The sequence below is a fragment of the Budorcas taxicolor genome, chromosome 8 (assembly GCF_023091745.1).
Source record: "Budorcas taxicolor isolate Tak-1 chromosome 8, Takin1.1, whole genome shotgun sequence".
Lineage (NCBI taxonomy): Eukaryota > Metazoa > Chordata > Mammalia > Artiodactyla > Bovidae > Budorcas > Budorcas taxicolor.
Genome location: NC_068917.1, coordinates 93533039 through 93821396, shown reverse-complemented (window position 1 = coordinate 93821396; position 288358 = coordinate 93533039). Strand labels below are relative to the sequence as shown.

Sequence of the window (288358 nt, the reverse complement as noted above, 5' to 3'; positions counted from 1 at the left end):
CATAGCATAAATATATATTTGCTCTCTAAAATATAAAAAATTTGATTTGTGAAACATATATGTTCTCAAAGCTCTCAGATAAAGAATTGTGAAGCTGTTTTTTAGAACAATATCTGCTATACTTCTAGAATAACAGATGAACTTTCCATGCTCTGGAGTCCCAAGGCTCATGTAATCCTACGAATTCCCTAAGCATATTTTTTACGGAAGATAAATTAAGAGACAGGAGTAACAGCAAAGCTCAACAGTCAGTTACAGCTCTGTTTTCATCACTCGAATATGGTTTTCTGGCTGTAACACACTCTGTCCTAAGGCTCCTGAAATAGTCTAACACTCAGAACTGGGTGCCACTATATGTAGACATATATAAAATCAGTCAGCAAGTATTCATTTAGCACTACTGTATGCTTGGTGCTGAAAATAATACTATATCATCCTTATATGCCTACCATTGAAATGAGGAAGGCAAGGATACAGTTAGGAAACAAAATGATATACAATAATATGCTAAATTACACTGGTATAGGTAAGGTGCTAAAATCAAAAGAGGTGGTATGAATTGCAGACAGTTTATTGCTAGTTGTATGATCTTTGGATCTTGAGTCTCAGTTTTCCCATCTGTAAAAATAGGTTTGCTGTTAGATTAGCAATATTTTTTGTAAAGTGCCAGATATATAAGTCATGAATAAATATTTTATTTTTTCTCTGTCAGTTGGCTCTTAAAAGAATGGTAAAGGCAGTTGAGTGGAAGTGAAGATGAATTGACCATGTCCTGATTAGAGTACAGATTGTATATTTTGAGGAAGTTGTGGGAAATTAGATTAAAATGGTAAGAAATTAGATTAAAATGGTGAGGCCAAGTGGAGTGGCACAGTGGGGTGGGTGGCAGGGATATTAGGAAAAGTTTTGCCTTAAAGTAATGAGAAATGGGGACCCTTGAGTAATCTTTGATCAGGGAATAACATAATAGAAGAGTATTGCTGAAAATTAGTTTTTATACTGTAGACTATCGGGAGGAAACTGGGAGCCAGCTAAGTGGGCATAATAGCAAATCAACATAGAGCCGAGCCTCTGGGTGGCAGAAGTCAGTGAGTGGATGTGACATCTTTATTTTGATTTTAAAATATTTATTGTTTTCATTTATTTGACTGTGCCGGTCATTTGGTTGCAGCACTCAGGATCTTTGCTGCAGTATGCAGGATCTTGAGTTGCAGAATGTGGGATCTAATTCCCTGAGCAGGGATAGAACTTAGGCCACCTGCATTGGGAGCATGGAGTCTTAGCCACTGGATCTCCATAGAAGTCCCTAACATGACATCTTTAGGTTGGGAAAAACAACCTCAGACTCTCCTTATGTAGCATAGCTATTTACCATCCTAATAAATCTGTTTTACTGGAACTTGAAAGGCAAGCACTGGGATAAATGAAAATTCAAAATTCTTTTACATCTAATTCTCAAAAAGAGGCTGATGGGCGTGCATAGACTTAGCCCTCTGAGTATGGTGGCACAGTGAAATATAGAGCATCTTCTAAGCACATAACTAATTCTTCTGGTAGTTCACAGCAACCAGCGGTATGCTGCAGTCCGAGGTCTCAGGTGTGCCCTCTTCAGATGTCCAAGGTCAAGGCATCTTTGTGCGGCCACATCCAGAGTTTCCTTGTCCGGCCCTGGTTTTCCCTGGGGGAATTTACAGGTCAGAGTGCAGTGGATCCAGGGACACAATGACTATCATGTGATAAAGAGGTTTATCTTAGCCATTGGACTGATATCAGAAGTACGTTCTTGAGAACATGGCTCTTGGACTGAAAATAGCACAGGCAAAATTATGAACTATGTTTTATTTGTGCAAAATGTATCAAAACTAGGTGTCTTGGAAAGCTGGGTGATTTTCTTTTTTACTGGCAGTCTTTCCGCTGTGGAATACATATGATTTACTATTCACTCCCCAGTGAATGAGAATAAAGGACTTCCCGGTGCCACTATATAACTAATACCTGGCAGATATTTTTTAAAAATACATTTTAATTGGACTTGTCCCATTTGCACAGTAAATATATCTGTCCTTTTTCTATTTGGCCATGCTTATAGCCAAATAAGCTATAGCTTATAGCTCAGACAGTAAAGAAATCACCTGTAATGCAGAAGAGGTGGGTTCGATCCCTTTGTCAGGAAGATCTCCTGGAGAAGGAAATGGTGACCCACTCCAGTATTCTTCCCTGGAGAATCCCATAGACAGAGGAGCCTGGCGGGCTACACTCCATGGGGTCATAAAGAGTTGGACATGACTGAGCAACTAACACATTGTTATAGAGAAAGCTTTGGTGGTGGTGGTTTAGTTGCTCAGTCGTGTCCGACTCTTGAGACCCCATGGACTACAGCCTGCCAGGCTTCTCTGTACATGGGATTCTCCAGGCAAGAATACTGGAGTGGGTTGCCATTTCCTTCTCAACTCAGCCCTACCAATACCCAAGGCCACAAAACAATTTTGAAGGAGGTAGAGAAGGAAGATGAAGGATAAAAATTACAAATGAGGAACAGTAACTTCAAAAAATGATTGGAATATCTTTTTTTTAATTGAGATTTACTCTGCAAGTAAATATCATACTCAACTGGGTATGCTGGGTATGCCCCTAGATTTGCTGCTGCTATCTTTCTTTAGGAAGACAGATGAAAATGAAAGGCCTCACTCATCAAAATTACAAAGAAATGGAGTATTACAGTAGTTAGCTTCCTTTTTTATTTTCTTTTTGCCAGCAAAGACTCCTTTCACCTACTCTATTTATGTATTTGGCCACACTGCATGTCTTGTGGGATCTCAATTTCCCAACCAGGAATTGAATCCAGGCCCATAGCAGTGAAAGGGCCAAGTCCATTCGACCACCAGGGAATTCTCTCACCTGCTCATTTTAAACTGTTATCTACTATGATGAAAATGTTATATTTCAATTCTGGTGGACTAACAAATATCAGTGAAACATTGTTTCTGGGTATGTCTGTGAAGGTGTTTCTGAAACAGAGTTGCATATTAAGTCTGTAGACTGAGTGAAGATTGCCTTCAATAATGCTGAGTGCATTACCCAATTTGTTGAGGGTCTGAATCAAGCAAAAAGGTGATGGAGGGCAAATTTGCTCTCTGCCCAAGTGGGGCATCCATCTTCTCTCTTTGGACATCAGTGTTTCCGGTTCTTAGGCTTCTTTGGATTCAGACTGAATTACACCATTGGCTTTCATAGTTCTCCAACATATGGAGAGCATGCCATGGGACATCATATATTCTAATCACATGTGCTGTGCTATGCACAGTTGCTAAGTCATGTCTGATCCTTTGCATCTGCGTGGACTGTAGCCTGCAAGGCTCCTCTGTTAATGGGATTTTCCAAGCAAGAATACTGGAGTGGGTTGCCATTTCCTACTCCAGGGGATCTTCCCGACTCAGGGACTGAAGCTGCGTATCTTGCATCTCCTGCATTGGCAGGCTGATTCTTTACCACTGTACCACCTGGGAGCCCAATTCCTATAATCTATCATTCTGTTGTTTAGTTGCTCAGTTGTATCTGACTCTTTGCAACCCCATGAACTGTAGCCCACCAGGCTCCTTTCTCCATGGACTTTCCGAGGCAAAACTACTGGAGTGGGTTTCCATTTCCTTCTCCAGGGGATCTTCCTGACCCAGGGTTTGAACCTGCATCTCCACACCTCCTGCTTTGCAGAGAGATTCTTTACTGCTGAGTCACTAGGGAAGCTCCTATCTATATATCTATCCTATTGGTTTATTGGTTCTTTTTCTCTGGAGAACCCCAAAACATCTCATATTTTGCTTCATTTGCTTTAACCCTAATTTTCTTTCTGACTGTTCCATGTGTTAATTCCCACAAGGAATCTGAATAATGCCATAAAAGCCAATGCAGGAGACACAAGAGATGTGGGTTCAGTCCCTGGGTTGGGAAGAGTCCCTGGAGTAGGAAATGGCAACCTGCTCCAGTATCCTAGCCTGGAAAACTCCATGGACAGAGGAGCCTGGAGGACTAGAGTCCATGGGGTTGCAGAATTGGACAAGACTGAGAGACTGAGCACACAATTAAAAGTTCAGCCTTTTCCTTCAGCTGGGCCCTAAATAAAACCCCAAAAGCCCTCCCCAAGTTTTTGATTGGTTCTTTCCTGTTGTCCATAATGGCTACTCAAAACTGTCACTATTGACAAGGTTCCCAACTCTACTGCTCATGGTAGTCACCCCTCTTCCTTTCCTCTCATGAATTTGACTATTTTTGGAAAATGGGTCATCTCAAGTGTATTCCATTGCTTTCTCTTCCCTCAAAGTGAAAGTTGCTCAGTGGAGTCCAACTCTTTGAACCCCATGGACTATATACAGTCCATGGAATTCTCCAGGCCAGAATACTGGAGAGGGTAGCCATTCCCTTCTCTATATCTTCCCAACCCAGGGATTGAACCCAGGTCTCCGGCATTGCAGGTAGATTATCAGCTGAGCCACCAGAGAAGCCCTCTCTTCCCTCAGCCAGACACTAAATCTGTACTCTTTACTTTTCTCCCAATTGGGAGGAAAAAAGCTGTCATAATAAGTCCTCCCATTAGGGCTAAAATTCATCTTTGCTTATCTAATAATACAATTTTCAGCTGCTCTCCCTTATCTTCAGTTTCTCCCTCAACTGGTTATCTATTCAGAATGGAAAAATACTCAAGTTTTGCTCTTTAAAAATTTTCCCTTCTTTTTATTCCCTTTTACAGACCAGTAAAATTAAGAATCGGAGAAGGCAATGGCACCCCACTCCAGTACTCTTGCCTGGAAAATCCCATAGACTGAGGAGCCTGGTAGGCTGCAGTCCATGGGGTTGCTGAGAGTTGGACATGACTGAGTGACTTCATTTTCACTTCTCACTTTCATGCATTGGAGAAGGAAATGGCAACCCACTCCAGTGTTCTTGCCTGGAGAATCCCAGGGACGGGGAAGCCTGGTGGGCTGCCATCTCTGGGGTCGCGCAGAGTCGGACATGACTGAAGCGACTTAGCAGTAGCAGCAGCAAAATAATAATCAAAAAATGTTGTCATGTTTTTAAAACTAAAGACATACAGTCACAGACCAAAATTACTATTATTTCATGAAAGGACTTTTTTATTTCTAAGTGGGGCATTATTTCAGAATAAGGTTAAGATCTTGAATCAATTTAGCTTTAACAGACATTATATTGTCCTTGTTTTACCATTTGAATGTAGACGTTACCTTTTCACCATGAATTTACAGTATTTGAGAATTGATGTACTCTTCAGACACTATTTAAGCCCCTGAAAACTGGCTCTTCTCTATTTCAGAAGTTGTTCTTACAGAACTCATTAACGACTTTCTAATTATCCAATCTAAAGGACACCCTTCAACCCTATTTGACATCTCTGCAGCACTCTTCCAGGTCACTTCCCTGTACCAGTTATCACTATGTACTGGGTTTCCCAGGTGGTGCTAGTGGTCAAGAACCCACCTGCCAATGCAGAAGATATAAGATGTGGGTTTGATCCTGGGATTGGGGATTTCCTGGAGGAGGGTATAGCAACCCACTCCAATATTCTTGCTTGGAAAATTCCACTGACAGAGGAGCCTGGCAGGCTATGGTCCATAGGGTTACAGAGTTGGACACGACTGAAGTGACTAAGCATGCACACACTGGGTTTTCCACATTTCTGGCTGTTTCTCAGTCTCCTTTGAATCTTTCCCCAGTCACTCAACAAGGCTGGCCCTCAGGATTCTGCTCTGGATTTATTTTCTCCTTAAATCTTAATTCATTTCTGTGTCTAAGCACTGGTGAATTCCTAAATCAAATTCTAATCCAGATCTTCCCTATGCACCATATCTACATCTCCAATTATCTTTAGACATCTCTCACAGACCAAACATTAAATGCTCAAAAACTTGAGTAATTAATCTCCTCATTCCACACTAGGTGCACCTTCTTCCTCCTCCATCCTCAGGATTGAGTACCAACCAGCCAAACCCACTCCGAATCTTTACTCTTCTTCAGCCTTTCTCATCCAACTAGCAATCAAGTTTTACTCTGCATTTTTCAAGTTCATATCCTTCTTTCATCTGGCCTTAAAGGTACCACAACCTCTCAACAGTACTACTCTTAAGAGACTCTTTGAAGTTAACATGGAAACGACAGGCCCTTGAACCCTTCCTCTGTGCAATTTTCTGAGGTTAAGATCCCCAGATCTAAGAAAGGTCAAGAACCAGTTTTTTCTGGCCTATTCATTTCCACATCAGCTCGAGTTAAAATGAGGGCACCACAAGATGTGTGTATATTTGGAAAGGTACACAAGAATCTGGGGTACCTGTAATATTTCTTAAGTGGAGTACTAGTTATTTAGGGGTTTACTTGTGAAAACTGAACTGTATTCTTAAAATGTGTCCTTACTCAACATATCATAAATAGAAGAAAAACATTACCATGGGATTTTAGGCAGAAACCAAGTCCTGTCTCTTAAGCATGATGCTTGTTTATGGGCAGTCTTGCCTCTTGTCACATTCCTATCACGAGTTCACTCTGTAGCTACCAGATCCTCTCACAACCCTGTTTTCAGACAATATTCATCTTTTCTAGAACTCGATTGTCTCATCTTAGGCGTCATTTCCTCCTGAAAGATTCAACTTTCTCCTTCCCAGTCTTCTACAAACTTCATATCCCTCTCTAAAACCCCCTGCCTATTTCTATCATTTTCTTGGAAAAAAGTAGTGTATACTGCAGTGGACTTGCTTAAAAACCAAAACAAAAACCTTTCTGGCTATGCTTTTTTTGTAACCAATGAACTGAACACATAAGAACCATTTCATTGTTACTGGAATTTGGAGCTAAGATGCAAGATTCACATTCAAGTATGTTAAAAATTATGTACTTTTAGTGGGAACACCTCGAACCATGGCCCCAAATTACAGTGAAGTCAACAGCCAGAACTTCTGCTCAGCTAGATAACCATACATGAAACAATGCAAGTTCAGCAAAAAGCAGAGAAAATGTTTAGTGTGCATGCAGCAAAACTACACTTTGCATTAGGTTTTCAAAATAGAGAACAGGTCTAAGAACCCCATTATTAGTTGTGAACCTGGGCTGGGGAACGACTGGTGCAGAAAAAGTAGAATGTCTAGGTTATAGGAGAAAGCGAGGTCTTTTGCTTCAACTATTAAGAAATCTAGAATAAGAGTGTGCTGGTGATTTGGAATTAGGAATGAAAGACTTAACCTCAATTGAACTATCCCAGAAAAGGTAACTAGTCAGAAGTAGAACAAATGAGAGCAATTAAAATTCTTGATTCTAATTTTTAAATGCAGTAATGCACTTGATAGATTTTACAATGGAGAAATAAACTCTTACACAAAGCAAAAAACAAATCATATTTAATGACTAGAACAAATGAATTATAGGTTTATAATAACCATTAACTAAGGGAAGCCCTAGAACCAGAAATAAAGATTGCATGCAAAGTCTGGTTACCATAAAAACCAAAGCATACCAAAATATCTGTTTCCTAGCATAGACTCCAGGTCTTTTTATTTCCAACTCTCAGTAATCAAAATATTTACACTTTCACATGCTACTGGTAGTAGAGGAATAAGATTTAGTCTGTCTAGGACTACAAGTATCTTTCACAGAATGGAGCACACAAAAAGAACAGCGTCTTCCTCTACCTTTTTGGGCCCATCTTAGAGGAAAAAAAGGCACTCCCAAAGGTTCCTTGGTAACACCTTTGCTAGGTTACATAATCTTTACATGTAAAATTAATGGTCCACTAATTTCACAGATCTGGGAACCACATGGCATTGGAACTGCCTTTAACCCACATGCCAAACCAGCTTTAACAAGGACAACAGCTTTGGATGTCAGTTCTTAAACAAAAATGGGGGCTTTGTTTTCTTGAAAACATAATCATATGTTTAACTACTGAACTTTGGCATACACAGCCAAACATATTGTGGAACTACAAGAACCACCATATATTTCGGTGCCAGAGGACTGAGTTTTCTAACATCAGCTGCTTCCAACTCCCCTAGGCATATGCAACTTTGTTGTTCTCCCTTTTATTAATTATAATTAAGTGCTCTGAACTTGGGTTTAACCTCTCCACTGAGAGATCTGGAAAAAAAAAAAAAAAAGATGCTTAAATTACTGAGTCTTTCTCTGATCAAAATGAAGAATAATGAAGTCTTCAACTGCATGTGGGCAGCTGCCTATTATTCACAGAATCTTTAGAAACCATGTGCCTGAGGCCAAACAGAATCTGCTTTGATCACTAAGTGTGACTCACACTGAGCCATACTGAAACTGCACTTGGGTACCTGGTCTCAAGTCAAACTGAACTTAAGTATTTCTCCACATTTACTGCATCCATGTAGCATGCAATTTTTGATGCTGAATAAGAGAAATGCGGCAATTGAAGGCTTCACCACAAGCATCACATTCATGGGTTTCCTGAATTTTCACCTCTGCATGGATCTTCTGATGGTTGACAAGGCTGCGCTGCTGACTAAAACTTTTGTCGCACTTCTCACACTTATAAGGTTTTTCTCCTGTATGTATTCTCTGATGCTGAATCAGGCCGGAGTTCCGGCTAAAGGCCTTCCCACATTCATCACATTTATGGGGTTTATTACCTGTGTGAACACCCTGATGTCGAATAAGATTACAAAGTTGACTAAAACTTTTGCCACACTGTCTGCAAAGATAGGGTCTCTCTCCAGTGTGGATTCTCTGGTGTTCAATAAGAAATGAGCTCCGACTGAAGCTTTTCCCACATACAGTACATAGGTAGGGTTTTTCACCAGTGTGGATTCTTTGATGTTGCACAAGATGAGCACTGACACTGAAAGTTTTCCCACATTCATCACATTTATAAGATTTTTCCTTAGGGTAGACTTCCTGTTGTATAACAAGACCGCCATTTGGGTCAAAACTTTCCTTGGTTTCATTGTATGAATAAGTCTTCTCTCTGGTGTGGATTCTCTGGTGCTGAATAAGACCTGAGCTTCTACTAAAGGCTTTTCCACATTCCTCACATTTATGGGGTTTGTCCCCTGTGTGAATTCTCTGATGACGAGTAAGGTTGCAAAGTTGACTGAAGCTTTTCCCACACTCTTTGCACTGATAAGGTCTTTCACCTGTATGGATCCTCTGATGTTCAATAAGGAATGAGCTCCGACTGAAGCTTTTTCCACATTCAATACAAAGAAAAGGTTTCTCACCAGTGTGGATTTTTTGGTGTTGTATAAGATATGTACTTAATCTAAAGGCCTTCCCACATTCACCACATTTATGAGGTCTTTCCCCAGTGTGAATTCTCTGATGTTCAACAAGTAAAGAATTTCTACTAAAGCTTTTCTTACATTTGGTACAGTGATAGGGTTTCTCACCAGTGTGTGTTCTCTGATGTTCAATCAGGTGTGACTTCCAACTGAAGGCTTTCCCACAGTCACCACATTTATGGGGTTTCTCACCTGTGTGAATCCTTTGATGTTTAACAAGGCTTCTTCGCTGGCTGAAGCTCTGTTTACAGTGATTACACTGATAGGGTCTCTCTCCAGTGTGGATTCTCTGATGTCTAATAAGGGTTGAGCTCACACTAAAGGTTTTTCCGCAGTAATTACACTCATAGGGCCTTTCCCCGGTGTGAATTCTCTGATGTTCAATAACAAATGAACTGCGACTAAAACTTTTCCCACATTCATTACATTGGAAAGGTTTCTCTCCAGTATGGACCCTTTGATGTTGAATGAAATGAGCCTTACGGACAAAACCCTTTCCACATTCTTCACATTTATGACATTTCTCTTCTGAATTTGGTCTCTTACGGATAATGTTAGTGTTTCCTCTGAACATTCTTTGTTCCTGGGTCAAAGATTCCCTTGGTATTTCCCATAAGAAGATTCCTCTTTGTTTATCTAACCTACCAACAAGTTCAAAGGTTTCTCTATGCATGGGATCCTGGTCAATTTCACTTTTGATTCTTGTAACTATTATACCCTGTGGTTCCATTTCTTCCTCAATTTCCTCAATTTCTTGTTTCACAGTTGGTTCCTCATCCTTATCTCTGTTCAAAACATCTGGAATAAATGGAAAACAGAAATGTCAGCCTAGTTCTTTGCCAGCAAGGAGAAACTGTCATAAAAATAAGATAATTAAAATAATCTACTATGTGCATAAAATGTAGTTCACTATATCACAGCACCCTTGTGATGATTATATTAGTTCAAACACATAAAGCATTTAAAACTACCTGGCAAACAGTACAAGCTATATAAATATTATTTAGTATTAGTTTTCTGATAAAATGAAATGTTTTCCTTAAAGAAAGGGTAACAAAGAAATAAAATAAGTCACAGTCTGATAAACTAGCTATCAGAAAAGAAAGGACAATGTGGAAAAAAAACAGTAGGTTCAGAAAAACTTAGGATGAAGTAGCATTATTGTAATGTGAATAAGCCAAATAACTGACAGAAAAGAACACATAAAATGATGCTGAGAAGGAAACAGACAAAAACCAGAGGAAACAACAATTCATTCATTAATAAGAATTTATTGCGAATAAAAGCATTCCAGGCATTGTATTAATAAAATGAATTAGAATTTAGAGATAAGGCAAGAAGCCTCTTAACAAGTGGAATGGATGATAAGTACAAATAGGGAAAGAGTAGAATATGACAAAGAAAATACTAAGTAAAATAGTTCCTATATGGAGATAAATGGCTTTAAAAAACTGAGTTGAAGTGATATGGATTCTATTATATAGAAAAACAGGAAAAAAAGAACATGTTTAGAGCTAATGGAAGAAACTAGGAAAAAGAATAGTCTGTGGTAGTTTATGACTTCACCTACCACAGATACCACATTCTTCACGTATAGATGAGTCTCGTTCCTCTAAAGATATAAGACCCACATTGGAACTATCCATTTCCAACTGGGAGTCTGCATGACATCCGAGAAACAATAATCTTGCATGCGTTGGAAGAAAGATAACATAATGGTCTATAATAAAACAGAGTAGCATATGGGACATTTAAGTCTGCCTCTGACTTCTTTTCTGATTTTCTATCTCTTGCTGCCTGGTGGATAACTTCATGAGAAGATTCAATCACCACTAAATTCTTATTTGACCCTAACAATTTCTCCTTTTTTTATACCTCCTTTTTTCTTTCAATTTTATAATCTTCTAACTGTGGAGTCATCTTTGAATTTTCTTTTCACTTACTTCAAACCAGTCATTATTTTATTCCAAAAAAACTCCTCTTCTGTTATTGCCCTAAGAAACTTTATTTTTATTTAAGGCTACTTACAGTACTCTCAAATTCATTTTCGGTAGAGTGTTTTCTTTCACTCAAAGAAAAAGGATGAGAACTGCCTCACCAACCTGCCTCCTACCTAAAATTACCTGCACTGCTACATGAAGATATATCCCATTCTTATCCAAGGCTAAATCATCTACTCTCTCGATCCCACTTGCCTCTGGGCACTTGTTCCATTATTACCATTTCTCCCTCTTTCTTCAATCTGTATTCTCCATAGAATTCTACATACAACTTCTTCAGTTCAGTTCAGTTCAGTCGCTCAGTCGTGTACACCTTCTTACCAACATACAAAATATATCCAGCTTTATCTTGAACCTGAAATCCTTTTCTAGATGAAATCCAAGCTTTGAAAAAAAACTGTTAACACTGTACCTCTCCATTTTCTAACTATGTTTTCCACACTCAATCTCTTCCCATTCAATCTACTTGATAATCTACTATAAAATCTGGTTTCTGTTTCTAGTATCTAGAGAAACTTATTAAATCACCAAGACTTTCAAGTAATAAATGCAACGGACACTTATTAGTCCTTATTTTACTTGCAGCATGTGATATTCTTGACTACTCCCACTCCTTTACACTGTTTTCGGTTTCTATGCTATTGTATTCTAGTTCTCTTCGTACTTCTTATTTGGCCTTTTCTAATACATTTCCCTCATGCATTTCTCTTCTCCTCAATTGTTTAAGGATATTACTATCCATGTTTATATCCTCATCGTGCTCTATATACACACTTTCTCTGAATGTTGCTACTAAGCTGTCTCAAAAAGGTCTCACAAATAACATGACCATCATCACTTGTTGTCATGTCCATCTCCACCTTTAATCATGTTCCTTTCAGAAGCATTAACTGTCCATCACAGCAGGAAATCATTCTAGATTTCTGCCTTTTTCTTACTATTAATCAATCACCAAAATCAGTGATTCTCCTCTTTAGCATTTGCCCTCCCTGTTTTCCATAGATTACCACAAAAGCCAACTAATAATCTTTGGCTCTGGTCTTTAGGCTGTATCTACTTCATTGAATCCAGAAAGATTTTCATGAAATGGAATTCTAATCATGTAACTACCTACAGATCCTATTATCTCTAAAATCAAACCAAATCTCTCTACATTATGTTACTCAGTACTTCTTGCGGTCTCTAAGCTTCAACTCACTCTCCTTCCCATGCTCTCACACTTTTAAGTGTGTAAATTGCTTATGCTTTAGTCATTTATGGTATTTCTTTGCATATCTCATTTATGAACTATCCACTGGCATTGTTTACTTGAGAATCTCTTGGTTTAAGATTCAATGCAATGCAATAGTTCCTCTATAAAGTTCCTTCACTTAATCCACTGGATGATTCAAGTGTTCTGTTTTTGATGACCATCCCTTGTCTATAACTGCATTATAGCTATTATTACACTGTACTTCAGTTTGTATTTTCCATTGGATTACAAGTTCTTTCTGAGACTTTGTGTTAAAGTCTCTTCATAACATTTACTCAGCGGATATTTTTCCAGGGTTTTACTCAAAGCAGTAGTACAAAATTACGTTATTTGCAGATGGTATGACTGCCCCCCCTTCATGGATCGCACCTATGTCGTGGCAAAGGGGTTTGCATAACTCAGTGCAGCTGGAGCTATGCCGTGCAGTGCCACCCAAGACAGACAAGTCATAGTGGAGAATTCTGAGAAAATGGGTGGCAGAGGATGAAATGATTAGATGACATCACCAACTCAATGGACATGAATCTGAGCAAATCCTGGGAGACAGTGAAGGACAGGGAAGCCTGGCATGCTGCAGTCCACAGGGTTGCAGAGTCAGACACAACTTAGCAACTAAACAACAGTGACCACCTACCCAAAATTCCCAGAAGAATTAAATGAAATATAATAGCTATGAAAGGACTAAGATATAAAACAAATACTGATTCTTACCAAGAATAGCTAGTTAATAAATATTATAGGAAAAGAAATATGCTCTTCATGATATTAAACACCGTAAGGCCTAGGAATATATCTAACAAGAAATGCAAGATCCATAAAAGAATCCATACAATTTTTCTGAAGGACATAAAACAGTTAACTAGAATCAACCAATTGCCAAAGAGAGTCAGTATTATAAAGCTCTTACTTCTTCCCAAACCAACTAACAACTTAACTATTCAAACCAAAATCCCATGAACCAATTAAAAAACCCCAATGAATCTAAATTTCAACTGGAAGAATGCAGAAAACTAGTTAAGTACAACTGACCCTTGGACAACATGAAGGTTAGGGGCACTGATCCTCCACTCTGTTGAAGATATACATGTAACTTTGAAGTTGGCCCTCTGTATCAATGGTTTTGCACCTACAGATTCAGTCAGTTGCAGACTGTATAGTACTGTAGTATGTATTTAGTGAAAAAAAATCACAAACAAATAGACTCTCACATTTCAAACCCATATTGTTCAAGGGTCAACTGTATAACCTGAAAGAGAATATAAGAGTGACTTTATCTTACTAGAAGTGAAATATAATATATTGCTAAAGTAAATAAAACACAGAGGCACAAGCATGAAAACAAATAGGTCAAATAGAGAGACATGTAGAACAAGTGAATCTAGGCTTCCAAACAGAGCAGCCTGGAAATGACTAGCCATTAGACCTGGGCTTGGTAGCTATAACCACCTTCTGAGGTACCTGCCATGCTTGTACTGTATGTTCCCATCCTCTGGTCAAAGCTAATTTTTCTAGAGTAAACAGGTGCCTCAAAGTGCAGTTCTCTCAGTTTTCTAGGAAAAAAAAAACAAAACAAAACAATGAGAGAATGGGGAAGGACTTGCATTTTTAGGCCAACCACAATGCTTTATAATTATTTATTGAATGAATGAACAGTTGAATAAATATTTGGAAAGAGACTAAGGTCCAATCTGGCTCTAGCAGTCTGGAGAGAAGTTATCAAAACTGAAGAAGTCTATTTTAATTGAAAGAACTGAAAGGTCAAGAACTGAGAGATCAAACTGTCATCAATGTAGTTATTGCAGGTTTTAAAGAAAAATCAGCATGGAAGAGGCAAAATTACAAAGCTAGACGAGTTGTGTTAAGTAGAGTAACAGGATGAAATGCCAGAAAACACTACACTGAATAGTTGAGTAACCGTAATCTCTCATCAAGGGAGCACAAATCAAGGGGGTGGATACAGAATTTATACAGGAAGATGAAAAGATTGTGGAGGAAGAAAGAATAACTCACGAAAAGCTGTATTTCAGCTACAATAAAGAGAGCCTGAACGCAGGAGATCACAGATGGGCTCACTGCTATTTTACAGTACTAGGCACAGGCAAGGCTGGGCATTCACCTGATATTATCAACCAGGACACTATATGGGTGGAAAAAGCTGTCAATGACTCAGAGATACCATAGCATAATGGAAAAAAAACCTAGCATCTGATATGGCTGGAGACTGAAGTTGTATCCTGAAAACAACAGATGAGGCTAGAAAGCTGCATGGGAGCTATATAAGGTGGTTCCAGTATACAGGACAAGAAATGAAGATTTTTTTTTTTATCCTTTAAGGTGTCAGAAATTACAGAAGTTGTAAGCAGTTAACTAACACAAAATCACTTTGGTAGCAATGAAGAGAATATATTAGAAGAAAGGGAGACTGGAGGCAAGGAGCTAGATTACAAGCTAGTGCAATAATCTTGTCAAAAGACACTGAGTCTTAAGTATACTCACTCAGTCACCCAAATATTTAAGAAGCATATAATATATGCCTGGCTCTGTGCTAAGTGCTGGAGAAATCAAATGAAAGAATACAGTTACTATCCTCTTAAAGATCAGTCTCCCTAGAGAAATAACATGATTATGGTACACTATAATAATTCAACAATGGAAGTGTATAAAAGACAGCACAGAGAATGGAGTACTGAATTCTGAAGCGGAGGCCCTTGTATCTCGGTAGATAACTTGAGATCTGCCAGATGTGAGTTACTTATGTGGTCTTCAAAAGGAGATGACTAAGAAGTTGGAGTTCAACAGAGAAGATAATGACAGTGATGATGAAGGTAACAATTGACATTTATACACTGTACTTAATACGTGTTTGTCAGTGTCCTAAATGCTTTACATGTATTAGCTGAGTTAATGCTCACAATAATCCTAAGATTAGTGTTATTATTATTTCCATTTTTATATAAAAAAAGAAAACAGGTACAGAAAGGTTAAGTAATTCACCCATGGTCACAAGTCTTGTAAGTAGTGGAAGTGGGATTTTTATTTAGGCAGTTAGGCTCCATATTTTCTCTCTACTTAAGTAGAGATAAAGATTTGGAACTTATCATGACATACTTGATTACCTGAGTATAAATAAGATCTGTCAAGGTAGGTTTATAGACTGAGAGAAAGTCTGAGAATGCAAAGAAATAGAAGGAAGCAATAAAGAGTTTCAAATATCTATAAAGAAATGGAAGTCCCGAAAGAATCTACTGTATTTGACAATTGGGTCATTACTGATGAATGTTAAACAACTGAAAGTAAGTGGCAGAGGTACAAAAAGAGGCTTAGAGATAATCAGAAGTAAAGAAGTAGAGAATACACATTAACTACTCTTACAAAAATCTGGCTGTGAAGCAAACAAGTAGGACGTTATAGGAGCAGCAAGAAAGACTGTGGCTCAAAGGAGAGCTCTGGCGCCATGAACACACCTATCATCAAATTACACGGCGGGGAGTGGGGCAGGTGAGGCGGGGGGGAAGACTGATATGTTCTTGGAGAATGTGCAACCTTATGTGTGCAATGAGGGGTAGAAAACTTGAGAGTTCATGTGTGATGGTCTCTATCTTCTCTGTGAAACAGAAGGTGAGGTCCACCACTGAGTGATAAACCCAAGGAAAACTCAAAGTTTCTGAAACAGTCACTGAAAGAAACAGGGGTAGGAGCAAATCAATGATAAAAAAATTTGCTGAGATATAAAAAGTGGTTTTTATTAAAAAAATGCTGGGTTTTTATATCCAGAAGAAGGAAACCACCTATATATATGCAGGGCATCAATTCTTTCAGTTACAGAACTTCTCTTGCTGTGTTCAGCAAATCAGGTAAGAGAAAAAGGCAGATTTTATAACCAGTACAGGACTTCAAGTTTGCAGAATGGGTAGAACATAATGACAAAGTGGCAAGAGAGCATGCTGGTGATCATTTTATATATAGGTCTATGGGTTAGTGGAGAAGGCAACGGCAACCCACTCCAGTACTCTTGCCTGGAAAATCCCATGGACGGAGGAGCCTGGTAGGCTGCAGTTCATGGGGTCGCTAGGAGTTGGACACAACTGAGTGACTTCACTTTCACTTTTCATTTTCATGCATTGGAGAGGGAAATGGCAACCCACTCCAGTATTCTTGCCTGGAGAATCCCAGGAATGGGGGAGCCTGGTGGGCTACCGTCTACGGAGTTGCACAGAGTCGGACACAACTGCAGCAACTTAGCAGCAGCAGCTATGGGTTAGATGAGAAGGTGAAGCAAGAGGGAACTAAGAGCCTGGGGGGAAAGAAGGAAGTCAAGGAACAGGAAAGATTAAGAATAAACAGGTTCAGTAGGAGAGGAGAAGAGGTAGACAGGTAGGAAGTTACAGTAAGCTCCACATGGGCAGAGATCATGTCTGTTTTGTCGACTTGTTTAGTTATAGTCAATAAACATCTACTGCTGAGAAAGAATAAGGTATTAGTCAAAATACAAGATACTGGGGTTTAAAATTTGCCTGTTATAACAAAATTAAGTGTGATCATTGATGTGAGGTGCTTAATAGGAATGGAAAAGCAGGGTCCTTGAAGATACACTGAGGCAGAAGTAATACTGCATGATGGATGGTGTGGCTTAACAAAGAGGAGATTCCAAAATGTGACAAAATCTATGTGTGAGACACCACCAACAAAAAAAATTGACAGATGATAGTGTAAAGAAATTAAGAGGGTAGAGCAAGATAGCTGAGACCTCAAAAGAGAAATTACATTTGAAGATGGAAAACGAATGCTTTGCGAACAGTACTGAAAAGTCAGGAGAACAATTATTTTTCCCTTTCAGCCCTGAGACAAAGGATGGGGAAGGAAGAGGATGTGGGAGAATAAGCCGCCCCTGCCAGAGAAGTAGTGTCCTTGGGAAAGTGCCAGGTTTCAGTTAAGGCCAGGAGGGGTAGGGAACACCATGTGAAGAGAAACAGGGGCTCCAGAAGGCAGAGTGAAAAGGGGTGGGAGGAAAGCAGTGGGAGGATGAGCTAGGAGGGAAAGTACAGAGCAATATGGGAATGAGATTACGAGGATGGAAGCCAGAAAAGCTTGTATTTTGGTCACTGCAAGGACGGTAGGGATGAGAGCCATGGAAACAATTCATGGCTGAAAGGTCTGAATTGGAGCCTTGAAACAAAGCCATTTGGTATGGTACTAGTTCATGTGTTCTGCTTCCTTACAGTTTCTTAGCTATTCTGATCCAAGAAACAGCAGATTCTTACCCAGTGAGACCAGGTTTCCATAATTCTCCATCATGACATCTTTATACAGGCTTCTCTGAGCTGGATCCAGATAATCCCACTCCTCCTGGGTAAAAAACACAGCCACATCCTCAAATGTCAGCAAGCCCTGAAATAGTATGATTTCTGCAGTCAGTTTTGTTGTCTCAAGGACAATTCTACCGCTAAAAGTAGCAGAAACAACCACTTATCAGAACCGGGTAGGCTAGCAGGAACATGATAACTAAGAGTTACAAGTGAGGCTCAATTCTGGGACCCGACAAAATTCAGACACCTCAAATTAGAGGAAAACACAGCTGGATCTCTGTCCTCTGTAGTGAGGAGCTTAAGGATAAGGTTTACCCAGTATGCCCTAGTATTTAATTTTAGTAAGCTGCACTAAGGCCTTCCCAAGTTTCCTGCACCTCATCGCCCCGTTCCAACTCAATTACGACCCTTTTCAACTCAATTATGTTAATTTTTCTAAGCGTCTACTTTGGGTCCAGGCATGGGGCAGGTGTAGAAGACACAAGGGAGGATGAAAAAAGCTAACCTCACCTGGAAGAACTCATAAATGAAAACGCTAGTTTGGAACATTACTAATTTTCTTTAGATTTAGCAAGTCGCTCTTGAAAAAAGGAGCCACTGGGCAGTGTGATCGCGAAGGGCTCCCCAGTACATTAGGGGGTACTTCATTGCACCGCGCTGGCCTTAAAGACCCGAAAAGGGGGATGGGGGCGGTGGCGCGGCCTAGCGAGCTAGGTAAAGGCGAGAGAACGGGGATACTCCGAGGGGCGACTTACCTTTGGCTGTGGCGGGGGACTCGGCGAGGCCATCTCTCAGACAGAAAATCAGGGCAAGAATCCCGGGTGGCCGCACGAAAAGGAGGCTCTGGCAAGGCCTACCCGGCCGCTGAATATTAGGCCCGAAGAAAGCGAAATATTAGGCTCTAGGCTGGATCTGGCCAGGTCTTGCCCCGAACGGTCACGACCCCAGCAGCCGGTCAGAAGCGCTACTTGGCCGCCCCCACCCCGCACCCCCCTCCCCTGCCTGGCTGTGCAGCCTTCCAGGCCTCGCTAGAGCCTCCTCTCGGTCGCCAGTTCCTGCTGCTTTCAGCCAAAGAGCTCTGTGACCGCCCGCCCCCGGACCAGAAGGCGTCACCGGGAACCTTCCCGGGACGCCCCTCAACTACAACTCCCGTCATGCTCTGAGAGAGCGCTGGGGTCCAGCCTGCCACGGCCATGGCGACCGAACTACGCTTCCCGGAGTGCAAAAGGCGAGGGAGCCTGGGTTGGTCTCAACCGGAAAAGGACACTTGCCACTAAGCTTACATTTTATTGGCTGATCTTCGCGTGCCGCTGCCGCCTGGGGGTGGAGCTCTGTCACCAAGGTCTCGCCGAAGATGGCGGCGCTCTGGGTGTCCGGCGTTTGCAGAAAAAGCTTCACAGGGCTAGCTTCAGGGGCGCCACGCAGAGCATTTTGGTCTCGACTCAGGTAAAGCGGAAGGTTAGACCGTGGGTCATGTTCACAGAAAGTAAGGAGAGGAACTGAGAATGATGAACTTAAGACGGGACCGTGGTCCTGCGCTTTACCAGGGAAAGGACGAGAAAGTGCTTGAGGGTTCTGAGTTCAGAAGCTTCAGCTCCTGTTTCTGCGAGTGGTGGGGTCCACTTACTCTGTGTGCCCTCAGTTTACTCATCTTAGAACCGAAATACCGCCCCCTTCTCCTTCTGTTTCACCTGTTAATTTATTAGGTAAACCATACTTACTGACCACGTGTTCCAGACGCGGAGTATAATGTGGTGTCGGGAAACAAATGACTGTTTTGGGACAGGCAACTTAGAACATGAATGTCAAAGTGTTCGCTGAACTAAAGAAGGATTCAGGGTGCAGTGTCCACATTTTGTCGGCTCATTGCTTTACTCAAATAGCTATTAAACAACTGTCCTGGCTCAGCATTTCTTTATATAGGATGCTGCCGCGAAACAGAGTCCCTTCACAGAGCGTGAGTACTCTGGCAAGAGGAAACCGAGCCAGCACCGGAAGGAAATAGCAGTATTTTGCTAAGAGTCAGAAAGCAAGTTAATGACCGGGCTGGATCTGGAATCCCGGTCTCTTAACTCTCCAATCTGCTGCTTTTTCTGCAGGGCCAAGTGAAATTTTGTGACTTAGTGTTAGGACATGACTTAGACATGTGACTTAGACAAGTGAAATGTCTATGACTTAGTGTTAGGAGATGAAGATTTGTAGGAACCTCAAGAAACAGTGTAAACGCTCTTAAGTTTCCAAGAAAAACTTCAACCCGAAGGGATTTTTCTCATCAGCTCATGTTTTATTAGCTTTCCTTCTGTTCCATTTTGTTTTGATTCTTTTTTTATATGTGATTTGTTTATTTAATTTTTGGTTGCACTAGGGCTTCCTTGCTGCTTTCAGACTTCTGTAGTCACAGCGAGTCGGGGCAGCTCTTTGCTCCCTTGTGTGAGCTTCTCATTGCGGTGGCTTCTCTCTCGTGGAGCACAGACTAGGTGCCGGGGCTTCAGGAGTTGTAGCATGTAGGCTCAGGAGTTGTAACTCCTGGGTTCTACAGCATAGGCTCAATAATTGTGGCGCATGGGTTTAGTTGCTCCTTGGCATGTGGGATATTTCCATACCAAGGATCTAACCCATGTCACCTGCATTGGCAGGTGGATTCCTATCCACTGCACCACCAGGGAAGTCCTTGTTTTCCCTATATTTTGCTTAGTATTTATTATTATCTCTTAAATCTCCTTCAAGTTTGTTTCACTGTCTCATTTAACAAGTATTTCTAGAGTGTATCTAAATGTGAGGAATGCAGTTGTAATAAGATAAACCAAATCTTTGTCCTCATAAAGCATGTTTTGGTGGAGGAAAAAGTGAACAAGGATAATTTCAAAAAGTGGTAAATTATGAAGAAAACTAGAGCAGTACAGGCATACCTTGGAGTTGCTGAAGTTTGTTTCCAGATTGCTGTTGTAAAGCAAGTATCTCAGCATGTTATACAGATTTTGGGGTTTCCCAGTACATTTAAAGTTATGCTTACACCATACTGTAGTGTTTAATGTGCGATAGCATTATGTCTAAGAAAACAATAAACATATCTTAGTTAAAAAATAGTTTATTGCTAAAAATTGCTAACCATCATATGAGCCTTCAGAGAGTTATAATCTTTTTGATGTTAATGGCAAAGGATAGTTCAGGGTGTTGGTTGCTGAAGGGTGGGGTGTCTGGTAATTTCTTAATGTAACACAAAAAGGAAGTTTGCAGCATTGATTGACTCTTCCTCTCATGAGTGATTTCTCTGTAGCATGTAATGCTGTTTGATAGCATTTTACCCACAGTAGAACTTCTTTCAGTATTAAAATCAATTCTCTCAAACTCTGCCCCTTCTTTATCAACTAAGTTGGTGTAATGTTCTCAGTCCTTTGTTGTCTTTTCAACAGTCCTCACAGTATTTTTACCAGGAGTAGATTCTATCTCAGGAAACTATTTTCTTTGCTCATTCCTAAGGACCAGCTCTTCAGTGATGAGGTTTTATCCTGAAACTGAACGTGTTAGTTCCTCAGTTGTTTCCGACTCTCTGCAACCCAATGGACTGTAGCCTGCCAGGCTCCTCTGTCCATGGAATTCTCCATGCGAGAATATTGGAGTGGGTAGCCATTCCCTTCTCCGGGGGAATCTTCCCAACTCAGGGATGGAATCTGTGTCTCCCGCATTGCAGGCAAATTCCTTACCATCTGAGCCACCAGAGATTGCAGCAATTCAGTTATGTCTGAGGATTCACTTCTAATTCTAGTTCTCTTGCTGTTCCTTCTATATTTGCAATTACTTCTTCACTGATATCTTGAACCCCTAAAAATCATTCATGAGGGTTAGAATTGTTTTCTTCCAAATTTCTGTTTCTGTTGCTCTTTTGATCTCTTCTCATGAATCATGAATGGGCTTCTCTAGTGGCTCAGCTGGTTAAGAATCTGCCTGCAATGCCGGAGACCTGGTTTCGATCCCTGGCTTGGAAAGATACCCTGGAGAAGGGAATGACTACCCACTCCAGTATTTTGGCCTGGAGAATTCTAGGGACTGTATAGTCTGGGGTTGCAGAGTTGGACACAACTGAGCAACTTTCACTTTCATGAATCATGAATATTCTCAATGGCATCTAGATTGATGAATTATTTTTAGAACATTTTCAGCTGATTTTGCCCAGATTCATCAGAGGAATCATTGTCTATGGCAGCTACAGCCTTAAAAAATGTGTTTCTTAAATGATAAAACTTGAAAGTAAAGCTCATTCCTTGCTCCATGGACTGCAGAGTGGAAGTTGTGTTGGCATGCATGAAAACATTAATCTTGTATATCTCCATGAGGGAGCTTACTTAGGTGATCAGGTGTATTGTTAAATGAGCAGTAATATTTTGAAAGGAATCTTTTTCTGAGTGATAGGTCTCAACTGTACATATACAGTAAAACTTGTTGTAAGCAGATGTTCTGTCTTCCAGGCTTTGTTGTTGGATTTATAGAACACAAGCCTGGTAGATTTAGCATAATTCTTAAGGGCCCTCGGATTTTCAGAATGGTAAATGAGCATTGATTTTAACTTCAAGTCACCAGCTATGTTAGCCTCTAGCAGTGTAAGCCTGTCCTTTGAAGTCAGGCATTGATTTTCTTCTGTCTATAAAAGTTCTAGATGGCATTTTTCAATAGAAGGCTGTTGTGTCTACATGGAAAATCAATTGTTTAGTGTAGCCACCTTCGTTACCTTAGCTAAATTTTCTGGATAACTTGGTGCAACTTGTAGTTGCTGTGTCACCCTGCACTTTTATGTTACAGGGACAGCTTCTTTCCTTAAACCTCGTGAACCAACGTCTCCTGTTGTTCAGTCACTAAGTCCTGTCCCACTCTTTGCTACCCCATGGACTGCAGCATGCAGACTCCCCCATCCTTTACTTTGTCTCAGAGTTTGCTCAGATTCATATCCACTGAGTCGGTGATACTATCTAACCATCTCATCCTCTGCCACCGCCTTCGCCTTTTGCCTTCAATCTTTCCCAGGATCAGGGTCTTTTCCAGTGAGGCAGCTCTTTGCATCAGGTGGGCAAAGTACTGAAGCTTTAGCTTTGGCAGCAGTCCTTCCAATGAATATTCAAGGTTGATTTCCTTTAGGATTAACTAGTTTGATCTCTTTGCAGTCCAAGGGACTCTCAAGACTCTCCTCCAACACCACCATTTGAAAGCATCAGTTCTTCAGCGCTCAGCCTTCTTTATGGTCCAGCTCTCACAGCCATACATGACTACTGGAAAAACTATAGCTTTGACCTTTGTCAGCAAAGTGTCTCTGCCTTTTAATATGCTGTCTATAGTTTTGTCATAGCTTTCCTTTCAAGGAGCAAGTGTCTTAACTTTCATGGCTGCAGTCACCATCCACAGTGATTTTGGAGCCCAAGAAAATGAAATCTGTCACTGCTTCCACTTACAGCTTCCTCACCTTTTCAGCCTTCATTGAATTGAATAGCATTGGGGCCCTGATCTGGACTAGACTTTGACTTAAGGAAATATTGTGGCTAGTTTGATCTTCTGTTCAGACCATTAAAACTTTTTCCACATCAGGAATAAAGCTGTTTTGCTTTTTAATATTTGTATGTGCATTGGAGTCATACTTTTAATTTCCTTCAGGAACTTTTTCTTTGCATTCATGACTTGGCTAACTGTTTAGCTGGAAGTCCTAGTTTTCAGCCTAATTTGGCTTTTGACATGCCTTCGCTCAGCTTAATCATTCTAGCTTTTGATTTAAAGTAAAAGATGGGCAATTCTTCCATTCACTTGAACACATAATTATAGGCTCTTGTGGGGTTAATTGACCTAATTTCAGTATTGTTGTATCTCAGGGAATAGGGTGGTCCAAGAAGAAGGGGAGAGCACTTGGTGGAGCAGTGAGAACACGCACAATATTTGTCAGTGAAGTTTTGTCTGTAGGAGCATGGTTTGTGACACTCCAAAACAATTACAGCAGTAAATCAAAGATCACTGGTCATCACCATAACAAATAAAATATTGAAAAAGTTTGAAGTATTGTGAGAATTCTGAAGATGTCACAGACACTAAGTGAGCAAATGCTGTTGGAATCATGGTGCCCATAGACTTGATGGTTGCAGGGTTGCCACAGACCTTCAGTTTGTAAAAAAAAAACACAGTATCTATGACGTGCTATAAGATGAAGTATGCCTGTATAAGAGATTACTGAGATGAAGGGAATAGACTACATTTCATTGCGATGAGTTGTGAAACAAGTAGTTTCAAGAGAAAATGGGAGGTCAGGAGGTAACCAAAGTTGTGTAGGCAACTCTTGAGAAGTTTGTTGTAAAGGCAGCTGGAGTGGAACATGGAATCTGGAGGTTATTTCCTTTAAAGATGGGAAATACTACAGCATATTTGTGTGTCATGAGAATAGTAGATAGAAATTGATAAAGAATTGACGTAGAAAGAGGGATCAGTAACTAGAAGAGTCTTTGAATAGACATAGAGGAATAGCATTACAAATCATCCTTGACTAATGTTGTCCATTTCTGATACCCTCCAATTTCTGTTGGGATGACTGATCCCAATCAGATGACAGCTCCATAGGAAGCAGGAGTTAGTTTATGAACAGATATTAAGCGCTGAAATAATATGTAAAGACAGACTCCCTCACATTGGGCCATGTGTAATAGTTATACGAGCTATTTTAAAGGACTCCTAAACACATCTCTGTATTCAAGTTTATAATCTGATACAGTGATTCTTAACTGGGGACAGTTTTGTCCACCAGGGACATTTGACAATGTCTTTTGGTTATTATGACTTGGAGGACAGGAGTGCTACTGGAATTTAGTGGGGAGAGGCCAGGGGTGCTGCTGAGCAACCTATAGTGAACAGGACAGCTTCCCACAATAAAAAAATTATCTGGTCTAAAATGTCAGTAGTGTTTATGCTGAAAAATCCTGATCTAGTAAGAGAAGTAGAATGTAAATAAAATTAAAACTCAGGTGGAATGAGGTGTGCTCTGAGAACAATATTAAGTGCTGTGATATATGTGGGATCTTAAAAAAGATGAACTTACTTACAAAGCAGATACAGACTTACAGACATAGAAAGCAAACTTATGGTTACCAAAGGGGAAAGGAGGGGAGGGATAAATTAGGAGTTTGGGATTAACGTACACACACTGCAATATACACATGGATGAATGAAATTGCTCAGTCGTGTCCGACTCTTTGCAACCCCATGGACAGTAGCCTACCAGGCTCTGCCGTCCATGGGATTTTCCAGGCAAGAATAGATACTTGAGGTAGGATATAACTTGAGCTAATGTGATATCAGAAGAGTGGGAAACAGAAGGTAATTCAGTTTGAGTAGGGCATAGAATGTATATAAGATATTAGTGGGAAATGAGGTTAGGTAGATTGGGGTTTGGATCTGGGAGGACCAGAAACTCCAGAGGATTTACCATCTTCATCCATTCCTGGAAATTCTTAGGGCATGTAAAATCTGAAGTTAGCTTTTGTTTTCTCTTTGTGCCAGTTGAGTTCAACTATGAATTTGTAAGGGCAGAGACCTATTTAATTCTTCTCTCAACAGTACCCAGAAAGAGTTAAGTACAAGTAATAAGTGTGCAGTATATTGATTTAGATTGTTGGGCAAAATTAGGTCTGGTGTTGGTCAACTTGTCAACTTCGTTAATGCAGTGAACTGAAGATTCACTTATTTGTTTTTGATCCCTCCAGAAAAGAGAAACAGCCAATGGTAGCTGAGACAGTAGAAGAGGTGAAGAAAGAACCTATCTTGGTGTGTCCACCCTTACGAAGCCAAGCATACATACCACCTAAAGATCTCCAGAGTCGTTTGGAATCTCATGTCAAAGAAGTTTTTGGTTCATCTGTTCCTACCAGTTGGCAGGAGATCTCCCTGGAAGATGTTCATATGAAGTTCAGCTTCTTAGCACGTTTAGCTGATGACTTGGGCCATGCAGTGCCTAACTCCAGGCTTCACCAGATGTGCAGGGTTAGAGATGTTCTTGATTTCTATACTGTGCCTGTTCAGGATAGATCTAAATTTGATGAACTTATTGCCAGTAATCTGCCTCCCAACTTAAAAATCACCTGGGGTTACTGAACAGTTCAAAGGAAGATCACATTGAAATTTTTTTTTCCCCTGGAAAGGGGGCTGTTTTTAGACTTTTTGAATCTTTACCATGAGAAATGCTGTCAGAACTGGTCTCTACACCCACTTTTCTCTGTGGAAGAAAGTTATTAATCTTTTTTTTTATTGTCATGAATTGACAAATAAGATTTTTTCACATTTGCGGAAACTTTTAATGGAATCAGGTCATTCATAATTTATGAAAATATATATTACTATACAGATAAAATAACATTTGTAAAAGAAATAAAAATCTGTAGTATATTACAAAAGTTGTTTCACTACTTGCTTAGAAAATAATACTGTTCAATCTAGATAAATCTCTTGGAATTAAAGTAGATTTGGAGCATTTTTTTTTTTTTTTTTTTAAGGTGAAATTTGCTTTTCTGCCTCATCATTTTCTTGTTATTGTTGTTTAGTTGCCAAGTTGTGTCCTACTTTTGTGACCCTATGGACTGTGACCCACTAGGCTCCTCTGTCCATGAGATTTCCCAGGCAAGAATACTGGAGTGGTTTGCCATTTCCTTCTCCAGGGGTCTTCCCGACCCAGGGATCAAACTCAGATCTCTTGCATTGCAAGTAGATTCTTTACCACTGTGCCATCTAGGAATCCTGTCATTTTCTTCAGTATTGTAAATGGAGAAGAATACTTGCCAACTATTAAGAGCTATGGGCTTCCCTCGTAGCTTTGCTGGTAAAGAATCTGCCTGAAATGCAGGAGACCTGGGTTGGTTTAATTTCTGGTTCAGGAAAATCCACTGGACAAGGGATGGGTTACCCACTCCAGTATTCTTGGGCTTCCCTGGTGGCTCAGCTGATAAAAGAATCCGCCTGCAATGCAGAAGACCTGGGTTTGATTCCTGGGTTGGGAAGATCCCCTGGAGAAGGGAAAGGCTGTCCACTCCAGTATTCTGGCCTGGAGAATTCCATGGACTATACAGTCCATGCGGAGAAGGCAGTGGCACCCCACTCCAGTACTCTTGCCTGGAAAATGCCATGGGCGAAGGAGCCTGGTGGGCTGCAGTCCATGGGGTCAGGAAGAGTCGGACACAACTGAACGACTTCACTTTCACTTTTCACTTTCATGCACTGGAGAAGGAAATGGCAACCCACTCCAGTGTTCCTCCCTGGGGAATCCCAGGGACAGGGGAGCCTTGTGGGCTGCCGTCTATGCGGTCGCACAGAGTCGGACACGACTGAAGCGACTTAGCAGCAGCATACAGTCCATGCAGCTGCAAAGAGTCAGACATGGCTGAGTGACTTTCACTTTTGTTAAGAGATATAATCTTTTGGTCAGATATATACCAGATTTTATATCAGAAAGGATATTCTCTTCAAAGGAGATGATGTTTATTTCAAACCTTTTTTAAAAGGTAGCCTTGAATGCTCTATGAGTATCCACTAGAGTGATAAATCTTTGCAGACTCATGGACTTTTAATTTGTGGAAATTGCTTCTATAGCTAACCAGATGATTCTGAATGATAAAAATGATAAAGTGATTAAGAATTATTGTTCAGACTTTAGAGGTGGCTAGAGAGTAATGACACGAGGAGAAGGAATTTCTTGTATTTTGTCTAATAATTCTGAAAGAAAAGTGACAAGTTTTTAAAGAAATTTACATTTATTTTTTTCCTAGGGTGACTCCTTTGAAGAGGGCAAACTCCTTTGAAGAGGGCAAAAATTAGTTGGTTATATAAATTCTGGGATGTTTATTAGAAAAATAAGTTACAGTACAGTCATGCCCTATAAATACCATCAGTGGATAATCCGATTTTCAGTAACCTCTACACTGAAGATTCCCTGGTGGCTCAGACAGTCAAGAATCTGCCTGCAAAAAAAAAAGAATCTGCCTGCAATGCAGGAGAACCAGGCTCAATCCCCAGGTCGGGAAGATCCCCTGGAGAAGGTAATGGCTTCCCACTCTAATATTCTTGTCTGGTGAATTCCATGGACAGAGGATCCTGGCGGGGTACAGTCCATGGGATTGAAAAGAGACACGACTGAGTGACTTTGACACTACATTGAATAACTTCAGAAGTTTCTGCAGTGCCAAAATGTCTAGAGCCCTGGAACTTAAACATTAGAGCTATTGTATCCCTTCTGCTTCTTTGTGGAATGGGTTCAGGGTGGAAACATTTGGATTCTGTGTAACAGGATTTGATTATCTCATTTCCCGCACAACTTTTCTGTCTGATATGGAGATAAAAACGTGCAGAGGCAAGATGGAAGCAAGGAATGAGCGGTGTGGAAAACACTTGGTTTCAGCTTTGTTGTTGCTCAGTTGTGTCCAACTCTTTGCGACCCCATGAACTGCCAGACCACGCAAATATGGCTAGAGAAATTACTCTTGTAGCCTGGAGTAGTTTCTCAAAATTTAATGTGCTTATGAATTAGTTGGCATCTTTTTAAAATACAGATTCTGATTCTCTAGGACAATAGCGGGTCCTGAGCTTGTTTAAAAAGTAGGTAATTCTTACGTTTTGAGTACCATGACCCTGTGTGTGCTGTGTTGTGCTAAGCCACTTCAGTTGTGTCTGACTCTTTGCGACCCCATGGACAGTAGCCTGCCAGCCTCCTCTCTCTGTGGGATTCTCCAGACAAGAATACTGGAGTGGGTTGCCATTTCCTGTTCCAGGAAATCTTCCTGGCCCAGGGATCGAACCCGTGTTTCTTAGGTCTCCTGCATTGGCAGCCGAGTCTTTTTTTTTCTTTACCACTAGCGCCATCCTAGACACTGGTATTGAAGTGGGAGACAAGTTGTGTTGCAGGGAGGAAGCCAGTTCTGACTCCATGTTGGAACTGTTTCTCTGACTTGCTTTTGTTATTATAATCATACAGAATGGTTTGCCTCAGAGAATCCTGACCCTCTTCCTGACCATTAAGCTAAAGTGCCTTTGTTCAGAACCCTGTCCACCTATGGATGGTAGGAAGGAAGAAATGAACACATCCCCTGCCTGAGGAGATGTTTGCAAGGTTAATGGCCTTTTTACTTTGCTTCCTCATCTCTGATCGATAAAAGAACCTGGCCTCCGGACCCCATAAGATGGTTATTTTGAGGCACTAGCCTACCATCTTCTCAGTCTGCTGGCTCCCCAAATAAAGTCTCTCTTCCTTGCCTCAACACCTCATCTCTTGGATTCGTTGGCCTATCGTGTGGCAAGCAGAGCAAGCTTGGACTTAGTTGTCGTTCAGTTGCTTAGTCCTTTTGCACTCTTAGTGACCCCATGGACTGCAAGCAATATGCCAGGCTTCCCTGTTCTACACTCTTCGAAGTTTACTCAGATTCATGTCCATTGAGTCAAGTAATGCTATCTAACTGTCTCATCCTCTGTTGCCCTCTTCTTTGCCTTCAATCTTTCCCAGCATCAGGGTCTTTTCCAGTGAGTCAGTTCTTTGCGTCAAGTGGCCAAAGCATTGGAGCTTAAGCATCAGTCCTTCCAGTGAAACTCTTAAGAATATTAATTTTTATTCAGTGAAGCAGAAATAGATGTTTCTTTTGGAATTCCTTTGCTTTCTCTTATGATCCAACAAATGTTGGCAATTTGGTCTCTGGTTCCTCTGCCTTTTCTAAACCCGACTTGTACATCTGGAAAATCTTGGTTTTATACTGCTGAAACCTAGCTTGTAGGATTTGGAGCATAACCTTACTAGCATGTGAAATGAGTGCAGTTGTATGGTAGTTTGAACATTCTTTGGCACTGCCCTTTAGTATTGGAATGAAAACACCTTTGCCAGTCCTGTGGTCACTGCTGAGCTTTCCAAATTTGCTGACATTGAGTGTAGCACTTTAACAGGATCATCTGTTAGGATTTGAAATAACTCTGCTGGAGTTCTATCACCTCCACTAGCTTTATTTGTATTAATGTTTCATAAGGTCCACTTGAGTTCAGATTCAAGATATCTGGTTCTAGGTGAGTGATAACCACACTTCGTGGTTATCCCGGTTATTAAGATCTTTTTTGTATAGTTCTTCGGTGTATTCTTGCCACGTCTTAATCTCTCTGCCTCTGTTGGGTACTTACCATTTCTATCCCTTATCGTGCCTATCCTTGCAGGAAATGTTCCATATCAGCTCCAGTTTTCTTGAAGAGATCCCTAGTCTTTCCCATTCTGTTGTTTTCCTCTACTTTTTTGCATTGCTCATTGAAGAAGGCCTTCAATTACAAATTCTGCCCCCTGAAACAGTAGTCCTGGAATGTTTAGCTAACCAGGAAAGATAAACTGCACATTCACCAATAACTCTAGAGGGCATCCCTGATTTATTGCCCAATATAATATACCAGAATAATGACCTTTAGTTTTCATGGAAAAATTAAATTAGGTTTGCTAACTTAACTAGTTCACTAAAATAAAGACATGCTATAATTATAAAAGGTTTACATTTTTAAAAATTAAATAATGGCTATATAAAAGTATTAGCAATTTTACTTTGTTGGGCTGTTGAGCTCACTATGAATGTTTATATAAAAACTATAAGATTCAGGATTAATAGAATGATCTTACATAAACAGTGCCAGTGCTAAATAACAAAGATTCAATTTATTAGTGGTTCTAATTGGCTTTATTAAATGATTTAGGAATCGGGCAGTATCCCATCCAGCAATAGAGATGTACTCTGTTGAGCTTCAAAAAAGGAAAGGTTTTTAAGGCAGAGAGGGAGCAGAAAAAAGGAAATTACTAGCAAAAACATGTATTATTTTAGGCATTCTCCTTAAGGGTAATGGATAGGGTCTATCAAGCTGGTTAAAGGTCACATTCCTGGGGAAGTCAGATCAGTCACTCAGTCGTGTCTGACTCTTTGTGACCCATGGATTGCAGCACGCCAGGGTTCCCTGTCCATCACCAACTCCCAGAGCTTGCTCAACTCATGTCCATTGAGTCAGTGATTCCATCCAACCATTTCATCCTCTGTCATCCCCTCGTGCCTTCAGTCTTTCCCAGCATCAAGGTCTTTTCCAAAGAGTCAGTTCTCATCAGGTGGCCAAAGTATTGGAGCTTCAGCTTCAGCATCAGTCCTTCCAGTGAATATTCAGGACTGATTTCCTTTAGGATTGACTGGTAGGATCTCCTTGCAGTCCAAGGGACTTTCACATCCATACATGACTACTGGAAAAACCATAGCTTTGATTAGATGGACCTTTGTTGGCAGAGTAATATCTCTGCTTTTTAATATGCTGTCTAGGTTGGTCATAGCTCTTCCAAGGAGCAAGCATATTTTAATTTCGTGGCTGCAGTCACTATCTGCAGTGATTTTGGAGCCCCCCCAAAGTAAAGTTTGTCACTGTTTCCATTGTTTTCCCATCTATTTGCCATGAAGTGATGGGACCAGATGCCATGATCTTAGTTTTTGGAATGTTGAGTTTTAAGCCTACTTTTTCACTCTCCTCTTTCACTTTCTTCAAGAGGCTCTTTAGTTCTTCACTTTCTGCCATAAGGATGGTGTTACCTGTATATCTGAAGTTATTGATATTTCTCTCGGCAATCTTAATTCCAGCTCGTGCTTCATCCAGCCCAGCATTTCACATGATGTACTCTGCATGTAAATTAAACAAGCAGGGGAAAACATACAACCTTGATGTACTCCTTTCCCAATTTGGAAATATCTGTTGTTCCATGTCTGGTTCTAACTGTTGCTTCTTGACCTACATACAGATTTTTCAGGAGGCAGGTCAGGTGGTCTGGTATTCCCATCTCTTGAAGAATTTTCCACAGTTTGTTGTGATCCATGCAGTCAAAGGCTTTGGTGTAGTCAGTAAAACAGAAGTAGAAGTTTTTCTGGAACTTTCTTGCTTTTTCAGTGATCCAATGGTTGTTGGCAATTTGATCTCTGATTCCTCTGCCTTTTTAAAATCCACCCAGGATTTCATGTACTGTTCATGTACTGTTGAATCCTGGCTTGGAGAATTTTGAGCATTACTTTGGTGGCATGTGAGATGAGTGCAATTGTGTGGTAGTTTGAACATTCTTTGGCATTGCCTTTCTTTGGAACTGGAATGAAAACTGACCTTTTCCAGTCCTGCGGCCTTCCTGGGGAAGGTTGAGTCTATAAAGAGATTAGATAATGTCTTGGTTTGCTGGCCTGGGGCCTAGCACAAATGACTTCATTTTGAGCCTGTCTCCTTTTTAACAGTAGTATATATTTGAAGCAGCATTAAAAGAAACTTCTCCCTCGCTTCTTTTTGCTTTTTTTTGACTGCACTGGGTCTTCATTGTGGTGCACAGGCTTAGTTGCCCCTGGGCACTTGGGAACTTAGCTCCCAGACTGGGAATCAAACCACTGGTTGAGTTCCTGGCATCCCCTCCATTGGAAGGCAGATTCTTAACCACTGGACCACCAGGGAAGTCCCCCCTTAACTACTTTTGAAATGCTTTGTTCATCACCTCAAATAAATAAGGGCTCATAGTTTTATGGAAATAGTGCTTTTATTTTCCTGTCATGTAAAATCCCACTAACGCTCCATTCTGTAGCTATTTGAAGAACCCCTATGACTTGGTTGAGAGGGGAAGGGAACTGATGGGAAATTTGGTGTTGGCCAAGTTCTGAAAATAGAAATTGTGCCCATGAAAAAGTATTTTGTTGGTTACTGTGACATTTGTAATTTTTGGCTAGTTCAGAATGCTTTGGTAGCAGGTCAAAGCCTTTGACTTATTTCTTTATAAAAGAAAGATATGTCCAGTGGAAATCACATTTGTTAATTTAAAAAATTAGTAAAATATATGAGCAAAGATTTGAAAGCAAATCTTTCCCTGTTCTTAAGAGGGAAATATTTAGAGAGCATAGAGAAGGAAAAGAGAGAAATGAGGGGACTGGATTTCTTATGTTTCAAAAGTTCATAGGAAATTAGAGCAAGAAGAGGGCAGTAGTCTGCTATTTCACTGATACTACCTCAGTTAATCTCAAAAGGCATATTTGAGGTTTTGACCAGGACAGCTCTAGCTGTGTCATTCTTCCTTTGCTGCTAGAAAGAAGGTCTCAAGAAGAAGTCAGATACTTTGTCCTATACTCTGAGTTGTCTCTTTTGGGCTGATTGGAGATGGGTTAAAATTGGCTCTTGAATGAGAAGTAAATCTGATTATTGACTCCAGTGTTTGGAATTCAGTAGTTCATAAGGACAAATAATCCTTTTACTTAGAGAGCTGTGGAATTCAAGAGTCTTCAGATAAAGGTATATCTTTTCAGTTAGATTTTGTTCAGAAAGGGTATCAGTAGAGACTTGTAATTATGAGGAAATCAAGCCAGAATTTATATTTCTCAGGGAAAATGAAAGGCTATCTGAAATTATTAACTTTTCTTTATTCTGTCCCTGCCACTGGGATTTATACTTCTCCCTTATCTTAAAGACTATTTCCTAGAAAATTACAGAGGAAACTGTCCTATTTTTATTTTGTTTGAAGGATGATTTTCTTTTAATTAAGACTAACAATATGTTAGAGTTACATTCTGTGAAAATATTTCTTGAAGGTTGACTATGTGTCGTATTTATGCAATTCAGAAATGAGGGGGTAGGTGACATTTGAAAAGTGTTATTTTAACTAAAGTTAATGACTTTCATTTCTTAATGGGTATACTGGTTGATGCATGTGATACTTAAATAGATGCTTAATTGATAATGTGTGGAAGGAATAATACACCTTTAGATTTATTTAGGGCAAAGAATGTAATTTCCTAGTGAATATCACATATAGACCCCTGATAAATTCTTAATGAACTTCTAATCAGTATGACTCAAAGTTGGAGATATGAATTCTGTTCCTAACTCTGCCACGTATCTCTGTGTGACCTTAAATACTCAGTTTCTTGAATATTTTTGCAAGTAAAGAATTACACTTCAGGGCTATAAATTACTTGTTTTTAAGCTTCTGATGAAACATTATGTTATTTACCATCACATTCTCATTCTCCATGCTTTTCGCTCTCTAGGCTGATTCTCATCAGCATGTATTCATGCCTATTTCTACCTCATCTCATAACTACCCTTCTCTCTCTGTCTCTGTCTCTCTGAATACACACACAGACACATTCATTAAAAACAAAATACAAAGTTAGCAGATACTTTTATTGCTTTACCCTACATGTATTTGTGATTAGTGCAGAGGTCTGACTCAGAACATTCAAAACTTGGATTTAGCATTTTACCTTCCCACATGTCAGGTTAGAAGTGGTAAGAAATTAATGCACACCTTCCAGCAGCACTACCAGGAGCAACCTTCAACCAATCATTTACTGGATATTTCTCATTGCTCTTCTCCACCCATGTTTGGAACCTCCTCAAAATAAACTATTTTCTCCTGAATTCTTGCCTCAGTTTGGCTTCTGGAGGAACACAAAGTAGGACACAAAGCAGACTCCTCCTTACCCCTTTCAGCTACCACCCTGTTTCTCTCCTCATTCTTGAATAATTAAGCTATCCTATTCAGAGCTAGATCTGCAAGAGAATGACTTTGTTGAACTTGCTGCTGTGCGTCAGGAGTTTATTAATGAAGACCTGTTGTAATTGGAGGCCCAGAGAAAGGACAAAGAGAGACAAGAGGAAGAAGTAACTGAAGAACCAAAGAGGTTCACAATGCAGGAAATGGCAAGGGGATTTCCTTTGAGGAGGCACAGGGCCTGACCAGTACGTGAAGTTTACAGCAGTCATTCAGAACACAATCCAGTGTTAACTATGTCATCTGTGACAGGAAAAATAGAGCTGCTACCCAGACATCACTGTATCATTTTTTTCAAGAGGGTAGATAGAATTGAATTCAGCAAGGAACCAGAACCTGTGCAGTCAATGGGAGGCATAAGTGACGTTGAAGCTTGTCTTCCATCCCATTGCTGATGATCCTTCAGCTGACGATCCTTCTGCCACTCCCACCTCCTCTCCCTCCTCTAGGTGGTAGCTCTTCTTGCTTATTCACTCAGTGCTAGCCCCTGTATGCCACCTGTTGTACAGTACTACTGTGTTTTTCCAGATTCTTTATTGTAAGATTAAAAATGTTTATGATTTGTGTTTTTTATGTATTTTTTGTGAAAAGTATTATAAACCTATTACAGCACAGTACAATATAGCCAATTGTATTAGTTGGGTACCTAGGCTAACTTTGCTGGACTTATGAATGAATTGGACTTACAAACATGCTCTTGGAACAGAACTTGTTCATATGTAGGGCCTTAATGTATGAGTATTTACATCTTAAATGAGAAATTCCCCTTCTGCTGGTCTGTTAGTGGAGTAAATTTAGTCAAGGGTTGAGCTCATTGTTGTTGTTGTCATTGCTATGGCTTTGTTCACTATAATCACCAACTTCAAAATCTTTTGATGTTACTTTGTGTTTGGAAAGAAGGTAGGTTTGCTAGAGGATTTTTTTTCAACTTTCAATTTCCACCCTCAGGGACTTCTCTGTGTGCTTGCACATTAGAAAGTGTCTCTTTCCATGTTTTTGCACACCCTAAATGATAGACTTGTTGCTTGTTACTTGGTGCCCACTAGCCTGGTGGTGGGGAACCCATGATGGTTTTCTGTTACCCTAAAGAAGCCTTGGTCTTTGACAAGCTTATCCTAGATAAGCCTTGGTCCTTGACAGAGAGGCTGTGCCCCTCTCTCTGGGGATGGAGATTACTCAGTGATCCTGCCCTCTCCCAGCAATGGGAAGACCTCTAATTATTTGAGTCCAGGATAGTTTCCCCTCCTCCCATGGTAGAGGTTTTTAGTTTTTTTTTTTTTTTTCCTGTCCCCAGCAATAATAGTTCTCCTAAGCCTCTCACCTTGTTATATTTTTTATTCATCCTATTTATTATTTACTTATTTATTCCTTGTTTTATGTTGTGATAGATTGTATTTCTCAAAGGTAGCTATACAAATACACATGTACACACACATGCCCCATCTCACATGTTGTTTGTTTCTAACAAAATGACTTAATATTCATCCCACTGTGAGGAAGGGTCTATGTCCTTTCCACTTGAATTCTCATGAGGACTTGTATATTGCTACAACAATATAAAATGGCAGAAATGTATGACTTCCAAGGCTAGGATATAAAAAGGATATAGCCTCTACCTGGCTCTATCCCTCTTGGAATGCTCATGCTTAGAATCCAGCCATTATGCTGATAGGAAACCCATAGTAGCCCATGCAGAAAGACCACAGAGGCTCACATGCAGAGAAAGTGATGCCCCCAGTGTGAGCCAGCATCAACTCTCAGATGTGTGAAAGAATAAGGCTTCAGATGATTTTATCCCCCTGCCTTTGATCTTCCATTTGAGATACCAGACATCATGGTTTGGAGACAAGATGACCCCATTGAGCCCTGTCTTAATTCCTGACCCACAGTATATATGAGCATAATAAATAACTGTTGCATGACTCTAAATTTTGGACTAATTTGTTACACAGTCATAGTAATTGGAACATATGTCTCTTTGGGGTTTAAGAACATCTGTTGGATCATAGAAAAAACAAGGGAAATAAAAAAAAATCTATTTCTGCTTCATTAACTACACTAAAGCCTTTGACTGTGGATCAAAACAAACTGGGAAATTCTTAAAGAGATGGGACTACTAGACCATTTTACCTGCCTCCTGAGAAATCTATAAGCAGGTTAAGAAGCAACAGTTAGAAACGGACATGGAACAACCAACTGGTTCCAAACTGGGAACGAAGTAAGTCAAGGCTGTATATTGTCACTCTGCTTATTTAACTTATATGCAGAGTACATTGTGTGAAATGCTGGACTGGTTGACTCACAAGATGGAATCAAGATTGCTGGGAGAAATATCAATAACTTCAGATATGCAGATGACATATCCTAATATCAGAAAGTGAAGAGGAACTAAAGAGCCTCTTGATGAAAGTGAAAGAGGAGAGTGAAAAAGCTGGTTTAAAACTCAACATTCAAAAACTAAGATCATGGCATCTGGTCCCATCACTTCATGACAAATAGGTGGGGAAAAAGTGGAAACAGTGACTTACTTTTGAGGGGGGCTCCAAGTCACTACAAATGGTGACTTCAGCCACAAAATTAGAAGATGCTTGCTCCTTGAAAGAAAAGCTATGACAAACCTAGACAGCATATTAAAAAGTAGAGATGTCACTTTGCCAACAAAGGTCCATCTAGTCAAAGCTACGGTTTTTCCATTAGTCATGTATGGATGTCAGAGTTGGACTGTAAAGAAGGCAGAGCACTGAAGAATTGATGCTTTTGAACTGTGCTGCTGGTGAAGACTCTTGAGAGTCCCTTGGACTTCAAGGAGATCCAACCAGTCCATCCTAAAGGAAATCAGTCCTGAATATTCACCAGAAGGACTGATACAGAAGCTGAAGTTCCAATACTTAGGCCACCTGATGCAAAGAACCAACTCGTTGGAAAAGACCCTGATGCTGGGAAAGATTGAGGGCAGGAGGAGATGTGGGTGACAGAGGATGAGATGGTTGGATGGGATCACCAACTCAATGAACATGAGTTTGAGCAAACTTCAGGAGATAGCAAGCAAAGGACAGGGAAGCCTAGTGTGCTGCAGTTCATGGGGTTGCAAAGAGTCGAACACAACTTAGTGACTGAATGACAATCAGTGTGTATGTGTTTGTGTATGTGTGCATGCACGTACTTTCTTTAGAGATTACAGTAAGTACCAGAGGAGTCCAGCTCCTGGTTAAAAACCTATGTGTGATTTTTCAGGCTTGACCACAGGCAATTACAAAGTCTTTAACTGGCAGTCTTCATGGAGGAAAGCTGCTCTCCCCACATCAGATTTGAGGTGCAGCCAGACACGACTGAAGCAACTTAGCAGCAGCAGCAGCAGTACATGACCATCTCTGAAGAAAGTTGCAGCTGAGGACTCAGATCGCTCTGGTCCATCCTACTCTTCTCATATTTGCCTTCCTTGACCAGGAGTCATCTTTTTTTTTTTTCCTTTGATTTTTGCAGTAGAGTATAGTTGATTAACAATGTTGTTAGCTTCAGGTGTACAGTAAAGTGGTTTAGTTATATATATACACACATATGTTTATTGTTTTTCACATTCATTTCCCATTTGCATTATTACAGAATGTACAGTTGGCCCTTGTTGGTGTTTTATTTTACATTTTATTTCTGAAGAATTCATTCATTCACACCCACATTGGAAACCATGGATGCAGAGAAGGGAGAGTCCAACTCCATCATCACTGCTCCAGCCGACAGGGGCAAAAGTTCACAGAATAGATACAGGATCAGCAGATAAACTGGGCATGGAAAATGGTTCAGTATTTGCATGGCTCTGTTTTAAATATCATAGTGTGTATATATAAATTCCAAACCCCCAGTTTATCCCTGCCCCCCACCAACCTGTGCCCTTTGGTAACTGTAAGTGTGCTTCCTAAGTCTTTGAGTCTGTTTCCGTTTTATAAATAAGTTCATTTTTTTTTTACATTCCACATATAAGCAGTTGTCATATGATATTTGTCTTTTTCTTTCTGACTTCACTTATTATGATAATCTCCAGGCCCATCTATGTTGCTACAAATGCCATTACTTCATTCTTTTTACTGGCTGAGGAAATATTCCACTGTATATGTGTACCACATTTTCTTTCAGTTCAGTTCAGTTCATTTCAGTCACTCAGTCATGTCCAGCTCTTTGCAACCCTGTGGAATGCAGCACGCCAGTCTTCCCCGTCATCACCAACTCCTGGAGCCTGCTCAAACTCACGTCCATTGATTTGGTGATGCCATCCAACCATCTCATCCTCTGTCGTCCCCTTCTCAAACCTTCGATCTTTCCAAGCATCAGGGTCTTTTCCAAAGTGTCAGTTCTCATCAGGTGGCTAAGTATTGGAGTTTCAGCTTCAGCATCAGTCCTTCCAGTGAATAGTCAGGACTGACTTCCTTTAGGATGGACTGGTTGGATCTCCTTGCAGTTTAAGGGACTCTCAACAGTCTTCTTCAACACCACAGTTCAAAAACATCAACTCTTCAGCGCTCAGCTCTCTTTATGGTACATCTCTCATATGCTACATGACTACTGGAAAAGCCATAACTTTGACTAGACAGGCCTTTGTTGACAAAGTAATGTCTCTGCTTTTTAAGATGCTATCTAGGTTTGTCATAGCTTTTTTTCTCAAGGAGCAAGTGTCTTTTAATTTCATGGCTGCAGTCACCATCTGCAGTGATTTTGAAGCCCAGGTAAAAAAAGTCTGTCACTGTTTCCACTGTTTCCCCATCTATTTGCCATGAAGTGATGGGACCGAATGCCGTAATCTTACTCTTTTGAATGTTGAGTTTTAAGCCAACTTTTTCACTCTTCTCTTTCACTTTTATCAAGAGGCTGTTTAGTTCCTCTTTGCTTTCTGCCATAATGGTGGTATAATCTGCATATCTGAAGTTATTGATATTTCTCCTGGCTATCTTTATTCCAGCTTGTGCTTCATCTAGCCCGGCATTTTGCCTGATGTACTCTGCATATAATTTAAATAAATAGGGTTGCTGCTGTTGCTGCTAAGTTGCTTCAGTCGTGTCCGACTCTGTGTGACCCCATATACAGCAGCGTACCGGGCTCCCCTGTCCCTGGGATTCTCCAGGCAAGAACACTGGAGTGGGTTGCCATTTCCTTCTCCAATGCATAAAAGTGAAAAGTGAAAGTGAAGTCGCTCAGTCATGTCCAACTCTTCGCAACCCCATGGACCGCAGCCTACCAGCCTCCTCCATCCATAGAATTTTCCAAGCAAGAGTACTGGAGTGCGGTGCAATTGCCTTCTCCGAAATAAATAGGGTTAGGAGTCATCATTTTAAAATCTTTCTCTCAGGCCTTTGTTTAAAGTCTAATGTCTTCGGGCATCTCTACTGAGGCCTCTTTATGCATGGAGGAAGGAATTCAGTTCTTTTTTTACTTGTAGCCCTTTCCCCTGTTCTCTTCTGACTCCAAATTGCTGAATCCGTTGGGATTCCCTCAGCAATGAGATCACTTCCACATCTGGTTGATCCAACAAGCCTCCTTGATCCCTGTCTTGTCTCAGGCAGTTTCTCCCATCATGGTAAGTGATCAAAGGGGTAACTCTGGTTTTTGGCTTGTCACTTTAAATCAGCCACTCTGACAACTGGTGGCTTAGCTCTGTTTCCTCCAGTTCAGCTGACCTTCTGACAGTAACTTTAGGTTATTTTAGTGTGTTTACAAATAATCTTTTATTACTTGAAAAATTGTAATACAATAATCTTTCAACATGACATCTGGTCTCATCACTTCATGGCAAATAGATGGGGAAACAGTGGAAACAGTGTCAGACTTTATTTTGGGGGGCTCCAAAATCACAGCAGATGGTGACTGCAGCCATGAAATTAAAAGATGCTTACTCCTTGGAAGAAAAGTTATGACCAACCTAGATAGCATATTCAAAAGCAGAGACGTTACTTTGCCAACAAAGTTTCGTCTGGTCAAGGCTACGGTTTTTCCAGTGGTCATGTATGGATATGAGAGTTGGACTGTGAAGAAAGCTGAGTGCTGAAGAATTGATGCTTGTGAACTGAGATGTTGGAGAAGACTCTTGAGAGTCCCTTGGACTGCAAGGAGATCCAACCAGTCCATTCTGAAGGAGATCAGCCCTGGGTGTTCTTTGGAAGGAACGATGCTAAAGCTGAAACTCCAATACTTTGGCCACCTCACGCGAAGAGTTGACTCATTGGAAAAGACTCTGATGCTGGGAGGGATTGGGGGCAGGAGGAGAAGGGGACGACAGAGGATGAGATGACTGGATGGCATCACTGACTCGATGGACGTGAGTCTGAGTGAACTCCGGGAGTTGGTGATGGACAGGGAGTCCTGGCATGCTGCGATTCATGGGGTCACAAAGAGTCGGACACGACTGAGCGACTGAACTGTACTGACTGAATCTTTCAACAATATAATTCTATATTCCATTCCCATCTTTCTGTCACATTTTAATTTCTATGTGTTCACAGGTTCCTATGGAGGGAAGAGCCTGGTAGGCTACAGTCCATGGGATCACAAAGAGTCAGACACCACTGAGCAACTTCACTTTCACTTTCTTTTACTTTCACAGGTTCCACAATGCATTTTTATTTTTTTTGTTAAACAGTCTTAATTATATTTAAATACACACATGTGTATGCATACACAGTAAATATTTTTTAAAGGGCTTTTTTAATTTTCATTTTTGTATTCTCCATCCTTTCCCACAGATCCACTTGTCCAGCTAGTATCATTTCCCTTTAACATTTCAGCATTTCTTATAATGCTGGTCTACTACAGACATTTCTGGAGAAGGAAATGGCAACCCACTCCAGTTTTCTTGCCTGGAAAATCCCATGGACGGAGGAGCCTGGTAGGCTACAGTCCATGGGGTCGCAAAGAGTTGGACACGACTGAGCGACTTCACTCACTCACTGCAGACATATGCCTCAGGTTTCTGTTTTTGTTATTTTTTTCCTGGAAATGTCTTTATTTTGCCTCCATTTTTGAAGTGTATTTTTATTAAAGAATTTAATTTTTTTTCTTTAAACATTTTAGAGATTCATTTTATTGTGTTCTGGTTTCTGCTGTTTGTGATGGGAAGTCAAATGTTATTTGCATTGTTCTTTTATAAGTCATGTTTCCATTTTCCTCTGGTTGCTTTTTAAGATTTGCTCTTTATATTTTATTATTATCAGTTTGACTATAATGCCACAATTGTGGTTTTCTTGGGATTGTTTTCTTTGTAGTTTGCTGAGATTCTTGCAATTGTGGCATGGTATTTTTCAATGATTTGGGCAAATTTTCAGCCATAATTTTTTTTCAACATTTCTACTGCCCCTCTCTCCCTCCTCTTTCTAAGGCGCCAGCTACACATATATTAGAGCATTTGCTATTGTCCTACACATCTCAAGTGTACTGTTCTTTTATACCCTTTTATCTTTTGAGGGTTTAGTTTGGGTTCTTTCTCTTTAAAAAAAAAAATTACTTATTTGGCTGTCTTGGGTCTTAGTTGTGGCACAAGGGATCTTCGTTGCATCATTCAGGATCTTTCACTGAGGTGCTCAGGCTTAGTTGCCCTGAAGTATGTGGAATCTTGGTTCCCTGACCAGGCATTAAACCTGCATTCCCTGCCCTGAAAGATGGACTCCCAACCACTGGATCATTAGGGAAGTCCAGCTTGGGTATTTTCAATGGAAATGTCCTTAAGTTTATGGTCCTTTACTCAACTGTTTCCTGTCTTCTATTAAGTCTAATGAATTCTTCATTTCTGTTATTTTATTTTTATTTCTGACTTTACTGTTCAGTTATTTTTTGTTTATAACTTCTGTGCCCAGATGAAATTCTCAATCTCTTCATGTTTTTGTCTGCCTTCCCAGTAGATCCTTTAGCGTTTTTAGCATAGTTATTTTTAAAATTAGCCTCTTTCTTTGAGACAATGGTAGATTCCTATCAGTTGTAAGAAATATAGACTGAACATATGACCTTTTACCCAGTTTCCCTGTGATAAAATCTTATAAAATTGTGGAACAATATTACAACATGAATATTGACATTGACACAATCAAGATATAAAATATTTGTACCACCACAGTAGTTCCTCCTAGTACCCTTTATAGCCATCTCCCCCCATCCCAGCCCCTGAACCTAGGCAACCACTAACTTGTTCTCCCTAATTCTTTCATCTCAAGAATGTCATATAAATGAAATTATACAGTATATAACCATTTAGGATTGGCTTTTAAAAATTCATATCATTCCCTTGTAATTTCATACACGTTACATATATCAATAACACAATCTTTAAAAAAAAAAAATCACTGAATAGCATTCTGTTATATCAAAGTTCCTGCCTGATATATAGACTTGTTTGTTGTTGTTCTTGTTTAGTCATTAAGTTACCTTGAGCCACCAAGGGGGCTGATATATACACTTCTATATGTAAAATATGTAGTTAATGGGCAGCTGCTGGATAGCACGGGGAGCTCAGCTCAGTAATCTCTGATGACCTGGAGGGGTGAGATGGGGTACAGGGAGGCTTAAGAGGGTGGGGATATATGTATACTTATAGATGATTCATGTTATACAGCAGAAGTTAACACAATGTTGTAAAGCAATTATGTTGTTGTAGTTTAGTTTCTAAGTTGTGTCTGACTCTTTGAGACCTGATGTACTGCAGCATGCCAATTATACTCCAATTTAAAAAAAAAAGATCTTTCTCTATCTTTACCAAAAAAAAAAAAAATTTCCTATCTAATTATTCCAACCTTTGGAATATTTCTGTATCTCCTCCTAATGAATGTTTCCTCCCATGATCAAGGGTCAATTTTCCTGCTTCTTTTGTGCCTATAATTTATTTATTTATTTTTTTATACTGGATATTTTGTATAAAATAAAAGCAATAGCTAAAATAAGTAATATTTGCCTCAAGAAAAGAGCATACTCCTATCAGAATGTTAGAATTAGGGGCTGAATCAATCTGATGTGTAGTTGAGCTGGGTATGGGCTTTGTTGGGGCTTTATCTGATTCAGCACACCACTGGCTTCTAATATTTGGGGGATTAGTCCCTTCTCATTAGAAGAGCCTAGGGTTTCAACATCAGTGAGCTTCTGGAGATTTTTTTTTGTCTGTTATTGTCATGTTGCTAGCTTTTCCAACTGTGGAATATATCTCTCTGACTTACAATCCTTGTGGAAGGAAGGTAATAAGGAAAAGTCTTTGCTCTGTCATTCTGCTCCTGGCTTTCTGAGCCAGGGGATATCTCTCTATTTTGCTACTCTGCCTCCATCTTTTGGAAGGCAGCTGCCTTACTTTATATAAAGGCCTGCAAAGTCCCAGGGGGATTTCTCTCAGCCAAGTCCGTGCTCTGACTCTGATGTATTGTCCCTGAGCACTTTGTCAAGTCCTATAGAAAGGGTTGGCAGTTGGAGAGAGACTTACTCTGTCACTGGAGTTTCTCAGAATTCTAATCTATCAAGCCAGCCCACGCACATCCATTAAAAGGGCATTAAATTTTCTGTGGATTTCTCTTTTTTCCCCATGGGTCTTTTGTTGTTGTTGTTGCTTTGCTGTGACTGGAAGTCTCTGTGTAGGAGTGAAAATATCTTCTAAGAGGAGCTTGTCACTTGCTAGAGTTTAATTCATTTAGATTCTTTGCATTCTTGGCAATCTAACGAGTTTAAAGAAAACAAAAAGCACTTCTGTCCACCTGAAGGGCTTGTCAGTTTCTAGTTTTGCTTAGGACTGAGTAAATCCTAACTATGAAGTAATTTTTTTTCTAGGGAGCAATATATATCAGTCTCCTTGTTCTCCCTTAGCACTTTATTCTCATTCTTTTGAAAAGATCCTTAAATTTTTTCATGTTCTTTTGAGGTAAAGTTTTAGATGCCAAAGCAGAACTGAGAGAGGGGATTAGCAGTGAAGTCATCTTTTCCTTACAGAAAGATGTTCATCAATTCTCCCTGTTTTCATCCCCACCTCTCACCCCTCCTATTCTCCATTGCACTTGATTTTTCAAGGGCTCTAGGTGGCAGATTGTGATGTCTTCCTTAGATGTGTTAATATCATTCATGCATATTTTGACTGCTGCTTCCTCAACCTTGGTTCATTAATATTATGAAACTTATCACTTTGCTTTATAGTTTCTAGAGATTTGTTGAACACTCCTAGGGATCTTGAACTAGAAGATTACATCAGGATATATGCTAACTAACCAAAGAGTTAGGGCTGAATCTCAAGCAGCCTGATTCCTGGTCCAGTTTACTTTTCATTAACCTTATCACTGCCTTGTTTCATTCTCCCATATTTCTTTCTGTATTGAGGTTTACTGAAGGCATTACCGAAGAATTATCCAAGATGCCACACTGTAACAGTGGTTCAGCTGACAGCTACCCAAGCAAGTGCTCTTATTGATGAGCCAGTACATATCCAAGATACAGGCCTGACTCCGTTTCAGATAAAGCTTCTTTGAGAATCACTGGAAGATGAAAAGGGGAATCTGTTTCATTCTCAAGCCAACTATAGGGCCAATGAAGTTGGTGAACAAGCACCTTTTCTTGGGGGTTATTATGTAGGGGTCTACCCCATGAGTCTCCTTTGGTCCCTGAAACCTGAGAAGATATTAATTAGACTGTTGAAAAGAGATGTGATGAATAGCCCTTTGCAGATCCAATTAAAACTTTATAATTCAGACGGGATGGTAACCCATGTTGCCATCACTACTCCAAATGTCAGTCTGATTTTGTAGAGGTGGTGTGTAGCACCTGGTGTCACCCGGATCCTAGTCATTGAAGGCTGCCTTCAGGGAGCCTGCTTTCTCCCTCCAGGTGAGTAGAAATACCATGGTTATTGTCATCTTTTCCGCCCTCTCTTTTGAATCCCTTCTCCTCCTAGAAGTTTGTCTTAAAAATGGATATATAGAGAGCATTCCTTTCCTGACTTAGAATCACAGTTAACTTTCGAACAGAACAAGAATGTGGTGATTGCTTTTGTCCAACTCAGGCTTTATCTCAGCAATTCTGGAGCCTAAGGATATGGCAGTAGTTTCTTAGAGTGCCTGCATTTTAGAATTTCCATAGCTTTGGATTTATGTGAAATTCATTCGCAGTGAAACCTGGCTATCTGAAGACGCTCATCTTGATATGGAACTGTGTCCCAGGTTATTTTTGGGAGTTCTGTCATGTCTGAATTTTAATTTAGGCATAGGTCATTACTTGACTGCCACAATAAACTGATGATATAATGAATTAAAATGTTGTAAAAGACATAGAGGATGCAAAGGAACTTTATACCCTTTAGTTACATAAATATTGCATATTTACAGGATATTCCATAAATCAGCAGCTAATATGCTTCCTAATGGCTATAGAATTTATCATAATTTCTCATAGTAATCTCAACATATCAATAAGTGGTTCAAAACATCTGTTGCTACATTTTTCAGAGTTTATTATGGGACTGGATGAAGCAAAGTTAATTTCCTAGAAATAGCCCTCAGTAGGTCCAGGTTTCAGGTGTGTGTGAGATAGCTTTGATCTGGAATCAGGATGTATTTCCTCTATTATTTTTTTCCTAATAGTCACCTTCTAGAACTGAGACAAGGAGACCCAAAGTGTTAGAGGTGGTTTCTGACAACATGGAGTTTTAGGTGGCACAGAAGGGAAAAAAGCTTTCCTTTGCAAATTCACCATGATCCATGCACTTCTTTTGGGTAAATTTGAAATTTTTTACACTCAGTATTTAGCATATAGATGACTTTATTGTGTATAGGGATCAAGAAGTAACTGACACAAACTTCCTTGCCTCTAATATTCAGTTAAGAATCTGAATATTAGTGCAGGGCTTTCACCTTGGGATTATGTGCTGGTTTAGGTTGTGCTAAGAGGTATAAGGTCAGAAAGCAACAGTTAGAACTGGACATGGAACAACAGACTGGTTTCAAATAGGAAAAGGAGTATGTCAAGGCTGTATATTGTCACCCTGCTTATTTAACTTTTATGCAGAGTACATCATGAGAAACGCTGGGCTGGAAGAAACACAAGCTGGAATCAAAATTGCTGGGAGAAATATCAATAACCTCAGATATGCGGATGACACCACCCTTATGGCAGAAGGTGAAGAGGAACTAAAAAGCCTCTTGATGAAAGTGAAAGTGGAGAGTAAAAATGTTGGCTTAAAGCTCAACATTCAGAAAATGAAGATCATGGCATCTGGTCCCATCACTTCATGGGAAATAGATGGGGAAACAGTGGAAACAGTGTCAGATTTTATTTTTTTGGGCTCCAAAATCGGCAAATGGTGACTGCAGCCATGAAATTAAAAGACGCGTACTCCTTGGAAGGAAAGTTATGACCAACCTAGATAGCATATTCAAAAGCAGAGACATTACTTTGCCGACTAAGGTCCATCTAGTCAAGGCTATGGTTTTTCCTGTGGTCATGTATGGATGTGAGAGTTGGTCTGTGAAGAAGGCTGAGCGCCGAAGAATTGATGCTTTTAAACTGTGGTGTTGGAGAAGACTGTTGAGAATCCCTTGGGCTGCAAGGAGATCCAACCAGTCCATTCTGAAGGAGATCAGCCCTGGGATTTCTTTGGAAGGAATGATGCTAAAGCTGAAGCTCCAGTACTTTGGCCACCTCATGCGAAGAGTTGACTCATTGGAAAAGACTCTGATGCTGGGAGGGATTGGGGGCAGGAGGAGAAGGGGATGACAGAGGATGAGATGGCTGGATGGCATCACCGACTCGATGGACGTGAGTCTGAGTGAACTCCGGGAGTTGGTGATGGACAGGGAGGCCTGGCGTGCTGCGATTCATGGGGTCGCAAAGAGTCGGACACGACTAAGCAACTGAACTGAACTGAACTGAACTGAAGAGGTATAAACCCTCTTAGACACTGTGTGTGCTGGGTCTCCTGATTTGGGTGCTTATTTTGTTGGGATACAAAAAAGGGTTGTGTTGTGTGGGGCCAAAAGAGTTAAGTCTCAAAGAAGTTCTCAACAACATTTTCCAGAATAAGATCCTCAGCATTCTTAAGTACTGTCAATCAGAAGATGCAAAAATATCCCTATTCATGTATTCAACTAGTATTTTTAAACCAAGATATATTCAATATCACTTTATTTCTTCTTTTCTCAAGGTGAGAAAATATAGCAATATTTTGTTTTGAAAATTCCCAATACTCCTTTAAACCAAGTCCCTCTTCTCAGATATGGATAGGATCACGGTTTTTTAGCTAAAATCACTTATACCATAATGGAATATCCCCAATAAGGGTATAATAAAGTACTTTCAATATGTGGGCTCTACTGTATTTTGGAAGCAAGCTGCCTACACAGTAAGTATAGAATGATACCCTGACCATACCCACTTTGGTGTAAAATGTCATCACTGTATAGTCAGATGAGTATAACAGAGCAATGTTAGGTCAGTATTTTAGATTAGATAATCATTTCAATACATTTTTTCTTTTAAAAGCCATATACTTCTTTGAGAACCCAATTAAATCTGTGGGCATGCTCATTAGTAAAATGTACATATAAACATACATAGTCTTGCACATAATTTCAGGACCTTTACTGATTTCCTGATGCCTACTTGTGTATCTCTTTATAGGTTAAGAAGCCGTGGCCTAATTGCTATGGCTTTCTTTACTCCAACACTATAGAAATGACTTATTATGAGTCCTCAGGTCTCTGATTCTAGAGAGTGAACATTGTCAGTGAACATGGTTTCCAATGAAACTTCTGAATATTATGCTTCATTACATATTCAGTCAGCTTTAATTCTGCCCCAGATACAAGGCTGAAAATGTGGCGATTCTATTGGAACTTTATACCTAACTCTAAAATTTGTGGTGCATTTCTCCTTTTTGTTATCAGTATTCTGTTTTTCTCACCTTCCCTTCATACTCAGTTCTGTGGGTTATGTTTAGTCTTCTTCCCAGAAGAGGGTTATTTCCCAGGTATAATTGATTGGTTTGGTGGTATTGGTGGACTGATTGAATTCCAGGCCAGTCTCCTGGCCAGTCATAGCCTTGGTGCCATGGCCTTGGCCTATTATAACTATGAAGACCTGCCTTTTCGAGTGGAGAAGTAGATTTGGAATATTTTGAGGAAGCTGTCAACTTTGTCCTGAGACATCCTAAGGTAAATTTTGTCTTTTAGTCAGTTTCAGCCCCTAGTTTTCAATTATCATGATATTCTATGACTTCTTTTAACTTCCAAGTGTGATTCACCTTCTGTAAACTTGAAATTCTATTCACGTGATTTATTTTGCATCCTATGTCTTCAGCTCAGAATGATGAAATACATAGTTAGTCTGTGTCCTTCATGGAATCAAAGGCATTGGCTTTGCATTCAGACATAAATGGCTTTCACTTCTGGCTCCATACCATCTGGTTGTGGAAATTTGGGCAAGTTGCTAAGAACCTCTAATCCTCAGATTCTTCATCTGTTAAAAAATATTGTAATGACACTACTTCACAAGGTTATTCTGAGAATTAAAGGGAATACTAAAAGCCAAGTCTTATTAGAGTAACTGACAACACTAAACACTCAATAAATCTGAGGAATTATTATTATTATCACCTCTGATAATTATTAAATCACCATACTTAACCAGGTAGAAAATCTGTATTTATTTGAATAGAGGGTCTGAATTTTTAGTTACTTGACATGTCTTCAACATAATGCTATAGTACTTTCTAACCCACGTAACTTCTTAAAATTTTCAATGTGCTTTGCTGCTTGCTGTAAGAGAGTTGATGCATTTTAGCCCTTTTTTATTGTTAATATCTTTTTCTTAATAAGAATTAATCTATGAATTAAGACTCTGTATTACATCCTTTTTCAAATAAGGATCATCAAAATATGGTCAGAATTGCCATTGTAAGATGAGCAGCAATTGCTGACAATCTATTGAAGAGCTGACTTTTTAAATAGCTATTTCTGATGAATATGATGGAATTGTCCTTAAATTATCAAATAGGCATTGTTATCATTGTGCTAGTCCTCTTGTTGGCTTAAATAAGAATTTAAGAGGTTATGCAATTCTGTTTCTCACTCTTTTAACTTTGGTCCGCTTGTAGGTGCTGGTGACTTTTCTATCATTGTTTCCACCAATTTACATAGATAGTTGTTGGGGTCCTTTAATGGACCGGGACCTGGCGGTCCAGAGGCGACGATAAGAAAGTGAAAGAGAGAGGCTGATACTCCCTGGTTTATGCAGAGAACCAATAAAGCCCTTGTCACAGGACTTGCGTCTCTCACGAAGGCACCGGGCAACCTCTCAAAGAGGGGTGAAGACCCAGGGCACCTTCTCGAGAGAGTCTTAGAAGCCCGGGCAGGAGAGTGAGCATAGGTCTCTGTGCTCCAAAGAATCAGCTGAGGAGAGAGAGAGAGAGAAAGAAAGAAAGAAAGACAGACAGACACGGGGACCCAAGCTCTGATGGAGCAAAGGTGCTTTAATGATTTCTCTGAGTATATAAAGGCTGTGGTACAAGAAGTTTCTTTCGACAGTGATAAAGATCAGAAAACCAAATGTACAGCAACTGTCACCAAGGGAACAAGGGATTAATAATGGTCACAAGATCAGGAGACAATCCATACTTCAAGAAAGGGGATTGAGACTAAGCAGTTTTGTCATAAAGAGAATGTTTACTAAAGGAGATTCAAGCCTGTCTCTCACAATGACCTCAGTTCCTGGGAGCAGCATGCTGTTCCGCTTAAAAAGAAACAAAAGACTTGTGAAAAACAGCACGTAGGAATCCTCCTGTTAAACATTCCCTGATAGCTAGCTAGTTAGTGACTAAGCCAGGCCTGGAAACCAGATTTCTTTCCTCAGCTCTAAGTATTTTTTATTAAACCTGCTTCACACTGTCTGTTCCTCAGAAGGCTAGACCTCAGATATTTCAATTCCCTGGAAGTCTTGTTTCTCCGTCTGTTGGTTTGAAGTGTCTTCCAAAGGTCTCTAAATTCCCTAATCCAAAATTTGGTGGCAGAAGTTGTAATAAGAGTTAGTGTTCTGCCAAAGGCCAGCAATAAATTAAATAAAGCCTGCATATATATCTGAGTCACCTTTTTGTTATTGTAGCTTATCCACGATATACTGGCTTTACTTTATTTTCCATGGCTAAATCCATTCTGAATTCTCATCTCTCCTGCCATACCTGTGACTCTGTATATTTTATATTGACATAGAATTTCAGAACTTGAAAGGTTCTTTTAAACCAAATTAGGGGTGAGGGTGGAAGTTCAAGCTACTTCTCTTACTATGCAGGGTAGAAAATGGAGAGTACATATGACTCACTCAATTTGTTTAATTTTTTCCTGTGCTGTAAGAACTCACATTTCTGTCAGCTAGATACAAGTGGTATATTCATTCATATTTTTCTAAATAATAAGAAAAAACTCAAACATTACTTAATAAAAAATATTTTTCTAAGAAAATCTAGGGAATCAATATGACTTTAGAAGAGATGTGACTCCCTGAGTCTATCCTTGCACGGGGTCAGTGCTCAAGCAGAATGAAGGCTTTATTTTGCACTATTTTTTTTTTTTTTAAAGATCTTTAACTCCTTCCTTTTTTTTTTTTCTCTCCTATACCAACTAGGAGTTGTATATTCTACCCTCATAAATAGCTCATGGACACGTTTCCTTTTTATCACCACCACTAATTAAAAAAGGCACCTTCTTTCTTGCCTGTACCATTGCAGTAGGCTTGACTTTTCTGCCTCCATTTTTGCAAGTCAGAGTTACAAGACTAGGTTTTTCTACTCTTTTGCTTAACAGTCTCTCAATTTACTACAGGATAAAGGTCAGGATTCCTAGCATCTTTAATAAAGTTTTTCATAATCTGACTTATGTATGTGTGCGTGTATGGTTAGTTGCTCAGTCATGTCCGACTCTTTGCAACCCCTTGGACTGTAGCCCTCCAGGCTTCTCTGACCATGGGGATTCTCCAGGCAATAATACTGGAGTGAGTTGCCATGCCCTCCTGCAGGGGATCTTCCCAACCCAGGGATCGAACCCAGGTCTCCTGCCTTGCAGGCAGATTCTTTGCCACCTGAGCCACCAGGGAAGCCCATGAATACTGGAGTGGGTAGCCTATTCCTTCTCCAGGGGATCTTCCCAACCCAGGAATCAACCCGGGGCCTCCTGCATTGCAAGTGGATTCTTTACCACTTGTGCCTTATCTTACGCTTCTTTTTAAAATTTCTCCTGATTCTCCACTGTGTAAGAAAGAGTCAAAGCTGCTTATTAGCATGTTCTTCCAAGCCATTCCCTGTCAAGCTGCTGTTTTCCTTTCCAGCCTTATTTTACTACTTCCTGTTTTATACTTTAAACTCAAGTAGTGAAGAACTACTGTGGTCCCCTGAATGCACTGCTCCTGAGTTTAAGCAGGTGTTCTTCCCATGGCGAATCCACTAGGAATGCTTTGGCTGTGTTTTCAGAAAAGTCACTGAGGGTGGCTTAAGCAGCATCAACATAAGGCATTTTATTTTCTCATGTAACAGACCTGGAGATAGGTGTTTCCAGCTCTAGTTTGGAGACTCAGAGGAGTTTCTGAACAAGGAGACTGGACTGACATTTCTGTAATTTCCCGACTTTCTCCTCAAGATCACAAGATGGCTGTGGCATTTCAGGCATTAAATCAACATGCCAGCATTATAAGCAGGAAAAAATGGTCAGGAAACTTGGCTTTCTCCTCATGATTTTATTCTATTTTATGTTGGGGGAAAAAGCCAAGATCATAGGTAAAATTTAGTGTCTTTCCAAGAGCAGCTTGAAAATGATGTAGCAAAGGTGAATGGATTCACATCCATCAGAATTTATCTTTTGAAACTAGATACATTGCTATGCCCTAAAAAACAAGGCCATGTTAGCTTTAAAACTGTGGAGACTGGCCCCTGTCTAGGCAGCTAACAATGTCTACTACACTTAGCATAGAATGCCATTTCTTCTTGTTTGCTCTAATTTTTTTTTTAACATAAATACTCAACTGATAGCCCTTTTCTTCTGAGAATCTTTTTTTTTCTTAATTTTTATTGGAGTATAGTTAATTTACAGTGTTGTGTTAGTTTCAGAAAAGATAGCAAAGTGAATCAGCTATGCGTATACATATATGCACTTTTTTTTCAGATTCTTTTCCCATTTAGGCCACTGTGCTGTATTGAGTAGTATTCCCTATGCTATACAACAGGTTCTTATTAGTTACTTATTTTATATATAGTTATATCTGATTCTGCCTTCTGGGTTGGCAGGCTTGCCTATGTGCATTATTTTATCATAGAATTTATGCTGCTGCTGCTGCTGCTAAGTCGCTTCAGTTGTGTCCGACTCTGTGTGACCACATAGATGGCAGCCCACCAGGCTCCCCCATCCCTGGGATTCTCCAGGCAAGAACACTGGAGTGGGTTGCCATTTCCTTCTCCAATGCACGAAAGTGAAAAGTGAAAGTGAATAGGAGAAAAGAAGCAGACAATCTCTTCATTTGGTGGTGAGTTCCTTGATAAAAAATTATGCCTTTTTTTCCTCTGTGTCCCCCCAGTGCTTGTACAGGGTAGATGATCTAAAGTGCTTGTCAGGTTTGATGACTGACAATGAAAGAGGGTTAGTAAGCTAAGCCAAGCCTTTTTTCTGAAACCTTTTCCAGAGGAGAAACCTTTTCCGGAGGAGAAACCTTTTGGGGAAATCAAAGCAAGTCTACAATCCTCTATTCAAGTTTTCATGTTCTATTCTACTAAACTCATCATTTTTACTCAGTCTTTTCCTACAGAGCACCCTTTCCTCTGAACTTTTAGATAGCTCAGAATTAGTACAACAAAGTTTATTAATCAATTTTATGCTGGCTAATATTATTTACAGTAAGTGCATGCCTTTTTTCTCTCTATTTTTTCATGTAACACACACATTTTAATTGAAGTATAGTTGATTTACAGTGCTATGGTTTCAAGTATACTACATAATTATTTGATTTTTTTATCATGTCTTTTTTTAAATTTTCCCTTCTACATTTTTTTAAGGTAATTTAAAATAGCATGTAACACAACCCGTAGTATTCAGTCAGTAAGAGCCTGACATATTCTTGAAGGAGTCATCTTCTTGGACATTAGTTATGTATTCCAAAGCTCTAGTCTAGAACTGGGCATGTAGGTGAGATTAGTCCTTGCTTTGTTTCCACTAGCCACTGAAGATCATTGATTGATAGAGATGGTAAGGTTTTGCTAAATGATGGATGGAATCAATATCTCATTTATATTATTTTCAGGTCTGTTTACCTAAAACAACTGACCTCCAGATATTTCTCTGCCAAGGTGGGTTTAATCAAGATCAGCAGAGAACTGCAATTTTGTGTTTCAACCATGAAGAGCCACATGCAAGTCTCCACACAGCAAGGGAAAGGGAGTGCTTTTATGGAGAGGAAAAGGAAGTTGGGGGTTGGGAGGGGAAGACCTATAGTAAACAAGACTCTGTGGCTTTTCATTAGCTGAATCCTGGCCAAGAAAGGAGTCTTTCTCCAGCTGGACTCTGGGTATGAGAGCTCCCCTTTCTGGTCTCCCAATTTTACTTAATTGAAGTTTCTTGTTTATTAATTTTTTGCATTTCCCAATTTAGATCAAGATCTTTCTCTGAAAGTATCACTGATCAAGTGTCAGGTTTTCTAGTTTCAGCAGCCACTTGTTCTTCAGTGCCAAGACGAACCTTTCCTGGGTGTAATGTCTCACATTGGAGGGCAGGTGTATAGATTGGAAACCAGTTGAGGTCCCATGCAAGTAACAAGGAGGGACAACTATCTAGCATTTTCATCTAAAATTCATATGTTATCGAGATCATCTAAAGCATTATGTCATCACCAAAAGTTGACAAACTTCCAGGGACTCCCCTCATGATCCAGTTAAGACTCTGCCCTTCCACTGCCATGGGCAATGAGTTTGATCTCTGGTAGGAGAACTAAGATCCCGCATAGAGCACAGCACAGCACAGCCAAACAAAGCAAAAACATAGAAAGAGAGTTCCTTAGATTGCAAGGAGATCCAACCGGTCAATCCTAAAGGAAATCAGTCCTGAATATTCATTGGAAGAACTGATACTGAAGCTGAAACTCCAATACTTTGGCCATCTGATGTGAAGAACTGACTCATTGGAAAAGACCCTGATGCTGGGAAAGATTGAAGGCAGGAGGAGAAGAGGATGACAGAGGATAAGATGGTTGGATGGCCTAGTCGATGGACATGAGTTTCAGTAAGCTCCAGGAGTTGGTGATGGGCAGGGAAGACTGGTGTGTGGTAGTTCATGGGGTCGCAGAGAGTCGGACACAACTGAGTGACTGAACTGACTGAAAAAAAGTTAGCAAACTTCCAATAGGTCTAGTCTGAATATCTTGGGAAAGCTGTCTCATCAGATATCATCTGCTTCAGTTCTGGGAAATTTTTACTTTCAGGTCACTAGATGATATGCAGGTCTAGTCAGGGTTTGATACTTTCTTTATATGTGTCATGCATATTCAAGAGTCTCTTCCTTGGAGTTTGGTGCACAAGGGCCTTCCTGTGAGGCTGAAGAGAGCTTTTTTCTGGAAGGGTCTTTTTCAATAGATGAAATCTCCAGGTTGGAGAATGTGAATCATAAAATCCTTGTGTCCTAAGAAGACACTGTGAAAAGGTTACTCTACCAAAATATGATTATTATTAATAGAAGCAATTTGTGTGAGTTAGTTGCTCAGTCGTATCTGACTCTTTGTGACCCTATGGACTCTATCTAGCCTGCCGGGCTCCTCTGTCCATGGGATTCTCCAGGCAAGAATATTGGAGTGGGTTGACAGTTCTTTCTCCAGGGGATAGTCCCAACCTAGGGATTGAGATGTCTCTTTCTTAAGTGGCAGGAGGAAACAAACTACCAGTGTCACTCTTTTTCCCTTCTGTATACAAAATTAAAAGGAGGTTTCTCTTAAAATTCTGTGCTGCCATAATGACACCTGGTTCCACCTCAACTTTTATCAAACCTTGAGCTAACCAGTGAGTTTTTCTTATGGAAATGTTTTTCTTAAGCTATGTTAAAGAACTATGTATTTACCCTAGACTCTGTCTTTTTCCAAGTCAATTCCACTTAAGACTCAGAACCAATAGGGGCTCAACAAACCAGTATGTTTTACCCATACATTGTTCTCCTAATCTATGTTAATGAAACTATATATTTACTTGGAAATCTGCCTTTCTTCAAGATTCATGTCAATCATTTTATGGCCCAGGACAGCTCACCTTGTGCCAATGTTGTCTCAAAATGCATGTTGTGGGTGAGGGCCTGGTACCAGTCTTTGAGTTTTGAGAATTCCCTTTCTCTAATTAGCAGCCTGCTAGTAGCTATATAACATCTGGCTAAAGACTTGCAGGGGGGCACTCTTTCTGCCCGCTTCTGAAATCTATGTCAGAAGCTGTCTCTATCTCTTTTATGCTTTAATAAAACTTTATTGCCCAAAAGCTCTGAGCGATCAAGCCTTGTCACTGGCCCTGGACTGAATTCCTCTCTCCTGGAGGCCAAGAATCCCAGCATCTTTTATAGTTCCACAACAACCTTTCGGGGTTGAACTCAGGTCTCCTACACTGGAGTCATATTCTTTGCTATCTGAGCCACCAGGAAAGCCCAGAAGCAATTAGGCCTTTGCAATATTAGAATATCTCTTCTTTTATTGGCTGTGGGTCAAAAGAAGCAGAAGCCAAATTCATTAAGTGTTCTTTGACTAGAGTAAGAGTTTATGGGTTCCAAAAGGTATGTACCTGAGATTTAGAAGGACAAATGACAACGTTTTTGGTCAAAGTGCTTACAGGGTTTTCACTAATTTTGCTACTTGAGTCTTAATAATGCCACTAGTATGTTCAACTAAGTCAAAGGATTGAGGGCAGAAAGTACAATAAAATGTATAAAACCAGCCAAACAGTACAGACTTACCAAAGCACCTGGCCAGTAAAATAGGTTCCTTGATCACTATGAAGTTCAAGTGGGGATAAGGTAAGGACAATCTTTTCTGGAAGGATGTTAGCCACAGAAGAGGCAGTAGACCATCTGTAAGGGAAGGCCACAGTCCAGTGTGAAAATATACAGACAATGACTAAAACATACTTATATCCATGAGGTGCAAAAAGTTATATGAAAGCCATTTGCCAGACTTTGAATTGTCCATTAGATAGTTAATAATGTCTGGGAGCAGTATGACTAGGTTTCCATAGGTTGTGTTTTGGACAGATGGGACAAGCGAGGTGTGTATTTTTTTGTGGCTTGGTTAATATTTTCCCACAAATGTGAATGCTGTCATTTTGTCAGTAGATCAGCAGTTTAATGCATTTACAGTGGTGAGGAGTGGGGATTTTAGAGTCTCTGGTAGGATGGGTTGTCATTTGGTCTAAACCAGAGCTTTCTCTTTTTATCAAACCAACAATTGTTGAATTTCCAATCTTGTTTTTCCTTTTCTGAGGTCAATTGTTGGGCTTCTCTAACAAGTTTTCTGAAGTTATCATTTAGGGAAATAAAACTTTGGACCATAACAAAGTTTTAGCTACTGCTGGTTGCTTTAAGACTGGTTTTTGTGTATATGTGCGTGTATGTAAATATCACAAGGTGATTTCCTTAGCTTTCAGAGAGTAAGACTTAGAATGTTCACAGAATCTTAATAATAGCTAAGGCAGCAGGCAAAAATTCCTAAACAATGAAGCCATTTAAATTTTTGTTGTGGTTGGAAGTATGGAAGCCAGGTCTTCTAAAATGTTCCAAAATCATGAGCTTCTCCAAAAGCACATCTGCTATCAGTATAAATGTTGCCAGTTTTGCCATTGGCTAAAGTACAAACCCACTAATAGTGTATAATTCAGCCTCTTGGGCTAAAGTAGCCATATGTAAAGATGCTGCCTTAACACCAAAAAGAGTTGAAGTAGCTTACCCAGCACAGCACTTTTTATATGAGGACCACGAGAGTGAACCATGAGAGGTCAGTATTACTCAGAGGATTTGCCTGTAGATCATCAGGACCAGTCAGGAGGTGATCGCTCCATGTTAAGCTGTCAAAAGGGACTTCTTCAGTGATGGAGAGGTGAAGAACAGCAGGGTTGAGCTTAATACAATGTGGAAGAGTTATGTGAGGAACAATTAACAGAAACAGTTCACGGGGGTGAGGTGGCTGACTGAGAAATGTTGAGAGTGATGAAAATTCAGGAAAGCTTCTAATGCATAAAGTACAAAAACAGTTAAAGGGGATTCCATGACGATTTTCTCAGTGGTCTTAACTGAAAGAGCAGAGGCCTAATGAAAGAGCAGCTCTGTCCATCAACAGAAAATTGGATTAAAGATTTACTGAGCATGGCCCCACCCAGTTTCCCCCTCAATCAGTCTGTCCCATCAGGAAGCTTCCATAAGCCTCTTATCCTTCTCTATCAGAGGGCAGACAGACTGAAAACCACAATCACAGAAAACTAACCAATCTGATCACATGGACCACAGCCTTGTCTAACTCAATGAAACTATGAACCATGCCATATAGGACCACCCAAGATGGATGGGTCATGGTGAAGAGTTCTGACAAAATGTAGTCCACTGGAGAAGGAAACGGCAAACCACTTCAGTATTCTTGCCTTGAGAATCCCATAAACAAATGAAAAGGCAAAAGGATAGGAGGACACTGAAAGATGAACTCCCCAGGTCAGTACGTGCCCAATATGCTAGTGGAGATCAGTGGAGAAATAACTCCAGAAAGAATGAAGAGACAGAGCCAAAGCAAAACCAACACTGAGTTGTGGATATGACTGGTGATGGAAGTAAAGTCCGATGCTGTAATGCACAATATTGAATAGGAACCTGGAATGTTAGGTTCATGAATCAAGGCAAACTGGAAGTGGTCAAACGGGAGATGGCAAGAGTAAACGTTGACATTCTAGGAATCAGCGAACTAAAATGGACTGGAATGGGTGTACTTACTCAGATGACCATTATATCTACTACTGTGGGCAAGAATCCCTTAGAAGAAATGGAGTAGTCATCATAGTCAACAAAACAGTGTGAAATGCAGTACTTGATGCAATCTCAAAAATGACAGAGTTTCCAAGGCAAACCATTCAATATCACAGTAATCCATGTCTATGTACAAACCAGTAAGCTGAAGAAGCTGAAGTTGAATGGTTCTATGAAGACCTACAAGACCTTCTAGAACTAACACCCCCAAAACATGTTTTTTTCATTATAGGGGACTGGAATGCAAAAGTAGGAAATCAAGAAATACCTGGAGTAACATGCAAATTTGGCCTTGGAATACAGAATGAAGCAGGGCAAAGGCTAATAGAGTTTTGCCAAGAGAATGTTTGTCATAGCAAACACCCTCTTTCAACAACACAAGAGAAAACTCTGCACATGGACATCACCAGATGGTCAACACCAAAATCAGATTGATTATATTCTTTGCAGACAAAGATGGAGAAGCTCTATACAGTCAACAAAAACAAGACCAGGAGCTGACTGTGGCACAGATCGTGAACCCCTTATTGCCAAATTCAGACTTAAATTGAAGAAAGTAGGGAAAACCACTAGACCATTCAGGTATGACCTAAATCAAGTCCCTTAGGATTATACAGTGGAAGTGAGAAATAGATTCAAGGGATTAGATCTGATAGACAGAATGCCTGATGAACTATGGACAGAGGTTCATGACATTGTACAGGAAGCAGTGATCAAGACCATCCCCAAGGAAAAGAAATGCAAAAAGGCAAAATGGTTGTCTGAGGAGACCTTACAAATAGCTATGAAAAGGAGAGAAGTGAAAAGCAAAGGAGAAAAGAAAAGACATACCCATTTGAATGCAGAGTTCCAAAGAATAGCAAGGAGAGATAAGAAAGCCTTTCTCAATGGTCAGTGCAATGAAATAGAAAGGGAAAACAATAGAAAGGGAAAGACTAGAGACCTCTTCATGAAAATTAGAGATACCAAGGGAACATTTCATGCAAAGATGGGCAAAATAAAGGACAAAAATGGTTTGGACCTAACAGAAGCAGAAGATACTAAGAAGAGTTGGCAAGAATACACAGAAGAACTATCCAAAAAAGATCTTCACAACCCAGATAATCACAATGGTATGATCACTCACCTAGAGCCAGACATTCTGGAATGTGAAGTCAAGTAGGTCTTAGGAAGCATCACTACAAACAAACCTAGTGGAAGTGATGGAATTCCAGTGGAGCTATTTCAAATCCTGAAAGATGATGCTGTGAAAGTGCTGCACTCAATATGCCAGCAAATTTAGAAAACTCAGCAGTGGCCACAGGACTGGAAAATGTCAGTTTTCATTCCAATCCCAAAGAAAGGCAATGCTAAAGAATGTTCAAACTACTGCACAATTACACTCATCTCACATGCCAGCAAAGTAATGCTCAAAATTCTCAAAGCCAGGCTTCAACAGTACATGAACCGTAAACTTCCAGATGTTCAAGCTGGATTTAGAAAAGGCTGAAGAATCAGAGATCAAATTGCCTCCATCTGTTGGATCATCAAAAAAGCAAGAGAGTTCCAGGAAAACATCTGCTTCTGCTTTATTGACTATGCCAAAGCCTTTGACAGTGTGGGTCAAAACAAACTCTGAAAAATTATTCAAAAGATGGGAATACCAGACCACCTGACCTGCCTCCTGAGAAATCTATATGCAGGTCAAGAAGCAACAGTTAGAAGTAGATATGGAACAACCGACTGGTTCCAAATCAGGAAAGGAGTACATCAAGACTGTATATTGTCACCCTGCTTATTTAACTTATATGCAGAGTACATCATGAGAAATGTTGGACTGGATGAAACACAAGCTGGAATCAAGATTTCCAGGAGAAATATCAATATGCGGATAACACCACCCTTATGGCAGAAAGCAAAGAAGAGCTAAAGTCTCTTGATGAAAGTGAAAAAGGAGAGTGAAAAAGTTGGCTTAAAACTCAACATTCAGAAAACTAAGATCATGGCATCTGATCCCATCACTTCATGGCAAATAGATGGGGAAACAATGGAAACAGTGGCAGACTTTATTTTGGGGGGCTCCAAAATCACTGCAGATGGTGACTGCAGCCATGAAATTAAAAGAACTTGCTTGCTCCTTGGGAGAAAAGTTATGACCAACCTAGACAGCATATTAAAAAACAGAGACATTACTTTGCCAACAAAGGTCTGTCTAGTCAAAGCTATGGTTTTTCCAGTAGTGATGTATGGATGTTAGAGTTGTACTATAAAGAAGGCCAAGTTCTGAAGAATTGATGCTTTTGATAACAGTGTTGGAGAAGACTCTTGAGAGTCCCTTGGACAGCAGAGAGATCCAACCAGTCCATCCTAAAGGAAATCAGTCCTGAATATTCATTGGAAGGACCAATGCTGAAGCTGAAACTCCAATACTTTGGCCACCTATGTGAAGAACTGACTCATTTGAAAAGACCCTGATGCTGAAAAGGATTGAAAGCGGGAGGAGAAGGTGATGACAGAGAATGAGATGGTTGGCGCCATCACCGACTCAATCGATGTGAGTTGGTGTAAACTCCAGGAGTTGGTGATTAATGGACAGGGAAGCCTGGAGTGCTGCAGTTCATGGGGTCGCAGAGAGTCGGACACGACTGAGTGACTGAACTGCACTGAATCACTCTAAGGCAAGGCTGGTGTCCCTATGTCACAGGATCCAGCTGCTGGCTAGAATACCCTATGGGTCAGTGGTGGTCCTTGTGTTTTGGGGTGAGTACCCCAAGGGCATCTCCTTCCTTTTCAAAAAAGGTAAAAGGGAATCTGATCATTGGAATGCCCCAGGGAGGTGAGTTCATCAAGCTCTCTTTTAAGGCCTATGTCCTCTGGTTTTTCCTCTTAAATTGTACTGGGGTTGTTATTCTTGAATAAAACACAAAGAGATTTGGCCATAAGAGAGAAATTTGGAATCTAATTTGAACATAACCAACTATCGCAAGAAAATGTCACAGATGCTGTTTAGTTTTGGGTTTGGGGAAACTCTGGACACTATAAAGTCTATCTGGATCTAGGTGTAGTCCCTGTTCTGATATCAGATGCCCTAAATATCAACCTGGGTTTGGACAAACTGCAATTTTCCTTTGAAATTTTGGTGGCTTTATGTCCCTTTGAAGCTAATACTTTAGCAAGTGTATGCTGTCTTTCTCTGAGGAGGCTCGAGAAGAAGAGCAAAGAAGCAAATCATCCACACATTCTGTCATTCAGATCAGCCTTCAGGAATTGAGAAATAAGGACTCTTAGCGAAACCTGAGGCATTAGTGTCCAGGTGAATTCTTTTTCTTTCCAAATAAAGGCAACATTTAATGGCTGGCTTCATCAACTGGAGTACTAGAGAATGCACTGCATAAATCAATTATGGTAAAGAGTTTACTTCTAGTGACAGTGGATATTAGTAACATATAAGAGTTAGGAACAACAAGGCATCGAGGGATGTGTTGTTTATTACCTGGAGATTCTGGGTGAACATCCATCCTGGGTCCTAGGTTTTCTCACAGTTCAAGGAGAAATATTAGAAAGATTAGTACAAGGGATAGTGAGGTCTTAAGACTTGTAGTCTTCCATTAAGGGCTTCTTTACTTAAAAGGTATTAATTAATTGCAGAAAGAGGTTTTGAGAGACCTATCTGAGTCATGATGGGAGCTGTGCTGTAAATTTTGCCAGGGTCAGTTACAGATTTTTGTCCATAGGAAAGTGGCAGCTAATTCAACAGAACAAATAATCAGTGTTTTGAGGATCAACTCTAGGACTCAGAGCTGAAGCAATGAAAAGATGTCAAAGGGTCATTTAATTTATGTGATTGGTTACTTTCACGACTACTGTCAAATGCTAGAGTTATTTTCCCTTTTTGGGATAAAGAAATTCTGGCATGATGCTTAGCTAAGAAGTCTCAACCTAATAAATGGATAAGGGCAGAGGAGCTAAGGAGAAAATGGTGTGTATCTCTCAAAGGGTCTAAACAAAAGGGAATAGGTTCAGAGACAGGAAGCTCTTTGGGGTTCACTAGAGATCCCATATTTGAATTGTTTTAGTACTCCGAGGCAGGGGCTGCTTTATAGTAGTGGTGCTGAGCACCAAGATTGTGATTCTGGTGTTACTTAGAACAGGAAGAGACCCATCCCCAATCTGAGGAAATGTTTCTCCCATTCTATTAAGAGGGAAGGTGGGAAAGAGCCCCTGTAGTCCCCTCCAAACCCTATTATTGAGAACTGGGAGAACATTCAAAAGACTGGCTAGAGGGCATATGGTGTTTAAAACTAGGAGGGTTTTGGTTTTCATTTAGGGACTGTCATTTGCTGGAGTTTAAGAATTTAGGTGGTCTTTCATTTTGGTGACTCATTTAGAGTGTGAGAGAGTTTGCCAGATTAACTAAACTCTGGAGTGGAAAATTCTAGTTTCCCATTCCATCTTGGTTCTTTTTACTAGAAAGGAAATGTTCTGGTTTAGTCCATCAATAAACACAAAGTTAAAAGCTATCTGGGTGGAATCAACCTTTAAAAGATCAGAATTTTCTTTTAAAATAATCTGAAGTTGATTGTAATAGTCATGAGCAGATTCATCAGGTTTTCATGTAAAAAGTCTGAATTTTGTTCCAATCAACAGGCTTTGAAAAACTCACCTAGCACTTGCTCAAACTTGATCATATAAGTTAGTAGGTTGGTCTCTGTGTTGTAATCTTAGGTGTTGACGGAAATAATAAATAAACTACTCGTAATAGGAATAGAAAAGAGTTTTGTTTGAGCCAAACTGAGGACTATAACCCAGGAGACAATCTCTCAGATTATTCTGAGAAACTTCTTGGTTGAAAAATGGTTTTTAGCATAGCTATATACTTTATCAGAACAAAGAACATACATCAAACATGACAGGGGTATATTCCTTCAAGTTTCCAAAATAGAGAGATTTAGTGAATATAGAGTGAGACAGTAAGACCTGATGTCTGGGAAGGGAACCATCTTCCAGGGAGTGTTAATATCGATGTCCTAAGAAGGGAGTCTTTCCCCTTACCTTCAGAACACACATTCTTTATCTTGATGGTTAAAGCAGATGTGCTGTGTGTGTATAACAAGCTATTTTAATTTACACAAAGTTCAGGTTGCTGTGTATAAGCCAAAAGTATTTCCACATGCCTCAATGTTTGAAAATTGTCTCCATCAGAGGGAAATTTCAGGATTTTCCCATTTGGGGGTTTTCATCTAATCCTGGGCTTGTCCTTTACTGACAAGCATATGAAACTAGCAGGTGTAAGTTATAAAAATAAGATTGATAAGTTTAAATAACGATGTTAAATTTTTCACAAAATTTGTGAGGATCTTCGGTTATTTTGGGAAAATCTTTGACTATGGCTCACAGTTCAGCTTTAGCTCAGGAAATATAAATGAAGGTTCTGCATCCTCAGAAGTATTAGTTTTAAAGGGACTAGCTTTAATAAAAGACTCCCTTCTTACGACATCCATATTAACCCACCCTGGAAGATGTTTCCCTTCCCAGACACCAGGTCCTTGACCAGCAAAGAGATCAAACTATTCAATCCTAAAGGAAATCAGTCCTGAATATTCATTGGATGGACTGATGCTGAAGCTGAAACTCCAATACTTTGGCCACCAGATGTGAAGACCTGTCTCATTGGAAAAGACACTGATGCTGGGAAAGATTGAAGGCAGGAGGAGAAGGGGACGACAGAGGATGAGATGGTTGGATGGCTTCACCAACTTGATGGACATGAGTTTGAGCAAGCTCCGGGAGTCGGTGATGGACAGGAAGGCCTGGCATGTTGCAGTCCATGGGGTTGCAAACACAACTGAGTGACTGAACTGAATTGAACTTTGATAAGTTTAGAGGGAAAAGGTGGGGAGGGATTCAGGCAAAAAGAAAATTGAGAGAATTAGTATAGAAAAATTGAGGGTATAGAGGCAATGTGGGTGGCATCGAAGGAAAGAAGGAAGGTGGTGCCTAGGGCAGAGCCTGGGCATGAGGAGGTAAGGGAGGGAGACAAGATGGCATCAGAGGCAGCTTCTGTGCATGCTACATCACTTTAGTCAAGCCTGATTCTTTGTGACCCTATGGGCTATAGCCCGCCACGCTCCTCTGTCCATGGGATTCTCCAGGCAAGAATACTGGAGAGGGTTGCTGTACCCTTCTCCAGGGGTTGTTACCAACTCAGGGATCAAACCTGTGTGTTTACATCTCCTGAATTGGCAAGCGGGTTCTTTACCACTAGCGCCACCTGGGAAGCCCCCATCAGAGTCAGAGCTCAGACAAAGAAGTCAGTGAAGAACCTGAGGTTTCAGGCATCATTTTATTTTTTGAAAATAGTTCATTTGCCTTGGTGAAAGTCTTATTTTGCAGAAAGACAGTTTTAGACTTCTGATAATGTTGGGAAGTCTCTGTGGATGAAAAATTAATCAACAGTTGGTCTTCAGGAGAAATAGAAAATTTTACTGAAGCCAACCGGAGGATTATAACCCAGGAGACAGTCTTTTTGAGGTCTTGTTTAGAAGTCAAAGGCCCAGTTACATACATTCTTGAAACAAAAGATCATACATCAAAATGGCACATTGATGTTTTATGTAAAATTCATCAGAGATACACAGTCCCAACAAGCACTATACAAAGCCAGCAATGGGTCACCACGATCTCTTCCAGGATTAGGAAAGGAATGTTATCTTTTAAGGAGTAACATTACTGGTATATGAAGAAGGGAAAAGGTTAATTTTTACAGTCAACTGGGCATTCCTGCCTTGAGGCACTCTGGTTAATGGATAATACAGATGCAGACTGCACATAGGGAGGGCCCAGCTCTGACAGGGAGTATGTTATGCTTTAATTTTCTTGTCTGGACACAATATCTAACATTTATGCCATCATCCCAAAATACCAATCAAAATAGGCATTTCATTCAGTTCTGAAGATTTTTGCACTATTGTTTTCCAGTTTGGTTTTAAGAAAATTAAATTTAGGAATTTCAAAAGTTACGCATAATGGCCACTGATATTCTGAATTGCCTTTGGTTAGGTCAGTCCATTAGCATGAGGAAAAATAAAGATTTTAAACACAAAATTGACTAGAATCTCAGTGTGTGTGTGTGTGTGTGGGCGGGGGGGGGGGGTGTGTGCCCTCAAGATATATAGATAACTAGGATACCATCTCTCAGAGACTTTTTCTCTAGAATAAAAGAATAATTTTCCAACAGCTTAAACAATTTATATCTTAAACAGCTCAGTTTTAACAGCTTGCAGCTCAAACTGTCTGCAGGCCTAATACCCACCAGTCCTGAGGGAACAGCTTGGTCCTGGAGGATCCAGGCCAAAGGCTTCCCAGCTAGTTCCTATGAAACCGCGCCCATTCCAAAGGTACAGGCTGATGGCTCCGTTTCAGTGAAGTGACTCAGTTTCAGTGAAACAACCCTTGTACCTGAAGGAACTGGGCTGACAGCTTCTCAGCCAATTTCAGTTGAAGCAGTGTGATCTCAGAATAAGACTGAACTGCCAAAAGAGTGCTTGCATACAGAACAAGGCTTTAACCAGAAAGAGTGAAACCTAAAAACAGATCCCTAATACAACCTGAAGAGCTTTAAGTACAAAGAGGGGTCAACTGAAAAAAAAAAGAAAGAAAACAACCTGAAAGTTGAGAATTATGTTTTATTTGGTGGACAAACTGAGGACCTTTAAGCTGAGGGGGCAGCTTCTCAGATAGTTCTGAGGGACTGCTCTCTAGAGGTAAGGGAGAAGCCAGGATATATAAGAGTTCTTCAACAAAAACCAGGTTTTACTGATCAAAAGATTACTATTTATTAAAGAAAACCAGTCATCTCAAATTAATGAATTTGTACTTTTCTACATATAGGAAGATACAAGAATCTGGGTTCACTGAAATCATTCCTTTGATATACACATCAGCTATCTAGGACCAGCATCCTGTTTGTTTCCATCCTGAGTTCCCTCAGGGTTCTCTGTCAGAGGAGGGGCTGTAGTGGCTAATGGCTTAATGGCCACCACATCCTTTTTCTACTGATGTGGCAGACAGTATTTTTAGTCCACAGACTACAAAGGCTTGAATCAGGAGAAAGATGTACAGGGTCAGTGAGAGAAGGAATAAGCAATAAAGGGCGCAACTGTGGATACCTCACCTCTCTGCTCATTAGCCCGGGAGTCTTTGGGGGTTTCCTCTGGTCCTTGTGGTGGTGGATTAGTCACTAAGTCGTGTTCCTGTAGACTGTAGCCTGCCAGGCTCCTCTGTCCATGGGATTTCCCACATGGCCATTTCCTTCTCCAGGGGATCTTTCTGACCCAGAGACGGAACCTAGGTCTCTTGCATTGCAGGCAGATTCTTTACCACTGAGCCACCAGGGAAGCTCTCTGGTCCTTGTATGGGCCACCAAATGTTGACCTAAAACAAATAGGGTGCCAGATGCTTTTCCAGCAAAGATGAGGTTATTCAGGATCAGCGGAAATTGCAAGCTGAGATCTAGAACCATGGCGAACCACATGCAAGTCCCTGCACAGCAAGGGAAGGATTTCCTGGAGGGGAAAAGGAAGATGGGAGAGCTTACAGTGAGCAAAGAACCCAGGACTTTTCATTGACTGAGTCCTTGCTGGAAAAAAGAGGAGCTTTTCTACCTGTTGGGCTTTGCCATTGTTGCAGAAATGAGAGCTCCTCCCACTGCTCTCCAGGCTGTATTAATATTTACTTGAGGTTTCTGTATTAATTTTTTTACAGGTTCTTGGGGCAAGCATTGGGGTAGTCTCCATATGAAAGGAGCAGAGATTGGCTTCTCCATGGCTATTCACCTAAAAGAAGTCATAGCCACCGTGCTTATTAATGAGCCCAACTTTTACTCTTGACATTCCACAGATATATCATGATCAGATAAATCAGCCCTTGCCATTCTCTCCTCCTCTACTATCCATCAGTGCCTTAGGGTTAGTAAGGTTATAGCACATATTTGAGGAAACTAGAGCTGAAGCCAGTGAGACTTCTTTTCTCCCCATTGAAAAGACCCAGGGACATTTTCTCTTCATTGTGGGAGAAGAAGATAAGAATGTCAGTAGGGAAAGCATATGCAGCGCAAGCGCAGAACATCTGAAGAGACGTGGGAGGAACAACTGGACTCTGCTGTCTTACTTTGGAGTAGGCCACCTGATACAGCCTCCCCCCAGCCCCAAACCCAATGCTCTGCCTCCAGGATCTCTAATCTCCACTTCTCCATGCACCGAGGAGGAGATTCCTTTTCCTACACACAGCAGACATGAACATTCTTGGGAGAAAATCCAGAGGTTTCTCAGGAAACACCTTATTCTGGTTGTGACTAGTCATCTCTGAGAAGAGCAAATATTCCTAGAAATAGAGAAGGAATAGGATGCTTTACCAGACCTTCACTTGATTTTCATGGAACAGTAGAACCAGGTGCTGACCAATGGATTTCTTAAAACCCAAATTAATATGCTTTTTAACACAACATTGTAAATCAACTATACTTAAATAAAATAAATTTTAAAATATGCTTAGTTTTCTCATATTTGAAAATATGCTAATGGGACTTTGCTGGTGGTCCAGTGACTAAGACTCCATGCTCCCACTGCAAGGTGCCTGCATTCATTCCCTGGTGAGGGAACTAGATCCCACATGCTGCAACTAAGAGTTTGCATGCTGCAAGTAGAAAGATCGTACATGCCACAGCAAAGACTGAAGATCCCACATGCTGCAACTAAGTCCCAGAGCCGCCAAATAAATAAATATTTTAAAAAAGAAAGAAAAAAAGAAAAAAATATGCTCATGGTTACGTCATTGGTTTGGAAAACTAGACGTGAGTAAAAAATATATTAAGACGATATGGAAGCAGTTACAGAGGTAACATGAATCAGCCTACAATCAATAATTCAACAAAAGCTAGCTAAAGAAAATATTTTTATGTGTCTAAACATGTACAGCATTTTTCAAGAGAAGCAATCTAAGATTCACAGGATTTCAGTTTAGGAAAGTAGTTTTGATGGTTATGATGGTGAAGATTATGTGCTTCCAGACTGGGGGCCAGCAGAGAAGGGGGCAACAGAGGATGACATGATTGGATGGCATCACTGAATCAATGGACATGAGTTTAAGCAGACTCCAGGAGATAGTGAAGGACAGGGAAGCCTGGCATGCTGCAGTTCATGGGGTTGCAAAGAGTTGGACACGACTTTAGCAACTGAACATCAGGACTCTTTCTAGCAAAGTACTAGATAGTAAATATTTTTGACTGTATAGTCCATAAGGTCTCTGTCACTATTATTCAGTCCTGCTGTTATAGCACAAAAGCAGCTTTAGATAGGATATAATGAATGATTGTATTTGTGTCCCAATTAAATTTTATTTATGAACACCAAAATTCAGATTTCATATAATTTTTACATGATGGATAATCAAGGTGAAGATGAATCAGTAGGAAAGTATTCTGAATCATTTTGTAGGTATGATGGGGAGCCAATATAGACTAATAGAAGTAACATGAGGCCACTTCAGTTTTATCTGCCTAACCTCTTTATTTTCTTTACTTTTGATACCTTCTGTTTAGAGTAAAAATATTCCATTCAGTATGAGTGGGGTTGTTAGCCTCCTTCCTCTTTCACTCATAGAATTTTTCACATTTCCCAGACCTGGCCAGTCAGAGTACTTCTCCAGGAACTTTCCTGGTGGTCCTGTGGTTAAGACTCTATGCTTTTACTGCAGGAGATGTAGGTTTGATCCCTGGTGAGGAACTAAGATCTAACCCCAATTCTAACATTCAGTTCAGTTCCGTCGCTCAGTCGTGTCCAACTCTTTGTGACCCCATGAATTGCAGCATGCCAGGCCTTCCTGTCCATCACCAACTCTCAGAGTTCACTCAGACTCATGTCCATCAAGTCAGTGATGCCATCCAACCATCTCATCCTCTGTCGTCCCCTTCTCCTCCTGCCCCCAATCCCTCCTAGCATCAAAGTCTTTTCCAATGAGTCAACTCTTTGCATGAGGTGGCCAAAGTACTGAAGTTTCAGCTTTAGCATCATTCCTTTAAAAGAAATCCCAGGGCTGATCTCCCTCAGAATGGACTGGTTGGATCTCCTTGCAGTCCAAGGGACTCTCAAGAGTCTTCTCCAACACCACAGTTCAAAAGCATCAATTCTTCGGTGCTCAGCCTTCTCCACAGTCCAACTCTCACATCCATACATGACTACTGGAAAAACCATAGCCTTGACTGGACGGACCTTAGTTGGCAAAGTAATGTCTCTGGTTTTGAATATGCTATCTATGTTGGTCATAACTTTTCTTCCAAGGAATGTGTGTCTTTCAATTTCATGGCTGCAGTCACCATCTGCAGTGATTTTGGAGCCCCCCAAAATAAAGTCTGACGCTGTTTCCACTGTTTCCCCAGCTATTTCCCATGAAGTGATGGGACCAGATGCCATCCATGATCTTCGTTTTCTGAATGTTGAGCTTTAAGCCAACTTTTTCACTCTCCTCTTTCACTTTCATCAAGAGGCTTTTTAGCTCCTCTTCACTTTCTGCCATAAGGGTGGTGTCATCTGCATATCTGAGGTTATTGATATTTCTCCTGGCAGTCTTGATTCCAGCTTGTGTTTCTTCCAGCCCAGCGTTTCTCATGATGTACTCTGCATATAAGTTAAATAAGCAGGGTGACAATATATAGCCTTGATGTACTCCTTTTCCTATTTGGAACCAGTCTGTTGTTCCATGTCCAGTTCTAACTGTTGCTCCTGACCTGCTTACAGATTTCTTAAGAGGCAGGTCAGGTGGTCTGGTATTCCCATCTCTTTCAGAATTTTCCACAGTTTATTGTGATCCACACAGTCAAAGGCTTTGGCATAGTCAATAAAGCAGAAATACATGTTTTTCTGGAACTCTCTTGCTTTTTCAATGATCCAGCAGATGTTGGCAATTTGATCTCTGGTTGCTCTGCCTTTTCTAAAACTAGCTTGAACATCAGGAAGTTCACAGTTCACGTATTGCTGAAGCCTGGCTTGGAGAATTTTGAGCATTACTTTACTAGCATGTGAGATGAGTGCAATTGTGTGGTAGCTTGAGCACTTGAGCATTCTTTGGCATTGCCTTTCTTTGGGATTGGAATGAAAACTGACCTTTTCCAGTCCTGTGGCCACTGCTGAGTTTTCCAAATTTGCTGGCATATTGAGTGCAGCACCCCACGCCCAAGGTAAGAGAAACCCAAATAAGATGATAGGTGTTGCAAGAGGGCATCAGAGGCCAGACACACTGAAACCATACTCACAGAAAACTAGTCAATCTAATCACACTAGGCCCACAGCCTTGTCTAACTCAATGAAACTAAGCCATGCCCCTGGGGCAACCCAAGATGGACGGGTCATGGTGGAGAGGTCTGACACAATGTGGTCCACTGGAGAAGGGAATGGCAAACCACTTCAGTATTCTTGCCTTGAGAACCCCATGAACAGTATGAAAATGCAAAATGATAGGATACTGAAAGAGGAACTCCCTAGGTCAGCAGGTGCCCAATATGCTACTGGAGATCAGTGGAGAAATAACTCCAGAAAGAATGAAGGGATGGAGCCAAAGCAAAAACAATACCCAGCTGTGGATGTGACTGGTGACAGAAGCAAGGTCCGATGCTATAAAGAGCAATATTGCATAGGAACCTGGAATGTTAGGTTCATGAGTCAATGTAAATTGGACATAGTCAAGCAGATGGTATGATTGAACACTGATATCTTAGGAATCAGTGAACTAAAATGGATGAATTTAATTCAGAAGACCATTATATCTACTTCTGTGGGCAAGAATTCCTTAGAAGAAATGTTTAGTTAAGTTCAGTTTAGTCACTCAGTTGTGTCTGACTCTTTGTGACCCCATGAACGCCAGGCTTCCCTGTCCATCACCAACTCCCAGGGCTTACTCAAATGCATGTCCATAGAGTCAGTGATGCCTTCCAACCATCTCATCTTTTGTTGTCCCCTTTTCTTCCTGCTTTAGATTATTCCTAGCATCAGCGTCTAAAATGAATCAGTTCCTCACATCAGGTGGCCTAAGTATTGGAGTTTCAGCTTCAGCATCAGTCCTTCCAATGAATTTTCCTTTAGGATGGACTGGTTGGATCTCCTTGCTGTCCAAGGGACTCTCAAGAGTCTTCTCCAACACCACAGTTCAAAAGCATCAATTCTTCAGCACTCAGCTTTCTTTACAGTCCAACTCTCACATCCATACATGACTACTGGAAAAACCAAAACTTTGACTAGACAGGCCTTTGTTGGGTAGCCCTCATAGTCAACAAGAGTCCAAAATGTAGTACTTGGGTGCAACCTCAAAAACAACAGAATGATCTCACTTTGTTTCCAGGCAAACCATTCATCATCATAGTAATATGTGTCTATGCCCCAACTGATCAGAGAAGGCAATGGCACCCCACTCCAGTACTCTTGCCTGGAAAATCCCATGGACGGAGGAGCCTGGTGGGCTGCAGTCCATGGGGTCACTGAGAATTGGACACGACTCAGTGACTTCACTTTCACTTTTCACTTTCATGCAATGGAGAAGGAAATGGCAACCCACTCCAGTGTTCTTGCCTGGAGAATCCCAGGGAAGCCTGGTGGACTGCCATCCATGGGGTCGCACAGAGTCAGACACGACTGAAGCAACTTAGCAGCAGCAGCAGCCCCAACTGATGCCAAAGAAGCTGAATCTGAGTGGTTCAATGAAGACCTATGACACCTTGTAAAAAAGGAAAGGAAAGTGAAGTTGCTCAGTTGTGTCCAACTCTTTGTGACCCCATGGACTGTAGCCTACCAGGCTCCTCTGTCCATGGGATTTTCCAGGCAATAGTACTGGAGTGGATTGCCATTTCCTTCTCCAGCAGATCTTCCTGACCCAGGGATGGAACCCAGGTTTCCCCCATTGTAGACAGACACTTTACCTTCTGAGCCACCAGGGAAGTCACTAACATTTAAAAAAAAAAAATGTCATTTTCATTGTAGGGGATTGGAATGCAAAAGTAGAAAGTCAAGGGATACCTGGAATAACAGGTAAGTTTGGCCATGCTTATAAAATGAAGCTAGGCAAAGGATAACAGAGTTTTGTCAAGAGAATTCACTGGTCATAGCAAACACCCTCTTCCAAAAACACAAGAAACAAGTCTACATTGAGACATCAGATGGTCAATACTGAAATCAGATTGATTATATCAGCTGAAGATGGAGAAACTCTATACAGTCAGCAAAAACAAGACCTGGAGCTGACTGTGGCTCAGATTATTAGCTCCTTATTGCAAAATTCAGGCTTAAATTGAAGAAAGTAGGGAAAATCACTAGGCTATGCAGTTATGACCTAAATCAAATCCCTTATGATTATACAGTGAAGGTGATGAATAGATTCAAGGGATTAGATCTGGTAGACAGAACTATGGATGGAGGTTTATAACATTGTACAGGAGGCAGTGACCAAAACCGTCTCAAAGAAAAAGAAATGCAAGAGGGCAAAGTGGTTGTCTGAAGAGGCCTTACAAGTAGCTGAGGAAAGAAGAGACGTGAAAGGGAAAAATATACTCAACTGAAGGCAGAGTTCCAGAGAATAGCAAGGAGAGATAAAAGAAGGTTTTCTTAATGAACAATGCAAAGAAAAACAATAGAATGGGAAAGACTAGAGATCTCTTCAAGAAAACCAGAGATATCAAGGGAATATTTCATGCAAGTATGGGCAATATAAAGGACAGAAACAGCAAAGACCTTAACAGAAGCAGAAGATATTAAAAAGAGGTGGCAAGAATACACAGAAGAACTAAACAAAAGGTCTTAATGATCTGGATGATAACCGTGATGGTGTGGTTACTCACATAGAGCCAGACATCCTGGAGTGTGAAGTCAAGTGGGCCTTAGGAAGCATCACTATGAATAAAGCTAATGGAGGTGATGGAATTCCAGTTGAGCTATTTCAAATCCTAAAAGATGATGTTGTTCAAGTGTTGCACTCATTATACCAGCAAATTTGGAAAACTCAGCAGTGGCACAGGACTGGAAAAGGTGTTTTAATTCCAGTCCCAAAGAAGGGCAATGCCAAATGAATGTTCAAACTAGCATTACACTTTTTTCACATGTTAGCAAGGTTATATTCAAAATCCTTCAAGCTAGGCTTCAGCAGTACATGAACCGAGAACTTCCAAATGTACAGTCTGGGTTTAAAAAAGACAGAAGAAGCAGAGATCAAATTTCCAACATTCACTGGAACATAGAGAAAGCAAGGAAATTCCAGAAAAACATCTACTTCTGCTTCATTGATTATGCTAAAGCCCTTGACTGTGTGGATCACAACAAACTGGAAAATTCTTAAAGAGATGGAAGTACCAGACCAACTTACCGGCCTCCTGAGAAATCTGTATGCAGGTCATGAGAACTGGACATGAAACAGTTGACTGGTTCAAAATTTGTAAAGGAGTATGTCACTCTGCTTATTTAATTTATATGCAGAGTACATCATGCAAAATGCCAGACTAGATGAATTACAAGCTGGAATCAAGATTGCTGGGAGAAATATAAACAACTTAGATATGCAGATGAAACCACTCTAATGGCAGGAAGTTAAGGGGAACTAAAGAGCCTCTTGATATGGGTTTAAAGTAGAGAGTGAAAAAGCTGGCTTAAACTCAACATTCAAAAAACTAAGATCATGGCAACTGCTCCCATCACTTCATGGCAAATAGATGGGGAAAAGTGGAAGCAGTGACAGATTTTATTTTCTTTGGCTCCAAAATCACTGGGGATGGTGACTGCAGCCATGAAATTAGAAGATGCTTGCTGCTTGGAAGGAAAGCTATGACCAAACTAGATAGCATATTAAAAAGTAGAGACATCACTTTGCTGACAAAGGTCCATATAGTCAGAGCTGATTTTTCCAGTTGTCATGTATGGATGTGAGAGTTGAACTATAAAGGAAGCTGAGCTCTGAAGAATTGATGCTTTTGAACTGTGGTATTGGAGAAGACCCTTCAAAGTCCCTTGGACTACAAAGAGATCAAAGCAGTCAATCTTAAAGGAAATCAGCCCTGAATATTCATTGGAAGGACTGATGCTGAAGCTCCAATACTTTGGCCACCTAATGCAAAGAGCTGACTCCTTAGAAAAGACCCTTTTATTGGAAAAGATCAAAGGTCAAAGTAGAAGGGGGCAGCAGAGGATGAGATGGTTAGATGGCATTACCAACCCAATGGACATGAATCTGAGCAAACTCGCGGAGATACTGAAGGACAGGGGAGCCTGGCATGGTGCAGTCATGGGGTCACAAAGAGTTGGATTCGAATTGGTGACTGAACAACAACAAGAACAACTGGAGCCCTGTTTCTTGTGCTTCTCTTATTTATTCATTTATTTTTGGCCATACTCTGAGGCATGCGGGATCATCATTCCCTGACCAGGGATCAAACTAGCATACCCTACATTGGAAGGCTAAGTCTTAGCCACTGGACTACCAGGGAAGTCTCTGTGCTTCTCTTGGAGTTTGAGTGAAAACAGCACTCTATTTCTGTGTGTTTCTCCCCAGTCAGCCCCCATCCTTGGATCTAGTCCTGGGAATTAGTCACTTAGCTGGGAGCTTTGCTATCCTACCAAGGTACCTCTCATCCAGTGTAAGAGCTGTAGGCCGAAACAGCCTCCTCTTGTTGCAGATCCTCCAATTTGCTCATGACTCCCAATATTGACCCCTTCTCCTCAAGGCTTACATTTCACTTTTAATATATTTTATCATACCACTCACATTTCACAAGTTAGAAAGCTGAAGTCTAAGGAAAGGTCAGTAATTTGTCTGAGGTCAATCACAATGACAGATGTAAAGGAATCAGGGTTCCTATCATGGTTCTCTGATTCCAGAGGCTAGCTACACTTCACTGGCTGCAAGAGATGCAAAAATTAGAAGATGTGGTACCCTCCCTCAAGGAACTCACAACCTGCAGGTGCAGTCTGCAGTTTGCAGTTTGGTTCACTTGTACATTTTGACAATAGACATTGACTGATAGGATTAACAGTGGAACGGATATCAGGGATTCTTGTCCTGAGGAGGCATTTTTGTATGGAGAGGGCTTCAGCCCTCCCTTGGAAGAGTGGTTTGTAAACTGGGCTATGTTTTAGAATCTGTTGTTGAAAGTACAGATCCCAGAAACTTAACCAAATCCTATCAAGTCAGAATCTGCAGGTAAAGGGCCCTGCTGCTGCTGCTGCTAAGTCGCTTCAGTCATGTCTGACTCTGTGCGACCACATAGATGGCAGCCCATGAGGCTTCCCCATCCCTGGGATTCTCCAGGCAAGAACACTGGAGTGGGTTGCCATTTCCTTCTCCAATGCATAAAAGTGAAAAGTAAAAGTGAAGTTGCTCAGTCATGTCCAACTCTTAGCGACCCCATGTACTGCAGCCCTCCAGGCTCCTCCGTCCATGGGATTTTCCAGGCAAGAGTATTGGAGTCGGGTCCCATTGTCTTCTCCGAAAGGGCCCTGAGTCTGTATTTAACTGACTCTCCAGATGAATCTGAAAACCACACCACTCTGAAGATGGATATTTGGAACTCATCTTCTTAGAAACCAACAAAAACATGCTGCCTAAGAGACTACTGACTTAGGGGAGGAGATAGGGAAGAATTGAAGCAAAGGAGAAGAGAGCTAGGAGTTGAGAGAAGTCCAGGGAAGAGGCATGGAAACCAGACCTTTGTGATGAAATGAAAGACTCCACTATGAAACATTTGCATTGAAAGGCACGCCAGCTAAACTGAGACTTTGCCCAGAGCCTGTGGCAGCATGTGCTGATAACCCTGCCCTTGAGAACTTAAAAAAAAAAAAAAAAAAAGGATCAGGTGATTGTTTTTATGGAGACAGTTTCAACTTTGACCATTAGGCTGAGGTATTTTGAAGGATCTAAATTAGCAAGCAACAGGCAAGTGTCTAGTGCTCTTAGCTGGCTCCGTAAGGCACCTCGCTCCGGACTGCTCTCTGCAGCTGAATTCAGGGTAAGTCAAGGCCATCACAGCCAAGTAGAAAATATCTGCTTTTTGATTTCAGCCACAGGGCACCCGGGAAGGCTGTTTGCATCGTGCTGTGTGTATTTTGCTCACGTCAGTGGGTAGCTCAGTTCTCTGAAAAAACAGCAATTACTATCCCAGGTGGTTTATTGTTCGAATACAGATTTATGCTAGCTGCATCAAGCTATCTGGAAGACTGTTTAGGAGACTATTTTGGAAGCAAAAGGGCTTCCCTGGTGGCTCAGACTGTAAAGAATCTGCTTGCAATGCAGAAGACCCAGGTTCAATCCCTGGATTGGAAAGATACCCTGGAGAGGGGAATGGCAGCCCAGTTTGCTATTCTTGCCTGGAGAATCTCATGGACAGAGGAACTCGCAGAGTTGGACACAACTGATCGACTAACACTTTCACTTTTACTTTGGAGGCAAAATGCACACTTGCCTGCAAAAGTCAAAATCCAGCCTAATGTGACTACTGGAGAGATGTTTCTTGACTCAAAGAATATTTTTCTGGGATTTATTAGGAGGAAGAAGTGGTGGGGTGAAGAAAGAAAAGCCACAGGCTTCTGAAGGGAATGGAATCTGTTTCTTGATTAGTGACAGACATTTTATGTTTCATGGGGACTTTGCTCTCTTTTACTCTTTTCTTCCTGCTTCTGATGTGTTGATGTCCTGCCAGTTGTTGACTTCGCTTCCTCTAACAGGTCAAGGTCTTGAATAGTGCAGGCTTGATCCCCACCCTTCAACCTGGGACTCTGGGGGGTCTGAAACCTGCTCAGTAATGTGGGTTTCAGCTTTCAACCCCATCAAGTTGCTCCCATTTTGCTGAGGGCTCCCTCTCCACCACCATGTGTGAGGCAGCTGAGTTCTTGTTTCTTGCCCTCCGGTTGCTTTCTACGTTTGGTTTCTTTGACAGTTGCTGGTATACAGGGTTCTGCCTTCTGCTGCAAGGAATTATGCCATTGAATTTTGAGGAATTTTGCATCTTAAGTAGCCCATAAAAATTCACCTGGTCTTCTGTTCTACCTTCACACCCTCTCAGAGATATGTCACTCATATTCTGATATTTCTATTTTACCTTGTTTTCCTTCTTCCTCCAGAGGGAGGTCAGTTGATACTTTTTGCCTCAGAAAAGGACAGTACATCAGGAAGAGAAGACAATAATCTTTATTTGGCCTTTATGGTACAAAATCCTAATGGATGACGTGAATTCCAGAAGTCATAAATGGGTGTGTTTCATTCGGTCCACACCTTGGATTGATTTTTGATTGCTTGGTGATTGTTGGGTGGTTTCGTGTGTATGTATTTTTTTTTCTTTTTAATATAATAACATTTGAGTGCCTGTAGATGGGCTGGTAGTCTTAGGTTCACTACAGTCTTATATTTTGTTCATCTGTGGTCTTTATCTATAAATTTATATTACCTGTCTGACCCCAATAGGTATCTGAATTTGCAACCACTGGCATCCACTGTAAAATGAGTTTAGAAGAATGCATCAGCAAAGAAGCACATCATCAGGCATGCTCAGTCACTGAGTCGTGTCCAACTCTTTGAGGCCCCATGGACAATAGCCTGCACTTTCCAGGCAAGAATACTGGAGTGGGTTTTCATTTCCTTCTTCAGGGGATCTTCCTGACTCAGGGATCGAATCCACGCCTCTTTGAGTCTCCTGAATTGGCAGGCAGGTTCTCTACCACTAGCACACCCATTGGGCCTGCATTGGTTCAGACAGCAAAGAATCTGTCTGCAATGGAGGAGACCCGGGTTTGATCCCTGGGTCAGGAACAGAAATTACTCTGAATCTAGAAAAATAGAAAAATTTATATTTCCTACATATGTGGATTTGTGGATTATAAAGTTTAATTCTACTGTTCCATTACTAGTTCTGCCACACTAGGGTATGTATTAATACTTAACCAAAGGGCTTTAGAGTTAAAGAAAGAAAGAAAGTGAAGTCGCTCAGTCATGTCCGACTCTTTGCGACCCCATGGGCTGTAGCCTACCAGGCTCCTCTGTCCATGGGATTTTCCAGGCAATAGTACTAGAGTGGATTGCCATTTCCTTCTCCAGGGGATCTTCCCAACCCAGGGATCGAACCCAGGTCTCCCACATTGTAGACAGATGCTTTACCGTCTGAGCCGCCAGGGAAGTTTAGAGCTAAGGAACAGGAAAGATAAAGGTATAATCAAGAAAGATGGTATTCCAGGATATATATTAATATTTAACATAAGTCTTCAGTGTTGGGGAAAGGGAAAGATGAAGTTAAAATCAAGAGAGAAGTAGGAAAGAAAAGCAAGAGGGAGGGGCCAGGAAAAGAATGAGCTTTCACGTGTCTACCCTCATTTGGAGAAGATAAGTAAGGTGTGTAAGTAGGGTGAGATGGCACTGGTTAAAATTCTTACTTCATCATTAACAACATAGGCAAGTTTGGGTAAGTCATTTAACTAACTGAGCTCAGTTTTCCCATATACAATGTAAGGATAATAATGATTTTATTTTATTCCCACAGATTTTTTGTGAGGGTCAAGAGAAATAATAAACATAAAAGGGTCTTAAAAAGTGAAAAGGCTTTACTATGCAGATTCCTGTTACCCAGCCTTTAGTAAGACGAGCCTTTAGTAAGTGCTCAGTAATTGTTTCCTATTACAGAAAAAAGGGAAATGAGGGGAGAATTGAATTCCAAAGGCCACTTAAAATAACCAGCCCCATTACTTGTCAAATAATTGTGATATTTGATTTGTCTCTACCCTTTTCCTGGAGCCACTGCTGTATTTTTCAGTTGTTAAAGATCATGCCCAGTGAAACAGGACCACTTGTATTACCAGCAAATTTCCCTCTATATTACACCAATAGACTTCGTTTTCTTTTTTTACCTCAGTCCACAGAGCAGAGTGGGATTTGGAGGAGGTAATTCAGGGAGGAGAGGCACTCATTAGCACAGTGTCCTCCTCTCCACAGAACATTGAGCTCACTAGCCATCAAAAGCCTCCGCTAGTTTGCATCTCAAACTGAGAATGGTCTCTGGCTATGGTCCTTTCACACAGTACCCTATGGGGCTAAACAACCAGGAATGGAACTGCTTAGCCCCATCCTTCACCTCACACTTGGAGTTCAAAGACTGTTTCTCTATTTTTCCAATTAAGAGCTCTTGTTGAAACCCTAATGACATTTTGCAGAACCTCAGAGTTCCTCAGACCCTGTTGAGAATCCCAAATCTTCTTTTGTAAGAGTATGTGTGTGTGTGTATACATGTGTATGTATTGGGTGAACCAAAAATTTCATTCTGGGTTTTCCCTAAGATATTAAGGAAAACCCAAATGAACTTTTTTGCAAACCCAATATTTAAATCTTGGATTTTTCTTGTTTCTAGAATTTATAACAGAGTGTTATATAAAGAACAGATGCCACAGAGGTTTGACTAATCTAAGGTCTGAGAGGCTTACAACTAAGTTCTGCAAAGGCAATCTGTCAAACTTTGCCTTGGATCCCTACCAGATCTTCATGAGCTCTGCCTCATCAGCCTGTGAAAGGCGACTTTGTTTAGCCCACATTCCAAAGGCAGTGACTGTGGGATTGCTGATCATGTGGTTACTTCCTACGCTGTGTGTGGCTAAGAAACCAGAGACACCATTCACAAGCACACATTGCTGACTTACCAAATGATCTCTCTCTCTCTCTATTTCATGTGCTCTTGGGAGGGCTACTTCTTACAGGAACTATCATTATAATCTAATCCCTTGCGTATACCTTGGTGTAAGTGGCAAAATCTAGACCTAGAATACTAATGACCATTACAGGGAATTTCTGACGATTCAGAATCAATAGCTTTGCACATTTAGCAGGAGCTCCAAAAAAACTAGGAGATAAAACAGTAAGCATAGTCAGCTAAGTCCTGAGACCCCAAAACAAAATTCTAAGAAAGATTCCTTTCGAAGACTGAAATCTGAAACCTATCTTCCGGCCTCTCTCTTTCCTCTGACACTTATTTCCGTAATTGCAGACCTTTCTTCAGGGGCTTCTCAGGATAGGAACAAACTAATTTCTCTCTGCCTCTGTCGCTCTTTCCTCAAATGTCCATACTCTACCCCAAGGCTGGTTTTCTGTGATTATCTGGATGCAGCGTCTGCATTTCATGGATACACTCACACAGAAAGAGTCCAGGGACAGGACTAGCGTGAGGTAAGAGGGCACAGTGGGTGCAAAATTTCAGGATGTCAAAGGCATGGCCACGCAGGTCAACTTTGCTACCAATGTTGCTACCCAACTTTACTACTGCTGCTTCACCTTTAGTCCTTACCTTGATAAAGGGACCGGTGAGCTCTGAGTCCCCATTCCAAATTGGCAAGGTAGGAACATTCCAGGCATGTCTTGAATCAGGTGCCCAGTCCTGATCCAGTCAGCAACAGCCCCCAGGAAGGAGGTCACATGGTATAAACATAGCTATGGAGTGTCCATCTCTGGGCTTAGGGGGCAATTCTCAGATAAAGAGAGACCATGATTTGTAAAGAAACTCTAATATTTTACATTACAAAAGCACTATATAAGTAGAGTATCTTAATTACTTGTTTCCTGCTATTTTTTTCTTGCCCTCATTATGAATTTCATAACTCTGAAGTATATACAATGTATAATTTACTATATGAGTATCAATAGATTTCCTAAAGTTTTAACACATGGTTGCTGCCCTTGAGTTTGCAATCCACCTGGGAGAATGAGACCAGATGCAGAATGCATGTGGGAGAGTAGTTATGTTAAGTAATTCAAATGAATTCCATTTGAAAATAAAATCTGTAGTGAGTCAATACATTATAAGGAAGTTTTGAGAAGGAAGAAGAATGTGTGGAATAAGGCTCTCAAGTACCCCTTCTTAATGATTTCTTTTTTGGGAAGAAAGAAATAGCAGATACAAAGAGTTATAGAAAGGAAAAGATCAGAAAATACCAAGGGAACCCTGAAATGTCACACAGGATATGGGGTGTTCTTTGTTCTTATTCATATTACATGTCCTATCTCCCTAAGACTAATGAAAGACCCAGGAAGTCTGAACTGATGCAACTTCCTTCTGTGAAAAACTCTGCTGGTATTAAAGGAAAACATTCACAATCTTTCTATTTATTCCAAATTATTCTATTGACCATGAATTTTAAATGGTCAGTAATATTGGTTGTTGATGGGGGATCAGGTGAGAGGGAGTATGTCCTTTGCAGAAAATTACTTCCTTTTTTAAATTGTTTTGCTTTTTAAATTTTTGGCTGTGCTGAGCAGTTTGTGGAATTTTAGTTCCCCATCGAGGGATGGAACCCAGACCTTTGGCATCGAGAGAGTGGAGTGCTAAACACTGGACCACCAGGGACTTCCCAGGAAATTACTTTTTCGTAAAAGAAGCACAAAATGCATTTTTTCCTTCACCCTCTCTTTCCTCTGAAGATCCCCTTTCAACAGTGAAGAACTGAACTTTAAGACCCCGCTTCTGCCCCTGCAGGAGAGTGATCTTACAGAGAGTTAATGTTCAGGTGGAGATCTGCGAGGAGCCCACCTTAGAAAAGAGTGAACGAAAGCACAAGAGGATATGGATCTTCTAGGCATGCCTCAAGGGAATGTGATTCCTGACAAATAAAGGGAAGATCCCAAAGGATCTAAAGAAATGATACAGAGTATTTGGCAGATACTCTGGCTATTAGGCGGAGAAGGCAATGGCACCCCACTCCAGTACTCTTGCCTGGAAAATCCCATGGACGGGGGAGCCTGGTGGGCTGCCGTCTATGGGATCACACAGAGTCGGACACGACTGAAGCGACTTAGCAGTAGCAGCAGCTGGCTATTAGGTTTCTCTAATAGCCCAGGCTTGGCTCCCTTCCCAGGTGATTTAAAGTGGAATCCTAATGTTGTTTGTCCGCCTGAGGATTGCTGACAGATAGGATGTCAGATCCCTAGGTCGGGAAGATCCCCTGGAGAAGGAAATGGCAACCCACTCCAGTATTTTTGCCTGGAAAATCCCATGGACGGAGGAGCCTGGTTGGCTACTGTCCAGGGGGTCGCAAAGAGTTGGACACGACTGAGTGACTTCACTCTGCCCCTGCACTTTCAGACCCTGATTATTTTCTCCAGAATCTTTTCTGGTCACAAATATAAAGCCTAAAACCCTCACTTTGCATTCCTCCATAAAATAAAATCAAGGATCCCTTAGAGGATCAAACTTTCCGAGGGGACACCTATTACTACAATTTGTCTGAAGACATTGTTGGGAAATGATGCATATCTGTGTCAAAGTCTCATGTGAGAAATTTCTTTTAGGAAAATATTGGAAACGCCTCACTTTTTCCTTTCCCTTGATAAACTGGTAACCCTTTCTAGGAGAATAATTAGAACAACACAAGTGACATGTTGCCTTTTTTCCTTTGCTTGCACTCATTCAGTGTTTCTGATCCTAATTCATATTTTCCCAGATCCTATTTTTATTTTTTATGTCTCTGTTACCTATAAACAGGTTCAAATCCTTTGTGAATGAGGTATATAAAAAAGGAGAGAAAGAAAGAAGGAAGGGAGTGAGGGAGGAGAATACCCCAATTTTGCTCATAAAAGGGCAGAGTATGAAATAGCTGACCAAATGTATATTTCATTCTCTTTGCTACAAACAACATTCGATATTTATCACTCCACTGGAAAGCCACCGAAGCAGATCATGAAATTTTATTTTCCCTGAAAAAGAACAAATAATGGGAACTCTGAAAAGAGCTGGTGGTTGGTCTTACAACGGCAGAGAGAGATTGGAAATTTGAAAAACAGAAAAAAAAAACAATACTGTAACATATTTCTTGTTTATGTAGATATGGGAATTGAAAAGCAGCACTGATCCTTCCAGGAAACCCTTAATCATGCATTACCCCTTGGAGCCTAACAAACACCGGTGAAATAGGTCATCTGAGAATGATCTCAGCTGAAGAACTGAAGCTCAATGTACTCAAAACCACAAAACTAAGATTTCCTTCAGTGGTGTAATGGATAAGACAGGAGGCTGTAGTGTTAAGACCTAGCTTAAATTTCCAGTTCTACTATTAATTACTTACAACACTTGGGCATGCCACTTAACCTGTCCTCATATGTAAAATGAGAATAATGAGTATGCTCTGCACACCTTATTTTTCCCTCCTCCAGTGTTCTGTGTATTTTGTACTAGTTTCCAGAAGTCTTCTGGGCCAGTGTAAGCCTTGTCTGAGTCTCTTCCTTGGAACCAAAGTCTCCAACTCAGAGTCTTCTCTCCCACTGCAGGAAACACCACTTGGTCCCTTTGCCTGTTGCCAATGTTCCAGCTGACAGTTACCCCGGCAAGTGCCCTGGCAGATGAGCCTGTGCATATCCAAGCAACGGGCCTGCCCCCACTGCAGATGGTGACCCTCATGGCAACCATGAAGGATGACAAGGGGAATATATACCGGTCCCGAGCTTTCTACAGGGCTAACGAGGCTGGGGAACTGGACCTGAAGCGAGATCCTGCTGTGGGGGGCCACTACGTGGGGGTCCATCCGATGGGCCTCTTCTGGTCCCTGAAGTCCGAGAGGCCTTTTGACAGGCTAATTAAGAGGGATGTGATGAACACACCCACCTGGATCACTCTGGATCTATATGACTCAGTTTACATACACAAGGTAGGCGAGGTTCCGCCCAAGGCCAGCCAGGTGCTGCAGCGCTGGTTCTCCAGCCCCGACCTGCAGCGGGTGCCCATCCGAGAAGGTCGTGTGAGAGGAGCCCTGTTCCTGCCTCCAGGTGAGACTCATCTTGAGGGACCTAGAAAACATGGTTGGTGGGGATAAAAGCAAAAACAAAGGGCATCCAGTTGTTGAACTAGGAATTCCCACAATATTTTAAAAGGTAACAAGCCATTTTGTTGTGTATGAAAGTGAAATTCATTCTGCTCAGCTTGTACTTTTGCCATTATCTACTAAGCCCTTCTGATACTCTTTCTGATCTCATTTTTCTTCTCTTTTTGCTGCTCTTAGGGGAAGGCCCATTCCCAGGACTCCTTGATTTGCTTGGGGGCATCGGGGGTCTAGTTGAATATCGGGCCAGTCTTTTGGCTGTCCGTGGATTTGCAGTGCTGGCTTTAGCATATTTTGCCTATGATGACCTGCCCAAGCAGCTGGGGGAGGTGGACCTGGAATATTTTGAGGAAGCTGCCAACTTGCTACTAGCTCATCCCAAGGTATTTAAAATACTTTTCATTTTACCTGGCAACATTATATATATATATTAAGTCTGTTCTGCCTATGTTGCTGCTGCTGCTGCTGCTGCCAGGTCGCTTCAGTCGTGTCCGACTCTGTGCGACCCCAGAAATGGCAGCCCACCAGGCTCCCCGGTCCCTGGGATTCTCCAGGCAAGAATACTGGAGTGGGTTGGCATTTCCTTCTCCACTTCATGAAAGTGAAAAGTGAAAGTGAAGTCGATCAGTTGTGTCCGACTCCTAGCGACCCCATGGACTGCAGCCTACCAGGCTCCTCTGTCCACGGGATTTTCCAGGCAAGAGTACTGGAGTGGGGTGCCATTGCCTTCTCTGATGTTACCAGTCTGTTTAGATTGGGGTACAGCACACTTGAGTTAAAATTGGGGATAATAATATCAACCTTGTAGGATTGCTGTGTTGATTAGGATCAGCTTAATGCTTACTGGCACAGAGAAGACAATAAATATTAGGTATATTATGATCTTCATTTTCTAGTTCAAAAATATTTAAATATTAGGTATTTCTTGAAAGTGCTGCACTCAATATGTCAGCAAATTTGAAAAACTCAGCAGTGGCCACAGGACTGGAAAAGGTCAGTTTTCATTCCAATCCCTAAGAAAGACAATGCCAAAGAATGCTCAAACTACCACACAATTGCATTCATCTCACATGCTAGTAAAGTAATGCTCAAAATTCTCCAAGCCAGGCTTCAGCAATATGTGTACTGTGAACTTCCAGATGTTCAAGCTGGTTTTAGAAAAGGCAGAGGAACCAGAGATCAAATTGCCAACATCTGCTGGATCATTGAAAAAGCAAGAGAGTTCCAGAAAAACATCTATTTCTGCTTTATTGACTATGCCAAAGCCTTGGACTGTGTGGATGACAATAAACTGTGGAAAATTCTGAAAGAGATGGGAATACCAGACCACCTGACCTGCCTCTTGAAAACCTGTATGAAACAGTTAGAAGTGGACATAGAACAACAGACTGGTTCCAAATAGGAAAAGGAGTATGTCAAGGCTGTATATTGTCACCCTGCTTATTTAACTTATATGCAGAGTACATCATGAGAGACTCTGGGCTGGAAGAAGCACAAGCTGGAATCAAGATTGGCAGGAGAAATATCAATAACCTCAGATATGCAGATGACACCACCCTTATGGCAGAAAGTGAAGAATTAAAGAGCCTCTTGATGAAAATGAAAGAGGAGAGTGAAAAAGTTGGCTTAAAGCTCAACATTCAGAAAACGAAGATCATGGCATCTGGTCCCATCACTTCATGGGAAGTAAACGGGGAAACAGTGGAAATAGTGTCAGACTTTATTTTTCTGGGCTCCAAAATCACTGCAGATGGCAATTGCAGCCATGAAATTAAAAGATGCTCACTCCTGGGAAGAAAAGTTATGACCAACCTAGACAGCATATTAAAAAGCAGAGACATTACTTTGTCAACAAAGGTCTATCTAGTCAAGGCTATGATTTTTCCAGTAGTCATGTATGGATGTGAGAGTTGGACTGTAAAGAAAGCTGAATGCTGAAAAATTGATGCTTTTGAACTGTGGTGTTGGAAAAGACTCTCAAGAGTCCCTTGGACTGCAAGGAGATCCAACCAGTCCATCCTAAAAGAGATCAGTCCTGAGTGTTCATTGGAAGGACTGATGTTGAAGTTGAAACTCCAATACTTTGGCCATCTGATGTGAAGAACTGACTCATTTGAAAACACCCTGATGCTGGGAAAGATTGAGGGCAGGAGGAGAAGGGGACAACAGAGGATGAGATGGTTGGACAGCATCACCAACTCAATGGACATGAGTTTGGGTGAACTCCAGAAATTGGTGACAGACAGGTGTCTGCACCTAGGTGTGCTGCAATTCATGCTAAAGCTGAAATTCCAGTACTTTGGCCACCTCATGCGAAGAGCTGACTCATTGGAAAAGACTCTGATGCTGGGAGGGATTGAGGGCAGGAGTAGGAGGGGACAACAGAGGATGAGATGGATGGATGGCATCACCAACTCAATGGACATGAGTTTGGGTGAACTCCGGAAATTGGTGACAGACAGGTGTCTGCACCTAGGTGTGCTGCAATTCATGGGGTCTCAAAGAGTCGGACATGACTGAGTGACTGAAATGCACTGAACTGAATAGTTGAAAGAACCCAGGACACCACTTTTTGTAGCTCGAGAGAATAATTTTGATTCTTCAGAATGCTTACCTGCCTCTGCTTGAATGTTGCTGGTGCATTAGATCCTTTTTGCTTTATATAGAACTCTGCTTTTGATGAGCAGTTTTAGTGCCTGTTGTTTCACTTGATCTTCATAACAGTCCTGCAAGGTAGGTAATATTATGACCCCTCATAAGACAATATGGCTTAGGGAGTGTAAGTAGATGATGATCTCTCTTGGTCTCAGAAGCTGGTAAACCCTAGTGCTAGGAGTCCCACTCCTCATTTTCTGACTCTCCCCGTCATCCCAGCTTACTGGCCTGTGGGACAGCTCCTTCTCAGGGAATGGCCTGTAATGGGTTCCCTTCATTTTGTCCTTCAGGTCCTAAAGCCGGGAATTGGAGTGATATCTGTGAGCAAAGGTGCAGAGATCGGGCTGGCCATGGCCTGCTACCTCAAGCAGGTGGCAGCCACTGTCTGCATCAATGGGACCAATGCCATCCATGAATTTCCGCTCAGGTACCGGGATCTGGTCATAAACCCCATCCCCTCGTTTCCAGAGCGCATGCAGGTCAGCGTCGCGGGTGCTGTGCGCATCCGCCACTTCAAGGGCGACCCCCGAGATGAACGGTATCAACACAGTGTGCTTCCTGTTGAAAAGGCCCGGGGCCCAATCCTCTTCATTGTAGGGGAGGCTGACGAATGCTTCAATAGCAAAGAATACGCTGAGCAGGCACTGGACCAGCTGCGGAGGCACGGCAAAAGCAGTGGAAGGATGCTGGCCTACCCCGGGGCGGGCCACCTGCTGGAGCCGCCCTACGGGCCCCTGTGCTGTATGTCCTGGAGCCGCGGCCTCTTCCTCCCCATGCTCTGGGGCGGGGAGCCTGAGGGCCAAGCGGCAGCCCAGGAGCACTCCTGGCAAGAGATCCTGAAATTCTTCAGGCAACACCTTGTTCTGAGCAGAAGCACACTGTAAGGGGGATGATGGGCGCGGGCGCGGGGGGCGGAGACCAACAGCGGACAAGAATCAGGCAGGGCTGTGGGTGAGGGAAGGGGCTCTCCTGATTTCTGTAGATTCACAGTCATCTTGAGGCAACTGGAAGGAAATTGGATAAAATCAAAGAATCAGATGCATCTGAAATATTCCTAATAAAATTGTACGTGCTTTGTAAATTTTTATAAATTGAATCTTAGCTGATATGCACCAGGGTACGTTGCTCCTTCAAAATTTTGATGTCCTTGAACATTGAATAACCTTTTGTATCCCGGTTGGGGAGTCCTTGGATCCTGGTTTGCCAATCTAGATGAATTTCCTGGAACTCTGAAGTCCCTTGTGAAGTCATTTTCTGTTTAAACTATTTGGAGTTGAATTTGACATTTGATTTGAAAAGTTCTGATACCAGCCTCAGGTGTAGGCTTGCTATGGATTTCCAGTAGATACCTTAACTCTTTTTTTTTTTGGAATAGTGATGTTTCTTTTTCTTCCTAAAATACATTTTGTTTAAAAATTTTAAGCAGGAGTGGGATTAAATGCTCATGTGCTTCTGGAGCATTTAGTGACTAAATGAGTTATATTTGAAGTGATTACAGGAGTGCCTGGCACATAGTGATTTCAGTATCAGAGTTAGCTATTATCATTTCCATAAGGTTTTTCTCCTTCAGTCTGTCAATGTGGTGAATTGTATTCATTGATACACTAATTTTTCTTATTCATCTAATTCTACTAGATCAGTTTCTCATCTTGACTAGTTTGGGTTTTAAAATAAAAAATTTTTTGGAGCTAACCTAGTCATTTATATTTTCTAAGAATTTCATCTCTATTTTCTGGAACACATTTCTCTCTCTCTCGCTTTTTAACATATTAACTGTCATTTTATTTGCATGCTTTTGCCTTTTACTTTGAATCCAACTTGCTAAATATTTGTCTATTTTATTGATCTTTTCCTGGAACAGCTTTTGGGTTACTTATGGGTCAAATCTAATTTTTCCTGATTCATCAATTTCTGCTTCTTTGAAATAAGTTTATTCTTTCTGCCATATTTGCTTTTCTGGCTTTTTGATATACAGTGTTCTCATTTTGTTAATGTCTAAGTAGTTTGTGATTTACTCCCTGCCCCTCCCTTAAATCCAGGAGTGCTTTTACCAAAGTACCAAGTATCATCCTGTAGTTAACTTGTTCTTTAAAAGGGAATCTCACTTTGTATTGGAGGGGTCAGATTGTCACCCTCTGAACCCACTGATCAAACTTGGTGTCTCTAAAACTGGTCAACTTGAAATAACATGTTTCATGATGAGATGTAATGTGGAGTGCCCAGCACTTCTTAGACCTCTTCTAACAGCACTAGTAAGCTTGAAGTTTTATTGTCAAGCTTTAAATCCAGTCCTTAGATCAAACTTCTTACTAAGGTGGTAGCTAGTGGAAAAGATCAATGGTACTATAAGGAGACAACCATAGATTGTCTATCATTCTATGATCTGGTCTAGTCACAAGTTAATTACCAACTGATCTGGCCTCTTTTCATAAAAATTGCATGGAAAATTTTGGAATTTTTCACTTTGTAGGATTTTGTTTTTCTTTTGGCATTGGAGTGAGCTGGGGAATTATCCAAAATTAAAAGGCATTTGAGAGGCATATCAACCAAATACTGTGCGTGGGCGTGGTTTGAACAAAATAACTGTAAAAAGATTTTTGAGGGGTAACTGGAGAAATATGAATATGACTGAATAGTAAACAATACTATGAAATGATTATCTTGTTAGGTGTCTGAATGGTGTTGGGGTTATGTAAAAAAGTAACTTTTTAGAGATGGATATTGACATATTTAGAAGTGAAGAGTCACAATATCTGGGAATCATTTTAAAATACTACAGGAATATAAAAAATGTGAGAAGCTATGGTATCTAGATGATGCATATACTGAGGTTTGCTTTCTCTACTTTTATGTATGCTTGCAAATTTTTAATAATAAAAGTTAAAAAATAAGGTGCAATTGTTATATTTATTTTTCTGCCCAACAGACAAGAACTTTAGCATGCAATACATCTTTTCTCCATGATATACCTCATTAATTTCAGATTAATTTTTTTGCAATCAGTGATAATTATTTTAAATTAATTTTCATTGGCATATAGTTGCTTTTACAATGTTGTATTAGTTTCTGCTGTACAGCAATATGAATCAGTTATATGTATATACACATATATCCCATCTTTTTTAGATTTCCTTCCCATTTAGGTCACCGTAGAGCACTGAGTGGAGTTCCCTCTGCTATACAGTTGGTTCTCATTAGTTACCTATTGATATTTTATACATAGTAGTGTATGAAGGTCAATCCCAATCTCCTAATTCATCCCCCTCCTCCTTCCCCGCTTGGTAACCATGAGTTTGTTCTCTATATCTGTGACTCTCTGCTTTGCAAATAAGTTCATCTGTACCATTTTTCTAGACTCAACAAGTACATGATATTATACAATATTTGTTTTTCTCTTTAGTCTTTTTATTTTGGCATCCATTGTTGCCAATGAGAAATCTGATTCTTGCTACTTTGTGGGATTTTTTTCTTTTTCTGAAAATTTCTTACAATTTTCTCTTTGTTCTTAGCGTTCTGAAATTCCATCAGGATATGACTAGGAATGGGTTTATTATTATTATTTTAATTTATTTTGCTTGGTACCCCATGGGCTGAACCTGTATCACATGTTCATGCCTAAAGTGATCACAGGTGAGGGAGATGAGACCACCATACTAACTTAGACAATCAAGACTAACCCAGAGGTACAGCAATGGGTCAGCATCCATTGGAAAACCATGTCCATTTAGTGGACTATGAACAAAAATAAGATCCATTATTAGGAAGGGCTATTCAGTTGCCAATCAGCACAGTTTGCCCCGCCTGCTTTTACTATCTCCCCTAATTATTTCAGTAACAAACGAAAATTTGGTTGGGGGAGATGTGCTCTTCTGGTTTCTGATGCATTTCAAGTATTTTCTGTAACTTATGGGCAAAGATTACCCCTCAATTAACCTGTCCAGACATTTTGATTCTCTAAGCTTTGTTTTCTTTCTCTGTGTCCTTTGGCTGACTGCAGAAGTATTTCTAGTTTAAACATTTGTAGAATACTTCTCATCTGTATATATGAATCCTAGTAACTTTCACCCTATCATATTCCCTTTCTAGGGTGGTTATACAGTCTATCCCAAAGACAAAGGTTTATGTGCCTTTGAACACAAATAATTTATAATGCTGTAAACTGGCAGCCTCTTAGTCTCTGGATTTTCTTTATCTCTAAGGCTTTCCATTTCACTGTTTCTTTGTTGTGTTTCAACCTTGACTAGGTATTTTTCCCTCAGCCTTTGTGTGTGGTTTTCACAGATTTCTATTGCTTCTGGTAGAAAGTTTAATCAGTTTAAAAATCCCTGCTGCTTATACTCTTGTTGCATAACTTTTCTCCTTTTGAATTGTACCCACATATGTCCCAGTGCTTCTGTGATTCTGGACTTACTCCATCCCCCACAAGCGAGTGGTGATTGGTGTAGACCAATCATGGTGTTCTTTTTTTCCTCACCCAGTGATTCGTGTAGGCACAGAATGTGGCATAATTCTGGCCAATGAGATGTCAGGGACATCTGGAGAGAATGGAGATTGCCTGAAAGAGACATTTTTGGAATTTGGAGGGAAGTTTTCCATTTGGATGGTGTATCTTAAGGTGGATGATATCCTGAGACCATGAGGGGAGCTGGTCTGAAGACAAAGCCAGCACCCAAGTTCTGAGCCAAATGAGTTGCAGAGAAATACTGCAATACTTAGCTGCCCAACCAGGGATAGAACCCACACCTCCTGCATTGGAAGGCGAAGTCTTAACCACTGGACTGCCAGGGAAGTCCCAAGGACCATGTATTGTTGCCGGAGGAGATTGTATTACATTTTCCTTGTGATGATGCAATAGCGGGGAGAAGTGAAACCTCTGGTGGTGAGTAGAGTCACCTCCATCTTCCCAATTGGAAAGGAACTGAAAATAAGCCATATATATAGAAAAAATACAGACCAAAATGCTTATTGAGTTTTTACTGTATACCAGAAAATTTGCTGCAAGGTTTTTTGAGTTATCTAATTGAATCTTCAGAGCAGCTTTAACAGTAGACATCCCAAAAGGCTGTGAGATGGATTAGCATTGTCATTCAGCTGATCCTGGGTTTGATTTTTATCAATCTCAGTCCTGTGATTACAGGAGAGAAGGATCTTTTTCAGAGCACACATAGAAGCTTTTAGATCATCTATAGGGCACACAAGTTGGAAATTTAAATTCCTGAGTTCATCTTCTTTCCCCACTTTGTCCAGCAACACTAGGAGCAACAAGCCAATCTTATATTTATCAGTTTGCCAAAAATGTTCTAAAGTATCATATATAAATTTACCCAGCCCTTTCATTCTTATAAGAGGTTGATGAGAAGTATTCAGGGGTGCCTTTTTTTTCCTGTCTTCATTGTCAACTCATGCCATCGACTATCAGTGTTCTCCTTACTACTCAAAATAGAATAATTAGCATATTTAAATCTAATCAGATTAAAGAGCCAGTTCCAGAAATCCTAGAGCCAATTCAAAAAAACTCAATCTTAAAACTCTGTTTTTTTTTTTTTTAGAAACACTCTCTGTAAGAAAATCTCAGAGTTCTCAAGAGAAATAGAACTGACATGATAAATATAGAAAAATTTTTTAAGGCATTGGCTCTTGGGGTTACAGAGGCTGAGAAGTCTCCAAATCCACAACCTGCAATCTGGAAACCCAGAAAAGCTGATGGTATGATTGTAGTCCAAGTCTGAAGGCCTGAGAACCGTGAGAGTTAATAGTGCGAATTCCAGTCTGAAAGCTGGTAGCCTCGATATCCAAGGAGAGCTGATGTTTCAGTATGAGATTGAAGTCAGGAAAAGACAGATGTCTTCACTCAAAGAGGTAGGAGGAGTTCCCTCTTTTTAAAGGAAGGTGAGCCTTTTTATTCTACCCAGTTTTCCATTAGTGGGATGAGGGCCACCTATGTTAGGGAGGGCAATCCATGTTTTTACTCAGTCTGTTGAATCTCATGTAATCTCATCCAAAACACTCTCACAGATATACCCACAATAATGTTTGACCAAATATCTGGGGCTCCAGTGGCTCAGTCAAGTTGATACAGAAAATTAACCACCACAGTATAGATAGTCACTAAATTATTTCCATTTTACAGATGAGTAAACCAAGACTTGGGGAGCTTAAGTTACCTAAGCTTACACAAATATAGATGGATATATAATAGGATTGAATTTACAGTCTTCCAGAACTCATGTAACTATCCTTTTACCTGCCTGACAGCAGTATCTACCCAGGTTGCAGTATCTAGGGATGAAATAATCTAATCTTCTCTTAGTTATATCAATATTATGACTTCCACTATAATTGAGGTTGGATGTGGTAATGGTCTTTATAATTTTTTAGTTTGGTTAGTTCAACACATAATATTAAAAGACAGACTAGTCCAATGACAGAGGACCTTACAATATATTTTTTTTCCTTTTTTTAATTTTTAATTTTTTTATTTTTATTATAGTTTTTTATTTTTTTAATTTTAAAATCTTTAATTCTTACATGTGTTCCCAAACATGGACCCCCCTCCCACCTCCCTCCCCATAACATCTCTGTGGGTCATCCCCATGCACCAGCCCCAAGCATGCTGTATCCTGCGTCAGACATAGACTGGCGACAATATTTTAATTGATAATACCACATATACAGAAAGAAAAATTCAGACAAGCAGAAGTATGTTCTGGCCTCAGTGAGAAAGGTTTGGTGAATGTCTTGCATTGCTCTGAATGAAAAAGCTGGGTTAGAGAAGAAAATCCACCAGTAAAGGAAATATAGTTGAGTTCACAATAGAGAAGTCATCTGATCCATGGGACAGGGACAGTGCAGCAGGCTTTTCCCATGGCTTATTCAGTTATGAAAGTGACAGTGATAATTGCTTAGTCGTGTCTGACTCTTTGCAACCCCATGGACAGTAGCCCACCAGGCTCCTCTGTCCATGGAATTCTCCAGGCAAGAATGCTGGAATGGGTTGCCGTTCCTTTCTCCAGGAGATCTTCCTGACCCAGAGATTGAACCGGGGTCTCCTGCATTGCAGGTAGATTCTTTACCATCTGAGTCACCAGAGAACACACTGCTGCTGCTGCTAAGTCACTTCAGTCGTGTCCAACTCTGTGCAATCCCATAGATGGCAGCCCACCAGGCTCCGCCATCCCTGGGATTCTCCAGGCAAGAACACTGGAGTGGGTTGCCATTTCCTTCTCCAATGCATGAAAGTGAAAAGTGAAAGTGAAGTCAGTCGTGTCCGACTCTCAGTGACCCGATGGACTGCAGCCCTCCAGGCTCCTCTGTCCATGGGATTTTCCAGGCAAGAGTATTGGAGTGGGGTGCCATTTTGCCTTCTCCGGAGAATACACTATTCACCTTTAAAAAGAAACTCATGCTAATAAAGCAACATTTTAACTAATAAAATGGTTTTCTAGACATCTTGATTACAAGATGAAGTATGGGTTATTGTTGAGTTGCTAAGTCGTGTCTGACTCTTTTGTACCCCCATGGATTGTAGCCCACCAGAACACATTTGTCCATGGAATTCTCCGGGCAAGAATACTTCAGCGGGTTGCCATTTCCTACTCCAGGGAATCTTCCCAATCCAGAGATCAAATCGGCAACTCCTGTGGCTCTTGCATTGGCAGGCGGGTTCTTTACCACTGAGCCACCTGGGAAGCATGGAATGTCAAATTTTGGACACAAATTCGTGATGATGCCACCATCCATTAATAAATGTTTCTTGAGTTTACACATGGTGTGTTAAAGATAATATTTGAAAATGGTTTTACATGCTTTTGTCCTCACATTTCCTTGCTCTTTTTTTCCTGGTTTTATCTGAAACCAAATACAGTGATTAGTCAAACCTATTTCACTTGCCTTCACTAATCAAGGTTGTTTTAAGACTTGTATGTCTTATGACTACATGTCCTCTAAGAGGCATGTAGCATAAACAAGATGTTTGCCTGAGTTATTTTCCAGGGTGTTGGACTCAGCTCTGTCTAGTTCAGGCTGAGCTGGTTGGGACAGGGTAGCACCACTGACCCTCTGGCTGGGCACCTGCTGGTGTCCGCTGGGTGACCTTTTGAACATGGAGAGGCTTGTAGATTAGCTACACCTGTGCAGGACCACGAGAATCGCATCTTTTTGCAATCACCTTTCCCCCACGCCCCCTCTCGCCTCAGCCAGCCCCCCTCTGCTTCTTCATTGGTCATCCCCTGAATACTCCACCCGCTTATCTTCTGGGGCTTGCATTTGAGGCTTGTTCTCCCATTTCCTCGCCTTGCAAGTAAACTGTCTTTGCTGCGAGCCTCGGTGACTCAGCGTTTTGGCTGGCTCTGCCTCCCGAAAAATGAACCTGGCTCAGTAACAAATTTGGTGGGTCAACCAGGAGGTAAGTCCAAACAGGATTTTGCCCGTTGCTTTTGTTGCCCCCTCCCGGGTGCTGAGAGGCTAAGAGCCTGGGCACTGAGTCCAAGCCGTAGCCGGTCCGTTTGTTACAGGAACGCTCCCTGCGGCTGACCCAATGAGGGGCCGCCAAGCTTCTGCGCTATTTCCTCTTGCAGTGAAACAAGGGTTTGGGGAGATTTACGGTTTGGAAGATGCCTTTTGGGTAACCTTGTTAAAAAAAATACACCTGCCTACGTTCTTTGTGGAATCTTGACCCACGGGTCGTGGGTTGGAGGCCCACCTGGCGGGATGTGGGCAAGCAATATAAAAGGCTACCAGTACCTGGGTTAAAGGCTTGAGACTTCGTTTTTTGATCTTGTAAGATGGGGCGATATCTTTCAAGCCAGTGATCCCCAACCTTTTTGGCACGGGGGACCAGTTTTGTGGAAGACCATTTTTCCTGGGAGGGGTAGAGTGGGGGGGAATGGTTTCGGTTTCTTCCACCGCTCACCTCCTGCTGTGCGGCCTGGTTCCTATCTGGCCAGTACCAGTGGCTTGGGGGTCTGGGTCCCCTGTTTTAAGGCAAGTCCTCACTGGGGGTGCGAATGCTGAAACTGGGCAGCCATGGGGGTTATTCCCAGTCTATTCTCCTTTTTCAACTTCCGATTTATTTAATTGGAATAAATAATGGAAATATGTACTGTTCCCTTAATATATCAACATACAAAGATGACTCAAGGAGAATGGAAAAAATTTTTTTATCAATTTTTTGCAGCCCACAGCCCAGCCTGAGCTGATGTTCAAGGTTTATTACCCATACTCCTCACTTCAGAGGAGCGTAGAAAGGTGCTGGATAAAGCCGGGGAGGGGGCAGTTGGGCTTCATTAAGAACCTCTGGCAGCCCAATACAGGCTGCTGCAAGTGCAGCAGAACCCACAGTGGGTCCTCTTTGGGAAGTTGTGCTGGAGACGGGCCCAAACCGGCCGAAACCTGGCCCAAACGGGGCCAAAACACAGATACCTTAATAAAGCACAAGAAGGAAACAAACTGAGTGAAGGTCCTGTGGAATTTCTAGAAAGGATCTTTAAAGCCTATAGGCATATACAGATATAATCTCTGAGGCCCCAGAGAATTTAAAGATGGTTAACGTGACTTTTATCAGCGCCTCTAATATACAAAGGAAAGTACAAAAGGTGGAAGGGACTTTGGGTATGCCTATGTCTCACCTTGTTGAGATTGCCTTCAAGATTTCTAGTGGCAGGGACAAGGTTTAGGAAGAAGGAACAACAGAGAATGAGACAACAGGCCACTCCACTGGCGGCTGCCTTAGCACATTTGGTCCACAGAGCTGGACCACATCAAGGACCCCCATTAGGGACTTGGCAAAAGGTAGGGGGCCTCAGGGCCTAAACTTCTCGAATGGATAACTGACACTTGGCACCTCTCTGGCTTACTTTCAGTTCTTCGCATGGATAAAGCTCATTCTTGCTCCAGGACGTTGATACATACTGTTCCCTTAGCCTCATCTGCTTTTTGCTACTTTGCGGTCTAGTCATCTTCTACTCGTTTTAATGTATATGTCATTTCAAAGAAGACATAACACTTGCCTTACCTAAACCAGGTCTCCCTTCAAAACACTGAGTATTCTGTGGTGGTTCTCCTTTTCTTCCATCTGACCCTAAATTCCATAGGGGTGAGTAGGAGGTCAATTTTGTTGTATATTCCCAGTTCTTGGCATGATTCTTAACACATAACATGCTCACTAAATTCCTAGTGAGTGATCGTATCACTCAATCCTGGGATATCTGGATCAAAAACTAGGATGGAAGCAAGAGATTAGCTGTTCATTACAAGATTCCTGTAGTAGAGGGGATGATTGTGAATGACAGGCTAGTTCTAGTACACATCTTGACTTCAGCAAAGCAAGAACAGTTTAACAGCCTTAATGTAACCTCCTTAAAACTAACTAGGGCAATCTGGTATTCGTGTCTGCCTCCCAGATACTTACACCTTCAAAGTTCTGGTCATTGCATATAATAGAAAAATCAAGGCAATTTTTTAGAAACAAAAATGCTATTCCTGGCACTCTTCTGCTCTTTTAATCATACGAGTGCTGTCTCCTCCTGTGTATGGGATTATGCCTACTTACATTCTAATTAACTGGAGCTACATATAGCCTTTCTGTCTATCACAGCCTAGAGAGATCTCTAGAATTTACCAAGAGAGTCACCCACATGTTCATAGCTGCTGAGTGCAGTTTCCTCACACTTAATTCTGTATCTAAATATACTTATGTTTCATCTACCTTCAGGCTCCATGCAAATTCTCTTTATTTACAAACTAGGCATAATCTCTTTCAGGCAAATGAAGTGGAACCCTGGCATCCATCTATTTGCAAATTTTTTCTGTCAGATCCTATTCTGGGTGCAGAATCAAAGAACTAAAATGTCATAAATAAACCCTCAGGGGCTAATGAGGTTGCTTATGTCCATACGTTTTATCAGCTTTTCTTTAGTTTCTTTTCACTTCTCTCTCACAGTGAATCAGACTTCTCTGGCTCCTCTGGGCTTCTTTAAAAAGAAGAAATGCTCATTGCAGACTTCATCCTAAGGTGATAGTGACCACTCCTCCTACTTAGAGGGCTTTATCCTGGGTACATGGCCCATATGGAGGGGTCTCTAGCCTTAAGAAATGAGTCTCAAATGGCAGGCTTGAAAGGTCAGTGAGGTGACTTGGGCCTAAATCAGGGGTAACACTGAGGTTGCCTTGTCATATGGAAGGAATCAGACTGACCCTTGGATCATTGGATCCCAGGGATGTGAGCCCAGAGATAGTCCTTGGTTCTAGGTGCCCCAGTGTTCTGCTCTGTGGAACATCACTGAGCCCTGTATCAGTAACTTCCAAAGGCCAGGAAATTGGAGTCTGTGGCCGGAGACCTCAGAATACTTCTAATAGGCCCTTCCAGATTGAAACCAAAGTGAAGAGTGTAAGGGTAACCCTCACTTGGTCAACGTATGTTCTTGGAAATACCATTTGATAGATATTTAGATGGTCTCTCATTGTGATAAGAAATGGGCAATGTAGAATCAGGAGTCTGCCAGTATTTTTCAGAATGTCTTATGAACAATGAAACTGAGCTGTCATTGCTATTATAAAAAGAACTATAAAATATATTTAGAAGATGAATCACTCTGAAGTTGGGCAACATTACACTTGGGTAGCTTATATAGCACCACCTTGGAGTTGTTACATCTTCTTTGGGTTCACTGTTTATATATATATGTGTATAGTTATTTATTTTTAATTGGAGGATAATTGCTCTACAATATTGTATTGGTTTCTGCCATACATCAGCATGGATCAGCCATAGATTTAATTATGTCCCCTCCCTCGTGAACCCCCCTCCCACCCCATTGCACCCCTCTAGGTTGTCACAGAACACCAGTTTTTGTGTCATACAGCAAATTCCCACTGGCTATCTGTTTTACATATGGTAATATTTGTGTTTCTATGCTAGTTTCTCAATTCGACCCATCCTCTTTCTCCCACTGTGTCCGAAAGTCTGTTCTGTATGGCTGGGTTCACTGTTTTGAACAGCCAGATTATGGTTGTGGCTTAGCACTGGGGATGAGTAGGGCTTTCAGCACTTCCCTTTCTTGCCCATTTCCCCAACTTTTAGTCTGATGTCACTCAAAAGATGTGTATTAGTGTTTATACATGTAAGTGCAAATAAGTTTAGGCCAGAATGAGATGGGGGATGAGTTTTAGCAGAGTCAAAGTGACTGATTTTTTACAGATGCCTTAGAAGTATCTATTGGCAGACTGAAGACAAAGGTAGTTTGCTAGAAAACCAGAATGTGCTTCTGAGTGTCTTAAATTCACAAATTCTTTGGCCTAAACACAGATACTCCTTCATGAAAGGACATATCAGTCATGCCTCTATTATGACTGATCCCAGTAGGCAGGGAACTGAAGAGAATAAACACTTACAGAGGTCACATCATTGTGAGTCTTCAAATACTTGGGGGATGAAGCCTCAAACAAAGGACAGGAGCCAAAATTCATTTTGTGAATAACTTTTTTCTTTAGAAAAAAAAAAATGTACAAAAAAAGCTAAGAAGAACCAACATGGAAGTGTTGAGAGAACATTCTGAGAGATACAGACAAGGAAGCTCCTGCTCTCAAGGAGGTTGCACATTAGTTATCACCATGCTAGAAAAATGAGATGCAGTTAAAAGTCTGGAACAATTAAAAGCCCCGAAGTCAAGCTGTTGCTTTGGGGCTCTAGGTTGTAGATGCTCTGATACCCTCTCTGTAAAATAATACTGTGCAAACTGTAAAATATTCATTTTCATATAAAGTCCATACAATATGATATACAAAACTGAGTTGACAGGGGATGCTGGTACTGGCTGGTTGTTTGGGAAAGAAGGCTGCAGTGTTACCTGCCAGCCCAAGGGCATGATTACAGAAAGATCTCAAATTTCTTAACCAGGAGAGGCTATTATCTAAGGATCATACCAACATCCTCAAAACCAGAATTTCTGCCATTGCTTCTGTAACGTAGGTGAGTTTTTCTTATTAATATGTTACTTTAACTTGGGATGCAATCACATGTTAAGTCAGAATGTAAAGTTATTTCTCAAAGTAATACTTCTTTCTACACAACTCATTTTGAGATTTACCATTAACCAACATTGTTTTCCCTGCAACTCAAAAGTTAAGTTTTTTTTTTTTAAATTCAAAAATGCCGGAGGAGGCAGCAACTGTGATAATAAAAGTTTAAAGTGAATTATTATATTTCATTTCAGTGTCTACAAAACTGATAAAAGAAGGTTTGTGTACAAATATCACAAAACAACATCAATCATTGAATAAATGTGGTTCTTCAATGCACACCTGAACAAGAAGAAAACTGTTTAAAATTCTGGCATAAATATATTAAAGCTGACCAAAAAAAAAAAAAAAAAAAAAAAATCAGGGCAAACTACATCACTTCCTCATACAAAAAAATGTACAAAACATTAGCCTCTAACTAGATAAACATAATACTTGTCTTCACAGTTTGATATCAAGTAACTGTGTCTTGAAGTATCGAATTGGAGGGTGATTAAAAAAAAAAAAACAGCTTGTGACACGTCAGCCGTTTCAGGTAACTTCGGTCATGGAGGCAGTGTGGTTCTGCAAACATAAGCAGATACAATTTTAGTTGACTCATGCACACACACTCACTTCCCTCAAATATCCCCTTGATTCCTGTCTCAAGTTCACAGTCTGTTCCTGCTCCCTGACGTGGGGTTCTAAGGCCCCTCAACTTGTTACCTTTTCTTTTAAACCTCCTCTGATTTTTTTTTCAATCAAAATAAACTCATCTGTCTTGTATTATACTTAACTGTATTCTATGAAACATTTGAAGATCTCAAAGTAATGTTAGCTGCATCCCACATTTTTTTTTAAGTGCTTTAATTTTGAACATTTCTAATCTTTGAAAAATTTCCCTATGATGTATTCTGAGCCATGAATTTTCAGAGCAGTGAGTTTAATATTTTGAAATGCATAGCGGTTTTGGTTTAAGGTATCTTAAATTTCTGGAGAATGTCATCTGTGATCTATTGAATAGATTTTTTTTACACAAATTTATTTAAACTATGAAAATATAACACTGAATGCTTTTAAAGTTTCTTGCTTTGCTTTATAGTCTTACATGTAGTTTGTTTTAAATGTTTGTGTTTTGAGGATTATATATTGCCTTGCTGCTGCTAAGTCGCTTAAGTTGTGTCCGACTCTGTGCAACCTGATAGACGGCAGTCTACCGGGCTCCCCCGTCCCTGGGATTCTCTAGGCAAGAATACTGGCCTGCATTGCCATTTCCTTCTCCAATGCATGAAAGTGAAAAGTCAAAGTGAAGTCAGTCAGTCGTGTCCGACTCTTAGCGACCCCATGGACTGCAGCCTGCCAGGCTCCTCCATCCATGGGATTTTCCAGGCAAGAGGACTGGAGTGGGGTGCTACCTTATTAACTTTTTACTATATTTTGTTTGCTTATTACTGAAAAAAGTGTTAAAATCTATGATTGCAGTTTTATCCACTTTTCCTGGTAGTTGTTAATTTTTGTTTATGTGGTTTGTGCATGATAACCCTTATCTCTTGTTTTATATAACATATATAATCCCACCTTTTTTCAGGCCTAAGGCTTTCTTTTTTGTATGAACTTAAAATTCCCAGTTTATGGTATTGATAATACCTTAAGAAACGGTGGCTTTAGAGCTAATTGATTATTATGGGTTTCCAGATTCCTGTTTGGTTTTAGGACACTAGAGGGTCCTATTCTTGAGAGGGCAAATGTGAATTTTAGAAACTGAGTATTCCATATTTCTCAAGGTACTTTTATCTACCATATTTGTGAAAACTGAGGCTTTTGCATTTCTTGCTATAATATGAAAAACACATGCTTTTGCTTTTATAGTATGCTTCCTTAAAAAAAAACTTCCATCAATAGTTTGGTCATTTATATGTTTTTAAGATTTAATTTAAGAGTGAATGGTAAACATAAAGTAGTTCAACAGCCTAAGATAACTAACTTGGTTACTTTATACAGATTTCTTTAACTCTCCAAGTCTTTCTTTTCCCTATTTATGAAATGAAGTCTATAAGCATTAGAATTCCTGTGGGATGATTTTCTTACAAGGCTTTTCACCCCAGAATGGCTGAATCAGAATCTCCTAGAATAAGGTCATAGGCATGTGGGTCCTGGGATAGAGTGGATCCTTCTGTTGTTACTGTTGTTAAAGAAACATGTATCTCCTCTCCCCCCTGTACACATCAGGAGACACAAGAGACTTCATCCCACACAGTGAGTTAACACACTGGCTTCACTCTCATTTCTTTGTTAATATAAACCGTGTTCAACAAGAACACATTTGCTCAACACTAAGCTTGATTGCGCAGGTGAAAATGGGTATGAGGCTGCAGGGTGAGGAAAGCTCGGAGCAGGTCTCCAGGATACAGCTCTGTGGGGTCACAAAATAACACTTTGGAAACTTGACCATCTTTGTTTCATTTGGATTCTACAGTTTTTTACTTTCTGGTTTCTCTTTAGTCCTGGGGAAAAATTTTAGAGAACATACTGTCTCAGTCACAGAAGGCCAAGTATTTAAATTTGAGCTGATCATTTAGAGGGGAAGAGAGAAGCAGCCTGGGGCAGCCTGCAGCCCTGGGGCTCTGTGTGGCAAAGGAGAAAGTATGTCTCAGGGGGGTGAAAGGGAGGATGAGGGGTTCCCTCCCCAGCGAGACAGTCTTCTGCTTGAGGTGCTCTGAACGGCGGGGTGGATTTCTCATGTGAGAATGTGTGCTCTAAAGAGAGGTTCGTATCTTCTCTCAGATCCCCATAGTCCTCCTCCTGGGAAGACAGCTCTGTCCCCCAAATGACAAAGGAGCAGCAGTTTCTGGTAGAAGCCATGGCTGCTGCTATTGCACAGGAGGCTTTCGGCCACAGGGGAGAACAGAGGGCATATTTGTTTTGCTCAGTGTAAACTCTGCCAGTGCTGTGCAGCTCAGCCCCCCGCACTGGCCACTACAGTATGTTTCCATGTTCAGTGCTGAGAGCTGTAGATTTCAAAATGGAGTTTTCCTTAAACCTCAGGCTGTGGTGTAGAGAGCAAGCAGGGCCTTTAGAATTAGATGGGCCTGTGTCTTAATCTTTCCTGAGTGACCTTCAGCGTATTACTTAAACTCTCTGTGCCTTACTTCATCTGTAAAATAGAAGAATAAGGCCAACTGCAGGATTATGGTAAAGATTGAATGTGATAGCTTGCACCATATGCTCATTTCCTTTGCTTGACCCACGAATAAAGGGTATGTCCTTCTAACCACCCATGTGGAAAGCAGATGCTTGGATATTGCACGAATGGCATGGAAGGCATCACTTAAGAGGCAGTACTTTCCATCCAGCTTCCTGTAGCTTCATTGTGACCAGCCTGCAGAAGTCCTGTTCATCATTACTCATAAACTGTTTACCATGGAGGTTCAGATATAGACTGTAGTCCAGTTGTGGGTTCTTGGTTTTGGCTAAAGGGCCTAGTTCATATTTTGACTCTGGCTTGCATCTGTCTATTCATCTGACACTTATTTCATGCCTAGAGAATGCCAGGAAATATGGAGAGTAAGAAGGACATGGTTCATAGGGTTTGTATCTTTAATCTCTCAGTTCCTGGGGGAGGCAGATATGAGGGCAGTCCTGACATGAACTGTGAGCAGCAAATACACGTCAGGCCCTGAGGGTCCTTCAGCTGAAGGCTGGTATTCACAAAAGTCCTCAAACTGTGTGCAGACAAGGTGATATACATGGCAATAAAGATACATGGACAGATTTCAAAAGTTCAGTTAGTGCCTGTAGTGAATAATGATACATATATTTAAAGAATTTTAAAAATCTGTATTGTGGATTGGTCGGTTGTGTGGTCATGCCCTATTCTTTGCAACCCCACAGACTGTAGCCCCCCAGGTTTCTCTGTGCATGGGATTCTCCAGGCAAGAATATTGGAGTGGGTTGCCATTTCCTTCTCCAGGGGATCTTCCTGACCCAGGAATTCAACTCATGTCTCTTCTGCATTGGCAGGCAGACTCTTTACCACCATAACACCTGGAAGCCCCTTTCCTGCTAATATTGGGTTTGGAAACCCTTTTTGGTACTTCATTTTTCAATGCAAGCAGAATCCCCCAAAACATGGCCTGGGTGTCTCTTAGTCAACTACTACTGGCCCTGAGGGAGGAGAGAGAAGTCTAGAGAAGGCTTCAGACAGAAGGTTACACTTGAGCAGTGCTGAGGTAGAAGGAAGGTACTGTTAGACCAGGACATTCAGGGCAAGGTCAACAGCATCTGTAAGGACAGACTACATGTTTGTGGAACTTGGCAAACATTTCAGTTTGCTTTTTAAATTCACCTTTGTCACTAGTTGCTTCTTCTCGAAGACAGAGGGAACCACTCTGACTTCGAGATCTTCCCTGGTGGCTCAGACAGTAAAGTAGCTGCCTACAGTGTGGGTAGGCCCGGGTTCAATCCCTGTGTTGGGAAGATCCCCTGGAGAAGGCAATGGCAACCCACTCCAGTACTCTTGCCTGGAAAATCCCATGGGTCGAGGAGACTGGCAGGCTACAGTCCATGCGGTTGCAAAGAGCTGGACACAACTGAGCGACTTCACTTCACTACTCTGACTTCACTGATTTTAAGAACATAGTTAGAAGGAAAACTAGGGTTTTTCATTATAGGTTTCATTATTTAGCTAACTTGTCATTCAACCTGTATTAACTGGCTGTATATAAATAAACCAGTGATAACATTTTCAACATGTTACTTCTAATTAGACCAAGTCAAAATTTTCACCTTAATATAGGTGAAGGGAAAACAAAACACTTGGCAATGGGTTTAATGGAGACTCCTAAATATTTTTTTCCCAAGTGGAAATAGATTTTTACTGGTTCATTAATAAAATTGGACTTCATTAAATGTGAAAAGAAATAGGATAGTTTCTCAGATGTCTGATAGTTAATAATCTTTAGTGAAATATTTTATACTGCATTGATAAGAAATATCTGAGAAGTCCAGTGGGAAGAGATTTGCTTTTCTCTTGTACTCAATAAAGATGATTTAGAAGGAGATGCCAAATACAATAAGACTTTAAGGTAAACAGACTATTACAGAAAATAAACATTTTAGCAAGACTCAGCTACATGAAAATAAAATCCCTGTGTTTTATTATTAGTTATCCCTGCTCTGTCTGCTCAAAGAATTATTCACCCCAACTCTCCCACTTGCTTGCCATGTGTCTTGGGTAAGTAATTTAATATTGCTATCTTCATATTCCTCTCTCTCTGTGAAGTGGGAATTACACTACCAATTCAGTAAATTTTTGTTCAAAAAAATATATTTGTAAAGCACTTAGCAATTGTCTCAGGCAAAAGTCAGGCTTTATACCATGTATCAGGGCTCATTTTGGCTAGCATCTCTCTTGGTCTTTCCCTGCCTTACAATAAATTTTTTCTTCATTTGTGTTCACAAAACACTTTGCCATTTATGATTATTCACTTATATACAGGTCTTCCCAGGTGGCAGAGTGGTAAAGAATCTCCCTGCCAATGAAGTAGTTGCCAGTTTTATCCCAGGGTTGGGAAGATCCCTTGGGGTAGGAAATGGCAACCCACTTCAGTATTCTTGCCTGGAGAATTCTATGGACAGAGGAGCTTGACGGGCTACAGTCCATGGGGTCACAAAGAGTTGGGCACAAGTGAGCATGCATGCATTTATATACACCTTTTCTGATCATCTCTAAGTTCCTTGAGTATAAAGACTGTGTGGCTAGTTGTCATCTTTATCTCTGGCATGAAGCAAGGTCCTAAGGTAAACCAGGTCCTAATGTAAACAGTAAGTGCTGTTGCATTGGATTTTTGATGGTCATCAAAAGAAATCCAAAAGGATATTTAGTTACCTTTTTTAATATGCTTCCAGTTTACATCTACGCACGTAACGCATTTGTTACGCACGTAACAAAGCATTTCTTTCCAAGTGTTGTCCTACATACTAAATCGAATTGGCCTTCCACAAGAGTTGGTCTAAATTTCACAGATATGTTATTGCATTGAAGGTCAAGATATCCTGAAGCAGCTGGGGTTTAAGTTAGACATTACTAAGAATGTCCTGAGGATTCATGATGCCCGCTCCCTGAAAGGAATATGGGACTAATTGAGGGAAGCTGTGAAGTTCTTGAGGGCCTTTATGTCAGATTTTTATTGCGTTTTTTTTTTTTTAGGGTCTTTATTGAATTTGTTAAATATTGTTTGTTTTATGTTTTGGTATTTTTGGCCACGAGGCACGTGGGATCTTAGTTCCCTGAGTAGGGATTGAACCCATACCTTCTGCATTGGAGGGCGAAGTCATAACCACTGGATTACCAGGGAATCCCCCAGATTTTTATTGTTGTTGGGTGGATTCAGTTGTGTCCTGTTTTCGCTGGAAGAATGGTTAGTTGACTTCCAGATAACAAGCCTGGAGCCTCGAGGTTTTGTTGGCTGAAACCACTTTACTGTACCTGTGCACTTAAGGTTTCCAGAGGGCTTTCTATTCTTGGGAAAGCCATGAGGGGTACTCCACGGGGGTCCTCGGGCTTGGGTTTGGAAGGCGATCCTTGTGTTCCTTTAAAGTTATGGACCACACACATTCCCTGCGGGATGAGGGGAAAAAAGATTAGGGTCAGACTGCAGCCATCAATGCCTGGCTATCTCTGTGGGTGGCAGGCCTGCCCCTTAGAATGTCATTGCACAGTGACTTTTGAGCCAATGTGTAGGGACCATGGAAAGACCTGGGGCATGGTCCAGGCTGTCTACTGCTGAGCATATTTGGGGTGCTGAGGAAGCATCTGTTTGATCACCAGATGGCCAGGGATACTCAATCTACCCCCACTGAACTTGTTTCCTGACCTATAAAAAATGGGAATAACACCTGCCTTGCAGATTTACATTTAAAAGACATGACGCATATAAACCATCTCATAGTAACAGCTAACATTTACTGAGGGCCACTTAGGTATCTGGCATTGTCTGAAGGGTTTTACCTAATTTCATTTGACTACTCAACATTCTTATAAGGGAGATACTATTATCCTCTCCAACTTACATAAGGAGGCACAGAGAATGTAGATAACTTTCCCAAGGCTACATAAACTCCATGGCCTCTAAATGTGTCCACTGTAAGATTTGGCTTCTTAAGTGCCAAGTGAGTGAATTCACTCAGTCGTGTCTGACTCTTTGCAACCCCATGGACTGTAGCCCACCAGGCTCCTCCATCTGTGGAATTTTCTAGGCAAGAGTACTGGAGTGGGTTGCCATTTCCGCCTCCAGGGAATCTTCCCGACACAGGGATTGAACCCTGGTCTCCCGCATTGCACATAGAGGCTTTACTGTCTGAGCCACCAGGGAAGCCCCTCAATGGGGCTTTCTTTCATTGACATACTATTGATCCCTCTTTGAGTCATCTGTATTCTCTCCCCCTTTTAAGAAGCACCCTTAGGGAAATACCCTCTGAGAGATCAGTATCACTCGGCACCACTTCTGCTGCTGCTTCACAGAGAATGTGCATTTAAGTCCCCCTGTCTTTCACTTTAGGAAGAAAGATTGGATCCCTGAAAAAGAACTTTGAATGCAAATGGAGCTTGCCAGTTAGTGTTCTGAGTAAATGTGAGCATTTTCTGTGTGTGTCTGAGCAGGTAAAATTGTTGTGGAACTGAGTTAGAAGTTGGGAGAGGCATATGTGCCTTTTGTATGTTGGGGAGGACATATATGCAGAATCCCTGTATGGAAGGGATAGGACAAGGAGAAGTTAGGTCACAGGCCCGTGAAATCCATCTACATGTGACGTTGGTCTTAACGGGTGCCTTGGACCAGAAAGGGCAGAATGGGAGCAAGGGCAGCAGGCTGTGATGACTTCTGTCTGCTGGGAGACGCTTGCTGAATATTGTTAGGAGACAGATTTCATCCTGCACAGCCTCTTTAGGCCTAGTGATTTACCGTGAACGCTTCTGGGTGTATTTTAAATCCTTGAATATATATATATACACACAAGCACACATATATACACACACATACATTTATATACATTTATTTTTGGCTGTGCTTGGTCTTTATTGCTGCTCACGCTTCTCTCTAGTTGTGACGAGTGGGGGCTACTCTTCAGCTGCATTGTGCTGGCTTCTTACTGCAGTGGTTTCTCTTGGTGCCGAGCATAGGTTGTAGGTGCTTGGGTTTCAGGAGTTGCAGTTCCTGGGCTTTGGAGCACAGGCTCAATAGTTGTGGTGCATGGGCTTAGCTGCTCTGTGGTATGTGGGATCTTCCCAGATCAGGGCTCAAACCCATGTTTCCTGCATTGCCAGGCAGATTCTTTACCACTGAGCCACCAGGAAAGCCCAGTCCTCGACTATATTTTTTAAAAACTTTACTTTCATGGTATGTCCGTGCAATGGAATACTACATAGCAAGAGAAAGGAATTACTGATACAACGTGGATGAATCACAAAATAATTATGCTGAATGAAGGAAGCTAGGAAAAAACACATACATATTGTATAATTCTGTTAACATTAAATCTTACAGTAACCTAATACCGAAGATCAGTGGTTGCTTGGGAATGAGGGGAAGGGAAGGGTGGGAGAGAAAGAGGTATCTGAAGCTCAAAACTGATCAAGTTATACAATTCGTATACCATTTATTGTATGCCTAGCTTCCTTGGTGACTCAGATGGTTAAGAATCTGCCCACAATGCGGGAGACCCAGGTTCTATCCCTGAGTTGGGAAGATCCCCTGGAGAAAGAAATGGCAGCCTACTCTAGTATTCTTGCCTGGAGAATTCCATGGACAGAGGAGCCTGGTGGACCACAGTCCATGGGATTGAAGAGAGTTGGACATGACTGAGTGACTAACACTTTCACTTTATCATACCTCAAATCTATAAAAATGAACCAAAACTCTTCTTCAGGAAGTGTTATGTGGTTGAGAAGCCACTTATAGCGGAAACAAGATGCCCAGGAGGCATGTTCAGATAATAACAGAGGTCCCCCAGGTGCGATTAGCTGAGGGTTTTCCTATTTCTGAGTGGGACTTGCAAGTCTGGGCCAGAGTGGAGTTGCTTGAAATGCTGGAGAAGGAGCTGCCTGCTTCCGTCAGTACTTTGTTCTCTGTTCTTCCCCCAAGCGGCACATAGCTTATGCTGCCAGTATGTCTCTGAGCAAGTATCTAAAGAATCATGGTTTGAAGGTACACTAAATTTTTGCTAGTCTGCCCATCCCCAGCCCCAAGGACAGGGTTGGAAGAAGTGGAGCAAGCCATCCTTCCTGGAGTGATCATACTCCTGGCCCACAGAGGGACTATGCAGTCATATTTCTGAAAGAAAGGACACAGGGTACTTGGTGAGGAACTGCAGCTCCCAAGGTTGAGGCCGGTGGAGCCTGGACTGAGACCATGGAGTCTGGCGAGCCTGACTTACCAGGATCTTGGGCAGCCTTTCAGAGAGCACCAGAGCGGGGGAAAAAGTAGAGGATGCTGACCTACCAGAAACAGGGCTACCGCAGTGCCCAGGATGAAGCCCGCAATCACGTCAGAGCAGTGGTTCCGATACTCGGAGACCCGGTTGAGGCCCATCAGGAAGGCTGTGCAGAGGGTCCCGAGGCACAGCACTGGCTTGGCCAGTCGGCTGCTCTTTGTCTTGATTGTGCTTGTGATGTACATCTAGGTGAGGACAGAGACTGGGGAGTGACCAGCAGCCTCTGTACACGGTGCACAGGTACATGCACACGGACACACACCAACACACACAGACAGGCCCGCACCAAAGCAGGAATGATGAATGAATGCTCACTCATCTCAGAGCTTTATATTCTGGTGGGCATGGGAACAGAATTACAGCGACATGAATGACTGCATGATAATCAGGTCCAGAGCATGCAGTTTTTATGCAACAAACTAAAGAATCACTTGGAGTGTTAATAAACCCGTATGAGAATCTCAGATGCCAGAAAATCTTCTATGAGAATTAATTTTATGGAGAAGACCAGGTAGGGGAGAGTAGCAACATTTCATTTCTTGAGTCCCGCATAATCCTAGCTACTTCTTCACACTTTCAATGAGTATAAAAGCATTGATTTCCAAACCAGTGTGTAACATAGATAGGTTTCAGTTGTGCTGGGAAATTGATTCTCACATTCCTTGGGATGGCTGTGATCAGTTCTATTCATTCATTTACTCCAGCATGTTTTAAAATTTTCTATGTGGGTGTATAAAAGGTTGGAAAGACCTGATGTTAGTAAATGATGATACAATTTATGACACATGAGACGTACTCTGTTCTTATGACATTGTAAGGAGCTGCTTCTGCTGCTGCTAAGTCGCTTCAGTCGTGTCCGACTCTGTGCGACCCCATAGACGGCAGCCCACCAGGCAAGAACACTGGAGTGGGTTGCCATTTCCTTCTCCAATGCATGAAAGTGAAAGTGAAGTCGTTCAGTCGAGTCCCACCCTCAGCGACCGCATGGACTCCAGCCTTCCAAGCTCCTCCGTCCGTGGGATTTTCCAGGCAAGAGTACTGGAGTGGGGTGCCATTACCTTCTCCGTGAGGAGCTGAGTAAGACTTAAATATTTTTACAGGCTTGGTTATCAAATATGTCCCTGGTGGCTTAGAGTAAGCAAGGTATGCCTCTTTCAAACACTTTGTCACACAAACTTTGGTAATGGTTATAAGAAACCACTAGAGAGCGCAATTGATCTAGTGTCTCTATGTTAGTCTCATTCTGAGCAACTCTGCAACCCCATGCACTGTAGCCCAACAGGCTCCTCTGTCCATGGGATTCTCCAGGCAAGAATACTGGAGTGGGTTGCTATTCCCTCTCCAGGGGACCTTCCTGACCCAGGGATCAAACCCAGATCTCCGGCATTGTAGACAGATTCTTTACCATCTGAACCACCAGGGAAACCTTAACAAGTGTGCTAAATGAGTTTGTGACTCAGAAAAATAGTATGCCAATACTCAAGTTGTATGGCCTGAGCACATATAAGTTCAAATAGATGCATTTAAAAATATTTTAGTGGAAACTTAATTTCCTAGGATGATCCTTCAGCATTGGTGTGAATACAGGAAGATGGGATTTTCTTTATTATATGTAACACATGCCCTACAAAACTGTGGTTAGATCAGAGTTATATAAACTAGAGCATATCATCACACCATTCTGAGGCTGAGTAGGAAATGTTGTTTAGCACATTGTTGACCAAAGACGTGTTAATATGTCTTTTGGTACTGAATGTTACTGACCAGAGACATAGTTGTTAGGGCTTAAAATTGATAGAGTTCATTACACAACTTATTATAGTTACTATGATTAATGATATTTATCATGTTATGATAATTATAATCACATTTTCCTCTGTTCAAATTTTGTTACAATGCTGTATGTATTATAAATGCAAGTTTATTGCTGTAGAATTTTCAAAAATGATACATCTTGAAATTTTAAGTGAAGAATTTTATGCAGATACTTTATCTGATTGTCTAAGTGGCATATATACTAACGTGTCAGAAGATGATAGTTCTTCAGAATATAGTTCTGATTCAGACAATGTGAATATTCGACAAACAAAAAGACAAAAAAAAACCTTAGTGATCAATTCTGATATGGAAAGTGATAAAACTCAAGGTGCTGGAGAAGACGTTACAGGTGTGTCAAGTATAACTATTAAATGCAGTAACCCATAAAGTTTTAATGAAATAAAAATTAATTTTTGGCTGGCCGAAATAAAAATCGCTAGCCACAGGTGTTGGTTTTTGCAAAAATCCTCCAGTCAATAATGGGTTAAATATTTAGTGTTTTATGTTTAAATTATAGCTTTATAAATCTTATAAGATTACAAACTATGAAAACATGGGCCTATGGTTCATTACTATTCTTCACAGTATTAACTAGTACTTAGGAAATCCTTGTTAAGTAATTTCTGAAAACACACATAATAGGGGCTCAGAAGATGTTTACATAATTGGAATCCTGTATCAGGGTTTATCTGATTATAGTCTGTCTGTGGGGCATGATTTGAATTGGATTATATCTGAATCCTTGAAAACATGTGCTCTACCAGCATATATTCTGAGTGAGATGACTATACTTCTTTCTTCTCAAGAGAAATTTATATTTCACTTGATGAGACAGTAGCTTAGGATGAGTAACAGATTTGTTTTTGTACTGGTGTTGTAAAAATTGATTTCATATAACAATGACTTAAGTCTGACAAAAATACAGGAAAAGGTGCAAGAGTACATTGTTTCATATAACTTAGGTTCTAGATAAGTTCTAGATAATCTAGGATACAAATTGATACAGTATTTTGAAAGCTGGAAATTATGCCAAATGCCTGAAAAGACCTTGTTTAAAAAAATGCCTGACATAGATTTTTTTTTTTTAAGTGGGTGGGGTAAAAGTGAGTCAAGAAACTTCACTGAGCTAAACTGGTTTGTTTGTAAATCAAGGCTTCTGTATTATTTACATTCGTGTTTCCTTACTGTGGGGGTGGCTGAAATCATTTTTGTCATGTATTCATTAAAGAGTAAATCTAAAAGAAATAGGTTTTGCAAAGTTGTCCTATAGATGTGATTTTATAAATCGGACAAAAAAGAACCATTGTTCTAAAGAGAATGTCAAGCAATTTCTTTTAAACCACACTAAATGGACCAGACCTGTAGTCAGTCACCTTTACTCCTCCCTGAATTTAGGCCGGTGTCTGGGACGATAGCATGGACACACCTCCATCAGAAGCAGATGCAGTGGGCAGTGTGGTTACTCTCATTGGAGGGGAACGTGCTCCTGGGGGCTGGGCTGAAGGCACTCTGGGAGTTTCTAGGAAGACTGCATAGCTTGAAAAGGGCCTTTGCTCTGCCTTCTCCTTACCTCACCTTTCACACAAGAATCTCTAGACTAGTTGTACCCTAAATATAAAGTAAGTTGAAGGAAAAGGGATGTTTTTAGCCAATAGTCACTCATCCACAGGTAAATACACATATCAGTGGAATGTTTGCATTGATTTGTCTACTTCTACACTCTAGGTTCTAAAGAAGCAAAGGTCAGGCAAAGGTGAAATGATGTCATTACCATGCGTGCTCAGGCACTTCATTCATGTCTGACTCTTTGCGACCCTATAGACTATAGCCCACCAGGCTCCTCTGTCCACAGAATTCTCCAGGCACGAATACTGGAGTGGGCTGCCATGCCCTCTTCCAGGGAAGCTTCCCGGCCGAGGGATTGAACCCATATCGCTTATGTCTCCTGCAGTGGCAGGTGGGTTCTTTACCACTAGTGCCTGGGAAGCCCTAGGTCATTTCCAAAGTGGGCAGAATTAAAGAGCAGGAAAAATAGATGGACACCATTTCTTCTATTTTAAGATGTTAGACACACTTTTGCACTTTCTCTTTGAGCCCAAAAAGTTTAGACTATTATACCCCAGTGGGGGCAGTCAAGAGATTTTATGATCTAGAGAATAGTGAGAAGTGAACTGTCGGATTTTGAGGGTCTTGCAGGATTGCCCATCTGTCCTGGCAAAGTGTTGAAGAGTGTTAGGAGGAGCAGAGGAAAACCCTGTCTTCATCTGGTATTGCGTGTTGCTTTGGGCAGGCATTTGCATAAGGCCTACATCTACAATCTACGGACAAGCGTGAGGAATATGTGCTATTCTGGAACCAACCAGAGCTTTGGTGCAGAGTGCTATTCTGGGCAGTGACAGAACCCCGTGTCCAATGCCAGTAGCCTGGGCCTCTGCTCTGACTGTATACTCTTAACAATTATCTGGGCCTCAGTTTCTGTATCTGTAAAATGGGAGGATGTGACTAAGTGATCATCAACAGTCATGCCAGAATTAACATCCTCTGGCATTGGGGTCTTACATTGGGGTATTGAGGGTGGGGGCAACAGCATGATATAATGGAAGAGAAACACATTGTAACATGACTTCAGAAGCCACCAGAAGTGACTGTAATGAAAGAATGGGGGATGAGGATAGCAGAGACACCCATCACAACCCAAACTCCTCTCGGGTCATACTCACCGTGGCGTACAGGGCGGAGTAAATGCTCAGAGCGGCGTGTTTGGAGGGAAAGGACCTCCGCGCCTTCTCTATCACTTCCAGGTCCCCGGTGCAGATGTTCCCGTTGTTGATGAACTGGTGGTGCGCCCGGCAGTCTGTACTGGTGTAGTTGGGCTTGCACACCGTCAGGAAGTACGGGGTCAGGTGCCCTGTGACCACTTGTCCGGCATTTACAAAAATGTCAGTAGCAAAAAGCCCAAAAGCAAATACTCCTATGAGGAGATTTAAAATAATTAGGAATAGTGACATCCACCATAGATTGGTTTTTGTCCCTGGGAGAAAAACAGCAGTGCGAGCCCATGACAACCTATCAGAAAGGTCCTCCCTGGAGTCAAACTGTGCCCTCACCTTTCTCTTTCCTGCTTCCTAAACCACTGTTTCTTCCAAACTGATGCAGTCATGCTGCTGGTAGTGCTTTTCTGTTTTGTGTCAATAAAGTAGAAGCAGCATGTTCTCATAGGAGGATCTGAATTTTGGAGTCATAGAGCTGGGCTCTAGGCACTCCTTTGGTGACTTGTTTACAGTGTAAGCTATCTTCTTTGAATCTTAGTACCCTTATCAAGCATGGTTGCAGGGAATGATACCTCAGAAAAGAGTTGGAAAGATAAAATAAGACATGTACAAAATAACCCCTAGGGTACCTGGCTTTAAGTATTGGGTTGGCCAAAAATTTGAAAGGTGTTACAGAAAAAACACGAGCGAACCTTGGCCAACTCAGTAATTACTCAACGTTGGTTCTCTTGCCTTCTATAGAATATATCTTCTCCCTGGTCCTGTTGGAGATGTGAGTACTCCTTGAAGGAGTTATCATGGCAGGTGAGAGAGAATGAATATGTTATGAGTCGTCCTTCAAAGAAAAAGATCGCTCTAGAAACCCTGATTGAATTGAATGCTTCATTTGATGTTGGAAACAGAAAATGAGAATGTTGTTGACTGAATCAAATTACCAGCTGAGTGGTTAAACTACCACGGATGCATCCTTTTACGGTTCCGGAGATCAGAAGTCCAAAATAGGTTTCACTGGGCTAACACTGAAGTGTTGGCAGAGCTGTGTTCTTTCTGGAAGCTCCAGAGTAGAACTTATTCCTTGCTTTCCCAGATTCTCCCCTTCATTCCTTGACTTATGCCCCCGATTCTAGCAATCGCATCATAAGAGCTCTACTGCCGTGGTCACGTCTTCTTCCCTGACTCCCTATCTTGCTTCTCTTACAATGTTACATTGGTTACATTGTGTCCACCTGAATAATCCAGGATAATCTAAAAATCCTTAATCTAATCACACATGTACATTCCTGTTTGTCATGTAAGGTAACATGGCCCATAGTTTCTAGGGATTAGGGCATAAACATTTTGGGGTGAGAAAGGCATCATTTTACCTACCACGCTGACTTGACCTGTTTGGCTAGAATCCTGTGGGTAGGCTATACTTCCTGGATTTTATCTGTTCTCTGGTAACTTCCACAGGAATATAGGATTGCCCCTGACTAGCTTGAACAAAAATGTGAATTCCTTATAGGAAGTTGCACTGTGGATTCTTCCAAAGGTTATGCATACATCTATAGAGTATCTGTTAAATGTATCAAGAGCAGCTGTGCAGAGCCAAGGTATACACAGGTTGCTTGAAGAGATAAAGAAGACTTTGCCAGTGCAACTCAGCTGTGGGAGGAATTGGCAAGAGTGAGAGGCAGCATTAACCCTTGTACATTTCAAGGATCTGCTATAGTTTTTGATTAAATTCCTATCCAATTTTGACTTCCATATTCAATGTCTTGAATCTGCAAATTGTATTGATTTCAGCACCCAAAAGTCAATCCATTAGATCAGAAGTGAAGACGAGTTTGGCTGAAACCTTCATCCGGTTTCCATTTTGACTTGTATTGATTCTTACAATTTTCTTTTCTGTGGCTTTGCCAGGATGTGCTTTATCACAATGAGAACTGGCTCTTTTAATAGCTTGAGCTGACTGACACTCCTAGGACCTGACCTCTGAGACTAAGCATTCATTGATCATTCCTTTCACTCCCAGGTTCTGGAAGTCTGGCTAGTCTTTTTATATCTTCAAGTAAGATTCTCAAAGACCAGGTCTCTAGCTTTTTCAAGGGGCAATAAGTCTGTCTAGACATACTTTTCCAGGAAACGAGGATAATTCATGATTTGAAAAGAGAAAAGTGACAGCATTTTCCCCTGGCATTTTATTTGTTGGAGTGCTTCCAATTAGGGTGAATTCTTTCTGAGACATTTCTGAGGATTTCTAGGTTCCTCAGATGAGTATCTGAAATGCCAAGTCTGTGGGTCTGTGATGGGCAAATTTCTGCTTTGTTGTCGTGTGATACTGTTGCTGAAAGTTGCTTTCCCTTTGTCCCTTGGCCTCCCCTGGATTATGTCTGCTTTTCCTGATGGCTTAACAAGCATTTGCTTTCCAAACATCTCTTTCTGGTGTATTTGATGTAGCTTCTGAAGGGCAGCCCCAGGACTCCACCTGCCTGGCACAGGCCATGCCAACAAAGTGTGGTGGAGCCTACCCTGGTGATTCACAGACAATGTCAGATCATACAGGGCTTTTGTAAGGCATTCCAGGCATTCCTCTGTTAATCCTGAGCTTCTTGTGTGTGTATTACAAGGCTCAGAAGCTAAAAAGTGTTGCTTTTGTCCTTAGAGTCAGGCGGAACACTGTTTATGGCCTCCTGTACCGCAATATATGATTTGAAGGAGATCCTTTTGGAGTGTCCTACCTTGGTGTCTAAAATTCTTTAAGTGTGATAATCTTTTTGAAATTTTAACAGATACAGTTTTCATTCCTATGACCCTCCCTAGCTGGTTCTATTGATACTTAGCTCATGGCTCTGCTCCCAACAGTATTCCTTGCTTCAGGGGAGCTAATCACACTTCTTTTTTAAAAAAATATTTTAATTTATTTATTTGGCTACTCCAGGCCTCTGTTGTGGCATGTGAGGTCTTTGGTTGTGGCATGTGAGATCTAATTCCCTAAATAGGGCCCCCTGTATTAGGAGCGCTGAGTCTTAGCAACTGGACCACCAGGGAAGTCCTTAATCACATTTCTGAATGGGTTTACAGCAGACACAGAAGTCTAAAAGTAAAACTCTCTTAGCTTGCCAGAGCTATATGCTTGAGGCATGTACTGTTTTGTTTGGAATTCTGAAACGAATTGGATGGGAAAACCAAGAGCCATGGTCTGGAGGACAAGACCATTGAATTTCTATAATAAACCCTGGAATGGGGAGATGTGAGAAGCATGTCTCCCAAGGAGGAGCTAGAAACTTACCTAGTCTGGCTGAAGGAGTGAAGGGGCTGCCCCCTTCCTTGCCCATGCTGGCTGTCAAACCCCAGGGGCAGCACAAGAGAAACCTCCGGGATGATTTTTGAAAATCAAGCTGAAGTCTGTCCTGTGCCTCCCAGGATGTAGCTCGGGAGCCCTGCACACCTTTTAGAGAAGTTCCACACCTACCATGGTAGCGTAGCTATGGATGCCTGTGTTAGCAGTGGTGGATGAGGGTCAAATTGGTTGAGCTCTAGGGTACCTCACAGGACCCATACATCCTGGTGTAGAGTGGCGTGGGCACTTGTGAATCCATCAGGGATGAGGGGCATTAGAATGCTCAGAGAACCAGGAGGTAGAAGCAGCCTGGCTTTAGGACAGAGACTGGCATCGTTGGTGAGGTCTGTGGTCCCTGTTTTGACGACATGGATCACTATGGTAACCTGAGCTTGCTGCCACTTTGTGGCCTAAAAGAATCAAAGGATGAAGAAAGAGGAAGATGAAAATGTTAAAAATCCTTTTTCCTCCCTCTCAGGGCTTTACCTGGATTCTTTGGACAAATTAGGATCTTTGGTCACTGGTAAATGGGGACAGAGGTGAAACTCTGTGACCTGCTTCTTGTCATGGGATCAGTTCAGGGTTCCATCCTTTTACTCAGCTGAGAAGGTCGTAGGGCAAGCAGTGACATAAGCAGGAAACACGTATGACAAAGATCTTCTCGGCTGCAGGTAACTGGTGGGCTGGCGAGTGCTAACAGGGCTCTTATCAGGATGTATTTTTGCCTCCAAAACAAAGAACTGGTCAAAATAAAGAAATCAGACTGCTCGCTGCTGAGAAAGACACACAGGAGGCCTTCATTAGGAAGCCTAGACCCAGACCACAGAGTAATAATTAGCAGGGGCTGATGGGGTGAGCAAAGGAAGGAATATTTCCTTTTAGCCACAAAGAACCTGTGACCGGAGGTGGAGCCTTTGAACCGAAGGCCAATTATTCTATATTAAATTGCAAGTGTGCAATTTTGCAGCTTAAAATGGCACTTTGCTGACAGACTCTAACAGAACACTTCTCAACTAAAATATACATGATGACAGTGAAAAAAGATTGACATTCAGAGTGCCAGCTCAAAGGGATAAGCAGTGAGGATTTCTGTGTCTCTTCCTTTCTCACATGTGCACACACACAAAATTTTACCTCATGAAAAACCTGAGCTTCTCTCTGAAGATCCATCATGGGAGAAAACTGAGGGAGATTTCTTTTCTCTCGTCTGCCCCCTACTCAGAGATCCAGGATTTAGATTGCTCAGAAAACATGGATGCTGTCACTCCACTGGATGAGTTCTGCTCTGTGACTTTGCCAGGGACGAGTTCCTTTTCCCCCTGTTCTGCTAAATGTATTTTAGAGACACGCTCTGGGACAACAGCTAGGCAGGCAGTGGCAGGGGCCCTGCTGCTGGCATCTTGCTTCTGAGAGGTTTAGACCTGCATGTAGAGAGCAGCGTGGGCTGGGTGCCATAGGTTTGCGTGACTGCATCGTCATGGCACTGGGGGTAGGAGGAGATGCCAGTTCAGTGGAGCTGAGGAACTCCAGGTGGAAACCTGCTAATGTGGAATTGGACTCAGGGCTGTGCATGCCAACCTGCTTTCAGGCTTAAGCTCTGGAGACTGGACCGAGAGCAAGTCATTCTGTTCTTTCTGTTGAGGAAAACAGAATGTATAGATCTTGTGCCACCTAAGACTGAAGAGGGAGAAATAATCACATATCACATGGGGTCTTGGGGAAAATGCTACTTTTATTTTTTTTTACCTTGTATGATCAATTTTTGTGAAATGCCTAAAATAGGCAACTCCAAAGACAGAGAGTAGAATAGTGAACATCAGGGTCTGGGGAGAAGGGAAAAACAGTGGGTGACTGCTAATAGGTATTGGTATTTTGGGAGGGATGAAGAAATTTTCTAGAATCAAACGGTGCTGGTAGTTGTACAACTTCATGAATATACTAAAAACTATCAAACTGAACACTTTAAAGGGTGAATTTTGTGGTATGTGAATTGCATCTCAGTTAAAACAAAAACTATGAAATGTTTGCATATTTGAGTTACTCAAATTCACAACTGCTATATATAAAGCATATTTTTTGGGTTTATAAAGTTTTTTTGAAGTGCACTTTATTTACAATGTTGTATTTTAAGTGTACAGCAAAGTGATTCAGTTATACATATATATTTCAGATTGTTTTCCCTTACTGCTGCTGCTAAGTCGCTTCAGTCGTGTCCGACTCTGTGACCCCATAGATGGCAGCCCACCAGACTCCTCCATCCATGGGATTTTCCAGGCAAGAGTACTGGAGTGGGGTGCTATTGCCTTCTCCGTTTTCCCTTACAAGTTATTACAAAATACAGAATATAGTTCCCTATGCTATACAGTAGAAGCTTGTTGGTTATCTGCTTTATGTATAGTAGTGTGTATATGTTAATCTCAAACTCCTAATTTCTCTCTCCTGTTCCCATTTGGTAACCATAAATTTATTTTGTAAGTATGTGAGTTTGTTTCTGTTTTGTAAATAAGTTCATTTGGATCATTTTTTCTTTTTAAATTTCACGTGTAAGTGATATCGTATGATATTTGTGTTATCTAGCTTACTTCACTTAGCGTAATATCTGCACACCCATTCACGCTGCTGCAGATGACATTATTTCATTTTTTTTCTGTGGCTGAGTAGTATTCCATTGTGTATGTGCATCACACCTTTCATCGGGGATGGACGTTTAGATTGCTTCCATGTCTTAGAGTAGGAAATGGCGACCCACTTCAGTATTCTGCTTGAAAATATCTCATGGACAAAGGAGTCTGGTGGGCTACAGTCCGTGGGGTTGCAAAGATTCAGACACAACTGAGTAACTGAGCACATGTGTCTTGGTTATTCTGAATATTGCTACTGTGAACACTGGGGTGCATATATCATTTTGAATTATATTTTCCTCTGGATATATGCCTAGGAATGAGATTGTTGGATTATATGGCAACTCTATTTTCAGGTTTTTAAGAAAACCCTATACCATTTCCTTTTCTCCACACCATCTCCAGCATTTACTGTTTGTAGACTTTTTGACGATGGTTATTCTGACTGATGTGTGACGATACCTCACTGTAGTTTTGATTTGTATTTCTCTGATAATTGGTGATGTTGAGCATCTTTTCATGTGCTTTTTGGCCCTCTGTGTGTCTTCTTTGGAGAAATATCCACTTAGGTCTTTGCCCATTTTAAAAACATTTAAATTAAAAAAAATTAGTAATTGAAAATTTTTTTTGGCTGTGCTGGGTCTTTGCTGCTACATAAGCTTTTCTCTAAGCTGCGGAAAGCGAAGGCTGCTCTCCAACTGTGGTGGTCAGGCTTCTCATTGAGGTGGCTTCTTTTGTTGTAGAGCATAGACTCTAGGGCATGAGAGCTTAAGTAGCTGTGGCTGCCAAGCTCTAGACAACAGGCTTAATAGTTGTGGTGCACGGGTTTATGGCATGTGGGATCTTCCCAGACCAGGATCAAACCCACGTCTCCTGCATTGGCAGGGGGATTCCTTACCACTTAGCCACCAGGGAAGCCCCTTTGCCCACTTTTTCATTTATTTATTTTTGACAGAGCCACATGAGCTATTTGTATATTTTGGAGATTAATCCCTTGCTTCATTAATCAGTTGCTTCATTTTCAAATATTTTCTCCCAACCTGTGGTTGTCTTTTTATTTTGTTTATGGTTTCTTTTGCTTTGCAAAAGCTTTTAAGTTTATTAGGTACCATTTGTTCATTTCTGTTTTTTTGTTTTCCTCTATCCAGACAGGTATTGCTGCAATGTATATAAAAAATGTTCTGCCTATGTTTTCCTATAGGAGTTTCATAGTATCTGGTGTTACATTTAGGACTTTAATCCATTTTGAGTTTATTTGTGTGTGTGGTATTAGAGAATGTTCTAATTTCATTCTTTTACATGTAGCTGTACAGCTTTCCCAGTACCACTTATTGAAGAGTGTCTTTTCTCCATTGTGTATTCTTGCCTCTCTGTTGTAGATTAACTGACCCTAGGTGAGTGAGTAAAAATACTATTTTAGACTAGTATTATACCATTATACTTCTTTTTTTGTACCTCTTATATGTGATTATTCAAAAGTGTCCATCTCTCCCATTAGAACTGTATAATATGCACGCTGTAAAGAGCAGAGAACACATCTATTTTTTGCTCAATACTGTATCCAAGTACCTAGCACCAAATCTGGCACACAGTAAACACTTAATAGACATTTGTGGAATCAATGAATCAACTGCAGAAGAGATTTCAGAAAGGACTGACAGGAGAAGACAGTAAAAGAGCATAAAAACTTGTCCAAATTGTCTAACTTCTGTTGGGTCTCACATCCCTGAGTCTGTTGAACATGGGGTTGAGATCAAACCACTTAGCATGTAAGCGGTAGGGATCATTTCTCTTTTTAATAAAGGCCACAAAATCCAGTAGAGTGCTAACTGCTTAGAATTGAAAACTGGGTCTTTCTAAGTGTCTCAGGAGTCAGAAAACTTGTAAATCATAATTTGGAAAGCAAATCACTCTCCCTTTTCAATACAGCAAGAATGAGGAAATATCCTTAATTTGGAGTATGAAGATCCACACTACATATGCAGGAGAGGTTTCTTCCTGTGGATGTGTATGAAGCACAAGAAATCTGGAAGTCATGATGTACTTGGGCAGTTTTACGTAGACATGAACATCTTTGAGACACATTGCCCCATTTCTGACTCTGAGAAGCTGCGATGGTTGTCAGTTTAAATATTAACACGTGCACACATGAAAGCATGGCTCCTACATGTTTTTCTTGTGGAGAAACTAACACAGAGAATTTTGAAAGGATAGTGGAAAAGACATAAAAACAAGCTATCTGGGTTAGAGTGGTAATACTGCTCTCTGAAAAGGGGAGGGGATCTTAGTTCTTTCTCAATATATGTTCTCAACCTTTTATTAAACATTTCTAAAAGAGAATGGCTCTTCTGTCTATGCTAGCAAATCAAGGTAATGAAAGGGCTTCTCAAGAGATCTTAGTGGTAAAGAACCTGTCTGCCAGTGCAGGAGATGTAAGAGACATGGGTTCAGTCCCTGGGTTGGGAAGATCCCCTGGAGGAGGGCATGGCAACTAAGTCCAGTATCTTGCCTGGAGAATCCCCATGGACAGAGGAACCTGAAAGTTTGCATTCCACAGGGTCCCAAAGAGTTGGACACGACTGAAGCGACTTAGCACACACAAGCTCCATACTGTTTGAGATTAAGAATGCTTGAACATTTTCTCACTTTGAGAAGTTAACCAGCTTTGTGAATCTTTTGTGGCAGTTTTCCCACTATGATGTTCAAAAAAACAAGGAAACACCCCCTCAAATCAATTCCTGGCCTTTATTTTAGTGGGAAAATTGATGGCAATCTTATCCTACACACAGGTACAAGCAAGAGGAATGGGGTCACCAGTACCATTTTTGACAGTGGAAAGGGGACCTCTAAGGAATTCTTATGTTCAACTTTCCTCAGTATATTCTGATGCAATCATTGGGTCTTCATTCTAGATTGCATCTTTCATCAAAGCACCATTGCAAATGGAATATAAGATACAAAGAAATGAACATAGTTTCTTTTTGCTTCTCCTGTTGCCATGTGGAGATCCCTAGTGGAAAATCTCAGTGGAGAAAGTCATCCAGCTGTGAAGACCATTCCTTCAGGAAACAATTATGTCTTTAGAAAAAGGAGAGACAGTGAAATGTTTTCTTCTCCTTAACATGGTTTATTCAAACTGGAAAATTCCTAATGAAGATATTTTATCTGCAGTTACCATGTTCATCATATTTCCTTGCAAGGTGTACTGAGCTGATGAGACAGATGTTTAAATAAGACTGCCATGGATACTAGGTAATGATGGTAACAAGATAGCTAATACATGGTGCTTAGAACATGGTCAGTATTAATCTAAGTGGTTGGAAATATTAGTCCACCACAACTCTCTGAGGTAGACACCATTATCTTGATTTTACAGATGAGGAAAGTGAGGCACAGAGAGGTCAACTAATTTGACTAAGTTCACACAGCTAGTAAATAGAACAGCTGGGTTTGTTTTTAGTCTCTAAGTTGTGTCTGACACTTTTGCGACCCTATGGACTATAGTCTGCCAGGCTCCTCTGTCCAAGGGATTTCCCAGGTAAGAATACTGGAGTGGGTTGCCATTTCCTTCTCCAGGGGATCTTCCCGACCCAGGGATCAAACCCAGGTCTCCTGCACTGGCAGGCCAATTCTTTACCCCCGAGCCACCAGGGAAGCCCATGTGATGGGAATAGAAGAGCTGGGATTAGACACTAAATACTTACGGCTCTAGATCCAGACTCTTATTCACAACCCTCTGCTGCTGCTAAGTCACTTCAGTTGTGTCCGACTCTGTGTGACCCCATAGACGGCAGCCCACCAGGCTCCCCCGTCCCTGGGATTCTCTAGGCAAGAACACTGGAGTGGGTTGCCATTTCCTTCTCCAACGCGTGAAAGTGAAGTCAGTCAGTTGTGTCCGACTCTTAGCGACCCCACGGACTGCAGCCCACCAGGCTCCTCCGTCCATGGGATTTTCCAGGCAAGAGTACTGGAGTGGGGTGCCATTGCCTTTTCCGTCACAACCCTCTAAGCTTATATTTTTATGTACTTAAAAATATATATATACATAAGCATTAAGCTGTGAAAAAAAAGGACTTTAGTTCTCACTCATGCACTAAAAGGCAAGGATTTAGAGCATTTCCCCAATGAAATGTTTGCCTTGTCAACTCAGAAAAAGAATTCCTCTATTTTTTAGCCAACAATTTGCCAACAAGAAGATGGTAGAATACCTAAGACATGTCATCACTGAACGAGGCACTTCTCTCATCACTTTAGCAATGAATCTGACTTTCTTTCTGGTACAACACCACCATTAGTGCAAAGTGATTTACATACATCAAATATTGTGTTTTGAAAGGAAGTTTCTGACAGGACTGAATCTGTCAGTTCCTTAGATAGTTAATTTCAGGGGTTCACAGAACAAAGATTCTGGGGTCTCTTTCCTCAATAAGTCACAGAAACATGAAAGCTGACAGCAGGCTACTTGTCTTGATGTCATGGTTTTAATCAAAAGAAATTTTATGTAAATCAAATAATCTGAACTTCAGTTACTTTGTCTATATGAGAGGTTTTATTTATTTAGATGTTTTAAATAGTCCTAAGTCACTGGGTTATTATTGAAAAATCACATAAATAGTTGTAAAAACATTTTGTACATTGTGAGGTTTATATATTAATGACTATTGTTTTTAATAACTCAGGAATATTTCAAATAAGTTGATTATAAAGTTATTTTAAGGCAGAAGAAAGAACACTAATTCTAACAAACTCAAACATGTATTCTGTTATTCATTCTTTGTATTAATAAAACACCTTTACAATATGAGGAGCTGGTGGTGTTTAAACAATGCTCTATCATTACTATAACTACGCATCATGGTAAAGGTCTTCAAGAGGAAGAGTTATCAGCCAGAAAACCTCCCAAATGTTTTTATAAATGAAGGAACAAACTGATATACTTCTGCTCCTCCAAGGTATAAAGATGTATGATTTTTTAAAAAAGTCTACTTTTGGCCATGCCACATGTCATGTGGGATCTTAGTTACCCAAAAGTGAAAGTGAAAGTGAAGTCCCTCAGTCGTGTCCGACTCTTCAAGACCCTGTGGACTATAGCCCACCAGGCTCCTCCGTCCATGGGATTCTCCAGGCAAGAGTGCTAGAGTGGATTGCCATTTCCTTCTCCAGGGAATCTTTCCGACCCAGGAATCAAACCCAGGTCTCCTGCGTTGCAGGCAGACGCTTTACCATCTGAGCCACCAGGGATCAAACCTGTGCCCTCTGCACTGGGAGTGTGCGGTTTTCACCACTGCACGTCAGGGAAGTCCCCAAAGTTGTACAATTTCTTGGTAAGATGGCTCTATCTCAACAAGAGGGACTTTACTCCTCTTCATGCAGGACAGCTCCTCAGGGCTTTCTCAGATCTCAGGATCTGCTTCCTCCCTCACTCCTGTTGTGTGCCTGCTGTGTGCTCAGTGGCTCAGTGGTCCCGACTCTGCAACCCCATGGACTGTAGTACGCCAGGCTCCTCTGTCCTCCACTATCTCCTGCAGTTTGCTCAGATTCATGTCCATTGAGTTGGTGATGTGCCGGGAGCCTGTGCGAGGAATCCCGCCTGTGACAAAGGTCATGAGGAAGGAAGCCCGACAAAACGCAAAGGCGTGATCCAGCTTCGGGGGTTCCATCTTGGTTTTCCTGAACATCTACCCCTAAAAAACCAGAGTCTGCCTGCCTTATTGTACTGTGCTTTCCACTCTTCTGCCTCTAAAAGGAATTAACTTAGGGCTCCAGTTAACAGTCTCCTGCATATAAAAAGAATGTCTCGGCCTGAACCCCCTTTGATGGCTCTCTAACTTGCCTGACAGGTTCCCCTGGACTTTTTGCAGCTTGTGAATTGCTTACAGCCCCCCAACTGCGAGAGGCACAAAGCTTAATGTGTCTTAAAGATACAGAGCCTTTTCTAAAGAGCTAAAAATCATATTGGTGATGGGTTTTCACTGTTGACTCAATGACTGCTGCCAGGCCTCCACATTCTTTATCTTTTAGACACCTGAAGGACATTAATCAATGTAATAGGGATATAGAAAAAGGAATACAGTAGTTTTGATGTTAGCAACACTAGACTTTTGAGTTAATTACTTTTTTCTTTGTTATAAATCACTGTACTTCTTTCATTGTTATAAATTGTTGCGTCTTTGCTATGTAAGAATGTAACTTTATTTAGTGCTTTCTGAGAGTGGCACCAGACTTTGGGAAGAACAACACTGTTAGGGCAAATAAGTCTTCTGGTTGACAAACCCTTATCAGAAAAAGGGCTGTAAAATGTTAATTGGCCCTCTGGCCAGAAGATGATATAAATTACCCAAGACTTGTGTATACAACTAGGTATGCAGAGAGAGAGCCTGGTCTCAGTAAGAGTCAGGGATGCTGACGCTGCATAATTTTATATTATCCATTGATCTCTATGTACAAAAAAAGGTATAAAAGGCTTTTCTGGACAATAGAGGACGGGTCAGTCACTGGACTGGTTTCCCCCATGTGGTCTATTCTCCTTCTCTCCTTTTTTGGCTGAATTCCCATCTGGGGCATGGAGGCTTGCCATGTCTACTTACTTGCCCTGGCTTCTAAGATCCACGTGAGAGGGAGCCCAAGGTGGGGCACCCCCGCTATTCAAGCGGGTGCCTGTGGCCTAACGTAGATGGTGCAAGTTCCTCGTCTGGAACTTTATTGGCTTTCCACGTAAACCAAGTTATTCAGCCTCTTTTCTCCACTAAATTTTCCTGCTACACTATTTCTTCTTAATCTCTCTTTATATTTCTAATTAAATAAGTTTTTCCTCGCTACGCCATCCCCGCTTCGAATTCCCTGGTTCCACCAGGGCTGGACCCTGGCAGTGATGTTACCTAATCATTTCGTCCTTTGCCCACCCCTGGCTTTTCACCTCAGGTGACCAAAGTATTAGAACTTCAGCAACAGTCCTTCCAATGAATATTCAGGGTTGATTTCCTTTAGGATCGACTAGTTTGAGCTTCTTCCAGTCTGAGGGCCTCTCAAGAGTCTTCTCCAGCACAATTCCAAAGCCTCAGTTCTTTGGCACTCAGTCTTCTTTATGGTCCAACTCTCACATCAATACATGACTGCTGGAAAAACCATAGCTTTGACAATATGGACCTTTGTCAGCAAAGTGATGTCTCTACTTTTTAATATGCTACATAGACCTTTGGTGGCAAAGTAATGTCTCTGCTTTTTAATAAACTGTCTAGGTTTGTCATAGCTTTCTTTTCAAGGAGCAAGCATCTTTAATTTTATGTCTACAGTGATTTTGGAGCCCAAGAAAATAAAATCTGTCACTGTTTCCTCTTTTTCCCATCTATTTACCATGAAGTGATGGGAGTGAGTGCCATGATCTTAGTTTTTTGAATGTTGAGTTTTAAGCCAGCTTTTTCACCTTCATCAAGAGGCTCTTTAGTTCCTCTTCACTTTCTGCCATTAGAGTGGTATCATCTGCATATCTGAGGTTGTTGATATTTCTCCCGGCAGTCTTGATTTCCAGCTTGTGATTCATCCAGCCTGGCATTTTGCATGATGTACTAGAAAGTACACCTAGATACAAACTAAAGGTGGAGAGGAAAGATTTTAGATTCCTTACCTATCAAGGAAACTAAAAACAGGAAATCAAATCCTGGAGGGCTTCCAGCCTTCAAATTTTGCTCTTTCTGATTCATATTTATAAGTTTCTAAACCCAAAGCTGTTGATCTGAATCCACTTCCATTCCCACCACCTGACCAGCCTCAAGTTCCATCAGCAGGCAGCTGCCGGCCCTATTGGTGATGAGCCATCCTGATCTGGTAGTGTTGCTCTCTGCATCAGCATTTCCCACCCACTTTTATTATGTTTTGATGTAATAATTTAAATTATTTCCAAAACATGCACTTTTAAAAATTAAGGTGCAAGTGACATGTAGCATTGTATTAGTTTCAGGTATACAATGTGATTTGATATTTGCATATTTTGCAAATTTTGTTGTTATTTTTTTAATCATAGAAAACTTTGAAACTGCCCTGTATCAGTTGTTGGGAGTCATTTCTTCCTTTCTTTGGCTGTGCTGGGTCTTCTTTGCTGTGAAGACTTTCCTCTAGTTGCAGCGAGTGGGGGCTACTCTCTAGTTGCAGTGGGCAGGCTACTTACTGAGGTGGCTTCTCTTGTGGAACACAGGCTCTAGGGCCTGCAGGCTGCAGTAATTGCAGCACATGGGCTCAGTAGCTGTAACTCCCAGGCTCTAGAGCACAGGCTCAATAGTTGTGGCACGGGAGCTTAGTTGCGCTGCAGCATGTGGGATCTTCCCAGTTCAGGGATTGAACCTGTGTCTCCTGCCTTGGCAGGCAGACTCTTTTAGCACAGAGCCACCAGGGAAGCCCTGGGATTCATTTCTGATATTCAGACAGTATTTCTGCACCTCGCTGTGCTTGACTTTGTTGTGTGTGATCTTATATAACATAAATATTCATAAAACTCTTTTTAAAAAGTCTTTGAAATACTTGTTATAGCAGTGGATTTTGACTGAGGGTGATCCTGTCCCCAGGGGACATTTTGTAATGTTTGGAAGCATTTTTGATTGTCACTCGTAGGGGAGGGGGTGCTGCTGGCATCTGGTTAGAGGCCAGGGACGCTCCCATGCATCCTGCACTCTACAATGGAGGATGCCCTCCCCTCCTGTACAGAAAAGAACTAACAGGCCCAAGATGTAAACAGTGCTGAGGAAGAGAAACTGCTTTACAGCCAATAAGTTCACTGAAGCACCATGAATTTGCACAGGTTAATCTGCAAAGTGCTAGAGAAAGCAGCAATTCTTACTTCTTTTAGTTAGCTCTTAAGCATTAATTTTTCCATAGTCCTTCTAGTTAGCACTAAGCCACTCAGTTAGTCTTTTTATTTGAGTTCAGTCTCTAAACACTGGTTCTGGGAAGGGTCCTTGGAAAAGGGTCACTTGAGTCTCATGATGAAATAACTTTCGTCTTGATAATTAGAGTAACTTGTAGAATTCTGGGTCAGGAGTCTTGTTCAGGCCTGTAATGCTCTGGTTCAGTGAGGACTGACATTCAAGGAGGACTAGACTGAGCAACCAAAAGCAGCCTCGGCACACCTTCTTGAGATGTGAGTAGTGTTTGAGCCCTGGTTATGCCTCCGACGTCAACCAAGGCTCTCAACCTCAGCATGCCTCCCTCTCCTGCATCCAGAGTCCATCCTGGTCCCTAGAGGGAAGCATCAAACATCTTTGTCTCAAAGTCTGGTGATCTGTATGTTCACAGGGTCCAGAAACTGAGGTTCCACTTATTTCCTAAGATCCATCCTGGCTTTTGCTGCCTCAGCTATATCAATTCAGTTCAGTTCAGTCGCTCAGTCGTGTCCGACTCTTTGCGACCCCATGAATCGCAGCATGGCCTCCCTGTCCATCACCAACTCCCGGAGTTCACTCAGACTCACGTCCATCGAGTCCGTGATGCCACCCAGCCATCTCATCCTCTGTTGTCCCCTTCTACTCCTGCCCCCAGTCCCTCCCAGCATCAGAGTCTTTTCCAATGAGTCAACTCTTCACATAAGGTGGCCAAAGTATTGGAGTTTCAGCTTTAGCATCATTCCTTCCAAAGAACACCCAGGGCTGATCTCCTTCAGAATGGACTTGTTGAATCTCCTTGCAGTCCAAGGGACTCTCAAGAGTCTTCTCTAATACCACAGTTCAAAAGCATCAATTCTTTGGCGCTCAGCTTTCTTTACAGTCCAACTCTCACATCCATACATGACCACTAGAAAAACCATAGCCTTGACTAGATGGACCTTTGTTGGCAAAGTAATGTCTCTGCTTTTGAATATGCTATCTAGGTTGGTCATAACTTTTCTTCCAAGGAGTAAGCGTCTTTTAATTTCATGGCTGCAGTCACCATCTGCAGTGATTTTGGAGCTGCAAAAAATAAAGTCTGACACTGTTTCCACTGTTTCCCCATCTATTTCCCATGAAATGATGGGACTAGATGTCATGATCTTCACTTTCTGAATGTTGAGCTTTAAGCCAACTTTTTCACTCTCCACTTTCACTTTCCTCTTTCACTTTCATCAAGAGGCTTTTTAGTTCTTCTTCCCTTTCTGCCATAAGGGTGGTGTCATCTGCATATCTGAGGTTATTGATATTTCTCCCAGCAATCTTGATTCCAGCTTGAGCTTCTCCCAGCCCAGCATTTCTCATGATGTACTCTGCATAGAAGTTAAATAAGCAGGGTGACAATATACAGCCTTGACGTACTCCTTTTCCTATTTGGAACCAGTCTGTTGTTCCATGTCCAGTTCTGTTGTTTCCTGACCTGCATATAGGTTTCTCAGCTATATACCTGGGTTCAAATCTGGTTCTTGTTGCTGAGTTCTAGAAATATCTCCGGAGAAGGCAATGGCACCGCACTCCAGTACTCTTGCCCTGAAACTCCCATGGATGGAGGAGCCTGGTGGGCTGCGGTCCATGGGGTCGCTAAGAGTCAGACACGACTGAGCAACTTCACTTTCACTTTTCACTTTCATGCACTGGAGAAGGAAATGGCAACCCACTCCAGTATTCTTGCCTAGAGAATCCCAGGGATGGGGGAACCTGGTGGGCTGCCGTCTATGGGGTCGCACAGAGTTGGAACGACTGAAGCGACTTAGCAGCAGCAGCAGCAGCAGCAGAAATATCTCCATCTACTTACAGGCCCATGCCATACGTTGTCTTTGACATATTTGTTTTAGGGTCTGCTCTGGACTCAGAACTAAAGTTGGGTGCCTGGGCACTGACATTCTCCTTCAAACTCTCCAGCCAAGGTCAACTTCCGTGGTCAACATATGGAGCTGGGCTAGTTCACTGGGCACCTAGTTTCCTGGAATGATCATTGTCCTGCTATGAAGTCACTGCCAACTCTAGACAATTCTCATTGGAGGGCAGCCTCTTCCTTCCCGCTTAAAATTGCATATTTGCCTTTGCAAACCCCCTATTTCCTTTTTCTACATTATTTCCCTCCATAACACAAATACTATAATATACTTAGTTTAATGCCTAGCTTCCCCCATTAGAATATAAATTCAATGAGAGGAAGTAAATCTCTATTCAGTTCACTAATATGTTCTCAACACCTTAATCAGTGTTTAGCATATGGTAGATGCCAATAATTGTTGAAGGTTAAACATATGTTGAGTCCCCTGTTTATAATTATAAACACTGAATGCAAGTAAAAATGGACTGATGCAATCAAATGGAGCTTCCTTTCAGGTAAAGTACATCTAAATGAATTTCTAAATTGAGAAGGATTTTCTAGTTCTCAAAAAGGCTGACATTAAGCTTGTCTCAGGGTATCAATTCTTACAACCATAAAACACTGTGACCTTTGAGGTTGCATTTAAAATATTCATGCTTCATTTAGATCACACTTAATTTATGGCAATTAATTAGTGTTACATGAATTAACTCTTTACCATGGTACTTTCCAGTCTGTCCCTGGCTACCTAATCCTTAGACCTGACCTAAATAAATGGTCTAAGACTTACTTGGTATTTAATTAAAGTTTTATTAGAAGTAATAACAGAGCAACTGTGTGATTCCAAATGAAAAGCCCATAATAAACAGCTTCTGGATGACAGTCTATTTTATGTGCTAATAGACAATCTAATCTTGGTATATTTGGATCAGTATTTTTCTTTAACCCCAAGGAAAGTTATTCAAGAAGGCAAATAAACCAAAAACCCTCATCAAATTCTAATATTTTTTACCCATACTTTTCAGTTTTAAATGAAAAAACTATTATTTAATAATCAATATTTACAAGATATGCTTACTCAAGTATATTTGTGAATGAAAGGGATTTAAATATGACTTCCTTCCTTTGTTTTTGTTTCTGAAAAGAGAATGTAGAGGTTTATGTCATCTTAGAACTTAAGGCTGTGTATTGTTGTTCAGTTTAATGCCTACCAAAAAAACTGGTATAGGAAGGGAAAGCAATGGAGAGGAGAAAATGAAAGGGAGAAGCCTAAATATGTGTTACTAATTTGACAACATTTGCTTTGATAAAAGGTTGGTCAAATTTGTTAGTTCCGCAAATTCCTTTTCTCCCTTCCCACGTCATGTAACACAGTGTGAGAAACTATATAGCAGTTTGGAAATGAGTATAGAAGTTGGGCTTGCCTGGTGGCTCAGAGGGTAAAGCGTCTGCCTGCAGGGCAGGAGACCTGGGTTTGATCCCTGGGTCGGGAAGATCCCCTGGTGAAGGAAATGGCAACCCACTCCAGTACTCTTGCCTGGAGAGCCCCAAGAACGGAGGGGCCTGGTGGGCTACAGTCCATGGGGTCCCAAAGAGTCGGACACGACTGAGCGACTTCGCTTTCACAGAAGTTAACTCTGAGGGTTTACAGCTAAAGCCTGGGAGACTGCTTTTTGTTTGTTGTAGTATAGTTGACTTATCATATAGCATTAGTTTTAGGTGTACAGCAATGTGTTTCAGTTACATATGTATTTTCAGGTTCTTTTCCGTTACAGGTTATTATCAGATATTGAATATAGTTCCCTGTGCTATACGGTAAATCCTTGTTGTTTACTTTATACATAGTGGTATGTATCTGTTAGTCCCAGACATTTCCTCTCTGGTAACCACAAGTTTTCTATGTCTGTGAGGGTGTTTCATCTTCCTTATAATGAGGACCCTGGAAAAAAGTTATCGCTGGATTTGGGAATCAGAGGAGTTCAATCCTTTCTGTCAGGGTCAACACAGTTAGCATTTGTCTATAGGACAAGATGGCTTAATTTGAATGTTTTTCCTTTGACTCGGCCATTGCCATTTTCTCACTTAAAATTTAATTTGGATCTGTAGGGTGGGGTGAGGGGCTGTCTGTTCAAGTCCCAGTCACACAGTCTAGAGAAGACAGGGGATCTGAGAGTCAAGGTGCCACTTTCAGATCTTCTTTCAACAGCAAACACTGTATTAAAGGACTTGACATTCTTCGAGCCTGATATATACATATCATGTTGAATCCTTTTTATTTCAGAATAAATAGGTTCCTAGTGTCATGACTTTTTCACATAGCATTATATCGTGAATTTTCCCCTTTCATTAAAAATTCATTAAAAAATACCATTTTCTGAGATTGTACCTTATAGGTAACACTATTTTTAAAAGTTATATTTTAGATATTTCTAATTTATATTATGAAAAAATGATTTTAGTCTGTAAAAATTGATTTACATTTCCAATTATTTCCTTAGGACAGATTATTTAAAATAGACTTTTGAGTTAAAAAGGTTGATTATTTTAAGGCTATTGAAATATACTGTCAAACTGCTATGCAGAAAGTGTATATGAACTTACTCTCACTAGAAATGTACTAGAACCCCAAGTTTTTTTATCATCTGTGATAGAATAAAGCATTATTTTGTTTAAAAATATTCTGCTAGTTCATTGGCCATTTTTGCAATGTGAAACTGATTGTACTTGTTAGGAAACACTATTTGTAATAGGTTCTAGAATAATTATATAAACTGCAAGAGCAAAGTCATGCCATTTCAGCTTACAGGAATAGTTATAATTTTCTAATATCAATTGCATAGTATACATTTTGCAGGCTGTTGGGCTAGAAAAAAAAGACTGGTTAATAATTTATAATAATACTTCTAATACATTTTGAGTAATACTTATTATACTTTAATTTTTTCAAAGGAAACATCTCCATTTAAAGGATCTTCATTTCAAGTAGTATGCTTTTTTTCTCTTATTAAAAAAAATCCACAGATACTACGACAAAGTTACCCATCTCAGGATAAACCCCTCCCTCTCCTATATGAAAAGTCAGAATAGACTTTTGAATTTCTCTTAGAAATTGCTTTATTTATGTACCTTAATTTTCCAGAACTAAGTTAAGAGAGGTAAAAAGTTAATTAAACAGGTGGCAAATGAATATTTAAGGATCAGTACTTACGAAAGCAATTTTAGGTAAATCTGTGATTTAACACAGTTTAGTTTTGTTCTTTACCCCTCCAGAAAAATTATGGAAAGCCTACTATATGACAGGCATTTTACAATATGCTACTGATACAAAGCAAGAAAGATACAGTCCCTCCTCTCCAAGGGATCACAAATTGCAGTAGTCCCTCTTATTCACGGGGATATATTCCAAGACCCCCAGTAGATGCCTGAAAGCATGGATAATACCAAATCCTTTATTATGTTTTTCTGATACATACATACCTAGAATAAAGTTTAATTTATAAGTTAGGTACACTAAGATATTAACAACACCTAATAACAAAATAGACCAATTGTAACAACATTTACGGTAATAAAAGGTGAATACAGTCTCTCTTTCTCAGAATATCTTACTGTACAAATGTAATGCCTTTTCTGTCTCGACTGAGTATTCACCACACGCTGTGGCGGCAGCTTTTGCAGTTTGAGCTGTGACAGAAGGACTAGCCCATGCTCCTTTTTCCTTCATAGTTTCACAAACAAAGGATCTGTCCTTACTGTTCAACCTCAGCATATGGTTCTTGTTCTTATTAAGTTGAGAACCTTTACCTTTTCGCTTAAAGTACTTTATGGCTTCTCTTTGGCATATCCAAATTGCCAGCATCATTACTCTTGCACTTTGAGGCCATTATTAAGTACAGTAAGGGTTACCTGAACATAGCCCTGCGATATGATGATAGTCAATGTGATAACCAGAGGGCCGCTAAGTGACTGATGGACAGGTGGGACCCTTTGGACAGAGGGAAGATTCATGACAGAGCAGGATGGTGCAAGATTTCAGCATACTCAGAATGGAGAGTGATTTAAAACGTAGGAATTATTTCTGGAGCCTTTTTGGACCATGGCTGACGGTGAGTAACTGAACCCATGGAAAGCAAAATCATGCCATGGAAAGCTAAAAGTAAATGATTACCATCATCTATTAAAAACTGGGTATCAAGCTCTTTATGATAGTATTTTTCATGCTCACAATACAGGTATTATTAGCCTTACACACACACTCACAGTCCTTGGGAATAGTGACTTTATCCCATTTTATATCAGCTTCTTTGTCTGCACAGTTAGAACTATAATCTACCTTAAAGGGTGTTGGGTGGATCAAGGAAATTATAAAGTGTCTAATCCAGTGTTCTATATAATAAATATTCTTTCCTCTCCTCTTTTTTTCTTGAAGTCACTCTGGTAACAAGTGACCACATTCTGGATGTCTTTGAAAGATACTCTTGTTTGGAACAAATAATAGATAGTGATGACATCACATGGATCAGGGTAAACCCAATGAGCCTACTGCAGATTCCCACAGGTGATTCTGCTGCCTGCTGCCAAGCCGCTTCAGTCATGTCCAACTCTGTGCGACCCCATAGACGGCAGCCCACAGGCTCCCCCGTCCCTGGGATTCTCCAGGCAAGAACACTGGAGTGAGTTGCCAAGCCGAAGACTATTTGAATGTTAAGGGTTGCTTCTTTTAACTTAGGTTTTCTTAGGCCTCCCACGCTACTACTTCCCTCACTCCCATGCCAATGTTAGAAGTTACTGCACAGAATTTTTAAATTTTATTAAGGTATAGTTGATTTATACTATTGTTTAATTTCTGCTGTATAGCAAAGTGACTCAGTTATACACATATATACATTCTTTTCATGTTCTTTTCCATTATGGTTTACCACAGGATATTGAATATATTATAGTTCCCTGTGCTATACAGTAGGACCTTGTTGTTTATCCATCCTATATAGAGTAGTTTCCATCTGCTAATTCCAAACTCCCAGTCTTTCCCTCCACCATCCCCACCTTGGCAACTACAAGTCTGTTTTCTATATCTGTAGGTCTATTTTTGTTTCACATGTGTTTCATTTGTCTTGTATTTCAGATTCCATTTGTAAATGATACCACATGGTGTTTGTCTTTCTCTTTCTGGCTTAGTATGATAATCTCTACATCCATCCATGTTGCTGGCATTATGTCACTCTTTTTAATGGCCAAGTAATATTCCTTTTTTTTTTTTTTTTCTGGAACTCTCTTGCTTTTTTGATGATCTAGCAGATGTTGGCAATTTGATCTCTGGTTCCTCTGCCTTTTCTAAAACCAGCTTGAACATCTGGAAGTTCATGGTTCACATATTCCTGAGGCCTGGCTTGGAGAGTTTTGAGCATTACTTTACTAGCGTGTGAGATGAGTAGAATTGTGTGATAGTTTGAGCATTCTTTGGCATTGCCTTTCTTTGGGACTGGAATGAAAACTGACCTTTTCCAGTCCTGTGGCCACCGTTGAGTTTTCCAAATTCGCTGGCATCTTGAGTGCAGCACTTTCACAGCATCATCTTTCAGGATTTGAAATAGCTAAACTGGAAGTCCATCACCTCCACTAGCTTTGTTCGTAGTGATGCTTTCTAAGGCCCAGTTGACTTCACATTCCAGGATGTCTGGCTCTAGGTGAGTGATCATACCATCGTGATTATCTTGGTCGTGAAGATCTTTTTTGTATAGTTCTTCTGTGTATTCTTGCCACCTCTTCTTAATATCTTCTGCTTCTGTTAGGTCCATACCATAGAACCACAGACTGGTTCCAAATAGGAACAGGAGTACATCAAGGCTGTATATTGTCACCCTGCTTATTTAACTTATATGCAGAGTACATCATGAGAAATGCTGGGCTGGAAAAAGCTCAAGCTGGAATCAAGATTGCCGGGAGAAATATCAATAACCTCAGATATGCAAATGATACCACACTTATGGCAGAAAGTGAAGAGGAACTAAAAAGCCTCTTGATGAAAGTGAAAGAGGAGAGTGAAAAAGTTGGCTTAAAGCTCAACATTCAGAAAACGAAGATCATGGCATCTGGTCCCATCACTTCATGGGAAATAGATGGGGAAACAATGTCAGACTTTATTTTTCTGGGCTCCAAAATCACTGCAGATGGTGATTGCAGCCATGAAATTAAAAGACACTTACTCCTTGGAAGGAAAGTTATGACCAACCTAGTAGCATATTGAAAAGCAGAGACATTACTTTGCCAACAAAGGTCTGTCTAGTCAAGGCTATGGTTTTTCCAGTAGTCATGTATGGATGTGAGAGTTGGACTGTGAAGAAAGCTGAGTGCTGAAGAATTGATGCTTTTGAACTGTGGTGTTGGAGAAGATTCTTGAGAGTCCCTTGGACTGCAAGGAGATCCAACCAGTCCATTCTGAAGGAGATCAGCCCTGGGTATTCTTTGGAAGGAATGATGCTAAAGCTGAAACTCCAGTACTTTGGCCATCTAATGCAAAGAGTTGACTCACTGGAAAAGCCTCTGATGCTGGGAGGGATTGGGGGCAGGAGGAGAAGGGGATGATGGAGGATGAGATGGCTGGATGGCATCACCAACTCAATGGACATGAGTTTGAATAAACCCTGGGAGTCGGTGATGGACAGGGAGGCCTGGCGTGCTGCAGTCCATGGGGTTGCCAAGAGTCGGACACGACTGAGCGACTCAACTGGACTGAATATTCCATTGTGTATATCTGTACCACATCATCTTTATCCATTGCTCTGTTGATGGACATTTAGGTTGATTTCATGTCTTGGCTATCATATTAATAAATAGTGCTGCAGTGAACATGGGAGTGCATGAATTTACCACACATTTGATTGTGCTGTGATCCTTTGCTCATGACTTGAGGAAATACAACCGTTTCTTCATTAGGAAGGAAAGGACTAAGAGTAATCAAAGGAGTTGAAATCATGTATCTTCTGGACTTCACTCTCAGCTGTCAGTTCTCTATGTTCTAAATGATATCATGACTTGTGTTAATACCATGTTGATGCGTTCAGAGTTTTATCTTCTCTCCCACAAGCACTTGACCAGTAGATAATTTGCAGGATCTCCTTAGAACACTAATAATTGTTTACTGAGTACTCACTGTGTAGGAACTCTGTGAGATCTATATTCCCACATTTACCCATATACACATTCATTCCTATATCTGTGATCATTATCCATATCCCCTCAGCATTTTTATAAAAGTCCTAGAAGGAGGAATATAGAAAGTGTCTTAATTATTCCTTATCATAAACACTAGTAAAACTCTTTGTTTCCCAACTTTGGAAAGGTATGATTTTCAAGAACCTGATGGATGTGATTTCCCATACTTTAAAAAATTCCCTGCATAACAGAATTACTAGGTAGGAAACTTTTTTTTTTTCCAGGAAATTTGATTATTTCTAAGTTCATTTTATTGATGTTCCCTGATAGCCCACTCCCTTGCCTGACTCAGCTAAAGGGTATTTGGCAATATCCAGTCAATATTAAAATATATGTCTTGAGGAAATCTCAGATATAGTGTAGGAAAAAAGTTGAAATTTTTTGTTAGACACATTAGTAAGTATTGCTTCACTTTAAGGATGAAAAAATTGAGTTGGCACCACGGTCAGGCACAATTTCTGCACTTCTAGAAAAACTCTAAAACAACCCTTGCTTTTAAAGTTGGTGCTTCCATAGCTTAGGTTATGTTTATCAAGTATGTTCATCTTTAGTAAGTTTTACCTAAAAGTGAGGGCTTATACAACATGCCCTTGTACTCACCTATGAATCTTATGATCCTTCGGAGTAAGGGGTTCAGGTAACAGCATTCTCCAGTCAGAATTGTTTTCTCCTGGGCAATCAGAGATTCTCTGGTTGACTTTATGAAATACATGGATATCTCACCAATAAAAATCTGGAGAAGGAATGTTAAAAAATTATCAAGTTGGAGAGCTTTCTGATATACCATTGGCTTAAAAAAACTGAAAACTTCTGAGGCTTCACAATTATATTAAAAAACTATGTTGGAGAGATGGAGAGTTAAATAGCACTTTGCAGTCAACTCTTTAAAAGAATTAGAGAAAGCAATAATTGATAATTTCAGGTAGATTTCAGGTATAATATTAAATTCTAAAGTCATATAAAACATAAGTTGAAATAATAAATTGAATAAGAGAATCAATGAACAAGCTCACTCAAGCTGGTCTTGAATATTTTAAACTGAATGTGTGTATTACAGTGATGAGGAATGACTGGGATAGCCAATGTGCCCAGCAGGGCATTATATGCACACATCACAATAAACTGTTATTTCATTATGTGGCAATAACAATGGAAACAGGGACAGACTTTATTTTGGGGGGCTCCAAAATCACTGCAGATGGTGACTGCTGCCATGAAATTAAAAGACACTTACTCCATGGAAGAAAAGTTATGATCAACCTAGACAACATATTAAAAAGCAGAGACATTACTTTGCCAGCAAAGGTCTGTCTAGTCAAGGCTATGGTTTTTCCAGTAGTCATGTATGGATGTGAGAGCTGGACTATAATGAAAGCTGAGCGTGATGCTTTTGTACTGTGGTGTTGGAGAAGAATCTTGAGAATCCCTTGGACTGCAAGGAGATCCAACCAGTCCATCCTAAAGGGAATCAGTCCTGAATATTCATTGGAAGGATTGATGTTGAAGCTGAAGCTCCAATACTTTGGCCACCTGATGCAAAGAGCTGACTCATTGAAAAAGGTCCTGATGCTGGGAAAGATTGAAGGCAGGAGGAGAAGGGGATGACAGAGGATGAGATGGTTGGATGGCATCACCAACTCAATGGACATGAGTTTGAATAAACCCTGGGAGTTGGTTAATAACAGGGAGGCCTGGCGTGCTGCAGTCCATGGGGTTGCAAAGAGTCGGACACGACTGAGTGACTGAACTGAACTATGTGGCAATACTACCCTTATTTACATGACAAATCTTATTTGAGCATGTTTGCCTGAGTGACATCTCCTACTCTAAATTAGTTGACTCACACTTTTGCTATGCGTATGCTTTTTAGATAAGCTTCATCAATGTTTTAAGGCTTTCTATGCCTTATATTCCTTTCATTATAGAATATCTATTTAGATGGATAAAAATACCAACATAATGAATGGCCCATGAATGGAGGAAGTTAAGTGATAGAATTGTAAAGTTGGAATCATCTACAGATGTTTCCCCCTTCATCTGAGAGACACTCAACTCTTAGGGATTTGGCCACACAGTGTCTGAAGCAACTCTAGCAGGTGGTCTATAAGTAGACACTGTTATCCTATTGTACAGATAAGACACCTGAGGCATGGAGGGGTGAAATAATTTGTCCAAGTTCATCACAAGTCTTAGCTCTGAAGCCAGGAAACCTGTCTCTAGAGTTCTTTCTCTTAAATGCTACACTTTTACTCAGTAGTGATCCAATAAAATACTTGTTGAATTCGTATTTAATATTGACAACACAGAAAACAAAACAAATGCAATATGCTTTAAACACTGAAAACTTTAGATGATATTAAAGTACAAGATAGATTGGTGTAGTAGAAGTAGAACTATGGCCAAGTCAGAATGGGATGAAAAGTTGGCCGGAATAGACTGAGTTCAGGGTCAGACAGGCAAACGATGGGACAGCATGGACCACCTTGGCAGGCGCTGTCTGCATATGTCTAGGAATATTTTGTGACATCCTTTGGAATTAATGCATTAACGCTCCTTCAGGTAAAAATATTTGAGTAGCTTTAAGAACTCAGCTTTCCCTTTTTTTCTCGTTAGACTTCTCTCTCTCAAAATGAGGTGCCACAAGGCTTTGTTTGTCCCCACTGGAATGATGGCACTGCATTACTGTTCTTTATCTCAGTGAACAGATGGGGATAAATTCATGCATGGTCGGGTAATGAAACAGCATTTCCTTGAGGGTGCATTCTCTACTCCCAGAGCCTAGCTTAAGCGTTCTTGTTGTATATGAATCTCTTACCTCATGTTTTCCTTTCTATTCCTATCACAATGAATACACACTATCATTGTTATTCCTTGTTATAGGATGTCCTGCCTGTCTTCTGGTTATATCCCTAGGGCCTAGCCCAGTGTAAGGCACATAGCAGTTATTCAGTGTTAAATGAATTAAGCATATCAGATTGATGAAGGTTTTTTGGAATACAGGTTTAATGAGGGAGACTATAAGGAAGGAAAAATAATTTTTAGCATTTATCCTTCCAGACTCAGTGAAAATGTCATGACTCTCCCCAAACCTTTGCCAGGTCCCCTCAGGAAAAGGGAGACCCTGTCTTATCATTGTTCCCACAACATATTATACAGATCTCTATCCTGACATCTGGAGCTTCCCAGGAGGTTCAGTGGTAGAGAATCCTCCTGCCAACGCAGGAGACACAGGTTCGATCCTTGGGCTGGGAAGATCCCCTGGAGGAGGAAACGGCAAAACCCACTCCAGGATTCCTGTTGGGAAAACTCCATGGACAGAGGAGCCTGGTGGCTACAGTCCATGGGGTCACAAAGAGCTGGACACAACTGAGTGAGTGAGCACACACACTCATATAAGAGACAGCAGAGCAAAAGAATGTGAGTGAAAATCTACACATATTCTTGTTTTTTAAGAAAATGCACATATATATGTACACAGGCATGCACACATACAAATCTAAACAAAATCACTCCAAGGTGCACCGTACAAAACTTGCCATGTGTAAGGGTATGGGGCTCAAATAATCCATAAGTAAAATGTCCTAAGACTCTTGTGTCAGCAGGGATAAGCAGTATACAGATTGATACTATTGGTCAACAATATTCAAATCAGAGTTGAGATATGAAATATAAAAAAAAAATCAGAACTAGAATATATACTCACTTATATAGTTACTGATGGAGAAGGAAATGGCAACCCACTCCAGTATTCTTGCCTGGAGAATCCTGTGAATGGAGGACCCTGGTGGGCTGCCGTCTATGGGGTCGCACAGAGTAGGACACGGCTGAAGCAACTTAGCATGCATGCATAGTTACTGATATAGTACTTTGAGTATATTAAGCAATACTGTTTACGTAAAGAAGGAAGGAAGGAAGGGGGTCATTTTACAAGTTAAAGGTAGGACAGCAGTCCTGATTTTCAGTTCAGACTGTGATGGACATAAAGGTTGCTGATGGAACAATCCAGCTCTCAGGTCCCAGTGAATGAGCTGCATGGATGTTCATTTCACTGATTGCACACAGCGTACTGTTTCTCCATCCACTGGGTCCTATAGTCTCATACAGGCCTGATTCTGCTTGGAGAGAGAGGCGGGCGAGATTCTGCTTCCCTGCCAGGCCACCAGCCCATGTTGGAAGCCACCTCTCACACTGGCAGACTTATGACTCTGGTTCTGGCACTGACTGGGTTCCTCCATCTGTCTGTTTGCCATGCACACTCTGTCTCCATCCACCACTCTGTTCAGAGGGCAGCTGGGACATGTGGGACTCTCCATGTGTTCAGCCCTGGCTGCCTTGCCTATTACAGCCTTTCAGATTGTTGACTAACAAGCATGCTATCACTCATAGCAAATGAGAATACCCTCCGGTGAGAAATGATCAAGGCCAAACTCTAGCCCTGGCCATGAACAAGCAAGTGAATTCCATTGGTGCATCTCTCGTTCCCCACAGCTATGCCGCCTACTATCACAAGTGACCAAAAACTTTTAGATAACAATACATATACTTTTAGTGAGTAACTCCTTTTTAAAAATTTTAATTAGAGGATAATTACTTTACAATGTTGTGATGGTTTCTTCCATACATCAACATAAATCAGCCTTAGGTATACATATGTCCCCGCCTCCTTGATTCCCCTTCCTGCCTCCCTCCCCATCCCACCGCTCTAGATTGTCACAGCACTGGCTTTGGGTTCCCTGCATCGTACAGCAAATTCCCACCGACTATTTATTTTACACATGGTAATGTATATGTTTCAAGGCTATTCTCTCAAATCATCCCACCCTCTCCTTCCCGCACTACGTCCAAAATTCTGTTCTTTGTGTCTATATCTCCTCTGATACCCTGCAAATAGGATTATCAGTACTATCTTTCTAGATTCTATATATATGTGTTAATATATATTTATCTTTCTCTTTCTGACTGACTTCATAGTAACTCTTGATAAACTTGCCTTTGAAATATGGAAGCCCAAATTTCAAATAAATAACCCTGGAATATAATACATTAGTTTGGTGAAATCTTTCAGAATTCATGTCTTTACAATGTTTTAAGGAGATCTGATAAGTCATCAGTGATATAAATGGAAAATATTTAGAAGATAGTGTTTTAGATTGCAAAATATAAAGTCTGCAGAAAAAGTCACCGGAAGACATCATTTCGTGTTGTAAGGGGGATCCACTGCATGTTCTGTGTGGCTGTTATCACAAAAGGCTTCTAGAGATCCTGGAATATAGGTTTGGGGTTCATGTATATGCTACTGTAGCTCTGATACTTGGCATATCAAAGTCATTGCTGTTTCTTTTTTTGTTTATGATTTTATTTTTTTTAAAATTAGTTTATTTATTTTAGTTGGAGGCTAATTACTTTACAATATTGTGGTGGTTTTTGCCATACATTGACATGACTCAGCCACGGGTGTACATGTATCCACCCATCCTGAACCCCGCCCCCCCAACTCCCTTCCCACCCTCTCCTTCTCCCACATAGTCCTGTTTCTTGAATGTAGGCTCTGGAGTTGAAATCTCTGTTCCTTCCCTTCTTGAGGGGTGACTTTGGGCAGATAACTGAACCTTCCCAAGCTTTTTTTTTTTTCCCTCCATGATTTTAAACATGAGGGTAATAATTATATCAGAAAATTATTGATTATTAGAAATGTATATAAAAGCATCTAGAGAAGCTCAAGGAGTATTTGTTGCTTTCACTTACTGGTTGGTCTAGGCAATAATGTGTGCTGAAATTGACTAAAAACTGTCCTGGATTAAGGAAACATGGTGTGATTCAAGCTCTGCCCTGCCCCTCGCCAGGTGTCCAGTCTTGGACCACTTGGCTGACCTCTCTGGTTCCTTATCTGTCAATCTCTCATCTGTTAGACTACAGCGGCCCCTAACCTTTTTTTTTTTTTTTTAACACCAAGGAACAGTTTCATGGAAGACAATTTTTCCATGGACTGGGGAGGGGGAACGGTTTCAGGATGATTCAAATGCATTGTATTTATCGTGTGCCTTATTTCTATTATTATTATACCAGCTCCAACTCAGATCATTAGACATGCAATCCTGGAGCTTGGGGAACTCTGTAGGAGACCTTTAAGTTGCTCTTCCAGTTCCAAGATCTTTGTTTTTATGATAGAAACTGACAAGATAGTGCTGATTAAGGGAACTGATATCACATAATTGGGCTTCAGTCTCTCTTCTGTTGGTTAAGCTCTCCAGGGCCAGCATGGTTTCTTATAGTGATTCTCCCTCCAGCCTTCATTCACTTTTCAAACCCCACAGGGCTTTGCCCTCATGAAATAATCTTCCCTTGGAGCAAAGTGGACACAGCCTCCTCCAGAGTCATCACACTGCCTGAGACCTGTCACCTGTGTCTCTAAAGGACAGCAGAGGCTGCCAGCCCCTCTCTGGGTGTGCATGTAGCATGCTCTGAAGAAGAGAAGAGGGTTCTCTGCACACTTCTCAATAAGTGTCTAAGTAGCTGCAGATCTGTCAGTCCCAGGGAGTTGTAGATGCTTCCAGTATCCTCCTTGGGAGCCTTCTTTACTCATGAGCATTTCTGAGAAAGGCAGGCATGGTTTTTGCTGTGTGTGTTGTGTGTTCACACGTGTTAGTCACTCAGTTGTGTCTGACTCTTTGTGACCCCATGGACTGATAGATCACCAGCTTCCTCTGTCCATGAGATTGTCCAGGCAAGAATACTGGAGTGGGTTGCCATGCCCTTCTCCAGAGGATCTTCCAGGCCAAGGGATCAAACCTGGGTCTCCTGCATTGCAGGCAGATTCTTTACTGTCTGAGGCCCAGGGTTTTTCGTGTAGATTTTGTTTAAAAGTGACCCAGGGGATTTTAAGCATACTGACCATGCTGCCCAGCATCTTTATGCTCTGTTTAATCTTTCCTGATGAGTACCAGTGACACCTCAGATCTGCAGAGAGGATTCTAGTCCTCTAGGCTGCTGAGCTACACTTGGTTCAAGACCTCTTGATGTCTGCTTTATCACACTTGAGTGTAAATAAAGGAATTCAGCTGTAGACTTTTCTATGCCTTTCCAAGCTGAAGGCTTCGATAGAATCAAGGCCATTTGGATGATGGCTTTGGAAATGATACAGCAACTCAGATAATAAGTGTTTTGTGGATTGGAGAGTCATCATTACTGCTTCCCATGTGGCTCAGCTGGTAAAGAATCCATCTGTAATGTGGGAGACCTGGGTTCGATCCCTGGGTTGGGAAGATTCCCCTGGAGAAAGAAATGGCTACCCACTTCAGTATTCCAGCCTAGAGAATTCCATGGACTGTATAGTCCCTGGGGTTGCAATGAGTCAGACACGACCGAGTGCCTTTCCTTGTCACTTTTCACTTACTGGTCTTAATCCAGGGGCACCACCTACCCATGCAGAAGGCTCTGAAATCGACACTTGCTATGAAGTGAGGCACCAGGGTGGCATACTACCTTGCCAAGGCAGGGTGTTCTCTTGAACTTTTTTTTCCCCCTTTCTGAACAGAGGATATAAGAGAAATGGGAATTTAAAATGAGTTAGCTAAAATACTGCTCTCAGTAAAAAATAAAATGCTTTGTGGTCACCAAGTAACTCATCATCACATAATTTTAGGCAAATGATAGTCTTTTCAAGAAACAAATAATCAAAACTCCTAACACAATCATCTAATCATCAGTCATTAAAAGAGGCATTGTAAAGGTGGTAAGGAACATCTCAAAGGTATAAGGACCTCTCACTCTCAGATGATGTTGGGTGAAAAACAGTCTGGAAAGGAATTTGGAGCATTCATCCATCACATGGATAGTAAATAGGGAAATGGATATTCTTCTTCAAGGTTTTGAAAAAATCTGCAGCAGTTAATGAGGATATTTATAATGCTTTCCCGGGGTGGGGGAGGGAATGTACATTGTAATGACTAAGTACATTTGCAATAAAGAAAATGTACTCATGGTAAAGATAAACAAATATAGGGACTTCCCTGGTGGTTTAGACTCCACGTGTCCACTGCAAGGAGCATGGGTTCGATCCCTGGTCAGGGAACTAGGATCCCACATGTTGCATGGTTTGGCCAAAATAAAAGGAAAAAACAGCACTGGCTTCTTATTTTTAAACAAAGGAAATCATGTGATAATGTACAAAAGGGAAAAGATGTGAATGATGAAGTGTTAAAAGGGGTTTCAATAGCTGAGGCTGTTCAGAGCCGGGAAGAGGCAGATGACAAGGCACTCAGGCGCCGACACTGTCTCCTCTGCTGCCGCAGCTGCGGTCCTCATCAGCCAGGCAACAGATGTGCCTGTAACCAGGGCCCGCTCTCTGATCCACGCTGTGCTTTGAGCTTTTGTATTCACTCCCAGAGCTTCTGGCCTAGAAACCCCCCAAATGAAGAGTCACAGTTTCCTCCAGATTGGGCCTTTCTATCAAACCATGCTTGTCTCTTCCTTTCCTAGGAAATTCTCGCAGAGTCTTATGCATGTATGCTCACGTGTACACTTGCGTGCAGACCATGAGCTGTGTCGATTCTCCTGGGCTGGGCGTCAAACATTCTGCTGTTTCAATTTTAAGTACTCCTGTCACTTTGTTGTGAGGCCAATAAAGGTTTACTAGCTATTTTCTCATGCCCTGTGGTGCTGGGGCTGAGATACAATACGGGTAAATCAGATTCTCCACCGAGTTAAATCCTCTTATCCAAAAAGGCTCTCTGCCTTTGAGTCTGTGAGTTTATTCAGGGGGCCTGAGGCAGTTGTGAGCCAGGGTTTCCACGTTGGTCAGAATGCACCCTGCAGATTTCCTGGAAGCCTGGGCCAACACTTTTGGCTAAATGGTTCTGGACACAATAAATACTCCAAGCTCTAACCTTTCCTAAGTCCCTGCACGGTTGCTCCCATGTGGCCTTGCCTCCACATGATACTGATCCTTTCTGACAGCGAAGCACAAAAGGAGAAATAGGAAGTGACAGATTAAACCCGCAGCAGAGTCCTTTCCCTCATGCCTTCTCTTGTGCATCCCTGCAATTAGTGCCCATCCTCAGAGACACACGGCAGTGTAGGGCGTTAGTTGTTCTCTAGCACATCAACCACAGGATACACAGAACACCAAGGCTAAGTCCAGGCTGAGGTGCCTTCTTAGAGAACTGCCATCAGTGTGTGTCACATGTCACCCCTGAGGAGTCCTGCCTTCTTTTCTTGTTGTTATTGTTGTTTAGTCTCTAAGTCATGTCCGACTCTTTTGTGATCCCATCAACTGTGGCCCACCAGGTCCAGCATTCCCCAAGCAAGAATACTCTGGAGTGGGTTGTCCTTTCCTCCTCCAGGGGATCTTCTCAACCTAGGGTCTGAACCCATGTCTCCTGCATTGGCAGGAGGACTCTTTACCACTGAGTCACCAGAGTAGCCCTGCCTTCTTTCTACTCCAGGGAAAATAGGAAATGGGCTTAAAAAGGACAAAACACACACACACACACACACACCCCATTCTGTGTAATCCTGGGCCAGGCACAAATTAAACTCCAGAAAGTTTAATTTGTGAGTCTAAGAGAGACTAAGGAGTTGGGAATCTGACATTTGGAGCCTTCCAATTATGAGGTTCAGCTCTTAAGGAATATTAGAACCAGAAAGGTCTTGGAGATCATTTAGCCCCAGCCTACCTTTACAGATGAGAAATGCAACCCACAGAGGGAACGTGCCTTATCGGAGGTCACACAATTACTGGGGTGGAAAGCCATAACTGACAACCCTCCTTCTCTTGACAGAGCAGACCTGAGACAGGGTGACGCTGCAGCATGAGGATGAAGGATGCACACCCAGAGGGTAGGGTGTGCTGAGTTCGGCACTTGGGATCTGTGTTCAGGTGGCCTGATACAGACTGCTCTTGGATATGCCGTACCTCTCCAAGAGGGACAGAAGTGAATACGGCTCCCTGCTCCCAGGAGATGTCCCTGAGCATCAGGAGAGGTCCACTCTCTGTCCTGCAGCTGCTCACTTATTTTCAGGTTTTGGGGGAAGATGAAGCACCACAGCAGGGTTTCAAGGCCACTGGACTCTGTGCCATTAACCCATCAGCTGTAATCAGTGCTGGGTCCTAGCAAATGCTCCTCATTTGAGAGGAAAATAAAAATAGAACCAAATGTGTGGGTTACTGTCCAGTCACATAGAGAACTAGCTGCAAGCTTCAGCAAATCATTTAACGTAGCTAACTCACAAATAAAGTAGCTAATGACTGTCTTGCTGAATGAGCTCACAGACTCAGAGTCAAAAATGAAGGAAATTGGACCACACACTTTCTCTATGCTCTTTGAGATATCTCTTTTCTATTTCTCTGGGATGCTATGAGGATAAATTAGGCAAGGACTGCAGAATACAAGAAAATTAAAAGAAGTTATCCCTGCCATCTTCATTTATGGAATATTCCTCAGCACATATCTTTGAAGGCCCTTCCTCCTTATTGGTCACACTTTTCTCCCCAAGAAGAAAAGGAGTGGAATGTCCAAATCAGAGTTCCATACTTGAAAACTAGAGTAGAACTCTAGATCCTTAAAATTCAGTTCCCTGTCCAGTGGCCATACTACCCTGGCTTCCCATCATGGCATTTGACCCCATGTCAGTTCATATCATTTGGGGAAAAAAGGAGTATATATGATCAAAATTCATAGTGTGAGAAGAATTTCTGCTGAAAATCTTAGAATGAAATCTATCATCTTTGCCAGAGAGGAAAATTCCTCATAAAGTTCTGTTTTATTTTTGTTTTTTTTTTTTTTTTTTTGGTCATATGTGTTTTTATTAGAATTGCTGTTTAAATCTTACTAAAGATTGGTCATTTCATAATTACGCCAGAAGGATCAGAATATTTTAAAAATATCTTTCAGTTTGAAAATACTGCATTGATATAGAATTTAATTGTATAACAGAAGAAAAAAAAATAACTGTTCCATTAGCACTCAGAGATAATAGCTGTACGTTTTAGTTTATTTCTTGCCAGTTTTTTTTATGTATAATTATAAATTGGGGATTATACTTGTAACACACATGTGGTGTCTTCTTAGGGTCTATTAAATATTCAGAGCCACAGACAACCATATGTCTCATTTGGCACTGGTCCACTTGGGAGGAGCTAATGGCTTGCCAACAGGGCAGCATCACTTGCTCCTCTTCAGCTAGTTTCCTTGCAGTGATCCAGGGCACCTCAGGTGCAAGGAGATCAAAGACACATCAGAGGATGCAGGAGCCATTAAAAGACTTATCGTGTCCCATCAGAGTCAATAAATGGTGCAGCAGTCCCACAGACATAGCTTCCAAGTTTCCAGAGTCACCTGCACTGGGAAATCATAGCATGGCACCGTCTTGGGTAATCTCAGTTCTCTGAGTCCAGGGGCAATTCACCAATCAGCGGTTAATTCTGCCTAGTAACAGAACTGATACATACCTTCTTTTTCTGGAGAAACAGAGCTAGAAAACTAAGAGAATCTCATATTCTCTTATCAAAGGGAAAAAGCTTTTACCTCTGATACTAGATACAATTTCTTAGCCCTCATAAAAATCTTTTCATTAAATTGTAAGCATGCTTCATTTCTCTTGGAGGTGTTTCAGAAATATCACTGCCTCATAATGAGTTTGGACAATCCTCTAGTTCTGTGTATTTAGCTACCACCAAGTATGCTTCTACTGTTAAAGCTGACTGAACATCCCTACTCTGGTTATCTCCTTAACATAAATTCAAGGAATGGAATTAATGGGTTCAAAGTTTATAAAACTCTTAGTACATCTTTGACCAGCTGCTCTTCAAAAAGAAAATGTCAGAAAAAAGAAAGAAAATGTCAGTTTACATTTTTTAATGGCCAGTTTCTTTAAAAATATTATTTATTTACTTTTGGCTGCACTGGGTCTTCATTGCTTTGCACAGGTTTTGTCTAGCTGTGGGGAGCTACTCTTTGTTGCGGTGCAGGGACTTCTCATCGCAGAGGCTTCTTCTGTGTGTACCATGGCTCTAGGGAGCATGGGCTCAGAAGCTGTGGCTCCTGGGCTCTAGACCACAGGCTCAATAATGGCGGCGCGAGGGCCTAGCTGCTCCATGGTGTGTGGCATCTTCCTGGATCAGGGATGAAACCAGTGTCTCCTACATTGGCAGGTGGATCCCCCACCACTGAGCTACCAGGGAAGCCCCTCAGTTTCCATTTTGACTCAAATTGTATGAAAGTATCTATACCTTTAACAACACAGGTTATACTTCTTTAAAGCGCTTGCCAGTTTTACATGGGGAAAATTCTGGACTTTAAAAAAACTACTTTCCTGTGATAATTCATGAGTTTAGAAGTGTTTATGTGCATACAATTTATTTTGTCTATTTTTGTCCTTGCCCACTTTTATTTTAGGAAGCTCATCTTTTTAAGTAGTAAGAATATTTATAAGGGAGTCTCATATTCTGCAAATATTTTTTGCAGTCTTTATGTACTTTTTATTTTGGTAGAAACTCATATTTTTCAGGTAGACAAATCTATCAGTTCTCTTCCATCTGCTTGCAATTAACATTCCTGATGCTTTTGTGGATGTGTATATAGACTTTCTAAGTGTTCTTTATAATGTGCATTGAAAAGCTTTCCGCTTATTTTAAGGCTCCGGAACAGTTTTATAGTTACTGATTTTCTATGTATGCCTTGAAATTTTGAAGGAATTTACATTATAGTTATGTGTCTCCAATGATATGAGATAAATTTTAGACAGTTTAAAATTTTCTGTATTGTTATCTATTCAGTTTTCTACTTCTATTAAAGGCATTGTTAAAAAGTTATATTTTCATAGAATATTATCAATTTTATTGAGAGGTAAGCATGTATTGGCACAGAGCTGAACATACAATTTTAACAAAACTATAGTACAGACTTTTAAACATTTATATATTTTTGCTTATGTATTTTTTCTTTTTTTAACTTTTGTCTTCTGTTAGAACAAGGGGATTGTAATTTTACTTATCAATCCTATTGGTTTTTGATTCATTGATTTGTTCATAATTTTTATTGATCTGCTTCCTTTGCTTTCCTTAGTTTTTCTCTTTCTTTTTTTTAAAGGAAAAATGTCTCTATAATTACAAAAAGTAATTGCAGGAGAGCCCAGGCAATGATATTTCCTGGGACTAGCAAGAAGATAGGTAAATGTCTGTAAGTCAATGGATCTCTCAGGGATTCTAGTCTGAGAACTTGAGGAAATGGTATGTTTATGGGACAGGAAGAAACCAGGACCTGATTCCAGCTAAGCCCAGTGCCTCTGGGTAGAGCCGCCATTAAGCTATTCCAGATAGAACCCAATGTGGCCTCTAGGCTTTACCTGGGGAGCGAATTGTATCATCTTTTGAGATGCTTGGAAGTGGGTCTTTTATGCTTTCTCTTAGTCCTGGGCTGGTGAGAAAGGAAAGTTAAGAGGGGCACATCCCCTAACACTCTAAACAGGAGGTGTCACTAAGGTCTCAGTGGAGTCTCTAAACAGAAGGTGTGAGAAGGGTCTCAATGGAGTCTCCTCTGCAGGGAGAGGAAGTTCGTCTGTGATCCTGAAGAAGGTGACGATCAGTTTCCAGTTTTTCTTTCTTTCCCCTACTTCTAATCAGTTAGCGCATGCTAGACACTATGCCAAGTATTTGTATGAAGCATCTCAAGTCTTGATAACTCTGTGAACTAGGCAGTCACATCCCTATTTTGGGGGGCAGAGGGGGAGGGGAACAGTACAGTGACTTGCCCAAAGTCACACAGACAGGATGTCCTGTAGGTTGGAATGCAAAGCTTGTGTTTTTCACCACCATGAGAGATCATGTTTTATCACAGCTGATCTTAATTCCTACTGCAGAGCTTTATCATTTAAGGGGGAGCTTGTCAAGCCTAGAATTAATGATAAAAATGAACTTAAAGTACTCATTATGTGCATATTCTCCTCTAAATTCAATTCCATTTCTCATCTTAAAGCAAGGAAAACATTTGTACGGAAAACAATGCTTGAACTGAACATCTGAGTAATCAGTACACTCCTCAGCATGCCAGTGGTATTTTTATTACTGTCCCAAAGAGAGGGGAGTGGGGGATGAGGGAGAAAGGGTAGGGGGAGGAGGGGGAGTTGAGGGGAAGGAAGCTTTGGAAGAAAAAAGGAGCAAATGATAACTGGGATCACATCCCAAATAATCTGACCCCATAGCATGTACAAAGAAACGTTTATTTTAAAATTCAAAGTCATTTTTTAAAGTTAAAATTAAGATGTCTAAGTGTTAAATCACTTTACTAGACAATACAGATCTGTGAGTTTTATGTTTTTGAAACAGTCTCCCTAGAGGACTGTTGGGCCAATCTTTTTTTTTTTTTCCTCATGAGAGAGAAGAGTGCAATCAATGAAAGTAAAGTTGCAACTTAATTGAATGTCATGCAGTGTGAGGAGAGCCAGAGCTGCCCAGAATGAATCACGGCAAATCAGGTTGAGCGATTTCTCTCATCTCCGGCCTCTCTGGAAGTTCAGTCAGAAGAACAGGAGATGCAGGCTGGTTGGGGGGGGGGGGGGGGGAGTTCTGTTCCAATCTGACGTGAGTCTTTATATCGAGGCCAGCATTTACATTCACGACCTCTTCTGAATACACACAACGCACGCCATACTTTTTTTTTTTTCAAGAGCTCAATTGCTATACTTAACATGACAGCCACTCATGACTATTGACTTATATATTCAGACATACTTTAAAAATTATATATATTTCAATTCAGGCACTGAAAAGCAAAAGCCACCTGTAAAAGACAAGGCCTACTTAGATGAGATTTTATGCAGGGCTCTACTCACTCTGTTTTGACCGGAAAAGGACACAGCTAATAAGGCTGCTGCTGTACGCCCAGGAAGAGAGGAAAGAGGAGAAAAGGCAGACGGAAAATGTTGTTTAGGATCCAACAGGAAAGAGGGAAATCTCTTTCTGTACTTACAATAGCAGTTGGGGTTGCAGCCAGCACACAGTAGAGCAGCAGAGGGGTGATGAAGCTTTCCTCCTCTGTCCCCGGGTAAGGCTTCATTAAGTCTCCGTCCTGACAGAAGAATCCTTGGATATGCACCTGAAAAGTGTCAGTGCATTCGAAGTAGTAGGCAAGCAGCACTGTCCCAGCCATGATGACAAGCTGAAAATACAGCATGGCCACACAGAGACATTAGCAGGGCTTTGGAGCTGTGCCCGCCCCTCAGAGCATACTCCCTCCATCACCCGGCAGCTCTCCTTGTACTGGTACCGGCAAGTGTCTGCGTGTCTGGCTCCACGTGTGCCGGGCTCAGGGAGTGTGTGCTTACTTGTCTGCCTTGTAACGTCTGTTATATAAACCTTCCAGCAAATAAGAACGGCTCCCATCTGAGAGGCAGACCACAGCATCGTTTGCAGAGAGACCCAGCTTCTGCTGCCCCCCACCCCCCGCCCTTCCCAGAGGATTCCGTGGGAACCAAGGCAATGCTGCCATTCAGGACAGAGGTGAAAAGTCAAAGGACAGTGGCATGTGAATTGGCCAGATGTAGCATGAGATCTGCTCATGGAAAATTTCAGAAAATATCAGAGATAAACTTACCTTATTATAAAGTATTAGAGGCAGGTAAATGGTGAACGAATGCACAAAGGAATGAATGATCAGGAAAGCTAAAGCCTAGAAAGGCTAAGGGAAATTTTCAGAACTACACCCTAAATTAATGGCATGGATAAGAACATTGTATAGGTATCCTATATCAGTCATAACTCTTATCCTTTTCCAAAAAGGTATTACCTTTATTCCAAAAATAAAGGTAAGGCTTTCTACCTTTAATAAAGGTTTTCTACCAGTCAATAAAGGACTTTGCTGATGATGACATCTTATTCTAAATGTACTTCATAAAGTTTGGACACAAAAAGGGACACAGTTTTATCCTTTGGTTTAGCTCAGACATGTCCCAGATACTCACCGAGGTTTAGACGAAGCCTTTAATAGGTGTGACGAGTTGCGGGAGTATGGAAACACCATTATTTTCCTCATTCACAATAGAAACACCAAAATGGCAAGATGAGATGGTGATAAAGGTAGATAGAAAAGAGGTCTTTGAGATTATAAAATTATAGAAAATTAAGCTGGAAAAGACCTTGGAAGTTTTCTCATCTAAAACCTTTATTTCTTAGATGAGAAAACAGGCCCAGCAAGGAGAACTAACTACTGCTGGATTATCCAATAAGTAAACCAAACATGTGCTTACGTTGACAATCAGCAAAACAAGGAAACTGAAATGGAGAAAAAAGTATTTTAAAATGTTGATTTGTTTAAAAGTATCAAAGTAATCATTTTGGGAAAAATTAGAACTTGGTAGTGTGTCTTTTATGGCTTAAAAATTGTTTCTGTGTGGAAGTACATAAGGGGCAGGGAGGAAGAAGGATAATCTTTGAGGGTTTAGTCTCCAGTTTTTATTCCAGCCCTGGAGTGACAAACCCAAGGTCACATAGCTAGTTAGTGTTAGACCCAGGACAAGAAACCCACATTTTCTGATCTCCAGGGGGCAAAACACCTGTCATGGAGTGCAAATCACCTCCTATACAAGTTACGGGGGGAGGCAAGGTGGCTCAGCTCTCATGCAGAGAGGCACTGTTTGTCATCTTTATCCACATTCATGTCCATTTCTTTCACTACAACACCAGAGCAGAGCCTTGCACTCTGCCCACTCTTTCATACCAGGCATGGTCTCTGCTTCTGGAATGTTAGCTTCGCGATTCCTCCTCCTCATTGTCTTTAAAGGTCATTTGAGTTAAGAATCTTCCCCAGTCGTCCATTTTCTCTAACTCATGCCTTTCCTCTTTGGTTCAGGAGCCTTGAATTATCTCTGCCTGCACCGAGTTCAAAGTGCAAACTCCTAACCATCCTGCTATAAAGGTCTGTAGGCTCCAAATCATACTTTCCAATCACTCTCACACACAGCTTGTCTCTGGCTCTACAGGGATTATATTCCATTATCTGACATTTGCTACCTTCCTCCCCAGTGGACCTTCTGTCACAACTTCTGACCATGCAGTAATCTCTAGACGTTTGTGTGCGTTTCTTGGTGCCTGAAGTTGTTTATTGGCATGTGTAAGTTACCAGTGCTCCTGCCACCATCTCTACTGTTTCAAGCATTTTATTTCTTTCCTCTTTAAAACAAACTTGGATACAGATGTTTCCTATAAGGATGAGAAATAGGTGCTCCCGAGCTGCCCCACTGAATGGTGCTCTTGCTGGCAGCTAGTTGATAAAGTCAAGGCCAGGATGCTTCTGTTTTTCTTTTGTTGCACTGCTCAGTTGGATTGACTGGATGGGAAGGAAGCTAGCCAGCTGACCTGAATGTTTTGGAGCTAACACTAGGATTCCAACAGTTTGGGGGCTCTGCCTCTGTTTCTGTTTTCTGCACAGGCATGATCTGATTTCTGTTTATCTTATCCATGTGGCAGGAAGCACATTTTCTCTCTCTCAGCTTCATTAGTCCTTAGGAGAAATGTGATTGGAGAACAGGCAGATCAATGGGGGCTTTTTGGATAAAACAAAAATAAATAAATGGCATCTAGCTTCCTCTATTGAAGAGGAATATTATATTTTATTAGGTGCATTTGTGCTACCACTTACATTTAAAAGAGAAAAAGGTAAAAGGAAGTAAATGATAGCAAAACTGTGTGTGTATATATATATATATATATACACACATATATATGGTCTATATACAAATGATCTATATGTATATTTGTGTGTACATACAATCATACATATATATACACATTGTATACATTATTATACATATACATTATACATATATAATGTGTGTGTGCATGTTAGGTCACTTCTGTCATGTCTGACTCTGTGAAACCCTATGGACTGTAGCCTGCCAGGTTCCTTTGTCCATGGGATTCCCCGGGCAGGGATATTGGAGTGGTTTGCCATGCCCTCCTCCAGGGGATCTTCCCAACCCAGAGACTGAACCCAGATCTCCTGCATTGCAGGCAGATTCTTTACCATGAGCACAGGCTTCTTTTCTATTGAATGTTCTTTCATGAAAGAAAGTGAAAATGAAGTCACTCAGTCGTGTCTGACTCTTTGTGATCCCATGGACTATAGCCTACCAGGCTCCTCCATCCATGGGATTTTCCAGGCAAGAATACTGGAGTGGGTTGCCATTTCCTTCTCCAGGAGATCTTCCTGACCTGGGGATCAAACCCGGGTCTCCCACATTGTAGGCAGATCTTTACCGTTTGAGCCACCAGGGAATCCAGCTTTCTCTCATGACCATGTATTAAAAAGAAGTACAGGAACAGGAGAAGCACATTGATTCTGCTTCCATGGGCAAAGGCACAGCATGGATAACACACAATTAGGTGTCAGCATCCTCCCTTCCTCCTCCCTATCCTGGGCTGCATTCATCACTGTCTAGGTTTGTGTCACTTGTGCCAGCTGGCACCCTTGCCGTCTGCGCTGCCTTCTCCAGCCCCAGCTAGGGAGGCCTGGAGGGTGGCCATAATGTCGGTGTCACATGAGCAGATGGCGAGGCTGTGCCGGACCCAAGTGCTGGTGGCAGGGATGATGATACCAGTGTGAAAAGAGCAGTTAAGGCTGTGGGGAGATAAGGTGTCAAGAGCTCCCGTCCCAGGGATTCTCCTAAGCTCTCACTTCCTGAGAATGACAACCCGATATATGAGGATGCATTAAGTCCTGATCATTCCATGAAGATTCAGAAGGTAGCAGCCAGCAGTGTATGAAATCCAGCTTCTCAGAGTCCACAGTCCTTTGTTTCTCCCATCCCTCCGCTGATGGGAGAAAAGTTAAGGTCACAGAGGGGTAACTGGGAAGGTCACAAAGCTGAGAGGAGAGACTGAGATGACACATATATTTTCCTTTGGTTGGTAAAGTCTGAAGCAATTGTGGACCACTAATTTATATGACAGGGTACAAGCTAGGAGAGCAGGGCACAGATAATGGTGTATGACTCATGTGAGTGAGTGAAACTGTGTGTGTGTGTTTGTGTGTGTGTCCAGGGATGTAGGGGCAGACTCATGATATGGGAATGAGAGGACTGGTATCTGGTTTGGAGTGTAAAGGGGACATTTTTATTTTAAGATTTTTTAAAATTTATTTATTTGACTGTGTCAGTCCTGGTTGCAGCATGTGGGATCTAGTTCCCCGACCAGGGAAGCTTGAACTCTTAGCTTCTGGACCACCAGGGAAGTCTCTAAAGGGCATAGTTGGAACTGAGGGATCCTATTGCTAAGTGACCAGTCATCTTAGTTTGCCCAGGACCAAGGGGTGTCCTGGGACGTGGACCTTTCAGTGTCAACATGGAGATGTTTGTGTGTCTTGAACAAATTGGGGTGCTCAGTCACTCTACCTGAGGCAATGAATGCTTCCCTCCCCCAAAAGCTTTCTTATTCTGGTCTTGCCAGAAGTGATCGAGACCAATGCCAATTAATCAGCCAACCAACAATTGTTTCTGAAAACTATCTCTGTGTTCAGTCCCGAACTAAGTGTAGTGAAGGTGAGGAATTCTCAGGTATGCTCTCTAATCTCAATTCATTTGTGACCCAACTGGGAGCACACATCAACACAGGAAACAGTGATCTGTAGGAGGGCATCAGTTGATCCCAAGCTGGGGGTTCATATGTGGTTGGTGACCTAGTAGGGATGGGTGTTGACAGAAGGAGAGCAAGGGAAGGAGCTGCTGTGTGGAGGAGGAGCAAGGGCAAGGGGGTGGAGAAGGCAGAGAGGTGTGTGTTCAGGATATTGGTTTTGACTTAGTCCCAGGGACATTTGTTCAATTCCATAGAGAGGATAAAGGATACTCAGAGCAGAAGGAATGCTGCATCAGAGCTTAGATGATCAGATCTGGCATGGTTGCGATGCAGAAGCGAAGTCTTAGAACTTCTAGGCATATTCAGTACTGGCAAAGCATGTTAGGCATCAAGGTCAGTAGCTGCACAAAACAGCTGGGGTGGGACACCCTCAAGTGGTACTGATGGAAGTGGGAACAAGATCGTAAGCTGGAGGGGAAACACCTCAGAAAACTGACAGTGAGCCCCGTGAGACCTCCCTGGGAACCCTTAGAAATAAAAGTGATGCTGTGAGAGGAACCGGAAGTCTTCCACAACAACAGGGGCGAGAGCCAAGGAGAAACAGAATGAGTAGGAGATGGAGGAGATGGTGATGGTAAAGGAGATGATCTATACTATGCATATCTTGGGAACTGTTCTAAGCACACGACATAAATCAACTCTTTTCTCTGTGCTCAACCAACCAAAATGGTACACATATTATTTCCATTTTATAGAAGAGGAAACAGAAGCCCAGAGAGAGAACATGAATTGTATAAGGTCACACAACTTGGCTGAATCTAGGATTACTATTGTAATTATGATGTATTTCTTCACACACACTCTGCCAGCCTGAGGAAAATCAGGTGAGAAACATGTCAGCATAATATTAAGGGCTAAACCATGTGCTACAGACTTGAGTACTTAAAAAAACTTATTTGACTGTGCTGGTCTTAGTTGCAGCATGTGGGATCTAGTTCCCTAACTAGGGATCGAATCTGGGCCCCCTGCATTGGGAGTGTAAAGTCTTAGCCACTGAATCACAAGCGAAGTCCCCAGACTTGAGTACTTTATTCAAATGTCTCCTGGAATCAATTTCTTCATCTGTATGAAGATGACACCACCCTTATGGCCGAAAGTGAAGAAGAACTCAGTAGCCTCTTGATGAAAGTGAAAGAGGAGAGTGAAAAAGTTGGCTTAAAGCTCAACATTCAGAAAACTAAGATCATGGCATCTAGTCCCATCACTTCATGACAAATAGATGGGGAAACAGTGGAAACAGTGGTTGGCTTTATTTTTCTGCGCTCCAAAATCACTGTAGATGGTGATTGCAGCCATGAAATTAAAAGACGCTTGCTCCTTGGAAGGAAAGTTATGACTAACCTAGACAGCAAATTAAAAAGCAGAGACATTACTTTGCCAACAAAGGTCCGTTTAGCCAAGGCTATGGTTTCTCCAGTATTCACATATGGGTGTGAGAGTTGGACTATAAAGAAAGCTGAGCACTGAAGAATTGATGCTTTTGAACTGTGGTGTTGGAGAAGACTGTTGAGAGTCCCTTGGACTGCAAGGAGATCCAACCAGTCCATTCTAAAGGAGATCAGTCCTGGGTGTTCACTGAAAGGACTAATGTTGAAGCTGAAACTCCAATATTTTGGCCACCTGATGTGGAGAGCTGACTCATTTGAAAAGACCCTGATGCTGGGAAAGATTGATGAAAGGAGGAGAAGGGGACGACAGAGGATGAGATGGTTGGATGGCATCACCAACACAATGAACATGGGTTTGGGTGGACTTCGGGAGTTGGTGATGGACAGGGAGGCCTGGTGTGCTATGGTTCATGGGGTCAAAAAGAGTTGGACACGACTGAGCGACTGAACTAAACTGATGAAGGTCAATAATAACTCATAAATATGCCATGAGGCATGTTTATATATTCTCATTTTGTTTCAAAAAGAAGTTATACCAACTTTTACCAAATTAAGTAAGCATCAGTGAACTGTTGGAACAGAAGAAATAAATATGGAGACAGGAATTATGTCCTTGAGTATAAGTTGTCTTATAGACAACACAATAAGGAATTACTGGTCAGTTTCACATTTCACAGTAACTATAAGATAAAAACCAACCAATGGTTAAATAAAGGTAAGTAGAATCTTTCTGATAGAGTGACTGGACAGAAATTCATCCTGGGTCCTCACAAGCAACATGATAAGCAATGACCATGCTGAGAGTGACTGTGCTGTTCCTTATATGGGATTTCATATCAACTCTAACATAGGCTGATGACATCACATTAAAGCTAAATGCACAAAAACAATACTGTGAGATAGAAGGGAGGAGGTGGATATCATGATTCAGTGTAGCTTACACTTGAGAGATACAGCACAATGAAAAGTTAAGACTGCCTAGCCTGGAAACCCACTCTGCTGCTTACTAGGAATGTGACAAATTCCTGTGCCTCTGTTTCCTCATTAATAAAGTGAAGGGGCTAGTAATACTACAGCACCTACCTCTTCAGGTCTTTGTGCAGATTAAATGAGGATTGTGTAGTATTTAGAGCAATATCTGACTCAATAGAAAGCATGTTCTAGAAGAAGGCATAGACTGTATTCTTCCACATTCTTTATTATAGTTTCTCTCAGATTAGGTTTTTAAAAACTACTGGGTAGCAGTGAATTAGATACGACCTTTTCATAAGCATTCTGCTAGGGAAACACAGATCCACATATTTTTTAAAAAATTGATTTCATTTTTTAATGATACCACAATGTCATGAAACTCCATAGTTCATCAGGCACTCTATCAGATCTAGTCCCTTAAACCTATTTCTCACTTCCACTGTATAATCATAAGGGATTTGATTTAGGTCATACATGAATGGTCTAGTGGTTTTCCCCACTTTTCTTCAATTTAAGTCTGAATTTGGCAATAAGGAGTTCATGATCTGAGCCACAGTCACCTCCTGGTCTTGTTTTTGCTGACTATATAGAGCTTCTCCATCTTTGGCTGCAAAGAATATAATCAATCTGCTTTCGGTGTTGACCATCTGGTGATGTCCATGTGTAGAGTCTTCTCCTGTATTGTTGGAAGAGGGTGTTTGCTATGACCAGTGCATTCTCTTGGCAAAAACTCTATTAGCCTTTGCCCTGATTCATTCTGTATTCCAAGGCCAAATTTGCCTGTTACTCCAGGTGTTTCTTAACTTCCTACTTTTGCATTCCAGTCCCCTATAATGAAAAGGACATCTTTTTTGGGTGTTAGTTCTAAAAGGTCTCGTAGGTCTTCATAGAACCATTCAATTTTAGCTTCTTCAGCATTACTGGTTGGGGCATAGACTTGGATTACTGTGATATTGAATGGTTTGCCTTGGAAATGTACAGCGATCACTCTGTCATTTTTGAGATTGCACCCAAGTACTGCATTTCAGACTCTTTTCTTGACTATGATGGCTACTCCATTTCTTCTAAGGGATTCCTGCCCATAGTAGTAGATATAATGGTCATCTGAGTAAATTCACCCATTCCAATCCATTTTAGTTCGCTGCTTCCTAGAATGTTGACATTCACACTTGCCATCTCCTGTTTGACCAAAGAATGCTCAAACTAATGCACAATTGTGCTCATCTCACATTCTTCACATGGAGAGGGAAAAGGCAACCCATTCCAGTATTCTTGCCTGGAAAATTCCATGGTCAGAGGAACCTGGCAGGCTTCAGTCCATAGAGTCATAAAGAGTCAGCCACGACTGAGCACATCAGCACATGCTAGTAAAGTAATGCTCAAAATTCTCTAAGCCAGGCTTCAGCAATATGTGAACTGTGAAATTCCAGATGTTCAAGCTGGTTTTAGAAAAGGCAGAGGAACCAGAGATCAAATTGCCAACATCCACTGGCTCATTGAAAAAGCACGAGAGTTCCAGAAAAACGTCCTACTTCTGCTTTATTGACTATGCCAAAGCCTTTGACTGTGTGGATCACAGCAAACTGTGGAAACTTCTGAAAGAGATGGGAATACCAGACCACCTGACCTGCCTCTTGAGAAATCTGTATGCAGGTCAGGATGCAACAGTTAGAACTGGACATGGAACAACAGACTGGTTCCAAATAGGAAAAGGAGTACATCAAGGCTGTATATTGTCACCCTGCTTATTTAACTTCTATGCAGAGTACACCATGAGAAACGCTGGGCTGGAAGAAATACAAGCTGGAATCAAGATAGCCGGGAGAAATATCAATAACCTCAGATATGCAGATGATACCACCCTTATGGCAGAAAGTGAAGAGGAACTAAAAAGCCTCTTGATGAAAGTGAAAGAGGAGAGTGAAAAAGTTGGCTTAAAGCTCAACATTCAGAAAACGAAGATCATGGCATCTGGTCCCATCACTTCATGGGAAATAGATGGGGAAACAGTGGAAGCAGTGTCAGACTTTATTTTTTTGGGCCCCAAAATCACTGCAGATGGTGACTGCAGCCATGAAATTAAAAGACGCTTACTCCTTGGAAGAAAAGTTATGACCAACCTAGATAGCATATTGAAAAGCAGAGACGTTACTTTGCCAACAAAGGTCCATCTAGTCAAGGCTATAGTTTTTCCTGTGGTCATGTATGGATGCGAGAGTTGGACTGTGAAGAAGGCTGAGTGCCGAAGAATTGATGCTTTTGAACTGTGCTGTTGGAGAAGACTCTTGAGCGTCCCTTGGACTGCAGGGAGATCCAGCCAGTCCATTCTGAAGGAGATCAGTCCTGGGATTTCTTTGGAAGGAATGATGCTGAAGCTGAAACTCCAGTACTTTGGCCACCTCATGCATAGAGTTGACTCATTGGGGAAGACTCTAATGCTGGGAGGGATTGGGGGCAGGAGGAGAAGGGGACGACAGAGGATGAGATGGCCGGATGGCATCACTGACTCGATGGACGTGAGTCTGAGTGAACTCTGGGAGTTGGTGATGAACAGGGAGGCCTGGTGTGCTGCGATTCTTGGGGTCGCAAAGAGTCGGACACGACTGAGAGACTGAACTGAACTGAGTGGAAGTAACCTTTGATCAGTCTGCTCTCTGTAGGACAAATCTTAAGCTTTTCGCATCCTGGCTTCTTCTGTGAGAAAAGACTGCATTACTTTTCAGGGTTGTGAGGAGAATTGATGATATTATACATAAATTTGATGATAGTATTTTGGCATATAGTACATGCTTAATAAATTACACCCCTAATCATTATAACTTCATTTAGGGATACTGTATCTTAATATGTCCTTTATTATACTTGGTTTCTAAGCTGAAGGTATGAAACCGTTAGTGGATTTTGAAACAAATGTACACAGTTTGGAGTTCAGCCAGAATTTTGTAGGGAAAAAGAACAGAAAGAAATTGTATATATTAGAGAGTTTTACATAGAATAAGGACAAGTCTCTGAAAAATTTTTATTAAAGCATGCTTGACTAACAATGTTGTGTTAATTTCTTCTGTACAGCAAAGTGACTCAGTTATACATATACATATTATTTTTCATATTTTTCCCATTTTGGTTTATTACAATATATTGAATATAGTTCCCTGTGCTATACAGTAGGACCCTGTTTTTTAGCCATCTGATATATACTAGTTTGCACTTGCTAATCCCAAACTCCCAGTCCCAAGGACAAGTGTTTTTATGTGAAACTTTTTTTGAGTATGCAACATATAGGCAGAAGGAGAATGTATACTACAAAGTAAAGTATATTTCTTTCTTTCAGTTATATTTTTAAAAATCTTTTAATGGGATTTTATTAGATACCTGTCTCATCGTAAGCAAGTTCCTTATTCTTAATGACTAAGACATGTAAGTTAAAATCCCAAATCTAGTAATTACTACTGTATCTTTTCAAACCAATTGCTTAACCTGTCTATGCCTTAGTTTCCTCACCTGTGAAATGCTCATGAGAGAAGTAAGAGAACTATATGATTTAGTATATCAAAACCACTTCTCAATGCTCGTGGAAATGTATATCAAAAAGAGTAAATTTTTACCATATGTCAATTTAAAAATACGTTAAAAATGCCTACACTGAATAGGCACTCAAACACTGTTAGACTTAAGTAGAATATACAGTGTTTTCTGAATAAGCAAACAATACCACATGTACTAAAATACATGAGAACATAAAATCATTGCATTAGCCAAGACTGAATGATCAACCAATTTTTCCATGTACAAAAGATAGAAAAGATGCTTAACAAGCATCTTATTTCTACAAATATGAATTTTCAAGAGTCAAACTATTCTTAGTTTGCTATTTGTAAAGGATATCTTCTCTCAAGAAATGACAGGATAAAAATATTAAGCAATTAGTCTTCTTTTGTCAATGCACTTGATTCTTAATTGTCTATTTTTTATTCTGAAAGATTTTAAAAATTATTGTGGTAAGAACACTTAAAATGAGATCTATGTTCTTAACAAATATTTAAGAGTACCATTATGTTATTGATCACTGTAGGTCCAATGTACAGCACATTTTTAGAGCTTATTCCCCAGTTTTTTTTGAGCTGTATAATACTTTTGTAATCAGTAATATAGGAAATGGATGGATCCAGCATGTCTAACATTTAAAAAACATATAATGGTCACCACTGGTCACATTGCTGTCAGCCTGCATAGGGACTGAGATTGTGGCTACTGCATCTGTCTGTGCTGATCCTCTGGTATTTTTCTGAAGAAAAAGCATCACGTCTAGATAGTACCAATAGAGCTTAAATCCCTGGGATCTGAACTCGGTACCCTGAAACTTCATACCTGTTGATTAGTAACTCTCCATTTCCCCCTCAGTCCAGAATCTTTTAATTAGTAGGCAGTTAAGTTATGGTTAACCATGACATCCTCATGTAAAAACTGAGAACCTTAGTATGGACCAGTGTATATATGAGAATTCATTCCTTTTTAAAGGAGAACCAAAGGTGTACCACAGGCAAAGATGTAGATGAAATGAGATTGTTCAGTTATTCAACTAGTATTCATTGAGTGCCTACTACATGCAGACACTGGGGGTTTTCAGTTGTTGACAAAACTGAAAAACAAATAACAAAACTTATAAAACAGACATGATTTTTGGACTCATGGGGCTTTCTGTGGGGAGAGAGAGATTATAAAAGCAAATCCAAAGGAATGAGCATAATGACTCCCATTGACTGAGCATATAGCCAAGTATGTGCTTTGAAATGTATTGTTACATGATACTCGTGCCACCCTGTGAGATGATGAGTTACCCTCATCTAAAGCAGAGTACATTTATCAAAGCTTACAGAACTAGTGAATGGTGGAGTAGGATTTGAACCTCTGGTGTCACTTAAGCATAATGAGATGATGTCTGTAAAATGCTTAGCCTAATGCCTTCTTAGCACTTAGTGAGTGCTCAGTCCCTCCTTTCTCATATTCTGTGAGTTCTATTCACTTGTCCTTTTCAATGGGCATGGGGTAAGAGTAGGGGTTGACTGATCACTTCCCACCCAGAGCTCTCCTTTCCTAGCATTTAATTAATTTATTTGGCTGTTTTGGGTCTTAGTTGTGGCACACAGGCTCTTCGTTGCAGCAGAGTGCTCTGCCTGTTTTCCTTTAAGGGCTTTATAGTGTCTGGCCTTACATTTAGGTCTTTGATCCATTTTAAGTTTACGCTGTTAGAGAATGTTCTAATTTCATTCTTTTACATATAGCTGTCTGGTTTTTGCAACACCATTTACTGAAGAGACTGTCTTGTCTCTATTGTATATTCTTCCCTCCTTTGTCATAGATAAATTAACCATAGGTCTGTGGGTTTATCTCTGGGCTTTCTATCCTGTTCCATATATATTTGGATCTATATTTCTTTTTTTATGCTAGTACCATACTGTCTTGATTACTGTAGCTTTGTAGTATAGTCTGAAGTCAGGGGTTATGATTCCTCCAGCTCTGTTTTTCTTTCCCAGGCTTGCTTTGGCTGCTTGGGGGGTCTTTTGTGCTTCTATATAAATTAAAAATTTTTTGTCTTCATTCTGTGAAAAATGACACTGGTGATTTGATAGGGATTGCACTGATTGTGTATATTGCCTTGGGTAGAATAGTCAGTTTAATGATATCGGTTCTTCCAATCCAAGAACATGGTAGATCTTTCCTTCTATTTGTGTCATCTTTAATTTCTTTTATCAGCATCTTATAGTTTTCAGAGCACAGATTTTTTATCTCCTTCAGTTCAGTTCAATCACTCAGTTATGTCTGACTCTTTGCAACCTCATGAATCACAGCACGCCAGGCCTCCCTGTCCATCACCACCTCCCGGAGTTCACTCAAACTCATGTCCATTGATGCTATCCGCCATCTCATCCTCTGTCGTTCCCTTCTCCTCCTGCCCCCAATCCCTCCCAGCATCAGAGTCTTTTCCAATGAGTCAACTCTTCGCACGAGGTGGCCAAAGTATTGGAGTTTCAGCTTTAGCATCAGTCCTTCCAAAAAACACCAAGGACTGATCTCCTTTAGGATGGACTGGTTGGATCTCCTTGCAGTCCAAGGGACTCTCAAGAGTCTTCTCCAACACCACAGTTCAAAAGCATCAAATCTTCGGTGCTCAGCTTTCTTCACAGTCCAACTCTCACATCCATACATGACCACTGGAAAAACCATAGCCTTGACTAGATGGACCTTTGTTGGCAAAGTAATATCTCTGCTTTTGAATATGCTATCTAGGTTGGTCATAACTTTCCTTCCAAGGAGTAAGAATCTTTTAATTTCATGGCTGCAGTCACCATCTGCAGTGATTTTGGAGCACAAAAAAATAAAGTCTGACACTGTTTCCACTGTTTCCCCATATATCTGCCATGAAGTGATGGGACCGGATGCCATGATCTTCATTTTCTGAATGTTGAGCTTTAAGCCAACTTTTTCACTCTCCACTTTCACTTTCATCAAGAGCCTTTTTAGTTCCTCTTCACTTTCTGCCATAAGGGTGGTGTCATGTGCATATCTGAGGTTATTGATATTTCTCCCAGCGGCGAGGAGATACCCTTCATCCAAGGTAAGGAGCAGCGGTTGCGCTTTGCTGGAGCAGCCGTGAAGAGATACCCTACACCCAAGGTAAGAGAAACCCAAGTAAGATGGTAGATGTTGCAAGAGGGCATCAGAGGGCAGACACATTGAAACCATATTCACAGAAAACTAGTCAATCTAATCACACTAGGACCACAGCCTTGTCTAACTCAATGAAACTAAGCCATGCCCGTGAGGCAACCCAAGACGGGCAGGTCATGGTGGAGAGGCCTGACAGAATGTGGTCCACTGGAGAAGGGAATGGCAAACCACTTCGGTATTCTTGCCTTGAGAACCCCATGAACAGTATGAAAATGCAAAATGATAGGATACTGAAAGAGGAACTCCCCAGGTCAGTATGCTACTGGAGATCAGTTGACCAGCTCAGGACATGTTAAATTCAGGAGCTACAGGGCTCAGTGTGTGGCCACCTGAACCTGGAAAAGCCATGAGGGCTAATGCATGGTTTTTCAGAGGGAAAAGTAAAGGGGACATGTAAAACCAAGCGACCGTAAGGCCTGGAGAGAGAGAATTTTGGTTCTGATGGTTTTGCAGCTTTTGCTTTTAGTTTGTGCTGAGGACTGTCTACTTTCTGGTTTTCAGTGAATTCACTTTTACTCTAATTTCAAAAGATTTGGCTTCACATAATGCAGTTGGTTTTCTGTTCTATGAATCCAAAGAGCCATGATCAAAACAGCCTACCCTGTCGTTCTTGAAAGAGTGGTCCTTTAGGGCACTGGAATGAGAACTCTGCTCTAAACCCACAAACATTCTTGGGTTCAAGTTTCCCAGTGCCTGACTTCTTTATGGGATTGACTATCACTGGATAAAAAGCTACAGTAATAACAAGTAGGTCATCTGAATGCCAGTCTTTAGACTCTAACACCAAAGGCCTCACTTCCTCTTGTGGAGGAAAGGGAGAAGGGTGTAGATGTGAGAACAGGGCCTCTGGTGTGCCGTCCACTTGAGTCAAAAGCACTGAACAAAATGTTTAGAAATACGACTGCCCGAGCATCCAGAAGAGTTAGCCCTCCTCCAAAGAAAGAAGACTTGCGTCATTTCTGACAGCCGAGATATAGGCAGCAGACTTATTAAGTGTATCAGTAGGTCCAAGGGGGTTTGAGTGGGCACAGGGAAGGAAAAAAATCTCATTAATCTGTGAGGATGAGGCCTTCTCAATTTTTAAAGAGCCAGTTGAAGAAATTACGCTTGTACTATAATTTGAAAAGGAAATGCAATTTTCTTGCCATCTTTAAAATTTCTTTCATTAACAGTCAAAAGAGATTTTCAGTGAAAGAGATACAGGCTTAATCAGCAGGCACAGCCCCTGTGTGAACAAAGCTGGGTATCACAAGTGAATACATGAAGCTGGATTTGAATCATCATTACTGCAATCTTTGCTTTATAACTGAACATTGATTTGCCTTTGGGGAGACTGATTTGATTTTCTGCCTAAAGAATCATTTTGGGTCTTGTGCCTAGTCTGAAGAAAGAAGAGGACTTTATTCTTACTTCCTTTGGCCTATCGACACTAAAATCCTAATATATGATGTTCCAAGTAAATGTACCTTACTGAAGGACTTCAACTATTTAATCCACTTAATCAAAGGAAAATATAATAGGATAAGATTTCAGCCCAACAAAAGAAATTTGCTAGTCATTCTGGGCCCTTTTGTTACAGGATTAAGTTCAATGGGACTTCACCTTATCCTGTATTTTTCTTTCTTTAGGGGTAAGGTCATGTAATGTGATTTTCATCATTAGGAATACTTTGGTACAGGATGCCTCAGTATCCAAGAGGCAGTTATTGGTGGAAGGGAAATTAGTTTTAGTCAAAAAGCCACCAATCAGGGAGAAGGCAGATTCGTGTCCCCCCAAAGCCAAATCTAAAGATTCTGCTCGGCCATGAAGTTTGTTTGTTTGTTTAAAATTTTTTTTTAATTGGGGAAGACAATTGCTTTACAATTTTTTTCTTGGTTTCTGCTTTACAACAATGTGAATTAGCCATACATATACACATATCCCCTCCCTCCCACCGCCCCACCCCACCACCCCTCTAGATCATCACAGAGCACCTGGCTGAGCTCCTTGCACTGTACAGCAGCTTCCCACTAGCCATGTTCCACACATGGTAATGTGTAAATGTCAATGCTACTCACTCAGTTTGTCCCACCCTCTCCTTTCCTGGTTGTGTCTACAAGTCTGGTTTCTAGTCTGCATTTCTGTGCCCTGCACATAGGTTCAACAGTCCTATTTTTCTGGATACCATATATCATGCGTTAATATGTGGTATTTGTTTTTCTCTTTCTGACTTAACTCTGTGTAACAGGCTCTACATTCATCCACCTCACTACAACTGACTCAAATTTGTTCCTTTTAATGGTTGAATAGCATGCGTATATGTACAGCTTTATCCATTCATTTGTCGTTTGACATCTAGGTTGCTTCCATGTCCTGGCTATTGTAAATAGTGCTGCAGTGAATTTTGGGGTACATGTGTCTCTTTCAATTCTGGGCATATACCCTGAGAAAACCATAATTCAAAGAATATAGGACCTAAAACATCATGGGATGTCTTATTGGTATATTGGTCAAAACTAAGCATGTTCTGAATAGTGTTCCCTGGTATGTAAGATGTTAATAAGTGCTTTGCAGAGAGAGAGAAGGAATGAGGTCTGTGGTCAAAAAAGTTTTAATGATTTTCCTCTTAAAAATAAGATATTTTCATGGGATTACTGTTTTGTGGCTTTAAAAGGATACTAGCGATTAAGATATAATATACTGCTCTTTAAATATTAAAATCACATTACTATCTCAAAAATATTGAGAATTCCTATTTTTTATTTACAATAATCCTTTTCTCACTATGAGCTTTTAAATTATGGACTTGGGAAAAGTCACATAAATTATTTTATGATTAAATTAGAATGGACACAAAACTAACATTGCATTTTCTGCACGCCACATACAACAAACATTAAAGGTTTCAACTGAAAAAGAAAATTAAGGAAACAAGGTAGAGTTTCCTATGTTTGCTTTCAAATAATTTTGAACAGAAGTACTTAAGATATCATTTTAGTTTTCCTACCAGAAAGGAATATGATTCTTTTTCTTCCACATGGATTACTGCGTTACTTGGGAACTAAGCAAATGAGAAAAGGAAAGACATTCTTTTAAATCAACTGGTTATTTTTCTTTCTAATTAAAACGGGTTAATCTCACCATTGTAAATGACTTAGATGTTCTCATTTTCCTTTAACAATTGCCAGTTAGGATATTCGTTATTTCCCTTCAACTTACTGAGTAAGTTGCCTCTACGATAGCACTTTCCCCATACACATTAGGAAAATCTTGCATAAAGAAACACTGACCTGACCCTCATTCCAACTCCTGGTGGCTGTCAGATCACAGGTGTTCAGGACCGTACCCGCTTCATTCTGGCTGCAACTAAATGAAGTCAGTTATCCTAGTGAAAGCAAACAGGTGAGCATTTAGGGACATCTGGCTTACCAGGTGTTTCCCAGTGTGAGACTGTTTTGAATTGATGGAAAGGTTCTGTATGTGTACTCTCAATAAGATAGCCACTAGCGATGTGTAGCTACCAGCCCTTAAAATGTGGCTATGGAATTTTAAATTTCACCTCAGTTTATATAAATTTAAGTAGCCACACATGGCTGGTAGTTATATTGGAACGTGCATGATAACTTTGCATTAGCAGTGTGCAACTATGAGCCAAACATAAAGATGAGCCTTTCAATTTTTTCTAGTTTTATTGAGACATAATTGACATGTATCACTATATAAATTTAAGGCATACATCATGATGATCTGATTTGTATATATTGTGAAATTATTACAATAGGCTCAGCTAATGTCCATCATCTCATATAACTAAAATAAAAAGAAATTAGAAAAAAAATTTCTCCTTCTGATGGGAACTCTTAGCATTTACTCTCTTAACAATTTTCCTATATCAGACAGTATAGTCATCATGTGGTACATTACATTCCTGGTACGTACTTTATTTGGAAGCTTGTACCTTTTGATCACCTTCCTCTAATTTTCATTCCCCTCTTCTTCCACACCTGTTAGCCACAAGTCTGATCTCTGTCTCTGATTTTGTGAATCTTTTAAAAAATGAAACACTCTAATATATAATGGTATAATTTGAAAACCTTATCATTGAAATTAATATGTAGTCTATATTTATTCTTCTCGATTTTAAAATATGTAAAGTAGAATCATACCATAAATACTGTTCCACAGCATGTAGTTCTTTTAACTTATTTTCACCATTTTTCTATCTTAGTACATAGAGATCTTTACAGTTGAAGTGAAAGTGTTGGTGGTTCAGTCATGTCCAACTCTTTGGGACCCCATGGACTGCAGCCTGCCAGGCTCCTCTGTCCATGGGACTCTCCAGGCAAGAATAGTGCAATGGGTTGCCATTCCCTTTTCTAGGGGATCTTTCTGACCCAGGGATCGAACTCTGATTTCCTGCACTGCAGGCAGATTCTTTACCCTCTGAGCCACTTATTATTTCTTTGTAACTATAAGGATCTCTATCTTAGTACATAGAGATCTTTACAGTTACATGAGCTGATATATTCTGATTGACAGGTGTATTCGGGAACTGGAATAAAAAAGGATAAGTAGGTACAAACTCAAAAGAGGAGAGCTCTGTGTGGTAGGCAGAGGAAATCAACCTTTTATTGTGTACTTAAAAGGAAGTAACTGAAGGATTTTGAGCAGAGAAGTGGTGCCATCAGACCTGTCACTGAAGAGAGGGTGACCTTGACAGGAATCCGTATGGGACTGGAGCAGAGACCCTTGGCAGACAAATCAGAGTTGGCGCAAAGGTTAGTTTACAGGTCAGTTTCCAGGTACTCCGAGTACCAGTTATACTGCAGTGCTCTCACATTTCCAGAGCAAGCTCATGAAATCCTATTTAGCACTCTCCCTCACAAAGGAATAAAAGTAAAATGCTGTCTGTTGTAAATTTAGTTTTTAACTACTATTGTGAAGATATAAAGTAATTCATTCATTAAACTTTCATAGATAAACTACTACATGATAGGTATTAAAGAAATAGCAGTGCACAAAATCAAGTCTCTATCCACATGGGGGAGGCAATAAAGAGAGTAGCTCTGGGGGCTGGCATTTTGAGCATATAAATTTTGAGATGCCTATTAGACATTCAATAGAAATGTTGAGGAAGGTGTCAGCTATATAAGCTGGAGATATATTCTGGGTGTCAAGGTATGTGATCATCTAGTTAGTGGTCAGTTGCTCAGTTGTGTCTAACTCTGCTATCACATGGACTGTAGCCTGCCAGGCTTCCCTGTCCATGGAATTTTCCAGGCAAGAATACTGGAATGGGTTGGCATTTCCTACTCCAAGGATCTTCCAGACTCGGGGATCAAACCTGCATCTCCTGCATTGCCAGGTGGATTCTTTACCACTGGACCACCGGGAAGCCTTAATTAGTGAGCATACATAGAGGAAAGAAAAGTCCAGGAAAGGTGCTGAATGAGCAAAGGCAAATGAAGTAGGTGGTGACAAGGGTAGGACTGGAGAGACAGTAACAGTGAGCCAAGAACAAGACTATGGGAGGTGTGGAGGTCCCAGACTTCAGGTAAGGGCATCCAGGAGGCAATGAGAGGTACTGACTGATAGAGTGAGGCTTTACACTGAATGACTTTTTTTTTTCCTTGAAGTATAGTTGATTTACAATGTAGTGTAAGTTTCAGATGTACAGCAAAGTAATTCAGGGGTGTGTGTATGTGTATATATATAACCGTGTGTACAGGACCAACATCTTCACTTCAAAATGCAGAGGACTTAAACCACTCCCCCTCCCCATCCCCAACCAGGCTTCCTTTTCCCTATGTTTTTAAAGAAATGAGAAAATGCAAGGAAAACTGTTTCAATTCAGCAGAGCTAGAAATGATAAAATCATGGCAAATGTGCCATAATTATGACCGATAGCACAAGTTATTCTTGGGACTCTTTCCTATTGAACCCAGTTGGGTCTTCAGATCATTTTCCACACAGCACTCAGTCATTACCAGTTGACTGGAACTAGGCTACCCCTGATGTCATAAGGGGTACCACCTATTCAGATATGTGGCTTGGGTCCTGAAATAGGTTAGACTGCCATGAGGTTTTCAGTACATGCTTGAATGATATCTGTGTGCCTTCAAAGTACTCCACATTCCTGAGACAAGCAAACTCTGGTTCCAAAGTTTCCTGTCCAGAGGAAAGGTACACAACAAGCAATCCAGCATGGGGTATCACCAGACACTTGCTCATCAATCATTTCTTTGAATCTGGAGAAAGGCAGTAATTTCAGTAAAGATGGCTACCTCTTGTCCCAGGTAAGACCCCAATTGTGTCCGCTGAGAGTGTTGACTGATGCAATCACGGTAATTCAACTAAATTTGGAGCATTGAATGGAACGGAGATTGTTTTTTCTTCCCTCTAATGTTAGGTTAAGTTGTCCCCAAACATATTTCATTAGGAAGAGGTTATTATACCCTTCTAACAATCCTAGGACCACTTTTCAATTTGAGTCTTGGCCTAGGAGAGGCTTTCTTTACCTTGTTTTTGGAAGGAATGTCCAGTTACACGGTCAACCACATAATCCCAGAGCTTTGAGTTTACTTAAACAATTTCATCTAGAGAAGCAGACACTGAGCAGATACAGCATTTTTGTTCTTATGTTCTCTCTAAACTGAACTAAGGTAAGAACAGGCATTAAGCTGCTTAGAGATTTGAATTAGAGGAACAATTATTTTAATACACATGATAGCAGAAAGGCTTTCAGAGCTTTTAATCTCCTGATTCTCATGAAAAACTGTCACTCTCTGGATATCCATGCCTGACTGCAGGTTCTGTGAAGCAATCTAAGCCTCCTTTTCTCACTTTTATCCTCTTGGGTTGATTTTTGTTCCTTTTGAAAACGATTGTTCCATTTGAAAATTTTCTGAACACGGCACAATGCATAATCTGTATCATTTAGCACTCTAAATACTCTGCCATTATACTAGGGGGCTTATGACTGAGCATGCCTTGTCAATGGAAATTTATTCAATGAGATGTGAAATTACATTAGAAGACACATTTAGAGCATTTGATTTGAGCCAGGCATGCTGAGCTGAAAAGATTCAGGAAGTTAGTTATATTCTTAAGTAGTTAATAATTGTTCACCATAAGCTATCTTTTCATTCTTGACTGCTGCCTCTGTCTTCTGACCCCATGAAACAGCCAGTAGAAGGTAGCGAATCTAGGATATGAAAGATCATTTCAGTGGTGTCTTCACATTTTCACGACAGAAAAATGTGAAGGTAAGAATGTTATAACTAGAGTATACAGTCAAGGTGCTGCTTTGGGCCCCACCAACTGATACCTTATACCTCACATCATCAGCCTCTTACTGGGTCCAAAAGTAGTTTCCATCAGTACTGCTGTATCAGCTAATCAAAGCTAAGCCCCACCCCTTCCTAGGCACAGGCTCTCTGTTTTCTACAAAGTAGGACAGGATATCTATTCTCTGGGGATCAGGAAAAATATTTTTAGCTGGATATATTGAAGAAGAGGTTATACTCACTCATAAAGAGAGAGAGAGAGATGGGAGACAGAATAGCAATAATCATGCTATTTTAATTCCTGAATATAGTCTAATGAGCACTCTGGGTCTGGGAGACTATGAAGAGTCAGTGCAGGAGGCTAAAAAGTCCATGGGGATTGTGAACACTGTACAGCTATAGAGCCTGGTATCTGCTAAGTGCTCCATGCGTCCTTGTACAATAAATGGATGAAAGTCAGAGGAGAATGGTGAGATCCAGACTCCAGCCAATGGCTGTCGATCCACAGACCACCACACCTATAGTTCTCTCAAGTGCCTCAAGACAACCATTAGCAACAAGCAATGCCTTCGTAAGTGCCATGTAATAAATCTAAACCCCAGCAGAAATGGAAAACACTTTCTCACATAAATATCTCTTTAGATTCCCTTCCTTTCCCTATGATGGCTGTAAACAGCCTCCTCTTGGAGGTCCCAGTGAAGGACAGCTTGATATAAATACCCAGTTAGGTCATGTAGAAGCCTGCTGCTCCTAAGTCACATCAGTCGTGTCTGACTCTGTGCGACCCCATAGACAGCAGCCCACCAGGCTCCCCCGTCCCTGAGATTCTCCAGGCAAGAACACTGGAGTGGGTTGCCATTTCCTTCTCCAATGCATGAAAGTAAAAGTGAAGTCGTTCAGTCGTGTCTGACTCTTCATGACCCCATGGACTGCAGCCTACCAGGCTCCTCTGTCCGTGGGATTTTCCAGGCAAGAGTACTGGAGTGGGTCGCCAGTGCCTTCTCCACGTAAAGAAGCATGCTTCACATGCTGCTGCTAGTTTTGCTGGATGGGCAAGAGGTTTTATAAGCTGGCCTTAGTTTTCTTTTCCTTCTTCTGAGTCAATTGGTACCACATTTGCAGTATTTGAGATTTTTATTACTGAATGTCATTTTCCTCCAGATTTCGGTGTTTATACAAAGTTTTCCTTGTTTTTAAAATTTTGAAAGGGATATGGGAGAGGTGATTAGGAGGATTGTGGACAAGTAGCTATTTGATCCAGGGATAAGATGGTTATAGTTTCAAATAATCTAATACAATCTTGTTTATTTAGTCTTTCCTTGTTTGAATTTCTCACTTATTTAAAGTAACTTAGCAGCTTAATATTCTTTGCCCCTTTCCTCTTATTTTGAGCCTATGTCAACATGTGTAAATTGAAGACTAACTGGGGAAGTTCCTTGGTTTATATACTGTTATTTCTCTGGATCATGGGATTAGAGACAGTGGGAACTGGAAGACACTTTACAGATTAGCCAGTTTCTTTACCAATGAGGGAAGTGAGGCTCAGACAAGCTAAGTAACTTGTTTGAGATAACAGAATAAGTTATCCAAATACTCCGGATCAGCACATAGCACAGTGAGTTCTTATTGTTTTTTATTGTTTGGTATTTTTGATATGTGTAAAATTAAGAGTTTGGGAATAATATACACATACTCCATATAAAATACACATTACTATATATAAATAGATAAGCTACAAAGACCTGCTTATTGTATAGCATGAATATATTCAGTATCTTGTAATAACCTATAATGGATAAGAATCTAAAAAAAAATGAGTAACTCAATCACTTTGCAGTATACCTGAAACTAACACAGCATTGTAAATTCACTATATATATATTTAACTGAATTATAGCTTAGACACATAATTATGTGAACATATTACTTAATGCCATAGACACTTCCCATATACAATTGACCCTTGAACAATCTGGTTTTGAACTACATGGGTCCACTTAAACCCAAATTTTCTTCATTACGTGATCCATGGGTTGGTTGAATCCTCAAAAGCAGTAGATATGGAGGAAGTGCTGATATGCAGTGCTTATTATAATTTACACACAGATTTTCAACTGTGCAGTGAGTTGGCTCCCTAACCCTGTGCTGGTTAAGGGTCAACTGTATGTGCTCTAATCTCAATCTATTGGATCCTATTGCAGCCCCAACCGGATGATCTCCCAAAGAGGCCACTGTTCGAGTACCTTAAGTATAGGTAGGTACATATGTGTGTATGTTCACACACAGCCTATTTATGTTTTTTTTTTTTGCACTGTCATTTTACTGGCTTGAAGTAGTTTTTAATAAACTCTGGACACTAATCTCTTATCAGATACACATAAAAATATTCTCCAGTATTTCTTTTTACCTTTTAAAAATTTATTTTTTAATTGAAGGATAATTGCTTTACAGAATTTTGTTGTTTTCTGTCAAACATCAACATGAATCAGCCATAGGTGTACAATTGTCCACTCCCTCTTGACCCTCCCTCCCACTGACATCTTTTGATGAATACAATTTCCTGGTTTTTGTATTTCTTTAGTATGGTTTTTCAATACATCAAAGGTATATTTTATTGTATGTCAACATAGAAATGAGATTATCTCCAAATTATAGGGATTTGATATGTACAAATGATTGTCCTAGTCAATCACATATCTAAAGTACTCTAAAGCAATTACTTTATTGGTTATAACCTCTTTATGATAATTAATTTGTCATATTAGTAATTGAGAAATATGATTTTGTGTACCTATTATGCCACGTGGCTTTCATTTTCCACTTGCCCCACAATTCATATGCAATATTTATCAATTTTTCAGTTAATGTTGATATTCTTATAAGGCATGGGATTATTTATAGGTAACCTATTAGATCAATGTGCTGTAATCCATGAAAAATAATTTAAAAATAAATTACCTGAAGTGAATGTAGGAGGAAAAATCTGCCATGTAACTTAGTTCAGTGTATCTAAGAAAGGAAAGGTTGAGTTTGGTCAGACACGAACTCATAAAAATAAAAGATTTCAAGATGAAGCAGACATGGGTGTAAGACATGGGAAGCTAAAAGAGAAATCAGTCTAGATCATTAAAGTTCTCACAAGTGAAGCTGTAATGAGAAAGAGGAGGAGAAACAACTGAAAGAAACTCTCTGAGCTGTATGGGGAGCTCTCTGAGGAGGCCAGATTTGGCAGTGTAGACAAGATGAAAGAGAGCTAACTGTAACCAATATAAGACAGCGAATCTCTCTCTTGTTTTCTTTCCATTTTATTAATTTTTTAAAAATTGGAGTATAATTGTATTACAGTGTTGTGTTATTTTCTGCTGTACAACAATGTAAATCAGTCATGTGTGTGTGTGTGTATATATATATCCCCTTCCTCTTGAACCTCCCCTTCTCTCACTCATCCCACCCCTCTAGGTCATTACAGAGCACCCAGCTATACAGCAACTTCCTGCTAGCTATCAGTTTTACACATCATAGTGTATATATGTCAGTGCCACCCTCTCAGTTTGTCCCACCCTCTCCTTCCCCCCACCCACCACGTCTGTATACCTGTCTCTTTCTATTCCTGCCCTGGAAATAGGTACAATTTTTTTTAGATGTCATATATATGTTGTAATATATGATACTTGTTTTTCAGGTGATCTTTTTCATAGTTCTGGTATCTAAAATCCAAAGTAAATGGTGGTTAAAAAAATGCCACAATTAGGTTTGATGCAACAAGACAGGATGATGATTGTGCTATTGATGGATGGCACTGAGAAAGCTGAATTATTTAATATTTATTTGCTTTCTCTGTCTAGAGAAAAGATCCTTAGATGGAAAAAGTGAGAGTGGCATTGATCCCAAATGTAGTGTGTGATTGGAGAAAGAATGAAGTTGCTTTAAATGAGTTTAAATATGCTTTACAAGAGAAATCACATCCAGGACACTGAGAAACTTGCAAATAAGTCTCAAGGAATCACTGAGAGTAAAAGAGAAGCAGGAAGGTTAGACACGGGCAAACATTATTTCCAAATTTCGAAAAATGAAGTCAACAGACTTAAAAATATTGCTAATGAAGATGATTGAATTTTACAGTTATCTGGGGGATGACTGTAGAATGTTACAGGGTAACTTTCTTTGCTTTCAGAAGAGGAAGCCCTGATCACCCTGAGCCAGATTGGTTCACTAAGGATGAGTCAGGTTATCTTAGCTGATCTTACTTCATTCTTTAATGGAGTTATTGGCTTGGCATAAGAGGGAGGGATATGAGTTATTTATGATCTGTCTAGGCTATATCCAGGAATCTGTCAAAAGTTGACCTTAAGAAATCTGAAGGACAAGACAGAAATGTGTACTGAATGATAGGTATATAGAATATTGGATGAACTAAATGAGCTTATTAATGAGTCAGTAGTAATATTAGTGGAAAAATCTAGGTGTGTGCATTTCTCAGTTTTGTCAATGGGTTAGAAGTCAGCCTTACCAAATCTGTAAATGATGAATGTGAACTTTGAAGGGATAGCATATACACAGAAAGAAAAAAATCAATCTGTTGCCGGAAGGGGGACCCCTTCCAGGGCCCAAGAGTAGGCTCTTATCTAACACTTGGAAATGAGTTGTCTGAGGAGACACACATGCTGACAAAGCAAGAGACAGTATTGGGAAAGGGCGCCTGGGAGGAGAGCAGTAGGGTAAGGGAACCCAGAATAACTGCTCTGCCACGTGGCTCACAGTCCAGGGTTCTATGGTGACGGGATTAGTCTCTGGGTTGTCTTTGGCCGATCATTCTGACTCAAGGTCTTTCCTGGTGGTGCGTGCATTGGCCAAGATGGATGTCAGCAAGGACTCTGGGAGGTGGTAGGACAGGTGGCGTCTCCTTTTGACCTTTCCCAAATTCTTCCAGTTGGTGGTGGTTTGTTAGTTCCATGTTCCTTACTAGGACCTCCTGTCATAAAATAACTTGTACAAATGGTTACTATGGTGCCTGGCCAGGGGTGGGTGGTTTCAGTCAGTCTGCTTCCTCTAACAAAGACAGAAAGTCCTCAGTGGTCTGAAATGAGAGACCAAATTTAACTCCAAGAAATTTCATAGAAACGGAAGACAGAAGCCCTAATACTTGGGTCAAAAAGAGTCTATTGCTCAAATATCGGGTGGTGGATATGACAGGGGCATAAATGTCACTTAATAGAATTGAAATAAAGGAACAAGACTTAGAAAAAGAAGCCTTTCCTCTTGTGGCTGTTAGCTAATTTGTCTTTCTTAAAAACAGTTCTCCATTTTTTTTCCTCTTTCTGCATCCTGAACCTCTCCATCTTCACCACTTCTAAGGACATCTTAAACATTAAAAACACAGAACCAAAACACAAAACTCCCTTTATTGTATTACTGCCTTTCGCTACCACCCAATCTTTTACTTTTCTACAGTGCAGGGCTCCTGAGGGGTTAACTTCATCTGCTCCAGCTGCTCTCCTCAAGTTGGCCTCATCTGAATCATCAATGACTTCCTAATTTAAAAACTCATTCAACACTTTTCAGTCCTAACCTTATAGGACTGGTATAATCGTATCCCTCTGCAGCATCTGATACTCCCAGTCGCTTTTTTTATTCTTGGATTTCGCTCTTTCCTAGGTTTCCTCTCTTTTGCGGTTATTTTCCTGGTCTCAGAATTCTATCTCAAGTCTCTTTTGTCACTATTCTTCAAGCACACACCTCATTCTACCAGTGGCTCTGTACTTTCTTCTCATTGTGTCCTGTGGTAGGGTCTTTCCAGGGTTTCAACTGCCTCTTCCATGCTGAGATCTTTTATTTCTTGCATACCCTTTTCTTGAGCTCTGGACTTTAGTTTCTCCTCAACTTCTTTAATGGTTTCCATTACGACCTATACTTTGACTATTCACAGAAACTCTAACCCAGATGTCTCTCTCGAATTCTAAACCCTTATTTCTAGATCCATACTCAACACCTTTGCCTAGATGTTTCCTAGGCATCTTATACGCACGGTTTTCCATCTGGATCATAACTCTTCTCCCTTCACCTCCTGAAACCTCTTCTTGTAGTATTTCCTTCTCTGAAAAATCATACCACCCATCATACAAGCCAGAAAATGAAGCACTGCGCCTGATTCTTTCTTCTTTCTTTTTCTTCTCCATGTTCAGGCAGACTCCAAGTCTGGTCAGTTATATTCCCTTAATACTACACTGCCACTGGAGCACTTTTTCTCAAACTCAATTCTACTGATTTCCTTTTCTAGAGCATAATAATCCCAGCTCTTCAGCATGTCCCCCAAGCTCTTGATGAACTGAGTCCTCTCTCCTACCTTTTCAATCCCATCTCGTAGTTTTTCCTGCAAGTATCCAACAGACTAACCATCCATCTCTACTAAAAGTAAGAGTACCTACATATATCTTGCTTCTGTTGTACTTTTGTGCCTATTCATATGTTTTTCTTTTTGCTTTGATTGTTTTCTACCTTTTTTTTTTCCTGATGAAATTCTTTAAGGCATAATTCTTTGTTTCCTGTAGGAAGCATCTGAAACTTCCTCTTCTGTATTCCCTTAGAGCCTCATCTATAGTGCAAAGCAGAGCAGCAATTACTTGTTTTGCATGACAATCTTTACCACTAAACTGTGAGTTCCTCAAAGAAGTGACTAAGTTCTATTTACCTATAGTTCCTGGTATATAGTGAACACTTAACTCATGTTTATGGAATAGATTACAGAGTCACCTCCACAGATTTGTTCTTCCCTGGCTCTCTTAACAATTCTAGATAGAACTTACAGGCAGTGCATGTTCAGTCAAAATGTCATGTCAGACTCTTTGAAACCCTATGGGCTGTAGCCCACAAGGCTCCTCTGTTCATGGGATTCTCCAGGCCAGACAGTGGGTTGCCATTCCTTTTCCAGGGCATCTTCCAACCCAGGGATCGAACCCGTGTCTCCTGCATTGGCAGGCAGGTTCTTTACTGCTGACCCACCAGGGGAGCCCTGTAGGCCTTGGCAGTGCTGCTTGTCTCTGGGCTGATCAATGCATGTTTAGAATGTTTTGCTCTGATGTGATGCTGCACTTGCATCAAGGCAGATATAGACTAAAAAACTTTAAAAGAAGCACAATAAGGAATCTAATACTTTGTCAAAGGGGCAGTGATTGAAGAAATCATTGATGGAACTGTGTGAAACACCACAGAAAGAAAACAGTACCTATTACAATAGTAAGCAATTGAGAGCAAGAAACTTTTTTTTTTAATTGAAGTATAATTGACTTTTGACATTAGTTTTAGGTGAATAAATAATGATTCAATATTTGTACACACTGAAATGAGCACATCTTCCACTATATAGTGGAAGTAGTTAGAAAATTTTTTTCTTGTGAAAAGGACTTTTAAGATTTACTGCCTTAGCAACTTTCAAATATGCAGTACAGAATTATTAATGGTAGTCACCATGCTGTACATTACATCCCCAGGACTTATTTATTTTACAGCTGAAGTTTGTGCTTATTGACCCCCTTCATCCGTTTTGCCCACTCCTACCCCTTCAAGCTATTCCTTCTCTAACCAAACACAACTATGGCAGATTAACACAACTATGGCAGATTAACCATAACAGCAAACTCTCTGCTGCTTTTCTTGCTAAGAAATGGAGCTGAATTATCCTTCTCTTGAAGGTAGTTTCCTTCACCAATAGATTGAGAAGAAAGTGACACATTATAAGTTTAATGTGACCTGAGAGCCTTCATAAGGAAATGAAGAGCCAAAGAAACAGCCTTGAGTGTTGTATGCTAGGGCTTGGTGAGGTGAACAGCTGGAGAGGAATCTGATAGGTTAAGAAGTATGAGGTAATTGCAGGAAACAGGGAAACTTAGCAAGACCTGTTAAGATTCTTCTCAGCTTCCCTTGTCTTCAGGGAGAAGGATGCTCTTTTTCTCTGGGTGTAGGAAGAGCACCTTTCACATGAGTGTCTCTTGGCCTGTTTCAGGGAAGAAGTGTGAGGAAGGGGAGGTCAGTGAGGTCAGAAGAAACCTTGCAGCATCTACCTGGGTCTCTCACAATGTTTCTTCCTGTAGTGCTTCCACTCCCAAATCAAGAAGCCCAAGGCACATAAAAAGGCCACACAAAGGTGCTGGTGGTGCCTGCACAGAGTTGAGCTCTCTGTACTGTGCAGCAGATTCCCACTAGCTATCTGTTTTACACAAGATAATGTATAAATGTCAATCATAATCCCCCAATTCATTCCACCTTTTCCTGCCCTGCAAGTAAGTTCAAAGTTCATCAGTACCATTTTTCTAGATTCCATGTATATGTGTTAATATATGATACTTTTCTCGCTAGTTTTATAATTAAAAGATGGCAATACCCTTCATGATTGGCTTCCTAGACAGCAAAATTAAGGCTGCAAATTAAAGGGAGAAAGGGAAAGGGAGTTATACAGAGAGCACTAGGAATCTTGATTTTGTGTCTGCCCAAAGAGAAGGGCCTGAACTTAACGGGATGACAGACTTCTTACAAAGGTCCAATTGGTCTTGTGAGACATTTGCTGCTTAAAAAGCCTCAGTCGAAGTTGACTAATTTCTCAACCTTGTTGGAAGCCCTCATCTACTGCTGCTTGCTTAAGAATATGTGGACTGAGCAGGGAGGTCTAACAATTTCCAGGCATTTGTGGAGGTAGCCTTGAGACTGGATCTTCTTGGAAACATTTAAATCACACTATCATAGAAGTTGAATTGGCCTCTTGCTTCCTGTACTAAGTTCAAAGAGGACCTTTTTTTTTGACCTAGGATATGAGACTTTATTTTGATAGTAAGAGGATCCTTTAAAGAGCTGAAAATAAAGATGCGATCAGATTAAAGTTCTGGAAAGATTTCTGTGCTGTATGGAGCCTGGAAAAAGATTGTTGACCGTATCAGAGAGAGTAAAGATGACCATTTTAATAGTGTATTGTGGTAACCATGAGGGTGTGTATGAGAGCGAGCGAGGAAGTAACAATTAGTACATAATTTGAAAATAGGAATTTTATAATCTACTGGCATACTTGCTTGCTCAGTTGTGTCTGACTTTGAGACCCCATGGACCATAGCCCTCCAGTCTTCCATGTTCATGGAATTTTTTAGGCTTGAATACCAGAGTGGGTTGTCATTTCCTTCCAGGGGACCTTCCCAAACCAGGGATTGAATCCACGGCTCTTGTGTCTCCTGCTCTGGCAGGCAGATTCTTAACCACTGTGCCACCTGGGCATTCTGTCCTAAATCTTTGCCCCTTTGATTTCACATTTATAGAAACGTTTGCCTGTTCTGTAACAGCTGACATCACTCTTCCTGAGGAAGAGAAGAATGCCAGAAGACGGGCATAATCTTTCTGTTCAAATACTGAAGAATTAGAGTTGTTACAGCAAAGGAAGGGAAGAAATTGCCCAATATTTTGAAAGCTAAAAAGTTTTTCCAGAACATTCTGCCAGAATTGTTCAAAGATGCAACAGGTTGCTTTGATAGGTAGTGTGTTCTCCGTCACTAGGGAAAACCAAGCAATTACTCAATGGAGATGACATTAGAAGGGATTCATGTAAATCTGGAGAATTAGGTATTAAAGTCTGTTTATGCCTGAATTCTATAAATACTGAAGACACAGGGAGACAAATAAGGTATTCAGAAGGACTTTTCCCATTAAATATAAACGTAATGTAACATGAATGACATTACTGTAATCAAATGTTAGTTCTGGTTCACATTTTATCAGGTATAAAGCTCTGCTGATACTTTTAAAATTGCTTTTTTAATACAGCCAGCCAAGCATGAAATATCTTCTTTCTGCTTTAGTAAAGACTAATAGAGGAAATTACACTAATGAGAGGCTAATAAAGCAGACACAGGTGACCCAAGAAGTACTTGTCCTTTTCAGACAAGGCCGGTGAATAGTATTCTTGTTTTAAGTGAGGGGGTTCTGTTCTCATTGTCCAAGAAAGGTTTTGGGAAATTTATCAGTAGGGGGCATTGGTGTTCTACCAGCAGAAGCACTTGACTCAGAAACTAAGTGCTCTCGGTAATGCTGAGCATTTTAAAATGATCACAAATCAAAGCAGATAGAGAAACTATTTTTCTTAGAAAAATCCACGTAGAACTGTCATCTGTTTCAAATGAAACTTAATGAAATAAAAGCACAGCATGTACATATTTGATTTTTCTAAGATAAAGATGCTGGAGGCCTTAATTTTTTCTTTTTTTTTTGGTGAGAGAAAAGGTGAAAAAACTCACAGCAGCTGCAGATTCAGCATTTCCAAGTCCTGGGAATTGGGAAGACAGCTGAATTGACATCATGGTGAACTAACATCACTAATGCTTATAGCTCTCAGTTAGCTGTAATGAGTGAAATGAAACAGTTCTTTCTGTGTTAGAAACTACTCTGATACAACAAATACTTGTCTGTTTGCTCTCTCCCCTTTTATTGGCACAGGCAAAGGCATGTAATTATGAAAGGAATTGGGGGGAAAGGAAAATATTTAGATTTGGAATGCAGAGTAGATAAAGAGCCGCCTTTCTCCACACTAACACATTCACAAGCCCCACGTGCAGTCATGAATAGAGAGATTATTAAACACTAATAAAAATAAATGCAATTTTTGCACATCTACCATGACATAAATGCTAGGTGGCAGATATAATTACTTATAGTTTCCAGAAACTTCTTATATCCCATTTTTCTGGATCCTCTATCCTCAAAATACTTTTAGCTTTATATCTTAGAATTCTGGGACTTAAAATTTGAGATCTTAAGGAATAACACAAAGGAAGGAAACATTAAGACATACCTGTGCATACCTATGGCTTTCTCTGATTCGGTTCTATTTGAAGCATAAGAAAGCTGCCTAATTCCCACCTGCCCTTAATGCTCATTCAGATTTTCATCTTGATTCAACCCCTTCTAGGTATATGGCAGACACAGACTAGGTACTCCTCTATAAAACTAACCTTGGCCCCTGGGGCCATCCTCTGAACTCCTGGAACATGCGTTTCTAGTCGGACATATTTTTCTCAATTTAATAAACCCTTATAGTGTATCTTTCTGATGCTGCCTATAATAACTGACAGGAAAACAGCAGGACTCTAAAAGAGAGTGGTGTTTTTGCTTCACTTTGTTTTTGAATCACCAGCTTCTTTGTGTTTGGTGGTAAACAGCACCTGCTTTAGCCATTCAAGTGTTCTGAATTGATTAAGAGAGCAAGAAGGTGTCAGAGATGGAGGGTCCTTTGTTACTTCTAAAGGCTGAGTTCGAGGATGTGGCTTAATTGGAGCCACTAAGGCTGAGCCATAGACTTAGATGGACTTAACCTACTCAGTGACAGACAGCTAGAAAGCCTCAGTCCTTCCCCACATAGCAGGAACAGACTAGAACACACATTTCCTGTGGTATCTGGCTCCCACAGGGAAGGAGGAAGAGGGGCTATAGACTCTGTACCCTTACAGATAGCTCTGCACACAGAAGGAAATACCAGGAGGGGGAAATGGGCTTCTGAGAGCATAAATCATCTCAATTTATTCTTGTTGGGCAGGATGAATTGGATTTTACCATAATGAAATTTATTATAAGTAAGAGAACTCTGCATCTATACCCTTATTCTTTAAACAGTCCACATTTCATCACCCCGATGAATACATCCTGGTTTTCTTCTGGAATGGCTTGACAAGAGACATGCTACGTCTGGATTTTCCTTTATTGAACCTTTTAAGGCATTTAATTTCTAGAGATAACTGGATGCTTTCCAGGGGAGGGAGGGGAGAAGTACACTCGCATCTGTAATAATCTCTGACAGCGTGACACGGAGCACTGATTTTTACAGCAGTAGCCAAAATTACAGTAATTAGAGAAAATATACACATCTTTATAAACAGAGTGTTAACTGATTCAAAAGGAACTTAATGAGAACTTACAAGAGGAAGCGCACGTTTGCTGCTCAGTATTAAACATTAATTAGCGTCAGAAGGCAATAGTCAAGTTGCCTCTCCACTTCAGTCACTTGGCAAGGCACAGAAATTGGAGAGGTTTTAGAATCTGCTGATTTTGCTGGCTGTGACCCTTCAACTAGATTCTCTAATTTTAGTCAGGTTTGATACTGAGTTTTACTTCCTGTTAAAGATTATGTTAAAGTCTTACTGCAAAAACTGAGAGATGAAAACTTTCAAGTGCATGGCATTTTAGATTTAGGCATCTTATTTTTTTAAAGTATTTTAAAATGCTGTCTTTATTATTACGATAAGTAAGTAAAGCCATATATGAAAGAGTATAATCCCAACTATGAAATAAAACATGCATAGAAAATACTAGGACATACATCATATTATTAGCAGTGGGTTGCTTTGAATGATTAACCAATGAATGATTTTTTCCCCCTTTTTCCTGTATTTTATATATATTGCTTTTATAAATGGAAAAGAAATATTTTAATTACTTAAAATATGATTATTCTCATACAGTTAAATCAGTTCCCCGATATGGGAGAATTAGCTTTTTTCCCCTGAGACCCTGGGACCAGCAAATTTGATGCACTGGAAAAGAACAAACACAGATAACAATTGATTCTTACACTATACTTTTTTTTGACTGAAATGTAATTGTGGCTTTGATCCAATATCAAACCACTGACCCAATAACAAGCCAAACTCCTGGAAGCGACCTAATCATTTTTTCATTCTGAGTTAAGAACTGACTAATTTTGTTGGGCGAATCATGGAAATGACCTATTTGTCACAGGAATCTCCTCAGAGGCTGCAGTTCAAAACAGTTTATATTGATTCCTAGGTAAATAATATAGTGACTTTGGGGGAGGGATCCGTTGCCATTTGATTTTATCAGCTCACTTATTTAGTACTTCTCCCCTGCAAATGTCCATAACTTCCTAATTTTCCTCCCCCACTAACTCACTCTCTCAAAGATTTAGGTCCAATCACCTTCTACCTCTACCCTGAATTTACTATTTTACTCTTCTAGAAGATGACATGCCCATTTGCTGGCTAGCACTTATGATAAACTTAATTGGTTCTTCTCTTAAACAATCTCATCTCCTAAATATTATCACATCACCAATAGTCCCACTGGAATTTATTAATACTGTTAATTTCAACCCCTGTCCATTTTTCTTCTTTTGTGTTTAAATTCATTGACTAAATAGGCTTTATTTTACCTTTCTACTTCCTTATTCTCTATCCTCTCCATTCAATTCTCTGTTTTATATACTGATTCTGTATATTAATTGCTTTGTGTACTTATTCTTTCTTTGGGACAGTTTTTTTTCCTCTCATTTTTTGCTTTTTTAAAACTGTTTTTTACACTGCACTTTTAAGCATATTGTCAATCAGACCTCTAACTCAAATATTACATCCACTTAGGAAAAAATTGAAGAAACTAAGATCCAAAGAAAGGCTTAGAACATAGCTCCTTGCTTTCAAAATCCAGAGTTCACATGACTGCCCCTATGTGACTGACCTGACTGATGGGCTTATGTTAGGCCTGGATAAGGGTCCTACAGTGGGTATGAGGGAAAGAGAATTAGCGATATGATTTTTTCATGATTTACCTTGTTTTGCCTGTACTCTGCAGTAGGTTGGGAGCTCCTTGCTGGAGCATGTGTGTGCATGCATGAGACTTTCTCATGGAGCAGAGTGCTCCAAACATGCCGAGTCTTGCCCCTTGAGTCTGTTGAACTGACCTGAGTTGAGAGCAGAAGCAGCAGCAAAACTGAAAAGCTAGAAACAACCACACCTTCTAAATAACCCTGGGGTCTCCTGTCTTCATTAGACCAAATGAAGAATGCACAGTGTGGGGTATTTTGTTTTTCTTTTATCTCAAAATTAAGTCATGTGTAGCTTGAGCTCAGTCATGTCCCACTCTTTGCAACCCCATGGACTGCAGCACACCAGGCTTCCCTGTCCATCACCAACTCCCAGAGCCTGCTCAAACTCATGTCTATCATGTCGGTGATGTCATCCAACCAGTTCATCCTCTGTCATCCCCTTCCCCGCCTGCCTTCAGTCTTTCCCAGCTTCAGGGTCTTTTCCAGTGAGTTAGCTCTTCACCTCAGGTGGCCAAAGTATTGGAGTTTCAGCTTCAGTATCAAGCCCTCCAATGAATATTCAGGAATGATTTCCTTTAGGATGGACTGGTTAGATCTCCTAGCAGTCCAAGGGACTCTCAAGAGTCTTCTCCAACACCACAGTTCGAAAGCATCAATTCTTCAGTGCTCAGCTTTCTTTATAGTCCCACTCTCACATCCATACATGACTACTGGAAAAACCACAGCTTTGACTAGATGGACTTTGTTAGCAAAGTAATGTCTCTATTTTTTAATATCCTGTCTAGGTTTGTCATAGGTTTTCTTCTAAGGAGCATGCATCTTTTAATTTCATGGGTGCAGTCACCATCTTCAGTGTTTTAAAATAAATCACATCTCTCTCTTTTTTAAGTCTGTTAATATCTGATTTTGAGCCACCATCACCCTGCACCACAGGAAACTTATTTGTAACTACTAGGACTCCCCTACCGGATCTTAGTGCATCAGATAAGCCTCTGGGATGGGTGATGGTCTATACTGGGTAGCCCTGAAGCCCACAGTATCCAGCTCATATAGTTCCTTTAGGCCCTGGGGCTCTGCTGCTTCTGTGCCACCATTAGGGCACAGGCATCTTTGCTGGGGCTTGAAGCCCCAAGGTCCAGCCTCCTTTGGTGTCCCACGTGGTCCTCGCCTTGTGAGGTCTTGCCAACTCACAGAAGTCCTGCTATGCAGCAAGATACTTGTCCCTAGCTAAAGACCCACCCATTCTGTTTCTCTTTTTCTGTCTCAGGGAATATTCTTCCTCCTCATCTGTCTCTCTGCTGGCCCTCAAAGACCTCCCTTCTTCCCAGTCCAGCCAGGTCTTCTAGCATAATGACTGTAAGGGGTACAAGCTCTGATAAAAGATAAGAGCCAGTGAGTTTAAGTAGCTTCAGCTCTTTTCCTCTGGCATATGCCCCTGTGATTAACAAAGCATACGGAGCCCCAGGCTACTTGTGTGGTATTGGAACAGAATGGGATGAGGGGGTTTGTGTGTGCACATGGGAGGGAGGAGAAAACATCTCAGTACATTGTTCTACCCCATCAGCAACATGTTTCCAAGAAGTTTACTTTCAGAAAAAGCTACCATCTTACCTGCCCCAAGTACAAACGTGTAAGTCATCAGGTCAGAGAGTGAACTTGGGAAATGAGATTGTAAGAGATGAAAAGCCTCTCCTCTCTGGAGGAAGAGCACTGAACTGAGAGTAGGAGCCATGGGGCTGAGTGTCACTTCTCTCCCTAAACTTCCTGTGTGACTCTGGACAACTGACTTTCTTTCTCTGGGTCTCAGTTTCCCCAGTTTCAAAAATAAGTGATCTTGAGGGGTTGATCCAAAAGGCCCTCCAGGCCCCAAGATTTGCATCCGGTGTAGTGTAACTGGAGTGGATCTATCATTTCTATAAAAGCACCTTAATACACTGTGTATAATATTTGGCACTCTTAAATTCTATTGTTTGGCTAGACAGGTACAGGGGACAATGAGGGAGCCATGGGGTGTAGGAAGCTTCCAAAGGTGACTGCCGCATGTGAGCAAGCATGGACTGTCAGAGGTCATGTCAAAAGTATCTCACTCCCACTGACTGCTGCAAGCCCTTCTGTTACTGCTCACTTCTAGTATCTTCACCACATGCTCTCTCCTTAGTTTCAGGTGCACAGGCAAATTTTGCAATTGGGATGAGAGGCTCTGGAAACCTAGGAGTTGATGGGTGAATTCTTGTATGGTCGAGGGCTAGCTCTTGCTTTGGGGTGGGTTGTGTGGGATCAGAATGAGCCCATCAGCCCTGCAGAGCCAAGTAAGGCATGGCCCTTGTTAAATCCATCTACAGAGCCTTCTATTTTTGGAAAACTACTGTGTGAGCTCTGATAATATTTCACTTCACAAATGGCCCATAAGAAACATTAAAGATGTCATGTGCTCGAAAGGAAATGACTTAATGATTCTTTTCACTTAAGGAAGAATTGCTGGTAAAATTAATTCCCCAAATGACTCCAAAAGACCTTCTTGAACTGGTACAAATTCAGGCCCCACATGCTAACATAGTCTTTTACATCCACAGATCTTCTCCATGATGTCTGTAAACGCCCACCCTAGGCTGTCCACAGGCCCTTGGATAGAGACCACTGTGCATATTTTCCTCCCAAGTAAAACTGCCACCAGTTTACCCTCATTATACACAAGAAATAAAACATTCCCCCAAAGACTCGATGACAGAGGCCTGGGGCTTCCCACATGGCTCAATGGGTAAAGAATATGCCTGCAATGCAGAAGACAGAGGCCTGAACATTAGTAACTTTGGATTCAGTGAGAAAGGAAAACGCTTGTCATCAAAATGGAAGCTTCTAATTATGTTTCCCTCCATCAATGATAATGAATGCTTAAAATTCAATAGCACATTGTATCTTTTTGGATATGGCCCTGGAATCCTCACTATTTTCCTAGCAGAACATTTTTAACAAAACCTCGTTCGTGTATAACCATCAACAATAGCAAAGACATTTTACCACCTGATTTGTACAGAAAATTCTTTTTGCAGAATCTTTGTCCTTTGTCCAGCTTCTTACATTTGTCAATTGTCAGAGGCTAAAAACACAATAGCAACTTTTTATCATACCTCAAAATAGCTCTCCTAAGGAGGTGAGAGGCTTTGCTATTTCATCCTTGTAAGACTGGAGGAGATTTAGGCCCAGATATCAACCTGCAGGTTCCCACACATTAATAGGAACAGGAGAGGAATTAGGGGAGGGGTATCATCTTATGTAAGTTGTTGAAAAAAAATGTAAAAATACCAACTAAGAACTGACTGGCTGTTTTCTCCAATGATGAAGTACTGGCTTGGGTTATATACATTTAGGTGTTATATGTATATGTTTCACACATTCATACAGAAGTTTCTTTAAATGGACAGAAGTAAACTGGGTGTCTCACTTTTCATCCAATCAAATTTAGAATTGTCATGTCATTTCTCAGAATAGCTGAGATTACCTCAAAATACAGCAAAAGTTTCTCACTCTGTCTTAAATGCATTTTCCAATACTTATAGGTGGCAGGTCAGGTGGAAAACAGACTTTATCTGCCACCCCACTAGTCGGATGTGCTTGGTTGTTCAGTCATGTCTGACTCTTTGTGAGCCCATGTCCTTGGCTCACCAGGCTCCTCTATTCAAGGGGATTCTCCAGGCAATAATACTGGAGTGGGTTGCCATGCCCTCCTCCAGAGGATCTTCCCAACCCAGGGATCGAACCCAGGTCTCCAGCATTGCAGGCGGATTCTTTACCAGCTGAGCTACCGGGGCTGGACAATCCAAAGGCTTAAGGCCCTGATGTTTTATTTAGAACTCACTAGAGGTTCTTGTTGGGTGCAGGTGAATTAGTAAAATGATTAAATAATTGGGGAGGGAGGTGTCTCAGAACATGATGGACGGGCTTCATGAAAGTTCTGGAAATTCTGTTTTCTGCATGTCTTGCCCAGCACTATTATATACCAAGCAACTGGTTCCCATGCATATTCAGGGGGCACTTACCCCCAGTAGCTGGTGTCCTCTAGAGCAGGGGTCACCAACCCCTGGGCCATGGACTGGTACTGGTCTGTGACCTGCTAGGAACTGGGCTGCATAGCAGGAGTGAGCAGTGGGCGTGCCAGTAAAGCTTTATCTGCCATTCCCCATCACTCTCATTACCGCCTGAATCATCCCCCCTTCCCCCAACCCCTCTGTGGAAAAGCTGTCTTCCACGAAGCCAGCCCCTGGTGCCAAAAAAGGTTGGGGACCGCAGCTCTAGAGTGTTAACTTCTGTATTGTCTTAGAAACTGTCATTTTGAGCATAACTCGGGCATTTCAGAGGCACAAATACGGTGTTTCCGTCTAGGACTACATCTTGTGAACCTTTAGTAGGGAAATATTTGCAGACATAATCTCACATAGAGCTCCAATAGTAGAAGCAGGTGCAGGGGAGGCGCCAGGGAGAAGTGGTGGAGGGGGGAACACACAGCCATCCTCCTTGTCTCTTTTGTGGCTTTTGTGACCCTCTCTCAGGCCTAGTTCTCTGCAGAACCCAATCCAAGGACTTCTGCTCTAGGCTGTCTGCACAACAAGCCAGATTCTACACAATTGACTGTCATCTATCTCTAAGACACAGAATGGAGAAAACTAGCTATTTGCTTTTGTGCCATCCTGCTGTATATTATGGATCATGGGCAAAGGAATGATTTAACTCACAACCTGTCCAAAGTTTACACAGGTTTAGGATGACAGGTATAAGGTATATGTAGAGACTGAGGTGCGTAGAGGGTGTGTTGCATTTTGATGTGCCTAAAGGTGATATTCTTGCCAGAACTGAAAGAAATCCACATAATACCTACCCTATGAGATGAAGAACACACCCAAGTGTTATGGCTATGTTAGCTTTTCAAGATAACCCAGGAATGAGCAAATACTCTTCCTGTTTTTTCTATTCCAGATGCAGAGTTTGAATTTCAGCAAAGCCTACGTGTATTGCTGCACCACCTTTCTCTAGCAGGAACTCCTTTAGGGCCCACCAACTTGGAGGCTGAGCTGAGACTCCCTGTGATAGGACTGGCATGCACACTGCCCGCTCACCTTCGTCGTCAAATGCTGCTTTGATTCCCACTGTTGCCACAGGGCTGCCCCAGCCCCCACTAACTTCTCTGGGGACTCAGTGTCACCGCCTAAAGAAGTCTTGCCCTGTACTCCGGTTGAAGAAACTTCTTCACCATTCCTGCAGATGCTCTCATTACACGTTGGTGCTGATTTCTAGGTATTGTGTGGACCACTGAGATGACTAAGGCTCCTCTCATTACACAAGGGTTTTATCTTTCCTGCTTTCTCGTTTTTCCTCTTCCATTCATTCATTCCTGGGGAAAAGGGGAAATCCTTTATATTTACTCATATGTAAATAATGTTGAGCATATTTCTTGATGTACAATAGATTTTAAGTAAAAACATATTGATTGATTTTCTGGGGGGCTCATTTTGGCTGATGCAAAGCACAGGTTTTGGAATGAAAGACATGTCAGTGAATGTGTGTTCAGCCTCTTATGGAGGTGTGCTTGGGGCAAGCTGCTTCACCTTCCAGAGCTTCCACTTCCTCATCTTAAAATCCACCTCGTAGGTGGTTGTAGGAAGACAGGATATGCACATGGCATTTGCTTGGTGCACACAGGTGCTCAAACATAGCCCCTTTCCTTTGCTTGAGGAATGAAGTGCTAGCCTACTTGTAGTGGCAGCAGTCAGGCCCTAGAGTTCCGATGATCGAGAGAGGTTTTGATTGAATGATAGAGAGGGCTCCCAGCCAGTCCCTAAGAAGCAGTGGGCTGTCCCCACCCCTGGCCCTGGCCTTGGCTGAGACCTGTTCTGTGGGTATTGGTTCACCACAGTGTCTACTTGGGCACTTGTCAAGAGTTTTCAGCAATACGAGGTAAAGGAAACAGGTCTATAGTCAAAGTTCTGTGATAAAATTGCCTGGGGCAGTTTTGGGACGGCAGGGGGCAGTGTGGGGGGTGGGGAGATGGCTTGTGAAATAATGAGAACGGCTAAGTGCAGCAGACAGGTTAACAGAATTGGTGTAAAAACATATTATTTGGTCCCCTCTAGTATCCATTCCCCCATCTTCTGGAATTATATTTCTCACTTTCCTTGAGGAATCACTGCTTCTCAATTTTAGATCTATAAGTTAAAGGGGATTGACCTCACAACTAGTCCAGAGTAAGCCTTGAAGAGCTAAAGCAAATTACACAGCCAATCCTCTGGCTGAACTGAGGGCTTCAGGGATGGGCATATGACTCGATGAACAGCCAAATATTTTCTGGGGCTCAAGAGAAAAACAAATCAACTCTGTTTCTTTTGTGGGACTGTCTTCTTCTTTTTAGATGGTGTAAAATGAAGCTGTGAAGCCTGAACCACCACTATAAAGGGGGAGCCTTGATCTCCTGGCCCAGAGTGTGGAGCCTGAGAGTGGAACTGGCATTAAGAAAGGCAGCTGAAACATGAAGGGAAAATAGTGTTTGAAACCCCGGATCAAGCCTTACCTGAGGTCGGTATTATATCTGGATTTTTCCATATGTGAATCAACCAGTTTGAAATCTGTAACGTAAAACTTCAGCTGAGAGACCAATATGCTTGGGGAAAGGAAAACCCTGTGAATCTAATTACCCTCAAATATAAATTATTTTCCATTTAACTAGAAGACAGAGTTGTAAGAAAATTATTTGTTCTAAAAGATATTTGGCACTTTAATAATGTAATATCAGCTAAACTGATGCAGCTCTTTGATGTTTTTTTTGTTGTTACTATACTGCTCCATGTGTTATGTGTATATTGTGATGAACTGAAGGTCTGTGTCCCTCCCAAATTCACATGTTGAAATCCTAACTCCCAATAAGATAGTATTCAGAGGTGGGGCCTTTGGGAGGTGATCAGCTCATGAGGGAGGAGCCCTCATGAATGGGATTAGTGCCCTTATAAAAGCTCTCTTGCTCCTTCTGCCATGTGAGGACACAGGGAAAATACAAGTTATGTATGAACCAGCAAGATAATACTCTGGTTTGCACTGTTAAGTAGTAGAAAAAAAGGTGAGAGTTCTATGTTCAAATCCAGCTATTACCACTTATTAACCGTGTAATGTTTGGCAAACAGAACCTCAATTCCCTCGTAAATTATAGGTGATGAATAATGATACTTAAATTATTGTGCTCATTTAAAGGGCATTTTTACACAAAAGTGATCAGGAGGTCATCCAAAATTACCAAGCAGAAGAGTGGTTCTTAACTAGGAGTGATTTTACACACACATGCACACACAGACACCCTGCCCAGGGAACATTTAGCAAAGTCTATAAAGCATTTCTGGTTGTTACAAATGGACGGGAGCTACAACTGGTGTTTAGCAGGTAGAGACCAGGGATGCTGCTAAACATGTCGCGATTCACAGCACAGACCCTGCAACAAAGAGCCACCCAGTCCTAAATATCACAGGTGCCAAGGTTAAGAAACTCAGTTCTAGAAGTTATGTCTACTGCTATCAGGGGAGGGCTCAAAGCGGGTCTGAATTTCCATTATTTCTGCCACAACACTTGGGTAAAATGAGGGAGGGAAAATGAAGGAGCACGTAAGACAGGAGCACCAGGAGGGAAAACAGAGGGACTCCCTGCCCCTGTCTAAGGCTGCAGGAGTTCTACCTGTGACCGATGGATTTCAGAGTGAACAAGGAAGCTGAAGGCCAGCTGAGGAAATGCAGAGGTTATGGAGCACAGGAGACTGCACACTGGGGGGCCCAGCTAGGGTTCATGACAGTGTCACGGTAAGAAGACGAATTGTCCCTGAGGGCAGGGCCATGGCAAAGTTCTAGACTGGAGCACTCCCTGCATCTGTAAGTGTTGTGAGGTGGAAGCATAGTCAAAATGCTGAGAACTCAGAGCTGGGAGGGATAGGGCATCTTACTTTCATCAACCGGCTACTGACCTTCTGTAGGTTATATATTGGTTGAAATTCCTTAAACATATTCTTTCGTGTTACGTTCTATATGTGTGCACATGCTGAGGGTGTTTGCAAATTCTGGCCTGGTGGGGAAACAGAACACTGGTTCAGTCTAACAGATATTCCCAGGTGTAAAAGAGAAAAAAGGTAGCATAGTCTTACAAACCATAACCTGGCCCTCTGTGGCAACGCAAATCATCGTGCAGTTGAAGAATAAGCCCAGATTTACTGTGTTAAATGCTTTTCTTACGAGCCTCCTTGGGACCAAATGACTAGAGTGAATTTCATGTTGAGTCAGCCCCCCAGACCATCCAGCTACATACATGGTATCTGGAAACCCATTCATCCACAGTGAGAGGTGGGGACAAGGGCATGGACCAGGAGTGAATGGCAAAGATTCCTGGCCGTAATGTGATGGTATGACTTCTCTTCCTCTTTCATCTTAGGGGAGAAGCTGGGTTGAGGAGCCATGTTCATGACAAGACTGGTTTAATACCCCTTTCCCTGCTCCCTGCTGCCTTAATCAGCTGTCCTAAAGGACAGAGAAATGTGTATGAGTTTGCCTGTGTGCGTATCTGGTGGTAGCTTTAATAATCGCCCCTCATTACTCTTTCCTGTGCTCATTCTAATTGTCTTTGTGACTTTGCTCAGCAACTTATGTAAGACATTTCAGCAATTCTTTTCTCTTTTCTATTGGTGAAATCTTCAAAATAGTCTTTTTATTGTCCCTGCTTTAATAGTTTTAGTTTGCTACCTACTGAGATTGCTGTAGTCTTAATCATTACATTTTAAAAGACAGCTGTTAGAAGTTTCTCTAACTGCACAAATAACATCAAAACAACTGAACTAAAAAGGAAATGAACTTTGTGCCATGCTTTGCTAATAATAATAATAATAGTTAACATTTGAAAGCATCCCACGTGCAAAGCACTGTGCCATACCATATCTATCTTTTAAGTCACAACATCCTCATGATATAGACAGTATAATGTTATTACATCTGTTTTGAAGAAAAGGAAATTGAGTCTCAGAAGTCAAGTAACTTGTTCAGAGTCATGCCAAATGGGGCCCTGCTGAACACCATAGGCCCAGGACTCCAGCTGAGCACTAGACTGAGCTGGAACTCAAAGACTGTTTTCTTGTCTTTTTCTCATTGACTCCTTCCAGAATTTTTCATTATCCATTCATAATTTTTGCCTTTCTGCAAACACAGCATTGACTGATTGTCTGTTCTTTTCATATCAGTTCAGTTCAGTTGCTCAGTCGTGTCCGACTCTTTGCAACCCGATGAATTGCAGCATGCCAGGCCTCCCTGTCCATCACCAACTCCCAGAGTTTATTCAAACTCATGTCCATTGAGTCGGTGATGCCATCCAGCCATCTCATCCTCTGTTGTCCCCTTCTCCTCCTGCCCCCAATCCCTCCCAGCATCAGAGTCTTTTCCAATGATTCAACTCTTCTCACGAGGTGGCCAAAGTATTGCAGTTTCAGCTTTAGCATCAAGCCTTCCAATGAACACCCAGGACTGATCTCCTTTAGAATGGACTGGTTGGATCTCCTTGCAGTCCAAGGGACTCTCAGGAGTCTTCTCCAACACCACAGTTCAAAAGCATCAATTCTTCGGTGCTCAGCTTTCTTCACAGTCCAACTCTCACATCCATACATGACCACTGGGAAAACCATAACCTTGACTAGACGGACCTTTGTTGGCAAAGTAATGTCTCTGCTTTTTAATATGCTTTCTAGGTTGGTCATAACTTTCCTTCCAAGGAGTAAGCGTCTTTTAATTTCATTGCTGCAGTCACAATCTGCAGTAATTTTGGAGCCCCCAAAAATAAAGTCTGACACTGTTTCCACTGTACTTCGCAAGCTGCAGTCTCAACTTTACAAGCTGGATCAACTTTATTGAGAGTACGTATACAATTTCAAAAAATCAGAATCATACTTTATTTATCAGTTTTCTTCTTTTAGTAATCTCTAGTGAATATCTTCATGCATGCAATATTCTCTATTTTTGATCTGTTTCTTGGGATAAATTCCTAGGAGTGAAGGTACTGAGTCAAAAGCTAGGTGCCTTTTTATAATTCTTCAAACATATTCTTCAAAGTGAGTTATGCTCCTGTGAGTGTTTTCTGAGGCTACCAGGTTTACTATGATTTCATTGGTATGGAAATTAATCATTAAGTTTGTATTAATTCAGCAGTTGTCTTGCTAATAATTATTTCTTTGAAAATGTCGGAAATGGGACATTCATTTATGGTTCTTTTTCTTTGTTTCTATATACTTTCTCTATAGAATTTGTTGTTTAGTCACTCGGTCGTGTCCGACTCCCTTGTGACCCTACAAAGGTAAACAAAGTTTATGGGCCAAACCTGGCCCACTGGCTGTTTTTATAAATAAAGTTTTATTCAAGCATGACCTCATTCATGTATAGTCTGTAGTTGCTTTTATGCTACCACTGCAGAGTTCAGTAGTTTCAACAGAAAACAAGTGGCCTGCAAACAGAAGTGGCTACATAATTTGAAATGAATTATGAAAACAATTTTTTAACAAGGAGCTCCACACTAAGAATTTCAGGATGTCAATGGCAGAGCATTAAGTCAAGTGAAGGTCACATGTCCATGAAGTTGGCCCTCCCCACGAAGTCTGAAACATTTACTTTCTAGCCCTTTGCTGCCCTCTGGTATACACATTAATCTTAAATCTCTTATAATGGGCTTAAATGTTTATCCCTGTCTGTAATTTTGTTTTTTAAACTACTGCCATTTGTGTCAAAACATTGATGTTTGTTTTCAGGATAGAATTTTTAGTTTCCTTCAACAATCACTGCCCCAGAGATCAGATACATAGGTTTAGTCTATTTTCTATTAGTTCCTTTTAAAGATATGATTCCTTTATTTAATTCTACTCACAATGTTAACTTTAATGTATATATGAAACTTGATTGTGCAAATCTATTTTAAAAACTCTTATTCATTGCCTATTGATGCCTACCTTTCCATAACCTTCTTATATATAATTAGAGAGTTTTTGAACTCTCAAATTTTTTTCTTTAGCTCAGTGGTCCTCAACTAGGAATGATTTTGACCCTCAAGAGACATCTGTCAGTATCCAGACATGTTTTTGTTTATCACAACTGAAGAAGGTGCTACTCGCCAGTGGTGCTACTAAAAACCATCTTCAGGACAGCCCCCACAAACAATGAATTACCTGGCCCAAATGTCAGTGTAGTTGAGAAACCCTACTTTAGTTTTTAGATAGTGAAGGACAGGAAAGCCTGGTGTGCTGTAGTCTGTGGGGTCGCAAAGAGTTGCACATGGCTTGGCACTGAACAGCAACTTTAGCTTTGTACCCTATTTACCAGTGCTTTATAGCAACGTGCAGCCAGTCACCTCCCCCATTTATGCTTCTTTTCAAAGTATCAGTTGGTCTTCTGAATGCTTATTTTTACAAATAAACTTTTCAATAGCCTCTGCCAAGGAAAAAGAAAATTCTTTCAGATTTTGGCCAGAATTGAACTAGTGCTACAAATTAACTTACACTCTCAGTCAGTCTTCTATTATAGCTCCTGTTTATAAATAAGTCTTTACTAAGTAAAATTTCCAGTCAAATTTTCTGGTTTTCTTACTTTGTCCTAAACACCTCTGAGGTTTATTCCTAAGTGTTTTACAAGTTTCTTGCTCTGAAATGGGACCTCTTTGTTATCAGATAGCTCTATCTGGATACTATTTTTTATCTCAAGCAATTTTACTAAAACTCAGAATTTGAGTAGAGTTTGTCTGGCTACTTTAAGTTTTCAACCCATGAAGCAATTTAATCTTATTTTTCTTTGGTCCATACAGCACAGACTTGGACTTCCAAACTAATTGTAATAAAGAATGTTGATAGAATTAAAAATGTAAAATATTTCATAAGTAAAATATTTAAAGTTAAAAATAACAGAAAACTTATAAATCTTCATTTTAAAGTAGTTACTACTGGTCGTTTGATTATATTACATAATAAGTATATGTATATATGTGTATGGGTGTGCACATATATATACACATACACACAATACCTCTACAAATATTAATTGACATGGGAAGTGTTGCTGTGCTAGCTAGGCCAGGCTATGTTGGCATTACAAAGATGTGCTTAAGCTCCTTGAAGTACAAGGAGCTATTCAGAAGCCATCAAGGGTAAAAGGTTCCTCTGCAGCAGGTCAAATTGTAATTTCCCCCGGCATCCCTACAGAACAGCATGATTGATTCTTGAATGAACTTGAACAAAAGTATTTCTGACCTAATCCTTAGTCCTTCAGTGATGATAGCAATCCCTAAAACCCTTTTTACTGGGATCTGTCTTGTCACCTCATCCATCTCTCTTACAGATTTTTCTGGAGGCCTCACAGAGTAGTCAAGAGTGACTGAGCTGTACATTCTCTTCACAGATCAAAACTGTGGACAAACACACACATCCTTCTAAATGGACCCACATGTGTGATTTTCTCTGAATATAGAGTCAGATGTTTAGAGTAAGAGATGCAATACTGATGAAACATTCAATTAAATTACTTTTTTCTGTCAGTATTTAACCTTCTGTGAACACTACAAAAAATGGCACATTTGCATTTAAGATGCTCACAACTAAACTTTTTCCCTTGTCTTTTTACAGTGTTTCCCTTCTTGGGTACAGAGCATTAGACTTAGAATTAGTTTGGCTGTAAGGAGCAATGGAAGGACTATGAAAGTTAATTGCAACCCTAACAATTAGGTAGGAACTGATGAATATTCTATATATCACATGCTGAAAGGAAATGGCAACCCATTCCAGTATTCCTGCTTGGAAAATTCCATGGACAGAAAAGCCTGGTGGGTACAGTCCATGGGGTCACAAAGAGTCGGATACAACTAAGCGCATCCAGGAGGTCACAGATTTTCCCTTGATTGGTCCAGATAACAGAAAAGTATACCATAATCATGTGTAAAGTGTGACTTTTAATATAGTTGACATTGATAAGGGGCAGGAAGACAATATCTGTTTATAAATTTTGTTTCTGCACATTTACTATTTTAATATTAACCTTAGAATTTCTAAAGTATATCAGAGATGTTAAACATATGCCTATTTTAAAAACAATACTTATTAAAATTATTTGTATGGATTATATGTTTTCTTGCGTGCTTACTCAAAATTATATTATTTTGGATATTCAAATAAGTTCTTGATTTATTAACTAACATTAACAAAAGGCTTCAAGGTCAGAAGAGTTGTAAAAATAGCTAAACCATTATAAAAATTCTACCAAGTGGTAAAAGAAATGGTAAGTTAGCATGAAAGGACTGATCAAGTAAACAATGAGAGTAATTAAATTCTCTGAGACTAAGATGGACAGAGAACATAGAGGTTTAAAATAGTGATTGGACAAAAGAGTGAAACACTGGACAGTGAATCTAGTAGCACCTCTCGATGTCAATACCCAATTCAGCTATTACCAATAAGGAAGAGGATTACCTGGAAAACACTTGTAACAGTGGATGCCACCTTAATATACCTGTACTCAGTACTCCTGTTACACATCTCTCTCATTCCTTTTGCTACAAATATGTCTATCTCAGTCAAAGAAGAGTTTCCTATATATTTTTACTTTACAATGACCCTAAATAACTAAGAAGAATACACTTTTATCAATATTTGCACTGAAAAAAATCTGAATCCTGTAGTTAGTTATATTGATATATGATAATAGTATCTGGCTCTCTCAAAGAGTTCGATCATGGATTCATTAATTATTGTGACTGAGAAGAATAAAGCTGGTAATATATTTACCAATGTACCAACATTTTAATAACTATTATTATGGCTACCTGTGTTCCTCCAGATAACAGCATTCTGAATTACTACTGTTTAGATTCTGGGACAGACTAGTTCCAAATAGGAAAAGGAGTACGTCAAGGCTGTATATTGTCACCCTGCTTATTTAACGTCTGTGCAGAATACATCATGAGAAACAGGGCTGGAAGAAGCACAAGCTGGAATCAAGATTGCCGGGAGAAATATCAATAACCTCAGATATGCAGATGACACCACCCTTATGGCAGAAAGTGAAGAACTAAAGAGCCTCTTGATGAAAGTGAAAGTGGAGAGTGAAAAAGTTGGCTTAAAGCTCAACATTCAGAAAACGAAGATCATGGCATCTCATCCCATCACTTCATGGGAAATCGATGGGGAAACAGTGTCAGACTTTATTTTTTGCTCTCCAAAATCACTGCAGATGGTGATTGCAGCCATGAAATTAAAAGACACTTACTCCTTGGAAGGAAAGTTATGACCAACCTAGATAGCATATTGAAAAGCAGAGACATTACTTTTTGCCAACAAAGGTCCGTCTAGTCAAGGCTATGGTTTTTCCAGTGGTCATGTATGGATGTGAGAGTTGGACTGTGAAGAAAGCTGAGCACCAAAGAATTGATGCTTTTGAACTGTGGTGTTGGAGAAGACTCCTGAGAGTCCCTTGGACTGCAAGGAGAACCAAGCAGTCCATCCTAAAGGAGATCAGTCCTGGGTGTTCATTGGAAGGACTGATGCTGAAACTCCAATACTTTGGCCACCTCATGCGAAGAGTTGACTCATTGGAAAAGACTGATGCTTGGAGGGACTGGGCGGGGGCAGGAGGAGAAGGTGACAACAGAGGATGAAATGCTTGGATGGTATCACCGACTCGATGGACATGAGTTTGGGTAAACTCTGGGAGTTGGTGATGGACATGGAGGCCTGGCATGCTGCGATTCATGGGGTCACAAAGAGTTGGACGCAACTGAGTGACTGAACTGACTGACCGAACTGAGATTCTGGGAAACAGAGGTGGTATCGCAAAGGCAGCAAAATGTAAAAGTTTAAAGAGGAGAGTTAGCAACTTGAATTTGATCCTTAGCTGTGTAATTGGGCAAGTTAATTCACCTGTGTTTCAGTTTGCTCATCTGTAAAATGGAGTCATGGCAAATAGATGGGGAAACGGTGGAAACACTGACAGACTTTATTCTGGGGGGTGCTCCAAAATCACTGAAGATGGTGACTGCAGTCATGAAATTAAAAGACGATTGCTCCTTGGAAGAAAAGTTATGACCAATCTAGACAGCATATTAAAAAGCAGACACATTACTTTGCCAACAAAAGTCCCTCTAGTGAAACCTGGTTTCTCCAGTAGTCATGTGTGGATGTGAGAGCTGGACTATAAAGAAACCTGTGTGTGTGTGTTAGTTGCTTAGTCATGTCCAACTCTCTGCAACCCCATAGACTGTAGCCCCACCAGGCCCCTCTGGCCATGGGATTCTCCAGGCAAGGACACTGGAGTAGGTTGCCATTTCCTTCTCCAAAAGGAACTATAGAAAGAAAGAAAGTGAAGTCATTCAGTCATGTCTGACTCTTTGTGACCCCATGGACTGTAGCCTACCAGGCTCCCCGAGCTGTGGAATCTTCCAGGCAAGAGTACTGGAGTGGGTTGCCATTTCCTTCTCCAAAAGAAAGCTGTGCACAGAATTATTGATGCTTTTGAACTGTGGTGTTGGAGAAGACTCTTGAGAGTCCCTTGGACTGCAAGGAGATCCAACCAGTCCATCCTAAAGGAATAGTCATTGGAAGGATTGATGCTAAAGCTGAAACTCCAATCCTTTGGCCACCTGATGAGAAGAACTGACTCATTGGAAAACACCCTGATGCTGGGAAAGATTAAAGGTGGGAGGAGAAGGGGATGACAGGATGAGATGGTTGGATGGCATCACAGACTCGATGGACATGAGTTTGAGTAAACTCTGGGAGTTGGTGATGGACAGGGAGGCCTGGCATTCTGCAGTCTATGGGGTCACAAAGAGTTGGACCTTACTGAGGAACTGAACTGAACATCTATCTCATAGGCTTGTCTCAAGGATTAAAACAAGGTAGTTTATGTAAAGCACTTGATACAGTTCCCTAACATGTAGTAAATATTACATTTAATAATATGTACCTCCCCCATACATCCATTAAACTGGTTCTGTTTCTCTAGAACACCCTGATTAATACATATTTTCAGTTTGGATTCTAAGGTGACTCCATTCAAAGGATTAAAATCTTTTCAGCATGTGAACCAATTAAGAACAAATCTTCAATTATGGATACATGTATTTACATGGCTGAGTCCCTTTGCTATCCACTTGAAACTATCAACATTGTAAATCAGCTTTATATAAAATAAAAAGTTAAAAAATAAAAAAATCTCCCAGAAGACCTGAAGTGAGAGAAGGACAGAGCTGATGCATTCATTAGTAAGCCATGCCCAGCATTAAGGAGGTAAAATTCACATTTATTGTCCAGAGTGGACATAACCACATAGCCAACTAACTTATAGCATATTCTCTGGCCAAAGACCACCAGGAATACACCTGTGGTTGAAAAAGCTGGGTTTGTTACTTGTTGCAGTGAGAGCACACCATGGGTAATTATGGGTTGTCTCAGAAAGAGGGTGTTATATTTACGGTAAAAACTCTCCAGAAAATAGGCATAGAAGGTAAACTGGACAGCTACATGCAAAAGAATGAAATTAGGACATTCTCTAACACCATACACAAAGATAAACTCAAAATGGATCAAAGATTTAACAGTAAGGCTGGATGCTATCAAACTCATAGAGGAAAACAGAACACTGTCTGACACACAGTAGTATCTTTTTTGATCCACCTCCTAGAGTAATGAAAATAAAAACTAAATAATACCTAATTAAACTTGAAAGCTTTTTCGCAGTAAAGGAAACCATAAACAAAATACAAAGACAACCCACAAAATGGGAGAAAATATTTGCAAATGAAGCAACTAACAAAGGATTAATCTCCAAAATGTACAAACACCTCATGCAGCTCAATAACAACAAAAAATTCAATCAAAAAATGGGCAGAATATCTAAACAGACATTCTCTAAAGGAGACATACAGATAGTCAAAAAGCACATGAAGTTCAGCATCACTAATTATTAGAGAAATGCAAATAAAAATTACAATGAGGTATCACCTCACACCAGTCAGAACAGCCATCATCAAAAAATCTACAAACAAATGCTGGAGAAAAGGAAACCCTCCTACACTGTTGGTGGGAATTTAAGTTGGTAAGCCACTATGGAGAACAGTATGGAGGACCCTTAAATCAAAAATAGAGCTACCATATGATCCAGGAATCCCACCTTTGGGCATATATCTGGAGAAAACCATAATTTGAAAAGATATATGCGCCCCAATGCTTGTTGCAGCACTATTTACAATAGCCAGGACATGGAAGTAACCTAAATGTTCATTAACAGAGGAATAAAGATGGGGGTACATATACATAAAGGAATATGAGCCATAAAAAAGAATGCAATAATGCCATCTGCAGCAACATGGGTGGACCTAGAGATTCATATTGAGTGAAGTCAGACACAGAAAGAAAAATACTATATGCTATCATTTCTAAAATGAAAAATGGTGCAACAAACTTACCTATAAGACAGAAACAGAGTTAGAAAACAAACTTATGGTCACCAAGAGATAAGGTGGGGAGGGATAGATTGGGAGATTGGTACTGATGTGTACACACTACTGTATATAAAATGGAGCCTTAGTACAGACCTACTGTATAGGACAAGGTACTCTCCTCAGTACTCTGTAATGGCCTATATTAGAAAAGAATCTAAAAAAGAATGCATATATGTATATACAGAACTGATTCACTTTGCTATACACTTGAAACCAACACAACATTGTAAATCAGCTAGACTCCAGTAAAATTTTTAAAGAAGGTATATGCACTGCAGTGTTCATTGCAGCGCCATTTACAATAGCCTGAACACGGAAGCAATCTAAATGTCCATCACCAGAGGAATGGATAAAGAATGTGGTACATATGTATGGTGGAATGTTACACAATAAAAAAGAACACAATAATGTCATTTGGGGCAACATGGATTGCAGGGGTTAATAATCAGCTGCCTGTTGCTCTGGTTAAGCCATGAGAAAAACACCATGGGAAAAGAACAAAAGCAAAATATAGCAATATAGTATAATCTAAACAAAAGTACATCGGGGTGATTAGTGGAGGTCGTCATGCCCCGCTAAGCTAAGGAAAAACACAGTGTGGACCTTGGAATGCCAGGTCAGTGCAAGTTCAGAACATTGCTTGTGCACGCATCAAGATGTTTTCCAAAAGCATATGTGGGTCTATGACCTCCAGCTGGGTGATACCCCTTGTACAAGAAAATAACAAAGGTAGTTCAAAGTAATCAATAAAATGGGAGACGTGACCCAGGGACACAGGAGGCTGATTTTATCATAGCACAACAAATATTTCTGCGTGCCAAGACATTAAATAAGAGTGATGTGGCTCCGAGGAACAGGGCTCTTGATCCAAGAAGTCTTGAGTCCCCTGGTCCCATCTTCAAAACTTTAATTCTGTCTCTAGTTTCTTTTCTTTTTTTTTTTTTTTTAAGGAGGAATTAAAAACATTTTATCTGTGTATTCAGAATCACACACAAGTTACCTTTACAGTTCAATTTACTATATAGAAATCATTTGGGTTTTATATTTTCAGTTAAATTCTGAACTTACAATATTGATTTTTTTAAAAAAAAGACTGTTACATTAATTCAGTACTTTTTTTAGCATACCAAATTGAAATACATTAAGATCAAACTTTAGATTTATGGCAAACAGTCTTCAAATACAACACAAACATTTTTTAAAGTTACCATATCGTTCACACGTGGTACCTGCAACTCTGAGCTGTTATACACAGAATAGCTCTCCTTGAAATACTGCAAAACTGACATGCCACGAAGCTTAAAGTTGTATAGTCAAGCCAAGGACTCAAAGTTGTACCATCTCTTAAAAGATTTGGCATTTCTGAACCAAAAAGCACAACATGTAAAGAAGGTTAGGAGCAATTCCTCCTCCTCATTGCAGTTAAAAAAAGTTGCATGGTAGCTTGGAATTTTGCATAAAACCCCACATTATACCTTGGAAAATTCCAAGGGTAATTAGATGACAGCGGACTGGAGTCCTTTTTCAATTAATAGAACCCATAAAATTCAAATGGGAATTAATCAAATCAAAAATATTAAGCACCTACTGGTTTAAGAGATTGAAATTTATTAGATTCATGATCAATTTCTTTTCACCTTGAAATCAAGGTGTAAAAACCAGCTATTAAGTGCATCCCAAACTTCTCCTATGTAGCACACGCAGAATTTTCTGTCCATTGGCACCAAAGTGAAGTCACATTTCCTCTTGGGAGACAGAAATTCCACATCTGAACATAGAATAAGTTAGGAAAAAATGACCCCTGTTGTTTACTTTATTACTATTGTGATTCTGAGATCTAGGATTACTAATATACTAGCCATGAACAACGCAAATTCCTGGCACAACTGTCAGGTTAGTGACTCTAACTCACTTCCCCAATCACCATAAAATTTTAGTATGAAAAGCATGAAAACTAATTACACTAAGCTGCTGAACAAATGGGAAATAACAGGAAACTAAGTGAACAAAACAAACCCTAATTTGAAATCACTGCAATCGAGAAACTGAAAATAGGTGTGCTTCACCCCATCCCCTCACAGCTCTGAATTTAAATAATATTCCGTGCAAAGGAGCGTCAGGTTTCTGGATATAGATGTAGCCCTTCTTTAAGATTTAGTGCGCAGCAGAGTATTCTGCATTTCCCTCCCCAAAGTTTATTCCAAGTATTTAATAGAATCTTCCATTGCAGCCAAAAGATTTGCGATTCAAAGATTTACTAAGGTACTCTATGCATTCTATCTATACAGAAACACCTATTAATTATTACAATTGGTTTATGCAGGATTAACATTTTTGGTGTTAAAATTGTTAAACATCATGCTTACTGCACATCAACTCTCCATAATGAATCTGAACATCACAACAATGATTTACCAAACATTTTACTTAAATTACTAATTAAATAACTGAAAAATGTACTAAGCCAAACTAAACTTAAATGGGCTATAAAGGAAAATAACCTTCGAAACAGCCCAGATACACATCTATTTCAAAACTACCTTTGCTAGCTAGCCCCTTTCCCAAAATTTTAGCCTGAAAAAACAGTAAAATCTACACAAAATTTTATTGCAATCATACAAGGTTACATTAGGTCAAATACAACAAATACTATGATGCAATTTTACATTTATTAAACTACAGTTCAAAGCACAAATTTACACATTCTAAATACACTAAACGTATCTAATGAAGTCACACTGGTCTTCCACTGACAGTTGATATATCTGGGTGAAAGACATTAACTTTACAAGACTTTTAAACATGAATCCTTAGTATAAAAACTGTGTACTTGTATGTAAACGGTTTAATGGGGAACCCAATTAATGGGCTTCCATCTCCACTAAGTCATCCATTTTGTTGCATATTTTATTTTAAACGCTTAAGGGGTAGGGCAAACTGGTAGGTTTAAATCTGGATACATTATCTTAATCTCCCAATTACCCCAGTGAATTATAGAGCTGATTTTGTCTGGTCCCAAATAGTTATTACTAGTAGTTTTTGTTTCCAAGAGAATTAACAGAATAAGATTGTTTAAATTTTTTCCACACTGGAATGTAGACCAGACAAGCTTATTAACCTGCAACTTCAGATCTACAGAAGCGTTAATGCCTGCTTAAGCTTCAGTGGGAAAGTTGTCTTCTTGGCTCAGCTGAATGCAAGAAGGCACAAAGAAGCAGCTCTTCATTGTTGTGTCTGAAGTGATCCCAGCATCTTGCATCTCATACCAATCACTGTAGGACATCATGTAATAAATAGCTGGCCTCTGAAAATCATTGAAAGCAGATGGTTCATGGACAGAATCTGCTCCCATGTTATCGAAGATAAGCCAATCTCCCACATTCAGCTCAGGAAGAAGACAGTTTTCCACAATTTGATCAAGCTCATCACAGGATGGACCCCAAAGGCTGCTTGTAAACAGAGGCTCATCTGCCTTGTATTTCTTGTGAACCTCTGGAATGGTATTTAAGTCCTCAGACAGTTTACTTGCAAAAGAACCATAAACACCATAATTCATATAATACATGAAGGCTGGTTCATCACTTCCGGTCTTTCCTCCAGAGGAGAACTTATCATTTTCAACAACTTTCTTTGCAACGATATTAACTGCAAGTGTAAACGCAGAAGACACAAAGTAGCTTCCAGGTTCAGAAATTATCTTGATGCCAGATCCTTCAGGAAAGTAGACATCCAACAAAGGGCTGATAACATGATTAACCTCTTCCAATTGAAATTCAGTTCCTGTGAAGCCTCCACCAATGTCTAACATGTTCATCGTGAAGCCAAATTCTCCAGCCATGTCAAACACACATCGCACATCAGATAGAGCATGTACATATACTTGAGATTCTTTGCAAGCACTTGAAACATGAAATTTAACTCCTATAATTTGGACATCAAGTTCCTTAGCACATTCCAAAAGATGCCTACAGTTCTTCAGGGTAGTGCCAAACTTCATATTACCCTCTTCACCTCCAATACTATCTTCTGTTGCAATATGTAGTAAGACCTTGGCATTTGGGTGGTTACGTGCAATTCAACTTCATTGTCACATGTCATGATATTAACTCCAACTTTTGCTGCATACTTTATCTGAGACACTTGCTTGCAAGGACTTATGTAAATGATGTTTTCTGGAGATACACCCAATTCTTGCACTAAAGCCATTTCAGTTTTACTAGAACAAGCAAATCCAGTTCCAAGAGCTGCCAAAATCTCAAGCACAGCTGGAGTGGAGTTGCACTTCACCGTATAGAACGGCTTTATCTGAGCCACTATGTTCTGCCATTGACTGTGCTTCTTCACAATCTTTCCAAGATCTCCCACAAAAAATGCATTTTTCCCTGTCAGGGTATGCTCATAAACATAGTTATCAATAACATTTCCAAGGTTTGTTCCTTCATCCAACAGGCCAACGGAGTAGTTTGCATCGTCAATAAATCCTTTCATCTCAGCCGTATTCCACAAAGCTGAAAGTCATAAACCAGGAAAAACAAGAGACGGGCCACCAAGCCTTACGTCTGGGTCATGGACAAGTTAGGAGATGGAACCCCCCTATCATCAGCTAGGTTCCCAAGGTGGCTCAGCGTTGAAGTCGAACTGTTCTCTATACAGCACTTCTCCTAGGCCCTCTGGGTAGTTGTATACTTGGTCAGAAAGTTCGCCGTGAGATAACGGCCCAAAGAGTCGGGTAAAGCGTCTTCTCTTTTTCGGCGGAATTTTTAAAGAGGGATGTGGTTACCTTGAGCAGAAATACCCAAGGCGGCCTGGGCCATAGGCTGCGGGGACGACGTGGGGGGGGAAAGCGCGGCACCGACACCAGCTGTGCAGCAGCGGCGGCGGCGGCCGAGGGAGAGAAATGGAACAACGGCGCGGGCAGAGGAAGAAGAAAGGCGAGAGGGCTGGGTGCGGAGAGGATTCGGCCTCGTCACACCGCAGAGCCGGAGAGCGAGAAAGGATGAGAAGAGGCAGAGAAGGCGGAGGGGAAAAAAAAAAAAAAAAGGAAAAAAGGAAACACACAGCAACCCAGCAAAGAGCCAGCCTCTAGTTTCTTTTTCCCAAACTGTGCGTCGACCACTTTAGATCCCTACCTGTTGTGCTGGCCACAGCAGTGGATGGACTTAGAGACTGTCATACCGAGGGAAGTAAGTCCGATGGAGAAACTGTCATATAATATCACATATGTGGAATCTTAGAAAATGGTACAAATGAACTTATTTACACAACAGAAACAGAGTCATAGATGTAGGAAACAAATTTATGGTTACCTAGGGGGAAAGGAAGAGGGGATAAACTGGGAAACTGGGATAGGTAAGAAAGGTAACTAATAAAGACCTACTATATAGCACAGGCTGAGAAGGCAGTGGCACCCCACTCCAGCACTGTTGCCTGAAGAATCCCATGGACGGAGGAGCCTGGTGGGCCGCAGTCCATGGGGTCGCTAAGAGTCAGACGTGACTCAGCAACTTCACTTTCACTTTCATGCATTGGAGAAGGAAATGGCAACCCACTCCAGTGTTCTTGCCTGGAGAATCCCAGGGACTGGGGAGCTTGTGGGCTGCCATCTCTGGGGTCGTACAGAGTCGGACACGACTGAAGCGACTTAGCAGCAGCAGCATATAGCACAGGAAACTCTACTTAATACTCTGTAAAGATCTATATGGGAAAAGAATCTAAAGAGTGGATATATGAGTATGTATGACCAACTCACTTTGCTGTATAGCAGAAACTAATACAACATTGTAAATCAATTACAATAAAAATTAATTTTAGAAGTATATTGACTATAGATTTTATGTTTATATCTAAGCAGGTCTAATTTAAATCCATATAGCATAATGTTAATAATGAAAGAATATGAAAAAGAATATATAACTGAATCACTGTGCTGTACAGCAGAAATTAACACATTATAAATCAGACTTCAATAAGTTTTTTTAAGTACAAAAAAATTAAAAAAGGAAGGTGTTAGCAAGGACTTTTAGGATTGGGGTTTTGACTGAGTACTCTGAGGAAAGTCCAAGGAAGCAGGCTTCTATCTCTGTTGGTTAATTATAGAAATCAGGGATAATTTTTAAATTACCTTAATGAATCTTATCTGAGGGCAGGACAAACTAAAGCTTTAATTGAAAGAGAAACAGCAGTCATTCCTACTAGCTGAGAGAGCAGAATGTTTCGGTTCTGCCTGTGTTCAGATGTGATTTGGAGTGGTCTTGTTTTTGTCTTGATCCATCAGAGTCACAGAATGGCCTTGTCCGTTGATGGTGTCCTCTGAAAATGCATGCAGCAGGCAAATGCCAAACCCACTGAAAGTACTAAGCCAGCTCCTGGGTGTCAGGGTTCTTTTCTCTTTCTATCTTAATGAAGCTCCTTTCTGACTGGTACAGGTGACCCTTTCTGAAATTTCCAGCCCTATCTGTTCAGTTATTACTTCCAGCAGCAGCATCTAAATCCTGAAATTAACCAGGGCCTCATAAAACCATAATTATAATTATGGCATGAATACAAAATTAAATTTAATTAAGATTAAAAGTGGAAGGATGTCCAACTCAATTGTGAAGGTAAATAAAAAAGAAAATTGCATTCTTTTTTTAAATTCTAAGTTTTAAATGTCTGTTTTTGCAAGCAGAACTGGCCAACAGAAACAGATACACTTCATCATATTCACAGGATACAAGGCCAAATTTGGGGGAAAAAAATTGATCGGCAACTATGAATCCTCTTCTACTCAAAGTCCATTATAAAGAATGAGAGGAAGAAGAATGACAAGTGAAGGACCTGCCGCAGAGGCCTCCAGACAGAGGAGTGGGGATGAGTGCACAGACTTTTCCCTCTCTGTCCCTGAACACTGGCCACCACTCACACAAACCCCCCAGGGCCCAGGGAGCCCCTGTGCCCTGGAGTTAAAATTCAGAGGCCTCAAGCTACTTGTTTCATAACCTACACGTGTCTTTATCTTCTCTCAGATGATCCCACAGTGCTCTGAAGTACACAGGTCACAGTAATACCACTCCCCCCAAAGCCAGCAGAATCTTTGCCTGTGACAGAATGCGGTACTAACCACTGTTCACAGTGTTAGCAAGCACGGTTGTGTGAACGTACTCAGTCACACCGTTACGGCAGACTCTTAGCAACACTATGGGCTGTAGCCTGCCAGACTCCTCTATCCGTGGAATTTTCCCAGCAAGAATAGACTGGAGTGGGTTGCCATGCCCTTCTCCAGGGGATCTTCCCAACCTAGGGATCGAACCCATGTCTATGCATTGGCAGCTGTATTCTTTACCACTGAGCCACCTGGGAAGCCCCACACAGTTGATGAGCACAGCTTAAAGCAACTGTCAGGACATAGCAAAGGTACATAATATTGGGTTTTATAATTCTAAAAATAATAATAATTCTACACCTGATGGAAATGTAAGTCATTATAAAACTAATCCCTGTATTTCTAGGAAGTACTGCTCATTCTTCATATCTAAGGCTCCTGAGTTCAAACCCGGATTAACAGTCACTGCACAAACTGTCTGCAAAAATCAGTGTTAACTCTGAGAACAGAACGCATGATTAGATCAGTGAGGCCGTGATCCAGGAGACAGCTGATGTGCTATTTTTAAAACTTCTCACTGGTGTAAATCAGCTATACTCCAATAAAATTTAAAAACCAGAAACTTCTCACTGGTAAAAATAATCCACATTTTGCAGATATTCCTTAGAAGGATTATCTCAGTAGCTGAAAAATGGACAATCCTGGCATGGTCATAAGTCTTTTCATTCATTTGATGTGGAAATAAGATACTCTGGCCAGCAGGAAAACCACACTGTCAACAGCGAAAAATATGTTGCTGATTTTATGCTATACATCCTCATGGTTTGGACCAAACATATGTCCCACATTGTGAATTTGTTGATTCTATCTCTCTGAACAATAGACAGTGGAAAGGAGATTGTGTGGACTAAGGATGCTTAAGAAATCTGAGAAAGGACCCTAAACAGAGAGACAGACAAGGGAGCAGGTGATTCATTCACTCCACAACTACCTTGAAGGTCGGTCCTGTCTATAACACGTGCCTGAGTGCTAAGTCGCTTCAGCCACGTCCGACTCTTTGTGACCCTATGGACCATAGCCTGCCAGGCTCCTCTGTCCATGGGATTCTCGAGGCAAGAATACGAGTGGGTTGCTGGACCCTTCTCCAGGGGACCTTCCCAAGCCAGGGCTTGAACTCATGTCCCCTGCTTTGGCAGGCAGGTTCTTTACCACTAGCACCACCTGGGATGCCCCAGAGCACACAGCAGTACTAGACAGGAAAAACTCACAAAGGTAAGAATCCTGCCTCTTTGGATACCAGGGCCCTCATGCTTTAGCTTATTTGTTTAGTTTCTGAAGAAGTTTTGTGAAGAAACTCCGGGTTTAGTTTATGTGAATGGAACACAGGACACTTGGGCTCTCAAACATTTACGTAAGTCAGAATCACCGGCAGGGCTGGTTAACACACTGATTACGGGGCCCACACCTCGACTCCGGTTCATTACATCCAGTGGGAGTTGTGAATTTGTACTTCTAACAAGTTTCAGCGTGATGCTGAGGCTACACATTGTAGCCTGCCCTCAGGCCTAATTCTTCACTTGATTATTAGTTTCTGAGCTCTCTGAGGGCTGGTCTTTCTTTGCACCCAAGGCTCCAATGGATTTGCTCAACAGACGATTGTTAGGAAGTGAATGAGGGAGTTTATGAGGAAGCACAGAGAGATGAAATAGCAGGCCCAAACTGGATGTTTCTCTTTGTTTAGCCAGACCAAAGGGGGCAACTATAAAGGAAGATGACAGTGGCCAGATAGCTCTATCATTGTAAATGTGAACAGTACCAAATTATAATTTACGACTAATTAGAATTTGCATGAGTCTTTCACAAAACCACTCCAAAGGATTCATTAGAAATTTTCTTTTTTTCTGACTGCTCTGGCAAAATGACTTAATGGAATTACCTTTACAAATGTATTAATTTATTCTACCCTGAGGATATTATATTCACTGATTTGGCAAAACTAATCTGGCCTAATAACAGACACACATTTACTGAGACTAAGCAAATTTTCCAGTAGAGAGATACTCAACCATTTGGAACAAATGAAGGTTGAGGTATAAAGATGAAAGAATGATTGTAATTTCCAAAATAGGTACTACAAGTGTTACGAACTGACTAAAATGCAAAGCTAAAATTTGTGCTAACAAAAAAAAACCTGTCACAAAGGTGCCAAAAGCCAGCACCTAGAAATTCTCAACCACAGACAGATGCTCAAGTTCAAGAGAGATTCTCCATACATGTGTCTCCTAAGGATGTACTGGCCAACTCAATATAAGTGATAAACATACCTTCTCAGACCCTTTGGTTCTCTCTGGTAGAGTCAGGAAGTGATTGCCATTCACTTCCATTCTGCCAATGAAATACTCACTGTGTACTGTCCCTTTGAAAATCCTAAATCTATTTCAGAGACCAGAGATGAAATCTTGCAGCCAACAGGGGCCAATATAAGTGAGTGAAACAGAATATAAGGCAATAGACAGTAAAGAGACTTGGTTAACCAAAGACTGTTATATTCTGTTTAGAGGGGAAATTCTTTCCCAGCCTCAGGAGATTGCTGCATTATGGGATGTGACCCCGGTGTACCCAGATCTCCCAATTTTCCAAGAGGGATCAGAACTTGGAATTTCATGTAAAGTTTCCTAGCTGTTAAAATAGTGTGTGACTAGTCAGAATGGCCATCATTAAGAAATCTGCAAACAATAAATGGTGGTGAGGGTGTGGAGAAAAGGGAACCCTCATGTACTGTTGGCGGGAGTGTAAATTGATACAGCCACTATGGAAAACAGTATGGAGCTTCCTTAAAAAACTAAAAGTAGAACTACCATATGACCCAGCAATACCACTCCTAGGTGTACACCCAGAGAAAACCATAATTCAGAAAGTTACATGCAACCCAGGGTATCTATCAGCACTATTTACAATAGCCAGGGCATGGATGCAATCTAAATGTCCATCAACAGACGAATGAATAAAGATGTCGTACATAAATACAACGGAATATTATTCAGTCATAAAAAGGAATAAAGTTGTGTCATTTGCAGAGATGTGGATAGATCTAGAGACTGTCAAACACAGTGAAGTAAGTTAGAAAGAGAAAAAAGTTGTATATTAACACACATTTGAAATTTAGAAAAATGGTACAGATGAACCTGTTTTCAAAGCAGAAACAGAGTCACAGATGTAAAGAACAAACATATGGATACCAGGGGGAAAGTGCAGGGTGGGATGAATTGGGACAAACACACACATATATATATAACTATGTCTAAAATAGATGACTAATGTGAACCTACTGTATAGCACAGAGACCTCTCCTCAATTCTCTGTGATGACCTAAATGGGAAGGAAATCTAAAAAAGAGGGGATATATGTGAGAGTGTTAATAGCCTTGGTAGGGAGGCCAGAGGTCCCCAAGGGGCAAGAGGAAATAAAACTGCAAGTGGCAGACTTTTTTTTTTTCTTTTAAAATTCTGTGTTGTCAAGATGACACCTGGTTCCACCTGAACTTAACTTTGTCTCAAACCTTGAGCTAACCAATGTGTTTTTCTCATGGAAATATCTTCCTTAAGCTATGTTAATGAACTATGTATTTGCTTGGAAATCTGCCGTTTCAAGACTCATGCCAATTGTTTTATGGCCTGAGATGACTCACCTTGTGCCAATGCTATCTCAAAATGCATGTTGTGGGCCTTGGTACAACTCTCTCAGTTTTGAGGCATTTCCTTTCTCTAATTAGTAGCTTGCTAATAGGTATATAACTCCTTGCTAAAAACTAGCAAGGAGGCACTCTTTCTGTCCCCTTTTGATGTCTACATCAGAAGCTTTCTCTATCTCTTTTATACTTTAATAAAACTTTATTACACGAAAAGCTCCGAGCGATCAAGCTATGTCACTGGCCCCAGATTGAATTCCTCTCCTCCGGAGGCCAAGAATTCAGGCATTGTTCACAGCTCTTAGCACCAACCTTTCATATGTATATGTATAACCAACACACCCTGTTGTACAGCAGAAATTGACACAGCAGTGTAAAGCAATTATACTCCAATAAAAAAAAAAGTGTGTGACTCAAACAAAATATTTTTGTAGATAGAATGAAGCTGGCATCCTTCCATTCAGGACTTCTCCTTAGACTATAAGAAGCCCTGTTTTCCCAGTTACCTCACTGATTACTAGGTACGTATTCTGTCCCCTCCTTGAAGAGCACTCCTTCCATTTTCAAACTCTTTCATAGGCTCAGAATTCTTCCCCTAATTCTTGGAGGTTAGGATGGATAGATCATGGTTGCATCAGAAATTCTTTGATCACTTCATATGCTGAGATACTGTCCATTAGTAATGTATTTGCCATTGGTGGTGAGTGGGGGTGGCTTGATGTTACATAACCTGAAGATGACTTAAGGGGTAGAAGCTTGGGTTTCATTCCCCGCGCTTCCCCCTATTTTCTCCTCATCCTCATCATTCCATCTCAGGCTATTGGAATAATATTCTGAAAATGCATGTAGGGTCCAAGAAAGCAAGCAATTTACCTAATTTCTTAAAGTATGAAAACTATCAGACCACAGCTGGAGAAAACCAGAGTATTGGGGGGAAAAGCTGAATCAAAGATTTACAGCATTTAAAGACAATTTTGCATAATTCTTCCAGGCCAGGTACAATTAAAAGATGCAGAACAGCCTTTAGACTAGTCCTGCAGGTCAGTGTGGTCTAATGCTTCCAGTTCCTTCTTCCTCTCATTCCTCTTCGTTTCTTGGAAAAGGAACAAATGAGAGGAAGGGTGGGGGTTGGATATACTTTTCCTGAGGGTTTACCTGTTTATTCACTGAAACAATATTTATTATCTTCATTTGTTATGCATGGAGCTTATAGCCTAGTGAGTAAGACACGGGAGAAAAAGCAAATTTTAAAAAATCACACACACACAAAAGCAAACAACTTACAGACTATAATTTCAGGTATCAGTGGAAGTTCCAGGGAAAATATCATTATCCCACAGAAAATGATAAATCAGCAGTTTGCCAGAAAAACCTGGGTGTCATATCTAGAAGCTGAATAAACATTCAATTCCATCACCTTTCAAGAAGAGAATCTGCTGGCAAAGGATCCAAGTTTAAACCTACTCTTTTCCTGTCTCTACCTCTGTCCCTTTGCTGTTGAGCAAGAGAACCCTGTGTGCTTGTAACACAAAAGGACAGAAGAAGAAAGTTTATTCTGTTCCAGGCAGAGAGCTCAAACTCTGAGAGAAAGCTCAGGCTGCAGACGGGAGCAAATGGGAGTCATAGGTTCGTATGTCCAAGCAGCAGGCATTTACTGAACATCTTCAGATATGCTTCCCTGAGAATCACTGGATAATGTCTACATTCAAAGTGAACTTCCAGAAAGCTAATCAGAAGGCTAAGGGTGTGGGCCTGGACATTGCCTGTGTTTAGAGTGAGTGTGTGTGTGTGTGTGGGGGGGGGGGCATGTATGCCCCACTCTCTTCCTTTCCAGAGCATGGAGTCTGACATCCACGGAGTCTTTTGTTGTACTGACAAAGTCCTAAGTTAAAAAGGCTTCCAGAGAATCATAGGTCAGTAGTTTTTACGCCTTTTTCAGCCTCACTTTTGAGAAATAGTCTAGCTCCTATAAACCCTTTGGTCACTGTGACTTTAATTCTCACATCTGCCCAAATCCCTGAGGAAATATGTTGGTGTAACTTGTGGGCACACTCTAGCTCCCAACCTAATGGCCATCTCACCCTTTTCCAACCATCAGTTGAGATTCTCTGTCAGGATACATGGAACATTCCTCTATGTCTCTGTCATGATTACAAAGAAGTTATGATTCCTGAACTGAGTAAAACTAAGTAAGCAGCACTAAGCAAGCATAAACAAAACATATGTTTGTCTGAGCTTGTGTGTTTTACACACAATGTAGGACATTCAGAATCACTAGAACATTCACATATGACCTAAATCAAATCTCTTATGATTATACAGTGGAAGTGACAAGTAGATGCAAGGAATTAGATCTGATACACATAGTGCTTAAAGAACTATGGATGGAGGCTCATAACATTATAGAGGAGTGTACCAAAACCATCCCAAAGAAAAAGAAATGCAAAAAGGCAAAACAGATGTCTGAGGAGGCCTTAAAATAGCTGAGAAGAGAAGTGAAAGGCAAAGGAGAAAAGAAGAGATATATCCATCTAAACGCAGAGTTCCAAAGAACAGCAAGGAGAGATAAGAAGGCTTTCTTATGTGAACAACACAGCGAAAAAGAGGAAAACAATAGAATAGGAAAGACTAAAGAAAACTGGAGATACCCAGGGAATATTTCATGCAAAGATGGGCACAATAAAGGACAGAAATGGCAAGGATCTAACAGAAGCAGAAGAGATTAAGAAGAGAACACACAGAAGAACTGTATAAAAAAGGTCTTAATGATCCAGATCACAACAATGGTGTGGTCATTCACCTACAGCCAGACATTCTGAAGTGTGAGGTCAGTGGGCCTTAGGAAGCATAAATAAAGCTAATGGAGGTGATGGAATTCCAGCTGAGCTATTTAAAATACTAAAAGATGCTGCTGCTAAAGTGCTGCACTCAATATGCCAGCAAATTTGGAAAACTCAGCAAGGGCTACCGGGCAGGAAAAGGTCAGTTTTCATTCCAATCCCAAAGAAAGGCAATGCCAAAGAATGTTCAAACTACTACACAATTGCACTCATCTCACATGCTAGCAAAATAATGCTCAAAATCCTTCAAGCAAGGCTTCAACAGTATACGAACCTAGAACTTCAGATTTACAAGCTAGATTTAGAAAATTCAGAGGAACCAGAGATCAAATTGCCAACATCCATTGAATCATAGAAGAAGCAAGACAATTCCAGAAAAACATGTAATTTTGCTTCATTGACTATGCTAAAGCCTTTGACAGTGTGGATCACAACAAACTATGGAAAATTCTCAGAGATGGAAATACCAGACCACCTTGCCTGCCTCCTGAGAAACCTGTATGCAGGCCAAGAAGCAACAGTTAGAAAGGGACATGGAACAATGGACTGGTTCCAAATCAGGAAAGGAGTATGTCAAGGCTGTATATTGTCACCCTTCTTATTTAACTTATATGCAGAGTATATCATGTGAAATCTGGGCTGGATGAAGCACAAGCAGGAATCAAGATTTCCCAGAGAAATATAAACAACCTCAGATATGCAGATGATACTATCCTATTGGCAGAAAGGAAAGAGGAACTAAAGAGCCTCTTGATGAGGATGAAAGAGGAGAGTGAAAAAGCTGGCTTAAATCTCAATATTCAAGAAACTAAGATCATGTCATCTGGTCCCACCACTTCATGGCTAACATAGAAGGGGAAAAAGTGGAAACAGTAACAGATTTTATTTTCTTGGCCTCCAAAATCACTGCGAATGGTGACTGCAGCCATGATATTAAAAGATGCTTGCTCCTTGGAAGAAAAGTTATGACAAACCTAGACAGCATACTAAAAAGCACAGACATCACTTTGCTGACAAAGATACATATAGTGAAATCTATGGTTTTTCCAGTGGTCATATATGGAGTGAAAGTTGGACTGTGAAGAAAGCTGAGTGCTGAAGAATTGATGCTTTTGAACTGTGGTGTTGGAGAAGACTCTTGAGAGTCCCTTGGACTGCAAGGAGATCCAACCAGTCCATTCTAAAGGAGATCAGTCCTGGGTGTTCTTTGGAAGGACTGATGCTAAAGCTGAAACTCCAATACTTTGGCCACCTCATGCGAAGAATTGACTCATTGGAAAAGACTCTAAAGCTGGGAGGGATTAGGGGCAGGAGGAGGAGGGAACAACAGATGATGAGATGGATGGATGGCATCACTGACTTGATGGACATTAGTTTGGGTGAATTCCAGGAGTTGGTGATGGACAGGGAGGCCTGGCGTGCTGTAGTTCATGGGGTTGCAAAGAGTCAGACACGACTGAGCGACTGAACTGAACTGATGGTTTTTCCAGCAGTCATGTATGGATGTGAGACTTGGACCATAAAGAAGGCTGAGCACCGAAGAACTGATGCCTTTGAACTGTGGTGTTGGAGAACACTCTTGAAAGTCCCCTGGACTGCAAGGAGATCAAACCAGCCAAGCCTAAAGGAAATCAGTCCTTAATATTCATTGGAAGAACTGATCCTGAAGCTGAAGCTCTAAAACTTTGGCCACCTAATATGAAGAGTCAACTCATTGGAAAAGACCCTGATGCTAGGAAAGATTGAAGAAGGGAGAAGAAGGGGCTGACAGAGGATGAGATGGTTGGATGGCATCACCGACTCAATGGACATGAGTTTGAGCAAGCTCTGGGAGTTGATGATGGACAGGGAAGCCTTTGTGCTGCAGTCCATGGGGTTGCAAAGAGTCGGACACGACCAGCAACTGAACAACAGACTGAACGGGGCTAAGCATGGCCTCCTATACTACTCCTGACCATTAAATAGTTTCCCAGCTGATTCTGACTCAGAAGTCTGTTGGGATTTCAGACATCCTGATTAGCCCAGTAAGAAAACATTGACCCTACCAGAGAAGCCAGAGAATCTTAGAAACCCATTTTGTACTTCCAGGGGCCTGCAGACCCAGTCTGGAGTGGGTTGGTCCCCGAGGAGATGAACAGGTGTCCACACCATGGCAAAGCACTAGCAGAAGGGCCTGACTGTGGCTCTGCTTTCCCAGTACACAGAAGCAGCAGCTTAAGAGTGTCTATAAATGTGGTTGGGCCTCAAAACCAGTGAATCACATTCTGCATCTTCAGCTGAGCACCAGACAAGCCCAGGCACACTCCCTTATAGGATCCGAGTGGGAAGGTTGGAGCCAGGAGTGATTAGCTATGCTATTATAGAATGAGAACTTCCCTCTCTTTGACATCTCATCACAACCTAATGTACATTGTTATCATAAAATATCAGAGTTCTCTTATTCATAGTATGATATTAAGTCCTCAAAGAGATAGGGGTTGGGGTAAGTGAGCCCTACCAATGGGCTTGAACTGGTTGCTCTCACCCTTCCCGCACTACTCTCTACCTCTTAGGAACAAACAGGATAAAACCTTACATTTATTAGGTGATGAGGCCAATACTTTAGGCTAAATCAGCAAAACAGAAACTGCAAAATTGGATTTTTTTAAATATTTAGAAGTAGGGAATCCTTCCATACTAGTATAATCCTGCTGAGTTTATGAAGACAGATGGGAAATTAACAGAAACTTAAATGACCTGGAGAAGCAACCTTAGGTTATTTTCCCATGAATTTTCAGCCAACATTCATCTCTATAGACTACTTAATCACGTCAGTCATAAGAAAAGATCTCATTCTCAAATTTCCTTTCCTGTTGTGATCCTACATGGAAAATATATTCTCACTCATAAGTGGGAGAAGAAACCTTTTGCTTTCAGGGGAAAAAATTATTAGAAAAGGACATATTCTGAATGTCATAACAATATGTTCTCTCATTTTTGGAATAAAAATAACTACAGAATGAACAGACATACATGTTACAGAAATAAATATGCACAATTTATACATATGTGTGAGTCTGTGTTTTTTCCCTTCCAATCTCTACTCGATACACATAACACACATCCTATTGCCTTATTTCATAGGACAATCATACTTGAAAATGGAAGAAACCTTAGTGTTCAACCTATGCATTTTACGGGTCAGCAAATGAGGCTATAAGGTTCAATGTGATTTCTGTAAGGCCATGTGAGGTCATGTGAGAAAGAATATAAACACCTAAATCCCCCAACTCCTGGCCTAGTACTCTTTCCAAAGGACAATACAGTCTTTCTTCCCTGGACTCTCTACCGAGATCCCATACTGCTTAGTTTAAAAAGCATAAAAAAGTACTTTTATTGCTCTATCTGTAACATAGCCTGCGTATGTAAGACATCCCACCGGTGTGATGGAGTCAGAATAAACACTGCCCTCCTGCTGCTTTTAGAGATGGCATTGCCCCCAAATCGTTCAGCCCTGACAAAGTTGATACTGCTGAAAACACACGTCTGCAGGAGGTAAGTAAAAATCAGTGATTTCAGGTCTTGGAGTCATTTGACATTTCTTATAGCTCTGGGAAAATTCCATTCAATTCTGTACAAGAAGAGTTTATTGAGCATTACTGCAGAGGCAGCTGGTGCCCTGCTCACAGTCCCTTAGCACTCGCTATTTTCTCACAAAGTGACCCTCTGCGAGGGCTTCCTGAGATGTGGGAGTGTGCTTGCTGTGTGCAGGGCTGGCTGGAGTGCCCAGGAATCAATGCCCCTTGGAGGAAACCTTGAACCACCATGCAGCTACCAGATGATAAATATACCAGCTTCCTCACCCCTTGGTTGGGATAACTCTGAGGCATATCCTAGGTGTCTCTAGCATGCACTGAGCCCAGTTCTCCACCATGGGCACCTGCCCTCAATGTACTGTGTCTTAGCTTCATCCTTTCCAATTTGTAGCAGGTACTTTCAAACTACTTGCCCTCAAGTCTTGGTTTTAGAGACTGTGCTGGAGGAACCCAACCTAAAACAAGCGTTTATACTCTGTACAAATCATTTTTATATAATAGGTATCAGAGATATGAAGAGCAAGCAGATACCATCCTAGCCCTCAAAGATAAGACCTCTAGGAATATAACCATAAAGGTTAAGACCAGCGACGACAGTCTACTTTGGAAGGATACTGGGGATATGTACAATAAACATATGTTTACTAATGCAAGATTCTCACAATGAAAAGTGGAGTTTGCCATTAAGAACTCAGCACAAAGTACCCTATGGCAGAAAGGCATCAAACAACCTAAGTAGTAAGATTACATACATCAAAGAAACAATCAAGGTACTGATTTCACTTGGAAATATTAATACACTTCACAGAATTTGTCATCCCTTACAATGCATGCTTGAATGACCAATCTAAAGAGAAATATTTTATACAACCCAGGCTTGTTCTTTAGTGACAAGGGTAGGTACATAGACCCCCAGACTGGCTGGACAAGATTAATTGGCTATTTTGCATCTTGTGTTTGAAAAGTGTCAGAACTATGTCTTTTCATTCAGTTCTGTCCAAATAGATTAATTTCCATGGAAGGCAAACAAATTAAACAGTTAAATTTTGTGTATGTCATTAGCTTGACAAGTTAGCCATTTGGGTTTGCACTCGAGCTGGTGACTCTGCCAGTCAGACAAATGTTTGCAGGCCGCAGACACTGATTACACAGAATCCTATAAATAACCCTCCTTCAGCCCAGGACAGTTACTGAATAAATGATGGAACAGAGCAAGCTGAATAGAAGTAAATGATAAGAAACCTTGAGGAGGTTCCTGAGCTGACAAATACTGGCTTGTTCATGGTGTGAGGTTCTAGCTGGGCTGTCTGGTGAGCTAATGAGTAGTAAGCATCTACTTTCCATGTGCCAGGCACCTTAAAAACACTATGTAATCTGCCAAACAACCTAGTGAAGTAGGTATTACTAGTATTATTATTATTACTACCCTGTAACAAATGAGAAAACTGCAACGAGGAGATGATTAGTAAGGTATTACAGCTATTTTGTCAGACCCACAAACCCATGCTTCTTCCAAAATACCATGCTGCCATCCTTTAGGGCTGGAAAAAAAGCACACCAAAGTTCAGCTCCAAAGTGTTTGCCTTAGGATGTGTAAAAATGAGTGTGAACAATTGTGTCCTCAATTGTTTGGGTCAAATAACACATAGTTTGAGGGAAAATCAGTCTTTAAAATGCTTCTTCATCTTTTTTTTTTTTTTTTTGCTAAGCATCCTTTTGTCTACTATCAATGGAAAATTGATTCGTAAGCTATCTAAATTCCATCTAGCATATACAGAATATTTATCTCCAGAAAAATCTGAATATTTTCAAGAAAAAGTTGAAGGGTTTAATATAAAATAATGAGGATACTTTGGGAAGGTTGTTGAACACATCAGACTTCATAGAAGGATGTATACCCACACAGAAATAATAGAAAACAGTGTGAAAAATACAACAGCTTGAACTGACTCCACTTTGATTGGGTGGATTTAATAAAATTTCCCTTATCAAATTTCTTAAAAAGTTTTTACCCTCCATTCTTCAAATCTCATTCCCTAATTTGGCTGTAATAAGGTTTTTCCACTCCACATACAGTGTGTTATCTGCCTTAGTCTGGGTTCCCCCCTCAAAATGGACAGTGATGTGGGTGCAACTCACTTATTTGTGAAGTGATCTAGGAAACACCTGAGGGAAGGGAAGGGAGACAAGGAAGGGAGGATAGAGAGAATACCAGTGCATTAGTGAGCGGGTTACCACTAGGGGCAACTGGCATTCAGTCTTGCTGGGAGCCTCTCAGAGATGATATCAAACCCCTTTCAGAATAGTCCCACTGAGGAGTGAAGAAGGTAGACAGTTTATCCACCATCACAGCTTCTTCATTGGTCGAGGGGAACTGGGTGTAACCCCCTAGCAATCACGGCCTCCTCAACTTGTTAGGCCTAGCACACTTCTACAGCTAGAAAATAGCCTATGGGGACAAGATGGAAAAACCTCTCTGTCTCTTCAGGACTGTTTGCAAGTGCCTCAGGCTGAGAAAAATGGGCGGAGCAGAGTGTTGCCTACATCTGCTACACCGTGTTCACAGTGAACTGCTTTATTGATCAGCTTAGTCCACTTTACTGGGCATAATGACCTAAAAATGGAGAAAAATACATATATCTAGCCCCCCCACCTCCATACTGAATAAGATCAGTGATTAGATTTAGCAACCTGAATTTCAGCGAGCATCTAACTGTTTCAGAGCAAGTGGTCCCTGGACCGCTGTGTGGAAAGACTGTGCTAGTGACACCAAATGCCACAGATTCATCCCTGTGTGCGCTCACCAGGGTCTTGGAGGAAAAAATCCTAGCTCGACTGCAGATGGATCTTACTTTCCTATGTCTCATTTTCTCAAATATAAACTGTTGCTCGTGAAGGGAATGTAATGAGAGTATGTGAATGGGTTAGCACTTTGCAAGTCTAATTCTGGAAAATCACTTTAAATATAGATTCATCCATCTGATCATGGGTCAGGAGCAAAATTGTCAGATACCCTTATTCTGGAGTGATCATATTTTTCCAACAAGACGGTGTGATGAGCAGGAGTGAATGGAGGGAGGAAATAAGAAAAGGGGATATGTACCTATGTATGTTGATCAGGATTCTTAGGAAAAAAATATCTTTAAGCCTTTGCTACAGGGAGCCTGCATATATACCTGTTCAGCTTTGGGAAGCTGAACCAACCAACCAAAGCTAGACCAACTGCTGATACCATCTTTTTCAAAATTTCCTAGGTTATGATAAAAGATGACATGGTACTTCTAAAAGCAGTTTGCTAAGCTCAGAATTTTTTTGATGAAGTATCATTCCTTTCACATTCTTCTCATCTATCTGATATTATGGAGAGTCAGCAATGAGGGTCCTGGGACCTTGACACTTGTTCACCTCTCTAAGAATGATATTCTGCCATCTGGGGAGAGTTGGTATCTATTGTATGTAGTGCAAATCTGAGCTCATGTTTCCTATCCTCAGCTCCAGGTTCTCATCACCACTTCTTGCTGACATCTCATTTTATCAGGAAATATATAAGCTTGACTCAGACGGTAAAGAATCCACCTGTGATGCAAGAGACTTGCATTCAATCCCTAGGTTGGGAAGAGCCCTTGGAGATGGGAATGGCTACCCACTCTAGTATTCTTGCCTGGAAAATTCCATGGACAGAGAGGCCTGGTGGGCTATAGTCCATAGGGTCACAAAGAGCCAGACACAACTGAGAGACTAATACATTTTTTCACTTTCATAAACTTGAAAATATCCAGGAGCATCCTGATTTCCCAAAGCCTTGAGGCTGAATACATTGCTTACTATGGCCTGTAAGGCAATTCATGACCTGGCCTCTTCTCTGTCACTAATTCCTATCTACTGTTTAAGCTCCAGCCTTACTAAACACTCTTTCAGCTTTTCGAGGTCTCTGTAGATCCTTAGTTCTTGGCCCATGCCATGCTGTCTCTCTGTCCTGGAAGACTCCTCCTCCTCCTTCACTTGAGTGAAGACTCTCTAGTCCTCAAGTATTGCTCTAAATGAACTTCCTCTAGGATGCCTCCCTGGCCCCTTCAGAAGGTGAGTCAGAGCTGTTACGGAATCTCCGTAGGCCTTGGGATCTAACACTTTGGAAGGCTTCTCCTAATATTACATTAAGTAGACTGAGATATAACACATTATATATTATACAGTTGTTCTTGATGTACATATTTGGAAATGCTTTTTATATTTCTGCTTTTAAACTTATTTGGCTATGAACAATTAATTTTGTTTGCTATTGATTACGACTGGGTCAACAGTTACAGCTTTTGATTGCCAGCTTGGTTAATAATCAGCTATGTGAGTTCTGATAAGTCACTAAACCTCTCTGAATCTCAATTATTTTATCTGAAACAAGAGCGATCTGCACAATGATCTAGGGCCCCATTTAGCACTAAGAGCCTTTATTCTTAACTGTGGGGAGAGAAGTTTTTGATGCTGGTAAGTTTCTAAGGGTGGGAGTAGGACAAACATTCTTTACTCCACTCACCTTACAGGCACAAAGGAGACAACCACTGTAGGCACTCGGGCCAGAGCTGCCAGTTGAGTAGAAAATACAGTTGCACAAATATGTGTAGAAAAAATAGTAGTTTTAAAACTAAAAATAAGAACAATTATTCTCTTATATAATGAACAATCTAATATACCAATCTATAAGCAGAGAAGAATCCAAAGCACTCAAATATTTTCTTAAATATGTTTTCCTAAACAAAACTGACAATTGAAGCACAATTATAAATATTTACATTGATACTCCCAACACTTTTATTAGTGATAAACACATAGTATGTATTGTAAAAAAAAAAGAAAAAAATCCAGTGTTAGAAACAGTAACCTTCACTATTGTTTCAATTAATTCTATATTGAGAAGTGAATGAGACTTCAGATATTTTGTGAAGGAGTTTTCAAGCTACAGAAGTAGCAGCTGGGTTCTACCTTTAAACAACAGTATTTTCATATTTTATACTACACCCATCAGTGACTTAGTGTACTCTTAAAAGGAAGTTACTTTTTCATGATAGAAAAAGTAATTAAGTTCTATGCCAAAAAAAATGTACTTTTAATACCAATATCCAGAGGCAAACACTGGCTTTTGCACATACTTTTCTTTCTAGTTATATAGGTAAGGTAAGGTAAGGTAAAGTCACTCAGTCGTGTCCGACTCTTTGCGACCCCGTGGGCTGTAGCCTACCAGGCTCCTCTGTCCATGGGATTTTCCAGGCAATAGTACTGGAGTGGATTGCTATTTCCTTCTCCAGGGGATCTTCCCGACCCAGGGATCGAACCCAGGTCTCCCACATTGTAGACAGATGCTTTACCATCTGAGCCACCAGGGAAGTCCAGTTATATAGGTACATATCCATATTTCCAAAATGGCATCACATTTTACAGCTGTGCTGCAGAATTTGAATGGAGAGGTTATCTGGCTGGTAGGCTACCATATCTACTGCCACGACCCGAACACATCCAGCATGTCTGAGAAGTTAATGCAGCTGATGGCCTACAAAATGTTATTTTTGGAACTAATTTGCATGGAAAAGGGGGAAGGATAAATGCAAATAGAGGAGACAAATGTATCTGTTTTAGGCATTGGTTCTTCCATGAGTACACAGATTCACATCTGAGTCCTGTGAACAGAAGGTTGTAAAGACACATCAGAGCCTCCTGATGCTCTGGTGATGAAGTGAGACACTGAGTTGGGAACAGAATTTCTTTTCTATCCTCCACAGAGACAAAGGTATCTCAGATGGTAAAGAATCTGCCTGCAATGCAAGAGTTCAGTTCAGTTCAGTCGCTGAGTTGTGTCTGACTCTTTGCGACCCCTTGAACCACAGCATGGCAGGCCTCCCTGTCCATCACCAACTCCCGGAGTTTACCCAAACTCATGTCCATTGAGTCGGTGATGCCATCCAACCATCTCATCCTCTATTGTCCCCTTCTCCTGCTGCCCTCAATCTTTCCCAGCATCAGGGTTTTTTCAAATGAGGAGTTATTTCTCCACTGAGTAGCATATTGGGTACCTACCAATCTGGGGAGTTCTTCTTTCAGTATCCTATCTTTTTGCCTTTTCATACTGTTCATGGTGTTCTCAAGACAAGAATATGGAAGTGGTTTGCCATTCCCTTCTCCAGTGGACCACATTCTGTCAGACCTCTCCACCATGACCCATCCGTCTTGGGTGGCCCCACACCATGGCTTAGTTTCACTGAGTTAGACAAGGCTGTGGTCCATGTGATCAGATTGACTAGTTTTCTGTGATTGTGGTGTCAGTCTGTCTGCCCTCTGATGCCCTCTCTCAGCAATGCAGGAGACCCGGGTTCAAACCCTGGGTTGGGAAGATTCCCCAGAGAATGGAATGGCTACCCATTCATGGACAGAAGAGCCTAGAGGGCTACAGTCCATGGGGTTGCAAAGAGTTGGACATGACTGAGTGACTAACACCCACACCCACCCGTGGCTGAGATTTTTAGCATTCCCCATGACAGCAAAGCCGGCAGTGACAGGGCTGAGGCACATTTATGTGGCTTATTTGCTTGAGAAAATAGATATGTATGGCTGGAGCTGATCAACAAAATTCTCTGATTCTCTGGGTAACAAGAGCCCAGAGACTGCTTCACGAGCCTGGGTATCAATTCCAGGCTTAACCAGGGAAGATTAGGGAGCTGCCAGAATCCTCTGTGATCATGTGTGAGCAATGGACAGTGAGAACAGATTTGTGATTGCCAAGTAGGAGGAGGGGTGGGAAAGGCATAGAGTGGGAGTTTGAGGTTAGCAGATGCAAATTAACATATATAGAATGGATATACAAGGTCCTACTGTATAACACAGGGAACTATAATATATTCAATATTCTGTGATAAACCATAATGGAATGTATGTGCAACTGAATCACTTTGCTCTGCAGTGGAAATTAACACAACACTGCAAATCAACTATGCTTCAATTAAAAAAAAAAGCAGATTGTGCTTTTGGGGTAAAAAGGGGAATACAAAGTCTTGAAGATCTTGGGACACAGTGCCAAGCTGCTTCTCCCTACAGATTGCTATTTTAGCATTCCTATAAATTAGACTTTTATATGCTGTGAAATAGATTCAAATTCAAGCGGTTTTGTTTTGTTTTTAGAATAAATTATCGTAACATTGTATTGGCTTAAAAATTAGCCTTGATATAATCTTAGAATTAGGATTCAAGAGAAATGCAAAGAGTTTGGCCAGCCACACATCTCAACAACAGCTTAGACTGCTTCAAATTATATTTAAAGGATTTTATAAAAGAAAAAAGGCATCGCAAAGTAAAGAATGAATTCACCTGTACCTTGTGCAAAATAATACACTGCAGTAGGACAAGATACTTTTTATAGTTCTTAAAAAATGTAACATATTAATTCAGACTCTGCTATTATTTTGGCTTGATTGGGCTTGTGACCTATAGAGACAGAATATAAAATTCAATGAGGATCAGAGTATTGGTGCATTCATTCAACATTACTAAGGATGCTTGGTTTAAGGTGCTATGTCAATTATCAGCGAAGCTGGTAAGGAACATGTTACCACATGGTATACCATATGGGAATAAAGTGGTCTGGAAACTTCACAAAATAGGTGGATGAATTAAGGAAAGCATTTTGGGCAAAACCTGGGAAATGGTACTTGCATGTAGATGGTTCTCACTAGGACAGGGACTCAGGGTCATAAGGGAATAAGGGTCACTAGTTTGGTGTTGAGGGGCTTCCCTGGTAGCTCAGCTGGTAAAGAATCCACCTGTAATGCAGGAGACCCTGGTTTGATTCCTGTGTCGGGAAGAGGGATAGGCTATCCCTCCAGTATTCTTGGGCTTCCCTGGTGGCTCAGATGGTAAAGAATCCGCCTGCAATGTGGGAGACCTGGGTTTGATCCCTGGGTTGGGAAGATCCCCTGGAGGAGGGCATGGCAACTCACTCCAGTATTCTTGCCTGGGGAATCCCTGTGGACAGAGGAGCCCAGCGGCTATAGTCCCTGGGGTTGCAGAAAGTCAGACATGACTGAGCGACTAAGCACCGCACATTGTGGTACTGAAGTCTTCTCCTCAGTCTCCCACTGCTTGGCAAATCGGTCTCTACTTAAACACACCAGTGACAGGGGACTGTCCCTATCAGTCGCATCAACTGCATAAATCACGTGGCAAAAGAACTCAGCAAACACAGGCAAATGTCACTATTAAATAAAACGTGGCTAAGTACAGCTTATTATCTGAAAAATTTGGAACATAATTTTAGTGGGAAGGAAGAAATCACAAGGGCACTGCGGTGGTCATTTAGGCTACAAAGCATCTCTCTCTCTTAGATACATTTATAGGATGTACTTCCCCACCCTGTTTAAACTTGGGCATGGCCACAGTTTTGTTGCTTGGGCTGCTGAAATGTGGGGGGAAGTGACCAATATTCACCACATATAAGAAGCTTGAAGGATATTAACTATATATGTGAAGCTTTGGAGTCTGTGTTGTGAATGTCCATGTTTGCTCTGGTTTGCCAAAGTGATCATGGAAACGTGTTGAGCTGATGCCTCCAATAGGAAAGGTCTCAGTGACTGGGATGGGCAGAACCTTCCTACCAACCACAAAGAATCTGCAGTGTGAGAAATCAGCTTGTGTGTTAACCACAATAACTGTCTGTCATTGTGCCAAAACCTATCCCACACTGACTGTTAGAGTCAGTTTTAGCTGGGATTATTTTTAAATGCCAACCTATCATATAAAGCCATGGACATTATGTGTTTGGTTCAATCTCCTAAATATCTACACCTATAATAGAAGAGCATGTAAACACAACTTGGTTACATGATCAAGTAATTTAACATTAAAAAAGAAATATAATTGTTCAGCCTTTCTAACTTACTAAGGCACAAAGTGAACACATATTATAAAAGTGTTCAAAGCTTGGAAAACTATATCCAACAAATTCAGCTTAGTGGTTGCCTCTGGAGAGACAAAGAAGAAAATGGGATCCTGTAAAGGAAGAGTACATGGGAGCTTCAACTGTATCAGTGATGTCTTATTATTATTTTAAATCTGAACCACATAATGCCAAAATTTAAGGTTTTATATAGCTGAGTACTTGAAAGATATTATTTTCTATTATGTAGAGTAATCATTGTGAGTAATCATTGCTTCTGATCATTCAAAACACAAGTTTAAAAGAAAATTATTTAACAGCAGTTATTAAAGTCAAAGGGTTTTCTGATTATTATCAGCTGACTTAAACCTCCAAATAAAATGCCCTACTTTGTGAAGGGATAGAATAAAGATATTCCATGTAAATGGAAACCAAAAGAAAGCTAGAGTATCAGTATTCAAATCAGACAAAATAGATTTTAAAATAAAGACTGGTATAAGAGACAGACAAGGAAAGACACTACATAATGATCAAGGGATCAATCCAAGAAGACATAACAATTATAAATCTATATGCTCCCAACATAGGAGCACCTCAATACATAAGGCAAATGCTAACAGTCATAAAAGGGGAAATCAACAGTAACACAATATTAGTGGGGGACTTTATTTTATTTTATTTATTTTATTTTTTTTTTTAGTGGGGGACTTTAATACTCCACTTACACCAATGGACAGATCATCCATACAGAATATAATAAGGAAACACAAGCCTTAAATGACACATTAGACTTGATAGACTAAATTGATAGTTATAGGGCATTTTATCCAAAAGCAGCAGAAAACACTTTCTGCTCGAGTGTACATGAAAAATTCCCCAGGATAGATCACATCTTGGTCCACAAACCAAGTCTCAGTAAATTTAAGAAAACTGAAATCATAGCAAACAGCTTTTCTGACCACACACTATGAGATTAGAAATAAATTACAGGAAAAAACTGTAAAAAGCAGAAACACATGGAGCCTAAATAATATATTACTAAACAACCAATGGATCACTGGAGAAATCAAAGAGGAAATAAAAAAATATCTAGAGGCAAATAACAATGAAAACATAATGATCCGAAGCTTATGGGACACAGCAAAAGCAGTTCTAAGAGGAAGTTTATAGCAGCACAATCTTACTACAAAAATCCCAAATAAACAACATAACCTTACACCTAAAGCAACTAGAGAAAGAGGAACAAACAAAACCCAAAGTGAGTAGAGGAAAAGAAATCAAAGATCAGAGCAGAAAGAAATGAAATAGAGATGAAGAAAATAATAGCAAAGATCAATGAAACTAAAAGCTAGTTCTTTGTGAAGATAAACAAAATTGATAAATCTTTAGCCAAACTCATTAAGAAAAAGAGAGAGGACTCGAGTCAATAAAATTAGAAACGAAAAAGGAGGACTTACAACTGACACCACAGAAATTCAAAGAATAAGAGACTATTATAAGTGACTGCACACCAATAAAAGGGACAACCTGGAAGAAATGGACAAATTCTTAGAAAGGTATAACCTAACACTGAACCAGGAAGAAATAGAAAATATGAACAGACCAAACACAAGTACTGAAATTGAAATTGTGATGGAAAATTTCCAATAAAAGTGCAGGAAATGGTGACTTCACAGGTGAATTCTATCAAACATTTAAAGAAGAGTTAACGCCTACCCTTCTGAAACTCTTCCAAAAAATTTCAGAGGAAGAACACTCCCAAGCTCGTTCTATAAGGCCACCATCACTCTGATACAAAAATCAGACAAATATATCACAAAACAGATAATTACAGGCCAGTATCACTGATGAACACAGACACAAAAATCCTCAACAAAATACTAGCAAACTGAATACAACACATTAAAAGGATCATACACTGTGATCAAGTGACATTTATCTCAGGGATGCAAGGATTCTTTCATTTATTCAAAGCAATTAATGTGATATGTCATATTAACAAACTGAAAAACAAAACCTAGATGATCATCTTGATAGATGCAGAAAAAGCTTTTGACAAAACTCGACACTAATTTATAATAAAACTCTCCAGAAAGTGTGCATATATGGAATTTACCTCAATATAATAAGGACTATATATAACAAATCCACAGCAAACATCATACTCGATAGTGAAAACCTGAAAACATTTCCTCTAAGAGCCAGGAAAAGAAAGGATGTTCACTCTTGCCACTTTTATTTAACATAGTTTTGGAAGTCCTAGTCACAGTAATCAAAGAAGAAAAAAATAAATCGAAACTTGAAAAAAAGAAGTAAAACTGTCACTGTTTGTAGATGACATAATAAAATACACAGAAAATCCTAAAGATGCTAACCAAAAAACTACTATAGCTCATCAATGAATTTGGTAATATTGCAGGATACAAAATTGATACATAGAAATCTCTTGCATTCCTATACACTAAATGACAAAATATCAGAAAGAAAAATTAAGGAAATAAACTCATGTTCCACTGCAACAAGAAGAATAAAATATTTAGGAATAAACCTACTTAATGAGGCAAAAGACCTGTGTACAAAAAACTATAAGCAACTGATGAAAGAAATCAAAGACAACACCAACAAATGTATATACCATGCTCTTGGACTGGAAAATGACTTTACTACCCAAAGCAACCTGCAGATTCAACGTAATTCCTTTCAAATTGCCAATGACATTTTTCACAGACTTAGGACAGAAAATTTCACAATTTGTGTGGAATCAAAAAAAAAAAACAAAAAAAAAAACCCAAAAACCCTGAATAGTCAAAGCAATCCTGAAAAACAAAATGGAGCTGGAGCAGTCAGGCTCCCTAACTTTAGACTATGCTACAAAGTTACAGTAATCAGGATTGAATGGCACTTACAAAGTTGCAGTAATCACAACTGAATGGCACTTTGCTGTGCTGCAGGAAGTAATATAAAATTTTAAATCAACTATAATCCAATAACAATTTTTTTTAAATGCCCTACTTTGAAAGAGTTCTAGATAGTTAAGATTTCAGTTCAGTTCAGTCGAGTCGCTCAGTCGTGTCCGACTCTTTGCGACCCCATGAATTGCAACACGCCAGGCCTCCCTGTCCATCACCAACTCCCGGAGTTCACTCAGACTCACATTCATTGAGTCAGTGATGCCATCCAGCCATCTCATCCTCGGTTGTCCCCTCCTCCTCCTGTCCCCAATCCCTCCCAGCATCAGAGTCTTCCCCAATGAGTCAACTCTATGCATGAGGTGGCCAAAGTACTGGAGTTTCAGCTTTAGCATCATTCCTTCCAAAGAAATCCCAGGGCTGATCTCCTTCAGAATGGACTGGTTGGATCTCCTTGGAGTCCAAGGGACTCTCAAGAGTCTTCTCCAACACCACAGTTCAAAAGCATCAATTCTTTGGCGCTCAGCCTTCTTCACAATCCAACTCTCACATCCATACATGACAACAGGAAAAACCATAGCCTTGACTAGACGGACCTTAGTTGGCAAAGTAATGTCTCTACTTTTGAATATACTGTCTTACCTGGATTTAAACATAACAATCAGAGAAGGTGATGGCACCTCAGTCCAGTACCCTTGCCTGGAGAATCCCATGGACAGAGGAGCCTGGTGGGCTGCAGTCCGTGGGGTTGCGAAGAGTTGGACACGACTGAGCAACTTCACTTTCAATTTTCACTTTCCTGCATTGGAGAAGGAAATGGCAACCCACTCCAATGTTCTTGCCTGGAGAATCCCAGGGACAGGGGAGCCTGGTGGGCTGCCGTCTATGGGTCACACAGAGTCGGACACGACTGAAGTGACTTAGCAGCAGCAGCAAACATAACACTCGTTAAGCTCTTAAAGCACAGAAGCTTGTAGAAAGGGAAATTCACACTTCAGCATTTCTATGTTTGGATTCTGGCCTCTGAAAGGACTTCCTTACCCTAAGTTATTTTCTCTGGAGGAGAAAGTTCCCTCCTACCATGTGACCAGGAAGCCAATGATTATCATGCCTACATATATGCAGTGGCAAGAACGTAAGATATGAAGGTATGATGAATTAAAATCCCAAGTTTAACACCTATTGTTTCTGTGGCCTTGAGTAAGCCAGTTAATGTCTATGTATCTCAGTTTCTTCATTTTGAAATTTTAAAAGACATACTTCTATTGAAAACAGTCAATATTTTCCTATTGATGTTTTTCAGGACTCCAGTTTTATAACAGAACACCATGCAAATGTCAAATATGATATATTTAGTGGTATAATGGGCTTCCCAGGTGGCTCAGTGGTAAAGAAGCGGCCTGCCAATGCAGGAGATGCAGAAGATGAGGGTTCGAACTTTGAGACAGGAAGATTCTCTGGAGAAGGCAATGGCAACCCACTCCAGTATTCCTGCCTGGAAAATCCCACGGACAGAGGAGCTTGGTGGGCTACAGTCTGTGGAGTTGCACACAGTCCGACAAAATTTAACAACTGAGCACAACAGTACAACACATTAGGGGATTTTCAAAAAATCTGAAATCTGACTAACTTACATCATGAGGTGCATGCAGAGAGTTATATATTTCATTAAAATGTTGACAAAAGCAAAGCTGCTCTCATTCTGACCTCATCTCTGCTCTATTCAAAATTCCTTCATGGTATAGTTATCATCATGATCACTTTTAGATTACCAGTGAGTCTGCTCATCTTTTCTTATATTTCTTGGAGATTTATAGCTCCCCCTCCCCTGGAGTTAGATTGGGCTTTTCTTTAGTTTGAAAGGGTGGGTGGGAGGAGGAGTAGACCAGTAAGGAAAACAGGAGGAGGGTATGGTAAGGGGGTCCGAGAAAGAAGGGGCTGGGAGGTTCCCAGGCCCAGCTCCTAGTTGGTCTTGGAGTCCAACCATCTGATTTTCCCCAGAAGTGTATTTCTTCCTCTCGATCTTTTATCCTCTGGAGCCAGATTCATTTTTTTATTCCTAACTTATTTTCCCCTCATGAAGATTTAACTGGGACCTTGATCCCAAAATATTCACCTTGGAGAGACTCAATGCTGAAGAATAGAGGAGACTTCATTCATTGAGAAGGGCATCTGATGACAAGAATAAAGGGTGATGGTAACCATATTTAATTTTTAAAATCAGTATTGGTATTTTGATTCTATGAAAAATAGATACCTAAAGATTGGCATTGTCCTTTTACCCCAGTACTGCAAACACTAGTCAAAATAATGATTAAATAAGGAAAAGCATGGGAAAGTAGTTTATAATGTGCATTTATCACTGCAGTTGTTAAAAAGACCACGGATTGTTCATTACTTTTAAAACACCACATCCAATAACATGTTAATATATTCTAAAAACATTATACCCCTAAACCCAGCGATGTTGCATATTTGGGGATTAAACTGCCAGACTTCCTCCCTAATTGTCAGGGTTTTAGTGTTTGTGTATGTGTGTGTTTGGTTAGTTTTATTTTTCATCTTTGCTGTTTTTTCTGCTTTATAGTGGGTAGAACTTATTATTTTAAATTATTTTTGTGCTAACACTTTTTAACCACTTATTACTTGACAAGCACTTTCAGATGCATTACCTCATTTCTCAAAAGTGTTCAGGAAGAAGTTATTTTTATTTCCACTTCAAAGATGAAGCAACTGAGGGCCAAAGAAGGAACCCAAGTTTATAGAAGCAGTAAATGGCAGAGCCAGGACTCAAACTCACTTCTGACATCAAGTTATTTTCTTGTTCTACTTCACTCTGTATGAGGATAAGTTTTGATACTTTCTCCTTATAAGAACCAGTAGTTGGATTCTTTTTAAGGAGAAAAAGCTCTCAATGTGACTTAAATATAAATGCAATTTAAGACTCAGAAACAAGGCAATCACAGCTGCTAAATCTTTGCACCTGCAAGTAAACAGCAGAAAGCAAAGCCAAGCAATCCTTCCTTTAAAATCAGAGGGACATGAAACAAGTGAGACATTTAAATGGCACTCATTGTCCAGAAATGACAAGGGGAAATTCCTTAACTTCTGGCCCTGGAGAAAGACACTCAGAATCAAGTTCTTGTAGAACTTCATAAGAGTATTTATCTTCAGTCTGGGATTTATGACAATCACCTAGTAGGTTCCAGCTGAGAAAAATGAGTTGTCAAGAAAAGGCAATAACAACTGCAAGTACAAGCAACCATCAAAATGATAAAACTGTCACGTTTGTACATATCAAGCAATGATTACATTCATTATGTCCAACTCCTGATACTTAATACTATCTTCCAAGGAAGCTAAGTTCCATTTAGAGTTTTGCTGTTAGCACAAATATGTTTGAAAGAGATTTGACTGAATTTTTCACAAGTTTATAGAGCATGCAGTGAAACTGTCTCGAGAGGTGTCCACTGATACCTGGAAAGATTTGCAAAAAGGGTATTTCAGCCCTAGTAATTTGCAAAAATAGAGTTAGGTATTGATTTGGGGGACATGGGTGATCTCAAACAACTTGTGCTCTTATTTTTAGGGAAAAATAATACTTCAGTCACAAATTTGAGTGTTTTCCCCTCAGAGAGATTCTCCATTTTAGATCCTCAAGCATGAGCAGTATTGCTAAAATGACAGAGAAAAGGGGATCGGAAATAGACTAAAAGGCAGAGAGGGAGGTAGGGAAGGCAGAGGGAGAGAGAGAAACAGGGACTAAGAATAAAAATCACAAAGAATCTCTGATTATTTTGATCACTTTTTGGGAGCTACTTTGTTGTACATTTATCCTCACCAAAAATTAATATTATTGAGTTCAAGGAATAAAAATGAGGATGGGAAGTAGGTGTCCCCCGTGTCCTCCTGTTACGGCTGGTAGACTGCTGCTGCTCTCCCTGCTGCCTCTGACTTTTCTAAGCTTTTGTCTAGTTCAGCATTGGCTCTACTACTTGCACTTCTAGAACAAGATCAGCAAAGAGCCGAAAGCTGGCCAGAAGGATCGTTGTGGGCCGTATTCGAATTTTAGTGATTCTGAAGTTCCCTCTCATTAGTGACAGAAGAGTTTGAATTCTGGTCAATCAAGTCATTAATTTCCTGTCAAGGGCTTTCCACTTAACAGGCTTCAGCCAGCATGGAAAGGTCCATTTTAAGGATTAGCTGGAAGATGTACTTGAGACATTTTTCTGAATTTCTAACATTCAAGGCCTGGTTTCTGGCACTACCTGCGTTGGCCACTGCATATCATACTTCTTAATCTATTCCACTGTCCTCCCACTGTTAATTCTCTCCTTTCAGCCCATTACTTTCTCTAGATACTCTCCTAATCTACAAACTGTGCTCTCTCCAGTGATATCTTGACCCTTCATTTTGGTTTGTGACATTCAAGGATTACCTAAAGCAATGCTCTCCTGACACGTTACTACCATGAGATAGTTCCTGCTGCATGCTGCTTTGTCAGCCTCTCTGCCACTGTTTCAGCCTTCTGGGTGGGTGTCAAACAAGCTCCTACTATATCAGGAAGTTTGAATTTTAGAGGCTGGTTGGCATCTATTCTTCTCACCAACTACCACAAATAAAATTTTATGCTCATAGAGTTAAAATCAGAAAATACACATGAGAGCTCTGTGTGTCTCCCCTCCCTACCCTCCATCCCCTACACATGTTAAACATGGCCCAATAACCACAGAGCTGCAAAAAACCTTGATGAGATACAAGTTTCAGAAACCCAGTTAGTATGTCAAGTATGCAAAAAAGGGCAAAACACATAAGGACTTGGGGAAGAAAAATAAGTACTAAAAATATGAGTGCTGAATGAGTGAATGGATTCATGGAACAAAAAAGTCATGCAAAGATTCTACCACAAACATCTACAAATGATGGTCAGCCTTTTTCTTTCTTTTTAATGCATAGATGAGCTGAATCCAAAAGGGTACTGAAAAGCAGGAGTGGTAACTGAGTAAACTGACGACACAGTGAACCTAAACGGGAATAGAGAAAGGGGTACATGGCAGTCTTAGTAACAAGGTTTGGGTTTTAATGCCCATGAGGATAAGACGTTCTAAGGACCTGAGTTGGAACTGAGACTCCTGTGTAAAAGCCAGAATTCCTGAAAGCTTGCTTTTGACACTTCAGAGACAGTGTTCTGTGTAAATCCACCTGCTGGCAAAGGGAAACTACAGGAAGACGAACTTTGATTAATAATACTGTCGAATTATGAAAATTTGACTAATGAATATCGAAACATAAACCCAAGAGAAACATGCATATAAAATCTTTCCAAAGAAATACTCTTAAAACCTAAGGCCCACATGAATTATATAGAAGAAGAATTTTAGCTCTGCCAAAAATGAGCTAAAAATAATTATAAAGAAACAATCCACTATGAGCCAGAGACAGCAGATTCAACACACTGGAGGATTAAATATCAGTAAATTCCGGGACATCCCTGGTGGTCCAGTGGCTGGGACTCCACACTCCCAATGCAGGGAGCCTGGGTTCAATACCTTCAGGTGGTATCACTGTCTAAAAAAATTGTAAGAAATATACAGACACAAGTAAAACTAATAATAAAGTTTAGCAAAGTTTTTTCAAGAAAACTGGTAGAAAAATACCAATATTGTTTCTGTAATGAAGAAACAAAATGGGAAAATGTAATTATCTCTCGTCATTCCACTGCTAGGTGTCAATCCAAGGAAAGCACTTGTACACCTGCATACAGAGATAGAAATAAGGATAATTTCTGCAAAAAAAGTAAAAAGCTGTAAGGGTATAAAGCATTAAGAAAATAAGAAAGAATTAACCAAACCATCCTTCAGTAGGTATTGATATATATTCACATAATGGGATGAAAGGTAATAATTTAAAGAGTGACTTGCCAATCTGAATAAACTCAGAAACATAATGTTGAATGAAAAGTTAAGTTGCAAAAGGTAGGTTCAATATAATCATTTCCCTAAACTCTCCCTAAAATTTAATTTATGAATATGTGGACATGTAGGGAAAATATGAAAATATGTATAAGAATTATCCAGGAGAATAAAGCCTCTAAATTCACATACAAACAACTGACCCTTGAGCAATACAGGGGTTAATCCATGTATAATTTACAGTCAGTCCTCCATATCCAAGTTTCCTCCACATCCACAGATTCAATCAACCATGCGCTCTTAGTACTGTAGTATTTACTATTGGAAAACATCTGCATATAAGTGGAATTGTACAGTCCAAATCCACAATGTTTAGGGTCAACTGTAGTTACTTCTGTGTCTAGAACAGTAGGACTTCAGCCATATCTGGGATATTTTACATTCCATGAAAAAGATATCTGAAGCATATGTAGCAAATTTTAAGATTTGGTCTTGATGGTAGGTACAGTGATGCCTGCTATATTATTTTCCCTGTTTGAATTACTTCATAATTAAAAAACAACAGTGGAAAGATACTTATTGATCATGTTGACATTTTTACCAAGTTATACTTCTGATCAAGTTTTCTGATATCCCTATTATAATGCCTGGAATAATGTAGGTAAACAATAAGTATTTTCTTTTATTTCATTTCTTTTGTTCCCATTGGATCTTACTCAAAATTTTGTTGCCCAATCTCAGAAGAAACTTATTTAATTATTTTTAACATTTTGACTCCCTCCACCCATTTCTGTCCTCCTCACTGTGCCCCCACATCTGGAAACCACAAATCTGCTCTGTATTTATGAGCTTTTATTTTCCCTTTTAGATTCCACATATGTATCCCACATATTTAGATTCAACAATCATAAAGTATTTGTATTTGACTGGTTTCACTTAGCATAATGCCCTTGAGATCCATATATGCTGTCACAAATGACAGTATCTTAATTCTTTTTGATGGCCCAATAATACTCCATTGGGGGGGGGAAATATATATATATATATATATATATATATATATATATACACACACACACACCACACACACATATATCTACAAACCACAACTGCATTATCCATTAATCTATTGTCAGACACTGAGGTTGTTTCTATACCTTGATTATTATAAATAGTGCAGCAAGAAACATGGGGTATTTAAAACAAAAAGCGTTTACTGAATGAAATACAGGAGAATCATGAAAGCCACTTCCACCTCTTTCCCTTCATTTCCTACTTTATTCTATTGATACTTCATGTCCTCTTTTTCTTTCTCCTCCTTGTTTCAGAGAAGTCACTGATATGTCTTAAACTTCTGTGCAACGTAAGAACAATAATACAGCAAGATAAAGAATAAACTATCTTTCCTTTCCAAGATCTTTAGACTTATATTTGTGTTTGTGTCAGGTTAAGGCATAGAAAGATTAATTGATGTCTTCTGTGGTTTGCTCTACTTGTCAAGCTCATCATTCACAGACTGGAGGCCTGACAATCTTTAGACACAGAGCTTCCAGCCAATAAATTCAGCCACTTACTTTAAGGTTTGGTTCCTGTTTAACTTTTAAGAAAATTTAAAATAAAACTGCTACCAGGAGGATGGACATGGGTTTGGGTGGACTCTGGGAGTTGGTGATGGACAGGGAGGCCTGGTGTACTGCGGTTCATGGGGTTGCAAAGAGTCGGACACGACTGAGCAACTGAACTAAAGTGAACCAGGAGGATAAGGATGATGACAGATGACTTATTCTAAATCTCCTTTGCTGCTGCTGCTAAGTCGCTTCAGTGGTGTCCGACTCTGTGTGACCCCATAGACGGCAGCCCACCACGCTCTCCAGTCCCTGGGGTTCTCCAGGCAAGATCACTTTAAAATTTTATTTTTGTTGTGACAAAAGAGTCAGGGTTTTAACACTGAAAAACATAGTGTCAAACACTTCTATCTTTTTCCCATGATCAGTGGGAGAAAGGACTCCTTTTTATTCATCACAATTTCAATATGAACAACAGTAAGTAGAACCCACAATAGATATAATATAGAGTTATTGTCTGAAAGGAGTTATTCTTGACCTTGTATGGCAAGTTAGGAGTATTAAGAATATATGCTTGTGTTTAAAGATGAGTTCTTTGTTTACCCTTTCAAAGATATAGCTTGAGTCTGAGTATCTTAATTTATATCAACACTTTTGTCCCAGTGTAATCTCTATTTCCACCTAGTTTTGCAATACAAATAGGTTCACAGATATCACCAGAAAATAAATCATCAAGTAATATTTGCCCATCTAAACTACCAAGGGATATCTATAAAGTGAAACTTGAGGATCAGCCAAACATTATTATTTGACCCAGATAATATTATCAAAATCATCCAACTGACTATATAGACAGCTACAGTTATTTCAAGAGCTAGAAGATAAAAAAAAAAACCAAACACAAACATTCCATTGATTCATAGGTTATGGTTAAACAACACATGCACTGATAGTATATTTTTGCTAGCATCAGTAATGGTTTAACTCAAGTGATACAGGTGATAAAACGGATCAACATGCATATTCCTCCCATACTCAAAGCCAAAAAGGTCCCCTGCCTGATTATGTAAGAACATGCTACAGCCAATCCTTAGGATGGAGAAACTATACAAGCTGTTACCAGAAAGGAAACTCAGGACATTTACTTTTCAGCTCTTCACATCATCATATTTTAAACACAATTTTCTGGATAAAAACCAATGTGTTAGATGCCCTTTCTCTTGAAGAAGGCAAAAATAATATCAGCTCTGGCAAATCAATACCTTATGTTGTGAAAACCTGAAGTAGCTTTTTTTCATCATATTCCAAATTACCTAAAATTTTCATGTCTTTGTCTCTTCTATAGCAAACATTAAGGAAAGGGAGGTACAGTGGGGAAAGGATGCCAAGAGGTTTAACCAAAAGATGCTGGAGAAATTGTTTGCTGGCCCAAAGTTGGGGCATCTCAACAAAATCATTTAAAACCCCCAAAATTGCACACTATATAAGTTCTCAACATCCCAGTAAAAAAAATGCCCAGTGAAGATAGTTAACTCTAAGAAATTTTCTTCTTTATATTGGATCCAAGGCCAAAGGTCATTAACATCATCTATAAACCTTATTTATTGAATTCTTGAAATATGGTATTGATTTTTTAAAGAAACAATTTAATCAAAATGTTGCATTCATAATTAATAATGTATTCAAATCATCACTGAAAATAAAAGAAATCTAGTAAGGCACAATTATTTTGGACCCCATAGATGAATCTTCTTGTTCTATGGCTTCCTATTTAAGAAACATATTGCATAACTTATTCTTTACCAATGTTTCTGCTATAAAAATTTCATTATCCATCATAAGATTAAATAATTCTATAAAATAATCCAAGTTCTCAGCATAAAACTGCTACAATTCCAGTTTTTCTGTAAAGGTAAATAAATACACGTACCTCTACAAATATAAAACACGGGATGATGGAATAACTTCGTTGAGTGTTGTTTCCTACAGCCATTTCTTACATGTAGCAAGGCTGTACCGTCTAAAACTTTCCAGGCTGAAATAGAAATAGATGGCATGGTGTAAGAACCATATGTTTAGAAGTCCCTTAGGTATGCACATAAAAATATCAGCTGCCCTTTCGATAAGCAAGCTGTGTACAAACAAGGCAAAATACTGATCTATAGCACACTCAAATCAGATTAATTATAAATCCAGAGAAAAGAGACGAAGGTTTACTAACCATAAACAGTCTCTGAGCCTAAATGACCAAGCAGGGAGCCCCTGCGCACACAGATATAGTGAAGAGAATTTTAATTGCCTGGTTTTGCACAGTGCCTGAACCCAGTAGATTGTGCTCATGCCGCAAATGCAATTTTTGCTACAGCACATTTGTTACCCTCCATTCTGCGTGAATCTCTTCTGTGCCTGATCCTTGCAGTTTGCAGTCTAAGGATTTGTTCATTTTTGCCTTTCCCTCTTCCTTTAGAGCTGACATTTAGGACTGAGGCACTAATCCCCGACTTCCTTTCTTGACCACTCTTTGCCCTTGCTCCCTTGACTACAGTGCTATTCAGTATGGATTAATACATCACTGATCCTTCTCACTGGGTTCCCTCAGCCATGTCTGTGTGTATGTGTTCTAAACACAAAACACTGACACCATAAACATTCTCCTATAAGAATGGTGTAGTTGGGCAATAGCAGGTTATTTTAAATATTTGTTAGAACTCTTCTGTCCTGCTTTGAACTGAAAATAGCTGTGTATTAGAAGATCAGTTAATTTTGGTTCTTCTTAATAACAACAACAAAATAGAGATTCCAGGCTTTTCTGAAACTTCCATGGGCCAATAAAAAGAATTTTCCACTAAACCTTTCACTCTCTATTCAAAGCAATACTTATACGTTTCAGGTAGCTGCTCCTGAGAATTATTTTTTGTTTGTTCTGTTTCTGTGTCAGACTTCCCATAGTTCTTATGGACTGTGGCAAGAAAAGTAGTACAGGGACTACTGGTCCATGCAACTGGCTGACTGCATTTTTTCTTAAAGGCCGTGAATTAATGTTTTTTAACTTAACTCTGTCTTTATGCCCATTCTTATTTTTTTCCAAGATAAAACTTTAAAAAACATTTCTTTCTCTTTATGAAAAACCAGCTTTCAATTGTTGACTAAAACGTTCTCTGATCAAATTTAACATTATGTGTGATATTAAGTCCACATCAATCACAGTGCTTAAATTATTTAATTTTTAGGCAGCTCAAATTTTTCTATTAAAATTGGCTATTATCTATTATAAAATATTCATGGTATATCTTTTATTTCACCATTCTACTTCATAATTAGGAATAAATAATATTTTTTTACAATTAGAAAGAAACATAAATAGAACACATTTGAGTTGATTTGGCAACCATGTATTGGTTTCATTTTACCCTTACTTAACCCAAGTATCTTTTATCAGTATTTATGATTTTTTTCAATTTTATATTGGAGTATAGCCAATTAATAATGTTGTGATATGTTAGTATTTATGATTTAGATGAGTCCTACTGTTAGCATCAACTAAATACAGTGCCTTATATCTGAAAAGTAAATTAAGTTTTTAATCACCTTGAAGTAGGTAGGGGCACCAGAAAAACAAAGGCATCAGACACACCCAGTATTTTAGATGGCCTCTCCATACAATTCATTAAAAATAGCAATGAATTGGAGAATACAACACAAGCTTTGGGATATCACATAAAATTCACCTTTCTCTTCACTCTTCTGGTTCAAAACACAACCTAGCTTTTTATACATGTATGAAGACTAAATATATACACACACATAGGTATCTATGCATGTGTATTATACTTAATTAGTAACTATAATGAGGTTTCTTTCACATACAATTCACCTATTTCAAGTGTACAATTCAGTGATATTTTAGTAAATTTACCAAGTTGTACAATGATGAACACAAAACAATTTTAGCACTTTTTCCTTCACCCCCAAAGAATTCTCATTCCCATCATCGCCGCACTCACCCCTCTCCAGCCCAGCTAGTCACTAATCTGCTCTCTGTCTCTACAGATTTGCTTTTTCTGAATATTTCAAATAAATAGAATCATATAGTATGTGGTCTCTTGATCTGGATTCTTGTACAAAACAAAAGCATGTCTTTGAAGTTTATTCATGTCATAATGCACATATCAGTAATTTTTCCTTTTTATTACTGAATCTATTCCATTGTATGGATATAGAGCCTTTACCAACTGGTGGAAATGTAGGCTGTTTCTAATTTTTGCTGTATCCAACATTAGGTTGTGTCCAATATTATCATTATCCAGTGATGCTAAGAACATCTTGTGTTTATTTTCATTTCTCATTGTCATTCTAGTGGGTATGGGATAATATCTCATCGTGGCTTTCATTTTGTAAATAACAAGTGATATATTTTGTCTTCTGAATATTAATGTGCCTTGGTATGGATTCCTTTAGGTTTATCCTGCTTAGAGATTTCTTAATACTTAAATCTATCAGTTTAGGTTTTTCCCAAGTCTGGGGAAATTTTCAGCCATTATTCCTGGAATACTTTTTTAACCCACTCTCATCTCCTTCTGGGACTCCAGTGACATGAATATTAGATCTTTTGTTGCAGTCCATCCTTCATGTCCATGAGACTCTCATTACCCCATCCCCACCCCAGTCTACTTTTTCTCTGTTGTTCAGATGGGGTATTTTCTCTTATTCTGTTCTCAAGTTCACTGATTCTTTCCTCCATCATACCCATATGGTGAGCCAAGTCCATCCACTGAGTTTATTTTAGTTGTTATATTTCTTAATCCTAAAATTTCCATTTGATTTTTCTATTTTCCATTCCTTTGCTGAAACTCTTTCTTTGCTGAGACTATTTTTTCATTTGTTTCAAGCATGTCTACAATTATTTATTAAAGTATTTTTATGATGGCCACTTAAATTTTTGTCAGACAATTCTATACCATCTTGTTTTAGGTGTCTGTTAATGATCTGTTCTTATTAAGTTTGCCATTTTCTTGATTCTTGGTATGCAGAGTGATTTTTTCTTGACCTTGGGTTGTTACATTATAAGACTAAAGATCCTGTTGAAAGCTTATGTCTTTTTATACCTCCTCTGACACTCCTCCAGTAGATACAGGGAATGTCGAAGTCCAGGTCCTCAACCTGGCCCCCTGTGATAGCTTGTTGGTGAGTGGCCCCTTTCACTAGGCAACAGGAGAGTTCAGGCTCCTCAGTAAGGCCCACTGATCCCACCAGGGCTGGGAGGGGTTAGGTACCTTTATTGCTCCCCACATGGCCTCCACTGACACTGTGGTTTTGCTAATGCTGTGTAATGGTAAAACTGAATTTCCACTAGGCCCACTCTGATACCACTCCAGTGAGGAGGAAGTAGGGGTGCCTCATTACTGCCTGACGGGGGTTGAAGTCTAGGCTCCTCCCATGTTCTCCCCTGACACTGGAACAGGGGCAGGGGCCTACTTGTTATTGGCCAGCGTGAATTAAAGTCTTGGCTCCCTACGTGGCCTTCTCTGATATAACCCCAGCAGAAGTTTGGAGCAGTCTCCTTATAGCCTGGCAAGGGCAGAAGTCTAGGGTCTCTACATATCCTTTGCTGACAGAGACAGAGGTAGGACTGCAGTTTTTTTCTGTGGTTTTGGATAGAGTCAAAGGGTTATTTTCTAAAAGTTTTCTGCACTGCTAGGCTGCCCTTTTCCCAGTGCTTTGGCTAGAAAAGCAGCAGCTTTTCTTGGGACTGTTTCATCTGAGAGTATCAATATCCCAGTTTGCTAGCTTCTCTGATATCCAGTCTGAGATACGAGGCAAAAAGAAATCCTGGGAACTCAATATTGTGCTGGTTCTTATGTGAAGCCTCTACCAGTCCACCATTCCTTCCTGTGATCTTTGTCTGTTTACATGTAACATTCAAGATTTTTGGTTGATTTAGTGGGAGGAATGGGGAAAGTACATCTTACTCCATCCTTTCAGAAGAAGTTGTTAGAAGTCTTCTTAAAGGAGTACCGCAATGGCAGGGACCAAAGTTCTCATGTAGCCCAGCCCTGCTGTGTTCTCATGAATTTGAGTCTTTTTGTGCCCAAGGTTTCAAAATATCAGAATAGCACCATTTGTTTATCTGTGAGTCCCTAACTCATGCCTGGTATCCCATTAGGCACAACTAGAAGTAAATGAAAATATTTTAATTTCTTTTAAAATAATAAATGTTTAGGTTAGGTAAAAAAATATTTAACACATTATTAAATTCAGTTTTATACTAATCCAACTGTAAAATATAAATTTTAATTTTAATAGAGAAAGGGGTCCACAAAGGCAAAATTGCTTAGAGTCCACAAAAGTAATGAGCTAGTCCTCGTTGGGAGAAAGTTAAGGAAAAGTTTCTTAGAGGAGAAGCCTACTTAAGTTGTTTAAAATAAAGGTAGCTGCTCCCCTATCAGAAGAGGACAAGTGAAGTATTTTTAGCTAACGGGAATAGCAAAAGCTAAGGCTCCAAAGATATAAGTTGACTTAACATATGTTTGCGAAGATAAAAACACCACCAGCTCTAATGTATGAAAACATTCAAGGTGTTACCAAAATTTGTTTATGTACATGTAGAATTTTATGCACAAACTCAGAAGTTAGAAGACCTCAAGGATAAAAAATACAAGGTTGGTCCATTTCTATATCAGATAGGAGCATGGGGAAAAAAGAGAATATTGACAGACTACTGTTTCCTACTAATTAACTGAGAGCTCTTCATTTCTAGGCAGTAAGTACATTATAAATCAGACCTGTCCAATAAAGGAGTCAATGACATCTCATGTGTTTCCACTGGATTTTCCATGTAATTCCCTTTAGCTCATGAGAAGTGTAACAATTCTTAGTCATTCCAGGACAAATGCACAAATAATGGCTGATTATAAAGAATCTGTTTCAGTGAGACTCAGAATGGATATGGATGGAGCACAATCATAGATAGATGAGGATAAACCTCACTGATTTCTATGTTATGCAAAGTTAGCTCCAGTTGACCAGTCAAATGAAGCATCAACAGCAAGGAACAAAAATGCCCTTGAGAAAGAGTCCCCATGACTCAGTGGACCTTCTGCCCAGACTTGGTGTGAATCCAACATTTTCAGTGGCCAAAGTCACAGCCTGAGGTTCTTCTCAGCAGCCCAGAGTCTATGATTTTTGGGGATGCTAGATCTTGCTCTTTTTATACAGAATATTTTAAGCTAATTTTGCTCAAAATGCCATGGTGATTCCCTTCAAAGTTAGGATGATATGAATTAATTGAGTTCACTAAAACAGAAGTCTAAAAAACAAATAGGTAACAACAAGGCCACCAAAAAGGTATTTTTATGAGTAGCCCCAAGAATTCAGCACTCTGAGGCCACACTGATTTAGGACAGTGTTTCTCAACCCCATCACTGTTGATATTGTGGACTTCATAATTCTTTGTTGTGAGGGGCTATCCTGAGCATCATTAGATATTTAGTTAAATCCCTGGCCTCTACCCACAAGATACCAATGGTAGCAACCCTCCTCCTCAAATACTGTAACAACTTAAAATGCCTCTAGACATTGCCAGTTATTCCCCTCCGAGGTTGGAGGGAGCAGGGGATGGAGACAGACCGGGGGGAGAACCATTAATTTTAAAAGATTGAAAGCAGAGGCCCTAGGACATTTGAATTTTTGAGCTGATGAAGAACTTGCTTCACTAAGGATAAAGGCCACATTTTATCACAAGGGGACAAACCTATTGCTGTTTAGTACCTAACAGAGGGAAACATGGAAATTGCTGAGATGTCTTACCGGCATTTGGGGGAAACAAAGGGCATCTCATGTCAGAGACCATGATTGGAGTGATCATAAAGCTATTATAAATGGTATTATTACCACTTTGAACCTCTAAAGAAAGCAGGGCTGTTTCATACATTGAGAACTTCAGGCCCAGTTCCTAGGGCTGACGAGTTATTTTACAGTCCATGAGAATACATAAGCAATAAACAAAAAAGGCACCAAAGCTCTGTAAAATCCAATGAATATGTACATGTATACCTAAAAATGTAAAATTCTTACAATTTCACTCAATTTAATGTTAACAATCTGAAAGTGATTTATAGGCAAAATTCTTAATTCTAAAAATTCCTTTGCAAAGAAACTTTAATTGTCAAATTGGTGACTCAGAAAAATAATTTCCAAAGAAAAGTCATAAAAATCTTTTCATTTTGCCACAAAATAAAGATGTACTGTCAGATCATTCATTATGTGTTTATCTTTGTATGGAGTGAGGTCTCAAAAAGTGAGTGTCAAAAACAAGCTTAAACAACCTTAAAATAGCCCTGGAGGGATTCTGCTTTCAGCCAAGTGAAAGTAACTAAGACTGGATTTCATGCCTGGCATAACTGAAAAATAGAGACAAAATAAATGAGCCGATGGTATTCAAGACGTTGGCTGTGAGGCAATGAAGGGCAGTGATCCCTGAAAGATGGGAACAAACAGAGGCAAGCCCCGCACTTGCCCTTGCTTACTGCCTGGAGAGTGTCTCTAGCCCAGGGCACAGAGAAGAAAACCCGGAAGAATGGCCTGTGGTCTCCCTGAGCTGAGCAGACAGCACTGGGAATGTGGGGAGGCCCAAGTGACTGGAGTTCACAAGGCAGAGGGCCAGAGAGGAGAGCTCTGCACGGAGAGAGCTGGGTTGCCCTGCTGAGGGTCCCCTAGGTGGAGGGGTCCCCAACCTCCAGGATCGGAGGTGGAGCTGATGTAACAGTAATAAAGTGCACAATAAATGCAATGCGTTTAAAGCATCTTGAAACCACACCCTCCAACCCCCAGTCCATGGAAAAACTGTCTTCCATGAAATCTATCCCTGGTGCCAAAAAGGTTGGGGGTCTCTGCGAATTTTTGGCAGAGTACTAATGAGCACGGGAGAAACTAGCTAAGGCCAGGAGGGAAACCATTCAAAAGGATTCGAGTGAAATTATCATCAGGGCTCACACAAGGCCAAGAATACTTCCTGTTCCCACCAACCCAAATGAAAAGACACCTAACTCATCAGAGAGAAGGTAGAAGACTTCAGTTTAGGTAAACTAATAACTCCGATATGAAAACATTCCTTATCCAGGGACCACAGGTATTCCTTACAGAGTTTTTGTTCCTTTGTTACAGGATACTGAAAATTTACTGAGATTCTGGGCCACTGAATGACTTGTTTTTCCCCAGTGTCAGGGGGCCCCAGAAGGAAGAATATCCATGACTCAGGTCGCATCAAAGGAACCTCTGACATGAGTTTTACAACACTCAATGTGGTGAAACTTTCTAGGATTTATTCAAAATTGGGTTGGCGTAGGATTGAAATGAGATTATGTCTAGCAAGGGGAAAAACAGGACATTTTTCTACATGATCCACATCTTAATTAGAGGTATGGCAGAGGGGATTAGAGTAGAAAAGGGAAAATTAAAAGGCAAAAAATGAGTTGTGCGAGTTGCATTTCATTTTGTTCCCCTGTACTAAAGGTGAGCCAGAATCCCCTAATCCAGCTCATCTTTAACACATGTTAAGTAGGCATTAACTTCCCTGGTGGTTCTGAGCTGCCCCTCACTGTTCTGGATCATTTCTATTCAGTACATTATCTCCAACCAGCATCTCAGTAGGCATTTAATTTCTCGAAGCTGGAAAACCTAACTTTTTTTTTTGAAAGCAACTAAGACATTAAGAGATAGGAACAAGTCAAATGAGATTGTAGATGAGTGTAAAAGAGATTGCATCACAAGACGATGTGGGATTTAAGACTGTATTACTTAGACTTTCAAGAGAAATGCTGTACTCGGTTCAGTTTTAGAGATGCTTTTCAAAGCTTGTAAAGATGCTCTTCAAATCTTGTGAAAAATGACAAAGTGAAAACCCTACATCAAGGAGAGTAGCACTGACACCCTCTTTCTTTGTCCAGTCTCTCTCCCCTCCACAGTGCCTCACTCACAGCTGGATCCATGGTCCAGCCCTTGAGCTAGCCCAGTATCAGGCAGAGATACGAAGAATATGAGACCTACGATACAGGGAACTCTAGAGTTCAGTCAAATCTTTACAAAATAAAAACTTGGGGGAGGAGGGGTGGTCTGTGAGGATGCCAGGGCCCCAGATTGGTCTTGAGTGGCTTCTCAGAGCCGGGCATAATTCCAGGTTCCCTCTGGGCTCCCATATAACATTGGCCAGGTCTGCATGACCAGCCGTTAGCTTTGTTCCTGCTGCTTAAATCTGATGACTCTCTCTCATACCTCAATCTCTTTTCAGGTCTGCCTGAGCACTCCTGTCTGAACTTCACCCCGTAACTAGGACCCAGATGTCCATTTATCTAGGTGAGTCCTTTGAACCTATAAGTTATACCTGGTTCACACTTCAGCCCTAGTCCTGAATGGATAGTCTGCAAGGCAACCACTGCCCCTTGCTACTAGAGGATGACTTGACCTAGAAGTACCAATGATGGACCTCACAACTAAGGCAGAAGATGGCCTGGCTAATGACTGAGCTTGTTAATTTTTTTTTTTTTTTTTTGACTATGTTAAATCTTTCTAGTCTCATTTTGTAACAATCTTCACCTCATGTCCATCCCCAGCATGGTACTCCAGCTACTCACTCAGTTTCTGCAACACGCTAAGCTCTTTCTCACCTCTGGACTTTCTCATGCACTCCAGCATGGAGAATTTTTCCTCCTCCATTATTTGCCCCACTTTCAGATTTCCAGTTAAACACCATTTTCAATGGGAAAGTGTCCTTAATTGCCTTGACTGGTTCAGTTCTATTACACACTATCATGCTCCTTCAGAGTATGTATTGTGTAATTGCCTAATATCTCTTTTCTAGGAATGTTTGCCTTGCTCACACTGTAACTTTAGTAATTTTCACAGATCTTGCACATTGTGTAGGTGCACAGTAAAAGCTGACACTAACAGTGTGCCTAAGTCATTCAGCTCTGTCATTTGATTTCACATTTGCCCTGGGTCCACTCCTTACTCCTGACCTAGTCCTCATCTGGGTCTTGGTCAGCCCTTTGCAGGTCCTGCATGAACTCAATAGTATAGGCCTTGGGTCAACTAGCTAAGACCCACTATACCTCGGACCCAAAATGCAATGAAGAATAAAGTGTCTGAAAGTCCTAGAAATCAAAACATAAACCAGAACACATTTTAAAATGTAAAATTGAAAGGGTAAATCATTCCACTGGATTCCACCTCTGGTCCATTTGAGTGTTAAAAAACATAACAAAACTGCTTCAGACGGCTACTTTAAAAGGTACATGCCTCCAAGGTAAAAGTTTAAATTGGAAAAAAAGAATCCAAATCTATCTAAAAGTAAGCCAACTCTGTTACAGACTGATCTAAAAACAAGGAGCACAGGGATGATTCAGACCACAAAGCTCAGCAGGCGACCCGAGACAGCTGGAGGAAAGCAGAGAGCTTGCAAATGTCAGACTTGCTGATGGGAACAAGGACTCAGGGCCATCTGATGGGCCACCACCAGGAGAACTGCTCAACAGATAACAAGACAGTGCCCAGACCAGAAGGTCAGTCCCGAATTTCTTTTTCAATTCAATTCAGTTGATACTGTTTACCCCTAATTTTCCACTAGGAAAAAGGAAAAAGCAAAAAACAAAAAAACAGCTGGAGGAGTAGCAGGACTCAAAGAACTTTTCTTAATTACAAAGCAGAAGTTAATGTTTTTTTCAGTAAAATCAAAGGCTAGAAGGAAATGAAGTTTGATGCTCAGTTAAACTGAAACCTTGAAGTATCAGAGCAAGAACCAGAAGTATGCATGCATGTGCATGTGTGTGCACACACATGGACTGGGATGGACACACAGAAACACACCCTTTCCCCTCAGAAAGGCTTAAAGATAGGGAAAGTTCCAGACAAATGTTGTGCTCACAGCTTAAATTCTAGAGAAAAGTGGTAGGGAATATGCTGAATTGCTCTTATAAAGTAGTGAATATGATTTTTAAATATAATTAAGTACAGGTCTACCTTGATTTATGGTGGCATTACATCCTGATAGACCCATCATTAACTGGAAATAGCGTAAGTAGAAAATGTATTTAATTCACATTAACTTACCAAACATCTTAGCGTAGCCTAGGCTACAGAACACTTATAATTAGCCTGCAGTTGGGCAAAGCCATCTAACATAAAGCCTGCTTTACAATAAAGTACTGACTATCTCAAGTAATTTACTGAATACTGTACTGAGCGTGAAAAAGAAAATGGTTGTATGGGTTCAGACTGATTGTAAATGTATCAGTTGTTTATCCTTGAGATCATATGGCAAACTGGGAGCTGCAGCTCAGGACCTTGCCCAACATCAGAAGACACGATACCTCATTTGCTATCCTGGAAAAGATCATAGTTTGATCTTCAGCCTTTCTGCTGAGAATGGCTTTCACACCATTACAGAGTTGAAAAGTATTAAATCCAACCATATTAAGTCGGGAACTGAATGTATTTATATTCTCCTGCATCTGGCTCTAGTTATTAAATTTCAAATATAATTTCAAAAGCAATTGAAGTTAACAAAATTTGTAACGATGTTATGATCTGTTATAGGACTGACTATATTAAAGGTAAAGACTGTTTTATTGTGGTGTCTCACATCATTCCAGTGAAAATTGCCCATCGATCAGATTTACAATCAACTTGCACTATGCTACAGTTTGTTCTAAAATGGACCGTATTTTAGAAAGGCTCTGCTGTACCTAATACCATAACACCTTTTACTAAACTATTTTGAAGACAAACATTGAGAAAAGATGTCACTTTGTCCATTCACTTATCAATGAGGCTTTATTAAGTATCTACTAGGTACAAAGTCTTAGGCTTTGAATAATGCAAATACGGGTAAAACAGACATTGACAGCCAGTCACTTACAACCTAGTAAGAATGCAAATGCAGTCAAGTGCAGAGTCTACTTATACAATGATATAAATCATGAAAATTCATAGGAAGGAGAGACTGTTTCCATGGAAGATACCTGAGGTGAACCGATGAGGACAGGAAGTTCTGAACATGCCCAGGAGACAGATGGATTTCTAGGTGTTAGGACTGGAAAGAGCAAAGTATGGAGTAGACTAGCCCGGACCATATCTGTGACATGGAGTTATGGTTAGGCAAGTTTCTTCTATCTCTAGAAGACTGGCGCTGCATTGTTCAATGCAAGCTAAGGAGTTTAGGTTCATTTCATTGGCTTTTGCTTACAGAATATAAGACAGGTGATAGTGGGTGAACACGGGAGTCAGCAAGACTTATGAAGGCTACAGTTTTTCCAGTAGTCATGTATGGTTGTGGGAGTTGGACCATAAAGAAGGCTGAGCACCAAAGAATTGATGCTTTTGAATGGTGGTGCTAGAAAAGACTCTTGAGAGTCCCTTGGACTTCAAGAAGATCAAACTAAGCAATCTTAAAGGAAATCAACCCTGGATATTTATTGGAGAGACTGATGCTGAAGCTCCAATATTTTGGCACCTGATGCAAAGAGCCAATTCATTGGAAAAGACCCTGATGATGGGAAAGATTGAAGGCAAAAGGAGAAGGGGGCAGCAGAGGATGAGACAGATGGTTAGATAGCATCACCAGTTCAATGGACATGAATCTGAGCAAACTTCGGGAAATAGTGTAGGACAGAGGAGCTTGGCACGCTGCAGCCCATGGGGTTGCAAAGAGCCGGATATGACTTAGCAATTGAGCAACAATAACAAAAGAGTAGCCATTGTCATCTAAGTAAGACATATTCAGAACCATGCGAGAACTGTTTCAATCTAGTCTTTTAAAATGTTTTTGAGATGCACAGGGAGGAGAGGTAAATAGGAGTGCCTGTTTGAACTGGGGCCTCTGTAAAGTGGCCAAGAAGGGAATGTGTTATGTTATTAAAGTCAGAGGGACTACAGTGTTTTTCAGACTTCAAGTCATTGGTTCCTGCATTTCCCTTTGAATTTGGTTCCGATTCCCATCTCCATGGCCACTGTGGGTTTCTAATGATCGAAGAGATGAGATCACTAATTAAATGGAGAGGAAAGAAGCAAAAAGTTCAAGTCCAGCATGAGAAACTGCTGGGGAAGAGAAGATATGCCCCGCAGACCAGAATTCTAAAGAAGCTGCACAGAAGAGTTCTTTCGGGGGTGGTGGTTCCAGGACGTTAGACAGCCCTTTATGGTCCTGCCTGCAGGGATGTATGTCACAAGCTGTTCTGAGCAACGGGGAGGCTGTGATACTGTTGTTCTGCCAAGCAAGGCTGCACTTTCCAATTTAAAGCTAAGTTGCCCAGGAGCCAAGCTGTTTGTTGTTGAGAAGACAAGGAAAGAAAGAGCATGTGTGCATGTGTGTGTGAGAGAGACAGACAGAGACAGAAACATCCAGGAGTTCAGATATCCAGTCTATCCCCACATCAACTCTCTGGAACAGAATGATTCTGTTTTCATCATTAGGCCTGCTCAATCTGTGGGTGCCCTCAGAAATCACTGCAAGGAAGTCCCTATGCCCTCATGACAGGGAATTAATTAACTCTGTTGCACCCTGTTAGGGTCTCACAGGAGACAGAAAAAAGCATTGAAAGGAATCCCCTTTCAGCATAGGAGATTTCAGAGAAGGATTAGACAACCCTGGCGTAAGCCTTGGTTTGCCTGCTGTGCAACCAGAAGAAGGCTGCACATATTCTGTGCCTGACCCAAACTTAGAATTTGAATGAGTATAATAACAAAAATAATATTGTCTGCTAGTCTCCTTGACAAATATGTTTTGAGAACTTTTTAATCCATGCCAGGCTTTATGCAGAGTTATGGTCTTAACTTTTACCTTTAGCACTATAATATTTCTTGAGTTAATTTGCATATGGCATGGAAATATGCTGACCAATCTTTTCAATATTGCAGCCTGCTTCCCTCATCTCATCCTTCTTACTCTAGTCTATTTTCTCTTTTATATATATCACTCACCATATACCATAATTTATTTATTCATTATGTTTATCATCTTCCTCCAGTGACCAGGATGTAAGTTTTACGACTCCTCCTGTTTGGTCCGCCAGTTGTACCCTAAGTGTCTTTTGCAGAGAAGACAGAATAATTACAAGTGAGATAAAGACGGTATCTCTCCAGGACCTAATGGGGAACCCAACATAGTATAAGGGTCAGGAGAGTCTTCCCTAAAGAAGTGATCTTGGATACATAAAAGATTGCATTGTATTCCTGACAAAGGGAATAGAACAGGGGAACTTCCTGAAATGAGAGAAAGCATGGCCACACAGCTGCAAAACACAGCATCGGCAATGGACACATGATGAGGGCTGGGATCAAAGGGCTCACGGTGCAAGGCTGGGGAGACATTAAAAAGTTTGAGATTTGTTCTAAGAACAATGGTAAACTATCCAAAGGCTTTAAGGAACAAAACAGTCATGCCCCAGTTTGCTTTTACTACAGACAGCTCAGGATACAGAGAATGGTGTGGGAGAGTGGGACAAGAGTGACTGTGGTGGGGTGGCCAGTGGAAGGATCTTGCTATCTCTAGATAAAAGGAGAAGGTAGCTGGGGGGCAGGCTCAGGCAACAGACACAGACAGGTCAGTGAGCTCCAAAGATCAGAAGAGCAAATAACATTTAATTATCAATGAAAATAGGAGTGGTGGGGATATTTAAATGCCTTTTTAAATGTAAATCCGGAGTACTACCTTACTTGTGCTGCCTCCAAGGGTGATGAATAGCTTTGTTTCCTCTCCTGTTAAATCAGCCTCTTCTTCAGTCTTTCCTCCTGAGTCCCAACTGTGTCCTCTCAGCCTTCATCTGGCCCAGAATCAGGCACAGCATGGAACAGACAATTCTTGAGAATCACCTCACAATATCTCATTTGAAAATGCCATGCTTACTCAAGAGAGAGGTGATATATGTATACTTATGTGTGTGCACGCATTTGCACTAGTTACTTCAGTCATGTCTGACTCTTTTGCGATCCTATGGACTGTAGTCCACCAGGCTCCTCCATCCATGGGGTTCTCCAGGCAAGAACACTGGAATGGGTTACCATGCCCTCCTCCAGGGGATCTTCCCAACTCAGGGATCGAACCCACATCTTATATGTCTCCTGCATTGTCAGATGGGTTCTTTACCACTAGTGCCACTTGGGAAGTCCATGTATACTTACAGTTGATGCATATTGTTGTACAGTAGAAACTAACACAATATTGTAAAGTGATTATATTCCAGTTAAAAATAAATTAAAAATATACAGTGCTAAAACAATGAAACCAGTAACTTATTGCAAATCCATTCCTTAAATAAAGTGGGATCCTTTAAACATACACAAATGCCCTTCCTTATTTTCCTTTTGCCTTTCCAACTCCTCTGTATCTTTTAGGATACAATTAGAAAAGTCGGTTATTCACAACAATCATGCTTTGATCTGTCCATAAGCTGTGCATGCTTACTATGTGAACCATTGATTTGGTGTTTGGTCACAAGCAACGTTAGGATGTGAGAGCTGGACCATAAAGAAGGCTGAGTGCTGAAGAATTGACACCTTCGAATTGTGGAGCTGGAGCAGACTCTTGAGAGTCTGTTGGACTACAAGGAGATCAAACCAGTTAACCCTAGAGGAAATCAACCCTGAATATTCATTGGAAGGACTGATGCTGAAGCTCCAATACTTTAGTCACCTGATGCAAAGAGTTGACTCGTTCAAAAAGACCCTGATGCTGGGAAAGACTGAGGGCAGGTGGAGAAGGGGGCGACAGAGGATGAGATGACTAGATGGCATCACCTACTAAATGGACGTGAGTTTGAGAATACTCTGGGAGACAGTGAAGACCCTTACCAGCCCGTGGTTCCCTTTTGTATTCTCATTTTCATCTTTCACTCCAAAATTCTTAGTTAACTTCCAGTGGGAAAATGGGTTATCTTTTCTTCCAGATTATAAACTCCCTCACAGCATCTAGCCCAGTGCTAAATGATAATATACAGGAAGTATTTATGGTTATTCCACAGAGAAATGTGCAGGAGGTGACTATCAGGCTGCTTAGCTCCAATCCCCACTCCTCTCACATCACCAATGTGAGATGCCCAGCTGGGCATCAAGTGGGCAGTCAGCAAAATACTGGCCATAGTAACATGTCAAATCTTCTGTGAAGACCCTGTGACTAAAACAGAGTCAATTCATGAATATTTTTTCACATTAGAAGGAAACTGAATGAACTCAAACTATTGAACCAATTTCAGATCCATAGTCACCTGTCCTTTTGGTAAAATTACTTTCAAAATCCACTAAGTTTTCTTTCCTTTCTGCCTTCCCATTTTTAACAGAAACATTTATAAAGGTGTCAAAAGGTGAGGATGAAAGTAATAGCAAACTATATATAGAATTCACTTAATATTTATAACCACTCTATGAAACATACAATTCATTGTTGGATCTTTTGGGGGAAAAAACAGACAGTTACAGAGAATTTAAGCAGAGCCCAGGATCACATATGACATATGTGATTTATAACCTAGGTATCTGATCCTAAAGTTTGTGTACTCGGTAACTATCATTTTCTTCTCCAGAAAAATGAAAAGGGAAGCAAAGGGCTTAATTTACATCCCTGGTCCCAGCTTGCTAGCTAACAGTTAGTTTGCTCTTTAACGTGTTAGTTCTATTTCATTAGACATCCAGGGATTGTGATCCCCTAATGCAAGCCCCAAGCTTTTCCTGATTTTATTTAAAAAAAATTTTTTTTTAAATTTATTTGGCCATATGAGGTCTTAGTTGCAGCATGCGGGCCCTCCAGTTGTGCAATGCTGGCTTAGTTGCTTCCCGGCATATGAGATCTTAGTTCGTGCTGCTGCTGCTGCTAAGTCGCTTCAGTCATGCCCAACTCTGTGCGACCCCATAGCAGGGATCAAACCCAAGTCCTCTGCACTGGAAGGTGGATTCTTAACCTCTGGACTACCCGGGGAGTTCTTCCCTAGTTTTACAAGAACTTTCACAAGTTGTGGCCCATGATACCTTCAATGACTATACTTAGGAGACCTCTCATCCTCTTCTCTATGTCACTGAAATTCCACACTTCAGAGGATCATAAAATTACTTCAGGGACTTGATGTTATTCTGTGGTCCAAGCCAGAGTTAGTTAAGGATAAATCTTAGCCCCTCAAAGGCACCTGTTTACTGACTGACATTCACTGTCTATAAACAAGCTTTGGGATGAAGTGTACCCTTGTTCCACTGTTCTTGCCAAGTACCCCCCTTTCTCTCTGCACTTTGCTGATGTGTAACCTACAGAGTGAAAGCTGGGCAGGTTAATTAACAACCTCCCCAGCAGCCTGATGTCACTAGAATACCACCAGGATAGGGATTTCCTTCCTGGGACAGCATTAACCCTCATCACATGAGTAAATGTCACTCTGCATCTGGATGACAAAGTCTCAGGTTCCAGGCCTTGAACACTACTGGCTTTGGAGTCTGACAGGTGTTGGATCTGGACCCCAGTCACAAGGAACCAAGTACATAAACCAGATTAAGCCACCGTGACTTGCTGTGTTTTCTATTCCTTGGTGTTATTGGGGTTGTACTGCAGTAATTGGTGTGAGGAGTAATTACATGATGTGTGCAGTGGTTAGCACATACCAGGCATGAAAGATCACTACAGGGACTTCCCTGGTGGTCCCGTGGTTAAGACTTCATGCTTCCAATGCAGGGGGCACCGGCTCGACCCCTGGTTGGGGAACTAAGATCGTGCAGAACACAGGGTGCGGCCAATAAAATAAAATAAAAACAAATAAAAATGTTTCTAAAAAGAAATCTCACTACACCCCTCACTTGCAGTCACTTTTCTACTTTTGCCCCTCACCCATTAGAGCACCAGTGCTATACTATCCCGCTTAATGAGAATGAACTGTTTATAGAGAACATTAGCCATGCTTATTAAACATTCTTCTTCACCCAGACCTAAAACGGTTATTAGTTACTGAGCTTTGGCTAATTCTCAGGACGCCGAATTTGTTCACATCTATTTTCAGAAAACCTTCAGATTTGAATATGAGTTAATTTCACTATTTTATTTTCCCCTCGTAGAGAAAGCACGTGCAGTGGAGCAGATAGCCAGGCACAGGCTACATTGCAGCCAGCGGGACTTCATGAGGAGGAAATTCATTCTTGAGATTGGAGGAGAAACGTGGGTAATGAGATAAGGGGAGCGATGAACCAAACAGCAAGGAAAATTAAAAAGCACTTGCGGGTTCTGCCTGAAGCTCTTAATTAACCATATTCTCCACAACACAGAGCAAATCCATCTGGGCAATGCTGGAAGTAAAAACATGGCACGTAGCACTCGGTGATGGGTCACTGCTGGCAAAGTGGTAGGTCAAACACTGAAGATATGAGAAGCCCCCAAACTCCAAAATCAAAAGCAATGGTGAGGCTAAAGCTAGACTGCCCTAAGCTTAATGAACTAATAAATTAACTTCCCTCAAACTTGGCACATCATGCTAAGACAAATTTGCTGCAACAGCTCATAAAAAAAATGAGATTATACATGTTTCAATGCCATTCTCCCAAATCATCCCACCCTCGCCCTCTCTCACAGAATCCGAAAGACTGTTCTATACATCTGTGTCTCTTTTGCTGTCTCGCATACAGGGTTATTGTTACCATCTTTCTAAATTCCATATATATGTGTTAGTATGCTGTATTGGTGTTTTTCTTTCTGGCTTACTTCACTCTGTATAATCGGCAAACCAATACAGTATTGTAAAGTAAAATAAAGTAAAATTAAATAAAAAAATAAAATTAAAAAAATGGGAAGAGACAGCTGCAGAAACATAGATGGCAGCTGCAGCAGAGAACTTCACAAGTTCTGCCCTCAGCAAATAAAGCCGGCCGCAGCATCGTTTGCTTTGTCCTCGGGAAGCCAGTCACTTTTGCCGCTGCCTTGTTGATGAGCCAAAACTGTTTCTACCCAAAGCATTTTATTTAGGGCTTTTATATGAACACAAACTGGGTGCCATCCAAAAATCTTACATCCTAACGTTTGGGCCAGGCAGAAGATATTCCTGCTGTTTATGGGGTGGGGATAAAACACTGTCAGGCTGTGTTAAATCATGCAGACACACCTGGCTAAAAGGTGAAAACTGCAGCCAACAGAAAGATTGTTTCCTGGATACCCAGTGCTGGATGACGTAACACGGACTAGTTCACTGCATCTTCATTCCAGAGCTCCTGGATATTGTTTTACCCTCCTTTGACAGCTGTGGGTATTGAGGCCCAGAGAAGGTAAGCAACTTGCCTCATGTGGTTCTCAGCTAACAGGTATTAGAAGCTAGGATATAAACTAGGTCCACAGGCATCCAGAGGTAACCGAATTCCATCTCCTTCATCATGTTAGCTCCTCATTCTACACAGTGCTTACCCAGGATAGCCAGGCTATTCATACTTGGGGAGACATGGAAATGTTTACCCTAAGTGAATACTATGAATCAAATACTCAAAATAACAGTCTCGGAGCATGAAGCTGCCTCATGAGTCATCTAGTCCAAGAACCCATCCTATGCTTAGAATTTCAGAAAAGGACTTTTACACAGTTTGAAATAAGGCAGTAACTTTCCAGAGAGGTAAGGAGTCTTGGGGTTGGGAAAAACCATTTATGAGACACTCTTTTCTTCTCCTTTTAATAAATAGCATATTTTGAATGCCTCCTGTGTGTTAGGCCATGCTAAGCTTCAGTATTGCCTTAAGAAACCCCACAGTAATCTTTTTTTTTTTTTTTTTTTGCCACTTAATATTTTTAACTTAAGGATATTTCCTTTACAGAATTTTGTGGTTTTCTGTCATACATCAACAAAAATCAGCCATAGGTACACCCATGTCCCCTCCCTCCTGAATCTCCCCTCCATCTCCCCCCTATCCAGCCCTTCTAGATTGTCACAGAGCCCATGTTTGAGTTTCCTGAGTCATACAGCAAATTCCCATTGGTTATCTATTTACATATGGTATTGTGAATTTCCACATTCCTCTCTCCATACATCTCACCCTTTCCCTTCTCCCCTCCCACCATGTACTTAGGTCTGTTCTCTATGTCTGTTTCTCCATTGCTGCCCTGAAAATAAATTTTTCAGTACAGTACCATAATCTTTCTAGATTCCATATATATGCATCAGTAGATGATATTTATATTTCTCTGACTTACTTCACTCTGTATAATAGGCTCTAGAAGAAATTCTACAGTAATCTTATAAAGCAAGTTCTATTATTCATATCCCCATTTTACAGATACAGAAACAGGCTTAGAACCATTGCATAACTTGTCCAAGATCACACAACAAGTAGGCCTTCGTGCAAGGATACAAATGTAGTTTATTCATGTGGTCTTCAAGGTATGTGGAGACACATAGTAAGATAAGAAGTAAACCAAATGACTTCCTGCTATTCTCTGTCTTGACATCAGCAGGCAGTTGGGATTATTTGCAAGTTTGTGGCAGGTGGCCAATAATCCAACACTTTCTTCCATTTAAAGTGAAAGTGTTAGTCCCTCAGTCATGTCCAACTCTTTGTGACTCAATGGACTGCAGTTCACCAGGCTCCTCTGTCCATGGAATTCTCCAGGCAAGAATACTGGAGTGGGTAGCCTATCCCTTCTCCAGGGGATCTTCCCAATCCAAGGACTGAACCCGGGTCTCCTGCACTGCAGGGGGATTCTTTACCATCTGAGCCACCAGGGAAGCCCTTCTTCTATCTAAGGTTTGTCCAAATACTTCTCTAGTTTCCTAGGGTCAGAACATCTTGGGGCAACTGAGCTAAGATGTTAACTACCACTTACTGAGCCTGTATTTGAACATCTCCAGTGAATAAAAACACTTAAAGCTTGTTCCATTTATAAGCAGCTCTGATGATCAGAAAAATCATACTTATATTCAATTGACAATGCAATTCAGTTAGGAACCTCCCACTTGTATCTCCCATAGGGTCAAGGGCAAAAAATAATGCTAATGAAGTGATATTTCCAAAAGCAAAGAGGTTTAATGCTATTTATTGAAGCACAAGTGATCTTGAAGGAAATTGAGAGAGATTCTTTTTCAAGGACAGCTTTAATAGCTGAAGGAGAATAACATTTTATATCCAGCCAACCATCCAGCTACAGACAACTTGTCACACTAAAGTGGTTAAAATTTTTTAAAAATATTTCAATGACATTTTGAACACACATAAAAGGTTAGAATGAAAAAGGAAGTTAAGGACTTTTTTGTAGAAATCACATTTGCATTTAACTTGAAATTCTTTCCAGTCCGATGATTTTTGCATAAATATTTATGGACTCCTGATAGCTAATTGGATTATAAGCCTTTTATCCAGGAATTTGTCCAATTTTATGCTCTCCATGAAACCTGAGCTCTTTGCTGATATTGGTTAGGTCCATGTTAAATAAGCAATTGTTTTTAACATCCTTCAAGGCTACATTTTAAATTCTCACATTTGCTATTCAAACTACATCATGAAATTTATAATACTTACAACAAATGAAACAAAAAAATTTGGACGAAAGTTTGAAGACCCGAATACCATGATAAAATGGATTTCTCATGTGAAAGCATTCATTCTGATCAAAGAGTACTAAAGTACCAAATGCCCTCAAAGCAAAGAGCAAAAAGCACACATCATATCATCACCAGGCAGCCTTTCACATAGATGACTTCATGTGATCCCCATAATCACCACAGAAGTGGAGATTACCATTCTATTTTACTATGAAAGAAACCAAGGAGTAGAAAGACCAAGTAACCCATTCAGCATCATGTAGCAACTGAGCAGAAGCAGCCCTTGAGCCACTCCTCTGATGTAAAAACACTGCTATAGTTACAGAGAAAGGCAACTCTCAGCTACCCAGAGGGGAATTGATGGCTCGGTCCATGTTCTGCCTATTTCTAGAAGGTTCATGCTCTCCCTAGGTACACACTTTAGGAATATCAGCAGGTCCGCAGGAGGCCTTCTCATTGACACTTGGCACTCTCACTCCAACTTCTTAAGGGTAAAGCCCTAACCACCACCACCTTTTTCTTGACATAGAAAGCCTTGTATTTTGTTTAGGTACCATTATGTCACAAGAAGCAAAATAATCCCTCCTTGCAGAAGAATCTTAAATTACAGTCTGGAAAGTGAGATGTAAAGTTTATATTATCAGCACACAGCTTGGAACACAAGTCCTGTTCGGTTTAACCAGCTCAGCCCCTCTCTGCTCCAAGGATGTCTTTCGCATCATGTTCCTTTGTGTCTGTATGTGGAAGAGGCCATGCTATCATCCTCACCTCCCAAAACTTTGTTTTTTTGCACTACAGCTCTGGTTAACCACTGCTTTCCATTCATCTCTCTTAGCTTCTTTGTTCCATAGAACATCTTTAAAGTCTGTATGAAAAAATAAATATATGTGGCAAGTTTAAAAGATCAAATAAAACTACCAACTTATGACCCCATTAGTAGTCTGCCATTTTGCCTTTTTTCACCCTGATGTCCCATCTTTGAGAGGCAATCACTTTGAAACATTTTAATTGTTTCTTTTCATATTTAGTAACTAGACTCACACATTAAAGGGCGAATAAAGTGATTGGTATTATGTACAGGAAAAATCATTTTCAGTTTGATCTAAATCTAAGAGAAGTCTAGAAGAAACTTACACATACAGGCATGCATCACCACAGCCTAAACTACCACTCATATCTTTCACAAGACAACTCAGAGTAAATTTGAGGTTAATGCCTATATTTGTCTCCATAATAAGAGCCCAATATTATATGACTTAACTTAAGGTTATGAATTTTGTAGGGTTTTTTGCACCTTCAATCTCACTCCTAAAATATCTAGCCCATCTCACTGATGAATGTAAATTTCTATGTACTTAGTCACAAACTTTGGTTTTTCACAGTACAATTCCTTTGCCAGGTGTTTTTGCAAGATCACTTAGGAGAAAGCAAGTAATACATTCTATAGATTGAAAATGGTGTTACACGTCAAGATTTTTAATTACATATGTAAGACAGGGAAAAGTTTTTATCCTTATCGATTACTATTCAAACATAATTTTCACTCTTAAAATTGATATATGATGAAGATATTAGTCAAATTTAGCACACACACACACCAGTTACATGAAATATAATGGAAAATCCACTCAATCCCATGCCTCCACTCACTCAGCAAAGTCTATCTTTCAAGCTGTAAGAAAACTGTTGTGGTCCAGCACACCCACCCTGTGACTTACTATTTCAGTTGACCTATCCCATGGATGGAGGGTAGGCTGGTAGGCTACAGTCCATGGGGCCGCAAAGAGTCAGACACGACTGAGAGACTTCACTTTTTTCAGCCCAACTTCCTCCCTGCAGCACCTACAACATCTCTTCACCAGGGGATGTTTTACCTGCAGCAGCAGGTGTTCAGCCACCTGCAATGCAGGCTGGAAGTGCAGAGAATTAAAACTCCTGAAAATAGCAACTTCTCATCGGAGAAGGCAATGGCAACCTACTCCAGTACTCTTGCCTGGAGAATCCCATGGATGGAGGAGCATGGTGGCCTGCAGTCCATGGGGTCGCTAAGAGTGGCACACGACTGAGCAACTTCCCTTTCACTTTTCACTTTCATGCATTGGAGAAGGAAATGGCAACCCACTCCAGTGTTCTTGCCTGGAGAATCCCAGGGATGGGGTTGCATAGAGTCAGACACGACTGAAGTGACTTAGCAGCAGCAGCAGCAGCAGCAGCAGCAGCAGCAGCAACCAATGTCTGGTCATAGAGCAAAATGCCTTAGCTTCACTCCTTGGGATGAGAAAACTCCTGCACCTTACACTGTTTGTAGACCTTCCCCATGGGGTTAAGTACCAGTCGCCCACGTGGTAGCTGGTCTGAGAGTTTATCTTTTATCGGCTAGCTTCCTTCCCTGTCCCACTTTTCTACCTTTCTGCTGTTATTCCCTGCACTCCCCAAGAAACTACTTGCTCTTGCCCTCACGTTTCAGCATGTTTCTAGAGAGAGCCACACTAAGATGAGGGCCAGCTCCTTCACCTGTTCTGGTCTTATGTCCCATCTTGCTCTCTGCTCCAGTGACGACTTCTTCCAAAGAGCCAATTTTCTCTCACTCTATGGAAAAACCCTCTTGCATCCCCCTTCTGCCTACCATCCTAACTTCCTCTGCCCTGTCTTTATCAACCAGTCTACAGAGTGCTCTATATACTGTAAATTTCTCATCTTCACCAACTGTAATCTGCTTTCTTCATCCATCTCTATTGAAGCTCTTTTCATCAAAAGTCAGCAGTGACCTTCTAAATGCCAAACCTAACACTTTCACTTCTCTATGTTACAGAAACCATCTTCTTTAAAATTCATTAACCTTGATTTTTGTGACCTCAGTCTCTGGATTTTCCTCTGATATTTCTGACTATTCCTTTGAAGACTGCTTTGGATTCTATTCTTCCACAAACTATTTAAATGTTGATGCCCCCCAAGGCTTTCTTCTCAGGTTCTCTTTTTATCATACATGCTCTTCCCTCGTAATTTAATTTATTCTCCTGGTTAACAGTGCTGAAATCCATATTTTTCAGGATTGACAACTCTTGAATTTAGATCCATATATCCCTTTGATATATTTACAGACATCTAGATGTCATACCAGAGAAGGCGATGGCACCCCACTCTAGTACTCTTGCCTGGAAAACACCATGGACGGAGGAGCCTGGTAGGCTGCAGCCCATGGGGTCGTGAAGAATCAGACACGACTGAGTGACTTCACTTTCACTTTTCACTTTCATGCATTGGAGAAGGAAATGGCAACCCACTCCAGTGTTCTTGCCTGGAGAATCCCAGGGATGGGGGAGCCTGGTGGACTGCCGTCTATGGGGTCACACAGAGTTGGACACGACTGAAGTGACTTAGCAGCAGCAGACATCGTACATCTGAGACTGAATTCATCATTTTTTTAGCTCAAATCTCCTACAATTTGCATATTACTCAGTGAAACCTCTATAAGTTCAATCACCCAGCATCTCTCCTAGGGTTCATGACCTAACAGTTAACAAGTCGTGTGAATTTTACCTCCTAAACATTTCTCAAATGTATTCTCCCCTTTTCTTCTCCACTAGCAAAGAAAAAGTAAAGTAGGGACCAAAAAGTGTAAATTGGATTAGGCATTTGGATTTGGGCATTCTGAATTTCTTTACTATAATATTCCTCATTAGCTCCCTCACATGCTGTCATAACCTCCAGTTTCAGTTGCTTATCTCCAGGCTTTACTTCACTCACCAACCCATCCTCAACACTGCCACCAACTGATCTTTCTGTAATAAGTGGGGCCAAGTCAATGTCAGTCTCATCAGTACAAAAAAATAAAGCTTAAGCTTCTTTTTATGTCATATAGGGCTCTTTATCAAGTTAGAGGCCATCACTTGCCATTCAGAATCACTTACAGTTTTCTGCAAACACTAGGCAGTTCCTCTCATTTGAACTCCAGTAATTTCCTCCATCTGCCAAGCCTCCCTCTCTGTTGTGTGCATGCCCACTGACACCCTATTTATTCATTACAACCTCCCTCGAGTGTTCCCTATGCACTCTTCCCTGACTCTACAAAACAGAATGAATCATTGGGCCTTTGGCACTGCTTCTGTTCCTTGTACATAACTCTTCTATTGTTTGTGTCAGACCAAGTTCCACGTGTTTGCTTCTGTGGCTATTTCCATTACTAGATAACAAACCCCTTCACCTACGACAAACGAAGAGCCCCCTGTCACATACTAATAGTAGTGCCCTCAACAACTCTGAAGCACTCTATGTCCTTGTAATTAGTTAACCATTATATGTTTTGATTTCCCAGCTTCCCTTCTAGACTGTATGTTCCACGAGGGCAAGGTCAGTACTTGTTTTACTCACTTCTGTAACCCTAGAAGCAGGCATTGAGTCTGCCAGAGGAAGTGTTCCATAAATACTTAGACTAACTGGTTAACTTCTTGAGGACAGAGCTTATATTTTATTCATCTCCTCACCCAAGATCAAATAGCACCCAGAGTAGGCATAAGGTTTTGAACCGAATTTTAGTCACACTACCAAAGCATCATAGAAAGAGAAGCCTATGGAATGTTTTCTGATAGTTAGGAAACATCATTTTCATCATTTAATTTCACAATTCTGCCTGCTTATTATTTGGGGAACATCATCAAATTGAGAAGCCCAGCAGTGAGTTAGAGTAGGGATGGTAGGCAGACTGCTTCTGTCATGCCATCCTGAATAAATTCATAGCAGATGCTTTTGTGATGGGAAAGGTTCTAAGGCCATGTTTGACCTCAGTGTAATGTGCAAAATGATAAATTAGCACTCAGTCAGAAGCTCAGCAAGGGGTGGGGGCAGGGGGGTCAGCAGCATATATGCTACATAGTTGCAATCCCTTTGTAAACCAGAGAGGGGATAACAAATAATATAGCCACACAAGAGGCTTCACCAGTGCATGCTCAAGCATTCATCCAGAGTGTCAGCATACCTTGATGATTAACTCATTACTTATTAGGATGCTGCTGTGCTATTTGGTCTGATTGAATAATATTTTAAAGCAACAACTTGTTATTTCTGTAAGAACCGATGCCTTCCCCTGCTTAAAGAACACTAACATAGTTTACTTTTAAAATAAGTATAATATGTACAAATAGTTGAAGCCAAATCAATAAAAAAGGCTTTCGGGTATTCCCATCAGTAAATTTTTTAAGATGACCCAGATTTATATAAACTCTATTCTGTATTGAATATTTGTTGTTGTTGCTGTTTAGTTGCTAAGCTGTGTCTGACTCTTTAGCGACCCCATGGACTGTTGCCCACCAGGTTCCTCTGACCATGGGATTTCCCAGGCAAGAATGCTGGAGTGGGTTGTCATTTCCTTCTCCAGAGGATCTTCCTGACCCAGGGATCAAACCCATGTCTCCTGCTTTGGTAGGTAGGTTCTTTACCACTGAGCCACCAGGGAAGCCCATAATGAATATTACCTTATACTGAAACACTGTCTAATATTTTAAAAATTGTTTCCCATCCATTATTTCATCTGAGAATGGTTCCAAAGGATTACACAGCCAACTCATATGGCAACAAATACCCATTACTTTGATATTATCTAATTAATAGAATGTTTTTTTCCATGTTTGTGCACTTTTATTTTGAAAAATTTGGCAAAATATACATAATATGAAATTTGCCTTTTTAACCATTTTAAGGTTACAGTTATGAGGCATTAAGTACATTCTCATTTTTGTGCAACCATAACCACCACCCATGTCCAGAACATTCTCCATCTTCCTAAATGGAAACTGTACTCATTAGACAATAACTCCCCATTCTGACCTCCCTCAGCCCTTAGCAACCAGCTTTCTTCTTCCTGTGTCTACGAATTTGTCTACTCTAGATAGCTCATGTAAGTAGAGTCATACAATATTTGTCCCTTTTTGACTAGTTCATTTTCCTTAGCTTGATTGTCTTCAAGCTTCATCTACATTGTAGCATAATTAATAGAATATTTTTATTAGCCACATCTGGCTTTCTTTTCATTTGATTTGGTCTTTGAAAACATTATCTGGACCTTTGCTTAAAGATGTAAAAGTGTTTCCATTTGACCCGATTCTCTCATATACTGTGCACATAAACACACAAAACTCTCACGGAAAAAATTCCATTTACTTGGAAATAGCAGTGCTGCTCTAACTATAAAGCATAGCTGACCAATACTGTAAAACCTGTATGTGTAAAGATAAATACACCTCCTCAAAACTCAAGCAGGAAGCGGATTTCATCAGGAGCAAGAGGCATGGCCCTAAAGGCTTGCTGAAAAGTCATTTTGTTGAAGCAACGAGAGTGGGAACATAGGCAGGTCAAATCATTGGTGATCTGCACAGCAGGGGATCCAAAGAGGAACCAAAGCTGAGTGCTCTTTCTGTGGCCCACAGTATAACCATCTACTTGACAGGGACCACCAGAGAAGAACAGGGTGGTGGATGGACAAGAGGCAGAAGTCCTTGGATTGTGACACTCTCAGCCTGTCAAGAGTTTTTGCTAAAAATCACACCAGCTCAATGACAAAAAGTTAAAGCCAGGGCCCCGAGTATAAGACAAACTTAAAACAGATTTTGTGAAAAGGCATTGTGACAAATCTCAACCAAACTGTTCTTGTTTTCCTAGCTGCCGCTACCAAAATTGTAGAATGCTCCAACTTAATAGCTCTCTTTCACTCCACTCTGAAATAGTCTTCTGAAACTAGTAGCCCAAAGATAATAATCAGAAATGCATCAATTTGAGACCTATGCATAAAAGCTACAAAAGTAAGGTAAGCAATGAAACACTAAAACCCCACAACAGGAAAAGAGGGGACAACGAGATTAAGACAATTTTATAGAAACAGAAATCAGTAAGTATTTAGAGAAATGCATCTCAATAGACACAAAATTAGAGGGCTGTAGACAGAGTTCAAAGGATACAGGATTTTAAATAGGCCATTATTATTAAGATTATAGAAGATTTTAAAAGTTGGCAGTGCTCAAGAAAGAAATACAAAAACAAAGCAGAAGTACAAATGAAAGCCTTGTTAAAAGCACAAATATAAAACAAACTTAACTGAAAACAGATCTAGAAATATAGTAGAGAGGCCTGAAATGACAAAAGATATTATCATGGTTAAAAGGAATATGATGAATAACCCTGATTATAGGCAAAGGAAATCTGACATCCCTACAACTGGTATTCCTGAAAAAGAGGACAGGAAAAAAATGGAATAAAAACAGTCAAAGTTATAAAAGAAGAAAACAATCCTCGATTAAAGATTTGAAACTACAGATAAAAAGTCATACCATTTCCTAAGGAAACCTGATCAAGTACTGGGGAAGTTGCTCAGTTCCAAAGATAAAAAAGTCTATGGATACATAGTTGTGAAAAATAAAGCAGAAAAAAATTATGTTGGCTCTGACTTCTTTCTAGCAATATTAAATATGGAATAGTGAAATAATATGGGCAAATTGTAAGGAAAATGTGACCTAAAAGTTTCATAACCAGACAAATTGTTCTTGTTTTGCTAGCTGCCTCTAGTATGAGACAGGTAGGGATTCACTGTAGGGGAAGCAAGGCCACCACGGTTCCATGACTGAATACACAAAGATGTGGCCCTAGTAACCGGAAGCCTGTGTGGCCTAGAATCCTGGAGGACTCACAGATAAGGCCAGGAAGTGTATGAAGTGGTAATGGTTATGAGTAAGGTCAGGGGTTTTTCTATTTAAAAGCTGAGCTTAAGAAATGTTAATTTGCTTCTTTTATCCATTCATTTAGTCAATAAATATTGAGTTTCTGTTAGCCTCTGGTGTCAATACTCTGTGTGTTAGTCGGCCAGTTGTATCTGACTCTTCACGGCCCCATGGACTGCAGCCCTCCAGGCTCCTCTGTCCATGGGGTTCTCTAGGCAAGAATACTGGAGTAGGTAGCCATACCCTTTTCCAGAGGATCTTCCCAATCCAGGAATCAGACACAGCTCTCCAGCATTGCAGGCAGATTCTTTTCCATCTGAGCCACCAGGGAAGCCCTGTCAATACTCTACACACTTAATTTTGGATATATGATCAATAGTGCTTTAGAATAATCACTTCTTTTCATCATAACTCTGATGAGTGTTTCCCCATTATCTCAGAAGTATGGAGGAAACATAGGAAGCATATGTCAACTGGTTAATCCTATGAAGCAAATTCCTAAAAATGTATGTAAAACAAGTATTTATTATCTGAATATTTCTAACAAAAATTTTACACTACAAAGTTCCCTGAGAGGGTGTAATGCACTGTGATAGTAATTCAGTGGTAGGAGATAATACTTTAGCTAGAAGGATGGGGAGGAAGACTTTAACAGAAATTCTGTGTGGTAACTGGTACTTGAACCAGGCCTTGAATTACAGGTGGATTTTGACCTTTGGGAGTAAGGAAGAATGACTTCCAAGCAGGGCAACTGTGGGAATGAAGGCACAGAAATGGAAGAAATTCTGGATGTGTGCTGCAATTGAGACTGTTGGGTGGGGAAACCCTAGAAAGCAGGGTGGGGTGAGTCTCTGCGAGACCCAGTGGAGAGCCTTGAAGTCCAGACCAGCCTTGGAGTTTCATTCTGTGATCAGTGAAGTGCTACTGAGTCAACATAGAGCAAATCGCCGACAGCTCAGTGGGTAAAGAATTAGCCAGCGATGCAGGAGACACAGGAGATGCGGGTTCAATCTCTGGGTCGGGAAGATGCCCTGGAGAAGGAAATGGCAACCCGCTCCAGTATTCTCGCCTGGAAAACCCCAAGGACAAAGGAGCTGGGAGGTCTACAGTTCATGGGGTCGCGCGACTGAGTGACCAAACCACCAAAGCTCCAATAGTACCACCAGGTGGCGCTAGTGGTAAAGATCTCGTCTGCCAATGCAGGCGACCCAGGAGAGGAGGGTTTGATCCCTGGGTTGGGAAGATTCCCCTGGAGGAGAAAATGGCAACCCACTCCAGTATTCTTACTTGGAGAATCCCATGCACAGAGAAGCCTAGTGGGCTACAGTCCACAGGGTCGCAAAGAGTCAGACACAACTGAAGCAACTTAGCACAGCACACAAGCCCCAATGCTTTGGCCACCGGATGCAGAGTCAACTCACTGGAAAAGACCCTGATGCTGGGAAAGATTGAAGGCAGGAAGAGAAGGGAACGACAGAGGATGAGATGGTTGGATGGCATCACTGACTCAATGGACATGAGTTTGAGCAAACTCTGGGAGATGGTGGATAGGGAAGCCTGGGGTGCTGCAGTCCATGGGGTCTCAAAGAGTTGGACACGACTGAGAAACTGAACAACACGGCACTTAGGGAGGATGAATCTGGCAGAAACTCCATAAGGTGAACAGAGAGGGCCCAGGCCAGGGGCCAGTTACATGGTGAACGGAGGGTTTAGCAAAAGAGCGTTGGGAGGACTTGGCCTGATACAGTGCAAGTGGGGCACTGGAGAGATGTTAGAGATTCATTCCAGGGGTGAAGAAGCAGAGAACTAAGTTCGAAACAGGGCTGAACATGGAAACACCAGATGAGAGAAAATAGGGGTCGAACCCAAACCCCAAGCGGTTACTTGGGAGCTGCTCTGAGTTTTCCTCAGCCTTTAAGGATGTTTTCCAGTTGTGAATGCAAATAGTTTCATTGAAGAGGCAAGTGAGCCCTGTCAGAGTCTATGACCAGATCAGGAACACTTGAGATTCTTCTAATCTAGAGCAGCATCCCTAGGGAATAAAATATGAGACTGGAGAAAACGTCTGGATATTTGCTATATGACGACCCCTGAGGAGAGAGAATGGAAGACACCATCCCCTTTGTAGTTACACCAGGGAAGGGACCCTGGGCATCTCGGATTCTGTTTGTCCAGAGCAGAGGTCACCTGGAGACTGAGAAGTGGGTTGTTGCCAGCCTAACTATACATAAGGAGGCCCCTCTCCTAACACCCACCCAGGTGAGTGGGCATCCAAATCTCACTGCCTTTAGATGGAAATACCAGACCACTTTACCTGCCTCCTGAGAAACCTGTGTGCAGGTCAAGAAGCAACAGTTAAAACCAGACATAGAACAATGGACTGGTTCCAAACTGGGAAAGGAATACATCAAGCCTGCTTATTTAACTTATATGCAGAGTACATCATGTGAAATGCCAGGATGGATGAAGCTCAAGCTGGAATCAAGATTGCCTGGAGAAATATCAATAATCTCAGATATGCAGATGACAGCACCCTTATGGCAGAAAGTGAAGAGGAGCTAAAAAGCCTGTTAATGAAGGTGAAAGAGAGAATGAAAAAGTCTGCTTAAAACTCAACATTCAGAAAACTAAGATCATGGCATTTGGTCCCATCACTTCATGGCAAATAGATGGGGAAACAATAGAAACACTGACAGACTTTATTTTCTTGGGCTCCAAAATCACCGAAGGCAGTGACTGCAGGCATGAAATTAAAAGATGCTTGCTCCTTGGAAGAAAAGCAAAGACAAACCTAGACAGTGTATTGAAAAGCAGAGACATTACTTTGCTGTCAAAGGTCCATCTAGTCAAAGCGATGGTTTTCCCAGCAGTCATGTATGGATGTGAGAGCTGGACCGTAAAGAAGGATGAGCGCTAAAGAACTGATGCTTTCAAATTGTGGCGCTGGAGAAGACTCTTGAGAGTCCCTTGGACAGCAAAGAAATCAAATCAGTCAATCCTAAAGGAAATCAATCATTGGAAGGACTGATGCTGAAGTTCCAATACTTTAACCACCCCAAATACCATTTCTGCCACTTAGCTGAAATGGTGACATTAGCTTAACTAGCCTTGGATAGTAACATCTCACTGGGTTCTTGTGGGGATTTCCCAAAACAATAACAGTGGGTGCTAAAGAGCCTGAGAGGCTTCAGTGCTCAGCAGATGGGCGCCCTGTGCCCCTCACCCCACCCTTCCCAGTGTACCTGCCGCCGCAGCCACTGGTTTCCTGCAAAGTCACTTCTGATTCCTGAAGCTGTGCCTTCAGTCTTCCTCCTGTCCGTTTTCACTCTCCCTCTCCTCCCCTGGAACACTCTTCTCTCTGTCCTGTTTCTTGGGAAATGCAGTCTCACTTCTTCCTCCTACGTCTTGCTCCTCTTCATTCTGAATCCATGTGTCTCTTTGTGCTTTTTACTATTCTGCTCCTCCTTCCTTGGAAGTTACCACTAAGAAGACACAGGAGGAGACCCAACAGCACTTAGCACAAAAACTCACCTCCTTGGTTGGCAGAGCAGTTCTGAATATCTGACCCTCATGTTAGGAAGAAATGGGCACCTTCAAGGGACCGAAAGTGACTTTTTCTAAAGCCCACCCAGAGACAGGAAAACTGTGGTAATTTTATAGAAAACCTTACTGTGAATGAATACAAGACCTTCCTCACAAATTATAAATATGCAGACATGGGAAATATCCTAGACCACTAGGCACTGGGTAGGCTTCTGCTCTGAGCCACAGAACTACGTTTGAGTGAAGTTCACATGAGGCCGCTGAACCAACCAAAAGGCAATTCCAGGCTCAGTACCTCTTTTATAGGGCAAGGGTGGGAGCCACTCTCAGCCACACACGCTGCTCCTATTTAGTCCTACAGCTACCAGGTGGCTGGGCTGTGACCACAGTCAAAACTGCTGAAGTGACCTTTTGCCCAGCAACATGACCTTACAACATCCTGGTTTTTTATTAGGCAAGCTAAACCAGAAACAGAACTCTCTTTAAATTTTTCATGTTGTGTGGAATTGAAACAAGGTCTGAAATTGCAAAGTCCCAGTCTCCTCCACATGCTAAGGCCATGTGTTTCAGGCAGCATTTTAAGTTTCTTGGAGTCATAGACCTTGCCTGCTGACCCTCATATAAGGGACTGCCATCACTGCAAGCTCAGAGCTTAAGATGTTCTGAGGGGAGGGGAAAATTAGGCAGACATCCTTTGGTTAAAGGCTCCTCAGACCCCTGCTGGGGAGTAAGGGAATTCAGTCCTTTGGAGCCTCAAGCTCAGAAATTGCTTTGCTGGGTTGTTTAGTGGTACCTTCACTGGTGATGTTTCCCTGGGATCTATAATTTCTAGGCAATTCTAGCTAGAAGTTGCAAACATTCCTTTTTGCATTATCAACAGATCTCTTCTCTTAAATGGCCTGGCTTGGTGAGTGGGATAGCTGGTAGCGTGTTCTGAGGGACTTCATTTTCTGGTCCATAGTCTCCTGTCCAACAAGGCTTAACACCAGCACATTATCAGGTATTGTTTCTACCCTTTCATTCAAGACTGTGCTGTAAGGGGCCTTCTCTGACACCTCTAAGTACCCACCTATCTAAACAGTCATTTGTCAACAAATACTTCTTGAGCTTCTGCTAGGTACCAGGGCTGGTGCTGGTCATTGCGGGGGTAGGACGGCAATAACAAGCATAAATAAACTGTGGTTTCTCAAGGCAAGAGGCACACAAGGAACCACATTAGGCTGTGAGAAATAAAGCGATATAAAGAAAGTGCTATGGAAGCCAGACGCAATAATTAACTTTACTCAAATGGTGGGATAAGGGAAGGATCCCAGAGGCAAATGGGTTTCAGTGGAGACTCAAAGGATAAGGATTCACCAAGCAGAGAAAAGAAAGAGCATTCATGGCAAGAGGAACAGCGTGAACAGAGGTAACAGATGACGAAGTACTTGGCATATTGGAAATGCTGCAAAGAGTCTGACTAGAACACTGTCTACATGAATGAGAAAGCGGAGGAGTGAAGCTGGAAACAGGCTGGCTTCCTTTCTGGAGCAGTTAGCAAACTGTTCTTCAGGCCAGTGGTTTTCAAAGTGTGGTCTCCAGACCATCAGCATAAGGTGAAAACTTGTCAGAAATGCAAATTCTCAGACCCCCACCCTAGACCAGCCCTCAGATCTATGGCATCAGAAACTTTGGTAGGGAGGTGATGAGAGTGAGGGAGGTGATGAGAGCCAGGGAGGAGACAGCCGTCAGTGTGGTTAACTCTCTAACGCAACTGTGACCCACTAAGGATGGAAAGCCACTGCTACAGGCAGAGGGGGCATTGCAGGTGTCTAATCCGAGCAATGACATAGCAACTCTGTGTTTACAAAGAACATGCTGGCATCAATATGGAGCAGGAGAGAGGTGAGAACTGGAGGTTAGGGGACTGTTCAGCAGAATTTTGTAATGATCTGCGTAAGAGATGAAGAAATGAAGTCATCCATCCACCTTGTCCATACCTCGTCTAAGCAGGCAAGTTACAGGAGGAAAAGGGTCACTCAACTACGATCACTGGTTTCACAATCAATTCATGAGTGCCCACGTCACCCTTCAATAGCATCAGGGCGTCCTATTATGCCCTCTACCCCATGTTTGACTCTTTTCACCAATCACAGTCTAGATCTTCATTAGAATCTATCTCCTCCCTTACAATGAGGTCAGGGGCATTGTCTGCTGTCTGCATCACTGCATTCTTAATGCCAAAAGAATGCACTATGGGAAAGAATCAAAGAAGCGACGATGGAAAATGAGAGGAGGAGACAGAGTCAAGAAATAAAACTTTAGGAGAGTATGGGAAGGGTCCCAGACTATTCCTGGATTCTCACCTGGAAGACAGTCCTCAAGGGCAATAGGGAATACAGAAGAAAAGCTAGCTGAGACCAGGGAAGGGTCAGTTAAGCAGCCACTCTGGCCACATAGGATGCTGGGACAAGGAGAAAACTAAGTCATGGAGGAAGTTCCTGTGGTCCCTGGGGAAGGACCAGTCCAGTAAAATTAAGTGCAAAGGCATGTGGATTCAGGTCACGTTTACTGCAAGCCTAGTATCAAGTGACAAAACTAAAAGAAGTGAGGAGTCTGATGTCCTTTATTCCAGAGAAAATAATCCATGGACTGGGGGAGTGCAGAGCCTCAGAAGCAGTGCAGCATTCTTTCCGAGAGATTTTGGGCAAGAGTGTTTTACAGAGCATCAGAAGAGGCCATGTGGAAACAGGGTGTAAGTGGCTAGGAGGCTGGGAGTTTCCTTATAAGGCTGGTAGGTCCTGTTTCCCAGGGTAAGGTGAGCTAGCTAAAGCCATGTTGGACGACTGTGACTGGTGTATGTTAGGTTTGGCAGGCATTTCCTGTAAGTGCAGCCTGGCTTGGGTTTAGGTAGACCAGGCTACTAAGGTGGCTTCCATTTAGTGGGTCCTGATATGAGTTAACTTTATCAGTAGTTTCATATGTACAGGCAGACCTGGCCTGGATACTATGGCTACCAAGTTTCAGATTCCAGCCTTTAATCTATCTACTCACTGATTAACTGATGCATCCAAAATATATGTCCATAGAGGCAATATGGCATAGAGGGTATCAGGGCAAAGTGTATAGCCAGACTGAGAAGGTTTGAATCCCAGCTCTACCAATATTAGCAGTGAGACTTGAGGCAAGTTACTTAAGCATTCTGTGCCTCAGTTTACTTCTATGTAAGAAACTCTGGGGGGGGGGGTGGTTGGTATTTTCTTGGAAGGAAGAAGTTTGCAGCATCTGGTGAGAGTGATGTTAGATACGTTGGATTGAGATATATGTTAAATGTTTGGAAGAGCCACTGCAGGATAAAAAACAGAGCTGCTGACCAATCGGGAGAAACAAGCTGGGGCTGGGAATGAGGACGATGCAGTGCTCAGCTGTTCAGTCATGTCTGACTCTTTGCAGCTCAATGGACTGTAGTCATACCAGGCTCCTCCATCCATGGAATTTTCCAGGCAAGAATACTGGAGTGGGTTGCCTTTTCCTACTCCAGGGCATCTTCCCGAACCAGGAATTGAGCCCATGTCTTTTACATCTCTTGCATTGGCAGCAGATTCTTTACAACTAGCGCCACCCAGGAAGCCTGAAATGTGCCGGGCTGGGGCCAATTAGCAGGGTTATGCTTTTCCCCTGCCCTGTGCTGTTAAGCATCAAAGAACAGGAACAGATAAAGTCAGCACTGGAGTTGATCCAAAGTGGGGAATCACAGAGTGGGTAGAGGAACTAAAATTCCAGAGCACATAGGGGTAAAGAGTGCTGGTGACAGAAGAGCAAGAGCCAGGCAAGGATACGTGTCCTAATGCAGTTTGCCAGTTTCAGTTACTTACATCCTTATTGAGGCTCTCCCACGCCCATCCTATTGCTAGAAAATTACCTTTAAGTTGGCTATTTTTACTTGGTCTCTTTCTAAGAACAACTACAATGAAATGATGTGTTAGATTCGTTTTAATCCTCATTCAGACTTCCCTGGTGGTGCAGTAGACAGGAATCTGTCTGCCATGGCAAGGGACATATGCTCCATCTCTGGTCCAGGAAGATTCCACATGCCGTGGAGCAACCAAGCCTGTGCACAATTACTGAGCCCACATGCCGCAACTGCTGAAGCCCACGAGCCTGAAGCCCAAGAGCCCTTCTCTCTGCAGCAAGGAGAAGACACCGCAGTGAGAAGTCCACGCCCAGCAACAGTGAGTAGCCCCGGCTCACCGCAACTAGAGAAGGCCCACACACAGCAGCAAAGACCCAGCGCAACCAAAAATAATTTTTTAAAATTCTTATTCATAAATACTTTTTAAAATTGTTCATTCATATACAACCAAGAATCCTCTCACTCATTCTGTGCTAGGGAAAATCCATCAAGTTATTGTTAAGAACTTGGGCTCTGACCTGAGTTTAAGTCTATCTAACAGGAGAAGTGAGATTTATCCACTTACAGTGTGATTTTTTTGATAATATACTTAAACTCTTTAATCCTCAGGTTTCTAATCTGAAAACTGGCAATGACAATATCTACTTCATAAATCATCATGAGAATTAAATAAGGTAATTCACTCAAAAGGCTCAACCTCCATAGTGCAAAAACATTTATGATAATGATTAAATAACATGAGACAGAACACCTAGTGCTTTCACAGACTAGAATCTTCCCTGTGGCCAGAGAAGATTCCCATTGGTTTTCCTCAGAAACATGTCTCTCCTCCCAATGTCTAACAGGATGCCATGTCCATTGTGGCTGGAAATTAATCCTTATTTTCTATTCAAAGACTTCCGATTCCTCATGACACTTCTATACAGGGACACAGGAGTGTCATTTTCTTCCAGACAGAAACTTCCATATTTGAATCATTTTCTCATGGGATTCCTGCCAGGTGTCAGCGCTGTGACACTTCTAAGCAGAGTGTTACCTACTGACAGGCCTTGAGGCCACTCACCTGTGGAGCACACTCCCACCTCTTTCTCACGTTTGCCTGTCTTATATTCCTGCTTATTTTAGTCTCTCATCCTGGTGCTGAGTGATTCTTGCTGTCCAGCTAGCTAGACGACACATATATCAAATTGTGGGGGTTCAGTATATCTTATTACACAGTCCACCAAAACCATCCTCCCCCTACAATACACGGGCCAAATTCTACTGTAGGTAACTGGCTGCTATCTTCTGACCCCCATTCTCCCTGTCTCTGAGGGTTATAACAATCTTGGATTCATCTGTTATATCATTAAACAGCTGTCATGATGTACCCTGTAGAAGGAGCCATTTATCCCACCAACAGAAGAGGAAGGGGAGCTATTTAAATAACGGGGTCCTTGGAGAAAGAGGGAACATCGTGTTCAGTACACACATAAGGTACCCTGCTCCTGACCTTTATCCACTTGTCAATGTGTATAAAATGCAAAGAACATTTTATACATCTAACAATTTTTACATTATTAGGGTCAATGCTGTTTTGTTCTTGCTGGTGTTTCAAACACCTGTTTCTCCTATGTGCAATACTCAGTGGGGATTCTGGTATATAGCAGACCTCAAACACTCGAAAGAATGAAACTTAAACTCAGCTTTAGTCCATGTAAGGCGTCTACTTCTTTCCTACTGACTAACCTTGCTTTTATGTCTCTAGGAAAAGTCAAACTCATTCAGGAAAAGTTATTTTTATGAGAATATATATAGACTTAGCCCTTTCGTGGACAAAAGGAGTGGGCGGTGACCCGTTTCTGTCTCCTTCTGTGCTCCCATTTGAGGGCACTATAAATCCACAGGTTTTGCCTCCTGCATTATACTAGGTGGCAAGTGTGCAGCAGACGCGTCTCCATTTGTTGGGGAGCAGCTGAGACACAGGCCGGGGGAAAGCTCTCCAGCACATCTGGCCAGGGCCTCAGCCCTTGATGCCGGCCCCACACCCACCTGCGTATTTTACTTCAAGATGGCCATTTTATTAACCAACCAGAATTATGTATAACCTTTATTTTGCATTTCCATGTCTCCAAAAATTAATGTAACGATGCCACTTCTATTGAGAGTACCACACGCTGACTTCACCAGGACAACTCCCTCATCGTCTCTGGCTCCCTCTCGCTACACTGTCAACCCTGAAGGGGAAGAACCCACCTTCACAGAGCTCCCACGGGCACCAGGCACTCTGCTAGGTCTGCTCCACGCTGCCTCCTTCAGTCCTCACAAAGTGCCTGTGAAGCAGGAATTCTCAGCTTCCTACGAGAGCAAGGCCAAGGCCCTGTGGAGGTTAACGCCTCACCTCAATAAGGCTAGCAAGTGGTGGAGCTGGGATCTGAACCCGTGTGGTTATTACAAGGTTCATGATTTGCAGGCTAGTCGGACTAGAGCTGCCTCTCTCAACTGTGACCACATCTGGGTGCCTGTTCTATTTTTGGTACCCAGTCATGTGCTTTTCATATTAAGCAGGGGGAGGAGGCTCCAGCCACTCTTTTAGACTTCATTATAACTATTTAATATTTTCTAAATATTATCTTTCCTGTTTCTGAAAGGTGAAGAAATACAGATTTCACAATAAATAGTGAAAAACCCCCTACCCATTGTGATATTAATTGCTTTACCACGAGGTCTTCAGGGATGACTACATCATAAAGACAGAGCTGTGCTCCCCACCATATGGGATGTTAGTCACTTCTGGCTGCTCCTCTACATCCTTGGAAAAAAGCCAGTATCAATGTCTCTTGTGCTGTGAGACCTGTGAGAACATGCATCACCAGAGCTAATGAGGGCTACGTTGAAAGGAGGAAAAAAATCGTCAATCGGTGCCCCCAAGAAATTGTCATCACTGAAGCATGATAGAGGAAAGAAACTGGTTAGTCAGGCTTCAGAAGTTATGCTTCTAGTTATTTATCAACTAAAACCCTTATATTTATTCTTTAGACATTTAAGAAGTGGTCATGACTTTTGGATTTACAATTGGAAGAATAGAGGAAATTCTCATTAATCAAACATTTGCATTATAAACTATGCTAGGTCCAGCATTACATTTATTTAGTCCTTGCAGGTCTAGTAGCTGTCAGCATGAGCTTTAGGAGGCTGTGCTTGAATTCCAGCTCTGCTGCGTGAACTCTCATGAGTTATTTTCACTCCTCTCTCTGCCTTGATTTCCTCACCTGTAAAATGCAGGTCATCACACACAGCCCGCAGCTCTGTGATGGGGAATAAGTAATGTTTACAAAGCATTTAGCCCATCCTAGCACCAGGCATGCAGTCAATTGTTACGTCCATTAATTCTTTCAACAAATATACATTGGGCAGCTATTTTTGTCAGGTATTGTTTTTGTTTCTGGAAACACAGTTGTATATGAAACAGACAGAAGCCCTGTCTTGTAGTGTTTAATATTCAGAAACGTAATTATGAAGATTCACAACCTAGTGAGTTATGGGGTCGATTTATTACTGGCCTCAGTTTACATGTGAGGGAACTGAGGCACAGAAATTCATTTCTCCAAGTTACCTTGGTGGCAGGAATCCATCAGCTCTATTGTACAGGCAAAATGACAGAGTTGTCTTAATTACGGCATATGCATGAGGAATGGTCATGGTAATTCACAAATGCAGCCTCCTTTCTTCTGTATGCTGTCAATGTGGGTAGCCTAACACAGCAGAAAAACTCAGGATTTATAGTCAGGGGGTTTAATTTAAATCATGACTCTGTTGCTTACTTGATGTCATATATCCTCTGTGAACACCTTGATCTCTTTGAACCTGTCTGTTCATCAACATAGTGGGGTAACAGTATACTCAGTGCCATGTGAGGGATCAAACGAAGAGCAGAGGCTCAGAAACTTTGTCAGTCTTACTATATTATGGAAAGGAATATTAGAATATGTCCATTTCAGAGCAGACTGCTTTCGCTTCAGAGGTAACACGTACTAAAACTTGTACCACTGCTTTTTAGAGCATATTCTTGATCAATATACTTGCCATGGAGAGTATGCAGGCTGTGTCTTGCCCAAGGGCACTGAACCAAGGAGGCAGACAGTAACTATAATACAGCTTGCTCTGCACCCCAGGCCGTGCGCCCAAATACAGGACCACCTTCACACAGAGGAACCAGGCATCGTTCTCTAATTTTGCCCCAAGGCGGAGTATGGGCTAACAGTGTCCTTGATTAAACTGTTCTTCTTTAATCATCTTCCACCTATTTTTGTCCAAGTAATTCTTATTTCTTACCCCTCCAGCTTCCATTCCTTTCAGCCTGTGCTCTTCTCTCTCCTCCCTGACTTCTTTTCTCACCAGGAAGTCCTTCCAATGGCTAGTTTAAAGCCACATGGCTCCTCCTCCTGCCAGTCACTTTTCTTGCCTTATGTGTTTCCCAAGCCGACTGAAGAACATCCCTCCATCCTGTCTGCCACCCAGTCTGCCAAAGAATGTCACCTCTTGGACTGTCCTTAAAGACTAAAGGAATGAGTGCTGTCAGGAGAGCCAGGTGCTGTCGCTAAGAAACCCAGTAATCATATTCAAGTCCTTATCATGCAATTTGATGAAATTACAAAAATAACCAAATAACCACACAACTCATTTTTAAACATAGAAGTACATAGCTCTCAAAAGCAAATATAACAGAATGAATGCAACTCATAAAGTTGCATTTAGACACTTACCCCTAATTGACTAAAAATTGAATAGGGAGGAAGGGATTTATGAGTGAAAGATTCAACAGTAACAAGTAAATGTGGAGAAATTGGAATCTTCAGTAGAGCAATAAACACAGATTAATGTCAGAGGAAAAGAGAACACTGTCAGGCAAAGCATGTGTTGAATGGTGTCAAATAGGATCAGCAAAGGAAGGCCCACAAGTTATTATTGTTCCCAGATTTTAGCACATGCAGTGAGATAGGTCGGGAGAAGGCAATGGCACCCCACTCCAGTACTCTTGCCTGGAAAATCCCATGGATGGAGAAGCCTGGTCGGCTGCAGTCCATGGGGTCGTGACTGAGCGACTTCACTTTCACTTTTCACTTTCATGCATTGGAGAAGGAAATGGCAACCCACTCCAGTGTTCTTGCCTGGAGAATCCCAGGGATGGCGGAGCCTGATGGGCTGCCGTCTATGGGGTCGCACAGAGTCGGACAGGACTGAAGAGACTTAGCAGCAGCAGCAGCAGCAGCAGCAGCAGCAGTGAGATAGGTCTCCAATTTGCTGAACAGAAAATGTGCTTATTCTCTCAACTCTTAATGCTGACAGCATAAGCTGTTGCTATAAACATGACACTTCTTCAGGATGCTGTGGATACTTGGCAACCTGCAAGCAGTATCTCAGGTTTTAAAGGGAAGTGGGCTGGTGATAAACGGTGAAAGAGAAGATAATTATTCCCCCACTAATTCTGATTCACCTGCCACTAAGGGCTGTGAAAGGAAACCAGGGAAGCGGAAGAGGAGAAGGAGGTGAGGGTGTGAAAAGAACTCTGAAGGAATTTACACCCACTCAGAGGTGAAGGAGAGGAACTGAAGCTGATTAAGAAATAGCAGAGAAACTTTCCTAAGCCCCTGCAACCTCAGTCACAGCCCATCCTACCTCCTTTTGTATTTTATCTGCAGCGTTTCTGTTTGCTTTCCTCTTCCACACACAGCCATCTGAAATACACCTTGACAGTGTTAACGCACAAGCGCCCACTGGGCACCAAGTGGTGGGGGCTGAAAAATGGGAAGGTGAAAACAACTCCACCAGAATGGAACAGCAAAGCAGGGATCTCCCGGGGATGTATGTGTCGGCTTTTATCAAGAAAGGACTCCCGCAGCAGTAGGATCTGCAACCTTTAAGCCAGAGGTGACTCAGAGGAGGAGGAAAACATGTTTCTAATATAATGACCTGCATGATTCAGGAACATAATGACTGAACACAGACTCCAGATCAGCAGCTTTTAGGGAGTCATAGGCAGAGCAATCCTGGAAGCTCTCTATAAGTAGATGGTAACATTTCATTGATACTAAAGGGGGTTGGTAAAAGTGAGAAAATGAAACACACTGTAGAGGAAGAAAAACCTGAGTCATTTAGCCTAACAAGGATCAAAATAAGGAGATCCTTAAGAAAAGGGTTTGAAATCATAGTAAATAAATACAGTAATGGGTTGTAGTGGAAAGCACTTTGCCCTGGCAATCAGATCTGGGTTCTAAGTCAATGCTCCAGTGGGTGTTCCTGAGAGGGGACTGATGAAGCCCTCATTCTGATGGCCTGTGAATTAATGTATGCTTCTTTCACTTTAGGAAATATGGACAGAAAAAAAAAAGAGCATCACTTAATCTACAAAATTAGAAGCATGACCATGTGAGAAGCATCTAGGGAATTTTTCAGTCCTCTTAAGGATCTCTGTCATCTGACCCCACAGAGTGATGCAGCCACACATTCGCTAGCCAAGGAGTCCAGGATGATGGGGCCTCGTACCAATTAGTAAGTGTGACCTGGTGTTCTTTATACCTCATTCACCTCATCTATAAAATGAGGGGTACCCATTAAACCATAAACTCGACTCTTCAGAAGGCCTGTCACCTGGTACACCACACCCAGTTCTCACTATTTGCTCACAGATATCCTCTGGGGTTTCTCATTCCTCTGCTTCTCCCCTCCAAAGATGCCATGCCCAGACCTACCACCTGCCCTCTGCTTTTGCTGTTCTGTTGAACTAGGACTTGAATCCATCCATATTCCCTTCCAAACACTTATCACTTACCCTGCCATCCATAAATGATTCCCAGCTGCTGATTCCCTGCAGGACAGGATATCTGTCCTGCTTTGCAGTTTTCCTTTTCTTACAGACCACAACATATCGCTTAGCACTTGACTATGTTATCTGACATTGTCCTCAAATTATCTTCTATGACTTAGGGTTGTCTCTTTAACAATATATCAAATTCCTTAATTCTTCAACATCTATATTCTTTACAGCACATAAATAGTCAGTAAAGATGTAATGGAGATGTAGTCTACCCAATTTAACAAAGTAGAAACTATGGATGGAGACCAACCTCATTTTCATAGACTAGAGCATAACTGCATGATTGCTAGAACTCCAAACCTAAACTTGATTTTAGTTATGTTGTTTACATTCTGCAATTTCCTTGACTAGTCTTGAATATTAGTAATTCAAATATTTTGAAGGTCTTCCATGTGCCAGTTCTATATATGTCATCTCACTTAATTCTCACAGCCACCAAATAAAGTAGTATCACTGACCCAGTTTTATAGATGGAGACAGGGGAAGCACAGCAAGGTTAAGCAATTTGCTCAGACTTACAGAGCAATAATCTTCCCACGTGGCACTAGTGGTAAAGAACCCACCTATCATACAGCAAATTCCCATTGGCTATCTATGGCTGTATGTCTCAGGAAACTCAAACAGGGGCTCTATATCAACCCAGAGGGGTGGGATGGGAAGGGAGATGGGAGGGAGGTTCAAGCAGGTGGGGATGTATGTATACTATGGCTGATTCATGTTGAGGTTTGACAGAAAATAACAAAATTCTGTAAAGCAATTATCCTTCAACTAAAAAATAAATAATATATTTTTTTGTTTTAAAAAGGACCCACCTACCAATGCAGGAGATGTAAGAGATAAGGGTTTGATCCCTGGGTCGGGAAGATCCCTGGAGAAGGAAATGGGAACCCATTCCAATATTCTTGCCTGGAGAATTCCATGGACAGAGGAGCCTGGCAGGCTACAGTCCATAGGGTCGCAAAGAGTCAGATACGACAGCCCGCACACACAGAGCAGTAAGGTAGAGCTGAGACTTGAAATCAGCTTGTCTAAATTCTGAACCCAGTTTGTAACCTCCATACAATTCTACTATACAGCTTCAGTGTGAGTTTATTTGGCTGTAGTTTCCTTCACTTCACTAAAGGGATAAACTCAAGATTAGCAGGCATAAAATAGTTTCAAGTATGAAACTTTCTTGTTATTTAAGCTGAAAACATTGAATAACAGTGACTTACTATTTGCTGCTCACTCGATGCCAGGCATGAATATAAGCTTTCACATGACTGCCTAAAGCTAATCATGTAAATATGTATAGTAGATACATATATTATTCTTTTTAAAAACTGATAAAAGCAGCTTAAGTTCAATAATTAATCCAAAATCAAAAGTTTGAAGTTAGAATTCAAATTTAGTCCCTTTTGATACTAGGGGCCAAATTCAACCTGTAAACTATCCTGTTTTCTCATATCTGTTATAGTGCTCATATAACAATACAAATATTCTTTTATAATGGACATAAAATCAGGGAAAAACAGTTAAATCTGTTATAACCAGCAGCAAACACTATACTTCTTAAAAAGTAAATGGTATAAAGATAGGTTTCAATACCATGTGTTATATAAGGAAACAGGTACCATGAGAAATAAAAGGTACTGGTGGAGAAAATCCATATACATAAAAATTAACTCTTCCTAAAACTGTTACTCAAGGTTTATCTTTCTGTAACACAGTTTCCTAATTGAAGCTTTTCTGATACTAGGGATTTATCTCATAGCAAAACACTAGTTCAGTTACATGGTTTTGTAGCATGACTGAATCTATCTGGTGGTCAAACTTACGCATGAAATAACATACACCATAATCCTTGGTTAATCATTCAAGACATGAAAAAGTTCCAGAGGCTCGCAGAGAAAGTGGAAAAAAAAAAAAAAAAAAAAGCCACCTGAGTAGAATTCCCCATTGCGTTTTCCATTCTTTAGGGCCTGTGCCTGGCTCACTGCTAGGGATTCTGTGGCACTGATTGATCTTAATCTCTTCTTAAGACTTTCAGGAGCTTTTGGTGTACAGCCCCCTCAGTTTCTGAACTATCTCATTTTCAAAACGCTCTTTAAAATGCTACAGGGTCTTGAAGATGATGTTGCTATTATTTAATCGCTAATTCATGTCAGACTCTTAGTGACCCCATGGACTACAGCCCACCAGTCTCCTCTGTCGGTGGGATTTCCCAGGTAAGAATACTGGAGTAGATAGCCATTTTCTTCTCCAGGGGACGTTCCCCACCCCAGGATCAAATCTGCAGCTCCTGCATTGGCAGGCGGATTCTTTACCGCTGAGCCACCAGAGGAAACCCTAGAGATCTGAGATTACGGCTTAACACAAACAGTCT

The 288358-nt window shown here is 40.7% G+C and overlaps 5 protein-coding genes and 1 pseudogene across 6 annotated transcripts; 3 read left to right on the top strand and 3 right to left on the bottom strand.

The window, feature by feature from the left end:
• Positions 1 to 8376: 8376 nt before the first annotated feature.
• On the bottom strand, positions 8377 to 18748 carry ZNF189 (zinc finger protein 189). Of its 2 annotated transcripts, none has more exons than XM_052645244.1 (3): positions 18613 to 18748; positions 17813 to 17939; positions 8377 to 10097 (listed from the first exon to the last, which is right to left on the bottom strand). In XM_052645244.1, the coding sequence occupies exons 1-3, from the start codon at positions 18643 to 18645 to the stop codon at positions 8377 to 8379; spliced, it is 1881 nt and encodes a 626-aa protein (XP_052501204.1). In that variant the 5' UTR covers positions 18646 to 18748. The 2 variants fall into 2 exon arrangements, with proteins under 2 accessions (XP_052501204.1, XP_052501205.1); XM_052645245.1 differs by having other exon boundaries at positions 17813 to 17897.
• Positions 18749 to 19189: 441 nt separating this feature from the next.
• On the top strand, positions 19190 to 26275 carry MRPL50 (mitochondrial ribosomal protein L50). The gene is made up of 2 exons (XM_052645192.1): positions 19190 to 19303; positions 25585 to 26275. The coding sequence occupies exons 1-2, from the start codon at positions 19212 to 19214 to the stop codon at positions 25970 to 25972; spliced, it is 480 nt and encodes a 159-aa protein (XP_052501152.1). The 5' UTR covers positions 19190 to 19211; the 3' UTR covers positions 25973 to 26275.
• Positions 26276 to 38112: 11837 nt separating this feature from the next.
• Positions 38113 to 67762, top strand: LOC128052105 (bile acid-CoA:amino acid N-acyltransferase-like; annotated as a pseudogene).
• A 14320-nt stretch (positions 67763 to 82082) lies between these two features.
• Positions 82083 to 87794, top strand: LOC128052871 (acyl-coenzyme A amino acid N-acyltransferase 2-like). The gene is made up of 4 exons (XM_052645433.1): positions 82083 to 82299; positions 83708 to 84202; positions 84436 to 84638; positions 87201 to 87794. Exons 1-4 carry the CDS (start codon positions 82083 to 82085, stop codon positions 87792 to 87794), a joined length of 1509 nt encoding a protein of 502 aa, XP_052501393.1.
• Positions 87795 to 100458: 12664 nt separating this feature from the next.
• Positions 100459 to 264836, bottom strand: PLPPR1 (phospholipid phosphatase related 1). Its single transcript, XM_052644631.1, has 8 exons — positions 264765 to 264836; positions 243395 to 243499; positions 152858 to 153046; positions 138492 to 138624; positions 113934 to 114184; positions 109404 to 109580; positions 106394 to 106525; positions 100459 to 100491 (listed from the first exon to the last, which is right to left on the bottom strand). The coding sequence occupies exons 2-8, from the start codon at positions 243455 to 243457 to the stop codon at positions 100459 to 100461; spliced, it is 978 nt and encodes a 325-aa protein (XP_052500591.1). The 5' UTR covers positions 243458 to 243499; positions 264765 to 264836.
• Positions 207816 to 209475, bottom strand: LOC128052169 (antizyme inhibitor 1-like). Its single transcript, XM_052644630.1, is given in 2 exon segments — positions 207816 to 209054; positions 209057 to 209475. Coding segments are annotated over 2 exon segments (1332 nt in total). The 5' UTR covers positions 209469 to 209475; the 3' UTR covers positions 207816 to 208134.
• Positions 264837 to 288358: the final 23522 nt, after the last annotated feature.

Coding starts and splice junctions, on each gene's coding strand:
- PLPPR1 (XM_052644631.1), bottom strand. CDS start 243,457: ATGGCTGTAGGAAACAACACTCAACGAAGTTATTCCATCATCCCGTGT. Junction 138,625..152,857: donor CTGCAACCCCAACTGCTATT/GTAAGTACAGAA, acceptor TTCCTTCTCCAG/ATTTTTATTGGTGAGATATC. Junction 109,581..113,933: donor ACTCCGCCCTGTACGCCACG/GTGAGTATGACC, acceptor GTCCTCACCTAG/ATGTACATCACAAGCACAAT.
- ZNF189 (XM_052645244.1), bottom strand. CDS start 18,645: ATGGCCTCGCCGAGTCCCCCGCCACAGCCAAAG. Junction 17,940..18,612: donor GTCCCCCGCCACAGCCAAAG/GTAAGTCGCCCC, acceptor ATACTATTTCAG/GGCTTGCTGACATTTGAGGA. Junction 10,098..17,812: donor TGGAAACCTGGTCTCACTGG/GTAAGAATCTGC, acceptor CATTTATTCCAG/ATGTTTTGAACAGAGATAAG.
- MRPL50 (XM_052645192.1), top strand. CDS start 19,212: ATGGCGGCGCTCTGGGTGTCCGGCGTTTGCAGAAAAAGCTTCACAGGG. Junction 19,304..25,584: donor GCATTTTGGTCTCGACTCAG/GTAAAGCGGAAG, acceptor TGATCCCTCCAG/AAAAGAGAAACAGCCAATGG.
- LOC128052871 (XM_052645433.1), top strand. CDS start 82,083: ATGATACAGAGTATTTGGCAGATACTCTGGCTATTAGGCGGAGAAGGC. Junction 84,203..84,435: donor AGCCCTGTTCCTGCCTCCAG/GTGAGACTCATC, acceptor TGCTGCTCTTAG/GGGAAGGCCCATTCCCAGGA. Junction 84,639..87,200: donor TGCTACTAGCTCATCCCAAG/GTATTTAAAATA, acceptor TTTGTCCTTCAG/GTCCTAAAGCCGGGAATTGG.